Source organism: Diceros bicornis, chromosome 31 (assembly GCF_020826845.1).
Source record: "Diceros bicornis minor isolate mBicDic1 chromosome 31, mDicBic1.mat.cur, whole genome shotgun sequence".
Taxonomy (NCBI): domain Eukaryota; kingdom Metazoa; phylum Chordata; class Mammalia; order Perissodactyla; family Rhinocerotidae; genus Diceros; species Diceros bicornis.
Window position 1 is genome coordinate 13,365,973 of NC_080770.1, and position 261,148 is coordinate 13,627,120.

The 261,148-nt window shown below is 41.5% G+C and overlaps 11 protein-coding genes, 1 non-coding gene and 1 pseudogene across 15 annotated transcripts; 9 read left to right on the top strand and 4 right to left on the bottom strand.

Moving 5' to 3' along the window:
* Positions 1–3,971: 3,971 nt before the first annotated feature.
* On the bottom strand, positions 3,972–18,950 carry OOSP3 (oocyte secreted protein family member 3). The gene is made up of 6 exons (XM_058527233.1): positions 18,884–18,950; positions 17,643–17,762; positions 10,068–10,249; positions 6,409–6,506; positions 4,754–4,907; positions 3,972–4,277 (listed from the first exon to the last, which is right to left on the bottom strand). The coding sequence occupies exons 1-6, from the start codon at positions 18,948–18,950 to the stop codon at positions 4,197–4,199; spliced, it is 702 nt and encodes a 233-aa protein (XP_058383216.1). The 3' UTR covers positions 3,972–4,196.
* Positions 18,951–19,074: 124 nt separating this feature from the next.
* TCN1 (transcobalamin 1) lies at positions 19,075–30,671 on the top strand. Its single transcript, XM_058527402.1, has 9 exons — positions 19,075–19,153; positions 21,469–21,648; positions 22,526–22,666; positions 23,790–23,945; positions 25,210–25,400; positions 27,512–27,692; positions 28,680–28,857; positions 30,206–30,324; positions 30,495–30,671. The coding sequence occupies exons 1-9, from the start codon at positions 19,075–19,077 to the stop codon at positions 30,554–30,556; spliced, it is 1,287 nt and encodes a 428-aa protein (XP_058383385.1). The 3' UTR covers positions 30,557–30,671.
* Positions 30,672–35,634: 4,963 nt separating this feature from the next.
* Positions 35,635–51,015, top strand: CBLIF (cobalamin binding intrinsic factor). The gene is made up of 9 exons (XM_058526775.1): positions 35,635–35,713; positions 36,369–36,545; positions 37,244–37,357; positions 37,792–37,932; positions 39,569–39,750; positions 44,150–44,327; positions 45,672–45,873; positions 48,312–48,430; positions 50,954–51,015. The coding sequence occupies exons 1-9, from the start codon at positions 35,635–35,637 to the stop codon at positions 51,013–51,015; spliced, it is 1,254 nt and encodes a 417-aa protein (XP_058382758.1).
* A 9,283-nt stretch (positions 51,016–60,298) lies between these two features.
* Positions 60,299–65,461, top strand: MRPL16 (mitochondrial ribosomal protein L16). The gene is made up of 4 exons (XM_058526780.1): positions 60,299–60,457; positions 60,809–60,874; positions 62,636–62,784; positions 63,628–65,461. The coding sequence occupies exons 1-4, from the start codon at positions 60,403–60,405 to the stop codon at positions 64,111–64,113; spliced, it is 756 nt and encodes a 251-aa protein (XP_058382763.1). The 5' UTR covers positions 60,299–60,402; the 3' UTR covers positions 64,114–65,461.
* Positions 60,866–107,651, bottom strand: STX3 (syntaxin 3). Of its 3 annotated transcripts, none has more exons than XM_058526779.1 (11): positions 107,480–107,651; positions 92,200–92,283; positions 81,571–81,670; positions 79,937–80,011; positions 78,444–78,511; positions 76,627–76,735; positions 75,694–75,767; positions 75,356–75,490; positions 73,463–73,573; positions 71,942–72,055; positions 60,866–61,040 (listed from the first exon to the last, which is right to left on the bottom strand). In XM_058526779.1, the coding sequence occupies exons 1-10, from the start codon at positions 107,507–107,509 to the stop codon at positions 71,972–71,974; spliced, it is 870 nt and encodes a 289-aa protein (XP_058382762.1). In that variant the 5' UTR covers positions 107,510–107,651; the 3' UTR covers positions 60,866–61,040; positions 71,942–71,971. The 3 variants fall into 3 exon arrangements, with proteins under 3 accessions (XP_058382762.1, XP_058382759.1, XP_058382761.1); XM_058526776.1 differs by lacking the exon at positions 60,866–61,040 and adding an exon at positions 67,513–69,356; XM_058526778.1 differs by lacking the exon at positions 60,866–61,040 and adding an exon at positions 67,513–69,426.
* Positions 107,652–117,080: 9,429 nt separating this feature from the next.
* LOC131395304 (olfactory receptor 10V1-like) lies at positions 117,081–118,019 on the bottom strand. The gene has a single exon (XM_058527234.1). The coding sequence runs from the start codon at positions 118,017–118,019 to the stop codon at positions 117,081–117,083; it is 939 nt and encodes a 312-aa protein (XP_058383217.1).
* Positions 118,020–127,514: 9,495 nt separating this feature from the next.
* On the bottom strand, positions 127,515–132,456 carry LOC131395305 (olfactory receptor 10V1-like). Its single transcript, XM_058527235.1, is given in 4 exon segments — positions 127,515–127,848; positions 129,877–129,881; positions 131,729–132,261; positions 132,264–132,456. Coding segments are annotated over 4 exon segments (1,065 nt in total).
* A 17,016-nt stretch (positions 132,457–149,472) lies between these two features.
* On the top strand, positions 149,473–150,402 carry LOC131395537 (olfactory receptor 10V1). Its single transcript, XM_058527403.1, has one exon. It carries the CDS (start codon positions 149,473–149,475, stop codon positions 150,400–150,402), a length of 930 nt encoding a protein of 309 aa, XP_058383386.1.
* Positions 150,403–171,127: 20,725 nt separating this feature from the next.
* Positions 171,128–172,079, top strand: LOC131395538 (olfactory receptor 10V1-like). Its single transcript, XM_058527404.1, has one exon. The coding sequence runs from the start codon at positions 171,128–171,130 to the stop codon at positions 172,064–172,066; it is 939 nt and encodes a 312-aa protein (XP_058383387.1). The 3' UTR covers positions 172,067–172,079.
* Positions 172,080–182,677: 10,598 nt separating this feature from the next.
* On the top strand, positions 182,678–210,586 carry PATL1 (PAT1 homolog 1, processing body mRNA decay factor). Its single transcript, XM_058526781.1, has 19 exons — positions 182,678–182,848; positions 184,823–184,934; positions 190,782–190,999; positions 191,308–191,388; positions 192,013–192,207; positions 193,146–193,247; positions 193,598–193,687; positions 193,911–194,134; positions 195,324–195,413; positions 198,057–198,237; positions 198,957–199,080; positions 199,555–199,652; positions 200,191–200,250; positions 201,290–201,438; positions 202,736–202,895; positions 206,392–206,547; positions 208,304–208,395; positions 208,490–208,639; positions 208,961–210,586. The coding sequence occupies exons 1-19, from the start codon at positions 182,834–182,836 to the stop codon at positions 208,980–208,982; spliced, it is 2,319 nt and encodes a 772-aa protein (XP_058382764.1). The 5' UTR covers positions 182,678–182,833; the 3' UTR covers positions 208,983–210,586.
* Positions 210,587–210,739: 153 nt separating this feature from the next.
* On the top strand, positions 210,740–211,583 carry LOC131395539 (large ribosomal subunit protein eL39-like; annotated as a pseudogene).
* Positions 211,584–223,260: 11,677 nt separating this feature from the next.
* OSBP (oxysterol binding protein) lies at positions 223,261–254,827 on the top strand. Of its 2 annotated transcripts, XM_058526782.1 has the most exons (14): positions 223,266–223,912; positions 228,783–228,991; positions 231,008–231,258; positions 236,111–236,309; positions 236,565–236,667; positions 236,995–237,049; positions 237,231–237,362; positions 242,627–242,872; positions 243,152–243,272; positions 249,286–249,389; positions 250,410–250,505; positions 251,179–251,360; positions 252,170–252,390; positions 252,489–254,827. In XM_058526782.1, the coding sequence occupies exons 1-14, from the start codon at positions 223,557–223,559 to the stop codon at positions 252,629–252,631; spliced, it is 2,418 nt and encodes an 805-aa protein (XP_058382765.1). In that variant the 5' UTR covers positions 223,266–223,556; the 3' UTR covers positions 252,632–254,827. The 2 variants fall into 2 exon arrangements, with proteins under 2 accessions (XP_058382766.1, XP_058382765.1); XM_058526783.1 differs by lacking the exon at positions 250,410–250,505 and having other exon boundaries at positions 223,261–223,912.
* A 3,674-nt stretch (positions 254,828–258,501) lies between these two features.
* On the top strand, positions 258,502–258,574 carry TRNAF-GAA (transfer RNA phenylalanine (anticodon GAA)). Its single transcript has one exon. It is a non-coding gene; the product is annotated as a tRNA-Phe (tRNA).
* The last annotated feature ends 2,574 nt before the right edge of the window (positions 258,575–261,148 follow it).

Below are 261,148 nucleotides of genomic sequence, written 5' to 3' on the forward strand. Positions count from 1 at the left end.
AGTATTTGGTGGTGAAGTCTTTGGGAGGTGATTAGGTCATGAGGGCTCTGCCCTCATGGGGATTAGTGCCCTTATAAAAGGCTCCAGAAAACTCTCTCCCCCCTTCTGCTATGCAAGGACATAGCAAAAAGATGTCTGGGCCTTCTGTGAACCAAGAATTGGACCCTCACCAAATCTGCCTGTGCCTTGATCTTGGACTTTTAACCTCCAAAACTGTGAGAAATAAATTTCTGTTGTTTAGAAGCCACCCAGTCTACAGTACTTTGTTATAACAGCCTGAATGGACTAAGACAATATGTGTGTATATTAAGTATACTGATTTTAGTGATTTTTATCACTTTTTAATAGGACAATTTATTGATTTCTCTTACTATCTTAAATTTATTTAAAGCCAATTCCTGAGAGTTCCAGATATAAGCCTATCACCATAAGAGATTATTTTGCCCCATCCTTTTAAATCTAATGCAGACATTATCTCAAATATCATAAGCTGATGGCTTCCTGCGACTAAACCCTGTCACCCAGTGACTGGAGGAATTAAATACTTAAATGATTCTGGAGCCTGTCCCATTACATATTTTCCTACTCATTGCAAATGATGCAATGCCCTACACAAGCAAGCTTCAAGTCAGAATGGCATTGGGGGCTCCCCATCTCCTAGAAGTTTCCAAAGGTGGCCCACACCTGGAGTATCTGGAGATACTTATATGTATATGCTGGGCAATGGGTCGGGAAAAGTAAGCAAACTAAATTCCATTTCCACACATGACCAATCTCTTAAAAGAATGAAGTGTCAAAAAATGGGAAGATACAACACGAATGGTCTGCAAAGTATGATGTTGTGCACTATATGTTCTTTTAAGAAAAGTCAGACTCACAGAGCTCCTTAGAGAAATGGAACCCTTCTAGGTAGACAATGAAGCCAACCCTCCCGGAGTGGAGCCGAGTGTGGGGGAAAGTAAATTCAGGGGTTAGCAACCCAAACAGCTGTGCTGCAGTCAGCAAATTTATGGAACTACTGTGCAAAAGACAAGTAACATGTATTGAGCAACCACCATATGTGAGACATTTTTCATTTATTCCATTATCAAAGATCAAATGTTGGTGACTCATTGAGATTAACTTGACTTAGTCTGGATACTACTGCTTTTTAAAACGTTTTAACTAGTAGCCAACATTAAAAAAGCAGGAAACTTCATGTTAAACTTGAGGACTTCTGCATTTTTTGAAAATCAGAAGAGCTACAAGATTTGGGCTTGCACTAAGTATGGACTACACCCTTAAAAAAGAGTTTAGGCTCTCCAAGCTACCTCAGTTTCCGTCATTCCCTATGCACTTATTTATGTTACCTACCTAACCTACTCATTTATAAAAGTTGTGTCCTTTTATAATGCCATCTTCCAAAAAAAATAAAAGCTATGTAAGCAAATGTGTAAGGTAGAGATAACTTCCCAACAGATGGGACCATTTGGGGGAAAAAAATATCCAGAGAAATGCTTTTCTTCTCTTTAGTATTTTGGATCCTTTGAAGAGAGAGAGAAGATTCTTACCTTTGGGACACTGAATCAGGGTCACCACTGTCTGCCTCTGGTTCCCATTCTGGAGTTAGTGGGCTTTTGACCTTTAAGGGATGATGGAATTGGAAGAAGAAATATTTTTTGTATGAGAGGAATGGACTCATCCCAAATGAATGCTAGATATGAAAGAGAGAGCATACACAAATTGTAACCACCTTTAGCCCTAATTAATGCAAAATCCTTGCGTATCTCCATTGTTGAAATGAAAACTACTGATTAGTTCACTGTTTTCTAAATGTACTAGCCCCTGGTTTTCATTCTGGAGTTGGTGGGTGTTTTTGTTTTGTTTTGTTTTGTGGGGGGTTAGGGGGAGTCTGAATATACTGTTGATATTTAAAGGATGATGAAAATGGCAAGAAGAGATATTTTCTATGAAAGTAACAAGGATTCATTCCAAATGAATGCTAGAAAGGAGAGAAGAGGGGGAGCAGAGGGAAGGAGGGAAGATTAAGCAAAGAATAAGACTTTTAGTCCTAATTAATACAGAAATCCTTGCCAGTCCCTATTACTAAAATAGACAGTAGTAGCCCTGTTGGCACAGGAAGCTCAAATGTGTTGCTTACCTGTTTCCTCGGATCCACGCCTGCCTTTCTCTGCCCTGCACTGTTGGAGCTGAGAGTCCACAAATTAGGTTTTGCCAGCCTCCCTTTCAGGTTCTGACAGCAGGAGGCACTGGCAGTTATTTTCAAATGACACACATCCAGACTCGCCCTACTCACTAAGTTTTCCTCATATGAAATAGAGAACAGAATTATATAGACAAGACTTGAGCCCTAAAAAGTTTTATTTAAAAGCTCTGAAGAAGATCTCCATAAGCATGTTGAAGAATTACGCTATTACTAACTAGAGAGTAGTAACTGATACAAAGAAGGGTGGTCCTAAAGGATCTCCAAAGGTTTAGCTCCTAGAATGCAAGAACAAAGATTAACCTCATCCCATTGACCTTGGAGAAAGGTACAGAAATATTCTACTACACCTGTCCCCAAAAGCCATAGGCCTGCAGTATAGTCAAACTTTCTACTCTGTCTCGTTGTTGACCCATTGGTGTTCATTTCCACTATGGCCGCTAAATCTTCCTTCAAGGATAAGCTACGAACAGTAAGGGATTACTGTGTTTCTACTGAATTTAAAATATAACTTGTACACAATTCAGAAAACTGCTGAACAATAGAACAGCACTGCCTGCATCTGTCAATATGAATAACAACATCTGTAGGAGATTAGAGTATAAAATATATCATTCAGTTCTGGCTTTGCTTCCAGCTAGCAAAGTGAACATGGCAATTCTATCTCTTAGGTTTTGTTCTCTTATTTGGAAAACGAACTTGGTAAAGAACACTTCGTACAAGTGTATGCTTATACAAGTCAATGTTATTCAGGCTCTATATCCAAGCTGTAATTTACAAGAACAGAATATTTCAAACGACCGGTAGATTAAAGAATATCACATTCATATGCCCACCACTCAGTTTTGACATATTTTAACATTGTATATCTTTGTTTCAGATATATTTTAGAAATAAAATATCACAGTGGAGACCTCCCCCTCACCAAGTACCCCTACATAATTCTCCTTCCCTCTCCTGAAATAGTAACCATCTTTCTCATGCATGGTTTTATACTTTTACTAAATACATATATATAGCTAGCATTAGTTTTACAAATTTGGAACATTTCATATTTTTAAGACTTTACTAATGATGTCATACTGGATATATCATTCTGCGACTCATCTCTAATATTATTAAATTGACAGAGAGACCTATGGCTTATTCACTGCATTTGCTACATAAGAGTTAACATTTAAACATGTTGTTCTAAAAGTTTTCCATAAATTACCTCATTTAGTCATTAAAACAGTCCTAGGAGGTAGATATTATTTTATTCCCACCTGAGAGATGATCAAGTGATACATGGAGGGTTAAATAACCTGCCCTGAGCCACATAGCTAGTAAGTGGCATGTAATCTAAATGGACCCAGACTCTGAGATAAGAGTTCAAAGTTCAAGATTGGTTTTAAGAGAGTAGATTAATACAATAGCTAATATTGAGCAAGGTTCGTGGTGTGAAGGTGTGCTTAATTAAGTGGCAGGTATGAATCACTCACTGAAAGTCCTTTATCAACTCTATTTTTTCCAACCTCATCTCCACTCACCATAAGAAGTTAAACTAGAAGCATTCTAACGCATTACTAGGCATAACCTAGCAGTACCTCTGTAAGTAGTTCATTGAACAGCTACTAACAGCGGAGTAGGTGACAATGACCCTTCCACACCAATCTCCCAGCTTAGGCCCTATTTTGATGTTATCATTCAGACATCAAGAAGTGTAGCCACAAAGACACAGCATGTTTTATTTGTAAAATCACCTCCACATAAAAATTATATCCAGACGTCTTATCATAAGAGAATATGCAAGGGCTACATTGCCACTTTGCTTAAAAGGAACACTTTAAAAACAGATGAAGCATTAGGCACTATCTCAACCCCAACTTCTAGATGGCCTCTCAGGAGGAGGCCTAGAAAAGTTCCAAAATCTATAGCGATTGGTTTAAAAATTAAATTGAAGAATGCTATAGCAACAGAGTTATCGAGATTACCACAGAATCACCCAGATCACCTAGAACGTAGCCATGTTTGCACTCTCATGGACTAAAGAATGAGGCAGTTTAAGTAGAAGTGACTGGTGGGATGGCTTCGCCTGCAGAAGAAAAAGATAGGTAGTTAGTGAACAGCTGCAATGTACCTACTGAAAACTTGGTACAGAAAACACATTGATTAACACTTTGACCAATGAATATTGAGCATCTATGTGCCAGGGATTGGAGGAAAAGCTTGAGCAGATTGAGACACTTGGCAACTTTTATCCAAGTGACTGATAATTAAAGTGAATGGTTTGATTATCAACCCAGATTATATTTAAACCCAACTGGAGATTTAGTTAATTTGACATGATAGCTGTGGTGAGGGAAGACATCAATAACACCAGAACATAGCTAGATGCATGGAAGTAGCATTTTTTTTTCCAAACATGATTGTAATTAATGTAGGACTCATCACATAGCTAGCTAGACACTATTTAAACCAAAAATAAGAAGAAAACTTGTTAGCAGAACTTAAGCTTTTTCCTTCCTTATATCTACATCATCACGTGTTGCCTGTTCTAAGGATCCTCACCCAGGAGTCTTGGAAGTATGGAATCCAAGGCAATCCAAACAGGCAGGTGTTGCTTAAGTTCCAGAAAGAACAAGAATTGTCAGAGGGAAGATCATTTTGGGACTTAGTGAGATTGTGGTTGGTAGTGCTTGAAGTGTCATCTAAAAACGATGAGCTAAAAGTTTAAAAGAAGAGAAAATGTGCACATCAGGTTAAATTTTAAAATAAGCCATTCAGTCTCATTTTAGCTTGACCCATTGCTGTCCAGCTGACTTTAACAGAAGTAGTGTTACCACAACTTCCACCCTGCCCACTACTTTATTATTTTTTTTTAGGAATAACACTATTAAGAGTTCCCCCCTTCCTGTCTCAACACTCTACCATTGAGGAATCTATTCCCCAATAAAGAGAATATTAGCTCGGATGGCCTTATGAGGAATTTCCCAAAGACAACTCTCACAAGCATAAAGCAAGAGTCCTAGATCGTTTCAATTTTCCATTCATAAAATACTAGGAAGAAGGACCTGGCCACCCACTTTCAAGAAAATTGCGCATGAAAATCCTATGAACAGCAGCAGAGCATTGTCTGATACAGTGCTAGGAGGTGAGAAAATAATGCGAAAGACCAAGCAGGGATCCCCCTGCTGTACACAAGGTCTCTAGGAGTTAGAATCGACTCCACGTCACTAACAACAAATACGTGTTATTTCATTGATCCTTAAGGTATAAAAAAGTTTAGAAAGTTTTCCCAAAAGCCATAGGGTCATGATATCTATATTAAACAAGCACCCTCATATCTTTTTTCTTTTTTAAAACTATTTTTTCAATCCAATTATGCCCATTCAAGTGCACAGGATTTAGTAAGTTACCAAAATTAGAAAACATTAGGTCTTGTATAGAATAAAGAATTATACAACTTAGGTCAGAATTTAATTTTAAAAAAATGTTTGACCTTAAAGAGTAGATACTGAGTGCTTTTGCTACCACTCCTAATTTTCCAAGCATCTCCTGATCTTCAGAGAGGCAGCTACGTGAGAAGCCATGTTCACGTCTTGATTTGCCATTTCTTAACAACATGATCTTAAGTATATCAACCTCTGAACTCTATTAACCCATTTTAGTATGTCTTAGTAGGGTTCCCCAAAAGCAGAACCTGACAAGCAGAGTTATATGCAGGTGATTTATTATATAAGTGTTACCAGTAAGGGAATGGGGGAAGCAGAACAGGAAGTGAAGACAACAAAAGTGTGCTATTTCAAGGAAAGTCCCAGCCTCATTAGAACCTACAAGAGAGCTCCAAAGTCAAATCCTGCCTCACAGTTTATCCTTGGATCAGGCAACAGAGCCAGGCTTTCACACTCCCACATCACTCATTATGGGGATGGGGGAGGTGGAATTTTGTAAACTCCTAGGCCCAGTCGGGGTCATTAAAGGCCAAACCCCACAGAAATGAGGGGAGAGACACACAGAAACGGCAGGGGCGATCCAAGAGGATCTGGGCAGAGCATCTGCAATGACCAAATGACATGGATAAGTATTTCACTGGACTGAGGAACCACACAAAGCAACATCATTCAATGACTCAAACCAAGCTGAGCTTCACTCTCCAAATGTTTTACTTTTAATAAGTAGTTCTTAGAAAGTAAACTGTGAACCAGCTGGTCCATTACACTCACCTGGAAACAACACACATTAAAGGAATTTTTCCAGTGACTCCTTTGTTTATTATGTTATAATGGAGGGCTGAATAAAATATCACTCCATAGGAGAAAACCTAACGGGACAAAAAGACCTTTTTAATTGAAGTATATCATCTCACACAGGAGTTTTAAAGAAATTTGAACAAGAAACAGATCAAGTCAAGGTGTAAGATCTTTATACTAAGGTCTCTCTGCATGGATCCTGAAGAAACTGTTTTCACAGACACCAATAAGAAAATACCAAGTCAGGTTCTCAACCATCAGTGCAACCAGTTGGCATTTGTGGCAACCAAAATCATGAATTTCCAGGCTAGAAACAAAGGCCATGACTTCTACTTAATAAATTTATTCTGGGATTTTGCCTTTAAACGTTACCACAGTGTTGGGTCCCAGGTCTCTGGAAAGATTAGACAGAGAGGTACTTTTAATTTAAAACCATAATTGAAGGTTTGTGTTTTCTGAATGCACACTTATTGTGGAGACATTAAAAAATACTATGTTATGGCAAAATAAAAATCTCCATAATCCTAACTCAGAGTTAACTTCTATAAATACATTTAGGTGTATATTTTTCTATTACTCATCGTTACAAAAATGTCACACTGGATTACCATCTTTCAATCTGTTACTTTACACAATATTCTCATGTAAATAAAATGTTTCCAATGACAGCTAATAGAACTATAACATTCAATAACATGGTTATTTGTCCATTGTGTTGCTATTGAATATGTTATTTTAGTCGAGAATCTATAAGTTGTATCTAATGTGTGGAAAATAGATACTATATGCTCCTTACTTCTGTTATTAATTAAAAATATACGACAGAGTCAGGATCACTAAAAACCCACTTCTAAAAAATAAAAAACAAGAAAACTGGCAGAAACTGTCAATTCAATTTTTTCAAAACTCTGCAAAATAACCTAAGGCTTGCAACAATCTGAGGAGCATGTTTTCAATAAAAATGGTGGAATCTCAGTAAGAACAATTGCAATTAGGCAAGAAAAGAAAAGAAAAATTATCCAGATTGAAAAGGAAGATATAAAACTATCTCTATACTTCAGATGACATGATCCTGTATATAGAAAATCATAAGGAATACACTAAAAAAAAATCTATTAGAACTAATAAACATCTTCATAAATATTGCAGGATATAAGAAATAGACAAAAACTAATTATATTCCTATACACTAACAATGAACAATCTGGAAATAAAATTAAGAAAACAATTCCATTTATAACAGCATCAAAAAAGAAGAATGACATCAGCAAGATGGCAGTGTAGGAGTTCCCAGCACTCATCTACGCATAGAAACATCAATCTGGACTATCCACACACAAAAATACCTTCACAAGAGCTAAGGATTCCAGATAGGGATCACGGCACCGAGGTGGAGCATAGAAATAAGAAGACACATTGAAGAGAGTAGGAAAGACGGTTTCACATTACCCCATTACCCCTCTCCAAAATCCAGGCCACGGAAAACTATAAAATATTGCTGAAAGAAATTGAAGAAGACACAAAGAAATGGAAAGATATTCCATGCTCTTGGATTGGAAGAATTAACATAGTTATGATGTCCATACTTCTTAAAGCCATCTGTAGATTCAATGCAATCCCTATCAAAGTTCCAACAACATTTTTCACAGAAATAGAACAAAGAATCCTAAAATTTATATGGAACAACAAAAGACCCCGAATAGCTAAAGGAATCCTGAGAAAAAAGAACAAAGCTGGAGGTATCACACTCCCTGATTTCAAAATATACTACAAAGCTATAGTAACCAAAACAGCATGGTACTGGCACAAAAACAGACACACAGATCAATGGAATAGAATCGAAAACCCAGAAATAAACCCACACATCTATGGACAGCTAATCTTCGACAAAGGAGCCAAGAACATACAATGGAGAAAAGAAAGTCTCTTCAACAAATGGTGTCGGGAAAACTGGATAGCCACACGCAAAAAAATGAAAGTAGACCCTTACCTTACACTATACACAAAAATTAACTCCAAATGGATTAAAGACTTGAATGTAAGACCTGAAACTATGAAACTTCTAGAAGAAAATATAGGCAGTACGCTCTTCGACATCGGTCTTAGCAACATATTTTCAAGCACCATGTCTGACTGGACAAGAGAAACAATAGAAAAAATAAACAAATGGGACTACATCAAACTAAAAAGCTTCTGCACAGCAAAGGAAACCAGCAACAAAGCGAAAAGACAACCTAACAATTGGGAGAAGATATTTGCAAACCATACATCTGATAAGGGCTTAATGTCCAAAATATATAAAGAACTCATGCATCTCAACAACAAAAAAACTAACAACCCAATTAAAAAATGGGCAAAAGACCTGAACAGACATTTCTCCAAAGAAGATATACACATGGCCAACAGACACATGAAAAGATGTTCAAAATCATTAACTATCAGGGAAATGCAAATCAAAACTACAATGAGATATCACCTCACGCCCGTCAGAATGGCTATAATTAACAAGACAGGAAACAACATGTGTTGGAGAGGATGTGGAGAGAAGGGAACTCTCATACACTGCTGGTGGGAGTGCAAACTGGTGCAGCCACTATGGAAAACAGTATGGAGATTCCTCAAAAAATCAAGGATAGAACTACCATATGATCCAGCTATTCCACTGTTGGGTATTTATCCAAAGAACTTGAAAACACCAATTTGTAAAGGTACATGCACCCCTGTGTTCATTGCAGCGTTATTCACAATAGCCAAGACTTGGAAGCAACCTAAGTGCCCATCAAGGGACGAATGGATAAAGAAGCTGTGGTATATATACACAATGGAATACTAATCAGCCATAAGAAACGATGAAATCTAGCCATTCGTGACAACATGGATGGACATTGAGGGTATTATGCAAAGTGAAATAAGTCAGAGGGAGAAGGTCAAATACCGTATGATTTCCTTCATTAAGTAGTAGATAATAACAACAATAGACAAACACATAGAGACAGAGATTGGATTGGTGGTTACCAGAGGGGAAGGGGGGAGGGAGGAGGGCAAAAGGGATAATTGGGCACATGTGTGTGGTGATGGGTTGTAATTAGTATTTGGGTGGTGAACATGATGTAATCCATGCAGAAATAGAAGTATAATGATGTACACCTGAAATTTATACAATGTTATAAACCAATGTTACTGCAATAAACAAAAAATTAAAAAAAAAAAAAATCCAGGCCACCCAGCATGGAGGAGACACCCTCCCTTTGGGGAAAAGAGAGTGAAGAGAACACAGGACTTCACCATGTACCCCAGTACCAGGCCCGCCGCTGGTGACCCAGCCTCCCAAATGGCTCCCAACCTGCCTCAGTCTCTAGGCCAACCCCCTGGAACCCAGACTCAGGCCTGCCTCCTGCAGGAAATAGCGTATAAATTTGTCTCCCTCAATGGGCCATGAGCTCTGCAAGGCCAATTCCTGGGTCCCATGGGTCTTTCTATCCTAAAAGCACCAAACTCTAGTGTCATAAAAATAAGCAGGTTCTTCATCTTCGGCCTTGGCCCTATTTGTCTCGCACTGACTCTGCATACAGCACCACTGCAAGGAAAGATCTGGGAGTGAGTTTATTATTTGAAATAGTCACCGCTCTTACCTCTCTCTGAATCCCACACTCGGTGACAAGGTAATTAAACTCATATCCCCGAGAAGTTATGTTGGTTACAGGGCAGCCAATTCCCAGAGACACTTCATCAGAATTCAAAAAGTGACCTTGACCAAGTAGAGTCGGTTCAACCACAGCCCAGAACATAGAAGAAGTACATCCTACGGACACGGCTGAAATAACCCAAAAAAGAAAGATTCAGATAGAAATTTGTCCTAGAGGACACTCAGAGAAAATCTGAGCATAGATTCTTATAAAAAAAAAAAAAAAAACTACCCACGGAACACCCTTGAGAGATGCAATGTGATTATTCAGATGAAGTTGTAACAGCTGTGAGTAAAAATTACCATCAGGTCAGGCTCATGCAGGCCCGGCTCATGCAGGCCCACCTGGGGACAACCTCCATCTCCTCCTCCCAGTACCATTTCCTGAAAAACTACAGAGTTAAGCTAAATGTGGATGTTGTCTCTGCTTCTCTTGTTGTGTGGGACTGCCCACACAACAAGAGGTTGGGGGAGCCTCAAGCTGGTGTGTGGGCCTTGGGTCTGTATGACCATGCCAGTGTAAATGATCAGTGGGACATTGAAGCTTCTCTGTAGCTTCTAGCCCTCATCCACAGCAGCCAAACACATCTTGTGTGGGTGAAGGAACAAAGGAAACCATATACTTGGGCAGCTGCTGAATCTGCCAATGAAATGAAGACCTGTACCTGCTATGTCTCCTACCCTGTATCCTTCTATAATGCAAAATGAATATAGTCTTAGATTAAAGCCTATTCATGTGTGATGAGTCTGTCGACTCAAATCATTATCCACAGTTCTTGTGCCTCATTAATTCTACTACCAGGAATGGATCCGAAGGAAGTTTCTAGACAGATATGCAAAGACATGTCCTACAGATAAAGCTATCCATTACTACAGTTTCATGATAAGGAAATACTAGAAATAATAAATGTTAAGTTTACTTTCTATGCAATACTTTTATGTAGTGACTTTTTTAATAAAGAAAAAGATATAGAGTTTAGGTGAGAAAAGATTACTTTAAAATAAGCCACAGGTAGGACACATGGACAAAATAAGTGGGTTGCAAATAAAACAATAGATATTAAAAGATAGCTGTATGACTCAGAAAAAATAAGAAATGAGAAGAGAAAGAATGAAAAGCTTTGTTTCCATAGGCTGATTCAGAACTAACACACAATCACCTAGGATGCGACAGGGGGTGACTGGAGGCAGATGGCTGGATTATGAGTAGATCAGGGTGGGACATGGAAGTGTAAGTTGAAGGTCTAAGTAGAGAAACCTTTTTCCCCAGGTAGGGTGAATGGGGTGGAGAGCTACACAATGGGAAATATCTACATCTAGAAAGAAGCATAAAAGATACCTCTCTCCCAAGCATAATGATAAATTAGATAAATCACTTGCTTTGGTGGGAGGCAGATGGCAAAAGAGAGAAAGCAACACTTCTACTCAAAATAGCACACAACAGGCCCAGCAACCTCTCAGAAACTACACCTTCAAACAATAAAACATGTACCTGACTCTTGCTCAGAAAAAGCCAAAATCATGCACGAAAGTAAAAACAATTGTAACGCCACAAAATCCTGCATGGTGTCAGCTCCCAACCAATGACCCCTGAAAAACGCAAGAAATCGGAAGTGCCTGGCCTGCTCCGGGTAATTTTATAGCCAATGCCACACCCAGCTGACTGCACTTACAAATCACTTTCTGCTGATTGCTTTTATTTTCCAGGCATATGTATTGTGCTTTTTGCTGATCCAAATTGCTTAATATTTGGAAAATATGGAAAGTGCAGTGAACAAAATAAAAACTCTTTATACAAGCCACCATTTTTTATTTTCAGAGAAAGACTTCTGTTTACCTCCTGAACCTTGAAATTCTCCTGCTCACTCCAGTACGGAAATCAGGGGTGCAAATAAAATGCCACAAGCAAATCGTTGAGAACTGTGACTTCTCCAGGCCCTCCAAAGTTCCTGGAAGAACAAAACGTTCAGGGAGCATCAATGCGCGTTTATTGAATTGCTGGGGAATGACATTTAGGGAGGTATTTTAAGTGGTTTTCAAACTTCAGCAGCATCGGAATCACCTGCAGGGCTTGTTAAAACACAGCTTGCTGGGCTGTGCCCCAGAGTCTGATTCAGGGCTGGCAAGAGGCCCAAGAGTTTGCATGTCTGAAAATTCCAGGTGATACTGATGCTGCTGGTCCCATGACCACACTTTGAGAACGACTGACTCACCTAATATCACTTTAGAGACCACCTAGTTCAATGGCTCCCTAACTTTAGATTAGTTATCAAAATTATCTGGAGCACTATTTAAAAATACTGATGTATTAACCCCACTCCAGTCCAATGGGATTCTTGCAGCTGGAAGATTTAGAGTACAAATGAATCACTACAGGGTCTTGTCAAAAATGTACATTCCCAGAGTCTAACCCAGAGGGACAGGGCCTAGGAATCTGCATTTTAACAACTGTCCCAGGTGATTCATGGAGGCTCACACTGAGAAACCTTGGGCAGAGGTCCTCGGGACTGCTGATGAGGGAGGGAGGGAGGCAGGCCTCCAATTCTCCTTCAATTATTTTTATTTCACTTACATCTGTTTTACATTAGAGCCTTTTTTTTAAACCACCAACATTATAAAGCCTGTGTGTCCTTTGATTTGAAGTATAAGATCATAATTTCAAATGAGAAATCATATGTGACCAGGGGCTACTTGATAAACATCATCTTTGATAGATCAATGAGGAATAAAAAACGAATCCAAATCCCACTTCTCTTCATATAGTCTCCTAGTATTTCCAACATCTATATAATATAAACACTGTAAAATATTTATGTTATTTGTGCTAGTAGTCATGGTCTTTTGAGGATCTGGAATGACCGACAAGAAAACAGAGCAGTCCAAGTAGCATGACATTGGGCCAAGTTCCAGAATCAACAGTCTGAACAAAGTCTTTCCATAGGAGGGAAAAAATCTTCACCCAATGTAACATTTCACTCCTCTCTCCCAGTTTTAGCTTCTTCTAGACATTCACATATCATAACAGGAAAAAGGAGATGGGATAAACCAGACTGCTACCATGCCATGTTGCATCACCCTCAGATCTAGAAAGGAAGGACCTGTGCTCAGTGACCCATGCTTTAGGGTCTCACTCTGGCCTTCTCCACTGTGCCCTTCACTTAGGGAAAAAGATGTGTTGGAACAAGAAGACAAGCCACCAAAAGCCCAAATCCCCAGAATTGCCTGCCCACATGGCCCTGAGCTCACATCCAAGGCCTACATGAGCCCCTTCCCTGAGTCTGTCCTCCCAGGTGCGTGTACTCTTAGGCCCAGTGGGTGGCCAAAGGGCAGTTGTCCACTATAGATATAAATAGAGTTTGGACATGTCATCTGTAGCATCCAAACACATGCACTCCATGTGTAGGAGGCCCCTTACAATGCAGGTCAGAGGAGGATGGGAAAGAGGAGAAATTGGGCTGTGGGTAAGGGAGTGAAGTGGCGTGGAGATAGATGGTGGCTCTTAGCACATTGCAATGTTCCAGTATGGAACTCTGAGGACTCCAATAATTCTAAATTAAAATCTGTTTTTCTATCTCATTATAAATGTTGGTTTCTCAAAATAGAAGGGCAGAACATATCTTGTTTAACAGTTTTTTCAACTGATTTATAACTTTTACAAGATGTATGGTATATGTGCCTCCACTTGTACCATTGCCCCAGTCCCCATACATGCTGGGTAGGAGCAAACGTGGGGCCATTTGCATTCAGCTCAGAGCAGCTTGTCCTGGGTCATATCTCCTGATCTCCCTGGGAGCTCTTAGGACTTTGTCTTGCTCTGCAAATAAGCCTTGAAGAACCTGGGTTTTACTAAACATCTTGGTTCTTGGCTCACTATTCAATATTCACCTTCAGTAAGTCAAGCAAACAACCAGAATTATACAAATCATGCCTATCAGCATGGAGAAAGATGAAACAAAAGGAGTATAAATTATCTCAATGTGGATATGCTTGATTAGATACAGAAATGCTGAGTAGATGACTCTAACATACTTAATACTTGAGTGACCTTGACTCCAAACCCTGGATGCTTAAATCCCAAATTCTCTCTCAATGCTGATGGAAGCCACCTCAATCGTTTACTTTTATTTTCTATTTGCTCCTGTATAAACTTCTAATATTTATTCCAATGAGATTATATACCAATATGTGTTATTAATTTATCATATGGCTTAAGGATCTGAGACACTTTCAGCAAATACTTGAAATCTCTTACATAGTAGGCACTCTGCATGGTGCAGTAGGAGATATAACAGTGAAGAAGGAAGACTTACACTTGCCTTTGACGAATTCACAGTCTGGCAGGGAGACCCACATTAAACAAACACCATTAAGAAATAATTCTGCAAGTAACTAATTGCAATTCTCATAAGTGCTACAAAGGAAAGTACAGAGTGCCAAGAGAGTCGATAACTGGGGGACACAACCAGGTCTGGGGGTGCAGAGACAGCGCCCCTGAGGAAGTAGTGTTTAAGCTGAAGGATGAGCAGGCCACTTGAGGGGACAGGGAGCAGCACCATCTGAAAGAAAGCATTCAAGAGAGGAAATCCACACAGGCAAATAAGCTTGAGGCAGAAAGGAAGTTGGCACAACAGAAGAACTGGAAAGAGTGAGGCTACAGCATAATGTGCAAGATAGTGAGAGAATGTTGGAAAGCCGGGGAAGGATCAGAAGGTACAGGTTCTTAGAGATCCATTTAAAATATGGAGTTTTATTCAAAGTGTAATGGAAAGCTTCAAGGCTTTAACCAGGAAGCAAATAATCAGAATTATGGTTTTGAAGATCAATGTAGGTGTGAAACTGAATACTCAGAGCCCCAAGAGTCACAGACATATTCTCAATTCTACGAGGATTGTAATAATTTTTTAAAAACATTACCAGCACAATGATAAAATATCTCTTCTGCAAGCAAAATTCAAAAATGACATTTTTATAGATTAAAAGTCTTAGAGTAGTGTATGTCAAACTGTGTTCCTTGAGAATTCCTTTTCTTTAAATGAGGTCTATGGATTAATCAAGTTTTAGAAATGCTGCTCTAGGAGGTGGATGCAGAATGACTTGGAGGGGAGTACAAGTGACTAAGACAAAAATTTGGAAGTTATTGTGGGGGTGCAGAAATTGTGGTAATTTAGACCAGAGTAGTGGCAGTAAAGGCAGAGAGAAGCAGACTGGTTCCAGAAGGTAGAACATTTGACACTGATGGTTGATTAGATCAGTGATTAAGGGAGACAGAGGTATCAGGCTTGACAACTAGACTTCAGGTAGATACAACTGAGTTGTTGGTTGTTAGTGAGATATAAGAGTTAACAATTATGCACTGCTTATGATGTACTAGGTACTATTCTAAGCACCCTCATGGTAACTCATCAAATTCTCACAAAAACTGAGGAGATAAGAAGTATTATTATCTACATTCTACTGATAAGAAAACTGAGACTCAGAGAGGTTAAGGGACTTACCTAAGGTCACACAGTTATTGAATAGCAAAGATGGCACCACTAATGAAGAAGCAAGTTAGCAACAGAAGAAAAAGATTTCAATTTTGGATATGCTAATTTTGAGATTCCCATGAGACACCCAAGTAGAAATGTAGAGAAAGCATTTGGCTATAAGTTGGGACTCAGAAAGGGATCTAAGATAGAAATAAACATGGGAAATATTAGTATATTTGAAGGTTTCAACCTGAATTTGAGAATACCTAGAGTATGTAGCAAGAGAAACAACAATAGTTTAATACAAAGCCACGAGGACATACAACATTTAAAGTTTAAAAAAATATTGGTAGTGAGTACAAAGAAAGAGCGGTCAAAAAAACTGAGAGGACAATCAGAGGGTAGAGGTTGATGCTATTGTCACAGAAGTCAAGGGAAAAATGTGACTCAAATTAGAGGGGAAAATCAACTATATTCAAAGCTTTTAAGAATTCAGGTAGAAAAGACAACACACAGAATAGAAGAAGATATTTACAAATCATATATCTGATAAGGTACTTGTATCTAGAATATATAAAGAACTCTTACAACTCAATAATGAAAAAGACAAATAACTCAATTTTAAAATGGACAAAGGATCTTTTTGGAGTGGTGAAAATGTTCTCTGATTTTGGTGGTGGTTGCACTTATCTGTGAATGCTCATATCTGTGAATACACGAAAGATCATTGAACCAAAAAAACCATTGAAACCACTTTATATGGCTGAATTGTATATGTGAATTATATCTCACAAAAGATGTTTTTTAAAAAGTGGTCAGGTTAGGTGAAAACTAAAAGCTGTCCCTTGCATTTGGAACCAACTTGTTGGTAATGTCAGCTGAGGAGTTTGATACAACGGTGGAGGCAGAAGACAACTGGAAACATTTAAGAGGGTCTTCCAGCCATTTGACCACTGTAGAAGCTATTCCCTGCTCTTCTCCTAAGCTCTGAATCAGAGGGCTGGGGCCGCCCGGTGGCGTAGCGGTTAAGTGTGCAGGCTCCGCTGCTGGCGGCCCAGGTTTGGGTCTAAAGCGCGCACCGACACACCGAGTGTCAGGCTGTGCTGTGGCGGCGTCCCACATACAGTGGAGGAAGATCTGCCCGATGTTAGCCTAGGGCCAGTCTTCCTCAGCAAAAGAGAAGGATTGGCAGATGTTAGCTCAGGGCTGATCTTCCTCACAAAAAAAAAAAAAAAATGAATCAGAGGGCTGATCCCTGCAAACTTTTTTCCTGGAAACCGGGCCGGCCTGGTGGTGTAGCAGTTAAGTTCGCACACTCTGCTTTGGTGGCCCAGGGTTCGCAGGTTTGGGTCCCGGGCGTGGACCGACGCACTACTTGTCAAGCCATGCTGTGGCGGCATCCCATTTAAAGTAGAGGAAGATGGGCACAGATGTTAGCCCAGGGCCAATCTTCCTCAGCAAAAAGAGGAGGATTGCCATCGGATGTTAGCTCAGGGCTAATCTTCCTCACAAAAAAAAAAAAATTCTATTCAAGTCCTTTACCTATTTTCCAATGAGATTATTTGATTTTTTGCTATTGAGTTGTAGGAGTTTCTTATATAATTTAGATAGTAATCCCTTATCAGATACATGGTATCTAATAAGTATATTTTTTCTCCCATTCTATAGGTCACCTCTTCTTCTGTTGATTGTTTCCTTTGCTATGCAGAAGCTTTTCAGTTTGATGTAGTCCTACTTATTTATTTTTGCTTTTGTTGTTTGTGCTTTTGATGTCATATAGAAAAATTCATGGCCAAGACCAATGTCAAAGAGCTCCTTCCCTACGTTTTCTTCTATATATCTGCTAGGTCTATTTATTAGTTTCCTTATGTGGTGTCATGTTTGCCTGCTTCTTTGTGATCTGCGTGGCCTTATGTTGGTGTCTGTGCATTTCAAAGCGCAAACATGTATCCACCTTTTACAGACTGTTGTTGATAGGCAGACTTCCTGTCAGGCCCCTGGGCTGATGGGATTGCCTCCGGAATCACAGTCAAGCGAAGTTGAGGTTGAATTACCTGGCTGCAGCTGGACCTCAGTTGGGTCTGCAGACAGCAGGCCTGTTTTCAGGTACCCGGATGGTTGTGGGCCTGCTAGGTCACTGGGCAAGTCTCTGAATGGGCAGAACTGAACCACAGCTGAAAGGGGCTGGAGCCGTGTTACAGGGTCACTTCAGGATCCATAGTTGGACCAAAGTCAGCAGCCCTGTCTCCAGGGCGCTGACGGGTGTATCTCCTGCTGGGTCTCTGGGTGGGCAGGACTGCTCCCAGACCATGGCTGAGGCTGGAGCCAGGGCACAGGCTGTTTCAGGGTCCATAGCCCTGATGAAGGTCGGCAGACCTATTACCCAAGGCTCGGGTGGGCGTGACTCCTCCTGGGTCCCTTAGCTGATGGTGCTGTTCTCAGGACCAAGGCCAACAGGGCTATAGCCAAGTCCATAAGGGGATGACGCTGTTTCTGGGTCTGTAGCCTGGACCCTGATCAGTAAGCCTGTCTTCTCAGGATACAACAAGCGAAATGACAGGCCAGGAAGAAAAATTAGAGTTGGCGGTGCTTTAGCTTGTATGAATACAAGTCTGTCTTCTTTGGCATGCCTTCTCAATACAGCCCTTCTCGCTGGCTCCACTGGGATTACACAAATCCAATTACATGGAACCCAAATCTCCCACGTAGGAACTTTTGTCCATGGATGGCTGCTAAAATTATCATTGCTGTGGGGAGATAATGAGCGGGTAACCACCTATTCCGCCATCTTGCTGACTCGTAGCAAACATTTGAAAGCCAGATAGTATTCTCTAATAGTTCTTGGAAAAACTATGATAGACAACACTTCTCACATGCAGCATGTAGCATCTTTCCCGGAACAGCAAAAATCCACATTTGATATATATCTCTGTGGTTTTCCTCGTGGGCTAGGAAACTCTCAGAGCTCTATCTTAGGAGAAAATCATAGGTCAAAAGCACTATGCCAAAGATCCTCCCATGTGCCAGTCTCCCCCATCCTTCCTGCTCCAATTTCAGATTTAAAAATTCTACTTCCATTTTTATATGTTGTAAGCCCTTGCCCCCTCAAATCTAATCTCTCAGGAGACATAAATAAAATGTAACCAAAGTGGAATGGAAAAGAGAGAAACATTACTGAAAATAGTCATTAACCTAATTTATTCTCATTGGGCTGAAGGCAAGTAAGGAATCTGAACTCTGAAGGTTTGGGATAGGAAATGAAGAAAAATTATTTCTTCATTCTCCCTGACCATACCTTTCAAGTCTTCTTCCTGGTTTATTACACTACTTGGACAAATACATTTGACCACACCTCCTAACATTGCTCAATATTTGCTTGAGTCAAAGAGGCTGAGGCAAGCTAAAGGAGGAGCTCCCATTACCCTCTGCTCATCACATAATAAATAGCCAGCAAAGCCCTCACCAGTCTAGTACACTGTTGGAGAGATGAGACAATCACACCAGCTGCCCCTAGTGGGGCTCCTATTGTATTCTCTTATCCCAAGCCAACTATGCAAGATCTGTGGTGAGTATGCTTTGAGCTAAAATTACTCTAGTGTGATGATAGTCTCTTGAAGGCTACTGACAGAGGATTTTGTGTAGAGTTAACTAAGGGAAGACCCTATTCCAGTTCTATATGTGGTTGGACTCTAGCAATGTAAAGCGTGGCTGGAGATGCTGAGAAAAGTTCCACAATGCATACTGTTTTAAGAGGGATCGTAGATTCCATGTTAACTTGACTAACTGTTCCTCCTATGCTCAGATCCTCACTATCACAGAAACCCTACCAAGTAACTGTCTATTCTTGTTCATTTTCAGTGATAGAAAATTCACAACCCCAGGAATTTTTCAAGATCATGGAAAGTTATCTTTTGATTTTGAGATGCACTCTATTATCCTGAAGTTCAACCCATGGGTTTTGGGTTTACCCCTTGTAACTATGCAGAAAAAAATAATGTTGATAATCTCTTTCAAATAATGAAGACTGCTGTCTTGTGATTATTGAGTTTAGATGTTCCAAGCTACACATCTCCATCCCTTCAACTTTCCCCCCAGGACATGGGTACAAGCCCCATAATCTCTCCTCTGGATGTAGGCTCCAGGGATTGAGTGATTCTATTAAAAAATCCTAAGTAGGAGAAAGAAAAACTGGGTTCAGGTCTAGTCTGATCCCTTAATAGCTGAATGATCCAATGTTACTGAATTTTTTTAGCTTCATCCATAAATGGAAGATAATTGAGGAAGGATATTGAAGAGGTGATTTCTTGAAGTCTGGTATAGCTCTCAGGTGCTTTCTCTTTTGTTAAGTCTTTACTCTAGAACGGAGCTTCAAACCAGTCCAAAGATGACTGTGTGGTGCCATCTGTGGCTACATCTTCCTGGGACTCTGTAGCCTACAAGAAGAGATCAACACCACAGCAGAAAGACTTGTATTCATAAAGCGAAAGCACAGAATTTGCCAACTCTAATTTTTCTTCCTGGCTTGTCATTTCCCCTGTTGTATCCTAAGAAGAGGAGGGTCTCTACAGAGGCTTTGAAGTTCAATTCATTGTACAAAATAATTAACTTTGTCTTTAGTGGTCAAAGAAGCTGATTTAAGTTGTTGCCCAGGAAATAAAAAGTCTGTTTCAGTGCCAAAAAAATCTGCTGAACGGGATGCTCCCAAGAAATCTCAGAGACGACTCACAATTGTCCAATTGTGCCTGTAAAAAACCATGATATTTCTATAATCACTCAATTCAGGTCTTCCTGACTTTCTCTTTTAAAGTGAAGAAAGGTGGTCAAGGGAAATCACATTTCCTGTGTTCTCTAAGTATAGTGATAGAAACTCCAGTTGAGCTAGAAGTAATAATATGTACAGTATTTTACAGTTTAGTAAGTGAATTCTTGTGCAATATCCATGAAATTGGTATTAATATCCACAATTTTAAAATGAGGAAACTGAAGATCAGGAAACTTACACAACTTACCCACAGTCATAAGTTAAGGAGCACAGAATCTAGCCAAGGTCAAGCTGAACCTGGGGCTCATGCTCTTCTCACTATCCCAATAACCCACGAGATAATCTGGAGATGGGTAGGATTTTCTTGGGATTATGGACAAAGTATATTTAGAAATGTTTCAAGTGGAAACTAACTATTCTTATTCTCCTCCAGTTCTTGGGGGGGCTCTGGATTCTCTTTTTACTTCCACAGTATAATGTGAATCCTTCCATCCTTTCCCCTGGGACTTGGACAAGCTATAGGCTAAAACTGGAGGGTTGTCCAAAGGGTGTGTACTGCAGAATAATGATCTTGATGTCTGGACAGTTGGGCAATCAGAAAACTCAGCTTTGAGGTCAATCACCAATGTAACATAGAATTTTTGCCTTCTCTCCTTCAGTATTAACCCAATTGAGTTAGAATAAGATGAAGAAGGAAAGAACTGAATCCAGGAAGTAGAAAGGGCTATGGACTGGGAGTCAGAAGACATGTATTCTGGTCTCAATTAGGCCTCTGATTACCGAGGTTTCTTTAAGGACACCCTCTCTAGGCGTTATATTCAAAATTAGGGAATGATACTAGATCTCTCAGGCAGGACCGATATTCTGCCAGTACACAACAGTAAGGCTGAACCAGTTGTTAAATATTGAAACACTTCATGCTGGTTGGTAAAGGAGTAATACCTGGCATATCAGGGGCTCCAGACCCACTTTATATTGTTCTACCAACACAGCCAGTGACCACTGGATTGGTCTATGTCTGGGCTGTATCTGTTACTAAATATTTTAACATCACCCCTGTTCCTCGCCTTAATATTTTCTGAGTGTATGTTTCTTATTTCTTCCCTCCTCTGCCACAGAGGTACACAAAGAAAACTACTCCTGTCTAAACCCTCTGATAAGAACAATGATTAATTCAAAACATACCAGAGGAATCCAAGATGCCAATGTCCTTTTGTCCTTCAGACTTGTTGGGATCCAGAAACAAGACGTAGAACAACAGCTGATCCAACACATCAAAGACAAAGTGGCAAGGAAAGGTGAGTGCCTATGTCCTCTGAAAAATTTAGGAAAAGACTTACCTATCTATAAAGATTATCTCCAGTGAGTCCTAAAAATTGTGTGTCAAAAGTATCCTGGTTACATCTATTCCAGCTGCATAAAACTTGAGATGTCAGAAAGGCACCTCAAAACGTCAATCCACTGCCATTTACTCTAGAGCTAGTCCTTACTTCTTTGGGTCCTAAAAACTATTTTCCTTCAAAAGGTCCCAAGGAAAAGCAAAATAAATTATGGACTCATATTTATTAATTTATTAATATTATATAAGCTAGCTGAGTCCACAACCAGACAGGGATGGGGACCACAACTAAGAAAGCTAACAATAAAGAAGCAACCACAGAGCAATAGAGATGTGGGTTTGAGTCCAGGCTCTACTTTGAGTCCTTCATGTCAATATTGAACCTCAACTTTCTAATTAATATAAGGGGGAAACGAAGCCACCCCTATCCACCTAACAATATTATTGGAAGAATTATGAAAAGCCTAAGAGTTTTGATACTCTGTGAGGCAGAACATGACAAGTCAATTGTTACTAACCTAACAAGATGGCATGCACAAAGAGAAAAAAGCCCAAGGCTTTATTATTTATCTATTTTTCTTCTTTTTTCATTTTTATAAGGATTGCATGATTCCAAAAAGATCCCATGATTTCATGGGAAAGACTAAGATCTAGCTTGCATTTATACAGTACTGCTAGAAAAGGCTCTGTTTTGGAGATAAAGAAGAGAACAATAAAATATTAGTATAGAGCAGAAGAGAAAAAAGAAGTCACAGGCAAATAAGTCACAAGGAAGACGGGAGATGAAAAGAGTCACAAGCATGTACCTTGTTAAACTTGGATATTTTTCTTTTCAGGGTCAGATTTAACTTCAGGACAGCTTGCCTTGATTACATTGGCTCTGGGAGAATGTCAAAACCCTGATAAAAAGTTTATAGATGATTATCACCTAGTCAGCCAACTAGAAAAGAAATTCCAAGAAGAAATTGAAAATATGGGTGAGAATCAAATGTTCAGAGACCCTGGACAATCTTTTCTTCTCCTCAGATCTGAATCCTCCACTGATTCAGAACTGTATGAAGTTTCTCTCCACTCTTTCCTTTTCCTCTTCATTCCATTCATCCCACTATACCTTTGCAGATCACTTCCCCTTCTTCCATCTTTCAACATGCATCTTAAATTTTCTTTTCAAATATGTTCAACTGAGCAGTGACCCTATGTCAAGCACTGCTTTACATATGATGATGGACGCACAAAAACACACATACATAAACACACAAAAACACATAGGACACAGTTCTCTAGTCTTCCAGGAGCTTGGCTATAAGACAAATAATGAATTACACCAGAAATAGCTGAACAATACAAGACACTGTGTCATAAGTATTAAAGCATCCGATAATAGTACAGTTATGCACCGCATTATGATGTTTCGGTCAACGACAGACCACGTATACCATGGTGGTTCCATAAGATTAGTACCATCAAGCCTAGGTATGTAGTAGGCTACACCCTTTAGGTTTGTGTAAGTACACTCTCTGATGTTCACACAATGACAAAATCACCTAACAATGCATTTCTCAGAACATATCCCCGTCATTAAGCAATGCATGACTGTACAAGAACTAAGTACTTTATCACTGAGAAAAATAGGTTGACCATGATGGCTTCTAGTGAGGTACATTGTTTTTATTTCAACTCCCATCCAGTATTTATCCTATTATTCATTAAGCCTCTCCAATCCCATTTTCCTTTGAGATGGCCTCCAACCCATGCCTCTACTTATAGTTTCAACTCATACTATCGAAAGTGCAAGAGGCTTGGAGGTGGGAAATCTTTGTTCTAGTCCTAACTCTACAACCACCTGAATATTGGGCTAGTATTTTAATCTCTTTGGTGTTGGGTCTCCTCAGTTATAAAATGAAAGGAGTTGTGTTGAATTTGGTGGCCGTTAAGAGTCTTTAAATTTCTCAGGCTTCCTGATTCTATGAGTCATCTCCCTCTATTACTCACCTCTCTTTGAAATGTAAAGAAATTGGAACAAAGTAAGTAGGAATGGATTGAAAATGTATTACCCCAGTACCACTTCCATAAGTAAGGTATTTCTTTTCTCTCTGCCAGGAGCACACAATGGCAAGCCACTGACTAACTACTATCAGCTGAGCCTGGATGTTTTGGCCTTGTGTCTGTTCAATGGAAGCTACTCAATCCCCAAAGTTGCTGAACTCTTTGATCCTGAAAATAAAAACTATTATTTTGGTGGTCAGTTCTCAGTAGGTGAGTCATTAAACCCAATTCCCTTAGTATAGAGAACATGGTCACCAGTAGGTCTTGCCCCTTGAGTTTTTCTACCAGCGAATATTTAGATTTCTTTTTTTCTATCCTCTTTGCCATAGTCTTCCCAGAAGAGAATTTTCTTCTTGAAAAGAATGGATATTGGGTGGTATTTAAGCCTTTTTCTAGATGTGTAGTATAGTAGAAAGACCTGGTTCCTATCTCACCTCTTCTTTGTGTTATATAACCAATGGATGTTAACACTTGACTTTAATTTTTCCATCTGTAAAATGAGGATGGATCATGAGAATCTTCACATAAGACATTTTAGGAAGTATAGATGTTAGAGAAAGGGAATGCAGTGGAATTCATTTATCTTAACCCTGCCTCTTTCTGTAATTTATTGAGACCATTTGGATGTGTGGGTTTACTTGAACAACACAACCTCTCCAGTGACAAGGCCCAATGTTTTGATCAATAAAGTGTGTATTCACAATGGAGAAGGAGTAGAAATTTTCCAGTGGATCAACTTACACATCCAAAAAGAAGTCCCCTCTAGATAGCTAGTATTGATCCAGATACGCAAGCTCATCTTTCTCCAAGAAGCTCAAAGAAAATCACCATTCAGTATCTCTGGACAGTAAGGAAAACGTGAGATTTCTCATACTCCTTTTTCTATGAGAGAGGGAAGACACCATGCCTAAGAACACAAGGGGAACCAAGTAGTGAGCCAGAAAAAAAAAAAAAAGATCTTACCCTCCCTTCTTCAAAGGGAAGTTCTTAAGTTCTTAAGGGAAATTCTCTTAAGTGCTATTTTCTAATCAGTCTAATGGGAACCTTGAAACCTTACAAAGACATATTTTGTTTGGTGTGTCATCCTGGGTTTTCTCAATTCCTTTGCCAATATGGCTGAAAGATGAAAAAAATGAGAACAACCAAGATGTAAAGGTAGAAGATTGTCCATGTGTATGCACCTACAAATCCATATGTATTGCTATGACCAAGATGTGAGTTACTGAGTGCAAGGTACATGGCTACTCAACCTAAGGAAGGAATCCTGAAATGTTTGAGCAGTTAGTACCAGAGAGATGACTGCTATATCCTGAAATCCTTCTCTCCCATCATCAACTAGCATGACCGACCACCCTAGTTTACCCAGATCTGTCCCTCTTTGAGCTTGGAAAGTCCCACATACCAGGCAACCACTCAGCCTAGGACAAACTGGAATGATTGGTCACCCTATGACCAATGTTTTGTTTGCTGACAGATACTGGTGCAATGGCTGTACTGGCTCTGACCTGTCTGGAGAAGAATGTAACGAATGGGCAGATCAAAATAGATAGCAAGGACTTAGAGTGTATCGATAATCATATAAAATCACTGGTAAAAAAGATTCTGTCTGAGAAAAAAGAAAATGGTCTCATTGGAAACATATTTAGTACAGGAGAAGCTATGCAGGTAAGTTAGAGGGTAAACGGGAGACAGAGAAGGGAGTCATGGAGGAAAGCAGTATCTTTATGCTTTCTTATTGGCCTCCTAAGATCTTATTGTCCATTCTGTTTCCTAAACTAACTTTGATTTTACTCATGTAATTCCCCTCCCCTGCCTGAAATGTATTCTCCTCACCTTCAGTCTTTACCTTTCCATATCCAATGCTTCTATGAAGCTTTTCCTGACTACAATTTCTTTAGAAAATTCTAAAGTCTACTACCACCTATCTTGTGGTTCTATCACACGCAATTTCACACTTGACCATATAGCATTGTTCTGGGCTTTCATCTTACCTCCCAAATTAGATTACTGTTGTGGAAGTAATAAGTGGTAGTGGCAGTAAGAGCAGCTAGTATGTATTGACATTAACTTATTAATGCACACAACAACTCAATGAGGAAAGAATCATTACCTCCATTTCCTAGAATAAGAACATGAGTCATGGAGTACTGGTAACTTGCCTAATATTACAAAGCCAGAAAGTGATGCAGATGGGGATGGGTCCTAAACAGGTGGTTTCAAAACTCACACTCAGCACCTGCACTGTCCTGCATATGTTCCTTGAAGTCTGGGACTTTATTCCTGCTTTCACTCACTGATTTACTCAACTCTAAGGGGTAGATACAAGAAGACATCAAGGTCTACAGGAAAAAATTTTCACTGAGTCTTTAGCAGGCCAACTCAGGGTGAGAGGATCTTCAAAGGGAGAGAGGACAGCAAGGACAAAGACCACAGGCACCAAAGAACATTACGCATTTTAGGAAGATCAAGGTGTTCAACATCATCAGCACAGGGTCCTTGGGAAACATTACAAGATGAGGCTGGTGATGCAAGCAGGGGTCCAATCGTAAGGTTGTTTGTCTTGTTGTTACTGTTCATGTTGTCTGCCTTGCTAAGTTTGAACTTAATATAAAACAGCAGCGGCTGCACATTTGAATCACCTGGAGGAGCTTTTAGAAAACACTAACGTTTAGGCCACACACAAGCCAGTTAATACAGAAATTTAGGGGTGGAGCATAGGCCTTGGTCTTGTTTAAAAGCTCTACAGGTGATATTAATTCACAGCAGGCTAGAGAAACTGCAAGACAGTTTCTGAGATGTAATATGATCAGTTTTGTTTTTTTAAATATCCCACAAATGCTTGTTGACTACTTGGTTAACTTGAAGAGTCTTCAAGAAAAGATGAAAAGTGGGGATTGTTCTTCCCTGGGACACTACAGAGCAACTTGTTCAAGTCCAGCCCATGTTAGTCCTTGCCTGGCTCGCTCCAATATCTTCCTAACTTTTCCTACCCCATAATTCTGCCCTTTCAATCCAGTTTATATCTGCTGCCTGGTTAGTTTCCATTCAAGAACCAATCAGTCTCCCCATTCTCAAGCAAATAATGTCAGGCACCTCTCTCTGAAATTCAAGGGTCACCCAATCTCCTTCCCCAGCCTGCTCTTCCATAATTGTCCTGAGTGTTCCCTAGACAACAGTCCTCCAAGGCCAGGAGGAACGGGCATTTTGCTAAACTGTAGATACTCTTATTACAGCCAGGCCATGCCCTGGCCATTCCTACTTTAGTACCTTAGGTCATGCTGTTCCCTCTGGGTACAGTGCTCCCCTCCTTATGTCACCTACTGAAATGCCATCATATCATCAAGTATACCTTCTCCACCAAGCCTTTCCTCAGCCTCGCTAAATGTTTAGAGCCCTTCTTCTTTTGAAAGTCCATGCCACTAGATGCTTCTCCTAGACCGTTCATCTTGGGGGCTCCTTAGTTTGTCTGTTAACAATATTTCTTGAATGCCTTCTGTATGACAGTGTTGGGGATACAAGAGTGAATACAGTAGAGAAAGTCTGTTCTCATTAGAGCTGTTATAGTTTGTCTTATTAAGCAGTTCCCCACTTCCCCACCCAAACTAGTTTATAAGTTTCTTGATGAAAGGAAAGGTATCTTAGTTGTCTAAGGTGCCTTATATGTAGTCAATGTTCAACAAATATTTACTAAATTACTTAGATGTAAGCTTTCCCCTTATTTGAAGTTTCTCTCATTCATTTTCTCTCTCTTTTTCTCTCTCTCTCGCTCTTATTAGGCTCTCTTTGTCTCATCAAACTATTACAACGAAAGTGAATGGGATTGCCAACAAACTCTGGACACAGTGCTCAAGGAAATTTCTCATGGAACATTCAGTATTCCAACTGCTGCAGCCCAGATCTTTCCTGCCCTGATCGGAAAGACCTACTTGGATGTTAACAAAGACTCTCCATGTTCAAGTATAGCACTAAAGAGCAAATTGTTCTGCCTGTCAGCATAAGGCCCAAAACGTGTGAGATTTAGGTGTTCTTAGGGACCAAAAGTGACCAGATAAACCTCTAAAGCATATCAGTTCCCAGGTAGAACTCAGTCCTCCATATGTTATCAGAGATTATAACAACCTGAGGATTTGTTCTTAACAGGGTGGTAGCTGTTGTTCTTGGTTGAAACGTTGATAAACAAGGTAGACTTCAGTAAATCATGTCTGTCTCCAAAGGGATGTTTTCTGATTGCTGGACACAGAGATATGTTCTGAATATCATTCCCATCCTAAACAAAGTATAGTGTCTTTGACTTTCCATTATGCTCATATGCTAGGGAAATAAGACATCCATGTGGAAGGAATATGGCAGTATTATAAGAAAATTGCAGCACGATTTATTTATTCCAACAACTGATTTTGCAAGAAAGTATAAAGAAAAGAGATTTTTTCTTCTATCTTGTTCATTCCTGGTTCAGCCACTTACAGCCACTTACTTGAACAAAATGTTTAACCTCTAAGCTTTGTTTTCCTAATGTAAGAAATGCGAACAATAATAGTATCTAACATAAGTTTTTGTAAGGACCGGGTGAAACAATCCACGTACAATGATTACTACAGTGTCTGGCACTTAATGTTTTCAATAAATATTAAGAAATTAAAAGGAAACATTATTGTATGCTGTACCAAAGCTTAAAAAAAAATGGGAGATGGGGCAACTGACTTGCTTAAGCAGCTGAAGTTGAGTCGAACATGAGCATTCACAAGCCAGTGAGTATCTGGTTTTAATTTCTGCTTTAGTCGTATGAGAGATCTGCCCCTTGATTGATGATACTTGTTCCTTATAGCAAATCCTCCTCTGCATAAAGGAAAGGAGTCCGGATAGGGGTTGGATAGGTATGCAAACTCTAACATCATTTGTATTATTCTGAATAATAATTCTTCTCTGCTTTTCTGTTTCTACCAGATAACTTCAACATCTCCACTTGTGAGTCTGTGACACCTACTGACTCACCTTCAAATATCTCAGTCCATTACTCCGTGAAAATCAATGAAACATATTCCACCAATGTCACCGTGCTAAATGGTTCATTCTTCCTAGATGTGATGACAGAAGCTCAGAAAATAAATGAGACTATATTTAGGTATGTCTGTACATAACCTAAGGTTAAGGTATTTAGTGTGATTTTGAAAGACTCAGTAAGAATACATCTGCATCTGAATACAAAGTACATTTAAAACACTTCTTAATCGGTACCTTTGCTGTCCATCTACATCGCATGGCAGGGGTTAAAAAAAGGAGGTGAGACTTTTCATCTTCTAGCACATAGTAGGTACTAAATTAATATGCACTTAATGGGTGAATAAGTCCTGGGATCCCTTTTCTGTCAGTAAAACTACTTCAATAAATAGAACCTCTTAAGTCAGACATTTTGTGTCTAGAACAGTGGTTCTTAACTATTTTTGAATCACTGACTCCTTTGAAAATCAGATGAGTGGGATGCTCATCCCAGAAAAAATGAACAAGTACACAAACTTGTCATTTAAATCAGAGGTTTCACAAATGTCTGGAAGCCTCTCCATGCACCATCCCCTCTTTCAGGAGATTCGTGGACCCCTAGACTAAGGTTCCTTGTCCTGGAGAGGTCAAATATTAAAATAAATATATTGACTTTGCCTCTGAAAAATATGGCTTATTTGGCTCCTTAAATCTAATTGACAATTGTTTATTGTGTCTAATAACATGATGTAAGATATAACAGAGAAAATCATATATATGAAAATATATGTATATGTATATAATATATACACACATAATATATATGTATTATACATATAATATGTATACAATATGTGTATTATATGTACACAATATATAATACATATAATATGTATTATACATATAATATATATAATACATATATATTATATATATAATATATATATTATGAAGACTGCTCTCAAGTGCTCCCAGGAAGGTAGAGAAATGTGACTAAAGAATGTGAAACAGACATTGACCATGTCACCTTTTAATAGATACATTTAATAGAATATTAAATTATTCTTTCCTATTCCTTTTTCCTAAGAGAAAGCTACTAACTTATGTGCCTCAAGGACATAAAGTTAACACTTTCTTCTATTGCTTACTACATTCAACAGTTACTATCTTGGGTAGAAGATTAAAAGTTGTTGACTGCAAAGTGTCTACCATGGAGGGAGGCGGGGGCAGAAACCATGGGCACCATTTCTCTAATTTAGCATGGATTGTGGACTGCCTGCATCAGAATCACTCAGAGTGTTTATAAAACAAGAAGATTCCTGGTCCCAGGCCAGACCTACAGAATCAAAGTATCTGGGACAGGACCAGGAAATCTGCATTTTTTTTGGTAATATGTTCAAGTGATTCTTAGGTACATTGAAGTTTGAGAAATGCCCATAGAGGGTTGCCTTTGAAAATTCTAAGTTCCTGTAACCCGTTCACTGTCCCCACAGTTTCACAATGGTGGAGACCTCATGGGGGCCCTACATCACTTCTGTTCAGGGCCTAAGTGCCAACAGTAGTAAAAGAACCTACTGGCAACTTCTAAGTGAAGGCAAACCGCTGAGCCAAGGTAAGGGAGAGCATGCCAAAAAGCCCCACAGAGTGATAATGCCCAAAGCTTTCGGATGTGAGGGTGTGAGCTTTTGTGGGGAACATGCCAAGGAGTTGGGAGAGTGATATCCATGATTTGATGATTTGGTGATCAAATCCTTTGACCCACTTCTCGTTCTTCCTTTTTAGGAGCTGGTAGTTATCTTGTCCATGATGGAGAAAATCTGGAGGTTCGCTGGAGCAAATACTAATAAAATCAAACCTTCCTCAGCAGGATCTAATCCTTTTGCAGTGGAAATTCCACGTGGAGATTGGCCTCATGCCTTCCTTTTCCTTTATCACAATCCCAACAGGAAAGTCAATAACCTCCCCTTCTTTCCTTGCATGTTCAATAAAATATCAACAACTATACAAAAAGAGCATGTTCTAGTCATTTCATTATAAAAAGGAATTATTATTAGAGAGAAGACCACCTTGGGAAGAAGTGAAGTGAAAGAGATTAGACCACATGTCTACTAAGCTGAGTTCTACTCAAGGTTCCCCCGATAACTATGTAGGTGACCTTGGGCAACTGGAGGAAAGGGAGATAAGGTTCCAGGTCTAATGTTGCAGCAGCAACCAATGAGATCAAGCAGAAAATTTGTAGGGAGACTGAGCTCTCTGAGACCCAGATGCAAGGGAGGAACCAAGTGGACATGTTGGCCTCATGCAAACAGTGGGCAGAAAGAAAAATATTGCTCTGGATAGAGAGGGAAATTATTTTCCTTTTACTTCTCCGTAAAAATAACCTTGATATTCATTTCATCAAAATACACACACAAAAAATTCACATCTGATCTTTATTTTGGCAGAATTCATATATTCTTTGAAAAAGTTGAATCATGTCTAAGCAGCATGAGCCAGACACATTTTATACTGAGTGCCTGAGCTACATGCACATACAGTCAGGAATCGGAAGCGCCTTAAAGATGCCAAAGGGCAAAGGGAGCTTCAGATAAAGCATAAAGTAACCCTTTCAAAGCAATACCCACACGGAAGACACCTTCGGGCAGAATTAGTTAAATTATTTTAGCAGCGTCTCCCTCATTACTCCTGTGTTTTCTCCATGATCCTCCCAGCTTCCTCCCCTCCACCAGCAACCCTGCTTCCTATTCAGTATTTGAACCATCTTCAGCATGCTGCATTCTGGTACTGGTCCTCAACTCTCGGGTTCAACTCTGCCCTGGCCCTCATTAACCGGGTGTGACTCATGCCCTCATAACTAGACAGCAATGGATTCTATCCTCTTGGGTCTGTATCTTGGCTTGAAAGCTAAGTTAGAGACAGGGGACCTCCATGGTGCTATTAGCATGGGGTTGCAGCTGTCACATCTGTTTCTAGACTACACAATCGATGTGAAATTGAAGGATAATGGTTTAAGGTCACCAATACGCAAAATGTTAGACTTGGCACTACTGTCCATCATAAATAGTGTGACCACACAGTTTATCGTCCAACCACAACACTGTGAAGAGTGAAAGTGAGCATTATTAATAATGTAATAATAATGTAATAATGATTAATAATGTAATAATAATTACACTTGAAAAAACAGCTTAAGAACTGGGACTGTTCTGGGAAAACCAGTGCACATGGTCAATTTTGTCCATAAGGAAGCTCAAGCAAAAGACATAAACATGTATGTGTCAAAATAACAGAAAATATTGACCCTGAAATTCACCAATGAAATAGAATTTCAGTATAACAAGGTTGGAATAGGTCCCTTTGAGATCCCTGACTCTCTCTCTCGATGATTCTAGCTCACTTTCAATAATATTCAGTCAACACCAGTAAAGCACCCAATGTGTATTAGATCTATTTTCCAAAATGTGGTATAGGAGATTATTCTAATTGGCATACTGACATGGCATCAAATGAAAATCAATGACAGTATTAAAAAGTCTTTTTCTTTGCGATTATAGTTGAATTCTTCTGATTGGATCAAACATCAACACTCACTTTATGCAGCTATGTTTTCTAACACTTCCCTCTAACATTACTAGCCTGCATTTTTAACAGAGAGAGCTGAGTTTTTCTCAGCCAGAGGCCTCTAAGTAGAATGTAGTAACATTGCTATCTGATAGAAATGCCTTTAATCTCAGATATAGACATGAAGGTTAATGGAATAACATTCCCTTAGCATTCCACTAACACTGGCCAGTGAAACCCAGCTCTGGACACACTTGCCTTATGAGAAGCTCCTAAGGCTTGAGACTATTCCAGAACCAAGACTGAATTTGAGGGGAGAAACTTCCATCGGCTGCCATAGCAAAGAATAATCAACACAAATGTCCAGAGAGAGTCTGGGTGCTTTGATACCAGAAAATTAGGCACAGAAAAAAAAACAAGCAAATAAACAAGTAAATAAGCCCAGTCAATAGTCAGCTAAGAATTGTCAAAACATATTAATAAAGTAATGTATGGCATATGTGGCTCCTGTTCTGGGAGTTATTTGCTAATTGAAACAACTATGTCATAATCAGTCGTGCAGCAACCGTGGCTGTAAATGGTAATTTATAAGGAAGTGCATGTTTAAAAAGCAGGCATACCAAAGGTGTGGGTCATCTCAGGATGGTCATGAGCAGGCTCTGGACCAAGGTCAGTGCCATGCTGAGTTCCTAATCCTATATTAGATTCTTATCGCTGCTGTAACAAATTACCACAAATTTACTGGCTTAAGGAAAATTTATTATCATACAGTTCTGGAGGTTAGAAGTCCAAAATGGGTCTTACTGGCTAAAATCAAGGTGTTGAAAGGACTGTGATCCTTGTAGAGGTTCTGGGGGAGAATCCATTTCCTTGCCTTTTCCAGCTTCTAGAGGATGCCTGCATTCATACACTCATGGCCTCCTCCATCTTCAAAGCCAGCAACTGTATCATTCTGACCTCTGCTTCCATCATCACATCTCCTTCTCTGACTCTCAATCTATTGCCTCCCTCTTCCACTTATAAGGACCTCTGCGATTACACTGGTCCCACCTAGATAATCCAAGACAATCTTCCTATCTTAAAATTAAGGTTTATTAGCAACCTTAATTCCATGTGCAACTTTGTTCCCTTTACCATGTAACCTAACATATTCACAAGTTTCAGGGATTAGGATGTGGACATCTTAGGGGGCCATTATTCTGCCTACTACTCCTTTACATGGCATACAGGGCCCTCCACCACGCAGACCCAAACTATCTTTCTAGTCTAATCTCCCACCATATGCCATGTATTAGTTATATATTGTTGTATAACAAGTTACCCTAAAACTTAATGGCTTAACACAACATTTATTACCTCACAGTTTCTGTGGGTCAGGAATCCAGGGATGGTTTAACTGGGTCCTCTAGATCAGGGTCTCTCACAAGGCATCAATCAAGATGTTTACTGGGGCTGCCTTCATCTCAAAGCTCAACTGGGGAAGGACCTGCTTTCATGCCCATTCACGTGGTTGTTGGCAGGATTCCCCCTCCCTGGCTATTGGCTGGAGACTGCTCTCAGTTCATCCCCACATGGGCTTCTCCATAAGGCAGCTCACAACACAGCAGCTGGCTTTATCAGAGCAAGAAGCGAGAAGAGCCAGAGAGAGACTGCAAGCAAGAGGAAAGTTGGTCTTTTGTTACCTTATCCCATCACTTTTGCTGTACTGTAGTCATTAGAAGCGAGGCCAACCCACATTCTGGAGAAGGAGATTACTCAAGGACATGAATACCCAGAGGCGGGAACATGGGATGATGTTAGAAGCTGGCTAGCACACCCCAATATGTGCTCTCACCTCATAAAACCACCAACATTCCCCAAGAAAGGAAAAAATGCTTTATAACCCATGTCTTATATTTGTTTATTAATTCACTTATCCAAAAAGTATTTATTTGATTTCTACTGTGAGCTAGGTAGTGTTTCAAGTGCTAGGAATAGAACAGTAAATAAAATAGACAAAGCCCCTCTCCCCTTGGAGCAGACATTCTAGTGGAGAGGGAGACAGACAATAAACGAACTACACACATAGCGTGACAGAGAGGGAGGAGTTACAGTAGGTAAGGGGCACAGTGGGTGTCAATGAGGGTGAGGCTGTCTTATGTATGATGGCCTGGGAAGGCCTCTCTAAAAGCGGACTTCTGAGCAGAGACATGAAGGAAGTGAGGGAGCCACCTTGACAATATTTGGGAGAAGAGTGTCCTGGGCAGAGGGGACAGCAAGTGCAAAGGTGGCTATTGGGTTTAAGGAACAAGAAGTTCTACACAGCTGGAGCAGAGCGAGCAAGGGAGACACTGGTTGGAGGTGATGCCAGAAAGGAAACCAGAAGCCAGATCTTATAGGGCCTTGTAGATCATTAAAAGGACTTTGAGTTTATTCTAAGATGGGAGCCACTGAAGAATGTCCCCCTAAAAGGAGCTGCTTAAAATCCAGTAGTTAGAAAAACATTAGCCCCCTCCTTCATAAAATCAAGGTATCATTTCCAGTTCTCTGTTAGAGGGAGGTATATTTTGCTTTACAATATAGCTACATTTCTGAAAAATATATATATACCCAACACTTAACAAGAGTCATTGATCCCTCATTTTATAATTACTTACTTTAAAAGATAATATCTGAAAGCCTAGGTGTTTGAGACTAATTTCAGCCCCAGATCAGGAAAGAAGAATCAAACAAAACAGTTTCTGGGAAACTGTGGTCCATTCCTTGCCTAAAGCCAAACACCTTCAAAGAGCCTAGGCTGGAACCCAGTCATGTCAACTCAATTAATCGCAGAAAGCCAGACTTCACCTAGCAGAGCCTCACCTGAGAGCCTAAAAGGGCATATTGTAAAGCAAGTGCCTTGGACAGTAAAGGGAGGTGGTGCCTTAGGAATCGCCCAAACCTTGATGAAGTCGTCGCTGATAAAACGCCAGGAGGTTGTCTCACCGGATGTAAAAAGGCCCAGGAGGAAGTCTTGTTTATACTCGTATATTAGCTAACCTCCAAATGTAACAACCCAGGATATTGGTAAAGGGCACGTTGTTATCTTTGTCTCCATTGCATACCCAGCCCGTGCTGGGTGTCTCATAGGACCGTGCTGCCTAGAAGTCACCTTCAGACACCTTGGAGGGTCTATAGTAGGTAAACTTGATAAGCAAATGGAAATCAGTTCTATCAGGGAGAGCAAGGTCAGCACATGTTTTTAAGAGTGGCTGGTGGAGCGGGGAGGAGCGCAGACAGTTTTACAACGAGAAGCATATATAAAGAGAAAGTAGAGAAATATTCCACTTGCAAACACTGTGATTTGTGGACAGGAGACGTGGACAGGACAGGAAGGAGTAGGATGGCCTGGTTTGCCCTCCACCTCCTGAACCTTCTCTGGGCTATGGCTGGGACCAGCACTCAGACCCAGAGCTCATGCTGTGAGTATGGTGTTTTTTCCAAGGAGGTCAGGGAAGCAGTTACCCCAGGAATAGGCAAAAACCTCAGACACTGAGATCCGCTGGTGAGAAAGTGGTTGAAAATAGCCATCACTGTAGACTCCAAAATGGGTGAGTCAGGATGTGAGTGTGTGTGGTTCATCGTTCCTGACTTAACAGCATAAGTTCTTTGAGAGGCAAGTCTATAAACTTTATATTGAGAGATTGAAACACTCTTGCAGGAATGATGGTTGATGGAACAAAGAGAGACACTCAATGGCTGTTCTGAAGGTACCACTACTAATGAGAATGTTGGGTACTCTCTGAGGATAGGTCATATCCCAAATCTTTCATATTTTTCACATAAGAGTGAGAAAAAAAATGGATGCAAGGAAATCAGTGATTTCTAGGAATGTTCTAGAAACAATATGAAATGTCTGTGAGCCATATTACTTGGAGTTACTAAGTGAGAAATTACTTTCTTAAATACAAGGGTTATTTGAGGAGATGTAGGGACTAATTGCCCCAAAAGAAAATCTCAAAGTTTTCTCCATTTCTCTTTATGCTAATCTTGTCTTCTTCTACAAGATGTAGGAAACATGTTTCTGCGAAGAGGGAATGAGGGTTGGGGTTTAGTGAATGGCTTTTCTCTTCTCAGCTGTTCCCTCCGCAGAGCAGCCCTTGGTTAACGGTATACAAGTGCTTATGGAGAACTCTGTGACCAACTCATCCCTCCCAAACCCCAGCATCTTGATTGCCATGAACCTGGCCGGAGCCTACAACTTGGAGACCCAGAAGCTGCTAACGTACGAGCTCATGGACAGTGACACAGAAGGTGAGAAGTCAGAGCCCTTCCACATGCTCCCTGAGTCTCCACCCCAGATCCCAATTCCATGTCCCCCTACCCCAATGCTACCTGTGATTGTACCTGAATCATGCAAGCACCTTTCCCTACCCACCTGGAAAGAACTAGGTGTTTATCCAGGGCATTCACAGAGGAGAGCAGTAAAGCAGAAAGAGCACTAGACGAGATGTAAAAAGAGCAGGCTTCCAGTCCTGGCTCTGCCACTTATTAACTCGGTGACCTTGAACAGGTCACTTGATCCCGCTCAACCTCACTTCCCCTTCTGCAAGATGCAGGTGATTCTAATAGCAATGACACTAATAGTAATAACGACAATGATAATAATAATAAAATCTCTGTTCTGCCTACCTCACAGGAGTTGCCTTGAAGCTCAAGATAGATAATAAAGTTGAAATTTCTCTGCGACTCTAAATTTTCATATATGAATTTGTATGGGTGTTCTTGATTCTTGACAGAGTCATCAAGTCACACAGAGGCCACTAGATTAAACATTCCTTGGTATTTTTCCATACTTCTTTTCTTAAGACAGACAGATCAAAAAACTGTCTAATCACATTATTTAAAAAAATCAAAGTGATCTTTAAAGAAGCAGAGAGCTCAGCCCTGGCCCCTGGCTCTTTCTTCCCTGAGAATGCGTTTGTTTAACTATTTTGTTGTCTCCTCTACAGACATGACCATTGGTCAGCTCGCTCTCACCATCATGGCCCTCACCTCCTCCTGCCGAGACTCTGGGGATAGAGTATCAATTCTACAGAAACAAATGGAAAGCTGGGCACCTTCAAGTAAGACCTTATCCAAAGGGAAGGGAGAGAGAGGCAAATGGTCCTTCCTGAGAATTTTAAACCCAGAAAGAAAAGGATGGGAGAGTGGAAAGTTAGGAAAAACACACAATGTATCTCCACTCAGGTTCCCTCTGATAATCCCACAAGTAAAGATATTCACTTCCCGTACAAATGAACTAGAAAAGACCACTATCTTGGGGACACAGACTTATGCCATCACCTGAAGACAGCATTGTCCCTTTTATTCCATTCTCATGCCGGATGACATTCTTATTCTGAGAAGTGTTGATGTTACCTTTTACCAATATGGTATCTTTCTTTTTAGGACAGGTTTTCTAGGAATTTCTATTTTAAAAGTTTGGCTTTTCTTTCTTCACAAATGTCCTCATTATGGTGAATGTTAGTCTTATGAAGTTCCTCTATCCCCTTCCAAGGCTCCAATGCCCAGGCTTTGACCTTCTATGAGCCCAGTCTGGCAATCTTGGCACTGTGCCAGAAGAACCCTGAGGCGACCTTACCAATAGCGGCCCGCTTTGCCAAGAGCTTGCTGGCCAATACCTCTCCGTTCAACATGGGTAAGTAGGTCACCACTTTCAAACACTGCCCTGAGTGGGGAACATCAGGGGCACTGAAAGGTAGAGCTGGAGGACAAAGTAGGAAGGGGAAGCTTTAGATGAAGGAGGATCTGGGGACCAGGAAAATGTCTATAGATGGGAGACCCTTAACAAATATTTGTTGGACATGTGAATTAAGGAATAAATGAAAGAAAGGTAGTAAAACATAGAAACCAGGACAATACTTGAAATGTCTGGCAGTTCCAGAATCTCCACGGGGAGCAATAAACATGTCACCCAAGTCAGGAGTTGTTACCAGGCCAATTGTTAAATTATTAAATCAATGTCCAGACTCAGCCTTACTCTGAACCTTCTCTTGAATCACTACTGGTGCTTCCACACTCTATTCTTCTCAATGCTTCTCCTTATAACATCCAAATGTTCTGTTTCTATTAAACATCTACTCTCTGAACCCTAAACCCATGATGCTCCCCTTTAAGGATACACGGGAACTATCTTATTCCTTCATTCTGCAAGCAAATGGCTGCTTGTGAATGGCAGCTTGTTCCTCTATAATACCACAACCTTCTTCTGTCCACCCTTCTGTGCATAATGATCCCTTCTCTGTTTAATGCCCTCTGTGAGGACCATTATTATGTCCCTCATTCATGGTCATCTTTTCTCTTCTGCCACTCTCTAAGCAATAATAGCATTATCTCAGGTTTTCACCCCCTTATACGTGCCTTATCAGCAATCTCTCTCATTTCAGGCTCTATCAGACCAAAAAGCAGGTAGATATGTACTCAAGTACCCTCGTTGTGGGTAAAGAACAGACTGAGCTCCATTTCCCACCTGGGACCCCATGCATTGCTGGGGTATCTCTGCCAGTTTAGGAAATTTGGACTTCTTTGCCAACATTGGTTTCAACAACACTGTCACCCTTAATAAGGTTATGCAACTTTCAGGTGGAGATTAAGGTGGGGAGGGAAAGATCAATGAAAGAGAAGATGCCATCTGGCAAGTCTTTCATTTGTTCTGGTCTTGTCGTGCCAGAGCTTGCACATTCAGTCCACACATTTTTTCCCACGCAAATAATGAAAAAGCCCCTGTGCTAGGTGCTGTGAGGGATGCAAAGTTCCCACCATCCAAGAGCTCACAGAGCACAGTAACAACAAAACACAGCAGCGAGTGTCGAGAATGCAAAACAGGTACAAACAAGAAATGTTAAGGAATTCAGAAAAGAGGCTACACCTGTTGTGCTGGGATGACCAGACAAGGCTTCACTGAGAGGTGGTGATGGCTGGGCCTTCAAGAACTGGTGACATTTTGAGATAAACATGGGGACAAGAGAAGTGGGATTGAATATACTGCCAGTCTACATTAATTAAAAGCGTGAGTTGTGGAGTCATACAGATCTGAATTCAGTCCTGGCACTGCTACTTTCTAGCTGTGTGGCCTTGGGCAGTTGCTTAACCTCTCAGAGTCTCCATTTTCTCATCCCTTAAACGGAGATAATTATAGGTTCTATTTCACAGATTGTTCTGAAGAGTAAAGGAGATAATGTACCTGGAACACAGGAAGCACATAATAAATGTTAGTTGTTCGTATGGTTGTGGTGGTGGTTGTCTTATCCCCTCTCCCCCACTGTGATTCACAGACACGGGAGCAGTGGCAACCTTGGCTCTGACCTGTATGTACAACAAGATCCCTGTAGGTTCAGAGGAAGGTTACAAAGCCCTGTTTGTTCAGGTACTGAAGAATATTGTGGAGAATATCAGCACAAGAATCAAAGACGATGGCATCATTGGAAGCATCTACAGTACTGGCCTTGCTATGCAGGTAACATATCATTGATGATCTTCATTAGGTCCATGCCAATAAGCCTGAATTGTAGGATCAAGAGCCCAGGCTTCTGCTAATATCTCTGGGAAAGACCAGCTAGTGGGATTTGATGTAGATTCCTTGTGATGCCTATGCCTCAGTTTCTCTACTGGTAAAATGCAAGTAAGTGTTAATTCCTCCCTATGTCATTGGTAAAGTGTAAAAACAAATATACATGAAGTCTTTTCCCTTCCTTGGGAAAAAAAGAACAAATAAATTCAAGAAATTGATTGGTTTATTATTAATACTGATCAGTTTGCTCATAATAACTATAGACTATTGGAAGTTTGACTATAAAAAATAAGGATATTAAAGTAGGTTCTCAAGAAAATATTGAATTTTCTGATTCTCTCTTGCCAATCAAGTTTTCTTTTTTCAGCTCTCTATATTGATCCACAAAAGGTGGGCTTGTATCAAAATGATTCATGAAAATAGTCTAAAGCTGACTGGACATCTAATCTTTGTCAAGCTCTTTTACAATCTCAACCTCATTTCAACCTCACAAAGTGCCCTAATAAATGGCAGAGCTAAGTGTGCTCTGGTCGCCAAGAATATACTCAGTCCTGTGTTTCACTAGTATAGATTCTCAGCCTTGGATTCCATAAGATGCTGCTTCATATCATTCCAAATATAACCTCCCCTCATTAATTAGGGTTGATTAGGGCAGCATATTCCCATGGAAGATGCACCAGTGAAAGTGGGGAGAGAGAACCAACTAGAATCAGAAATTAGTCATCTGTGACCAAATCCTTTAGTCCAAACTAAGAAATGTGTGCTCCAAAGTCTCAAAATGCCCTATAAGATTAATAGAAAAACTATATCGGGGCCGGCCAGGTGGAGCAAGTGGTTAAGTGCGCGCGCTCTGCTGCGGCGGGCTCGGGGTTCACAGGTTTGGATCCTGGGCGCGCACCGACGCACCTCTTGTTAAGCCATGCTGTGGTGGCATCCCATATAAAGTAGAGGAAGATGGGCACGGATGTTAGCTCAGGGCCAATCTTCCTCAAGAAAAAAAAAGGGAGGATTGGCATCAGACGTTAGCTCAGGGCTAGTCCTCCTCACAAAAAAAAAAAAAAAAAAACAACTATATCATGACCTATGCAACTCAGCAAGCCCAGGAAACAGAGAATCATGGAGTTACAAGGCCAGCCCTATGCAATGCCAACTGTAAATCTAATATAGCTATGGACTAGCATTAGAAAGAAATCCTTTCTTGAGGGGAAAGGATATGGAGCCTGTCACTGATATTCCACACATCAAAAATTAGAAATGTGGGGCCAGCACAGTGGTCTAGTGGTTAAGTTTGCACCCTTGGCTTCAGCGGCCTGGGGTTAGCGGGGTCAGATCCCCATTGCGGAGCTACACATGGCTCATCAAGCCATGCTGTGGCAGCGTCCCAGATACAAAATAGAGGAAGAGTGGCACAGATTTAGCTCAGATGATGAGCTCAGATGTCATCTAGCTCATCATCAGTTAGATGTCAGCTAACATCCGCTGCCAATCTTCCTCTTTTTGCTTGAGGAAAGATTGGCAGTGGATGTTAGCTCAGGGCCAATCTTCTTCACCAAAGAAAGAACCAATGGCAATGTAACGTACAGCATGGTGACTAGAGTTAATAATACTGTATTGTATATTTGTAAGTTGCTAAGAGAGTAAATCTTGAAAGTTCTCATCACAAGAAAAAAAATGTGTAACTATGTGTGGTGATGGATATTAACTAGACTTACTATGGTGATCATTTCACAATATATACAAATATTGAATCATTACATTATACATCTGAAACTAATATAATGTTATATGTCAATTATATCTCAATAAAAATAATTTAAAAATTAAAATTAAAAAAATTGCAAAGGGCATAAACAGACTAGAAATTAGTTCATTTTAATTTAAGAATAAATACAAAATCCCCACTCCAATGTGCCATTGGAGCAATGAATGAGGACAACTTCAGTTTGTATGTCATATCGTGGTCAATGAAATATTGCCATAGAACAAAATGCTGTTTTTTTCTATGGCTGAATCATACAAGAGCATTCCCAGGCTCAGGTCTAGAAAGCTTTGTGGAGGCACAAAGGCAGTCTGGAAGGAATATAGGATGGAGTTTATTTACAACTTACTTAAAATAACCTTGTTCACCTTAGCACCAGACAGAGAAGTGTTTCATTTTGCTAATTTGGTTTGTGATTTCCGTTTGGGATTTTATCACCTGCAGGGTACACTCTGATGGGCTGTTCCTGGGAATTCAAGCTTTTCTTATGAAAAGGCAGGACCTCATCCGTATCCAGATATCATAGGCCACATGGATTTCTTATCAGTTAGGATACATAACCTCTCCCTGCCCTTCTTAGGGTTCATATCCAGAGTTTACCCAGGCAGCCTGAAGTCTGAAATCACCAGATGTCTAATATATAACCTTTATCTAATCTAAAATGTTCTGGTGTGGAAAAGCAAACCCTCTGGAGCTGTAACGACTTGGGTTTGAATCCTGGACCTTCCACCACCTTAGGCAAATACTGAATTTCCCTGAATTTATTTTTCCCTGTCATAAAAAGATTGCAAAGGTATACAAAAATCACAGGCACAATGTGGCGTTCAGTAATTGTTCGTGGTCTCTCCCAGCAGAGGAGTGTTGACATTCAGCTTCCTTTTCAGCCTTCACTTACCTTCTTCTAGGAGGTCAGTGCCCTTCAGGGGCGAAAGCCAAGCACACGACTTCTCAAAGGCACTCATGAGGCATTTCCTCTGTCCTGGAATTTCTCCTCTTTCTTCCATTGCTATTCCAATGCTTGCAAGTTTCCTCTGATAGGAACTTAACTTGGAGAGGGATCTGATAAACTTCTTTATGCAAAGTTGTTAATGACTTCTCACAGCTGAATGTGTTATTCCTCTCTAGAGTGTTGGCACTGGTAATGTTTTATCCCAAGGGGATATATTTCGCTTAGTGGGATTTGGGAGGTGACTATGGCAAGTGGACAAGATATGGTCGCAGAGGAGTACCTACCTGATGCCCCTTAAACCAGACTGCCCTGTAAAGTGGCCTCTGGCAAGAGCCACGCTTCATGGTTGCCGAGCTTAACAGTGATGGTTGGTCATGTCTAGCAAAACTGTCCAGTTGATCAAACTACTGCCTCTAGCTCACAGAGCCATTTCTGACTCCCCTCTCCCTTCTCCCATTTCCTATCCCAAGCTTCAGGTGAATCAGTCATCAGCAATCCCAGCCCATTAACATGCTCTGGTGGCCGTGACCAGCACAACCCTAAAGAGAGGGAGGTGGTAATGACAGCTTACCCATCACACATTACTAAATGCTTTTGCATATCATCCCATCTGAACCTCAAATTATCCCCCCAAAGGTAGGCAGGAATCATGATTTCTATTTTACCTTACCCACGAGATATAAAACTAAGCAAATTAGAGAGAATTGCTTGTAGTAATCAAGACTCATTTTTCAAATAATAGAAACCCAAATAATTTTTGCTTAAGGAAAAAATGGAGATTTACTATTTCACATAAACTTGGGGATCCAGGGCTGGATTAGGTGATTTCAGGATTACTCATAATAAAGAGCTCAAATCAGAATATCAAGGGCTACTCTTTTTTCATCTCTCAGCTCTGGTTTTTCTCATGGCTTCTTCAAAGTGGCTGAGGAAGATGGTCACTAGCAGCTCAATGCTTACTTACATGGTCCCAGTTGAATAACCCTAGGAAGAAAAAAAAAATGCTTCTCTTTCCCAATGTCTGTATCAGAGAAGGACTCTGTTTAGTGCATATGCACACCAATCACTGTCAAAAGATGGCACTCAACGATTACCCAGCCCTGGCCATGAGTGCGTCCCAGTGGCCAGGGTGTGGAACCTCTGACTGACCGTCTTGACACAATCACAAAGTGTGGGAGGAGTCCACCAAAGGGTGTGCAGGACAACCAAAAACAAGAGGTCGACTATGGTTAGATGGCCAGGTTGTCCTAGACTAAAGCTCTTCCTAGAGTTTGTTTTGCCCCGCTCTCACCCTCGTTCTACAGCCAAGAATTGTTGAAATACAGCAGCCCTAATAGTGTTCCCTGAATCTGAGTTGTACACATATTTGTTGGGTGACTACCATGTGACAGACACTGAGCTAAGTGCTGGGGATGCAGGAGTGAACAAGACAAATGTCATCCCAAACCTCGTGCAGCTTCAGTTTTGGACTTGGGGTCATCACAAAGATTAATGATCAAGTCTATCCCTTACAAGGCTTATAAAGGCCAACTCTCAGCTATGCCTAATCATTCTCTCTGTGTGTGTGTATGTGTGTGTGTGTGTGTCTGTCTGTCTGTCTGTTTCTTTCTCTCTCTTTTTCTCTCTTCCTGTCCCAGGCTCTCTCTGTAACACCTGAGCAACCTACCACAGAGTGGAACTGCCAAGAAACTGTGGATACAATACTTAACGAGATTGAGCAGGGGAAATTCCAAAACCCTATGTCCATTGCCCAAATCCTCCCTTCCCTGAAAGACAAGACATACCTGGATGTGCCCTATCTGTCTTGCAGCTCTGGTAAGAATTCTTAACATCTGCCTCTCCTTATATCATAAAGTAGCAACTTATGCCAGGAATGATACATGGATCAATTTTAAGTGGTGTACAGGGCTTGTTATGTCCATTACTCCTGTGTAGGCAGAGCCACATCTGACTTCCAATCCCCACACAGCCATGCCATCCTGCTCTCAGAATTCAGCTCCCATGTCCAGTTCACTCAGGACACACTTACTGAGCACCTACTATAGGGCAAGCATTTTGTGGGATGCTGATGGAAAGGGCAGGTCCATGGTCCTAACCATCAAATAACACATAACTTCATTCACTCATGTGATAAATGTACCAAACATTACACAGTGTCTTATCATATCTGCTCTTTACAAAGTCAGGAGACAGATATGTAGACAAAAACTATAATATTTGGAAGAACAAAATAAGTATTAAATAGAAATAGAAGCCACATACAGTAAAAAAGCAAAGAAAGTGTGACCAATCGTTGACTTTGTCTGGAAGCTTAGGAAAAGAACAGAGTTGACCTTTCAGCCAAGCCCTGGAGATCTAAATACCAAAGGGATGGCATGGAATCCTGGCATGCTACCTTTTTATTTGCAATATCTTTATTTTATCCAATTACAGATATAATACACAGATACCGAAAATTCAAACATTGCATAAATATGCATTTAGAAAGTGGGAGTCCTACATAAAAATTTTATCACTCCAGAGATAACTAGTCTTTGGTATAGATTCTTCCAATCTTCTTTCTAATCAAATGCTAACATAAAGTATTATTCATCTTATGTTGCATGGACTTCCTAAGATAAGCAGAGATTAATAAGCTCCCTGTCACAGTGCAGAATCTATAGAGACCGCAGTCAAGCAACCTGATCCCAATCATACCAAACAGCCACATTCACCCAACTGCTTGGGCTGCTTCCCAGTGATTTCCCAATTAACAAGGTGGCTTGGAGTCCTTCTCAGGTATTTTGTTAAATGGTCTGAAACTTACCACTTTTGCTTCCAGATCTTTAGAGTTAACACAAAACCACAACTGAACAGTGAGTACCATGTAAAATAGATGACTTAGGGCTCGCAATCCTCCCGTTAGGTTACAAATTCTTCTCACAAAATAAATGTTCGTTGTAAAACTAACTTTGAGTTCTTCAGCTACGATCAATTCTCTAGAATGGAAATGAGAGCTTCATAGATCACACCACCTCCTCAGAACAATCCACAAAAGTCACAGACTCATTGCCCTTTCTTGAAATGTTTTCTGGGATGAGTTGACAATAACAGAGATTTTTGTACCTATAATACAAACCCCACAATTTTTAACAAATTTGGCCTCTTTGCTCTTCACAGATTATGAGGAGCAACCAACTCTACCCAATGAGCCAAGCCCTGCTCCCACCTCAGCATCCAACATCACTGTCACATACACCATAAATAACCAGCTGAGGGGGGTGGACCTGCTCTTCAATGTGACCATCGACGTTAGTGTGAAAAGCGGATCAGTGCTCCTTGTTGTCCTAGAGGAAGCACAGCGCAAAAATTCCATGTTCAAGTGAGTGTTACGGGTAACATTCGCCATTCTCCCGAGGCCTAACCAGAATTCCCATTCTCTCTCTCTCCTTCCTTCATTTTCTTACTGTTTTTTCCTTCTGATAATTTAACAGATCTTTATTTAATAGCCCCTTGAGGGGACTGCAACCTAGTAACTAGGCAAGGCTCTCATGAAAAATTAACTCATACAAGTCAATATATGATGGAGTTTTAAAAACAGGAATTCAAAGGAGAGAGAGTCCATTGTGCATTAGAATAGCCAAGGAAGGCTCGTGGCTTTGGACCACATTCAAAGAATAAGTACTAAATAGAAATATATGGGAGGATGGTATTCCAGGAAGAGAGAATGGCTAGAAGAAAACATTCAAGACAGGAATGAGCAAGGAATTCACGCTCAATGAGTAGGCCAGCTTGATTAGAGAAGAAAATACAGGACTGAATTAAGTGAGTGATGTCTGGAAGAATAGGTTGGGTGATATTGTAAAAAGTGTGAAATACCAGGCTAAGGAGATCAGACTTCATATTGCAGAGAAGCATTGCAAGTTTTTGAGTAAGAAAAGTCATGTTGTAAAAATGTTAACTGGGTTTGAGGATGGGAGATAAGGAGAAAAGCTAAGGCATAACTAGCAGCAATGAAGCTGTGAAATGATGAGGACTTCATCTGGGATAAACAGACTCACACCAAGGAGAACTCCACAGGCTCTGTGAGTGCTGGATGTGGGGGTCAAGAGGAAGAAGTTTCAAAACTAATGATAGAAGTGTCAGGAAGAAAGAATGTCTTTCAGAGAAAAAGACTTAATTCCTTTAGACATGTTTAATTACAGGTGCTCAAAATAGAAACATTAGGAAGCTTTTGGAGGTCGAGAGGTAGTCCTAGAAAGAAAGGTCACAACAGGCAAAAGAGATTGGATAGTCATGTGATAGAGGTGATGATCCAAATTAAGGAACTGCGCAGAATGTGGCAGAGAGAATGCTCCCAACAACACCATGAGACAGATCTAATTATTCCCATTTTATAGATAGAACCGCTTAGGCCCAAAGAGGTTAAGTAATATTCCTCATATCTCAACATGAAACTAACAGAGTTGAGATCTGAACCCAGATTTGACTGACTCTGAAGCTCATGTTCTTCCCACTGCCCTTTCCTGACAGGGCGGAATCCAGAAATAAATCACAGAGGGGAAAATTAAACTTTGGGGAATGTTTCTAGTTTGCAAAAAGAGGAAGCAGTAGAGAAATATGTAGAAGACTAAGCTACCCGGAGGCGTAGAGGGAAAATGCCAGGTCATGGAAAAGAAAAAGAGGAGATACTTTCAAAAGAAAGATGACATGATCCAATTTCTACAGAGAGATGTCAAGGAGAAAGATTGACAATGGCCAAGGAATTGACAATTGAGTGATACGTGGGATCTATTCCCCAGGATTCAGATAAATACATTGTGCCTGCTGCCCACAGCCCAGCCCCATAACTTCCCTAACTTCCATAGATGGATCAGGATAAAAGTCATTTCAAGAATACTTAATTTTCAAACAACCCTCTGAATATACCTTACTTCTTCTTTGAGCTTAGCTTTAGTTTTGCCTGATTTTTCTTTTGCTGACCGTAAATATAATAAATACGCATAGTTGACATTTTGAGGGAAAAAAGCATAAAGAAGAAAACAAAGCATCTACAGTCCATCCACAATATAATCACTATTGATATTTTTTATATTTTTTAGGTGTTTTTTTCTGTGTATTACATATAGTTGTGATCCATCATAAACATGGCATAGACAGATATTTCATGTAAAATTGTAACTCACATTTTCACTTAACATTATTGCACAAGCATTTTCCCATGTCACTTAAAACCGTTGAAAAATACAATTTTCATAACTGCAAATATTCAATCTTGGATATTCATTCCATCACTCACATAATTATTCACCCATTGTTGGGCATTTACGTTTTTTAAAATTTGCTTATTGAAAGATTTTTTTAAAAACTCCATTCATTTTAATTTCATTTAATTCCAAGTGAAATATTTTCACATTCATTCATTATTTGCATTTTCTCTCTCTTTTTTTTTTTTTTTCTTGTGAGGAGGACTAGCCCTGAGCTAACATCCAATGCCAATCCTCCCTTTTGTTCTTGAGGAAGACTGGCCCTGGGCTAACATCCGTGCCCATCTTCCTCCACTCTATATGGGACGTTAATATATATATTAACAAGCAATTCGTCAGTGCACGCCCGGGATCCGAACCTGCGAAACCCGGGCCGCCGCAGCAGAGTGCGTGCACTTAATCGCTGCGCCACCAGGTGGCCCCTGCATTTTCTCTTTTGAGCATGAATTTATCTGATCTCTGAAGTAGACAGAACATCTCTGTCTCCTCATCTTTACCCCTTATTGCCTGACCTAAAGGGAGATGTTAATCATATATGATTTTATTCCTACAGATTTGAAACCACAATGACATCTTGGGGCCCTATGGTCTCATCTATCAACAATATCGCTGAAAATGTTAATCACAAGACATACTGGCAATTCCTTAGTGGCAATACTCCTTTGAATGAAGGTGAGAGAAGAAAAGGAATCTGGGCATTTCTTCCACAGTTTGAAGGAGACATTCTTTCATTTCCTTATTTAATTCATTCATTCATTTAATCAATAAATAATTGTGAGATTGTATGTGTATATACAGTGAGTACATGTATATATATATGCATATATATTATAATACATGTACAGTGATTAGATAGAAAGATGATAGATGATGGGTAGATAGATGATATAGATACATACATACATACATACATACATAGATGATAGATAGATAGACAATAGATGATGGATAGATAGATGATGGAAGGAAGGAAAGAAGGAAGGAAGGGTGGAAGGGAGGGAGAGAGGGAGGAAGGAAGGAAGATAGATAGATAGATAGATAGATAGATAGATAGATAGATAGATAGATAGACAGACAGATAGATAGATGATGGAACGGATGAGTGGCTACCTAAAATAGCTTTTTAAAAAATCAAGAATCCTAACCCCATTCTTGATCCAGTGGGAAAATATCTAGTACACAAGAAAAATGGATTGACCTACTTAAAGCAATAAGAGCTGAAAAAGCAGATAATGTGAGAGAGACAAAAAGACAGGAAAAGTAGTGTGATCTGATAGCTACTTTGAGATTTAAAATTAAACACATGTGTGTAAAACAAAAGCACAGTGAATTCCTAGCCAGTGAGGAACAAATACGAGGGGGAGGAGGAACAGTTCTTTGTGTGGTGATGTTATCTTATTTCACGCTCACATCAACTCTGTAGGTATTAGTGACTCTCTTCTTTTTTTTTTTTTTTTTTTGTAAGGGACATCAGCGCTGAGCTAACATCCGTGCTAATCCTCCTGTTTTTGCTGAGGAAGACCAGCTCTGAGCTAACATCTATTGCCAATCCTCCTTTTTTTCTTCCCCAAAGCCCCAGTAGATAGTTGCATGTCATAGTTGCGCATCCTTCTAGTTGCTGTATGTGGGATGCGGCCTCAGCAAGGCCGGAGATGTGGCGCGTCGGTGTGCGCCCGGGATCCGCACCCGGGCCACCAGTAGCCGAGCATGCGCACTTAACCGCTAAGCCACAGGCCGGCCCTTAGTGACTCTCTTCTTGCAGAGAAAGAAAACCAAGTCTTAGAGACATTAAAGGGACTTGTACAAGTCATGCATCTAGCGTATGACGGAGCGAATAATCAAGCCTAGGTATCCAAACTCCAGCACGAGTGTGCCTTCCTCCATTCACTCAAAATTCATTCGCCTTCTTTTTGCTCTAGTGGTTTTTAAAAAACTTCCAAAGAGAGGAACGTTTGTGCATGCATGTTTATGTGGGGAAAGTGGGAGAATAAAACTCAGACTTCGGCAAAACCTTAACATTCTTTAAAATTTTTGCACAAATACTAAAATACCCTCCAACTTAAAGAGCACTGGTGTGTGGTTTTGTCTAAGGATGATGTTACCTAGTTAACCTGATGTTAACTGTCACCGTGCAGAGAGATGTGAAGCCAAATGAAGTCACAGCAGAGCTAAGATTGTGGCTTTGTAAAGATGCTTCATTATCCCAGATTATAATAGGAGAGATGTTTTTCTTAGAATCTATGATACATATAACAAAATCTGGCCAGTCAGAATTTGTGGAATTGCAGCCAAGTATATAATAAAGATCTCGGAGTCACATAGACCTTGGTTAGAAGCCCATTCTCTTATTTCCTAGCTGCCTTAGGTAGGTAATGAATGTTCTCTGAGCCACAGTTTCCACAGCTATAAAAAGAAAATAGTAATAACCACTTCTTGAGTTACTGTGAGGATTAAAAATAACGTGTTTAAAATGAGTAAGTACAATGCCTTTGCACAGCATGTGCTCAAAAATGCTAATCATTATTATTATTAGCTCTCCTACCGCCTTCATTTCAAGAATTGCCTTGGGAACTTAAATCAGGCTTATTCTCGTGTCTGATATTACTTTTCTTCTCTGGAGAAAGGAAAAGCCTCTGAGATCCAAAAAGATTGGGGTCTGGAATTGTCATTCTTTCTGATGCCTGGCTACTAGAAAGCTAATCATCAATATTGTCATCATCTATCTTTCCTGCCCTGAAAGACAAGAATTCTCAACCCACTGACCTTCCTTATTTCTTACAAAATCTTCAAAACTGAACATGAATCCCTGCCTTGAATGCTCTAAATTTGGCTTTAAAAAATCCATTTTAATAAGAACCACCATTTATGGCACACTTATGATATGCCACGTACTGTATTAGGCACCTGGCAGTCATCGTTTCTAATCCTGAAAAGAATTCTTCAGGGTAAATATTATTAGTGCGATTTTATGGATGAGGGAAAAGAGGCTCACACAATTTAAGAGGCTTGCCCAAAGACATGCTCCACGTGGCCACCTAGAGCCTGGAAACAGGACTCCCTACATCTCAATTCCATGCTCCTTCCATGCTACTCAAGCTGCCCGTTTCATTCCTCTAACAGTGGGCTGATCCTTCGGGAGTTGGGGGTGGTTATACGCACCATGGTCACCTCATCTTATTCTCTGCTTGTTTCCAGGAGTTGCTGACTACATACCCTTTGACCACGAGCACATCACAGCCAATTTCACACAGTACTAACCACGAGATGGGTTCAGGTTCTAGCAAACATCTCCAAAGGATGGCTGGAATGTTTTTCACTTCATTTCAAATCTATGCAAAAAAGTGGATATCTACGATGCTACCATATTCCTGGTAAAAACATGGAAACCGCTATGTGGAATAAATGATGCAAATTTCCCTGGAGTCTCAACATCTGTGACCCATTTTAAAAAAGCCCAGAGACCGGCCCGGTGGCATAGTGGTTAAGTTCAGGTGCTCCGCTTCAGCGGCCCAGGGTTCGCAGGTTCAGATGCCAGGCATGGACCTAACACCACTCATCAAGCCATGCTGTGGAGGCGTCCCATATACAAAATAGAGGAAGATGGGCACAGATGTTAGCTCAGGGACAATCTTCCTTAAGCAAAAAGAGGAAGATTGGCAACAGATGTTAGCTCAGGGCCAATCTTCCTCACCAAAAAAAAAAAAAGTTCAGCTTCTCAAGGCAATGACTAACAGTCATCGTTTAAACCTAGGGTGAGGGGAGAAGGGAGAGCCCAGTGATATTTTTGGAGATTATTCTGATCTACTTGATTAATTAACCAACACACTCTTTTAGTTCTACAAATGAAATGATATATTTTAAAAACTCCTATTTATGTTTCTTATACCAAGTACTCCTTTTCAAATCACTTAGTGTAAACATACATACATATATACATACACACACGAAATGGCCAAAATTATTTCATGGGAGACTCCCAGATAGGGCAGAACTAGGTAAATGATTTTATGTCATAAGTCTCCCCTTCCATTTCCAATACAGTCATGCGCCGCATAATGCCATTTTGGTCAACTACAGACCACACACAGGACGATGGTCCCTTAAGATTAGTACCATACAACCTAGGTGTGTAGTAGGCTACACCATCTAGGTCTGTGTAAGTACACTCTGTGATGTTTGCACAACGACAGAATTGCCTAATGACACATTTCTCAGAAAGTATCCCCGTCGTTATGTGATGCATAACTGTGTTTGTGCTGCTCAAAATCAAGTTTAAAGTGTATATTTTTATATAATTTATATATATAAATACATATTTAACATATAACTTATATTTAATATATAATGTAAAATTTAATATATAGTATATTTTATATATTAATGTAGATATACATCTATAACCCCACTCTATATATATTTTATGTATTAAATATGATCTTTGAAAGAAAAATTTAAGCTTTCAAAGACAATCATAATTCTAATCTTTCCTGAAAAGAGTCGACACCGGTACAAACTTTTTAGAGAAGGATATGAAAATTTGTATCAAAAGACTTAAAATATACTCAACTTTTCACCCCACAAAAAAAATCCCAATTCTGAAAGTTATACAAAGAGGAGAATCATAAGAGGACACAGATATACAAGAATCAAAGTGGCCGCTGGGACAATTAGAGGATGAACCTTAGATATGCAGCCTTGATACACTTCCCAATACTGGGTGAACCCCAGAAGTAGACAGACTTAGCTGCCCCGTCACAGGTCTCCCCTCCTGGTATCTCAGGGCAAGAACCTGCTCTCTAGCACCAGTCTGGCTCCCAGGAGAAAGAGGTGTGAACCACACAGGCCCAGGTCCTCATCCCAAACATACCTATCAGGTAAGTCACTGTACCCCAGAAAAAGGCCAGGACTGTTACTGTAATGGAAGGAAGCCTCAGGGAGTGGTGAATACATGCTCTCTCATAACATCATAATGTTTATAACATGGAAAAAATGCAAACAATCTAGATATCCAACAATAGAGCAATGGACAGGTAAACTCTGGCGAATCCACATCGTGGGATACTTAAAAGTCACTAAAAGTCATGTTGAAGATAAATACTTGCTGACACAAAAAGATGTTCATGATGCATAGCCAAGTGCAGGAAGCAGACCACACATTATAATACCATCCATATTAGAGCGTTATAGTGGTTATCTCTGGGTGATAGAATTATTGGTGACTGATTTTGTTTGTTTGCTTCTCTGTTTTCTAAGTTTTCTCCATTCAATACATAATACTTGAGCAACTGGAAAAGGGGAAAATAGTTATTTTAAACAAAGATGACTTTTTCTTGTTTAACAATAAATTGGGCAATGAAAGGCAGGTGTGTGTGTGTGTGTGTGTGAGTGTGTGTCTGTGTAAGAATCCCGCCTCCAACTTTTGCTCTACTGATAGAAATTGGAGGAACAAGAGGGGCATGGGAGACAGTAAACAAGGGAGAATCGCAGGTTGGTCTCAGGTACGAAAAACTCGTTTTAGCTACCTGCCTAGTAATTAACTGTGTGTGTTCATCTGTATTGGCAGGGGTAGGGAACAGAGGAGTGAGGTTGACATTGGATCTGCCATGACAAGTTGCAATTCCGCTTTGAGGAAGTGGCTTAATAAAATGTAGTCTGTGTGGGCTCATTTTTGCATAATACCCAAAGCATGCTTTTGGTGGAGGTTTCAGTGACTATAATAAGCACTCTTGTGACCTCTACTGGCCATGGCTGGTAAAGCCTAAACTTTCTTTAGGGGCGTGGTCAATTATACATAACTATTTTTGTGAAGACGCAGAAGAGAGAGGAGGGAAGGTTGCTACCAAATACGTTTCCCCCATTTAAAAATTGTACGCAACTGTACTTGCCTTTACCCATATATGAATGACCTATGGCAAGTACGTGATTGCAGATAACACATTGATAAGGAAGGGGAACTAAATAGATGACTCCTCCAGCCCCTTCCAACCGAGATCCTGTAATCCTTTGAAACACCAAAAGCCTCGAATCTCACTAGGAAATGCAAATAGATCTGAGATTAAAAAAAAAAAAAAAAACAAGAATTCTGGCCAAGAAAATAAAAATGGAAAGGGAGAAGGAATGGAATTAACAAAATGGTTCTAAATTTTATCTTGAAGACCAAATATCCTAAACATAGCCACGGTGTTTTTTGTAAAGTGCAAAAATGAAGAACTTGATCAGACATATATGCAAATGTGTAATAAAGTGACAATAATTAAAGCAGCATAGCACTGGTTTCAGAGAGAACATGGGAATGGAATAAAATGTCAAAAGGAACCAAAAAATATTATGTGGGGTGCTCGCTTTGGCAGCACGATACAAAGATTAGAATAGCCCCTGTGGGAGGATGACACGCAAATTCATGAAGTGTTCCATATTACAAAAAAAAATTATGTGTGAATTTAGTACATCATAAAGTCACATATTACGTGAGGATTTTCACCTTGGAAAAAGAATTATGTTAGATTCCCTACTTCTGGCCCTTATAAGCATATTATCAGAGTCAAAAACTTTTAAGAATATTACTGCCAGATTTTACTGCATACAAATTATAAATGGTCATACTTCAAAAAAAATTAAAGGACATATTGAAAACTGGAAAAAAATAATTGAAATATATACAACCAAACAGGACTTAACATACTTAATATATAACAAGCTATTTTTAATTGATAAGAAAAAATGGGGGCCGGCCTGTGGCACAAGCAGTTAAGTGTGCGCGCTTTGCTGCAGCGGCCCGGGGTTCACCAGTTTGGATCCCAGGCGTGCACCGATGCACCACTTGTCAAGCCATGCTGTGGCGGCGTCCCATATAAAGTAGAGGAAGATGGGCATGGATGTTAGGCCAGGGCCAGTATTCCTCAGCAAAAAGAGGAGGATTGGCAGATGTTAGCTCGGGGCCGATCTTCCTCACGATAAAAGAAAAAAGAAAAAGAAAAATGAACAGTACAATTGAAAAATAGACCAAGTACACAAGCAAGCAAATTACACATGCAGAAAAACAAGTAGATCTATGCAGAAATAGAAGTATAATGATGTACACCTGAAATTTATACAATGTTATAAACCAATGTTACTACAATAAAAAATTGAAAGAAAAACAAGTAGACAAAAATATACGAAACCAAAGATATGAGAAAAAGTTCAACACACTAGTCATTTCAAAAAACGCAAATGGCGGCATAGTGGTTAAGTTCATGCACTCTGCTTTGGCGGCCTGGGGTTTGCAGGTTCGAATCCTGGGTGCAGACCTACACACTGCTCATCAAGCCATGCTGTGGCAGTGTCCCACATACAAAATAGAGGAAGACTGGCACAGATGTTAGCTCAGTGACAATCTTCCACGAGCAAAAAGAGGAAGATTGGCAAGAGATTGCCATGGCCAATCTTCCTCACCAAAAAAAAAAAAAAATGCAAACTAACCTATAAGTATGTAAGTGATATTAAGGAGGACTCATAGAATGCTAGCAGAAATCAACTTTAATTTACCCTGCAACTGCTTATCCAAACCAACTCGGTAAGACTGGTTTTTTGCATTTTCTCTTTACTCTCTGATTAAAAAAAAAAAGTTGCGTTGTCACTTCTAGTCACACAAAACATTCTCCATTTCAGTAACTAAAATGTCCAATCCCGTGTAATAGTCAAAACTCTGAATTTCATTTAGAGATAGAGCTGCTCCCCACCCCTAGCTCAGTCCTGCTCCAGACACAGAGACAGTAGCGAAAATAAAGTGGAGAGGGAGGGGTCTCTATTTCCTCACTTTGCACTTTTACCAGGCAAGTAAGATCTTTTCTGGCCCTGATGTCTCACCTCTGTTTCTGACCCCTCTGGGATGGCTGACTGGCATTGCACCTGTTATGGGTTGAATTGTGTCCCCTTCCCTCCCAAAAAAAAGATGTGTTGGAGCCCTAACCCCTAGAACCTCAGAACGTGACCTTATTTGAAGAAGCAGTCTTTACAGAGGTAATCAAGTTAAAATGAGGTAATGAGGGTGGGCCCTAATCCAATAATGTCATCTTTATAAAAAGGGGAGATTTGGACACACAGACAGACATGCACAGAGGGAAGACAATGTGAAGAGACACCGGGAGAAGACAGCCATCTACAAGCCAAGAAGAGAGGCTTGGAATAGATCCTTTCTCACAGCCCTCAGAAGGAACCAACCCCACTGACAGCTTGATTTCAGACTTCTAGGCTCCAGAACTGTGGGGCAATAAACTTCTGTTATTTAAGTCACCCAGTTTGGGGTACTTTGTTACAGCAGCCATAGCACACTAATACAGCACCCAACAGTAACTGACTCGGATCTGGGTATAATTTAAAGTATACTCTTTCTCTCATGGGTGCTTTATGGGTTCTACGGAGAACCATCACACACACACACACACACACACACACACACACACACACCCCACACGCACACACACACAGACATCCTACCCTAAGCTGAGGATGTCTCATCTGCAATTCCCTTGATACAGGCAAATTCATCTCTGCTGAATGGTTGGACAGTTGCATATGATTCTTCCCTCGGGCCCTGCACATCCATCATTACACCTCTTCCAGCTGCTTTCCCTCTGTCCCTCAATGGGGTCCTGTTGGGCAAAATATAAGAAAACCCTAAACCGGCACACTGCACTGGGGTCCACATCTGGTCAACAGGATATGCACACCTTTGACCCGCCATCAATGGGAATGTGGCTACTTCCCAACTGCAGCCCCCTGATGCCACAGGCAGCTTGGATCAGCCTCCCAACATAGGCTTTTGTCAAGCCTGTATCAAACGCCAATCCCCTTCAAATTGCAGAGGATCCATATCGAGCTCTCTGCGTGGTCTTGAAAAGTCCCTCGCTAAGCCTGACAGAGCACCCCCATCCCAGCCACTGGGGAGGGGAGGCGAAACTCACAGTACGGCTGTGTACAACTCAGAGTACAACACAGTCCAACCAACAACTCTGTCCAAAGACATCTTTGTTGTAATCTCCAGTCTCCACTTCCTTTCTTGGTTTTTCCAGTGCTTTTTACAGGCTAGAGGAAAGTGGAGAGCTAAAAATAGCAAAGCCAGTTCCTACCACCTCCTTTATAAGTCCTGCCTAGGATTCCTCACTTTGGAATATGGAGATTACCATATACCTTGGGGCCTCAGGCAAAAGTGAGTCATAAGCAATCTTGTTGTAAACATAACATTGGATGTGCTTTTTCACCTTTCATACTGGTGAAGCTTTAAAAGAATTATAATATCCTTCCTCAGCAAGGGTGTGGATAAATAGGCATTCTGAAACATTGTTGGTGAAGGCCAATTTTGCGCAATTGTATGAAGCAAAATGATTTTAAATGAAACTTCTCTTTGATCCAGTAATTTCTCTTTTTGGAATTTGCCCAAAAGAAATACCAAAACAGTACCAAAAGGATATGTCTAAGGATGTTCATTACAGTGTGGTCTATAATAACAGATTTATAAATAACCCAACAATAGGGAATCATTTATTATGATGAAACCATTCATGGGATACTATGGATATAGTCTGTGAAGGCCGACAGAAACCAGAACAACAGTTCTGGTTTTGTTCCCTCTTCTTGGTCAAACAGTTAAAGAGTTGATCCATTCTTTGTGCCTGTTGACTTACTCAATGAGAAATGCTGAAAATAGCTCTCCTGTAAAATTTTAGTTATTCCTCAAGGTGGGATTGAATCTAATTTGACTTTAAAGCTTTCCAATATGCATGTAGACACATTCAATTTTCTCATGGGTAAGGTAGAAGCCCAATAGATATTTGTTAAATGAGTGAAGCCTTTTCTATGCCTCGTTTCCACCACTATCATCTACAAAATAGGATTCTAATAAGATAACCTATGTGTATATGAAAGCTCTTTGCAAACAGCAAGTCACTCTGGTATGCTGATTATTAATATTGTATTAGAGTATGTTGTCTTTTGTAGGGGAAAAATCTATGGCACCATTGTCCTTTTAGAAATGCTCTACACCACGTGGAAGCTAAACTGATAAAGAAGGTAATATTAACAAGCCCCTTAAGAAGGTTCTGTGGGCTTCCTGGAGCAAGGAAGTTCCATGGTGATTTATTATATTATGATATTATGATTAGAATTTGATAAGCAAAAACCCAATCTATTTATTAAAATGAGATAGCGTGCACACACACGGGTGTGTGCCTCATGTATGTCAACAACCAGACCCAGGACTCGGCTACAGGTTTTTGTTCTCTCTTGATTTTAAAATAAGAAAAGGTTAAAAACTGAGGTGCTAGATGATTTTTACACAGATGGAAAAAATACATATAAATCCCAGTGGATGTAGGCCTGGATAATCCAGAAACAATGCCTTGTACCTATACTCAACTTTTTAAATTTTCAGAGTGCTCACAGAGCACTGATTCTCAAACTTGATTAGGCATTAGAATCACCTGTGGAGCTAGTCCACACTAGGAATTCCTGAACACCACCTTCAGAGTTTCTGACTTAGTAAGTAGGGACCCGATACCTAAATTTTTAACAAAGGTCTCAGGAAAGTCTGATGCAAGTTTTGGGAGATTTTAGCAAACCCTTCCAGTAAAAGTAAGAATTACACCAAAGTTCTTACCCCTACTTTGCATCACACTAGCTGTGTAGCAAATCATTTAATCTCTGGACCTCAGTTTCCTACAAACAACTACCATTGAAATATCACAAGAGACGTGTAAATGAAGAGCTGTGAGAAACTGAAGGTGGAAAAACCATTTTCAGGGATCAGGGAAGATCTCAGGTCCCTCTTTCGATTTTTCCCAGTCCTTTATTTGCACTTCTCTTCTGATATCTCAACATCAGCTATTTGTATGTTCGGCACATTGTCCCCACATAAATATAAATTCCTAAAGAACAGAATCACTGTTTTTTCATCTTTGTATTTCCGTTGTACCCAACACAACTCTTGCAAAGAATAATAGACATTATTATAATTACTATTTATTTGTGTGTGTGTGTGTGTGTGTGTGTGTGTGTGTGAGAGGAAGATCAGCCCTGAGCTAACATCCATGCCCATCCTCCTCTTTTTGCTGAGGAAGACCGGCCCTGAGCTAACATCTATTGCCAATCCTCCTTCTTTTTTTCCCTTTTTCTCCCCAAAGCCCCAGTAGATAGTTGTATGTGGTAGTTGCACATCCTGCTAGCTGCTGGATGTGGGACGCGGCCTCAGCATGGCCAAACAAGCAGTGCATCTGTGCACGCCGGGGGTCTGAACCTGGGCTGCCAGTAGCAGAGTGCACGCACTTAGCCGCTAAGCCACGGGCCAGCCCCTATGGTTAGTATTTAAATGCAGAACTTCGAGTATACTGTCTAGTTCTTTTAAAATACACAATGAGGTGGAAGTTTTAGGCCACCAAAAGACTTGGAGACCAGTCAAAGAGTGATTGTGTTGCCCCTTTATTTTCCACTCAGAACAGTATTACACAATATTGTTACACAAGCTTGAGATTTTTAAATGCCTGAGCACCTTTAGATCTCTCACTTTTGGTGGAGGGGAGTGGTGAGCACAGAAGAGCTGCCCAGAACCTGACATCATCTTGGGGGGTGAGGGGTGGGGGGCAAAAGTTGACCGTTTACATTTGCTCTTGGGACAGAAATGATTGTCTGTAATAAAGTCCACTAACTCTTTTGAAGCAGATTCAGTGTGCAGATAATCCAGAAGTGCATAAAGTTGTGGACAAAGAGAGTTCTCCCAGTAGCTCTGCAAGCATTACAGGTTTTATTTGTTGCCATTTATGAAATTAATCCTTGGGGAAAGACCACACACAGATTTAGCATGATTTAAGTACAACAGATATCAGTCTCAATTTGCTAATCCCATTTGCGTCCCAGAAGCTTGGAAAAAGATCCTCATTCTAAATATTAAAAAGCTTCAGGACCATAAAAATGATTTGCCCAACAGTCTCCCAGAATAATTATACATTGTTTCATTTTAACTTGACATCAAGTTATGATATGGTGCATTTACTGGGGTCTGTGGAGCCACACAGACTGTGCTTGAATTCTGGCTGTGCTGTTTTCCTGCCTTGTCTTTGGAATGGCATCTGCAAAGTGGATGTAATGATTTACTTATCTCGTGGATTTGTTGGGAGGTAAATGCAGTGATAAGGTACTCAATGCCTGACACATCGCTAGTGCCCACTAAATGTTAAGACGATGATAATCAGTGGGATTTTCCTGAAGTCTTTGAGGGACCCCCTGGAGAAGTAGCATCATGTCATGAATTGTAAGGAACCAACTTGCTATGTGTACTCAGGCTTCCTCAGCATGCGACTCTGCGGAAAAACTCCCCGCCCAGCCACCATGCCATCCTCTAGCGAAAAACACCAGACTGGATGGACAACCCCAGAAAGCCAAAGCGGCTCCCCGGCGTGACCAGCATACCCTGCACCGGAACCCAAGCCCCGAGGATCTGGTTTCTTCTGCTTCCGTCGGGACTCTGTGCGGGGTGCACCGGCGCGAACGCAACTTCCGGCCGCCAGCGCCGATGATTCCAGTGTGGGTTTAGAGCTCCGCAGTGTCCACCCGGGTCGAGGTAATCGCCGGTGTCGCTGCGGGGAGCCCGGCGGAGCTGGACGCGCGTGACCATGTGGCGGCTGCTGGCTCGGGCCAGTGCGCCCCTCCTGCGAGTCCCTTTATCAGGTCGGAAGTCCCCTTGGTCCCTCCAACCCTTCCTTTTTTCCTCCCCACCCCAGATCCTATATCTTGCAAACTCAAAGGCGGCCCCGCATGGGGTTGCTGAAGCCCTGGTAGGGCCTGCGCTTTGCTGCCGCCCCTTCCGCCGTAAGATTCGTGCAAAAGGGTCACAGCCGCGTAGGGAGGTCGGCGCCCGGAGACCCCGGCTGGTGTCTTTGGGGGCGTGAGCCTGGGAGCCCATTTGGTGGAACCCGCGCCCCACCCCTCAGGACGCCTCCGTCAGGAGTGTCCTGGGCCCAAGTTGCACCAGGGTCTAGTCCTGTCCGCGTCGTCCTTGACCTTGATTTGTCTTTCTAGATTCTTGGGCATCCCCGCCCGCCAGTGCTGGCCTGAAGACGCTGCTCCCGGTGCCAACTTTTGAGGGTGAGAGCTTATCTGTCATATTCCTGTTTGTAAGTCTTTTCTCCGATGGGACCCAGCGGAGAGCAGATGAAAACGTCGGGGTATTGTTGTGCTTAGCCTATCGGCATTCACTCCTTCAGTCAATAGGTACTGAGGGCATACTGTATGCCAAGCAGTGTTCTGAGCACTAGAGATAAATGAAAGAGCAAAAGAGACCAAAAAAAGGCTTCGGATTTTAGGGAGCAAATGTGTCATGGGATATCTCCCCTATGGCCTACCACCGGAGTGTGGCCCATGGTCCACCCTTTGCTAGGGCTCATTGGCCTCAAATTTGGACTTTTTGATGTTCTCTCCAAGTGAGGTTACATATATGCAGTCATTTAACTATTATGTGAAAAGCATTAATTTGTTAAATATGAACATTTAAGGCAAGCCACAATTTTGTAAAGCTAATTTACCATTTCTTTTTTGTAACATTGGAAATCTCAAAAAAAAGGAAAGGGGCCTTGACCTCGGAAGGCCTTATCTTCTACACATAACTGTTAAACTGCTACATGCTCTGGAAGTATATATGGACTTGTAGGCGAGAGAAAGCTTTACTGAGTTTCTTTGGAGCTGCATGGAAAAACTGGGGGGCAGTTTCTGTAACCCTGAATAGACCATTGATAATTTGATAGTCCTTGAAATATCCTGTTGTATATTTGACTGCATACAGCCATGATTGTTTTACTATAGAAATGTTTTAAATGACTTACAAGCTAGTAATTTTTTTTTCCCAATTGTCACAATGTCAGACATGATAAAGATATGTCTGGCCTGCATTTCAGCCCACCCACACTCGCCCAGCAAGCTGTTGCACAGTTGTAGGAAATGTACAGGTTAGCATGAAAAGCCTCTGCATAAACAAAGGAAAGAGCACTCAAAAAATTCCTAGGTTGTTAAGTTTCCCAACAAGAATGTGGTAGAGCAGGAGAACTTAAATATTTTCATGTACAATATAGTATTCTTTCGTCTACCATTAACATCCAGAGTGACAGTGTAGTGGTTTAAAAAACAACTGTCCTACTGTGTGGCTTTGCTGTTTTAATTAGATGGCCTAGACCAAATTATAAAATGTCTCTAGGCCTCCAATTCCTCTTCTATAAAATGGAGATTAAAAGTACTACCTGCCAAATGTTCTGTTTTTTGATCTGGGTGATAGTTTTGTGGGTGTGTTTATGCGTTCACTTTGTGATAATTCATTGAGCTGTACATTTTTTATTGGCCCTTTGATGTATGTGTGTTAAACTTTAAAATGTTAAAAATTTTTAAAAAGGGAACCCTGAAACATTACCAAGGCTATAAAGTTGTTTTAAAGATTAAATGAGATAATGCCTATAAAGCATTCAGCTCAATGTCCAGCACTTAGTAAACATTCAAAAGAAAAAAATGTTAGCTAGTGTTATTCTGCAACAGTCTTATATCTCTATACCTTCCCAAATGGTCTCTTTTATAGTGTTAGGCACAGAGTAGGCATTTAATAAATGCATTTTGGTTTGAAGGTTAAAACTTTGCTATCTTCAAAGGTTCAGAAATATTTGCATTAACTCTTGTCATAGCCAGAAGATTCCACTGTCAATGAAAGTATCCACAAGAAAACCCTAATATACTTTTGGAATTATTTTTCAGTGGTAACTTTCTTTTTAAGACTTTCACCTGATTGTTGTAAATCTTTCTAGGAAGAAAATGAGTCCTTTGAGATAGGTAGTTTTACTTATTCTTGGTTGTCTGTGCTCCTTTTAGATGTTTCCATTCCTGAAAAGCCCAAGCTTAGATTTGTTGAAAGGGTACCACTTGTGCCAAAAGTGAGAAGAGAATCTAAAAACTTGAGAGACATACGAGGACCTTCCACTGAAGCAACTGAGTTCACAGAAGGCAATTTTGCAATCTTGGTGAGTTCAGCATCAAGCAGCCACAGGATGGAAGCCAGGGATTAACAAAATCTCATTCTCTTTGAGTTAATTCTAGTCTCTTCCTCCACAAGTTTTGTTAGAACTGCCACCAGTTGCTCTTTAAACTGATTGCACTACCCAGTAAACATTTGAGTTATATACTTTTTTTTTAATGTAGAGTGAAAATAATGTAAAAGCAGAAGGAAGAGGTGACCTAATTGACCCCATAATCAGACCATGAGATCTTCTCAAGCCTCTGGTAAAAATAAAGCTATCCACAACTTAGGATGTGGGACAGCTGTTTCCTTACTCATCAAGTATCTTCCATGAAGACTTGACGTCAGTAGCTACACAAATGTGTGTGGACTAGAGTTTATTTCCCATCAGGCTGCCAGAGTGATGTGATTTAAAGTCCTCTTCCCACAGCCTGCCTCTCAGAACCATATGTCCACTCCCCATTCCTCACTCTACTCCAGCCAAACTGGCTTCTGCTCAAACTCACCAAGCCCTCTGCTGTGCCAAGGACTTCACATATGCAGGGGACACATTCCTCTGCCTGGAACATTCGTCTGTTTTTCTTAGGCTAGTTCTTACTGTTCTGGCCTCAGTTTCAAATGTCATCTCCTCAGAGAGGGCTTCCCTGGCTATCCACTGAAGTGGGTCCACCCTCGTTCTCATTTATTACTGTACTCTAGACTTCCTCCATGATACTTATTAGAACTTATATTTTTATTTTCATGTGTATCATTAAAGCTACCATTACTATAAAAGAAGAGACATAAGAATAAAGCCCATAAAAGATATCTAAATCCCCACCTTTCTAATTCTTCCATTCCCTTTTAGGCACTGGGTGGTGGTTACCTCCACTGGGGCCATTTTGAAATGATGCGCCTGACAATCAACCGCTCTATGGACCCCAAGAACATGTTTGCCTTATGGCGAGTACCAGCCCCCTTCAAGCCCATCACCCGCAAGGGCATGGGACAGCGCATGGGGGGAGGCAAAGGTGCCATTGACCACTACGTGACGCCCGTGAAGGCTGGCCGCCTCATAGTAGAGATGGGCGGGCGTTGTGAATTCAAAGAGGTACAAGGTTTCCTCGACCAGGTTGCCCACAAGTTGCCCTTCCCAGCCAAGGCTGTGAGCCGTGAGACTCTAGAGAAGATGCAGAAAGATCAAGAGGAACGAGAACGTAATAACCAAAACCCCTGGACCTTTGAGCGCATAGCCACTGCCAACATGCTGGGGATACGGAAAGTACTGAGCCCATATGACTTGACCCAAAAGGGGCGATACTGGGGCAAGTTCTACATGCCTGAACGTGTGTAGTGAGAAATAAATGTACATAGGCTATTGAGAGAGAAGGAATCCACATTTTTATTCCCCTCAGCCTACCCTTAAAGTCTTTGGGTAGCTCTGATGTCATAACCAAGGAACAGCATATGAGTAGATGATTTCTGAAAAATTGTACGATATCTGTTGATTTTTTTAAAAAGTGTATTATATTTATATTAAAGTTTGAGTATCACCTCAGGATATAACTTCTCATTGGTCACTCTAAATCATTAAATAATTAAGAAACAGGCCTGATTGACTATTTATTAGGAGCTCTGGGTCTCTGTGGCTATAAGATAAACATCTTCAGGGCTGAGGCAGATGTTTGCATCTCCCACCTGTGATGTAAGTTGAACTTAATATCTGTACTACCTTTTATAGATATATACTTCAGGAGCTAGTTTCTATGATATTTTATTTAGTTACAAAAACAGACTCAAACGGTTTTAGAAAAGCAAAGCAAAGAACAATAGGACATAGGTTAATTGATTCAACAGATATTTATTTTTGCCCAGCTACCCATCTTCTCTCAGTCTTGCAAGGGGGGATACTGGACAATATGGCAAAGAACATACCTTTGCCTTTGAGTAAAAGGAACTGACAAAAACAGGTTGCAATTGTGTGGCCCTTCCTAGGTCTGAAATTCTCTGAGGAGGGAGAGTGGGGGGCTCTATCTTTATGTCCCTGCAGGTTCTGGTGCCGTGCAGTGTGCCACACGGCACTCAAACAGTTACTGCTGGATGAGGGATGGCCCCACGTGGTTCAGATCCCCAGTGTACCAGCTCCCTGTTTGCCCTTAACAGGATTAATCTGTTTTTCAGAGCTAGCCAGCAATAGTTCTCTATCCTCTATTCAAACTAAAGGACGTAAAAATTGATAGAAATATTAAAACCTTTGCTTTTGAAAGTGGGTAGAAAACAGCACACTGACTAAAATGTCAATTTTTATATGCCACTTTCTTAAAAAGTTAAGATCTCCAGCAAAGAAAATAATTTACTTTCAAAGGACAAACTTATCTAAACAATTGTGTGGTCCTCAAGAGTTGTATACTATTTTTAATGTATTTTTAGTGAACCTCTTGTAATATAACTTATCACTAAATTGCATTCGAACACATTGGAACCTTGAATTGGGACAGTGTTTGGAACAGTTTCTTACACACGTTGCTGGCCAACAGGGTCAGCTGGCAATGTGAATCAGGTGAGGAGTGATGGGAGTGACAGCCTCGATTCACCTTTCTGACCTACCATCTTCATCTCCGCTTTGTTACGGTTCATAGAGCATGATATTGATGACTGTTGGGAGTTCAGTCATGGTATAAACCTGTTACTTTTGTTTTGGCTCCATGTTTTGTTACTGAACCACAGTCCTGGAGCCAGCCATCTTTGCAGAGTGAGAAGCTCTTGATAGAACTCCACCATCACCATCCATAGAAAAAGGATTTTAAAGTATACATTGTGGTAATGGGGGGCCTGTTGTATCTTTGCGTAAGTGGATCAACCCATTCCCAGGGTTGGGGAATTTTTACACAGCCTCTGATACTAACAAACCACTTCCCATTGATGTCTTAAAGGGCTTAAGAGTCAAATCCAAGGACTTATCCATGAGCGGAAATCAAAACTTAACTATAGGGAATTAAGTCAATAGATGCTTGAGCACCTGTAAGTGGCAGGCACTGTGCTGAGCACTGGGGACACAGCAGTGAGCAAGACATGCACGGTGCCTATTGTTAGACAGTCTTCACTTTAGACTACTGGACCCTGAAGAAGGAAGGGTTGGTCAAGGGTGAGACCTAGAAGAACTTGAGGAGCAGAAGTAACAAGTGCCCTGATCCTGATCTACTTAACAGCAGTTAAATAAGATTCTGATGAACTGGGTATGCTACAATATCTGCCTCTTCGCAGCCGTAACCTCACTGCAGGCCATAAGTTTTATTTCTATTACCTATTACAGTTACCTATTATGCTTTCTCTCTACCCTGCAGGCCATTCCTTTAAACCATCTTCCTGCCCAGCCATATATTGCTGTACTCCCTGTTCCTTCACCACTGCCCGCCACCCAATTTCTTATTGCCATAAGTCTCCCTTTGCATAACTTTCAATAGGTAGTTGATTGACGCCCTGTGTCACAAGAAATTTCATAAAGGAAAGAGGAGTAGCTGTTGAGGAATCTGCAGTGGAGAAGTGATGGCACCACAGAGGTGGACGAAGGATTAAAAATGCCAGTCGAGGATCCATCTGTGAGGGCTGAAGGCAATAATAAAAAAAATGGAGGGAAAGAAAATCACAGATTATACAGCAGGATGTTTGAGGTCAGGATTGCCAAGTCCCTCTTCTGCAGGGGTAAGAGATCACTCAACTCACAAGGGTGTTTTAACTTGTCCTCACCTTGTAAGGGAAGAAATTTATTTATTTTGGGTTTACTGTGTGGCCCTCTTCCAAAGACTTCAGGGTGCTTCTAATGTAAGAACTAATCTTTCTCCTTTTGCTATTCCCAGATGATTTGGCCCAAATTTTGCTGCAAGAAATCAACATCCTTTCTCTTTTTTTAATCCACATCCTTATATAAAGCATTCTGAACAAAGCTACCAGACCTAGTTATGTAACAGACTGCCACCTTCTGTCTCCCCATCTACCTACTACCAACTCATTCTTCACTCATTTTTCTATGAAACATCTCTTTCCTTAGTTTTCTCCAATCTTTATCTATTCCAGCATCTAACCCCCACTCAGATTAGGGCACCTGGTGACAAACAACACCTTCAGGATGCACAGGTTTCCAGTAAGTGCATGACCCTCCCCACAGATGGCTCACCTTTTTCAGGCAAATATGCCCCCAATGGTAGAAGCTAAGATGATGGCAAGGATAATACAGCAAATCATGATCATGATCTTCTTCTGCTCATTCAGACAACAAAAGAAAAAGCACGTGAGAAACAACATCACTGTGCAGAGAGAGTTCCAAAGGAAGGGAGACAAAATTGGATCGGGACATGGAAGAGGATATGGAGGAAAAGGGAGATGGATCTGGCTTCTAGAACCCACAATGTGAATAGAAATGTTACTTCTAGGTAAGATCTAAAATTAGATCAACAGCAATCTTGGAGGATGGTTAGTATGTTGTTCTGCCTTCTAGATACCATCACGTCAGATTTACCCCATTTCCTCCTAGAGGCAGATAATGAGTGAACTGAATTCTTTTGGGGGGAGCACCTCAAATGCAGTTACATTGCAGTCTTTGAGAGTTAAACCATTTTCAAAAATTGGAACTTTTGATCCATTGATCCAGAGATGGTTAAAAAAGATTTTAACCCCTTTCCAAAACGTAAACAAAAACGACCACATGGTGGCACCCAATCCCTAAGTGTTATGCAGGGAAACAGAGCCAGAAGCATTTCACAATCAATATAAAGTCATTTATTTTTAAATTAACAATAAAATAATCGAGTTTACATTTAAAAAAAAATACAAACAACAAAAAACATTCACTTGTTGTATTCCAAAATATAAGCCCCAGGCCTCAATCTAAGGAAAGAAGAGGCCTGTGATTAGAGTTTGTCTGCCCTTGTTGCTGGAGCCAGTCCAGTACCTGACATCATAGCCTTGGGCAACAGGGCATCCCCTTGGCTCTGTCTGAGTGCTGGGCGATGACTGGGAGTTAGTAGCCTTTGCGAAGGAAGCCAGTGGGCAGTGCCTGGATCAGGGTGCTCACCCTGTGCTAGAAAGGATTCAAGTCAAAGCTGAAATATAAGTCAGGCCGACTGGCAGAGACCAGGAGGGAATCTAAGGGGCTCACCACTGGGTCAGCCCAATCACTACACCTGAAAATCTCCCGGCTGTTCCCTCCTCTGTGACAAGAATTGGGGGAGACAAAGAACTTGTCACGCTCATTAACCTGGTAGCAGGAAGAGCTACTCAGTAGCCCCTGGTCTCCCCCAACTGACTCAGCCCTGGAGACAGGACATCCCAAAGGTGACATGAATGATATCAAATTGCTGTGGGATGCTCTCAGGACAAGCCTGGCCTAGGCAGCAGGTGGGGAGAGATGTCACAACTTGTCACACCTGTCCTCTAAGCAGAAAAACTTAATGGGGATCAACTTAGTCCTCACCCCAAAGATCTCTTTCTCCCAGTACTCATCTAGAAATCAGGTTTCTCGATGACGTGGGAAGATCATATTTCTACCATGATTCATTTGCAAGTAAGCAAATGTCTCTTACCTAATTTTTAGCCTAGCTAAAGGTTATTTTTTTTTTGAGGTTATAATATCCTCCACTTGTAGTTTCTACTTCCTGAGAGACACGTGCATATATGCACGTACATCTCACACACAATATTATAAAAATACATCTAGAACACATGAAATGAGTGCCTGAAGACTCACACCAGTCCACACTGCCAGAGCCTGAGACTCAAGCACCTTGTCCCTGGCCCAATTTTAAGTGCCTGGTTATTTTTGGCCTCAAAGCAATGGCTTCACAAAGCATCACTCTAACGGTGAACAGCCAGTTTCCAAGACTTAGACATGGAAACAAATTCCCATACCCTCTGCCTTTACAAACGGTAACCTCAGATAACTGCATCATCCTGGTGCCTCCTTGAGTAAACATGAGAGAATACAACGTAAAGATCGAAGTTGGCCATCAAGCTGAACAGGCTAAGAGCTTAATTTAAGATTTAATTTCAAACAAGTCAGCTTCTAAGACCAAAATGACATATTCCAGTCTCTCGTATTTTCAGGACATAGGGACAACAAACTGAGGATTGGGATCGTGCCACGTAGAAGACTCAGGTCAAGCCTTATTGTTGCCAAACTTGGAAGAACCCCTTTGCTTTGTTAAAGACACCCCCCCTTAAAAAAAATACATTGCAATTTCTGGGAGAAGAATACTCCGTGAGGTAGAAAATATAGCACCTTGGGAAGGTCTCAAATAGGCTTTCCAAGGTGCGAGGCATAATTTGACACATCAGAGGAAAGAAAGAGAAGCTGGATTGGTTTGTACAGTCCAGGAGAGACGGTACTTCAGAGTTGGTGGGGCAGGGGAAGGTTTTGGGGAGAACTCAGGGTTGCATCAGGCAGATTAGATTCCTCCAGGGCTAGACTGTTTGCCAGGTCAGGTCCAAGGATGGTTACAAGGAAACAAAGGATTGGGTCCCACTCTCTCTCAGGAAGGCCATTCAACTCCATTCCCATCTGAAGACAAGGGTGGCCACACCAGGTTGCAGTAAAATCAGGTTCTAAGAGAGGCAGGGAGAGGAGCTGATCAGTGCACAGGATGATGGTGAAGAACAACATTAAGCCACAAACCTAGAAAGTGGCGAGGAAAGATCAGAAATAACTACAAACAGGAGAACAATAGAAAAGTCAACACTAAACCTCAGAAATCCAATAGGCATACTCAAGACAGGACCTGGAGTTAAATATCCCCCTGTACAAGAAACAAAAAGCCCCATTATATGAAACGAAAAAACAGAAATATCTCTGGGCCTTCTAGAATCCTTCACACAGGCTACCACAAACCCCATAGAAGGACTTGTCAGTAGGGAGGCATACTCAGTGGTTGAAAATACCTGTTCTCGCTGAGGGACCCACATCAGCACCTTTCAAATACACATTTTAGAAGCTTTCTGGTACTAGAATTTTCTCCCTTACTCCTCCCTGCCCCCCACTTCTCTTAGAAGGCAGAAAGGCACAGTGAAAAGAATATGGGAAAGTTCAGGGGTCATATTAGGGCTGCTCCACCTTATGAGCTGTGAAGGCTTGGGCAAGTTTCTTTACTTCATTGAGCAAGAATGAGCTTCCCCATCTGAAAATGGGGATGATGTTATTATGCTAGAGCAGCAGCTGGCACATAACTGGAGCATATAAATGTGAGCTGTCTTCCTTCCCTCCTGTTCAGAAACCTCTCCCTCAGGTCACATGGAAGGAGAGGGGAGTCCAGACCGAAGTAACAACCAGTCCTGACCTTGTCAGGGAGTAAAGAATACACTATGGTAAGCAACTCAACAGCTGCCCAGCAACTTAGCATCTTAGAGATCGAATAAGTCAACTAAAAACATTAATTAGTCTCCTCATTTTAAAAAATGATTAATTTACATTCTGAATTCCTGAAATTAGGAATGGTAAGGGCACTATGAATTTGCAAGACATCTTTCATCCAAAGATATGCAAAGATATCAACTATTATACCTTTTCTTAATTCTTCTTCCCAATGAGACAGTTACGAGTCAACAAAACTCAAAACTTGACAAGCAAAAAAACATCAAGGACTAGACTCCAAATGTCAGGGGAAAAAAAGAAACACTCACTCAATTGCCTATGAGAGGTTGATCACCCCATTGCTGCTTATCTCTCAAGAAGAAGGTGAATGTTTAGTGCTATAACAATCTGACTTTCAGACCCTGTAGTCACACGGAAGGAGGATGAAGGGGCAAGCAGCACACTGAATCAAAAGTAAAGTGAAGGATCAGCTCTGGGTATCAACTTGGTAGTATGGATCAAGCCATAAAAATATTTATATCTATTACGTTAGTAAGTCCACTTGTATGCATTTATAATAAAGAGAAAATAGAAATGAGAAAATATCATATGTTAGTCATACTATTAGTTACAGCAAAAAAATAATAAAAACCTCCAACATTGGGGAAATGTTAAATAATTGAGAGTATATTCACAATCTTGTGTTGAAAATTAGATTCACAAAGAGATTTCAGTGATGTGTAATCATGCTTATGGTTTTGTAACTGGGTACAAAACTAGAGATAATATAGTCTGAACTGTGTAAAACCATGTCTGAGTGTGTGAACATGCCACAAGTTTATCAGCAATAATATTAAAAGTTAATTCTGTTCACCTTTCTGTACTTTTTAGGCCTTTTTTAAACAATACATACTATGTTTTACTCAGAAAAATAATATTTCAGAAGTCTTAACCGTCCCAATAACTAGATCATTCTTGTGATGCTACTGCTGTGCACATGAAACCCTGATATAGTGGTCAGCTCTATTCTTTTTACCAGATTTTAAAGAAATAAATAGCCAAATTTTAAAGTCACTATCCTCTAAGGTTCTCTAGACTTTGTAGACAATGACGAATGGCTACCTTGTTTTACAAAGAGAAGCTAAGATGTCGTCAAGAACTCTCCTAGGTCCACTATTAGCTGTGTGTTCCAACTTGGCCCCGTTACTTCTCTTTAAGCCTGAGTGTCTTCATCTGTAAAATGTGGATAATCACAGCACCTACCTCAGGAGGGTGTTGTGAGGATTGAATGGTGTGTGTAAGGTGATTAGTACATCGTCTGGCACAACTCAGCACTCAAAAAGGTTAGCCACTATATCATTTGAGATCCACCCAGTCAGCCACAAACAAAACCCATCAGACCCAAATCCCAATCAAAGCTTCATTTCCATTGAAAAGGAGACAGAAAGCAAAGCCCAACATCCATGAAAGCCGGTAAGAATTCAGAAGACAAACTCCAGATCCAACAGATAGATTGTACCCAACTGAGGAGCATGCTTGCTGGGTAAGGAGAATGAAAATGATGTGCTCAGCTATACGAGGATAGGTGGAGAAACACATTGCAAGACAGAAAGCAGGGACAGAATCCACAGGATACGAACAAGCAGGAGACCCGACCCGTGTCCTGAAGCCAGAACCCCAGAAGAGAATTCTAAGGAGATGAAAGAATGTGCAGGCTACTAAACGTTTAGAGCTCGTGTGTCCAAGGACAATCACAAAGGGGAAGAAGTGGAATTTGAAATCCCAGACTAATTTCTCAAGAGGGAGCCACTCCAGAGTCCCCGAGAACCTTCCCTTTACTTACATTTCAGTGCAGCAGCCTCTCAGGCTGCCCTTATTTCAGCCCAACGGAAAGTCCAATAATCAATGCTAAAATGCCCAGCAACACAACTACTACCACAATGAGAATTATCAATTTCTGGAGAGAGGGATAAGAGAAACAAAAACAAGTCATTATTACAAACAACCAAAAAGCAGTAATTCAACCAAAACCCAACCCCTCTCACCTCTACATAGCATCTTATCAATTCAAGTAAAAAGCTTATATCTCTACATAAAGACATTCCATGAGGATATTTTGTATTTCTTAAATTAATTCTTGGCTAGCAATGACAGCAGATGGAAATATGAAGCTGCTATCAGCTCACACTGTAGTCTCACATATGTGAAGAGAGATAAGAACAACTATCCTAGGTCTCCAAGCAGCAACAGGCCAAGATATAATGGGACTAATTTTTCCTTTTCAAGAAGGACCATAAAGACGTTGCTGACATAGTCCTAATTTCAAACTTCTGTCCATCTCTCCCCTAAAGTAGACTCCCACCTGTCAGACCCAGTACAGTGACCGGGGATCAGAAAGCACGATTATGGTCCTGTCGTGAACCAGCCTGGATTCATCATGTAAAATAACTTCCCAGCTCCCTAAATCCCTGCACAAGCAATAGGTGAAGTTGGAAGAAAAACAAGGAAAGGAGGAACAAAAATATCAGAGCCCGGGAGAAACACTCCATAGTCCTCAAGCAACAGGGCACCAGAAGGTGGGAAATACATGGGTGGGAAGAGCATGATTGGAATCTGAACGAATCACACTCCTATACTTACTAGGTGGCCTGAAGCCAACTAACCTCTAACCCTCAATTGTTTCATCTATAAAGTAGAATAGGTGCTCCACAAGATATGAGATAATGTTTACATAGCAATCAGCACAGCACTGGGTTCAGGGTAGAGAAGCAGCAGGGCAGGGCTTAGGCTACTGGAGTGGAAGACGAAGAGAAAGTTTCTGAAGAACAGAGGAGTCAAGTGTCACTTCTGAAAAGTTCATGAGCCGTGTGCAGGAGAAGAGAGGCAGCCACACCTGGGCAATGCATCATCCTACAGAACTGCCTTCAAGTATGGGTTCTCGGGCAGAGAGCGTGTGAGCCAGATCCATGCAAGGCACACCTGGGAAGGAAGGGCAGCTAGTCTCTAGGAAAGGCTAACATAGGTGTTTGGATGAGGCCAGGCTAGAGAGGAAAGGCATGGGCTCAAGGACACAGGTGGGAATGACCACAGAGAAGGGAAGCAAGTAAGGCCGGCTGAGACTAAGGCGCTCACCCTCCGAGCTTCACTCTGATACTTGACGGCCTTTTTGGTATCTGCCACGGCCCGCTCCACGAAGCCCACTGACTGGTCCATGTTGTTCTCAATACGGTCAATCATGGCTCCCTTTCCCCCGATGCAAGAGGTGGTGGCAGCAGAAACAGAGACAGGGAGAGGGAAGGGAGAAAGAGCGAGAGACAGCAAGCAAAATGGACTCTCTTCTCTGAGGGCAGCAGGAGAGTCTCACCTTCCGGGCCTGACCCTGGTATTTCACAGCTCTTTTAGTTTCCTCCCGTGCCTTCTCCACATGGTCCACCGTGTGCATGACATTCAACTCTATGTTATCTAACATCTCACCCTGCAAAGAACAGACACTAGTCACACCCAGTAAACCTACCCCAGGGCAGCCCTAGCTAATGTGGGGAAGGCTTCTCTCTCTCCTAATCTTCAGTGCCAAGAGGAGCATCCAGAAACCTTGACGGGCAGCCTTCCCTTGGGCACGCTTTCACATTTCCACATGACTACCTATGGGTCCCAGTCCTTGGTGGCGGTCACTCATTCAAGAAACAGTCATTGAATTAACTTCCCTGTGACAGGCACTGCACTGGGCACCTGGAGCACATTGTCTAGAAGCCTGGTAACTACATACGTATATTCTGAGGCATCCCACCACCACCTCTTTTTGTTTAATTAAGTATGTGAGGAGAGAAACCAAAATAAGAATATCGCATGTTCTTAAGGCATTACCAGGATGCTGGCCTCTACCTGGTCATTCAGACCTGAACCCAGTTCATTCTGCCTGAACTGAGTTTGTCCACTACTTATAGAAGTGCTTGACACACAGTAGGTGCTCAATAAATATCTGAGGTTGGGAACATTTGCTTTCTCTAAGAGATATTTCCAGGCCTCTTAAGTGACAGACATTGGGTTTACCTAAGCTATCTTTTATTTATTATTTATCTTTTATTTATCTATTATTTATCTATTACCACTGTCTCTTAATAAGATTCCCAGCCACTTCCCAGCTTTTACTTCCTGACAGGAAGTTTGGTGACTCCAACTAATTTCCAGGCATCTTAGGATGAGAATTCCCCTCACCCACCTAGACCTTCCTCAACCCAACCCATGGCTTTACAGCAGTCTATAAACAGAGAAAGGCACTCACCACCACTTGAATCTCAAACCAGTTCCTCGGCAAGGCAGTGTGGGGAAAAGAACGGAGAGTGGGGATGGAGGGACTTGAGAAATGGTCTCAAAGGCCACGAGGGGGTGGAGGAAAGGCACCTGAGCCCTGAGCAGGGAACTGATGTCAAAATCCAGTCAAGCCGTGCTCAGGCTTCAGCTGGGTTTTGCAGTCCTCCACAAAGGAAGCAGTTTTCAATCCTTTCCAGGTGGCAGAGCAGCTCATGGCAACAGTGGCACAGCACCACGACACTGCGGCATGTTTCTATCATAAGAACTAGGAGCCATCTGACTATGTGAAACCAATACCATATGCAGGGGACAGAGACTTACATCCCTGAGCACGTGCGCCAGGGACAAAACAACCTGTCAGACTAAGCGCCATGAGTGTTTCAAGTTTTTCTGTACATGTTATTTTTCTATTCCTTCATATATTTTGTTGTCAGCTCTTATTCCTTAGCAACAAGTGCCAACATTTTTGGAAAAACACATACAGAAGAAAACACAAAAATGGAAAAAAATGGTCTCTGTTAAACCTAACTTTGTACTGGGGGAAAAGGTCACATGTTTTCAGTGTCACCAGTGAAATAGTTCCTATCAGGAGATTTTTAAGGCATCATCATTATCTCTAATTAAAAAAAAAGATCTTGAGGGATCCAGAGGGAACTAGGTACTTGGCAGAGCACATCAAACCCCATATTAACTAGAAATGACTTCCAGGCCCAAGTAGCAGGCAAGACAAGGCAAGAATGACAAGGCTGAGGTTGCCCAAAGTGGTCGCATTCAAGAGAGCATTCCTTTCCCTGGGATCCTAGAATTCCATTACTCCATTATGTAAATTCGTGGTGATTCTCCTGCCCCACCTCACCTGGCTCTCCAGTACTCCCTTCCGGCCATTCTCAGGAGAACCTGAGCTTCCCTCTCCTCCCTCCCCACGTTGGTACCCACTCCCAGTTACCTGATTCTCCACTAGCATGGCAATGTCCATAAACATGTCATGAAGCTCCTTGATGCTGCTCTCCAGCCTCACAATGTCCTTGTGCCGTCCCTCAATCTCACTGAGGGCTTGCTTAGAAATCTGCGAGTCAATGATCTACAACAGGCCACAGGAAGACAGACCATCAGCCACCATCCCTGCCGCAGCCCTGACACACACACACCTGCCAAGCTCCTCACCCCCCTGCCTCCTGCAACTGCAGCCTACCCTTCACTCACTAACAGATAACCATGTGGAGCTCCACAGTGGCCTCCCTTCCCAGTGAGAGGGGCGTGCATCCCAGCTCCCAAGTCACTCACCCCAGAAGTGAAGATGGCAGGGTTTCCACTCTCCAACATCTCCTCCAGCTCCTCATCTGTTGTCTTCTTGCCAGCTTTATAAGAAAAGAAAGAGAGTATCAAATATAAGATCAAAGGACACCATTTCAAAAGTCCCCTGAAAATGAGGAATACGGTAACTTTGCTAAAAAGACCATGGACTTTACAACAGTCCCTCAATAGCCTCTGGACTCAACTTTCTTCTGATTTTTCCCCTAATCCATCCTTAACATTATCAGCAGTTACCTCCCGGGAGCACATATCTGATCACATTCCTTCCCAGCTCAGAATGTTTATTGGCCCCATTCACTAAGCCATGGAGTCCAAGGCCCTCAGGACAAGGAGCCAGTTCCTGGGGGAGCCCTCCCTCGATCCTTCTTAACCTCACACTGCTACTCCCAAATGCACCCTTTCCCCAGACCCTGGGCAACCTGCCGCTCCTGAACACACTTGCTTTTTTCTGGCTACATCTTTGTTCACGCAGTTCCTCCACTTAAAGCTCATTCCACCCTGCAGGGCCCTGCATTCCACATGACTAAATTCCTAAAGGTCATGGCTTTATTAATTTCTTGATTCCTCACGGCAATTAGCACTGCACCTTTTATTTCATAAATGTTCTTTGCTGTCAAAAAGGCAGCAAAAAGATGTCATGAGTCCCCAGGAGAGCAACTGTTTAGCAAACGTCTCCCCTCTATGTATGAGTAAAAGCTAGCTCCCACAGGAACAAAATTCCTTGAGCCTGAGAAACACTGCGCCACCCTTCACCCTACAGCAGGGGCTGTAATGCCCGTCCTGGGCTTGGGCACCAAATATGAAACAGAAGCCACAAGCAGAGGTGCTGTTCCTTCTCTTCGGGTCTCACAACAACACGGCAGGAAAAGGTGAAGGGGCACACGCCAAACTTCTAACACATACTGATTTCGAGCTGCCGCTGGATTCGCCCTTTGCTGCGTTCACGGAAGTCCACCTGAGCCTTGTTGTATTTGGTCATCACCTCCACAAACTTCCGGGAGAGGACGGAGTGCTGTGGGAACAGAGTCAGACGCGATACGCCCCCGGGAAGTGAGGGAGGTAGAAGGTGCATCACTGTTGAAGGACCCTGCCCCCGCCCCCACATAGCCTAGTCCACCACAGCACTGGACTTGGAACCAAAAGACCAGGCGTAAGACTCAGTGTTTTGCTTTCCTAACTTTACACCATTGGGAGAGTCGACGGGTCTTTCCAAAGCACGTTTTCAGCACCTGTTTACCTGTCCTGCTCACCTCATATAGTAATTGTGAGGCCAAAGGAGATAATCTCTGTGAATCTCAGATCCCTGCTTTCTCAAGCTGCCAGACTCCCTTCCTACGTCCAATACCTGCCAAAGATCCTTGAATTCTTCCTCAAACTGATCTCCCCAACTTTTCTTGTTTCTAACATTCACTCAACAGCCCTGGGTACCTAAGCTCAAATCTTCATAATAAGTTTTATTCCTTGCCCACCTCTCCTACTGGTTTTTCCTTTGCAAAATCACCAATATTTATAGTTTTTTCATAGTTTTTGTTTTTTTTTGTTTTTTTTGTTTTTTGTGAGGAGGACCAGCCCTGAGCTAACATCCAATGCTAATCCTCCTCTTTTCTGCTGAGGAAGGCTGGCCCTGGGCTAACATCCGTGCCCGTCTTCCTCTACTTTATATGGGATGCCGCCACAGCACGGCTTTAACAAGTGGTGCGGGCCCAGGATCCGAACCGGCGAACCCCAGGCCACCGCAGCGGAGCGCGCGCACTTAACCGCTTGCGCCACTGGCCGGCCCCTTATAGTTTTTTCAAACCCCCACCACCATGCAAATTCAGACCAAAATCATTGCAAAAACCCAAGCAGAGACCCACCTGCCTCTTGCCTCTTCCCCACTCTGATCCAGCTTTTGCATGGCTACCATATTATCTTCCTAACAGACTGTAACCTGAAGTAAATGCATACAGGCTACTCGATCAGATCCAAATTCCCCAGGCAGCAGTCAAAGACCTCTGGAATATGATACTACATTTTCTACCAAATCACAGCACAAACTTTTTTCCCTAGACAGGCTGTTCTCTTCATGTCTGCCGCTCACTCCCACCCCCACCCCATCACTGCTACTACCAATAAACACACACACACACACACACACACACACACACACACACACACACACTCCTGCCCCCATGCCTCTTAGGGGAACCTCTACCCCTGAGCCTGTCCATCCAAGGCCCAGCTTCCTCTGCCTACCCCCAATTCTCCCCCAGATCTTCGAATGCTGAGAGCACCCTATGCATTTGATTATGTCTTCTTACATGGCTCTCATGTTGCATCTTATGCAATAGTTTCTTTATGCCACTTGAATAAACATCATGCCAGTTCTTTAAGGACCAGGATCATATCTTTGATGACTACCGAAGAGCCTAACTCCAAATTGGACAACTAATGGCCAACAATCTTTAGAGAGAAGACTTCAATTTCCTCACCTATAAAACAAGGAGGCATACTAAATCTTAAGCTGTGCTCTGGGGAGCCTTAGGAAGTTCTTCAGGGGCCTCCTTGGAGAAGGAAAGTATGAGAGAGGGGCCAAAAGGACTGGACTCCAGCCCTGTCCCCTGCTTCAACCTGGGCAGCTCCCCTTTACCAGTTCTTCAAATTGAGTTCCAAATAATAATTGTATTCAAAATAAAATAAAAGTTTGGACTAGATGGTTGTTGGACCAGGGAAGATCCTACCTGGGATTTCCGAATCCGAAGGTCTGCTGATGACCGGACCTCATCTTCTTCAATATGCCTCTCCATACCTGGAGAGGAGAGAAAGGTTATTCTAGCAACACGTCTGCTGCTCTCTTCCAAGAAACACACTGTTCAATGCAAACCTCCTCGCGCACTCTCACACACCCAGCCCACGGAGATGTAACAATAGGCAGGTTCAATCTCAAAAGGTCAGCTCACGTGTGAGTCACAGGACTTGCATTCCACACCACTTACTATTACCAGGTCTTCTCTGAATATATCTTAGCACAGTGGTTAACAGCATGAGTCTCTGTCACCAAGAGACTTAGGCTCAAATCCTTGCCCTGCCACTTACTAGCTGTGTGACTTTGGGAAAGCCATTTAACCTTTCTTCATGTTCCTGTTCTCTCATCTGTAAAATGGAATAAATAACAGTATCTTCCTCACAATACTGGTGTCAAGATTAAACGACAATGTACATAGCATTTGACACAACGGCAGGCACATAGCATCGCTATTAGTAGAAGCTACTAGTGATGACCACCTCCACCCTCATGAAAACAGGTATTGTGATTTGCTTTGGGGGAAGAAATGACAAATTGGGCTGAGCAATGCTGCTTTCACTCTGACCAGTAGCATGCATTCACCAAATACAACTGGGCAAGAATGCAGACTACAGCCATGGAACTAAGAAACCTTTTGGGCCCCCAGGGGAATTGAATCACTGACAGTGGCTTCACTGCACAATGCTCTAAACTGAGAGGATGGGGTTGGGGGTAAGGGGAGGGTGACATACCAAGAAATGTCTGTAGACTGAATAAATGTATCTTGCACCTATAGATTGCTAACATTACTACTCATATGTATGTTGGTGCTAGGGAAAAGGGACCAGTAAGAGAAAAAGTCGAGGGACTAAGTTAAAGGACCAAGTCACATAAAGACTCAGTAGCTGAAAGTGTACTTTATTCTTAACTTCAATTCTAGAGTTTTTTTTTTTTTTTTGTGAGGAAGATCAGCCCTGAGCTAACATCCATGCTAATCCTCCTCTTTTTGCTGAGGAAGACCAGCTCTGAGCTAACATCTATTGCCAATCCTCCTCCTCTTTTTTTCCCCAAAGCCCCAGTAGATAGTTGTACGTCATAGCTGCACATCCTTCTAGTTGCTGTATGTGGGACACGGCCTCAGCATGGCCAGAAAAGCGGTGCGTCGGTGCGCCCGGGATCCGAACCCGGGCCGCCAGTAGCAGAGCACGCGCACTTAACCGCTAAGCCACGGGGCCGGCCCAATTCTAGACTTTTTCAACTACAGTAATGATTAAGAACAAGTAAAATTTCTGGGGCTATAATAGGTCATTCCAAGGACAGTGCCCTAACCAAAAGGAAAGGTGGAAGAAGTGGGGTCCCTTCCATCAGGATGAGTTTTGGTCCATAAGAGCTAGACCCTGTGGGTGGGAGGTAGAGGGTGGGGGGCTGTTCCCTCTGTTCCCTTCTTACTCTTCAGTTTGTTTCGGACGTTGTTGGCCCCTTTCTTGATCTCAGTCGTGAGCTGCTCTAGGTCATCCTTGGTTTCTGGGTAAACAAAGGCAGGTAGAATCAGTTAGAAGAGACTAGTCGCTTTGTGAGATCCAATAATCAACAGAGGAGGAAGGTAGCTTCCTCAGGCACCCATCGCCCAGAGCATTATCTATCCCAGTCTGCTCCCCATACACCCGTCATCAGAATCACAGAGAGCTTGTTTTTAAAAGGCATTTTCCAGGCACCCCATCTCAGACCTACAGAATAAAAACACCCAGGGTTGGAGCCCTACAATCTGCTTTTTTTTAACAAGGCTTCCCACACAAAATTTTGAGAACATTGCTTTTAGAGGAAATAGTGTGATTTACCATGAGGGCTGCAGCTCAGAAGGCAGAACAGGGTTTTACGGGACTTCTGAGGAAAAAAGATTTCAACCAAGGCTCATCAACTTAGAATCAAGCAAATATTTATGACATACCTACTGTGTGCACACATCCTAGGTTATGTGGAACAAAATAAGTATTAGCTATGAGCATTATTCAGATAACATCCTTAGGCACCTACTATAAGTTTGGAACTGAGCTAGAAACTAAGACATCAGAGAGAAGATATAGATCCTGCCTTCAAGCTGTTCAGGGTCTAGTGGGGGACAGAGTCCTAATATGAGCGTGGAGTAAGGTGTGAGTTCTGGTCAAGGCGCAAATGGAGTGCCTATGAAGAGCCCCCTAGCACAGCCTAGAGGGATCTGCAAAGGCTTCTAAAGACAGATGATAGTAGGACTGCGTCTAGAAGAAGAACTAAGAGTCAACAAGGTAGAAAGGAGACTAAGAGTGGAGTCTTAGAAGGAACAGTAAGTAAAAGACATGAGATAAGAAGCACTGGGAAACAGCCAAAGTTGAGTCTGGCTGCAGTGCAGGTGACTTGGATGAGGATGGCAGGAGAAAAGGGTGGAGAGGAAGCCAGGATGTGACCAAGACAATTCCCATATGCTCTGGTAAAACGTTCCAGCTTTAATCTTAAGGTAATACAAAGGCACTGAAAAATTTAAAGAGTGAAATGACAATACCAAACTTATTCCTTGTCCTTAAGGAACCTAAAATATAGCCCTAGACCCTACTCTAAAAATATGAAACAATTAGGGAAAAAAAGTTGGCTTTGGTGGTGGTAACAAACAGAAGTTTAAGGATGGGAGCGATAGACGTGGTGAACTTGAACCACTTTGGAACACCTGATGGAAAAAAAATGGACTTGATGTGGTAGGATTTATAAAGGGGGCTGAGAAAGCATTTCAGGTAGAGGAAATAGCACAAGCAAAGGTACAGAGGTGGGACAGAGATGAGGTATGTGGGACACAGGAGGAGTCGTTGCTAGTCATGAGAGGGATGAGCTAGGAAGTAGAGGAAAGCTTGGCCAGATGGATTAAGGGGGACCATCAAGAGAAGAGGTGACTGGGGCTGGGCAGTGTGAGTCAGGTAGGGGATAGTAGGACGTGTACATTGGTGTAATGTAAGGCGTACACTCCTCTGCTGTTCACAGAGGGAGGAAAACAAGGCTGGCTCAGCCCCAACGCCAGGGATCACTGTTGGGTGACTCAGCTCTGAGTAAACACTCACTTGGCTCAGGAATTGGTGCAGATAGAATGATACTGTAGAGCTTCTTCGCCTCCTCCACATGCTCAGAGATCTTGTCAATGTTGAGCCGAGTTTCCTCAATCTATAATTAGAAAGACAATATCCTTTGTCATCAAAGAGGAAGAATATACCCACGACTGAGATAAAAGCTTAGCAGAGCTTCCTGGGGAAAGCTGCCCACCTTCTGCGTTTGTGGAAGAAGATGATGACTAAAAAGTCTTCTGCTGCCCAGTGAGTATCCTTTCCATAGTCAGATAAACTCATCTCAACAGAGCAGTCATTGAAAATCCATACTGATTGCTCCCTCAGAGGAATACATTTGTTCACCTTGGATGGGAGGATTCAGGCCAGAGTCAAGAAGAGCCAGGAAAACCCATGAAGAATAATCAGAGGAAAGAGTCAACAAACCTTATCAGGCAGATCCTCAGCACCCACCCCCCAAAAAGAGGGAAGAGCAAGAATGAGGATGGGAGAGAGGGAGAAAGGAAAGAAGGAAAGAAAGAAGTGAAAAGGAGGGAACCAACCGAGACAATGAGAAAAAGAAAGAGAAGAATGAGAGGAAGAGAAAGTCAGAAACAGAGAGAGAAAGAAGACAGAAAGAGAGAGACTAAGCAATGACCATCTCAGGAGACAGCCGGCTCCTCCTGGACATATGTTCTGGTGAAAGGCCTCTTACTAGCCGATTCCCTCCGATGATCAGGACCAGAAGTTCGAGTCATGGACTGTTTCTGTGCATTTCTAAGGTTCCTGATTGTACAAAGTGTGCATCATAAAATGTTTCCAACAGCACTTCCTTCCCAGATAGAACACCAGCCCAAGACACCGCTGCGCGAGCAGTAAATGCAGCCTCAGCTCCCTCTTCAAGGGCACCGGCCACCCCAGCACCATGGCTCATGCAATGGTGGAAGCACATGTACAGGGAGAAGCACGTGCCAAAAAGACCTCAACACCCACTGTGTGTATCTGCCTCACTTCCAGAATGAGGGGCATGTCAACACTGCAACGATTAACAAACAGAAGTCTTGTAAAATGCCATACAGTAGGATCTTAACATCTGAGAGGCAATGAAAATACAACTCAATATGCAGCTTCCAGCATCCCTTTCTTCCAGTAAATAATTCACTTGTTTTTAAAAACTTGATCGTAGCTCTCCAAATTGCATAGAAAGTAGGAGAAATAAAACTGGAGTTCTCTCACCCTCAAATCAGTATTTTTGCCACTGGAACAGGGGATTTTTCCCTTCTACAAACATATTGGCTTTGATGTACCATAGTTTGAGAGTAGAATCACTTGCTTAAAGATATAGAATAAAATTTCAATGTAATAGTATCATCAGAGTATAAATACAAATACAAGTAGCTACCCAAACATTTGTGAAGCATTTTAACAGCTGGCAAAACAATCCACAGTACTGTATTGCATTAGTACTGTTATTCAAATGAGGAAACGAAAGGTTAAAGAGGTCATAGGTCACATTATTGGTGGTAGGGACAGCACTCAGAGCTCTCTAGACTCCAACTGGGATGCTTTTTCCATTGGATCTAAGACTTAAATTTTTGGGCTTCTCCATACTGTTTCACTTCTGGCAGAATCTCAAGTCTACCCAGCTATAAAAAGGGCCTATGTTATCACCTATGACTGCTGGTGGCCTCTAGAGGTATAACCACCTCAGAGAAATTGCCACCTTTCCCTTCCTTTCCCCTTTATCTCTCACATCAAACACTGGCTCCTCTTACAACTCATAAAACGTCACTGCATCACACCATGTTTCCATTTCCATCACATGACTATCTTGCCAAAGCAATCACACTATATAAAACAGGACTGAGAAAACCAGCTTTCTAGAATAAAATGCACTAACCATCTCAAAATGAGTTTAACATACTTTAACACGCCACAAGGCCTTAGATTTTGCATGCTCGATGGATTGAATGTCTTAGAAAATATATTCTGGAATATTATTTGATCAACTGAAGAGTATCCTGACCCAAAGTTTGGTCAATGGTAGAAAAAAATGAGATAGGAAGCTGCTAGGATGAGACTGCTGGGCCTCAAGCTCAGAGTCGCTCCAGGCATTTGGACGGAGACCAGAAGGTGGATGGCTCATCCGGCCCTATGGACAGGAGAACTGGGCCCTGGGTGCTCCATCACAGGTCCGGGGAGGGTGCGCCTCCACTCCCACCTCCATTCATCCTCCAACCATTGTAGCTGCTCTCTTTCCTCTGTCCTCATCAACCTCTCCATTTAGAGGCATTTCAGGGACTTTGATCTAGTTATCTAGTAGTTTGTCAGTTTGCCAAATAATCACAGGACTCCTTTAGGACTTCAGGGTGGGCAACTGGCCCATCACAGAGCTCTGTTTTTTTGAACGTTGTGTCTTTGTTTTTTCTTGGAAGTGTTGGATTTCCTCAAAGGTGACTTTCTGGGTATTTCATGGTGGCAGCTAGATGCAATTAATTTCCTTTTGTGCATTTGCCAGATAACCAAAGACTCATGGGTGGGGTGGGGGACCTCGGAGGAAATCTACAAATGCTGAATCTAAAAGCTCCAGGGCTATTTGTGTGTTTGTTTGGGGTTGTTTTAAGTAGACTGACATCACCCTGCACAGTAATATATTTAAGAACTAAAATTGATTTAACATATACCCGTGTCAGCAACAAGGCCCTTCACGGTACTTCTGTGAAGTCGCCATCACTACCCCCTTTTTATGCAGGAGAACACTACAGCTCAAAGAGGTAGAGGAACACACTGGAGGCCATACTGCACAAAGAGGCAAAACCGAGGTTTGAACTCAGGCATCTGTTAGATACCAAACCCTGTCTCCTGAACCAAGTAAAGCCGCAGGAACCACCTATAGGAGGCTCCTCTACCCTCCCAAGTCTGCATTTTCAGCCTGTGTCAGGTTAATGTGCATGTTTGACTCATTGTTTTGTGAGATTGGCTCAGCTGCCTTCACTGAGATCTGTGCCTTATTTCTCTGTCCTCTAACCAAGGCTCCCCATAGGGAGCTTTTCACACAAGGAGAGCTCAAGAAACGGTGCTGATGGAGGAAACCGATCCAAACTTTTTTTTTTCATCACCATGCTAAATTTGCAGCTAATACATCCTCAATGCCTGCTTATTGTATGATACTTTTCAAAATGTATTTTTCAATGAGTTGTCATTAATGGGGCAATCCAGATAGTATAGCATAAGAAAATACGTTACAATCAGACCGTTCAAGTTTCAAGTTTCAGCTTCATCTCTTAGCAGTTTTATGACCTTGAACAAGCCACTCTCCTCCCCGCCAGGGCCCCAGTTCCCTCATCTGTGAAATGAGGATTATCATATTTCCTACTTCCTGGAGTTTTTGTGGGGATTAAATGAGATAGGGGCCGGCCAGGTGGCGCAAGCAGTTAAGTGCGCGCCCTCCACTGCGGCGGCCCGGGGTTCGCAGGTTCGGATCCCGGGCGCGCACCGATGCACCGCTTGGCAAGCCATGCTGTGGCGGCATCCCATATAAAGTGGAGGAAGATGGGCACGGATGTTAGCCCAGGGCCAGTCTTCCTCAGCAAAAAGAGGAGGATTGGCAGATGTTAGCACAGGGATGATCTCCTCACAAAAAAAATTAAATAAATAAATAAATAAAAATAAATGAGATAATACATGTCAAATGCTTAACGCAAAATACGTGCTCAACAAATGAGATGATGGTATTGATAAATACAAAAATAGCCAGCAATTACTGCACATTTATTCTATGCTACGTGCCTTTACAAGCACATCTCATTTAATCCTCACAGCAATCCTAACATTAACAAATGCTCTGTGATGTTGTCAGTAGCTACCCAAGAAAATCAAGTAAGGACGGCAAGTCAGCCACTCTTCACAGTGGGTGTCTGCCTCAGGGAACCAATTATAATTACCACGGCACACTAATCACCATCATCTAAAAGGAGGGAGTTATTTTCAAGGCATGGATGGCCTCTTCTCTCTGGACCTAATTAGCCAGTGGAATCTAATCAGACAATGGAAAGCAGAGAAAGTACTACTTTGGAGAACTGGCAGATGGTGTGGGGTAGGGTAGAAGGCTTTGTCCATTTTACCTAAGAATTAGTCTCTGCCTCCCCTAAGCTCCCATGTATCTTGTACCTCTAGTTAGGCATTAATTTCTGCATATTTATTTATTGAAAATATATTATGTGCCCCCCTTTGGCGACAAAAGTCATGGGGTTCTAAGAGTCAAATAAATGACTCTTCCTTTTCACAATTCACATACCTTTACTTTCCCCCCAAAAAAATAGCAAAATCTAAAATAGTACTTGTATTAGAAGTTCTCAGTCAAGTCCTCTTCGATTTGTTTGCTTCTTTGCTTTGGAAGACAAACAAACATTGACAAGAAGAGACAGAGAGAGGTCTCAGTCAGCCAAGCAACAGAAGTCAAGTCCCTCAGGGGTCTTATCAAGACTGGGACTAGTGTTTCAACTCTCCTTTTATGAATGAAAAGAAATGAATGATCTCAGTTATACTGACCAGTGAAAACTAGTATTCCCGGACAATAATCTCATCAAATCAATTAAGCGTATTTGGGCTTTGCATCACTCAAAATTTAGCCAGGAAAACAAAAAACTGTCTAGTTATTTTAACCAAAGTAATATAACATAGGGAATTCTTTCCACAGAGATGGAAGGGCCGAAAAGCCAAACAGAGGATGGTGAGGCAGTCTGGAAATTACAACAGCAGGTTGGAGGGACAAAGAGGGAAGACAGGGTCACCAGAGCCTAAGGCCAGGGCCCCTCTGATGGGAGCTGGACCATGGTGGAGTTGACCAGCAGAACGGGGACCATGGAGGCAGGGTCAATCGAGTGAAAGTCAAAGAGGAGACATGTCTGGGGAGGAAAAACATGGCCTCATCACTCCTCCTTGAGTCTTCTCCAGTGCCCCCCACTAGGTCAAACATACCAAAAGCCAGTTTGCAAAAGAACGTGGGAAATGAGTTCCTTGCAATACAGAGCCGAGCACAGGAAGGGCGGGGAAGGGACCTGAGAGCAAATAGGCAAATGACTATCACACGCTTCCCGCCTGCCTACTGCAAGAGCCCAGAATGCAGAACCTACAGCTCACCTAGTCATCCAGGTCTTCTACTTAAAGAGAGAATGAAAGAGAATTTAACCTGCTAGATTTGACTTAATGCCTAGATTTCCAAGTTACATTCAGGTCGAGGTTTAGTTTAAAAAGCACGCCTGCCTAGCGAATCCCGAGGCTTTCAAGATTGCTCACCGCCCAGTTCCTCTCAGCAGGCATTGCTCCACCCGCCAAAGTTCCACAGCACTCTGCCCACACTCTATCCTCTCTCACTTCTCCCAGTCCGGACTCAGACATCCCCAAGGGCTGGGCCCCTGTCTTGTTCCTCTTAGACAACTTGATATCCATCATGGTGCCAAGCACGTGGTGTCACTCAGTAGAAGTTTGTTCAATAAATAAATAAATGAATACAAGTGACCTCAGGAGACAAGCAAGCTTCGTACACCACTGCAAGATTGTCACGTAGGTTTTTTTAAGCACATCCAAAAAAGAAAACCTTGTAACAGCATTTTCCAAAATATAGTCATTCCTCCTTGTTAACAGAAGTTACATGTCAGAAAGGGTTCTGTGAAAAAAATAAACACTGAGATAGGCAAATTAAGCAGGCTTCTTTTATTACAGGACGTCTTGGAGTCTTTAATCAGTTAATGTGCATTTTAAATCTCCATGGGAGGAAAAGAATAGGAAACATTTCGCAAACATACGTGATCCCAGAAGTCTTTTCGCATCTCATACTGCCATGCACGACACACGCTTTGACTAATCCACCAACAAGCCATCTCCCCTGCCGTTCCTTGCTAACAGAACTCTGATTGTGTTTGGGCAGTGATGTTGCCAGCCCCAGAGGATGAATCATGATCGGTGCCATGGCAATCCTGACAATCCTGTCCCTTTGCTACGTATTCACTTTCCTGGTCTCCCTTCCAGCTAAGAGTGGCCACGACATGTGATCCATTGCCAGCCAATGGGCCACAAGAGGAAGTCAGCCTGGAGGATCTGGGTAGTTTTCCTCCCTGATAAAAGGATTTTTGAACTATTCTAGCTGCCTCCTTTCTTGCTGCTTGTGATGCTGGTGCAGGGTGATGCCACAGTGGAACTGTGACTCTCTGGTGGTTTTAAAACATGGCACATGGGGGCCGGCCTGGTGGCGCAAACGTTTAAGTGCGCGCGCTCTGCTTCAGTGGCCTGGGGTTTGCGGGTTCGGATCCCGGGCGCACACCGACACACCGCTTGTCACGCCATGCTGTGGCGGTGTCCCATATAAAGTAGAGGAAGATAGGCACAGATGTTAGCTCAGGGCCAATCTTCCTCGGCAAAAAAAAAAGAGGAGGATCAGCATCAGATGTTAGCTCAGGGCTAATCTCCCTCACAAAAAAAAAAAAAAAAACATGGCACAAATTCTTTAATGCTCCTCTCATGAGACGTGATCTTTGTATTGCTCTCTTGAATCTGGCAGGCTTGTAATGGCTTTGACAGGAAAGGACAGTAGAAGCGACGTGCTAAATGACCTCCATAGCTGGAACACTTGCCCTGGAGCCCTGAGCCTCCGTGTAGCAAACCAATGACGCTGAGTCAGTCATGCTGAGAAGCCCAAGCCACAGGAAGAGGTCAAGTACAGGTTCTCCAATGGACAGTCTCTGGTGAGCTTTCCTGAGTCAGCCTAGTCCAGGCACCAGATGTTGAAATGAAGAAGTCTCTAAGAGTCCAACCTCTGGCTGCTCAAGTCTTCCCAATTAAGGCCCGAGAAATTGTGGAGCAAAAATAATCCACCTCCACTGTGCCCCGTCTGAATTCCTAGTCCACAGAATCCATCAGCAGTACAAAATGGTTTTTGTACACTAACTGTTGGGGTAATTTGTTATATAGCAATAGATAATCAGAACAGACTCCCTCTCTCAATCCTAAGAGACTCTGACCTAGAACCCCAACTCCTCTAGCCCACCACACCACCCCTAACTCCAGACTTCTTCATATGTGAAATAATTACATATCTTTATTGCTTAAGCCACAGTTACTCAAAAGCATCCCTCAATGACATGCCATGCTGCTGCTGAGGGTCCCAGATTCAGGTCAGAGCTCTCATCCTCTTTCCCGTGGGCTGATGCATGAGCCAACTTGCTGGTCTTTCCATCTCTGGCCCGTCCCGTTCTCCACACACTGCCACCAGAATGATTTTTCTAGAACACACTCTGATCCCATCACTTCCTCGCTTAAAACCTTCAAAGGCTCCCCATCACTTTGCAGTAGTTCATAACTGCAGCAGGCAACAGAATCATCTGGAATACCTTTCTAAAAGTCCCAAAGTCTGAGCCATTCCAGGCCCTCTGAATCAGGCATGTGTATGTGCAAAAAGCTCCCCGATGGGCAAGTCTAGGTAAGACCCACGAAGCTTTTCCTCACCTTCTCCTCTCCCTTCCTCCAGGCAGAACGTAATGCTTCCCCTTCTGTGCTTCCACAGTACCTTGTTCACATTTCTATTATTACTATCACCCTCACCACATAAGGAGACGCCAGAGGGCAAGGACCCATCACATAGAACATTGTATCCCCAGCACTTAACACACTGTCTGGAAGACAGAAAGTGCGCGTGTGTTTTGATGAATGGATGAATGTATATAGAACAATAAACCCTTAACATCTCTGTCTTCTGAGGCAGGTCTGTTTCCTCTGAAACTTTGCTGTCTCTGCTAACTGAGCAAAACAGAGCAAGGAGAATACAGACAACCACAAATTAGACAAAAATCTGAGGTTTATCATTTAGTGGACTCTGGCTTCATCAGCCAAGGAGGCCTGAAAACCTAGGGGCCATTTCTTTCCTGTAACAACCAAGAAGCTGGAGAAACCATTTGAGTTTTACAGTGCAAAGCACATTCTGAAAACATCCTGGTCCCGTGACTTCATCTGCACCTTGCAAACGCTTCTCTGACAAGGCTGTGATTCGCACTATCAGTCCTCAGCAAATAATTGAGGGTGGCCTGCTTGCTGGAATGAGTCCAAAAAACAAGTTTTATCACAGGACTGCCTTCCCAAAAAACCTACTTAGCTATATCCTGCAGGATGTACCGGGTGTGTTCCCCAGTCACTTACAGAGGGAAACTCCCTTTTTTCCCCCAATGCCCATTACCTCAAATGTACTTTATCCCACTCTCAAGGATATTTCCAGACCACATTCTATAAAATAAACTTTGTGGTCTACGTATTCACAAATACATTGGGGAACAGAATGGCGATGAGAACTACAATTTCCTGAAGACATACTTACTATATGTCAGGCGCTGTGCTAGGTACATCCATATACTCTCTCATTTTATTTATAATAACCAGCAGGTAATATGGTTATTCCTGTTTTAGAGGAAACTGGGGTTTAGAGCAGTTAAACAACTTTTCCAAAGTTATACCATTGGTAACAGGAACGAGCAGAGCTGAGACTCACCCCAGGCTCTGTGGGGGGCCAGAGCCTGCATGGTCTCTTCCTATGACCCACTCCCTCCACTCTGCGCTCTATCAGATGAGAAAGAAGGAAAGTAACATTTACCTAAGCCCACACTAAGCACTTTCTGAGTGTTAACGCCTTTAATCCCCAACCAGTCTGTGAGGTGAATATTCTTCTCCCACTTCACAGATAAACCCACTGAGACTTAGAGAAGTTAAGGAATGCGCCCAAGATCACAGAGTTAGTGGCAGAGAAGGAATTAATTTCAAAGATCATGCTTTTTCCACCCCACCATGCTGTCCCCTTCTCCATCCTAAATATGAAAGGTTTTTGGGTTTTTTCCTAAACTATAGAAAGGCATTTAACAAAGAGAAAGTAATAAGAAAAGAAGCAGCCCTTGAGATCTTGTTAAGTCTACAAAAATAACTCTCACCCAACCAGCACTTTCCTGTTTAGATAATGCTTTCCAGATGTGTGATCCTCACGTGATCTCATGTGATCCTCACAACAGCCCTGAAAGGTAAGTACTAACATTCCCGATTTCCAGAGCAGAATTAAAGCCCAGATGGGTTAAGTGACTTCACCAAGGTCAACTGCTATTAAGTGCTTGAGGATGGACGCAGACCATGTCTTGGAGGCCAAAACCTGCCATCTTCCCACCTTCCACAAGGAATATTGCCTCTCAGGGACTCTGTTACTGGTTTAAGAGAAAAGGTAGAAAACCATTACTGGCAAAGATTCCTTATGTTAGGGAAGAAGTTCTTTAATGTGTCTTGTTCTCCAAGGCAAGATCAAAGGTTCAAGCTACAATGACGTCAAACGTCTCCTTAAGTCCACCCCCACCACTGAAGAGAAAGACATTTTCCCTCCACGATCCACTGGAATAACACTGAAGTCACAAAACTCAAGTGTTTGATCTCACTATGATTCCTCGACCAAAAGGACAGACCCACCCACAGGGAGGGTGGGATCTGTGGAGCGTTCACATCCAACTTCCCAGTCAGGCCAGCACGTGCTCAAGTTCACTCTTAAACCCGTTTACACTCTAACAGATGAATGGGCATGAACCATCAAGCCCCGCTCTACTCCATTTCAACAAGAACTAGAGGATGACTCTTCCACATTCGAAATTTAAAGGATGGGAAGTGCCCATGTTCTCCCTGCAGAAAGAATATGATGCCTCTTGTCTTCTTTCCAAGGAAATAAAAGCCTAAATAAAGAAACCATAGTATGGTGGCAGAAACTTCAGTGACTGAACTTTTTGTGGTTTTGTTTGTTTTTCTTAAGTATCACTCATGAGCACATATATGTCAGATGCCACACCGAATGTTTCACAAACATTATCCCATTTAATCCTCATACTAACTCTCTGGAGAATTATATTACCAATCCCAATTTACAGATAAGGAAACCAAGCATGTTAAGGAACGTTCACAAGATCAACAGCTGGTCCGAAGCAGGGCTGAGATTTGAACCCAAGTTTACCTGGCTCCAAAGCCTATGTTTCTGTCCAGGATACACCACCCGCTACAAGCTTTCCACCACTCACTCTCTATCCTAGCACCTTCCTAACAAGGACCTTCAAGATCAAAGAGTATGTGAACCTGTAGATATGGGCAAACCCATCTCTGCCCCTGTTGAACTTCAAAAAAATAAACTGATGATTTCTTGGCTTCTCAGTTATCACTAGAATTAAGTTAAAGGGACTAAATTTTTGGAAACAAATCTGATCTATCTGAATCACAGGCCTAAAGATGCCACGTTTTTTATGCTCATGGCTGGGACCCCATGGTTGATTCTGTATTTAAATTATGTAATTTAGGCAAGAAAAGATATCATTAAAATGTGGTCATGGAGCATAAGACTTTAAAAGCATCTCTTCAGTTACATATAATTTACCTTCTGCTGACTTTCTCAATAAGATTAAAAATGCAAATCCTCCCAAGTAAGTTTTGAACGAATCTCCTTGTAACTTCTTGGTCTGGTCACTCCACCCCAGCAAAAGACTGACTTCCCTCTGCTACGCTTGAAAGATCTGAGGTTTCTTATTCTTTACTAAGGAAGCTGTGTTTCCTTATGCACATTCAGAAAAAAAACACAGGAAGGTCACCTACCTCGGAAAAGAACTCATCCATGAAAGCTGTGTTGTCAATGGCAATCTCGACCTCGTCGGCATCATCATCCTGTGTCAGCTGTTTCTGTGAGAGACAAAAAGGAGCAGGGTGAGACTAAAAACACAAGAAATGGCTAACAGTATTGACTGCTCCCTAGGGACCAGGAGCTCTATCTATATTAAGCATGTTACAAACATAATCTCCTTTAAAACTCAAAACAGCTCTGTGATGCACCAAACTCTGATGTCACACATCTGAATTTAAATTCTAGATCTACCACTTACTGAATTTTTGCAGGGAGGTGGGGGGAGGAAGGGGGAGATGGGAAAGTTACTAACCTCGCTGTGCTTAGGTTTCCTTATCTGTAAATGCCGACAATAAGACCACCTGCCTCATGGGGTTGTTTAAGAAATAAATGAGATCATGAATATAAAACACTTTTGCACAGTGCCTGGCATACAGTAAGTACTCAATAAATGCTAGGTTTTGGTGGTGGTGGTGGTGGTAGTGGTATTGGTGACATTACTATAACTCATTCCAGTCAGAGAATCTAAAACAGAGAGGTTAAGTAACTTAGCCAAAGTCACACACTAACATGTGGAGACAGGCCAATGGTAGCCTGTCTTTTGGATTTGGATCCCATTTTCCTAACTCCTTCTCCACAATGTTCAAATGCATGATCATCCCTACCAGGGATCTATTTCAGAACAGTTTCTAGCCACAATTCCTCCAAAGCACTGGCTTCAAATCCTCACAGTAGGAGCGAAGATTTTCCTGTTTTCAGAAACCACCTGTTACAACGGAAACAGCACTGTGTGTTGTTCCCTGTCAGAGCTCATGTTTACAAGGAAAAGGAAGCTGCCCCCCAGCTTTCTTAATCTCGTTCGACTTCCTCTGCAAAATCATGAAATGGCTATCTAAAGGAAGTGCTTCCATTCCCACCCAGCTTCAAGGGCCTGAGTTGTTCCTACGTTCTTCCCAAACGCTCCTCCCAGACAACTGCTGCATTGCACACTGCCCATTTCTAAGCACAGACGGAGAACTGGTTGTTGGGAGTGGAGGTGGGGATGGGGTAAACCCCCCTACACTTGCTTCTTCACAACCTTCGGTGGCCTATGAGCTTCTAAGCCAAGACTTGTCACTCTCCAACACTCTGAACTCCACGGGCAATGAAAGCCACCAGGGGCCTCTTTTCTTCACCTGGTACCATCCCCCTGACCTGCAACAGAAGAGGGAGTTACTGGGAATTCCCGCCAAAATCTGGGACTCTTTAGCCATCTGGGGAGTCTCTTTTGACTGGCTCCCCCACCATCTCATTCTCTGGCTTGTCTGGAACCATCAGCAACCTAAACTTAATAGCCACATTCAAAGGAGTTGAATTTGAGGGCACTGCTACAGCCCCCACAAACATCTTCCTAAAACTTAGAGCTGATCATGTCCTTCTGCCACCTAAAGTCATTCAATGACAGCTCATCTTCTAGGATTAAAAGTCCCAATGCCTAACGGAGCACACGGGCCCTTTAAGATCCAGCCACACCCACATTTTTCCCTCTGTGATGCACTCTCTATACCAGGTACTTAGAACTCCTTGCATTTCCTGGACGTACTGTTCTTTCATATCACTGAACTTTCCCATAAGGACTTGTTCCTGAAACGCATTTGTCCAGCTGGCAAAATTTTACTTAGCCTTTAAAACTCAATCTCAAACAACCTTCTGAGTCCACCTTACCTGACACTTCCCCACCCCCCGCCCCCGCAAAATTTAAAACCTCCCTAAGTTCCCAATGCATTTTGTGCAAACTTTCCACAGCATCCATCACAGCCCTCTATTAATTATCCCTTAACTTATCTATCTTTCCCTATTGACTATAAACTCCTGGAGGGTCAGAGTGGCCTTATGTATCTATTATAGTAGATACTCCGAGTGTGTGTGCCTGCCCAGGACGCCTTCCTTTGTGGAAACACCCCTTACCTTCCCCATATGATGCTGGGAAGGTTATCAATCATGACCCAAGCTCCCTGAGGAATCTGCATGTCAAGTGAACAGAGCCAAGCCAACCAATGGCAGCACCTAACAGAGACATCTGCTGGATTCCCAGAGCTACCCTTGTTTCTATCCATCCTAAGCCACCCCTTGGCTTAGAGCAGTTTCAACAGATCTTCCCCAGAATTCTTTCAATGAGCTGAACAGTATTCTTCTAATAGTTTTTTATTCATTTAGCCAGAATCAGCTTTTGTCACTTGCAATTAAAATTACTCGCACTTGTCATTAATCAATGCCACCTGTATACTGAGTACTTGCCAAGGACTAGACATGTAACAGAAATTTAATCAATTTTAGCTGAATAAATAACTAGCTTCCACAGAGACCAGCAGCCCAGATTTACCCAGCAGTTTCTAAAGTTTGAGACAAAATGCTCTCTTTATCAACTATCATCAATACCTGGGCCCCTCAGCAGCCTCCATCTCCCGAGAAGGATGTGTGTGATCCTCGCTAGAAACTAGGAACCTAGTCTTCCTCCAGGAAGGCGAGTTAACACGCATTTGTTGTGAGTTTCCTCTCTTCAGAGAACTTCTATAGACCCACACTGAGGGGAGATACCCCTGTGTGTGTGCACACACACAGACCCACACACATAGACACACACACGTGTGTCAACCTGGTCTTTAAACAGGCACACGTGGCTAAGGAAGTGGGATAAGGCTACCATCATGGGATGGATTAAGGGAAGTTTCCAGAGGCTAGGAACAACTGTGTCCTGGAGCATGGGAGGCAGGCACCTAGCTCTCCATCATGACACAAATTTTTGAGACCCCTGGAATTCGTACACGGATTCCTCACATCCAAGATGGCCACCTCTTGGCTTTGAGCAGGCTCTAGCAAGACAGCCTGGTCCACCTCCAGCGAAAGAATGTGTGGACCGAGAAAAGAGAAGTCTTTGGTGGCTTACAACCTAGGTCCAAGACCTGCTGTTACCAATTACTGGCTGTGAGAGCTCAATCAAGTCCCTTACTGCTCTGAATTTTTTACCTGCAAATGGTAATAACACCACATACTTTATGACTTTTACCAAGACTGGAAGAGATCACATATGAAAAGCTTCTAGCCCAATACTGGGCATACACTAGTGCCTAATAAATGTCAGTTTCCCCATCTCCTAGCCATAAAGACGGGACGTCTAAAAGAGTGAGTTCTCTACAGGAAGTTCTCCACACTAAAGGCTAAGTCAATAAGATCGGTCCAAACCATCATGATGACCAGGGTTCTACAACTCGCTCCATCACATATTAGTCCCTGAGCCTTAGACAAATGGTTAACACCTCTGAGCCTCAATTTCCTTATCTACAAGACAGGAACAACAGTGTCTACAAGGGCTTTTGCGAAGATTAAATAAGGTAATATTTTAAAGCTCCTTATGCAATGTATTGCACATAGTAAGAACTCAATAAAGCAACCGTATGTAATATTGAACCAAATCAATGTGTCTATAGCTTCAACCTGGATCCAAGTACCTATAAAGGGGAAAGAAAAAAATAAGATATGTGACTTGTAGAGCTGAATGCACTCTTACAGAGTCTATCATCAAATTCTCTCCCTCAGAGATGGGGAAACCAGGGCCCAACACTAAATAATGAGTTACTGACACAGCCAGGAATAGAACCCAGGTTTCCTGATTGCCATCTTCCCACAGAGTTTTTCCCACTGTGATGTGCTGCTTCCAAAAATATAAAATAACAACATCAACAACAGCAGTAACCAAGTTTAGTCCAGAAAATGCAAGGAAGAGGCCATCATCACAGGTTATCTGGAGTTACGTGACACTGGAAATACCACCAGGCTTCTCCAGAAGGGGATCCACCAGATCCCAGGGCAAGGGCTCCTCCCCTTCTGACATAGCTGGGTTCTTCCAGACCAAGAGGCCTCAGGGACCTCAAGAGCAAGGAAGGCACATGATGCCCTTTATCTTCAGCCCACATGACTGCACACGGCCAAGAAGAGAACTTCAGCATCTTTATCAAAGAATCAAGATGTGTGGTAATAGGAACGTTACAATAGCTGCAACATCAGCCACAGTAAAAAGTGTATGTAAGAATCATGTACCTAGCCACCACTTCCTCTCCCCACCCCTACCCGGGCCTCTTGCTGCCCCTCCCGCCAGTTGTTGGGAGATACCGCCAAAGACTCAGGCAGCACTGAGCTAGAACCCAGGATCTATCATCCACCCCAGCTCTGAAATGTGCCCCAAAATTCAGTGAGGGCAGCCAGGGCTACGACCTCCTCTCTGGACAGAGAATGAAGAGTTCAGGGGCCCAGAACTCAACATGAAGCGACTTAATCTGCAATTCCTCTCACTCAACACTCCCTGCCTTTCTCTCAACTGCCTTCTCTATCATCCTCAGTCTATGTGACCATGGGTCCCTCTTCATTAGCTCCTTTAATAAAAATATTTGCCACCTATAAAGCCCCTACTAGGTGCTAGGTGGCCACAACACTCCAGCTGCTTCACGTACACCATGAACCCCATCTGTAGTTGAGAACTTGCAGGTCAGAGAAGCTCTAAGTTATTCAAGGTCTCCCAGCTACTGAATTTGCACAGTCAAGGCTCAAGCATAGGTGGTCCGTCCTAAGTCCTTGCTTATGCCACTGCCTCCGCCAAAGCAGCCTATCACTGAGAGCAGCCGGGAGCGAAGGAGAGCAGCAGCCAGCCCTGCAGAAAGCCGCGCTGTGAGAGAGGAGCTATGGGTCTTGGGGCCAGCACTTGTCTCCGTTAAGCCTTGGGTTTTCTCACCAAGTAAGGAGCTTAGCTTTCCAGTGCAGCTTTGTGGATCCCCAGGAGACCTCAGATGTGCCTCAGAAACCATCCAGGGAAGTCACAGAGTGGGGAGTCAAGTAGGCGGGCCCTCACCCCCTCTTCAATCTGCATAGCTTCACTTTTATCTGCTTCATACGCTGGGGTTGAACATAACACTTCATTTTAAGAAAGAATCTTGTCGTCAAGAGAGAAAAGGAAGGAAGAGAAAAAGAAAGAAGAAGGAAGCTTAGCTGGCTGGAAAGCCACTGAAGTGGATGAATGGATGCCAAAACGAACAGGGAGTCCCCTCACTCCTTTCCACGTTAAAACAGGGCTGCAAACTAAGTTTAAATCACCAGCAGTTCCTTCAGGGTCATTACTAATCAGAGCAGTGAGACAGAAGGAAAGGACAGAGACAGAAAGAGGAAGCCGTCCCAAAGGAAGAGGTCCCCATTCACCAGCTCTCTCACAGGTGCCAGACCCCAGGATAAGATAGAAGGCTCAGGAACTCTCAGGAACATTTCTGGGTGAGGAAAATAATGACAGAGGGCAAGGGACATCTGGCCCCTAACTTCCCACAGCAGGGTATTAAAGGATTGGGGCTGCCAGGGGCGGGAGCCCCCCGGCACCAGCAGGTGAGCACCAATTCTGGCGCCACCTCCTCTCCACATTTAAAGAGCTCATCTGGCAAAGAGCTCTTTACAAACCCAGATTTTCTCCCAATAAATTTGATTCAAAGAGACAATGACATGTGATATTTCTTGTCCTGGCTGCCCACTTCCCCCACTGGCCTCTCTCTAGGACGAGGGTCTGTGGATTCCCAAAGACAACCACCACCACTTGCAAGGATTCCAAACACACAAACACACACACACACACACCCAGGCACACACTGCCCAACACCTGGTTTTTCCAGTCCCTCGTCTTTAATTAAAAGAAGCCAGAAATTCTGAGTGAGCGTGTCAGCTCCCAACAGGCAGTGGGTGCTCTCTGTTCCCCACTTAGAGTCAGAATCAAGTGGCCGTTCTCCAACCCCCATGCTCCCTCCAACACTGTTCTCTCTTCCCGTGAAACCTTCCCAGAGGGAACACTTCCCCTTTCTACTGAACTGCATCTTCCCCAACAACGCTTGTCAGATGAATCAGGAGGAAACGGACAGGTAACGATACCCTAGGTGAGCCTCACGCTTCTACTTTCAAGATGTTGTTCTCGCTGAAAAATGTGAGGCAGACTTGGCCCTATCCAGAAGAGGAAGACACTGAGGAATAAACTCATTACCAGATTAGCCCAAGGCGAGCGAGTCAGTGGACAACTGGACAAGAGCCAACGTCCCCCATGACCCCAGACTTCACGCATTCTGCCATGACAACGCTGCTACTAGATGATATGTGTGCACTTGGTCACAGCCATTCTTGGTTTGAAATATTTTATCTAATTCTTACATCAACCTGAGGGACAAATATTACTTTCCCCATTTACAGATGAGGCCACTACTTAATTAGGTTAAATAACTCATCCCAAGTGACTCAACTAATAAGTGGTAGCATTAGGACTCACAAGCAGGTCTGTGGGAACCCAGGACCCTGTTCTTACCCTCTATACTCTGCTTGAGGACACCCTTCCTACTCTGGCTCGGTAACACACCCTCGCTTATTTCAGGAGACACTTCAATGTCAATCAAATTAAATTGGACTAATCCATATGCATGAATGAAAAAGATACAAGTGCATATCATCCTATGACTGTGCATGTATGTAGAGATACATCTGACTGCCTGAGTTGAAACACCGGCTCTGCCACTTAGTAGCTGTGTGATCTTAAACAAGTTACTTAACCTCTCTGTGCCTCGGTTTCCTCATTTCTAATATGAATAATCTGCTCACAGAATTACTGTGAGGATTAAATTAGTTTTTACATGTGAAATGTTTAGAGCAATGCAGGGTACATATTAAATGCCCAAGACCATGCCATCTAAAGTAGAGAATCAGGCCTTGTTTTCTCTAGAGTTTCTGCTAAAGATGCAATTCTAATGTCAATTCTCAGAAGATGACAGCAGGTCCCTTAGAATGAACTGAAATTTAGTTTATTTATTTGAATGAAGTCATTTTTCTACCACATGCATTTAAAGAAACAAAGCTCCCTGTGAATTCTGCTTCTGCTCCATTCTCACAAAGTTTGATATTTACTTCCCTCATTATCATTCATTTCTAAATAGTCTGTCATCTCCATTTTGATATCTTTTTAACCCAAGAGTTATTCAGAAAGGTGTTTTTAAATTTCCAAAGCAGGTCAACCTGAGGAGGACTATTATTGTACTGTTAATTTCTAATTTTATTATATCATTATCAGGGAACACGGCCTATACAGCTTAATATGCTGTGGAATTTGACATTTTCTTTGTCTTAATAAATGGTCGATATTTTTTAGTCTTCTACGTGTGTTTGAAAAGATCTTGCATCGAAGTTTCATCCCCACATGCCATGTTAATTCCTATCTGCTTCTGCTTCTCAGGACCTGAGCTAGGTCTAGAGAAGGGACACTGAAAGGGATAGAAGTCCACCTAAAGAAAGGAAGGAGAAAAATAACAAAACAAAAATGCCCTCCGGGTAGATGTTATCTACAGTGATGAGTCATCTGTGGTAAAGGAGGTTAAGTCATCCAGAATCACACAACTAATAAGGAAGAAAGCCAGGCCTGGAACCCTGCTTGGTCCAATCCACTGTTCACAGTGCATTAACTTAAGAGAGAAATCTTGGGGTCCCACAACCACCGCCAACACCCACAACATCCTCCTTGTCACTAAAGGTCCCATCCAGAGTAACAGACTCATTTGTTCATTCATTCATCCAACAGTATTTATTGAACATCTATCATTTGCCAAGCAATAGCACAGACGCTGGAGATACACAAACCAAACTCAGCACCCCTGTTCTCCAGGACCTCACTGTCTCAAATGGGAGGCAGACAGACACGTGGGTCATTACAACTCCACGTGGTGAGGGATGACGACAGTTAGGACAAGGAACTGTACCCCCAGGAGAAGATGGGGTGCCCAACTTCGCCTGAATTCAACGCAGAGCCAGGGGAATATGGAGGCCTATTAGAGAATGTCCAGAGAGGTAACTCCTGGGGGAAATTTTGAAGGTCAAGTGGATTTACCTAAAGGATACCTACAGGAAGGCCATTCGGGGTAAGAGGAGCCTGGGATGGCTCTCTCATCCCAGGATCCATTGAAGGAGATTCAAGGAATACCTTCTGCTTCCTCCTGGAGAGCTCAGGTCCCCCTTCAGAACTTCCTCCCCCACCCTAGCCTTCTTCACTCTTTTCTAACTTCCTTCCCTCCCTGCCCCATCAACACCCCCACAGCATCCAGTTGTCAAGGATACAGAAAGGAGGAAGGAAATAATAATGTCTTCTTCCCCATTCCATCCTCAGCCCTCTCCTCAACCCTTCCTTTCAGCCTCTGTCCCCGTCATGATCTTTCTAGAACACTTCACCAATAGTTATTTAATATGTAACATTTTTTGAGCACTCCATACATGCTGAGGATTCTTCTAAGACTTGTGCTTGATATTTACCAAGGCATTGAATCTCTCCAACAATCTTCCGGGGACCCTCCCCATCTGACAGCTGAGAAGACTAAAGCATTAAGATGCCAATTAACCTGCCCAAGATCATGCAGACAGTGAGTGTCTGAGAGGGGAGGAGAGCCTAGGCAGCTGGCTGCAGAGCCTCGTTCTTAACCATCACAGAGCGATGCCTCAGCACAGCAGTCCCCACACCCCCAGCTGTAGCGTGCAGCACTGGCCACCGGAAATGAACACACTTCCAAAGCACTGAAAAACAGACGCCGTATGGACAAGGTCATGAAAAACAAGAAAGACCGAGAAGCTGACACAGGCCAGAGGAGGCTAAGGAAACATGACAACTAAATGCAATGTGGTGTCCTGGATTGCATCCTAGAACAGAAAAAGGGACATTCGTGGAAAAAAGAGGAAAATCCAAATAGAGTCTGGAGGTTAGTGAACAGTAATGTACCAATATCAGTTTCTCAGTTTTGACAAATGTACCATCGTAATGCAAGAAGTTAACAATGGAGGAAATCGGGTGAGGAGTGGACAGGAACTCTCTGTACTATCTTCGTAACTTTTCTGTAAATCTAAAATTAGTCTAGAATAAAAACCTTATTTTTTAAAAAAAAGCAAATCTGAGGCCAGACCAAGTCGCCCTCACCCAGACAGCTAAATATACCCAGACAGTATACGCTCCACTAATCTCTCTAAATGGGGGTTGAACTTCACTCACAGTCTCCAGACGGAGACTGGGGAACGTTGCCATGGAGACTGGCCAATGCCAGAAAACAGGCTGACCTCACAGCACAGATGGTGGTAAGGGAGGAAGTTGCAGGGGGCCCTGATAGAAAGGTGGCTGGAGATAAGGCCCCTCAGGGACTACAGAATCTTCAGGTAAGTTCATTTGCAGAATATCCCCATTCATCCACTGGATGGTAGGGTTTACAGCTTTCCCAGCTGTGGGCTGTGAAGTAAAAATACAGGGGGAATGAGGTATGAGGGGGTCTGTGCTCTCTCAGAGACCAGGACCTAACAGGGCAGGCAGCTTCTGAAATTACAACACCATGTGGCTGCTTTCATATATCAAAAAACAAGAAAGAGTCTGAGGAAATCTCAGGGAAGACATGGTAAATGCCGTCAGCTCGGGATCTGGAAGGTTCCCCGCAGTGATGACACTGGAACCGAGCCTTAAGGGATGTATAAGATTCTGCCAAGGAAAGAATGGGGTAGCTAGATTTTCACTGTAGTATCCACATCTCCTCCTTCATTGTCTTTCTGAACAGGGGCAACCCTCCCAGATGTATTGGGCTGGGTTTTTAGGTATAGTTAGAAGCCCTGGAACTCATCTGTGCTTGTTCTTGAAGATGGAAATAGCGTCCTCTGGCTTTGTTAGCAAATTTATGCATTCCCTGAGTAAATGTGGCACTTCAGGCAAGTTTCACCAACCCACACGGAACAGAGCAGGAAGAGTAAGTTATGATGTATAAGAAGTGTGCAAGGGCCAGGCTGTTGTTTATCTGTCAACAGACAAGTGTTTAATAGATGACCGCCATGCAGAGTGCTAGGCTCTGGGGCCCCAGAGGAACATTCTCTCTGCCACTGCATCAAGGAACATCCAGTGTAGTTGGGGAGATGATCAAATGCAGTGTAGGGTGATGTAAAAAAGCAGGACAGACATGATCAATTCGTGATCCCACCACTTCCCAGTGGGGATCTTAATCAAATCTGTATCTCAATTCCCTTACCTGTAAAATGGGAATATTATACACCACCACCTGGACTTGCAGGGTTGAGAGGATTAGAGACAAGGTATGTCAGGCACCTAACACATGTGCTGTCCAATAGGAAGTAGCTGCTCAACAAATGGTCATTGTTACTGTAGTTGATATGGTGACAACAAGTAATAGAACCATCGATCTTAAAGACAACAGGACCTGGGAGGAAAAGAGTCCAATTCATAAAAAACAAACAGAAGGGGGCCGGCCCAGTGGCGTAGTGGTTAAGTTCGCATGCTCCACTTCTGTGGCCTGGGGTTCGCAGGTTCGGATCCCAGGCGCGGACCTACACACCGCTCATCAAGCCATGCTGTGGCAGCATCCCACATATAAAATAGAGGAAGATTAGCACAGATGTTAGCTCAAGGTCAATATTCCTCCAGCAAAAAGAGGAAGATTGGCAACAGATGTTAGCTCAGGGCCACTCTTCTTCAACAACAACAACAACAAAAAACCGAAGGTGGTTTTAAGCACACTCCATGGTAACCAAAAACCCAACTGACAACAGAAGAAAGGTATTTTGCTACAAAGCGATAGACAGCCCATGCAGGCTGCCGGAATGGAGGGAGAATATTCTAGGCTGCCGTTAGGGAGCATTACCTGTAAAGAATGAGTTTGGAAGATGGGCAGGAATTTTGACAGAAGGGGAAGGGAGCACTGAAAGGGAGAGGTCAACATGGACAACCATCTCTCCCTTAGCTCCGTGCAGTCCACCAGCCTCCCCCACGCTCACAGGAATAAAAATAAAACTAATCCCCTTCTCTCATCTAAGCATGTTCTCTTCTGGCCTCTGAGGGCTGATGGGTCTGTAATCCCTACTCAATCCCTGTCACTCTCATCTCAGCCCTGCTTCCCGTCTGCTCACAGCAAAACAGCCAACCCAGCAAATGAACCCTCCCAGGGAGAGAGAGAGGGCGAGGAAGACATCACGGACTAGTAGAAACCTTATCACTAAAGGATGGAATCTGGGTGAAAAGACTCTCAGGTTGAAGCTCAATGACGAGATTCTCAAGTTGGGATGTTACGATCTGGTTAAGATCCAAAGCACCCGGCACACAGTAGGAGCTCAATATATATTTATTGACTGAATCGAGCTCTATAGGGGAAGTACAGCTCCCTGTTTCTGATGGGCTTACACTATAACCGTTATCCTGAGGCACTCTGATCCCACAGAGATCCCAGACCTTCAGATGGGGAAGGAGGCCAAAGGACAAGCCCCTTGGGATGCAAGACACAAGACAGAACAGAAAGAGTAAAAAGTAAGTCCGGCCTTTAAAGCCTCAGGTGGTTGATTTCATTAGTGTGGCCGGATGGGTGCTGGCCTTGGAGGGGCCAGTACCTCCCGAGTTATTTCCAGTTCTCCCTAGGTCAGTTTCCAAGGGGGTCCAAAGACCTTGACCTAGTCCATACATCACCAGCTTCTCTAGTATCTACCTTTGATTTTGGGGGTTCTCTTTTCATGAAATACATCCCTTTGTTTTCCTATATGACCTTTTACTCTTAAGACCAGGACTCTGTGTAATAATTCTGCCTATGATGCCCAGCAGAATGAGGTCAAAAAGGATGAGGATGAGCAAGCCCAGCACATGGAGGTCAAAAAGCACTGACGGTGTCTATACATGAAGCACCAATGGGAGAGGGGTTGAGAAAACCCAGGATCCTTGTCTTTCTTCTTAGGAGACTCTACATGCATCTCAAGAAATTAGACTTGAATCTTAACAAGGATTTCAAGAGGAACCTGAACTCAAGCATCCCTTCTCCCAGGAAGCACCCCCCTACTCCCTAACGTCCTGTCCCCATGTCCCAGAGGCCAGCCGACAGGGTCTTCCTATGGTTGCTTCTACCACAAGGATGCTATCATCATGTCTGTTTTTTGTCTACCTATCTGACCGAGAACTTCCTAAGGTCCTGGAACATGTGTTAATCACCATTAAAACCCAGCACCCAGCAGGGCCTGGGACACAGTAGGTGCTCAGTAAATGTTTGCTGAGCGAAAAGAGGGCCCAGCAAGTGGTTCTCAGACAGGAATTGTCTGGACTCAGCGGATCCAAAGTTCAACTAGTGAGAAATCAGCATGAACTGCCTTGTGAGACAGGCTGGGTGTAGGCACTGCACATTCCAGGCAAGCCTGTCCTACGTCACTGAAGAGGCAGGCTCCTGAGGAAGCCTACAAGGAGGAGCAGTGCAGGAGATAAGATGAGTCAGGTCTTGTGACCATGGCCTCAGGAGGCCATGCCCTTCAGTGTGGACGCTGCTCCCAGCAGCGTCAATTTTGGGGAACTCCCATTTACTGTGGTGGGTGATCATCACCCTCACAATGACCCTACGGGGGGGGGTATGATGATCCACTTTACAGGTGCAACTCTAAGACCTCAGTCCTATGGACGCCACAGTCTCACAGTGCTTAGGATAAGGTCACAAACAATGAAGAATTTTAGAGAACCACACATCCTCAGGGATGATGGAGGCCTTAAATCTCCTTGGTCACCTCCCCTCCCTCAAAGAGATGCTCAAATTCCTACAACATTCAACATCCCAGCAAGCTTCTTGCCTCCCTCCCAGACTTGAGGGACTACGACCCTTCCAGCCAGCCCATCCCATCCTCGGGCAGCTCTGACCAGTAAAAATGCTTTCCACAGAGTCCTAATTTCTACCCATCAACTTCACATCTTCTCCTTGTATCCACACAGAGCAAAGCTAATCTCCTGCGCATGACAGCCCTCCAGCTATCTGGAGGTAGTTATCACCTCCCCTCCCCCAGGGTTTAGAAAGATCCCACAGAAAGAGATTGCACAGGCTGCTCAATGTAAAATCAGTTTGATGCGAGTTAACAAAAGCCTTGTTAACAAACGCCTTGCCTTTCGTTGATAAAAGGAATCAAAGAGAGAAGATAGTAATCTTGTTGTAGTGAGGGCGATCTCTCTCCTGGGGGCCAGAGGAAAGGGGCAGAAGGTGAACTAGAAACCAAAATGTATATAAACCTTAACAACAGTCTTCTTGGAAAACATTAATATTTTAATATTGCCAGGAGGGGCTTCTGAGATCAACCCAACTCTTGGTTTTGCAAAGGGGGAATAGAGAAGCAGAGAAGTAAAGTGACACAAAACAACACAGCTATTAAGTGGCAGAGCCACAATTAGAACCCTTTCAACCTGCAGCCCAGTCCTCTTTGCACAGTGTCAACACCCATCTCCCTGCTCCAAAACGCTAGAGCAGCACCCATGACTTGAGAACAGCACCCCCATAATAACAGCACCGTCTATAGTCTCACTTTCACCACATCGCCAAGAGGTGCAGGGAGGAAACAGAGCATTAGCTCAGTTTTACAGCGGGTGAATGAGGCTCGGAGAAGCAAAGGGACTGCCTGGGTTCCCTGGCAACCTGAATTTATACTTGGAACCCAAAGCTCAGAGAAGACTCTTTGCTGTTTGTTGACAATGGGCTTTTGAAAGGGGCCGTGGAGTATCCTCCTCTATGGATTTCCTAACTAAAGGAAGGGAGCCGCCTCTGCCTGCTGTTCAGTTTTGCATTGTTTTATGACTGCTGCGTGTGCTGATAAGGGAAGATCTTCAAAAGCCATGGTCCTCTTTCCTTTCTGCCTCCCCAACCAGCATGCTACAGGGAAAGAGCACCATGAAGAGTGTTAGGAGTCTGGGTTCCTCCCCTGCTTGTGACCTGACCAGCTCTGTGACCCGCAGCATCCTGCCTACCCAGGCTTAGCTCTGGTTTCCTCATCTAGAAAAATAGGGGCCATAAATTCTGCCCCGTAACCGGGATGTTGTGAGGCTCAGATGACATGTAGGAGGCAGGGAGGCTCACCCCACAATCAGCAACTGTCCCTTTGCTTCTCTCACTTCCCCATCGCCCTACTACCCAGAGCAGGTGAAAGGGTCATGAAGGTCTCGCCCAAGACGAGGGAGGAGAAAGAAAAACAATTGCGACATCATCCCAGGAGTCCCTCACACTCATATGAGGCCTGTATTTTTCCAAGGAGCTTTTACAGTTCTCAGCATAATATTTACCATCTATTCGCCCTATATGTGTCATGCACCATCCAAAGGGCTCTGCACGCTCTCTTGCTTTTAGTCCTCACAACCACGCATTGTAAAGATGAGAAAACTTAGACTCAGAGGTTAAAGGAGAGCTAGTTAGCAGTGGAGCCAGGAGGCAACCCCAGTTCTATCCAGCCCCCTGCTTCCCAAAATGCTCACGAATCACTGGGGAGATTTGTGAATAATCAGATTCTAATTCTGTAGGTCCAGACTGGGGTCTAAGCTTCTACATTTCTACCAAGCTCCCAAGTAGATGGAAGACTTTGTATCAAGAGCTAGATTTTACATTCCATTAAGACAGAGCCTGTGTCACCCAATCCCCAGGGCTTAGCACAGGGCCTGCCCCCTAGACAGCACTCAATAATTATTTGTTGAATGAGTCAATGAATATCTAACTCAAAAACTCACGTTTGACACTTTTCTATATCGAGGGTTATTATGTCATTTGATCTCATAACAAATCTCTAAGGTATGATCATCCCCATTTGACAGATAAGGAAACAGAGGCTCAAAAGAATAAGCAGCCTAAGGATTTACAGCTTTTGTGCGGCAGGGCTGGAGGCGGTCTACCTTCAGATCCTTTGCCCTATCCAGCTGTCCTGAGGATTCAGGAGAAATTAATAATTATAGACTGCCGGATGGCGAGGAGCTGCACCATCCTGGCACGTGACCAGCTCACAGCTCCGGAGGTCACCCAGGAGCTTTCCGGGGGAGAGGGCAGCCGGCTCGGGAGACAAGGAAGGAGATAGAAGGCTGGTCCTGGGCACAGTGCCAGGCTGCAGTGGGTAAGGGCTGAGGTGACCCCTGACCCCACAGAAAGCTCCGCTAGGCCCAAGCACCCCGCGCGGACCCCAGCTCTGGACAGACGCTGTCATCCAGGGAAATCGCAGCCTAGCCAGGAATCACCCGGCACACGACCCCAGAGGGGAGGGGAGGCTGCGGAACGCGCGCGGGATGCCGCTGGGGCTTGGGGAGGGCAGGCCTCGCGCTCGGCCCCGCTCCAGCGCCGATCTGGCGAAGGTAGGGAAGCCCCTCTCCCGCGCAGCTGCACCCCCGGCGGGACCCGGCCCCGGGGGCGGCGGACTCACGGCTTTCAGCTGCTCCAGCCGGTCCTTCATCCTGCTGCCCCGGCGCCCAGGTGAGCGCGTCCCAGGTGAGCGGCCGGAAGACGCAGCCGGGCCCGGCCAGGGCGAGCGAGCTGGAGGCGCAGGCAGAGGAGGGCGGCGGCCGCCGGCGAGGAGGAGCGTCCCAGGCCGCGAGAAGCTCCGCCGCGCCGCCCCCTCCGGCCCCGCCGGCGCCGCGCGCTCCGAATCCGCCTCCCGGGCCGGCGCCGGCGCGCAGCGCTGATCCGCCCGCAGACCCGCCCCTCACCTGGGCCGCGCCCCGCGCTCCTCCTTAAAGGGCCCGCGCCCCGCCGCCCTCGGCGGCCCTCCCTCCACCTCCCCTAGCCCGGGTCCCTCGAGGGACCAGAGAAATCCGCGGAGAGGGTCCGGCACTGGTAGATGCCGCCGCAGGGCCGAGGAAGAGCGAGGGGGTCTGTTTGACCTCAATTCCATCCTTTCTATTCGACAGCAATTCACTACCTGTGCCAGGCTCCGTGCTCGGATCCAGCCTCAACAGACTCATTCGTTGCTAAACAAAGAACTCTAAGACGGTGTGTTTTGTGCTATAATAGGTGGGAGAAAAAGCAACTAATTCCGCCTGGAGGAAGGGCATTCCAAGTCACGGAGTTTGAACAGTGTGGGGGACTGCATATTGGATCTGAAAGAGGACGTTCCTAGAGGAAATAACCAGAGATGAGGTGGGACGGGACGGGCTGGGACGAAGCATTTGGATTTCATCATGTTGGCAATCGGGACTCCGCAGAGAAATGCGAGCAGTTCAGTGTTGAAGTCAGAACACCTGCCAATAGCAATTTGTATAACTTTGGGAAAGGCGCTGTTTCTCTAGAGGACTCCGTTTCCATATCAATAAATCAGAGATAACACCCAATTCACAGTTTGCTGTGAGGCCTGGGTGACAGAGGAGGGGTGACTGATTCGTCACCTATAGAGCAGCGTTGTGAGATAGATGTTTGTATTGGAAAGCGTAAGCCATTCTCATTTCCTACGTGGTGTCAAGATCCCAGGTGGGTGTACCCTCTGAAAAGGTGGGCGGGTTCTTCGCACTGCCCCTCCCTGTTTATCCCCTCTCCTCTCCCCACCCCTACCCTCTCTTCCCTCTTCCTTGTTTGCCTTCCTTCTTGGGAACAAATGACATATCCAGCAGACATATGCGGCCGTCAATTCTCAAGTCAGGAAGAGAAGGTGCTCTATGCATTCAGGTCACAGGACTGTAAATATTTTCATAATTCTAACAGAACTTTGCCCTCTTCTGCGATCTGAGTGCCTGCTCCATGCTGACTTCATTGCCTCCCATAAAGACACCGTCTGTACGCGATCGGGAAGGTGGAACCCTGCCCTTCTCAGCCCTGATCCTCTCTCTTTAGTCCTGGAGGCTTCCTTCTACCCCAGGCGCGCACTAGGTGGAGTCTCCCGTCCTTAGTAAAGGGAAGGAAGGCTACTCCGCCCCCTGGTGGTCCTAAATGGAAAAGGTGAGTAAATCAGAAATCGCACATCCCACCTCCTTCCCTTAACAAATTTTAGTTAGTGGGGATAGCTAGGTCCTCGCGCTTCAGGAAAAGAGATTCTCCTTAGGGAGACAGATATGTGAACAATTCTTTACATTACAGGTCTGAAAAGAACCATAGGAGTCTGTACTAAGGATCAAGGATGACCATTCAGCCTCTGTCTGAACACATCCAGGGCAGAAACACCCTAGGCCTCCCGGCAAAAGATAATTGTTTTTAAAAGGATAAAATCATGACTCTCATACAACTATAAAATGAGCACACATCAAAGATTTTATTTAACTCATTAAGTAACTAGGGAATCCTCTTTTGGGTTCAGAGGAGACCCCAAAGAGCAGATACATTTATATAAGCAACCAGGAATTCTGAAATGAATGTGTTAATAAATGTAAAACTAGCTTCTGGGTGTCAGGGAAGATGAATTGCAGCTCCACCAGGAAAATTTCATTTGCATCTCTATGAACAAGAATCATTTGCATTACTATCAGTTTTCTACAATTTACAGAATTGTAAAAATAGCTACAAGACCATCAAAGGCACAGACCGTTATAAAATCAGATAACCCAGAAAGGTGCGTTAGACAAAGCCTAGCATGCCATAGACACCCACTCATCTTCCTTTTTTTTTTTTTGCCATTTTAATTTTTTCACAGTTTTTCCAAACACTCTTAAGGAAGCTCCTTCCCTGGTTGAACAGTTCCAACTGTTGTTAAAAAGTTTTTTGTTAAACAGAACAAAAATTTTCCTCTTTGTAACTTCCACCGCTATTTCTTGCTTCTTGCCCCTGTCTAAACATGTAAGAAATTTAATCTGTCCTTCACAAGATGGGCTTTCCATGAAGGGAGAGTTGTTATGGGGCAGCAGAACAATTGCTGGACACATAGCCAGGAGACCTGAGTTCTAGAAGCAGAGTTTCTGCCACAAACCGGCTGTCACTTAACCTCACACAATCTATTTTCTCATCTTTCAGATAAGGAAGCTGATTAAAACTAATGATTCACAGACTTTTCGAGATCAAGAATATCACGTATCCTTTATTTTCATTCGTGGATCTCTTGTTTTGAAAGATTCCATATCCCTAACAGAATATATTTACTGGGTAATAAGAAATTTGGTTTCCTCAAACTCATAGATACAGAGAACAGACTGGTGATTGCCAGAGGTGGGAAAGGGGGGTGAGGGCAAAACCAGTGAAGGTGGTCAACAGGTACAAATATCTGGGGATGTATTCTACAGCATGATGACTATAGTTAACAGTACCGTATTGTATATTTGAAAGTTGCTAAGAAAGTAGGTCTTAAAAGTTCTCATCACAAGAAAAAAAATTTGTAACTATGTGAGGCGATGAAGGTTAAGATGAAGGTTAACTAAACTTATTGTGGCAATCATTTCACTATATATATATATCAAATCATTACATTGTATACCTTAAACTAATACAATGTTTTATGTCAATTGCATCTCAATAAAACTGAGAAACAAAAAAGAAATTTGGTTTCCTATGAGAAGATGTTTCTATGAAGAAAAAAAATGGCCTTTTGATTAGCCTATGTGGCAATAACAGAAATGACTACATGATTCCCTTAAACTTTTTAAACGTTGAAAACAGGATAAAGAACTCTTTCAACTGCAGCTGGATCCAGGACCCCAGGAAGGGAAGATCAGCAGAGTTCTTTTATTCTGGCATTCTTTTGATGGTGGTTATTATAGACTTCAAGCCTTCTTTAAAACTCCTATTAGGTATGAATCCTATGTCGTTGATACTAATATATTAATATTTGCTCATTCCTGACAGGCAGAAGTCTGGATCCAGTACTGGATCCAGTACAATATACTGAAGAAAGTCAAGTTACTGTGGGACAAGGGACGTGGGCAAAGGGAGTCCATGGCTGGTGAGGAAGACTCTGATATTGAACCCAGGTGGACTATGGGGTCTCCATGTAGGTGGACAGTGACTTAAGGTTCCAGGATCAGTAGGAGCCCCTTCTCTCTGATGTATTTTCATTTTTCTGCCCCACAGTAGTACTTGCTTTTCCACACACTAGATCTTAGTTCAGCCTGTTTTCCCATTAAACATAGTCAGGATTAGTTCAAGTGTTTGCATTTTGGTTATAAATAAATCAGCCAACACTTAATTTCACCTTTACAAACAAACCAAAGAGAGAATCTTGGGATTTGGGGGCTCCACTTCCCTCTCTCTCCTTCCTCTAAGCCTATTTCTTCCCCACTGGAGAAAAGGACTGAGCCTCACCTCATCTGGACCTCCAGGGCCTGCTGTGGAACAGGCGAGACCACTTTCTGTCTGGTGTACGTTTGAAGCACTGTCCTTAGGATGTGGTGTTCAGTAGAAAGAGATAAGCGGAGCTAGAGAATTGGAGGGAAGATCCTTTCTGTCCCCCCACAGCAATTCTTCCCCACTGCAGGGAGGATGGAGAATAACCAGGATGAAGAATAAACTTCCTGACTTGTAGTTTTCCCCCTCTTAAAGTTTGTAATAATTATTTATTGCTGCGTAACAAATTGCCCTAAAACCTAGCAGCATGAAACAACAAACATTTATTATCCTATAGTTTCTGTGATCCAGGAATCCAGGTGCAGCTTAGCTGGGTGCCTCTAGTTCAAGATCTCTCACAAGACTGCAATTAAGGTGTTGGCTGGGACAGTCTCATTTCATGGCTTGACTAGGGAAGGATCTGCTTCCAAGGTCACTCACGTGGTTGTTGGCAGGATTCAGTCCTCAAGTGCTGTTGGACTGAGGGCCTCAGTTCCTCACTGGCTGTTGGCTGGAGGCTGTCCTTGGTTCCTTGCCATGTGGGCCTCTCCATAGGGCAGCTCACAACATGGCAGCTGGCTTCCAACAGAGCAAGCAGGTGAGAGAGAGAGAGAGAGAGAGAAAATGAGAAAGTCAGAGAAAGAGATGGATGGAAGCCAAAGTGTTTTCGTAACCTAACCTCAGATTAGGTGACACGCCATCACTTTTGCCATATTCTTTTCATTAGAAGCAAGTCACTAGGTTCAGCTCACACTCAAGGCAAGGGGACTAGACAAGGGAATGAAAATCAGGAGCCATCCAGGTGGCTGCCTAGTACACAGTTCAAATTCCAGTTAATGCCAGAGTTATCCTATTTCAGCCAGCCCTGGTGGTCTAGGGGTTAAGATCCAACGATCTCACCACCATGATGCTGGGTTCATTTCCCGTCACGGAGCCACACCACCCGTCTGTCGGTTGTCATACTGTGGCAGCTGCTTGTTGCTCTGATGCTGAAAGCTGTGCCACCAGGATTTCAAATACCAGCAGAGTCACCCATGGTGGACAGGTTTCGGTGGAGCTTCCAGATTTAAGGCAGACAAGGAAGAAGGATCTTGCCACCCACTTCCAAAAAAATTGGCCATAAAAACCCTATGAATAGCAATGGAACATTGTCTGATATAGCACCAGCAGGTGGGAGGATGGCACAAAAAGACTAGGCAGGATTCCGCCCTACTATACACAGGGCTACTAGGAGTTGGAACGATTCTGTGGCACTAACAACAACAATATGCTATTTCACCTTGTAGTGCTCTGCTGTCCCCCCTATCTGACCTGGACAACTCTGACCCATTCCCCAGGCCTCAGAGTGGATGCTTGACCCTCCAGGATTGAGTTAAGTGTCCCTCGAGTGCGCCTCTATGACACCCTAAACTTCTCCATCATAGCCCCCACCACACTACATAATTCCCTGGCCACTGGCCTGCCTCCCGCCCCTTCTGTAAGCCATGTGAAGGCAGCAGCCTTGTCTCTTTACTGATGTGGACCCAGGCCTAACCATAGGGACAAAATGTACTAGGCACCCAGTGTATGTTTACTAAGTTTATTAAATAAACATTCTTGTACTACGGCTCCATTATGTCTTTCTTCTGATTAAAAGTCATCAGTGGCTCTCACTACAAAGAGTAGAGAGTCCAGACTCTTCTTAGAATGGCATTCAAGCCCTTGTTCAGTCAGGCCCCAGTCCCACATACTGTCATCCCTGACACACACAGCCCCACCATCAGCCTCACCAAACACCCACCTCCTCTCTGAACCTAATGCACCCAGGATTTCCCACCTATCCCTGCCCAATATGTCCTTTTTCCATTTCATGTCTGGCAAATCCCTACTACTCCTTCAAGATGGAAGCCTTCTGCAGTTCACTCAGGTGGTCTCCTTGGCCTCTCTGCCCACCCGCCACCAACTGCACTTGTTCAGATCTCTTTTTAAAGCATACCCTGTGTTGTCTTATACTAGTTACTTACACATCTGTATCCCTGGCTAGACCATGAACTGCTTGAGAGCAATAACTGTATATTATATTATTTATCTTATGGGGCTACCATGAGTAGGTGCACTGCAAATATTTGGAGAATAGATCAAAGAATAGTTGGCTACTTACACACACACAAACACACACACACACACACACACACTCCCTAGAGATCCTCCTCTCCTTTCCCTAAGGAAGAAAGAAAATCCTTCCCGGATACTGGCTCTTAAAACTAAATGCTGTTGCAACTCCATGTGTCTTGAAGGATAAACTCTGTGTCGCCAAATTTTGTTTAAAGTAATGGGTTTTGTTTATAAAGATGTTTCATATCATGTTTGCATGTTTTCCTAAGATAAATCTCCATGTACCACATACCTATGCCCATCATTTAACAATATAAATAATTTGCACAGTGTAAAAGTGTTTTTATTCTTGTACAAAATTCTCCATCCCTGGAGCCCTAAAGCACATAGTGCAGGTAAGAGCCTGGTAAGAAAGTGGGAAGACGCAGTAGGGAGCCTCATGCACAGAAGCCTGCTGTTACTTCTGAGCTGCCAAGGACATGTCTGTTCCTTACATCACCTTTGCAACACCTACCAAGAGTACCAGGATAAACACAGTGGAGCACAGGTGAAAGGCAATTAAATAATTAAGGCTTTAAACTTTTTGTAATTAAAAAAATAAGCCATTAGGCCAGCCCCGTGGCTTAGCGGTTAAGTGCACGCGCTCCGCTGCTGGCGGCTCGGGTTCGGATCTCGGGCGCGCACTGATGCACCGCTTCTCCGGCCATGCTGAGGCCGCATCCCACATACAGCAACTAGAAGGATGTGCAGCTATGACATACAACTATCTACTGGGGCTTTGGGGGAAATAAAAATTTAAAAAATAATAATAATAATAAGCCATCGAGTGTATTTCTCCATTTGGATGTTTGAATAACCAGGCCAAATCTTTTATTGTACTTTTACAGTTTTTCTTGCTCTTTTCCTCAGATCTCACAATAACTCAAGGAGACAGAGTAGATATTATTGTCCCCATTTTATTGTGAATTAAATTAAGCACAGAAAAATGAAGTAATTGTCCCAAGCTCCCATGGGATAATGATAGCATGCTGGGAGAGGTGTGGTTTCATGCCGAGGCTTTGAAACCAAACTGCCCAGGTCAAATCTTGGTTCTACCTTTACTGACTGTGTGACCTGGAACAAGTTAGTTAACTTCTCTGTGTCTCAGTTTCCTGTTCTGTAAGCAGAAATAATAATAATACCCATCTTGTGGGTTTTTGTGACGATTAATGCATTACTGTATGGCCATAATTAATTCCCTTATTCAATGACTTGAAAAGAAGCCTACTAACCCATAATAACTACACTATTTTCTCAAAGAGTGTGGAGAATTGAAAAGTGCCTGGAATATTTCAATCACCAGTGAAATACCCATCTTGGTACTCAGCCTCAGCGAATGCAGTATTTTCAAAGTCGCTTCAACAAGATAAAACATTTCACAAGATACTCCAAGGAGTAAGAGAGTTTGGTGGCGACAGAGTTTAGAAAACATGGCAAAACACATCCTTCCTCTTAGAGAGTCATGACTGCACATTCGCATGTTACAGGCATTGAGTAAACCTTCAGTAAACCACAAGTTTTAGTTGATCAGCAGAGTATTCTTCACACTTGTTTGACCATATAACATTTAATTCCCCCAAACACCTATTATTCGACAGGACCAGTGTCCTACAGATCACACTGACCTATAGAATGCTGTGGTAGAACATGGGAGGGGCAGCCAGTTCTGCAAGTGAACCAAAGAAGATACTTTCAGACTCCTGTCTTTCAAAGGAAGAAGGTAACATTTCAGTTCTGTATAATACGAACTCTTGTCATGGTTTCTGCCTTTTAGGCCGGTGATACATTTTCAGAAAAAAAAAAAAAAAAGAAAAATATGTTGTAGCACATTTTTTACGCTTTTCCAGATAAGGAAACAGAGGCACCAAAAGCTGACTCCCTGTTCCTGTGCCCTTCCAGTGCCCTCCTTCAGAAATGCCCTTCCTGCTCCTCTTTGCACACCTAGAGACCAGGAGACCCGTCATGGTGCAGCTCAAATACCACCTCTCCCGTCTAACTTGCCTTGATTCCCTTCACTGTCCCTCCTTTGGAAGTTTCTAGCATTGTATCACTTGGCCCTTGGTGTAATGGTAGTTTACGTTCTTAAATCTCACCAGACTTTTCACTTCCTTCAAGGCAGGAACTGCCTCTTACCTCCCTTTCCATTTCCTGCTCCACCTAACACAGGTGGGTGCATAGTACCCAGCAGAGTTCAATAAATAATTGTTTACTGTCTTGTTGAATGAATACGTCACTCAATAATCAACGTGCAGAAGAATGACTGAGCTTCCTCTACTCTACAAAGAGGTAGTAAACGATGCATGTTCTGCTGCCATTGCCTAGAGACAAATGATCATCATGAAAATGATTACCCTGCTACTCAGAGTCACGTTAATGAGTCCTTTCCCCTCCTCACCATACCCAGCCAGTGTTTGTCTCCACAGAAGTAGCTTTGCTTTATCTGAATCCAGATTTGAACCAACATTACCTCTCTCCCACCTAGAGATGCTAAATTAACAAATTTTTTCGTACTATGCATATATATCTAGTCCATTCGGGCTGGTATAACAATACGACAGACTGGCTGGCCCATTAACAACAGAAATTTATTTCTCACAGATCTGGAGGCTCGAAGTCCGCAATCGGGATGTCTGCAGGATTGAGCGAAGGGCCTCTTCCAGGTCGCAGGCTTCTCATTGTAGCCTCACATGGCAGAAGGGGCTAGGGAGCTCTGCGGGTCTCTTTCGTAAGAGCATGAATCTCATTCATGAGAACTCCCCCTTCACGACCTAAGTAGCTCCCAAAGGCCCCACCTCCTAATACCAACAAATTGGGCATTATGATGTCAACATATGAATTTGAGGGAGACACAAACATTCAGACCATATCAGCTAGGGATAGACAGAAAGGGAGAATATGACATATGTGTGTGTGTGTGTGTGAGAGAGAGAGAGAGAGAGAGAGTATAAGACAGAGAATGAGAGAAAAGGGACAGAGAATGGGGAGGAGAATGGGCATGGGGAGAGCTATGTAGAGGCAGACTAATACAGAGTCAGAGATTGAGTTGGAGACAGATTAGCTCTGGGTATAAAGGTAAGAAAAGAGAACTACCCAAACTTTTCATCTCCAGTGCTTTCCTCATAACCTTTCCCTGGAAGAGAATTTAGGATTAAAGATAAGTAATTCAAAATGACATCAACTCAACATTTATACCATGGGAATCACGAAAGAGTGGTTGGGATGGTCCCAGTTTGATGTGCATCCTCTTCTTGGCTCCACCACTTCCCAGATGTGTAATGTTTGGGCCTGTTGAGAACCTGAGAACTACATCTGGAGAGAAGTCCAAAGGAGGACACAGACTTTACATGAGATGGTGAGGATAGTAATAACGACCTTCACTGCTGTATCTCCCTTTAAAAGTCACAAAGTGTTTTCACAATGTATCTTTTGATCCTCATAACTACCCCAGAATATAGGTCTTTTGGGCATTTTAACCCCATTTTAGAGATGAGGAATCTGAGAGTGAGAAAAGGAAAATGACTTTTCAAAAATAACCAGGGAGAAGTAATAGTATAAAACCCACGACCTCTTACTCCCCAGCTCCTCATCTTGCAGAGTGTATCCATTTGTCTCTACCCAGCAATGCTGTAGAGGAACATCCATAGTGTTCCTTGTATTTAGGGCACCAGGGACCTCATCATTGCTCTCTTCAGTGCATCCTTCAGCTCTCTGTTCCTCATGCTGTAGATCAAGGGGTTCAGCACAGGGGTGATGAATGTGTAAACTACAGACACCACCTGGCCCCTCTCTGGAGAGTAGCTGGAGCTGGGGCACAGGTAGATGAGGCTTGTACATCCATACTGGAGCAAGACCACAGTCAGGTGAGAGGAGCAGGTGGAGAAGGCCTTTTGCCTCCCCTTTGCAGAGCGGATCTTCAGGATGGCAGGCACGATGAAGACATAGGAAAGAGTGATAAGCAGGAAGGGGATGGTGAGGACAATGAGACTGACCACAAACAGAGTGGCCTCGTGGACCCGAGTATCTGCACAGGCCAGTCTCATGACAGGGAGGACATCACAATAGAACAGGCTGATTTCTTCGCTGTTGCAGAAGGGGAGTCGGAAGATGAGCACAGTCAGCTGCATGGCCAAGGTGAACCCCAGCAACAGAGACCCCAGGGCCAGTTGGACACACAACCGCCAGCTCATCATGAGAGTGTAACGCAAAGGGTGACAGATGGCCACAAACCGGTCATAGGCCATGATGGCCAGCAGAATGCAGTCAGCGCTACCCAGGAAGATGAAGAAGAACATCTGGGCACCACAGCCAGCCAGGGAGATGAGGGTTCTCTCCGGGGACACGACGCTGGCCAGAGTCAGAGGGGCAATGGTGGAAGAGTAGCAGACCTCCAGAGCCGCCAAGTTGGCCAGGAAGAAATACATGGGGGTGTGGAGAGAACGGGTGATCCAGATGATGAGAGAAATGGAGACATTGCCACTGATGCTGACCAGGTACATAATCAGGAAGGTCACAAAAATCAGCATCTGCACGTCAGGGAGTTTGGAGAAGGGGCGAAAATGGAAGTGAATCATCCCAGTTTGGTTTGCATCCTCCATGTGTTCAATGCATTGGGCCTGCTAATGGCCCTGGTGCTGCCCCCTGAGGACAGATAAATGTCAGGACACGGCTCCTGCAGGAAGATCCATTCAACTCCTGGCCTCACCCTTCCTTCATCTCCTTAACTCCAACCATCTTTATCTCCAGTCTAACTTCATCAACTCACTTCTACAACAGTATTTTTGCTGTTCTAATCACCCAGAAGTAGTTCACTACTGAAATCTTTTTCTTAATTGTGATAAAATATACATTACATAATATTTATAATTTTAGCCACGTGTAAGTGTACATGCCAATTCAGTGGCGTTAAATACATTACCAATATTGTGTAACCATCACCTCTATCTATACCCAAAACTTATTTGTCATCCCCAACAAAAATTCTGCGCCCATTAAACAATAACTCCCCATTATGTCCTCCTCCCAGCCCCTAGAAGCCTCTATCCTGCTTTGTGTCTCTATGAATGTGCCTATTCTAGGTAACTCATGTAAGTAGAATCACAATATTTGTCCTTCTGTGTCTGACTTATTTCACTAAGTGTAATGTTTTCAAGGTCCATCCATGTGGTAGTAAATATCAAAATTGCATTCCTTTTCATGGCTGAATAATATTCCATTGTGAGTATATATCACCTTTTGTTTATCCATTCTTCTGTTCAATGACATTTGGATTGTTTCCACCTTTTGGCTATTGTGAATAATGCTGCTGAGAACATTAGTGTAGAAATGTCTTTTCAAGTCAGCACTGAAATCTTAACCCACAGTATACCATTCCCAGACCTCAAATCTTTCTATTCCCTTAAGCCCTTGCCTGGTCAAGAGAACAGCGTCTGGCATTGGACCACATAGGTTCTAATACCTGATGTGCCATTGACCAATGGTATGAGCTTGAGCAACTTGTTGAAGCTCTCTGCTTCAATTTCTTCATCTATAAAGACAACAATAGGACACAACACTTGAGACTGTTGTGAGAAGTAAATGTGTCCAGCCCCTAGTAAGCTCTCCATAAATGTTAGCAGTAATCATGAATACTACTCTGCTTCCACCTTTTCAAGACCACCTTGATGCCTCTAGTTTCCCCCAGAGAAGTCTCTCTGGGCTTTACTCTTTGCCCTGTCCAACCAAGACCTACGGTCCATCTGTCCCCCTAGTCTTTTGCCAATATTGTCACCATCCTTGGACCTTTGGCATTCTGCCAACCCTGTTACCTTCTGTAATATCCAACATCTCTATTCCAGGTTGAACATGACGGAAGAAGATCACAAAACTCGGCTGACTGGTACCACAGTAGAGATACAGTGGCATTATCAACCCCAGCACTGTCCCCAGTCCTTGGAGTCAGCTCCTCCTTCTGGTCCCAACCAAGACTAGTGCAAACTTCCCTGGTCTCCTCAAGCCCTCTCTTCTGCTACCTCCTACTTCACTGACAGTAGATGACCCAGCCTCCAACTTCACAGAAAAAATGACAGAAGCTACCCGGAGGCAACTCATCATCATTCTCACTAGCTCTGGACCCATAATATTCTCTGTCTATCCATATATCCATAACGCATTCTCATCTGCCTCTCCAGACGTGTCCCTTCTCCTCTGCAAAGCTGATGGTCTCAACCCCTCCTGCTTCCTCTGGGATCTTGCTCCACATGTTATTCTCTCCCACCATCTCCAATATCGCCATCTGCTCCCCACTCTACAGCAATTTTATCTGCCATGTTAAAAAGTAACTTCCCTCAATCTTACATCATCCTCTAATGCCTCCCTGTCTCCTTCCCGTTACAACCATTTCCTATTCTTCTGGTTTCCATCTAATTCCCTCAAACCACTCTAATGAAGGTCACCAATGACTCCCCAGTTGCTGAATCCAAGAGCTACTTTTGACTTCATCTCTGTTGCATTTGAGGCTGTTGGCTACACCCTTATTCTTAAAATTCCTCACCCGTGGCATCTGAGATACTATTCTATCCAGGTTATCTTCCTCCCTCTCTGGACACTCTGTTTCCATCACTTTCAGAGACTGTTCTTCCTCTCAGTGATTCACAAAGGGAAGGTTTTGTTGGTTGTTCTAGGTCTGCCACCCAGATCCACTCCCTACCCAGCTCTGCCCCACGGGAGGCTGGTCACTAAGGGCTGTGTCAGCCAGGCTCCCTCACCCTGTGGCTTTTGGTTGGGTTTGGCCAATGAGAGGTACTTTCAGGAGAATGAAGAGTAGCATAAAGAGAGGTAGGGTGTTTATCAGACACACACACACATGCACACACACACATGCAACCACTACCGCCTTCTCCCTCTACCACCATGGTTCTATGATCACAGCTCTGGTTGGGTGGCTCATCTTCCAAGGCCCCGGGATTTGCTGGTCTCCAGTCACGCTATTCCCACATCTTGCCACTTCAGGCCCAAACGTGGAAACAGCTTCCACCACTGCTAGTTCCTGAATGCCTCACCATCCCTCATAGATGCCCTTAATTCTGCCCTCACCTCTGTAAATGGTTCCAGCATTACACACCAAGTCCTGTCCACAATGACTAGCATAGACAAGGTTTTAATGGATGATTATTGAATGCATAAAGAAAAGGAATCTTATATTTTAATTTATTATAGAATCTCTTTATCCAGTATTGTTTCTACTGCCTCGGATCAGTATGAAAGAATTTTATGGTAATTTATATAGTATTCAAAACAACATATCCCAACCACACACACACACACACACACACACACCACATCTACTGTAGAAACAGAAACTGACACTTGGTCTTCAAATGATGAAGCACTTCACCTGCCACAGTAAGGGGGAAAAAACACTTTGCACCCTGAGGTAAACCAAAACTAACAGGATCCCCCTGGCTGGTTTTGGACCCCCAAAACAATGTATTTTTGCTGTGCTGATGTCTGAAGACATGTCATGACCTTTGCAAATATGATAATCATATAATAAGGTCGTCGTTGTTTTCCACCATAAACAGAATAATTTTACCTTACTATCCTTGCTGATTTGCAGTTTTTTCCTTTGAGTATTTGTTGTGTTTCTGTCTGGCAAGCCAATCCTTTAAAGTCTGACTCCCTGCATGCTTTGCAAGTAACATTTGTCTTTCCTTTCCTAAATCCTTCTTCCTCCTCGTTCTCATCTGTTTGTCACAGCCTTATGTGGGGTAGAAGGGCTGGAAAATGGATGGCATCATGGTAGGAAGATTCTCATCTGGAAGTTTCTAAAAGTATTGTTCCTTGAGAATTTTAATTCCTTTTCTGGGAGCAGCATTAGGAGCACACACCTTCCAGCCTCTCTCTTTATGCAGGGTAAGTGAAGATGCCCAGCACATCTCTACCCCAAGTATTTGTTCTCCGTGAATTAAACACTAAGGGGACAAGTCACTCACAAGGAAGGGAACTACTATCTATAACCAGGGATCTCACGGCCCCTTTAATGAAGTGTTTGCCTCTATTTTCACGTTCTTATTTCTGTCCCCTCCATGTACTCCAAGTTCCATGAGGGCAGGGACCGATGGGGTTCTGTTCTTAACTAACGCCCAAGACCAAGCACACTGCCAGGCGCTATGTAACTCTGTACTGACATGAACATTGGAGATTCACTGAGGCTCCATCAATGCCAGTGACTGATATTCAGTACTTTTTAAGTAGAAGTAATCATCTCCATTTTAGTACTCTGATACTAAAGAGGCGTATCCTTTCCAGAGAGAAAATCAGTAATTTAAGAAGAGTTTTTAAATGTTATATGCATTGAATCAGTACTCTCACATGGAAGGATCTATCCTGAGGAAGTATTCTGGAATATGGAGCCAAATGCGTAAAGACGTGCAATATCCTTTAATAATTATTTTTTAAAGGGAAACAAATCGATTGCTTAACAAAAGGTAACATTCTGGTCACTTGAGGTATATTCATATGATCAACTATTATATTGCCATTAAAATTGTTATGATTATGGGGTTCAATGAAGTGAGAAAGTGTTTATAATAGAATGTTAAATGAACAAAAATAAAGAGGCAAAATTGCATACATAGTGTGACACCAATTATGTCACCAGCCTAAAAGGAAACAACAAACTCTTAATGCTGTTTTTGAGAGAAATGGGAGATTACTATTTTCTTCATACTCTTCTCCACTTTTCAAGTTTTCTGTAAAGAGCATGTGTTCGTATGTTAGATTATAAAACTGTTTTTGATTTTCAAAATTCCCATTTGAAAGACAAGGAAACTGAGGTTTCAAAACACATCCCTGATTATACAACCAGTAATTGTCAGAACTGGGATTAACACCTAGATATGGACACAAAATCTGCACACTTGCCAATGATGCAGTCCAAGATTGTGCTAAATCTAGTATTTATGTATTTATGTGTTTGTTCATACCCAGATATATCACAGTCTTGACTTGGGCTGAGTGTGTTATATATTTACTTTTCCTTCCTTCCTTGCTTCCTTCCTTCTTTTTTTCCTTCCTTCCTTTTTTCCTTCCTTTTTTCCTTCCTTTCTTCCTTCCTTCCTTCCTGCCTTCCTTCTTCTCTCTTTATTTCTTTATCCTCATTTCTTCCTGAAGTCAACTGTTTAGACTTGGGTCATCATTCTAGCCCATTGAGATCTTATGGAGAATTCCAATTCTTTGCTCCAATGAATGATCAATCTCTTCCCACTGTCATCTATAAATTTAATGAACATATTTCCCAAAGCTATAACCATACATTAGACCATGGCTACTGGAAGCCACGTGCCTCATGCACGCTACCCTCAATAACCCTCAAAGTTTTCTTTAGAACATCAATCAGTTTTCAAGTAAGTTTAAAAATAAAAGGCTCTCAGTATGGAATGTCTCCGTAACTGTTAAAAGTTAGGAATTCCATTACAACAAACAATTGCATTGTTTATATAAGGGATGTTCAACATTCCTCAGATAAAGATTCATCTGAGTGCTCAAAGCATTCCCCACACTCTCACCCAGACACACACATTTCTCTTAATGAACACACGTATATGTCACCCTACTTGACCATATGAGCTACATAATTCATGTTTCTCTTTCTGCCTTAGCTGTCACAAAGTCCAAAACTAAGTTCTATATTCAAGTGCTTAGCATTCCTCAGACCCAATTTCTCCATTGTTATTTAATTTTGCCTTTCATATTGTGCAAGTTGATTTTAATCTTATTGTAGCTAGGGTTTATTGTAAAGCACCTTATTTTTAGGAGCATTCAAAGCATAATAAATATATTATACAAATAAAAAATTATTCTTGCCTTTTGTGTCTTCATCCAAGGCACTGATGAGTGAGAACTCTCTCCACTCTCCACTCTCAAGTTTGCGTCTCATCTGGACTCTTCTCAATGGGATAAAAATGACAGTACTGTGAGCTTGATTGTGGTTAAATGCTCTCTTCCATTTCTGCTTTATTCTGCCTTTGCTGCTACACAATTCCTTGCTACTTGAAGGTTGGATGGGGAAACTCCAGGTCTCTTCTTACACAGGAAATATAAACCCTGAGTCACGTTGCATCCTCTTTGATGAGTCTCTTTTGTGGTATCAGTACTGCCTCCAAAGACTTGGAGAACATTCACATAGAGAGCCTTTTCCATAAAGACCTTTGCATATTTTTCTACCTTTTTTGCTCACAAGGTATAATTAAGAGGCTGTTCATGCATTCACTTGACAAGTGTTTATTGAGCATCTACTATCAACTAGGCATTGAGTGTGTAACTTGGAAACTGAGTAGATTACACTATATTTTCTGGGTGTCCCAGCAAAGCATGTACTCTTCCTAAAGGAAGGTGGATAACTCTTTCACCACTCTCAGGCAACCTAGGAAATTGGTCACATTTCTAGGGAAAGACAGACTTATCCTTCTCTCATCCTCAGCAGTGGAGTGGCTGTTTTGAAGACTTTTTTGTTGTTAGTGTATTTGGCATAAATAATGTCACTCTATTGGCCCTGGGAGGTGAAAATATTGTTCCAATTCATTAGTAACTCCACCCCAGGAAGCCCCTCACAGGATCAGGAAATCCCAAAGTCAGTAGGGTTCATTGGTCCATTCTCCAGGGCCTAGACCACACAACACTCAATCAGCATGGTCTTCCCTTTACCCTCCCTACCTTCTGCCTAGAGAGGTGGGCAACCACATCCTTCCCTGAGGCTGAGTGAAGCCCAAGGCGGCATCCTCTTCTTAATATCTTGGGAATCGTGGAGATTGAATCTCTGAGAAACCACCCAGCACTGAGGGAAGCACACATCTAGATACCATTAATCCTTCCCTGCTGCCTCTTCTCAGGGAAGAACATGGGACTTTGGGACTTGCAGAGACAGAATTCTGGGTTCTCTCTCAGCTTTCACTCCTTCTCATCTCATTTCCAGAGAATTCCATGGCTATTTTGGTTCGATAAAGCCCCAAGAGGCTAACTAGACCATCCCCTGTAGGTCAATGTTTGAACACAAACATGAGTTGTTTGGGGACATAATATTCTAAACTGGTTTAATTGCTACAGGACTTAGCTACATTTTAATTACCGCTTAAATTTTTGCTTTCCAAGTTTGAGAGACCTTAGCAAGATATACAGTTTTAACTTATCCAAGTAGAAGTTAATTGCGTGCACCTAAAGAAATTCTAAGAATGCTTCAAACATCAGCCAAGCGTCCCCTGTTAAATGAAGCCACATTCTGATACACACATCTTCCCCAACCCTCTTCCAAAAAGGATAAATCACTCCCTGCTCCATGCTCTGTGGTGGCTTTGTCTTCACCCCAATTATAGCACTTATTGCTCTGTACTGTGTTTATTGTATTACTTGTTATTCCACCTCTGCTAGGATAGGTCCTCAATGGGAGCAATAATTCAACCAGATATTGCATTGCATTGCCTAGTGTGATGCTAAGCACCTAAGAGTTGCCTGGTATTCACTGATTGCAGAATGTTATAGCACTAGGCATTATTTATGTAGTCACCAAATATTGTCCAAGACCTTGCCACTCTCCCTATAAATGAAATGTTTTATACTAGTGGTTGATAGTGATCCTGGTCAAGGCTATTATAAAATGTAGAAAAAAACTTTCAAACTTCAGTCATTAATGAGCCACCTTCACGATTTATGTTTTATCTGAATTATTGGTATTACTTACTTAATGTTTTTCTTGACTTAAATTCAACTCACTTTTTGTTACATAACAATGTGTATTGTATCAGTTACATTTTCTATCTCTCACTTTTAAGTAAATGCAAAAAACTGTTTAAATGCTCATTTATGTGTCACCTAAAATTTTCACTTTGAGAGCCAGTAACTCTAGAATCATTGTTGAAATGAATGTCCACAGGTGTGTGTGCATGTGTGTGCATGTGAGGGGGGGAGGGAGGGAGGGAGAAAATTTGCCAGGAGTTTGTCAAAGCAATTTGTAAGAAAAATGCAAAACAACCCTGAAGAAACACTACCAGCCATTTGAAAGTCTAATTGTGTGTATACTGAGCTGGAACGTATTTCAGAAAGGATAAGCGGTCAAGTGTCCACTCAGAGAAGACCAAACAAGACCCTTCTACTGCTCTAGAGCAGAAGTCGCAGGCTGCTGGCTCACTTGCTACAAATAGGCCGTGGATGGATTTTCAGATGGGTTGTGTTCAGCAGTTTTGTCATACCGCCTTCAAAGCTTCAGATCGCAACGCAGCAGAGCGGCTGCCGTGCTGGAGCTGGAACTCAATTTGCTTGGAGTCTAGACCCTTTCCACTGCAGCCAGAGCCACAGTCATCTCTGAGTGACACTGTGGGCAATTTGGCCGTACTTTATTAATTCTAGCCACACACAATTGTTTTTAACCTTTCTCTTTCTTCTTTCTTTAAGTTCTCCATTTTTTTCTCCCAGTTCCATTTCTCTCTCTCTTTCTACTTCTTTTGCCTTTATTTCTCTCTTTTTTTCCTACACCCCTAACTATGGTTTTCTGCTTGCTGAATTTATTGTGCCTGTATGTTATAAGTACCAAGTAAATATTCATTTTTTAAAAGCTGCAGGGAGAAAAAGCTACTGACATTAGCAAGTAGCACCAGACTTTAGTCATCTTCTGATCCTTCTTCTAGGATCAGACTCCAGGTTGTTTGGAAGAGAAAGTACGTGACTGTATCCAAGGAGGCTTTGAGGCTATTTCCACGACCAATGCATCATTTTCTCCCAGGATGCTCTCTCCACATTCCCCACTGGTTCACTGAGTGCTTCCAGCTGACCCCAGCATTCAACCTGGTCTCCCAAATGCTACCATAAACCACAGCGGACATAGTTGGCAGATATGTGCTATCTCTGTATGGGCTGAGGGGGGTCAGCATTCTTGCTGTTAATAGATGAGGCCTTGACCTTTTCTTGACCTGTCTCTGACTTCTCCAGGAAGAGTAAGCAGAGACACACTCCAGCAAATGCTCTGTGGCCACAAAGATCATTTTCCTTGCCAAGAGCAAAGACCAGGAGTGGTGAGCTCTGAGTTACACTACAAAAAAGAAATCATTCAATCATTTGGTTTTTACTATTCTTTCTCAAAGTTTCTTAGCTTTTAGGTCAAACTCATCTGGGTAACAATTAAATCTTAAAATATATCGATCAGCATTTGTGCTCAGTCATGTGCAGAAGGGCGTGAGTCTAATGGGTTGCATTTTCAATTTGCTCACGAGTTTTTCTTTCTCACAGCCTGGACAGACTCATTTCATCCAGGGCTGAGGGATCACTCTGTCTGGTACCACTTCCCTAAACACTTGCTGTTGGTCATTTATACAACCATTTCCCTAAGAGTGTTCCCAGAAGATGTCTACATCAGGTTAATTAGATATTAAAGAAAGAAGGAAAGAATTCTCATGATGAAATGTTTTTGGAAGCCCCAGCGCTACAAAGATTGCTCTGCTATAGAACTTCCCAGGTAACGTGCCTGTGAATCTTTAAGAGGAAGGTAAAGAATGCACTTTTCCTATCCTTAATTACCCATGGAATTTTTTTTTCCAGGCCATCTGAGGGAAGTAGGGCAGCATTTTAAGAAATGCTGATTTATTCTAGAAGAGAAGTTGATACAACTTCTTATGGTAGCTCCCTCTCAGTAGCATTTCAGAATTCTAAGATCTTTGTGATATTGAGACTTGGTTCATTTGACCTGCTAGCTTCCAGTCACCTAAAAAAGGTGAATAAATTTTAGGAAAAGCAAGAAATGGATTTTATTTTTAGGGAGCAATAGAATCAAATGAGACTCAGGTCATCTAAGATCAGACACTGCAATTCACAAAGTACTTTTATATCCACAGTCTCACTTGATGATCTTGTCTACAGGTCTCCCAAGAAGGCTGATTTTATAGATGGAGACATTGTGGCTTCACAGCCAGAAAATCGACACACAGCAACAAAGGAAGAACAATAGAATTTAAAACAATTCCTGAACCTTAGGTCTTTTTCCCTTTAGCTTGTAATCTTTCATACAGTTCATCCAATTTTCTTTTGCATGTAAGAAAAGTTGTTTGATTGGTAGTATCCAGAAAGAATCAATGTGCTCTGAGCAGCAAGAACCTTGTAATTTCTTCTTTTTTTAGAGCATCCTTAAGCAACTTGTTTCTCATGCTGTAGATCAAAGGATTCAGCACAAGGGTGATGAATGTGTAAACCACAGACACCACCTGGCCCCTCTCTGGAGAGTAGCTGGAACTGGGGCACAGGTAGATGAGGCTTCCACATCCACCCTGGAGCAGGACCACAGTCAGGCAGGAGGAGCAGGTGGAGAAGGCCTTGTGCCTCTCCTCTGCTGAGTGGATCTTCAGGATGGCAGCCATGAGGAAGACATAGGAGAGAGTGATAAGCAGGGAGGGGATGCTGAGGATGGTGATACTGACCATATAATTTGTGTGATAATTTAACATTTACAGTTTCACTTATATTTCATTTTAATCTTATAACACCTTACTGGATATGTTGGGCAGTATTTAACTCTTCAACTCTGCAGATGAGGAAACCACAATTCACAGAGTTCTGAATTGACACGTCCAAGTTTGCACAGCTGATCAGTGCTGATCTGGGATTTTAATCCAAGACTCCTGACTTCCTATTTCATCTCCTTCCATCAATGTGGGTGAAGATCAAGAAGAGGACTTGAGTGTCAACAGGGGCCCATCTAAAGCTAGTTAGAGGGGCGCGGCCCCATGGCTTGGCAGTTAAGTGCGCGCGCTCCGCTGCTGGTGGCCTGGGTTCGGATCCCGGGAGCGCACCGACGCACCGCTTCTCCGGCCATGCTGAGGCTGCGTCCCACATGCAGCAACTGAAAGGATGTGCAACCATGACATACAACTATCTACTGGGGCTTTGGGGAAAAAAAGGAGGAGGATTGGCAATAGATGTTAGCTCAGAGCCGGTCTTCCTCAGCAAAAAGAGGAGGATTAGCACAGATGTTAGCTCAGGGCTGATCATCCTCACAAAAAAAATAAAATAAAATAAAAATAAAGCTAGTTAGAGCCTGCCTGATTTTTTTTGGTTAAAAAAGGGAAGAATTTCTTAAATAACTACCTCCTATAAACTAGTTAAGCAGTTAGTTCAGGCTGTTATAACAAAGTACCATAGACTGGCTTGCTGATAAGCAACAGAAATTTCTCACAGTTCAGGCTGGAAGTCTGAGATCAAGGTGTCAGCATGGTTGGGTGAGGGGCCTCTTCCAGGTCACAGGCTTCTCATTGTATCCTCACATAACAGAAGGGGCTAGGGAGCTCTGTGCTTTTATAAAAGCACTAGTCCTATTTATGAGGCTCCACTCTCACAATCTAAGCACCTCCCAAAAGCCCTACCTCCTAATACTATCACATTGGGGATGAGATTTCAACATATGAATTTCGAGGGCACACAAACATTCAGTACATAACGGGCCACTTCCTTCACCTAGCTAATGCTGCTAGGAGTCCCTCCAGTATGCTCAGACAAATGAGTAAATAAAATTAAATTAGAATATAATGGCATTATTTTGTACTTTTCAAATCTAATTCCATTGGAATCCCCTTATGAAATTGGGATAGGCTAATGGATGTGTAATGAAAGAAAAGAAAATCTATCATGTCCAAATCTTGTAAAGTAAATGTGAAACTTCTTGCCTCATTATTATTGCAGAATATATGTATTCCAACTCTTTGATAGAACTATAACCAGGAACCCTCTCTTCTCCAATTTCTATCAAAAATTTGGTTGAATAAAACAGTGTTTGTGAAGCACTTCCTGAAAGACATGTTGGCCAACCAGGATCTAACAGTTTAGGTCCCTAAAATCAAGTTAGAAAATCAGAGAGCTATATCCTTCTATTGACTGTGATCTTCCCTTACAGAACTGCTTTAAGTGACTTGACCATCAATATCACACCATCAGCTTTACATTGAGAATTAGGCCTAGAAAATTCATTTCATAGTTACTGGATGTTATAGTGGTTAAGGTCACAGGCTCTGGAGTGAGACTCTGCCAGTACTTACTAGCTGTGTGATCTTGGGAAAATTACTTAACTTCTCTGATGCTCAGTTATTTATGTGTAAAATAGGGATAATGATAGTACCTTCCTCATAAGATTTTGTAGTAATCAAGTGAGTTAATGTGTACTAAGCACTTGAAACAATGTCTGGCACATACTTCAGTGGTCAATAAATGATAGCTGGTGTTATTATTATAATTTTTGGTGTGTTGTTAAATATGCCATATTCTCCTTTGAAAAGCTGTGAGAAAAGATTCCATTATATCTGAGATTTAACCCAAAAAAAGTGCTAGATTTCTCCATATAGTTGTATATTATTATTATCTGAACACTAAAATTCTCAAATTTAATTGTATTTTATTCTTTCCCTTGACTACTAGGAAGCTCAGACACCTGTAGGTGACCACTATATAAACTGCAGAGGAGCACATGGTCTTCATTTCTGCATAGCAATCTTACCATTAAATTCCTCATAATCATGCCTGAATTTGTCCTTTACCCCAGTCTTCTTGACTACATGTTTTTAACTTTTGTATTAGACATATTTTTAAGCTGGTTCACCTCTCTAGTGGAAAGATATTGGCAATAGAATAAATTAAAAATAGTTGAAGTAATTTATTAATTTCAACAAATACCATTGCTACCAACAAAATATTTATTGAACTTCCACACTAGCACTATTAAAAAAACTTGTATGCTCCTGCAATTCTTAATGTTGCTGCTTGGTCAAGGGCCCCAAGAATTCTTGTCATCAGGTTTCCACATTGTTTTTCTCCATTTTTCCCCTTTTTTCTGTGTAGAACAATCAGATCTGGAATGGAATGGCCTTTATCATCTATTGCATTTGCAACACCTAGAAGAGTAAAGGATTCTTTTCTTTTTCTCTTTTAAGGAAGATATCTTGAAATATCTTTCCCTACTCTCAGTTCTCCTGGTCCCCTCCACCAATCTCCATAACAGCCTTGCTCATTGCCTATTGTGGTTTTGGGATTCTCCTGTGAGGATCACAGGAGCCAACCTCTTGTGATGAGAAGCAGCTGACTCTCTGATTTTGGGAAGGGCCGATATGACCATCAGGAAGGTGGGACTTGAACAACTTAGTGAAAGCTGTTCAATTGCAAGTGACTGAGGACTTCAAAGAAATATATATATATATCATGGCTTACTCTGTATTTTCCTATTATATTTTTACAGATCCATTATCTCATCTGACTGTCATTCCAAACCCTTGAGGTAGGAGGACTGGGGTTATTATTATCCTCTTTTTACATAAAGGAAAGATCAGGGCTCAAGTTCCTGTCTCAACACTAAGGCTAAGTATTTACTTTGTTAACAGCACTGTGACAGAAAATACAAAGAAAGAATAAGATATTTCTTCTGCTCAAAGGGGCCTTATAGACTTATTATAGAGGCAATACCCAAACGTACGAAACTCAGTTGTATGAAAAGAAGCATGATTTCGTGAAAAGAGAAAAATCAGATAGAGTGGTCAGATGGATTTTATTAAGTCAGTGGGACTTGAACAGGCCTTAAAAGAGAAAGGTCAAAGGACATTTGGGTATGTGAATCCATTGCATCTGCACACCTTCAGGGATATAGGCCCTTAAGAAAGGTAACAGATGGCATCCATTATATCAACTGTTGTCATCACCCTATCCATCCATTCGTTCATTGTTTTCTTCACTGACCTTCCTATGCTGCCTTATTCTAAGCACTATGATGAGGGAGTAGGCAGGGGCCAATCAAGGGCTTCATCATTGGAACCTAATAAAAAGTGGAGGAATTAGTACTCATGAGCATTTCACAGGCTGAGACAGCCATGGAGACAGTCATCTCTCCATTCCTTCCTTTTTTCTTTTGAGTTTCCTGTCCTTCAGCTCATGCCCCTACTCCTGGTTTGGGGAGTACTTTTTCTAGTAAGGAATATTTCTGGCTTCTTGAACCAGCCCATTCTTACCATAAGTCTCCTTACTGCATCCATCACCTCTTGATTCCTTATGCTGTAGATCAAGGGGTTCAGGACTGGTGAGAAAAAGGTATAGATAACAGCAATGACTGGCCCTCTTCTGAGGAGTAGCTGGAGCTGGGGCGAAGGTAGATAAGGGTGCAACACCCATACTGCAGGAGAACCATGACAAGGTGGGAGGAACAGGTGGAGAAGGCCCGGCGCTTTCCCTCCACTGAATTCATCCTCAGGATGGTGAACACAATGCAGCCATAGGAGAGGCAGATAAGGAGAAAGGGGATGGCCACAGCAGCCACACTGATGGCATAGAGAGCTGCCTCGTGCATGTGGGTGTCTGCATAGGCCAGGCGTATAACTGCAGGCATGTCACAGAAGAAGTGGTAGACTTCGTCGTGGCCACAGAATGGAAGGGGGCAGATGAGAATGGTCAGAGGCAGTGACAACAGGAATCCCAGCCCCAAAGAACCTAAAGTCATCTGTCCACAGACTTGCCAACTCATGATGAGGTTGTAACGCAGTGGATGATGGAGTGCCATATACCTGTCATAAGCCACGACAGCAAGCAAGATCCAGTCAGACCCTCCAAGAAGGATGAAGAAGAACATCTGGGCCCCATAACCAGGGAGAGAGATAAGCATCTTCCCCGTGGAAAGGATGCTAGCCAAAGTCAGGGGAGCAATGTTGGTGGAGAAGCCAATCTCCAGCATGGCTAGTGCAAAAAGGAGGAAGTACATTGGAGTATGGAGGGAGTGATCGCGCCAGACTATGAGCCCAATGGTGACATTTCCAATGAGGCTTCCTAGGTACAACAGCAAGAAGGCGAGGAAAGGAGGGAAGCCACTGCTGGGTCTGTGGAGAAGGGGTGGAAGTGTAAATGCACCGCTCCTGTCTGGTTTTCCTCGTCTATTAGACCTGGTACAAGGAAGGAAGTCATGGGCAAAGTGACTCTCCTGTGGCCTTGAGCCTGGGACAGATCCAGCTGTAGTAAAAACACAATCTGCAGCCACTGAGTCCTCATCCTCATCGCGTCCTTTGAGGAGTTCGGTTATTGTTATCTTGCCTCCTCCACTGCTTAATCCACTGGCTGTGTGACCTTGGAGAAGTTAGAGACTTCAGCATTGTCATTTTAAGATTTTATTTATTTATTTTTCCCCCCAAAGCCCCAGTAGATTGTTGTATGTCATAGCTGCACATCCTTCTAGTTGCTGCACGTGGGACGCAGCCTCAGCATGGCTGGAGAAGCGGTGCGTCGGTGCGCGCCCGGGATCCGAACCCCGGGCCGCCAGCAGCGGAGCACGCACACTTAACCGCTAAGCCACGGGGCCGGCCCAGCATTGTCATTTTAAATGTAAGAAGAGTAGAACACCTGCCTCAGAGTTCTGGTGAAAATAAATGAGATCCCCTGTCTGAAAGCGCCAAGCCCGATGCCAGGCATGCAATAGGTTTTCCATGGGGTTTCCTCTCTTCCTATTTTCATTCTTTCCTTGATCTTCATTCCTTCTTTTTAAAAGCAAACCCTCTTGATCATTCTCATATCTCTTCATTACTATGATTATCCAATCATCACAAGAATGGTTTAAAAGTACATATTTATATGAAGAGTATATGATTCTCATATCGAGCCTAGAAGGCAGGCAATACAGGTGTTCCCTTTACCTGTTACAGACGTGGAAACCAGAAACCCAAATAAGTTAAATAGCTCACACTGCTATCCTCCCCATTCCCCAAACTCAGAATTTTGGTATTGTATTTTTTTTCTTAAACCTTCCACAATCTAATTTTTTTTTCACCAAATATTAACCCTACTCTTGTTTTAACTTCTTTCATATATCTACCTTCACTTGTGTTTTTTATGGTGTCCATCCTAGATGGGGTTTTTATCCCCTCAAGTGTGGTTCACCGTCCCACCAACCTAACTTACCATACTTTTAGATTAATCTCTCTTAAACACTTTTTACATCATACTACTTCACTCTGACCCTAAGCTTAAAAAGTAAAGGAAACTCAATTTTATTTGTCAATTATACCTCAATAAAGCTGAAGGAAAAAAAGTAAAGGAATATCTTATTCTTGTGGTCTCACATATGATTATTACAGTCTGATTCCCAAAATATATTTATAAGTGAAACTAGCACAAGTTACTGGGGGGTATAACTTCAGGAAATCATTCGAGGAACATGCTCCACTGCCTCATCTCACCAACCACACCTTTGTTCTAAGTCGCTCAGTCCTTATACACAAAACTCCTAAATTTTATTGAGTTTTAATTTGCTGCAAGGTAGATTTGCATGTGTATATAAGTACTTCCCTATGTTTATGGATCACCTTGTCAATTATATTCAAATGGCCAAAAGATAGCAGCCTACAGAGGGGTCTTTGTATTGATCTTCTCAAGGAATACTCAGAGAGGTCAGACCATGCCAAAAACACTTTTCCACTAAAATAGAGGGGTGAGGCAAAAAAAGGCAAATTAAAACATTCAGCCACCATTGATTTTTTGTTTAACAAGTGAGCCAAGTTTTAAAATTGTGTTTTCTTTTGGTTTGGTTTTTAATAGTGGTCCTCAATGCTGGTGAAGTTGTGGAGAAACAAGTATTACCAAGCTTGCTGGTGAAGAGATGAAAGGCTCAACAGTTTAGGAAAATAATAATATTTCTTAATGCTCATATTTTGTCAAAATACTAACAGTTTTCCAAGCTGAATAATGCATACATAAGCACTCATTATACTATCCTCTTAATTTGCATAGGTTTGAAATTTTCCAAATAAAAAATTAGCATTCTGACTTTAAATATGGTTATTACACTTCAGGAGTCTAAGATTAGAAACCAGTCTGACATATAATGACAATAACAACATCAACAAAACCCTTTTCACACAAGGTAAAAAATCACAGAATAATTTTTATTTTTTTGGTGAGAAAGATTGTCCCTAAGCTAACATCTGTGCCAATCTTCCTCTATTTTGTATGTGGGACGCCGCCACAGCATGGCTTGATGAGTGTTGTGTAGGTCCGCGCCCAGGATCCAAACCCACAAACCCCCACTGAAGCAGAGCGCGTGAATTTAACCACTATGCAACCAGATTGGCCCCTGAAATCACAGAATAATTTTAACAGGGAATAATGAAAACAACCTAATACAGAATGCCAGATTCAGTTGATGAAATACCATGCAATTCTTTAAAATTATATTTATAAAGACAATGCAATAACATGAAAATATTTGTGATAATACTAAACAGAAAATGAGATTAAAAAATTATGATCTCCACACTGTAAAAAGAATCTGGTCTCTGAGTGATGAGCCTGAAAGATTTTCTTCCTATTCTATATTTTCCAATATTCTTCAATAAGCATCAATACTCTTATGATTTCAATTAATTACAAATTTATAATATGATAAAAGGAGAGACAAGCAATGTCATCCTCATACTGTGGAGTATAATATTTTGGAAATTTTTAGAGCAAAGTAAATAATTTATACAAAATCTTTTCTTAAGAAAAGTGTTTGTCCAATCGCAATTGATGACTATATTTTCAGTAAGAAAAGGGTCATTGCATGCATGCAGAGTTAGTCCTTCATTCAGGTAACATCATTAATCCCTGGAACGGAATTCAAGGAAGTTTATTTTTCTAGCCAGCCAGCCTTCCCTGAATGCTTACTGCAGAACAACCCCTGTAAGTCAACCATTCTACAGAAACAGTCCCAACCAAAGCCACCATGGCCAGATGCACCACGCACCTCATATGAAGGTCTTGATATGCAGGCTTGAAGCTGGCTCTTTCACACTAGGTACACGGTCAACACATCCCCTTCACACTACATTGTTCACTGTTGAGTTATTTGTGTATATGTCTGTCTCCCTGACTACACAATACACTTTTCGCTTCTTTGAGGACACCTTCTATATTTTGTTTGTCTTTACACACACACTCCCACACAGTTTGTGTATAGTAAAGGCAACTCAATTTTTTTAAATAGTTAAGCCTGCTCGACAAAAGCCAAGTATCCTGAGTCACAGCAGGGAAAACTAAAAAAAAAAGAATAAGACCAAAATATTAGCTAACATGTATTGAGTGCTGCTGATGTCTTGTGCACTACAAATAATAACAACTAACATTTATTAGGTGTCCAGGACTATTCTAAGCACTTTATGCCAATTAACTCATTTACTCATAACAAATTTTAAGGTAGGTGCTGTTATTGTCCTCATTTTACAGATGATAAACCAAAGCACCAATTCAACCCTGGTTGAAGATTTCAACCCAGGCCAAAGACTGCAGATTGCGAACACTTAACTGTTACTCCATGTTGACTTGCCATCTGTCACCTTTACATGTGTAAGCTTTACATATATGGACTTGTGGGAATGGCATTTCTATATGCCATTTACAGGAGACAGTGCATCATCTACTAGTTGGGAATCTTTTTTTTTTTTTATAATTTTATTTATTTATTTATTTATTTTTCCCCCAAAGCCCCAGTAGACAGTTGTATGTCATAGTTGCACATTCTTTCAGTTGCTGTATGTGGGACACAGCCTCAGCATGGCTGGAGAAGCAGTGCGTCTGTGCACGCCCGGGATCCGAACCCGGGCCGCCTGCATCGGAGCGCACGCACTTAACCGCTATGCCACGGGGCCGGCCCTACTAGTTGGGAATCTTAAAAAAAAAAAAAATTCAGGCACTTAATATCACCATTGCTGGGAATTAATTCTAAAGAAGCAAGCCAAAAGGGTGAAAAAAGTACTCATGTAGAGCTATTTCTAGCAGTATTGTTTCTGTATCTAAAAGAAGGAAGCAAATCACACAACCCACAAGGAAATAAAATGTCAATTGTTTAAAAAAAAACATTAAATAATACGGTGTGTGAATGCAATGGATTAAAAGGCCTTTGCTAAGAAAAGAATCCGGAAGACAGTGATGAACTAAGGGATGTGTAAATAGAGGAATGTCAGTTTGAAAATAAGCAAAGAAAGCTGAATACTCTACCCATCACAATCACAGCAGTTTGAAACATCTTTATAACCGGAACAACACCATAAGAGACCATAGACAGTTATAGATATGTGCTGTTAAGAGAAAAGAGTACCTTTGCATGTTTTTTGCAAATTTTTTGTACATTTGTTTAATTGTCTAAATAAAAAAATAATAATAAAAAGGAGGAGACCCACCATCAAGAGGCTTTTTCTAAACAAAAGCCAAAATTTACCTCAGGCTACTTGAAAATCACAAGGAGGCTAAGTTAGCAGAGAGTTCTTGAAGCATTTATTTCCCTCAGAGCTTGGAAATATTATGTATCACTTGGGGACCAGAGTGGCAAAGCCGCTGGAGGCTCCCCATATTTCCCTTCTCTGAGGGATGCCAGAGCCCAATGTTCACCACATCACGTGTTTCCTTCACAGGAATCCCCATCGAGTTCATTTATTTAACATTTATTTATTGAGCACTTACCCTGTGCTCCTGACACTGATGTAGGGAGTGGAGTTACAGCAGTCAACAAGAAAGAAAAAGTCCTTGGCCTGGTGCACCTTCCATCCTAGCAAGAAGGACCAGACAGTGAATAAGAAAAAATAAATAATATAATTTTAGGTAATTATAAGTGCTATGTGGAAAATAAAGCAGAGTAATAGGGGAGAGAGGTGGGCAACTTTAGCTAGAGGAGTCAAGGAAGACCTCTCTGAGAGAATGACCCTTAAACAGAGCCCTGAAACACATAAATAAAAAGAACAAGAGCAGGGCTGGCCTGGTGGCATAGTGGTTACGTTTGTGTGCTCCACTTTGGCGGCCCGAAGGTCACAGGTTTGAATCCCAGGCACAGACTGATGCACCACTCATCATGGTGGCATCCCACATAAAACAGAGGAAGGTTGGCAACAGATGTTAGCTCAGGGCCAAACTTCCTCACCAAAAAAAAAAAAAAAGAGAGAGAAAGAGAAGATACAAGATTATTATGTTCTAGAGATCTGCTGTACAATATTGTGCCTATAGTTAACAATACTGTACACTTAAAAACTTGTTAAGAGGGTAGATCTCATGTAAAGTGTTCTTACCACAATAAAAAGTAAAAGCAAAATAATTTTACACGGCAATCAGCATGTGTAAAAAAAAAAAAAAAGAGTAGGGAAAGAGCATTCTGGGGAAACGAATCAGCACGTGCCCGGGTCCTGAGGCAGGGTTTATTTGGCAGGTTTAGTGAACCACAGGAGGAACAATGTGGTTGGAGGGATGGAGGGGAGTAGGCGATGGGGAGAGAGGAAAGAAAGGAAGTGAGAGAGAAAGGTAGCCACAAATCATGCAGAACCTTGAGCGCCATAGTTAGAAGTTTGAATTCCATTATAAGTGTTATGAAAAACCACTAGAGGTTTTAAGGAGAGCAATGCGATGGCCCTTGTGTTATAATGAGGTCATTCAACTATGATGCAGAGAACAGACTGGAAGGGAAGAGAGGAGGCCAGGAGACAGTCAGGAGGCTGGATCTGCCATGGGAAGTCTGGCGGCCCCAGAATCACATTCACCCAGCTCCTTACTTCTACCGAAGCTCAATTACATGGTGGTCTGGGTAGATGTGAGAAGAAACTATGTGATTCTCCTCTCTGACAGATTACTTTATCTGACTGGCTTTGTTAAAAAAACAAGTAGTTTGGGATGTTTTCTACTGCCCTCGGCATTTCCCTGGGTGTCAAAGCAGAAATCCAAAGAACACTTAACCCGTGAGAGATATTAATGGAGTTGACAGTTACTGGATCCTTGCTATGGGCAGATTTTTCTACTAAGCATGTCACTTGCATTATCACCCACGACAACCTCCATTTACAGATGATGAAACTTTCAGAATTAAATAATTTTTACCAAAATTAGGTCCTTCAGAAGAGGCAAAGCTGGGAATAGAACTCAGTTTGAAGGACTTCAAAGCTACACTCTACACCACCATTTGCAATGGATACACCTGCTATTCAAAGTACGCTATGGGGACCAGCAGAATCATCATCAGTTGGGAGCTTGGGACAAGTGCAGAATCTCGGGCCCCACCCAGACCTTCCTAAATCTCTTAATAAATACAGTAGTTTTAAATTAAAATTCCTTACATTTTCTAGGTGTAAAATCATATCATCTGAGACCAATTATTTCCTTTTCTTGTCCTACTGCATTATTTAGAACCTCCAAAAAGTGTTGACTAATCATGTTGATCGTGGGTGTCCTGTCTAGCACTTGATATTTTATGAACATAGTTTGGTTATCCCACCACTTAAAATGATACCTGCTGTGAGATTTTAATCTTTTTCATATGAAGAGTCAGCACACCATAGAGAGTTAAACTCTACAGCAGGGGTCAGCACATTTTTTCTGCCAAGTCCCAGAGAGTCTACATTTTACGCTTTGTGGGCCATACGGTCTCTGTCACAACCGCTCAACTTTGCTGTTGTAAGACAAAGCAGCCACAGACAACAGGGAAATGAATAAGCATGGCTGTGTTCCAATAAAACATTATTTACCAAAACAAGCAGCCTGCAGAGGTGGCCTGTAGGCTGCAGTTTGCTGATTCTTGCTTTAGTGTGGGACAGCATAGGTCTGAATGCTGGTGCCATTACTTGCTAGTTGTATGACCTTGGGTAAGTTACTCAACATCTTGGTCCTCAGTTTCCTTATCTGAAAAATGAGGGTAATAGTGGTACCTCCTTCATAAAGTAATTGTGAATATTAGTTATATGTGCAAAGTACTTAGAAGAGTGTGTGTGTCAGAAGCAGCATTCAATAATATAAGCACAAGAGCAGAAATCTTCTCTGACTTACTCACCATAGTACTCCCAGTTCTTGGCACACGATAAGCACTCAATAAATATTTACAGAATTACTAAAAGTTAACTAGCATATATTTAAATAGTCTATTTCTATTCCTATTTTATTCAGAGCTTTCATAAAGAATCTCTGCTGAAATATATCAAGTAACTTTTCAGCATCTCTGAACATAAATGTATTATTTGCCACCTCTATTCAACGTAATACTGGAAGTCCTAGCCAGAGAAATTAGGCGAGAAAGAGAAGTAAAAGTCATCTGAGTCAGAAAAGAAAAAGTAAAATTATCTCTTTTTGTGGATGACATGATCTCATACATAGAAAACTCTAAAGACCCCACAAAAATACTGTCAGGGCCTATAAACAAATTCAGCAAAGATGCAGAATACAAAAGCAACGTACAAAAATCAGTTGCATTTCTATAAACTAACAACAAACTATCTGAAAGGGAAATTAAGAAAATAATCCCATTTATAACAGCAGCAAAAAGAATAAAATACTTAGGAGTAAATTTAAATAAGGAGGTGAAAGACTTGTAGACAGAAAACTATAAAACATTGATGAAAGAAGTTGAAGATGACGTAAATAAATGGAAAGATAACGCGTGTTCATGGATTGGAAGAATTAATATTGTCAAAAGGCCCATACTACGCAAAATTATCTACGGATTAATGCAATTCCTATCAAGATTCCAATGGCATTTTTCACAGAAATAGAAAAAACAATCTTAGAATTCATGTAAAGGAACCACCAAAGATGCCAAAGAGTCAAAGCAATCTTAAACGAGAAGAACAAAGCTCAAGGCATCACACTTCCTGATTCCAAATTATATTGCAAAGCTGTAGTCATTAAAACAGTATGGTATTGGCATAAAAACAGACACATAGACCAATGGAACAGAATAGAAATCCTAGAAATAAACCCATGCATATATGGTCAACTAATTTTCAACAAATTCGCCAAGAATACACAATGGAGAAAGGACAGTTTCTTCATTAAATGGTGTTGGGGAAACTGGATATCCACATGCAAAAAAATGAAATTGGATCCTTATCTTATACCATACACAAAAACCAACAAAAGTAGATTAAAGACATAAACATAAGACCTGAAACTGTAAAACTCCTGAAAGAAAACACAGGAGGAAACCGCTATGATATCGGTCTTGGCAATGATTTTTTGGAGATGACACCAAAAGCATAGGCAACACAGGTAAAAATAAATAATTGAGATTATATCAAACTCAAAAATTTCTGCACAGCAAAGGAAACAATAAAGAAAATAAAAAGGCAACCTACAGGATGGGAGAAAATGTTTGCAAATCATATGATCATATGCAAATCAATGAGGGGATAATATCCAAAATATGTAAGGAATTCATACAACTCAAAAGGGAAAAAACACAAATAATGTGATTTTAAAATGGGCAAAAAACCTGAACAGACATTTCTCCAAGGAAGACAAACAATGGCCAAAAAGTATATGAAAAGATGTTCAATATCACTATTCATCAAGAAAATGCCAATCAAAACCACAGTGAGCTATCACCTCACACCTGTTAGCATGGCTATTACCAAAAAATCAGAAGATAACAAGTATTGGCGAGGATGTAGAGAAAAAGAGAACCCTTATATACTGTTGGTGGGAATTTAAATTGGTGCAGCCATTATGGAAAATAGCATGGAGGTTCCTCAAAAAATTAAAAATAGAACTACCATATCATCCAGCAATCCCACATCTGGGTATATATCCAAAGGAAATGAAATCAGTATCTAAAAGAGCTATCTACACTCCCATGTTCACTGCAGCATTATTCACAATAGTCAAGATATGGAATCAACCTAAGTGTCTATCAACAGATGAGAGGATTTAAAAAATGTAGTATATATAAATACGACGGAATATTAGTCAGCCAATGAAGAAGGAAATCCTGCCATTTGTGACAACATGGATGAACCTGGAGAAGACTATGCTAGGTGACATAACTAGACACAGAAAAACAAAAACTGAGTGATATCATTTATATGTGAAATCTAAAGAAGTTGAATTCATAGAAACAGAGAGTAGAAGGGTGGTTACCAAGGGTTAGAGAGTAGGGGAAATTGAGAGACGTTGGCCAAAGAGTACAAGCTCTCAGTTATAAGTTGAATAAGTTCTGGAGACCTAATATACAACATGGTGAATATAGTTAATGATAATGTATTATATCCTTAAAATTTTCTAAATGAGTAGATCTTAAGTATTCTCACCACACACACACACAAAAGTAACTATATGAGGTGATGGATATATTAATTAGCTTGATTGTGGTAATCATTTCACAATGTATATGTATATCAAACATCATGGTGTACACTTTAAATACATACAATTTTTATTTGTCAATTATACTTCAATAAAGCTGTAAAATAAAATATCTGGAATGAATATCTGTATTGGAAGTAAGGTTGAATAAAATCAGTAGCTCTCAACATTCTGTGCACCATACGAATTTTACAGTATTTTCTCCATGAACGCCACAATAATAATTTTAAAACTAATACAGGGTAAGACAACATGATAAACTGCACATGCATTATCTCATTCAATCTCCACAACTACTCTATGAGAGAGGACTATCATTCTCGTTTTACAGATAGGGCAACCAAGGCTTAGAAAGTTTAATTAACTTGCCCAAGGGCATAAATCCAGTCAGTGGCTGGGCCAAGGTTGACTCCAAGTCTGCCTAATTCAGATCTACTCTTTTAACCATTCTTATACATATTGCCTCCAATCCCCACGTTTTGAAAACTACTATCTGCCTAATTCTATCTTTTAAACAAACACAAAAAATAAACAGATAATAATAATAATGCATGTATAAAATTATCCCAGGAAAATGTATGACATATGTTAGGACTTTCGAAATATTACAATTACCTTGAAAACTCCATTAATAATCTTGAAGACCCTTTGAGATATGGGGATCCAAGATGATATCTGTTAGAATCAACTCTAAAAATCCCTTCGAATTCTATGATTTCAAGAATGACCTTAAAAAAAAAAAAAAAACAAAGAAGCTCTAGATGGTCCCTCATTTCTCCCAGGGACACTGAAAGAAAAACATCTCTTCAGATGTTTTACATGAAATTGGATGAAATCAAACAAAGCATTAGTATTCATTAATTTCAACAAATATTATTGAGACACTACTGTCAGGATTTGAATTGTTCAATACATAACACCCAAGTAGATGACGGGTGAAGAGTTCTGTTTTAGATATGTTAGACGTGAGATCCTTATTAGTGATCCAAATAAAGATGTCAGGTATACAGTGGATACGCAAGTCTGGAATTGAGGGACGAGGTGAGATTGGAAATAACACATTTGAGAGTTATCAGACTATTGTTTGTATTTAAAGCCAAACAACTAAATTGGATCACCTACCAAAAAAAATGTAAATAGAAAAGAGGACCTAGGACCGAGACCCAACTAGGGAAAGAGGAGAAGCAAGCAAAGTAGACTAAGAAGGAACGTCAGAGATATGGGAGTAAAATTAGGAGGAACTAACTTCCCAGAAGCAAAGAGAGCAGGGGATATCACAGAATGTGGCAAAATAATAATGATAATAATAATACTGCTACATATGGAAATTTTCTCTTTTAAAATATGATTTCAAGGTACATCAAGTGAAAATAATAATTTTTCTTTCCCTCAACTGACCTCATCATTGAACTCATCAACAAGTTACTAAAAGATAATCCCTAGAGAAGATGTACCAGTGGAATAATCCTGATGCAATTTTAACTTTTTGGAACACAGTATTTAACCTTGTTGCTTTATACTTCCCAAGCAGACCTCAGTCATCTCAGGGGACTGAGAATGTCACTTTAGCCAAATTAGTTATGAATGTTATTATTTGATGATAATTTAGAGTCTGAATGCCAAGGGAACTTCAAAGGTAAGTTCCAGGCTACAGAGATGTGATAAGTAAAGCCCGGATGTTACCTTGTACAAAGAAGAAAGAGACAGGATGGAACATACCCTCTGTCCAAGAGTTGATCAGATATGAATCAGGTCTAATTTCAGAAGTGTTTTAATATAGTGTCCTGAATCAGCAAGATATGTGAATTTAGAAGTGGTCAGCATGCCAGCCCAGGGATTCTCTGAGGACAAAAGGACTTTGAGGAAGACCCCTGGGGTCTTTGATGCTTAGCAAAGGATCTAAGTAAATCTGCTATAGCTTGTAGTCAACATGAGTCCAATAAAAGGTAAGAATCTCCACCCAGACTCCAGATTGTAGAAAATTAGGAATATCCTTAGCTTGTAAGTAGGCCAAACCTTGTGGTGGACATTGGCCAGGGAACAGAAGCTAAGTATGGAGCTTTTCATAGAAAGAGTCAAAGTCCAGTTTCTACTCAGAACCAGTGTTTTATTCTAGACAGTTTAAGGGAAAATCAAGAATACATACCGTGAAATCCGTGCTCTTCAAATTGATGGATGTCAAAGAGGAGATTCTGTCCAAAATCGCCAGGGGCTCATGTTCTAGATCAGATTAAATGAATTCAACACTAACTAGCCCTGAAATATAGAGATGTCAGTACTTGCAAGGGTTTCTCCAGTTTAAAAAATATCCATCACTCCAAGTTTCAAACTTACAGAAGCTGGAAAATTAGAAAATATCTACTTCTATTATAAAAAGAATGGCTACAAGGTTTCTTCATATTAGGAATCCCCCTCAAGCATTAAAAAATAATTCTAATTACATGCAATTTTTCAAAAGGCATTATTGCAAAAAAAGAGATGTGCCTCTGCTCCCCTAGTACGCTGCCCTTTTATGACAGCATTAACCGAATTTGACTTGTATTATCTTTATTACCATATCTCTCATTCAACTTGGAGCTCTTTGAGCATTATCACTCTCTCTCATTCTCTACACTTTGCCCTCTTCTCCCAGAAACCAGAGCTATGCCTTACATAGAGTAGGGGCTTAATAAATGTTTTTAAAAAGGATTTATTAAAATAAATATTGTTGATTAAATGAGCACATGGTGAGAGAGGAAGAAAAGGAAGACCAAAAAAAGAAAGAGAGAGATTACAAATTAGGGCACTGAGCAACAACTTTGTGATGATCTGAGAAAGGCTTGCAGCATGTCAATTTACAGTGAAATAGTTTGTTGATAAAGTACAATTAAAATTAAAGAATTTTGTCTCTCTAGGACACCTATCGTTCAGAATTACACAGAGTGCATTGCACAGTGAGGTAGAGTTTATTTTAATGATAGAACCTTAGACGCTTCCAGACTGACCTAAGAATTAAGTGCTACTCTGCCATTTACTAGCTGCACAAGTTGGTTAAACCCTTAAGACTGAATTTCATCTGGAAAAAAATGGACAATAAACGTACCTGTTGCATTGGACTGAAGGACCACTTAAGTGAAATGACGCCTGCAAAATGATTAGCACAGTGTTAAATGTTACCCATTATTATGCAGTAGAAGAAGAAATTTTGTTGAATGTCTGAATATTTCATTTGATATACTCAAAGTATGCTTGTAAAAGTATTATGTTGAATCTTGTGAAAACGCCTATATGCTACCACTGTTGACTTTCAGAAACAAATTCCATGTGATTCAACCTATTAGCAGTAAAAGGATACAATGTTGGTTTTCTTTCTTTCTACATGCTGCACCAGAAAATACTCATAGGAGTCTCTTCCAGAAAGTAAATAGTCTCTTCAGACATATAATCTCTTTAGATATATAGACATATATGAAATTTGAATTTCATTTTATGAATTAATTTTATGAATGATATTTATGAATTCATAAATTCATATACGAAATTCATATATATTCAGACATTAGAAAATGTTATTCAAGAATGTCTTGTAAGGACAAATATATCTTTTGCTTGGGTACCTCTGATGCTGGAACATTTTCTTTGAATAGGTATGAATAGATCTCCCAGCTGGTATGAGTTTCTCCAGAAGCCTCAAATACCTATGCTCCAAGCAGACATTTTGCCCTGTGAATGATGGTTATAACATTGTTCTTCCTCCTCTGTTCATCCCACAATCAAAACTCCCAAGTTAAAATTTTATTTTCCTCTTCAGGTGAGTCCAAATTTGTGCTAATAGATATACCATCTAGGTCAATTAGGCCATGTAGATAAACTTAAAGTCAAGACATTTTATATAAACTATCTTTTAACTGTTACAACTAGTTCATAAGAAGATGAAACAGTAATCATGCTTCATCCTACCTAAAGAGGGATTCTGCAATATAAGGTGATACAGGAAACTAGTAGTGGAACCATATGTGACATAAAATCTCTCCCAGAAAGTATTAGATAGGCCTGCTAGGCATTTCATCCACTCAGCAATTTAAGTCTTCTTCAGTCTCAAGATAATGAAGGAATCAATGAATCAATATAGTTTATTGAGCAATTTAATATGTGCCAGGCATTCCAGTAGGTTCTTTTATGGACATTGTTTCATTTGCACCTCACAACAATCTTGTAAAACAGTGAGGTATTATTCTGAGCAAATGAGGTCTTAGAGAGGGCAGGTGACTTAGGAAGATCACAAAACTAATAAGTAACAAAGCTGGAATTTGAATACACATCATTTAATTCCAACGTAGCCCACTTTCTACCATCTTTCTTGGAAGCATCATCTCCCTCAAATTTATATGTTTTTTTATATATGCATTCTCCTAAAATCTGGTTATATAACCAAAGAGGCAGTCTATTGACTTAGTTAAAAGACCATTTCTTAACTACATTTTTTCCCCTTGTTATTAAATGTTGTCTACAATTTAAATTGAGAGAAACTGGCAAGGGAGGGTGCAAAGGTATTGCAAACAGAACAAGAATAAGGGACAATCTGGCTGACAGTATTGTCCCTATGACTCCAAAAAGTAGATCGCATCTCAATCATCTTTGCATCCCCTATAGTACCTTGTATATTTAAACAGTGAATTAAAAAATGACCTACTTGTGCAACTTAGACAAGTCAGGCAATCTCTTGGGAAGAGATGGATCAGATAACCTGGCAGAGCTCTGATTCTGTGGGCATCTGTGACCTTCTGTAGCCACCAGTCAACTTGTACAGGGATTACATGAAGGACAAAGAACTCATGGAGCTGCATTCTTGGTTGCAGGATGGGAAACAGTCTCAAGAGATAATAAACCATCTTTTCAAAGACTAGCTATCCCCTGGGAACTTTCTCTGGGCCATACCTATCTTAGAAAAAGTTGACTACTACTGTAGTTATTCTCTTTGGCATAATAAGGGAGGAGGAGCTGTTCCAAGTCAAGATTTTATATTTGGGAAGTTCAGGGAATTATATTTTCCATTGGGTAATAACCAATCTATGGTCTAAATCAGTACACCTAAAACTTTTTTCCTTAAGTACTCTAATTAGTAGGAGAGACAATTTATATTCCTAAGGACTTGATGATCAGCCACAAGTAAAAAATCTCTTGGAAATCCTATGGTTTTATTACCCCAAATTCATGCAAATCTTCCTTCTATGTATACTATCTCCACTTTTTTTTATAAGAAATCATTTTCCAAAAATTTTCAAATTAAAATTGACCTGTTAAAAAAGTTGCACCACGTTGATCCTGGGACTTCACATTGTCATAGACACAGCTTTGTATCCTCTAGATTCAAGAATATACACATTCTAGTTTAGGAAGCACTCATGGCTCCAAATAACCATTACCCTCCCTCCAGATTTATATAAAGAATGAAGTAAGCAAAGAATTCAGTTATTTGTGTGCATGATGCCCAACATTTGTTGCAATATTTTGGCATCATATAGAAGAAATATCTGAGAGTTCCAGACCATCTTTTGAAACATGGGTGTAGTTGGTTTCTTCTCTGCAATAACAAAAGCACTTCATATAATCTAAAGTTGCTATCGCTTCCAGACAGAACCTAACTTGCATCTTTATCTTGTCACAATAAAGAGACTACAATGAGTAGGAAATTTTGCATAAAGAAATTAACAGAATATTAGACAGTATAATGGATAAAGTAGCACTTAGATTTCTTATGCAGTACCCTGGATTTCTCAGTATTTCTCCACATTTGATTCCCTCTTCCCTTTTCTAGACCCTGAATGAAAGGAAGCCGAGGCAGGCTATACATTGCATTGAGACACAAGTGCTTTGAGGAGATTAGGTGGATTTATGCCCAAGAGGTAGAGTGGACTTCCTGAGCCCAAGAAGGTGGTAACCAAGAAGAACATGAACAGAAGGCACCATTGGGACTTTTTCTCTCTAGTGTCCTTATGAATTGAGTAATTCATTTGTATCACCTGTATAGACTTGATTCAACCCAGAACTACTGTCTTAGTTTGAGGAGTAGAGTTTTAGCCACCAGAAGGCAGGAGATTAAAACTGCAGGCACCTATGAAAACTCTCTGGGCATCACTCAGGACTTCAGGTCCTGGGTCACAGAGGATTTTGCCTTCTCTTTGTTCCCATTTTCTCTCTCATGAAGGATGAATTAAACCACTCTCCCTCCATCTTCACCCAAGACATCACAGTTTTTAACCACTTCCTCCCTGCTCTTTATAAGAGAAAGAAAGGAGATTCTTTTTGTTGCATTGGCAGGTGCAGCATTTACCAGATAAACCACAATCTAGATTATTATGCCTGTCAAATCTGGAAATACTGTAATCCAACATTTTTGGTCTCAGATCTCAGGTATTCTTTTTCCAATAGACCATCTAGAATTCTACCTATGGTTGAAATATACTCAATCAAATAACAAAGCCACTTAGGAGATATAAAGTATAGAGGGAGGCAACAAGGTGTAAACTAAGATTAAGCACAAGAGCTCTGTAGTCAAATAGACTGTGTTCAAATCCTGGCTCCCCTAATTTCTACCTATGTGACTTCAAAACATTTCTTAACCTCTTTAAGCCTAAGTTTTCATCTGTAAAATGGTATAATAATAGTACAGGCCTCCTAAGGTGGTTTTATTGATTAAGTGAGCCAATGTTTATAAAGTACTTTTCACCATGTCTAACACTTAACATGGAATAAACGATAATTTGTCATAAGATAGAGCCCCTGTCCTCAGGGAAGCAAGAATATAATTTGGGACAGGACATAAAGATACAGTAAAAGATAGTGTGTTAGCACTAAAATCATCACACTATGAGCAACATAGAGAAAGGAGGTGGAGATTTAAATGGGAGTAGCTTAGGAAGACTCCATGAAAGAAGAACGTAACCTAGAATTTGAAAATTGGGCTGAATTTGGATTAGGCAAAAGAGAGAAGGCAAGATTTCTAACTGGAAGGAGAACAGAAGTGTATGGAGCAGGGAGGAGAATGACGGATAAGAGGCCAATGAGTAGACCATATGGTACACAACAGGGATAATTGAGGGCCACAGTGGGATTAGCCTAAAAATGTCAGATCCAAGAGAGATTGGAATAATCAGCAGAGGAGCATGAAGGTTGTCACTGAAGCAGTAGGAAGGCATTGAAATTTTTTAAGGAGATGAAAAATATGATAACGGAGAGCAAGATGGATTAGAGAGGGAATAGAAGGGAAATAGGAGATTAGATAGGAGGCTATCACAAGAATCCAAATGTAAAATAACAATGGATAGAACTGATTGGGGCAGTGGGAAGGGACCAAAGCAATAGATATGAGAAATTTCTGAAGGACAAATTATCGATATTTAGGAATAAATTGGATAAAGGAGAGGAAGCAGAATGAATCAATAAAATCTCTAGGTTTTTAGCTACAGAGTCCATGATGCACTATAACAATGTACCAGTAGCATAATTCTCTTTCAATTATGGCATAGATCTACTTATACTTTCCTAAATTTTTTTACTTCAAGTTTCATATAATGAATTCATACTCCATTTATCCATTTTGTAACTTTGAACTTTAACTTTAAATTGACTTTATTCATTAATTCATTCAGCACATCCTTCTCGGAAACCGTTCTATATTAGGCACTGGAATTAAAACAAAGATCATCAGAATCCCCACCATTGAGGATTTCTCAGTCTTTGGTACTTGAGGGTAGAGGAGGAAAGGTGAGGGGGTGGCAAATGTATAAATTATAATATTACACGATCTGCTCTAAAATGAAAATGTGCACATAATTGCTAAGGTACCTCAGAAAGTTCTTCAACACTGAGTGGAGGAGTTGGAAATGTGTCATATTAAAGGAGAGATGCCTAGAGATTAATGTCATCTTTCCTTTTCATAGGTCCAATATGCTGTCCATGGAAGAAATAAACAAAACTGCAAAGGTACAATTCTTCTTTCGTCCATTCTCAGCTGACCCTACAGTACAGATGGTGACTTTTGTGGCCTTCCTGGTGATGTACCTGACCAGCCTCAGTGGAAATGCCACGATTGCAGTCATTGTCCAGATCAACCACTCCCTCCACACCCCCATGTACTTTTTCCTGGCTAACTTGGCAGTTCTGGAAATGTTCTATACATCTTCCATCGCCCCACTGGCCTTGGGAAACCTGCTTTCAATGGGCAAGACTCCTGTGTCCATCAGTGGATGTGGCACCCAGATGTTTTTCTTTGTCTTCTTGGGTGGGACTGACTGTGTCCTGCTTGCAGTCATGGCTTATGACCGGTTTATAGCAATCTGTTACCCTCTGAGATACACCCTCACCATGAGCTGGCCCTTGTGTGTGGAGCTGATGGTAGGGTCCCTGGGGCTGGGGTTCCTGCTGTCCCTGCCACTGACTATTTTAATCTTCCATCTCCCATTCTGCAACAACAATGAAATCTACCACTTTTACTGTGACATTCCTGCAGTCATGCGCCTGGCTTGTGCAGACACACATGTTCACAAGACTACCCTCTATATCATTAGCTTCATCGTCCTAACCATCCCCCTCTTACTGATCTCCATCTCCTATGTCTTCATTGTGGCAGCCATTTTGAGGATCCGGTCAGCAGAAGGGCGTCACCGGGCCTTCTCCACCTGTTGCTCCCACATCTTAGTGGTCCTCCTGCAGTATGGTTGCACCAGCTTCATATACTTGTCCCCCAGTTCCAGCTACTCTCCTGAGATGGGCCAGGTGGTGTCCGTGGTCTACACTTTTATCACTCCCATTTTAAACCCCTTGATCTATAGTATGAGGAACAAGGAACTAAAAGACGCCCTAAGAAAAGCACTGAGAAAGTTCTAGGTAGGACGATCCTATGACTTATTTAAATTGAGACATTTTTGAGAATGAAATGGGATACTATTAATAGTTATGCTGGAACAACATGCGTGAGCCAGGAATGTCCTCAGCAAACTGAGACATGGACCTTTCTAGGAGCACCAGAGGAAATGAACACTATTGTCTAATTGAAATACAGCTATATCAGGAAGGGCAACATGATGTCCTGGGCATGGATGGAGGAACATCAACATTTATTGGACACCCACTATATATCGGAAACTTTATATGAGTTATCTTGCTTAGCCTGTAGTAAGTACCATTGTCTTCATTTTTTAGAAAGGGAAACTAAGGTGGCTAACAAAAAACATATCCAGGATGAGAACACGAGTATTTAGAAATCTGAAGACTAAGCTGTCTTTACACAACGTCACTCTCCTTGTTCTAGGCTTGCTCTGCTAGTAGGAGTATACGTAACCTTGGGTAAGTCTCTGTGTCTCTGGGCTTCAGTTTCCTTATTTCTAAAGTGGCAGAGCTAAACTAGAAGATTCTACGTGTTCCTTCCAAGGTCATAACAGTATGCTCTACACATTGGCCAAGCAGGCCATGAATGGCAAAAAAGAGGCTTTGCAGTTAGCCAAAGGAAGCGGGACTCTTTTTTTTAATTTTCTGTTTTGTTAACCGAAAGGAAAATCATGATTCTTTTCATAACTTTTAAAGAGCACCCCAGTAATAAAAAGGATAATAAAAATGGAGGAAAACGTTATTTAATTTAATAAGTAGAAATTTAGGAGAGGAAGAAAGTGGGCATCGTTGAATCTTGGATTCCTCATGAATCTCTTCTGTAGCATCTCAGTGTTCCAGACTCTGCATGAGCTTCCAAGGAGACAGACCCTTAACTTGTAAGATGCTCCATTCCTTGCTGGACAACTTGAGTTGTTAAAGGACTAGACCTTCTCTTGAGCTGACATCTGTCTACAAACAACTTTCTCCCGTGGACCCTGTTTTTACCCTCTAGAGATTTCTTCTACGGGACAGCTCTTCACACATACTAGGACAGATTTTGTGTCTTCAACAGTTGTCAGTCCCTTTCCTCTACAGCAAGCACTCCATCAACTTTTCCTCCAGGAGGTTATATTTGAACCCTCTCATCATATCAGTCACCATCTAGATTTTCTCTAGTTCCATATCCTTCCACAAATTTTCACCCAGAAATAAACACAATACACTGGGAATATTTCAGTCTGGGGAACTGTTACTTTTTGTGACCTGTGAGCTATATTTTCATTAATTCATCCTGAACACTTTAGCCTCACAAATTTGGTATCAAATAAAACCTCCATATAGTTTTCATATGACTTTCAATTCTGCCTGACCATAATTTATTTTACTAACATACATGTAGGACTTTTTATTTCACACTGATACATTGTATTTTTATTGGTTTTGGCCAACTGATCCAAAATGCCAAAGTTGTCTTCAGGATTTATTTTATTGATTATAGTTTTGTGTCTTGGTCAAAATTATAATCATATTTCTTTTTCTTTGTCCAAATCATTAATAAATATCTAGAATATGACAGGCTGAATGGAGCATCTAGGGTAGTCCTCTTCTTTGGGAATTGTTGTCCAACTAGATAGAAATCTGCTCAGTTAATATCATCTGTGGTACATTGTCATAATCATGACCCCCTAGTGAATCCCACCCTCCTGCATCCATAACTTTAGGTAGTCCCCTTCCCTCATGGCTATGTGACTTGCTTTGGCCAAAGGGAACATTGGCAACTGTGTTGCAAGCAGAGGCTCACACTTACCCTTTGGGAACTGTTCTCTCTTGCTGCCCTGAGACTGCCACATGAAGAAGCTGGAGCTAGGATGAGACCCTGTGGAGCACAGATAAGCCATCAAGTTGAGGCTCCCTAGACCAACCCCAGTCAATCCACCAGATGACTGCAGCCATGGTAGCGACCCCAGTATGACCAGCAGAAGAACCACTCAGCTGAGCTAGCCCAAAATGCTGACCCACAGAAACATGGGCAAATAAAGTGATTGATATTTTAAGCCATTAAGTTTGGAATGGTTTGTTTTGCAGTGAAAAATAACCAATCAAATCTATAATAAACCATCTCTCCAAGAAGGATATCATGGGAAGCATATCAAATCCTTTCATGCAATCAAAATACACTACAGCACTTGTATAAACCTAACCATTTAGAAGCCTTATTTAAAAATGAGGTGCAGGGCTGGCCCAGTGGCATAGTGGTTAAGTTCGCGTGCTTCAGTTCGGCAGGCTGAAATTCGCAGGTTTGGAGCCCAGGTGCAGACCTACGCACCACTTACCAAGCCATGCTGTGGCAGTGTCCCACATATAAAGTAGAGGAAGACGGGCACGGATGTTAGCCCAGGGCCAATCTTCCTCACCAAAAAAAAAAAAAAATGAGGTGCATTTGGTATGATTTATGTTGGGTCACTTCACACAGGCTCTTAGTAATCACCAGGCTTTTCAAAATTTTTACAAATTATCTGTTTAATCATGCATTTCCAGAATTTTACCAGGGATTGGCGTTGAGATGTCTATCTTATTGTTTCGAAACCCACTAGTAGTTTACAATGTTTTTTTAATATCTGTAGCCTCATCCAGACGGAAAAAGAAACATTTCAATAGCTGTGAGTGCCTTGGGAATGGAGAAGGTGGCATTCATCTTTGAATTCCCAGTATTTAGTACAGTAGGTAGCAATTATTAGACTCAGTTGATTCACTATCAACAGATAAATTACATCTAGGGAGGGTGTCTTGCCCCTCAAAAAAATTGTATGCTCTTTATATAAAGGGATTTTGTTTTAACCTTTTTTCTATCCTTTGTATTCTTCATTGCTCCTTTCACAGTGATAAATATTTCCATAAATATTTGTGGAATTGAACAGGACTTTCTTTGGAGATAACTTTTTTCTGGTCTTCAGATTTTTTAAATGTTACTAATAAACATACGTTTTTATTAAAACTTTTTTGAAATATTTATTGTTGATACTAATTTTTTAGTGTTTTATTTGATTGCATATCTATTAATCCTATGTTCCTTAAGAATTACAGATAATGAAAAACACAAATGGGAACTACAAAATAGCCATTTGAAGGAAGTGGGTACCTATTATTATTGCATATTAAAGGAAGATCATATGTTTTGCTGTATTCAGCCCAATTTTAGCAAGAATGTTTTTAAACTTCAATCACTCAGAAAATTTTGAGAATTTGTAATTTTCACTTGCTGCATTTCTTGAAGGAGTGCATCTGATTGGTGGAAACTAAATTATATCCTAAATTATTAGGGAGTTTGGGAGTTTTCAGCTTTTTGGGTTCTGAAGTATGTAAAGACTTACCAGATGGTGGTTGGAACGGATTGTGTACACATCAAGTTGCCATATCCTCCACAAGTTGCACACTGACCTCAAATAGCAAAGACCATCTAGTGCAGTACTCCTGAGTAGATAGGCTGTCTAACCAGACTGGCAAATTACAGATCAGAAAATTGTCCCACACCAGTCAAACACATGGAGAATATTCAAGTTTGTAATTTATAATTAAAATACACACACACACACACACACACGATGTGCAAAGGTTTGCTGAAAGGGATGTTATCATGGTTAGAGGAGGGAGGGACAAGAAGAGTCAGGTAGGGCTTCATGGTGGAGGCAAAACCTGAGCTGGCCCTGAAAGGAGGGCCTTTTAATGATTAAAAAATTAATTCAATATTTTTGAAATTTCTAGGCACCAAGCTAACAGAAATGGTTTCTTCCTCCAAAGAGATCACAGTGTCCTTGAGGGAGATAAATAGGGCACTATAGTATTACAGATGCTGTGATGGAGTTATGTACAAGGTACAGAGGGAACAGAGGGGGGCAAGGTGGTCACTTGTCCTGGGTGGGGAGGGTGGCCAGGAAAGTCTTTTTGAGATGAAGTGTGGCTGAGCTGAATAGCTCAATAAAAAATACATCTCCTTAAAAGATACGTAATAGAAAAGAATGGTGGTATATCATTTAGGGTTTAACTATCCTCCTTATTTTATAATTTTATTTTTCCCCCCCAAAGACCCAGCAGATAGTTGTATGTCATAGCTGTACATCCTTCTAGCTGCTGTGTGTGGGACGCGACCTCATCATGGCCGGAGAAGCGGTGCGTCGGTGCGCGCCCAGGATCGAACCCGGGCCGCCAGCAGCGGAGCGCACGCACTTAACCACTAAGCCACGGGTCCAGCCCTGTCCTCCTTATTTTAAACAGAAAAGATTGAATGCCATGAGATAGGTGCTTACCAAATCATTGAAAGGGATGGAGAAGCAGGCTCTGGGCTGGGACTCTAGGACAGACTCGACAGCACAGAACTGGCCACCCAGAGCAACCACTACATCTATCTGAAAGAGTCTGGGGAATCAAGGAAATTTTGGCTCCAGAGCCACACCACATCTTTTAGACTCCCAGCAGTAAAATGGATGCCTCATACTCATCTCTCAGGCACTGAGTTCCTCCCATCTCTCTTCTAATTTCATCCCATACCCAACATCAGATATTGTATGAGATCCTGAGACCCAAAGATGGAAAAGACATGCTCCTCTCTTTAAGAAGCTTACTGCCTAGAGAGGGTAACAAACATGTTAACAAACCACTATGACGTGATGCAACAAAGGCTAAAACTGAAATATGAATAAGTGCTGCGAGAGGCAGGGGCAGAGTGAGTTACAGTCTGGGGTAACCAAGCAAGCCTTCACAGAAGATGTGGCATTGGAGCATGTGAGGAAGGATGAGCTGCAGTTTCCTAGGAAAAGAATCATAGAAGAGCTCTACAGAGAGAGAGATTGACATTTAGACTACTACGAAGAGCTAATAGAATTGTTTATCTTACCATTAGTCAAAAAAGTATATTTATTTTTCCAAAGTATCAAGAACCCGAGGAATAAAATAACCAAGATACTATGGCTTTGTAAGACATGAGAAAGAAGAAAAAGAACATAAAATTGTGCAGAGTCTTAAAAATCAGTTGTGCCAATACACGAAACAAGAAAATATCTCTGAACTATTGACCTCAATATTTGGGAACTGGCATCCTCTATTTAGATGTGTGCTGAGTCTTTGTTTCCAGTTATTATCTGAGTTCCCTTTGTTAGAGTTAATTTAATACAAATTTAACTTTATTCTTGAGTCTGATGATTATGCCTTAAGGTCACACAGTGTCATTTGAGAATTATTATATCATGACCACGTATGTATCCCTAAAGGTCCTAACTTCATTTAATAAGGCCCCGGGTAATGAGTCTGAGGAATGGATAATTACTGAGCTGAAGCCCTGGTCTCCTGACAAATCTCTTGCTCCAGTGTCAACCTTCAAAACTCCAGCTTTCATTTCTGGTTCAAGGTTTTGAAACTAATTATTTCTTTTGTTTCCTTTTTTTTTTTTTTTAAATACCCATGGCCTTTGATGATTCCCTTTACCAGCTTCATTCATTAAGATGTGTGAAAACAGGGAAGGCTATACTTCCAGATGACTCACCCTTTTGAACAGCAAAGTAGAGACTTTATTTGTGTACAGTACTTTTTCACATACAAAGCTCTTCCAAGAATACTATCATTTTTATTCTTTTAACAGAATCCCTATGAAACTGACATTATAATACACATTTGTCAGATTGGGAAATGGAGCATCGATCTGCAGCTAAGGGATTTGCCCAAGATCACCCAGCTAGTAAGGGATAGAAGAAGAACTTCAGCTTAAATGTTCTGATTAAGTCCAGCTCACACTGAAGGCAGCACACAAGTTCCCAAAATGATCTGTTTGGGTATATTGTATGGTTCTCAATACGAAACTTCATAAACTACTCTGTCATCTGCTTTATGAAAACTTGGATCCCACATTTTAATTGGCCTATTTCCTCTCACCAGATTCTCACACTGTGCATGAATATCAACCTAGGGAGACAGCGAACAAATCAACTTAATGACTGTAAGCAAATGCTGGCATCACGCCTTCTGTGAAAAATTACTTTTCACAGTTCCAAAATTTTGAATTAGTCGTTTTGCCATCAACTGTTTGTCATAGACAGAGGGCCCTTAGAGATCATCTAACCCAGCCTCCTACTTTTTGCAAAAATAAAAGTAGGGAGGACTCTCAGAAGGTTACAAGGCTATTTAGTGGCAACACCAGACCCAGAACCCAAGCCAACCTGGTCATCAACCCAGTGCTCTTTCCAACTGACCGAATGAAACTAAAGAACAAGATAATTTCCCACAACCTGCTGTTTAGAACGTGCTATTATAGTTATCAACATTCAGGTTCTAACTAGGTATTCGGTCTCAGAAATAATACTATTTTACAGTTGTATAGCAAGTTTCCATTTACAAAATGTTTTCACACGCATATGATCCTCAAGACCAAAATGTTCCTAGTTTGCTATTATATTATCTTCATTTTGCAAATAAGGAGTACAAATAATTTCTATGAGTTTGAGTGACTTGCCCAAAGTCCTCTGATGGCAAATATATTACTATTTCTAATTTTTTGCGCTTCCTTGTCGGTAAACTAGTAATAGGAATATTAGGGAAGGTTGCATATCCAAATAAGTAATCTGACTTGCCCAGGAATTTAACTTTTATGTTTAAATTTGACATCATTATTTTCATTATAAAAGTAATCCATAATAATTAAGGAAAGTGTTTAAATGGATAAAAATAAAAGGATCTTAAAAATAACCTTTATTCCCACCACTAAAGAACAACTGTTATTAACATTTTGTTGTTAAATTTCCATTTGATCTCTTGTATAGCATGTTTTTAACATACATCTTTGTAATTACACAGTATCCTTTTTCACTCAAAGTTATATTCATTTCCTATGTCATTACAAACCTATTGTTGACACTGTTTTTGACAGCTAAGTTTCTATCATGTTCTTAAGAAATTATTTGTTCAAGGGACTGTGGCCATGCTTTTAAAAAAAAAAAATGATCTCTTAGAGATAGATTTGAAAGTATGTGATATCTAGGAGTTAAAATAATCCAATCAGGGAGTGAATGGAAATACAGACGAAAGAAGGGTAGCCACGAGTTGATAATTGTTGAAGCTGAGTGATGGGTTCATGGGAGTTCCTTGTATTCTTCTTGTTACTTTGGTATTTTGATATTATCCACAATAAAAAGTTTTTTAAAAAAGAAAAACATCTCATCATGCGATTGTAAAAGTGTGTGGTAGATTTAGATTGTTTTTCTCAATTCTTTACTCTCTCCCTCTGCCATGTAACCTTGCAGGGCCCTAGAGCGGGCAGAGTAAATTGGCAGACTCCATTGACATTGGTCTTGGTCATATGACTCTCTCCGACCAATGGAATGTTAGCAGACATGATGGAGGACAGGTTTCAGACATGCTTTCTTAGTTTGACTAATTCTCTCACCTTCCTGTATCACGATGAGAAAGGCATGCCCCAGGAAGCAGCTGACCCCTCAGACTGGTCCCAAAACAAGACATGTGCAGCAGACCTGAAAACAATCTGAGGCCTGGAGCCACGCGTGTTCAACTTGCAGCCTGAAGCAGAGCTGCCCCAGCTGACACACACTCACCTGCACAAACAAGTAAAAAAAAATAGGTAAATAAATAAATGCTCATAAGCCACTAGGTTTGTGATTATTTTGTTGTATGACATTAATACAGAGAGTCAAACCATTCCCCCAATACATTTTAGGTATTTCCAGTTTTTCAATAATGGACATTTTTTTTGTACATAAAGCTTATCCACTATTTCTGGTCATTAAGTTCAGATACAGTGTTATGATGCTGTTTATATAGGTAGGCTGAGAAAGTTCTATGTCTGGATATTTTTCTAAAAAGGAAAATTATGAAAAGAATTAGAATGAACTCTTACTCTTCGTTTATTGATGTCAGAAAGATTGTAAATATAGTTTTTGTTTTCTTTCTTGTCATTCAAAAAGATTCTTTCCTGTTTCTCATGGGGCTTGGTAAAACAAGTTCCTCTGTTATCTTTCTCAAGTTCTGTCTCTTTCTCTGTAAATCCCAAGGACAAAATAGTACAGAGGCCTGACCATGGAGTAGGAGCATCTAGTGTTGAGGTGGGTGGGCTTCATTGCAAATAAAAGGGCTCTTTCATTTGATTTTCTAGAAATTGATCTATCTTTATGGATATACCCGGTATGTTCAGTTTATAAAAACTGGAAATGAATCAGCGAATGCCACCCATAGATCCATATTCACCTGGAAAATTCAGGAATATGTGGCCGACTACTAAATGGGCCAAAAGGCATTATAGTATCTATGGGCAATGGAATCCAGTGTCCAATGTTGCAACAATTTGTGAATAGTTATAGGAAGAAAAAGTCTGTGGCGTCTTCTGAGTCATCATTCTGATGAGAATTTTAATTGTTCTGATGAAAATTCCAAATATTTTTTTGTTGCTGTATCCAGAATAAAGAGAGAGTAGAGTAAGGAGAGGGGAAGGAGAAGAGGGAAGGGAAAGAGGAAAAGGGAGGGGAAAGGAGATAAGGAAAAGGAGTTGTTGTTGTTGCTGGAGGTCAAGGAAATTATATATATTTTTTCAATATTTAGTACCATAGTTGCTAGAGAAGAATAAGGAACACAATGAGGAGTGAGGATGAGGGGGGTGGAGGAGGGGGAGATGAAGAAAAAGAAGGGGAAGTGAAAGGAGCAGCTATTCCTGGAGGTGAGTTAGGGTTAGGGACCAAATTGCGTGTGTATGTTTACTATCTAACATATAATTGCTAGAGAAAAATGTTAAATCACAGAGGATTCTGTCTGGCTTCTCAATTATTCCAATTAATAATATGTACCTGGAACCAAGTTATTTCCTCTGCAATGCTACTTTACAACAATGATCCTCAAAGTGCAGTTCCCAGGACCAGGAACATCTGTATCACCTGGGAACTCGTCACAAATGCAAGTTCTCAAGCCCCACCCCAGATCTACTTAATCAGAAATTGGAGAAGGTAGAATCTAGTAGTATGACTTTTAACAAGGCTTCCAAGTCCTCCATGTAATTCTGATACATAATAACGTTTAAGATCCACTGCTCTAGGAAATAGTCCAGTTGGGAAGTGATCAACATTCACAGCTATCCCCAAATCTTTACGATCAGTTCCCCATCCTCATTCTTTTCCAGGAAACTAGAGCTGGCATGGCTACTATCACCACTAGTCTCAGTAATTTCCCTAGTTATTAGATTCAAAGGGTGGAATCCCTTTACCACCGCCACCACCCCTTTATGTTGTGGTTTCAATGTCAGTTCCATTTTCAAAGCCTTTGACGTGATATTCAGATATGTTCCAGGAGGGTTCTACCCAGTGGATAGTCCGGCACCTGGAAAGCGGTTTATCTCTTGGTTCAGTTCTCAAAGTCTTTAATATGCTGTTTGGAATAATTCCACCCATATGTGGCTCAGGCGTGAGCCCACGAGTTTGTAAACAACTTAATTGGATCACTTTCTCGAGCTCTTCCCTCTCCAAAGTCTCCCTGGTACTTTCCAGTTCCCTGGGGTTCTCCTTTGGTCAGAAAGCTGAGGCTTTATTTACCCTGCTCTGAAGGGCGTTTCCCTTGACTGCACCCATGTCTGAGTCCAAGCAGCAAGAAGGCAAGGGAGAGAAAAATTCAACAGGCGTTCACCCTGTGTTCTCAGGACAACAGGTCCTTTGATTGGAGAACTCCTCCAGAGTTTTAGGTGCCTATGGGTCCCACTGCTGCCAATGTCACCAGCAGGAGGTCCCTTTCTCACTCTTCAAGTCTGAATTAGATGGTTCCTCTTGAACCCTGTCAATCCATGTCAATGCCCACTTCTGGGTTTCAGTTCTGCCTGAATCCAGGCCAGGGGATACTGGACAGTGAACAAAGAGGGGTAAACCAACCACCAGTTCAGTTGTACTTCTAATTCTTGTCTTCTGCCCCAAACTGCCTGCTACTATTTGCTTTTCAGATTCCTCAAATGGCTGCTCTTTGCTTTCTGTCCAAGTTTTATAGCTGCATTCAGTGGAAGGGACAGGGTAGAGTATGCTCAATTCATTTTACCCAGAACCAGAACCAATCTAGATATTCTTTTTTACTGAACTAAAAGCTATCTCTCTGTTTTTGTTGTTGTTATTGTTAGCATGCTTGAGTCCTTTCGGACTCCAAGCGACCCAATGTACAGCTGAGCAGAACCTTGCCAGGTCTTTTTGTACCATCCTTTCTCTTTCTGGTGCTATATCAGACAATGCTCTGCTGCTATTCACAGGGTTTTCATGGCCAATTTTTCTGGAAGTGGGTGGCCAGGTCCTTCTTTCTACATGTGTCTTAGTCTGGAAGCTCTGTTGAAACCTGTCCATTACGGGTGATCCTGCTGGTATTTGAAATACTGGTGACACAGTTTTCAGAATCACAGCAACACATAGCCCCCACAGTATGACAACCAACAGAGGATGGTGAGGTTCTGTGAGTGGGAAACAAGCAGGGGCCATGGCAGCAAGAGCACCGAATCTTAAGCATTAGACCACCAGGGCTGGCTTCTCTCTATAATTTCTTCTTATTGGTTTTTGTTTTACATCTTGGGATCTCACAAAGTAAAGCTCATTTTTCTTCCTCCTGAAAGTCCCTATATCTTCAAGTTTCCTGTTCTCAAAGCTAAAATTAAAAGTGTAGCGTTTTTATAGAGCTTAGATTTATTTCATGGTAAATAAAAGATTGACAGATTGACTTGGTAGGTACAACTTGTGGAGTATCCAACCTCAGTTGCTTTTTTGATCTCCATTTGAAGTCAAAAAGTAGGCATTGCACAAACTTTCTTTTCTATCATGAGATATATCAGGATTGGCAGGACTCCTACATTTGGGGAGAATCTTAGTCCCCTCCAAACTCTTCTTCTTATCTTGGTTTAGTAATGGACTCCAGGATCATCCGTTGTGGTCTCAGTCTTACTCCACATAAGTTCTGCAACAGCTCTGGTCCCTGCTTCCTGGTCTCCTAGAGAAAAAGACAGTTTGCATTGTTTATGACTTTTGGCAACTCTATACTGACTTTTATCTCTACCAGAAGCTTCAATGGCTCTGTGCTCCAGGAAGTCCAATTCTTAACCCTGATTTGTTCAATTTACCTGAAACATATTTACTAACTTTTTTTAAGTTGTTCAAGTTCTTACTGTAATTTGACATGTTCATCTTTGGCTCTTCTACAGCATCCACACCTGGTCTTCCTAGATTTTCCTTTGTCTCTTATGCTCTCATTAACTGATGCCATTTTCCTGTGAAGTTTCCCTCTTTTAAAATCTCTCCTCTCACCAAGAGCAGTCCCCAGTCTTTCTGTTTCAAAGTTCTGCAGCTTTGGGAGACAGTTCCTCTAAGTTCCTGTTTATTGTCTCCACTTCTCAGGTCAGTTGCAAAGGTAAAGGCTAATACATCATCTGGCACAAAGAAAACACTCAAAACAAATATTTTTGAACAGAAATCTACTGTGAGTCCCATGAATGATCCAGGCTTTCCAGTCTAAAGCAGCTCTTCCCATACCTCCAGACCTTCTTTGATGTCTCATCATTTATATGCCCAAGAAGATTGATTTCAGTTAACTCAACAAATATCTACATGTGTGGAATTTTAAAAAATAAGTTCACCACTGTATTTGCCCTTAGCCAGATAGGTAGTCTAATAATTTTTTAAGTACACGATTACCCATACTAAGACAATGCCACAAGAAAGGTTTATATACAGAACTACAAAAGTTTAAAGAAGAGCCTGTTCCTAATTACGCTATTAGGAGAGACTTTATGGAGAAAATACCTCTTTAAGTAAGAATTTTAGGATAGGTTAGAGTTTGACAGGAGGAGACCACGGGATATGTTCTGGTAGGATGGAATGAGATGACAAAGCCATGGTGGTGGGACAGTATAGGACCTATTTAGGAAATGGCTTAATTAGAATGCAGAGTAAAATTTGGATTCTGCTGGAAAATCGAATGGAATTTAAGAAGCAAGAAAAGAATTTATAGAGGGTCTAGAATGGCAAGTAGGGATTTTGTTTTTAAACAATAGGATAACAGTGAGCCACAGAGCAGAAAAATAACATGAACAATTAATATTTAATACATAATGAATCAGAAGATGGCGAGATTTTACGACTGGATAATTAGAGATTCTATTTTTCGAGGCTCTACCATAGAATAGACATTATGCTCGATGCAGTAAGTGGGTATTACTTTTTTTTTTTTGTCTACCCAAAAGATCTTAATACAGATAAAAATAATTTGAATGGATGCAATATATGACAATGGTACAAACTTGTATGGAATATATAATAGATTGAAACAGAAGAGCCTCTAAAACATTCTAGACCATTCTATAATGAACAATGTAGCAAAATTCTCTTTTGATACCACTGAACTTTTATATCATCCAAGAGATGTATAGCTATGTTTTTTATTCCAACAAAATCCCAGAATGTATTGAAGACACATTTACCAAATATAAATTTGGAGCTACTGTCAAATATATAATAGAAAAGTTGAGTTTGCTGTCATGCCTCTAAAAATACAGTAAAGTCGATATGCAGTGCTCTTTAGAAAATTGCTGATGATATAAATAAGAATATTGTATCTAGAATGCAAGCCAAAGATATACTTTAGAAAATATCTACTTTTAAATTCACTTTTCCAAGTTATAATTTGGCATAATATTTTATGAAAATTAATCTTTTAAGTAATAAGATGCAGGCACTAAAATTCATTATACATAATGCCCTTGGAAGAAATTAAAGGGACCAATAAGTTCTTTCAAAACACAAACAAACCAGCGAAACTTACAAATTATATATACTATTGAGGCCAAGTAAATTTTTCAGAGTCTCTGACCCTGATGGAAACTTCTTCAACCTAAAAAATTAAAAGAAAAAAAAAGGAGCAACACATTTCAACTGTGAATTGTGAATCCCGCAATCAGCTCATCTCTTATGTAAAATGTAGTTTCAAATAAATTTATTGTTTTTATTTATTGAGTACAGCAATATTATCTTTCAAAGAAGAGTTTATACTACTAAGAGAATTTTGTGGTCTTTTTAGTATCCTAGTTGACATGTGTAATTTAAAGAATTATGAAGAAAGTGAACTATTGTAGTCATATGTAAAAATTCATCATTGAAATTGAGTGATGAACACAATAAGGAATGTGATGTTGATGTAAACTCAGTGTATAAATAGTTTTCTAAACTCTAGTATGAGATTCTTGTTTTAATAGTGTAATACATTTACAGTAATAATTTACTAAACACATTTTCAAATATTATCTAGTTCTCAGGATTTTTTAACTTTGCCAAAATCAGTTGCTAGAGGAGAACATAACTTCTCAAGTTTAATATTTATTAAAAATTTAAGGTCTACAATGGCATAAGAAAGATGACTGTCAAATCTAGTGATGACTTCTATAAAAAATGAGATATTAGAACTGGAAGCATTGAAATATTCATATAAATTTCATTTCCATGAAAGCAAGATGTCTAAGTCACATGCAAAAGAATGAAAGTGGATCATCTGCTATCGCCATTCACAAAAATTAACTCAAAATGGACCAAAGACCTGAAGGTGAGACCTGAAACTATAAAACTCATAGAAGAAAATATAGGCAACACACTATTTGACATTGGTCATAAAGGAATCTTTTCAAATGACATGCCTACCCAGACTAGGGAAACTAAAGAAAAAATAAACAAGTGGGACTTTATCAGATTAAAGAGCTTCTACAAGACAAACAAAACCAGAATCAAGATGAACAGACAACCCACCAGCTGGGAGAGAATATTTGCAAAACATATATCTCACAAGGGGTTGATCTCCATAATATATAAAGAACTCACATAACTGAACAACAAAAAAAACACACAACCCAATCAAAAAATGGGCAGAGGAAATGAACAGACACTTCTCCAAAGAAGATATACATACGGCCAACAGGACCATGAAAAGATGTTCAACATCACTAATCATCAGGGAAATGCAAATCAAAACAACACTAAGATATCACCTCACACCCGTTAGAATGGCTATAATCACCAAGAAAAAAACAAAAAATATTGGAGAGGATGTGGAGAAATAGGAACCCTCATACACAGCTGGTGGGAATGCAAACTGGCGCAGCCTCTATGGAAAACGGTATGAAGATTTCTCAAAGAATTAAAAATAGAGGGCCGGCCTCGTGGCTTAGCGGTTAAGTGCGCGTGCTCCGCTGCTGGCGGCCCGGGTTCGGATCCCGGGCATGCACCGACGCACCGCTTCTCTGGCCATGCTGAGGCCGAGTCCCACATACATCAACTAGAGGGATGTGCAGCTATGACATACAACTATCTACTAGAGGCTTTGGGGGGAAAAAGTAAAATAAATAAAATCTGTAAAAAAAAAAAAAAAAGAATTAAAAATAGAGATGCCCTATGATCTAGCTATCCCACTACTGGGAATCTATCCAACAAACCTGACATCAACAATCCAAAGAGGCTTATGCACTCCTATGTTCATTGCAGCATTATTCACTATAGCCAAGAAGTGGAAGCAACCTAAGTGTCCCTCAACAGACGATTGGATCAAGAAAATGTGGTGTATATATATACAATGGAATACTACTCAGCCATAAAAAAAGACAAAATCATCCCATTTGCAACAACATGGATGGGCCTGGAGGGTATTATGTTAAGTGAAGTAAGCCAGAAAGACAAAGACAAACACTGTATGATCTCACTCATATGTCAAATATAAAGCAACACACGGACAGAGAAAACTGTATTGTGGTTACCAGGGGCAACGGGGGTAGGGGGGTGGGCACAAGGGGTGAAGAGAGACAGATATATGGTGATGGACAAACAAAAATGTACAACTCAAAATTTCACAATGTTAAAAACTATTAAAACGTCAACAACAAAAAATTATTATATCCTAGTAACTTTGAGTATATATTTACTATAATTAAAAATTCAATTTTTCTATTATTTTTGTTCAATAATTTGATCTGTATGCTTTACACAGAAGAAATTCGTTTGTTCTAACTACCTAAAAGCAAATAATTCGCTGAGTTTAATTTTTTAACTTGAAAAAGAAGCATCTTTTTCTAATTCAAAGATACTGTATAAGCCAGGTGACCATGAAAATGATCCTCTTCTAGGGGTTATGTGACCAGGAGAAATATGGAATGAAAAAGACAAAGAGGTAGAAGAGGAAAAGGTTATTAGAACAAAATTTTAATAAAATTAAACCTATAGAGTTTAATATAAATAACTAGTAACAACTATAGCCACAATATACAGATTAAAGGCAGCTTAATATAATAAAAGAAAAAGGACTTCAAGTTATGAAATCAGCCCTGGCTCAAGCACTGTACATTACTAAGCCTGGGTGAGCTTCTACTGACTCATCTGTAAAATGGGAATGATAATCTCAACCTCACAAGGTAGTGTTAGAATAAAAAAGTAATGCAAGAGCATTGGAAAACATTACTTACCGTGATATATGCATATTTTACATAATTTTTTAAATCCACAAGAATTTGTTCATTTCTTTTTTTCTCCAACATCTCCCTTTATAATAAAGGAAATTTTCAAGGAACTTGAAAATAATGGTGGCATCCCCCTATGGTGCTGGTGCTATCAAACCAATTTTTGAGAGAAGAAATAATAATGATTTAAGAAGTTGAAAGATATGCCCTCAAGTTGTGTCTACAAAACTTCAGAATATTGGAACAGCAATGAGATATTCTGTTAATCCAAAATTTTGCCTTCATCACACAAAATTTCAAGGAGCTTGCGTCAAAATAATCAGGTGTTATAAGTAGAAGATAAAAACAACAACACATAGCACATAGAGACAGAGATTGGATTGGTGGTTACCAGAGGGGAAGCGGGGAGGGAGGAGGGTGAAAGGGATGATTGGGCACATGTGTGTGGTGATGGATTGTAATTAGTCTTTGGGTGGTGAATATGATGTCATCTATGCAGAAAGAGAAGTATAACGATGTACACCTGAAATTTATACTATGTTATAATCCAATGTTACCTCAATAAAAAAAATCAGGAGTTTGACTCAATCTTTCAACTCCTTATCTAGGTAATTAGATATCATATTATTTATCTCTTTTATGAAAATGACACTAGTACTCTTACTCCAGAAAAAAGACTGTTTTTTTCCTGGCTGGTTGTTTTCTGGCTTAATGACACTATCATAGAAAATAACACTCTAAGATCTATTTTTAAAACGATAGAGAAAGGGGATGACATCATCAAGGCAAAGTACCAATGAAACATAAATCTGCTCTTTAAAAGCTATTCAACTGTGGCTGATGAAGGTTTTTTGCCTTTCTTGCTTAGAATTTCTAAGGGCTATAAACCACTGCTGGTGATGTAACTTTTTCTTTGTGAATTGTGAAACACTCCTAGTAACCAAGCTCTGAACTCACTTCAAGTAAAACAGAGCAAGATGCGAAACGGCTGAAGAGATGCTTTGACTTGACAGGACTCCTGAAGGTGAGTCTGACTTCTGAGAAGGAGCAGCCGTGACAAGGTGTGTGCCACGACCTGGCCCTTGTTTGTGGGCAGAGATCCAGGGACACCTGGGAGATTGGTCCCAAGGATCCCTGCAGGAGTTGGAAGAGCTTGAGGATTGAGGGAAATCTTTAGAAATAACACTTGGATTGGAAGATAGGTTCATCCTTGAAGAGGAAGGTAAGCTCTCACCCAACTCCAGCATCTCTCTTAGCTGCCTTTTAGGGTGTCAGATTCCTTACCTCTGCACGCAAAAGTCAACTATGAAGATACAGATAATAGTAAAGGAGATAGACCATCAGAGTTCTTGATAATAAAAAATAATCCTAATCTTCCCTTAGAATAATAAAAATTCTGTCTCTGCCTCTGGTATTTGTAACATCTGCAAAAATCTGGAAGACTGGCAGCAGCACAGAATTTTGATCTAAGTTTTGACTTTCTATCCAGATATTCAGTGATTTATAGACCTGCCATTCATCACGGGACCTTGTTCTCACAATTTAATCCAAGTGAAGACAGACAAAGGGGATAAAAAAAGTTTTACTGTGCATTAAACAATTTCCAGTTTGGGTTCAGAGCAGAGAAACATCTGATAACTTCAGAAGGAAGAGAACTGATAGGCTATGCATCTAGTCACAAGAACGGCAATGATCATTTCATGGGCAAATAGGCTAACTCCTTAGCATCCCATTATTAAACACAAATCTGTGTGCTCCAAAGGAAACTAGGTGGAAATTCTTTTGGCTCTGGCTCCAAGATTTAGGATGTTCTAGAGAAGTTCCCTACTATTTTTCATTTCTTATGAGGATTGTAATAAGACCCTACATTGAACTAGTCCTTACAAGAACCTCAAAATCTCCCAGACTATGCTATATTTTCTCCCTCTCCCTAGCATATACAAGTAAGAAATCCTTCTTTCATTCATTCACGTATTCTGGGGCTAGGACAGGCGCTGGGTGTACCATGGTATGCACAAGATATGAGAGCCATGAGCCCCTCATTCTTGGAGAATGTGAAATAAGAGAAAATATAATATAAACAGCCTAAGTCATCAATTACAGTAATTAAAATCAAAAAACGTAAAGATACACAGGAAACTTCTGACAGAGTTAGGAAAACTTTTATGGGCACTGGATTCCCTCATGGGACTAGACTGTCCTGGTTCAAATTGGAGTAATCACAGTGCTGCACCAACATACATATACTTTGTCCTGTGAAGATAATCAGTTGCAGGAAGACACATTATTGTACACAAAGAACTGAAAAAAATGATCATCAGGGATTTCACATATTATATCATTACATAAATCTTGGCTTGATTCTTGTCACAGGACCATAAACCAGCTATGATCTTCTCATTGACACTCCCAGTGAACTCAGGATAAACCAGCGAATGGCTTTTCCCAGGTCAAGGCTCTTAGATTCATGAAAGGACAATTTTAATGATCCTAGAGGAAAAGATAAAGAGAATTCCACCCAGAATTTCTAGTGAATTCCCTGAATCTACAAGGTTTCTATGGTTAAGGCTACTCCAAAAAATACTACTGAATCAAATCAGAATTACATGGGTGAGACTTGGCTTAGCCTATGAGGAGTTCAGATATAATCAGAATTAAAGCTATCGTTACAGGCACCAAAAGCACCAATTCCGGTTTCTGAAAACACTAAAGCCTAGTGGCAGTAAAGCCTAGTGGGGTTAAAAACTTGAGTACTGGAGTCAAGCAGACCTGGGAGCATCACCTGGGTCTGCCGTTTACCAGCTGTGTGACCTTAACAATGTTATCTCTGTGCACTTCAGTTTCCTCGCCTTCAAAGTACAAATAATATTAACATCTATCCCATGAAGTTGTTGTAAGGACTAAATGAGGTAATGACTAGAAAGTGATTGGCACAGTGTCTGGTGGTAGTGTCATTACAGGCTAGCTATTACCATCATTGATTTTTCAAAAGCTGTGCTGATGGCCCTGTGTGAGTCTTACCATAGACAACATGAGTTCTTATTCTGATATAATAGCGTATAAAATCCCTGAGGATCATTTTTTTCCCACTTCCGGTTCTCTATGTACAATATTTATGTAATTATGTAATCGTTGATAAGTACAAGGAGCTCTAAATGGTAGCTTTCAGTTCTCTATGTACAATATTTATGTAATTATGTAATCATCAGTACAAGGAGATCTAACTGCTAGCCTCTCTTCCACCTCTGAATTGCTGCAAGATAGTGGGTCAGTTAATTACCCTTTCTGGGCCTCAGCCACAAGATGGAGGTAGTAATAGCCATCTTCCTACCTACTGAACATTTTAAGAAAATCACATGAGATTGTGGAACATAAATACATTGAAATAGCATAAAGTGGTCTATTATAACAAAGTGTCCCTGAGTTGCTGGAAGACATGTAGTCATTCTCCGAGGTTTATGCCCAGGTTATGTCACTCTCTCCTCCCACAGTGCTCTAAAATGTTCCCTCTTACCAGGGCCTGAAAGAGAAGCTGAATTGATTCTGGCAAATAAAATCAGGTAAGGTGCTATTGACAGATACAATGGTAGTATATCTGACCCTCTTAATTTACACCCCCAAACCCCTCCATCTTAGCTCACACTGTCATTTTCTCTGGGTAAATTTTCATTTTACCAGGGAAAAAATTAATTTTATGAATGAAGGTCTTTATAAGGCCCTTCAAATCCTAACACATATTAGGATATCTAAGGATGAGCCTGACTCCAGATCCAAGCAGTAATTAACAAAACACATGAGAGTTTGGGTGGCTTCCGTCGTGACGACTGTTGGGTAGAGGAAATATTTATGGGTGTGACAGCAGCTACAAAGCAGCTGAAACAAGACCCTGGTTGTTTTAAATTCTCTAGTTTCCCTTTGAGAGTCTATTCTAGCCTATTCACTCCCAGTAGTCTAGAGAAAGCTCTATACATTCAGTGTTCAGTCCCTTTAGTGGCAAGGGCAGTGTCCAGACCAGAAATGCATATTAGCTCCATCTCCTTCAAGCAGAGATTCAGGGAGATGGAGAGAGAGGATATTTTGCTCCGTAGGAAAACAGTTTGAGATTTAAGCACCGAATTATTTAAAGTCAATCTTGTAAGTACTGATAAAATGGGCAAATTTTCAGTGACCATATTTTCTAAACACAAAGGAATTAAGCTGTACCAGGTTTGTAAGAGTAATGTTTTCCTTCCATGAACCTTTGAGTCACACATTACAAGACCATGTGCTCAGCCTAAATGAAAACATACACAGGTTTTGTAAAAGAGATTTCTTCATTTATTTATTCATTCAACAAACATTTATTGGTCACCATGTTAGGCATTAAAGGGGGAGGAATAAGATACATTCATTATCCTGCAGGAGACTATATGTCTATGAGAAATAAGACATATGTAAAGCAAATTATCATAAAAATAGAAAAGTTTGTTTTAGAAAGGTGTACAAGATATGCACTTGCTACTTTACCATATACAAGAATGTGAGCATTGTCCAAATGTGATGCAGAGAAGAATCTTTATAAACCTGTCAAAGCTAGAAGTCTACATTGATGCTCTTTCTAAAGCTGCTGTGCTTCTCTTAACTCTTGGTTAGAAGCATAGAGAAAGTTTATAAAAGGTATGAGGATGTCATGCCTACAGTTAAGGGCCAGGGTACTAGAAAGCTCAGAGCTTTCTCTGCAACCACAGACCAGTAATGGGGTCATCATGCTCCGCGCTGCTGAACTGGCACAAGCTGACCTCTTTTGCTCTCAAGGAAGATAACCCTTCAGAGAAAAATGGAGCATCCTTTATATGGGACAATATGACCCCAATGTATATTGTAGGTCTTGGAATCAACATCATTTTGACTTCATCCTTGATGGCCAGTATATTATTGCTAGGCAATGTATAAGTTCAGAGGTTCAGGGGTTATTAGTTCAGCTCGTTCTTGCAAAACAAAAATGAAGTCAAAGTCCTGAGCTCAGCTGCCACGTGGGGCAAATTAACTTGGCTCTTATTCATAGTGACAGGCTTTACAGTTAATCTCAGCCAACTCTCTTGAAAATATGAGCTGACAAACACAACCAAGAACAGAGCATGGCCTGCCCTGCATCAACTCAACATTATTAAAAGTATATGTGCTAAAACAGTACCATCACCTTCATCCTAAAGCCCTGTCTTTCCTAACACATTTTTTTTTCTCTCTTAGAACACCCAATGTGCCACTTTTATGGGGGATGAAAACCAAACCATAGAGATCCAGTTCCACTTTCACCCATTTTCACCCATCCTGGAGGTACAAATGTTTCTTTTTGTGGCTTTTCTGCTCATGTATACTGGCAGTCTCATTGGTAATGCCACAATCTTTCTCACTGTCTGGGCAGAGCGTTCGCTCCACAGTCCCATGTATTTCTTTTTGGCCAACCTGGCGGTTCTGGAGATCTTTTACTCTTCCACAGTTGCTCCTCTGGCTTTGGTCAACCTCCTGACCATGGGGAGAATACCCATCTCTTTCACTGGCTGTGGCACACAGATGTTCTTCTTTGTCTTTCTGGGCAGTGCTGACTGTATCCTCTTGGGGATCATGGCTTATGATCGGTTTGTAGCTGTCCGGGATCCCTTGCATTACACCCTCATCATGAGATGGCAGCTGTGCGCCCAGCTGGCTATAGGAGTTCTGGTCCTTGGTTTCATTCCAGCTTTACAACTGACAGTTCTGATTTTCCATCTGCCATTTTGTGGCCACAATAAAATCACTCACTTCTACTGTGATGTACTCCCTATCTTGCGGTTGGCATGTGGAGATACTCGAATGCAAGAAGCCATGATCTTCATGGCCAGTGTCCTCGTCCTTACCATTCCCTTTTCACTGATCTCCATCTCATACATCTTCATTGTGGCTGCCATTTTGAAGATACACTCAGCAGAGGGATGGCACAAAGCCTTCTCCACCTGCTCTTCTCATGTGACTGTGGTTCTCCTCCAATATGGCTGCTGTAGCCTTATCTATTTACGCCCCAGCTCTAGCTACAACCCAGAAGTGGGCTGTGTGGTGTCTGTTGTCTACACCTTTGTCACCCCTGTCTTGAATCCCTTGATCTATAGTATGAGAAACAAGGAGCTGAAAGATGCACTAAATAAGGTAATGAAAAGACATTTACTAAACTAGGAAATGTGAGAGTTTCTGGGCTTGTGTAAAGGGCAGGAAATAATTCTTCAGAAAATGATAAGCTCAGGGATTAAAGTAAACATTTGAGGAACAGGATTCACTACCTCTTCATGCCCTAAATCCTATTTCTAGCTCCCAAGTATAGTGTCAGCTCCTGAAAGTAAGACATTATCATTTAAAATAAGACAGAGTAAACTCTGGATGGGCAGGTATTTCTGTTTTGTTCACTGATCCATCCCCAGTGCCTAGCTAAAGTGGACACTCAATACATATTTATTGAATTAAGTGATGGCAAAGAACATTCCTATTTCTTTGTTATCTCCCCACAATGCTATACAGAAATTTGCATTTACTGGGCACTCAATAAATATTTGTAGAATAACTGAAAGAGGTTCCCTCCAGGAGCACTAATGATGCTTCAAGTTTCCACTCATAAACTCTTATTTTTTCCCTTTTCTATTGACTGAGTCTTGGGAAATGTTTATTGTAAGACCTATCAGTGTTGAGAAGTTGTAAAAATATGATACATCAATATCTGGTATGTATCCTTATTTTTAAAAGTGTAGGGCTGGCCCCATGGCATAGTGGTTAGGTTTGGCACACTCCACTTTGGCAGCCTGGGTTCACAGGTTGGATCCGGGCACAGACCTACACCACTCATCAGCCATGCTGTGGCAGCAACCCACATACAAAATAGAGGAAGACTGGCATAGATGTTAGCTCAGAGCTAATCTTCCTCAAGCAAAAAAAGAGGAAAATTGGCAACAGATGTTAGCTCAGCATGACTCTTCCTCACCAAAAAAAAAAAAAAATAAACAAATAAAAATAAAGTGTAATTGGTGATGCTTCAAAATTAGAAAAAATATCTTCACTCCATTGTCTTCTCATTCAGAATGGGAAATTTCAAGAAGGCTGAAGGGACTAATGGTTGTTTGGCAGACCTAGTATGAGAACTTCCTTTCTCTGTTCTTGCCAATCTATCTTGTTATGGTTCTACTTTTAAAATAACATTTTTCCATTTATAAATATAGTACATGTCCATTTTTAAAAGTTGGAAAACATAAAAGTAGACAGAAAAAAAGTTGAGAAATTATTTCTCACCCTACCAATTAAAACAAATCTCAGATAATATTTGGGTACTTTATATATTATGTATATTATATCACGAGGAACTTTTATACCCTGCTTCATTCTCTAACTTGTAACACAAACATCTGCCACGCTGAAGTAGCCTTCTAAAACATGATTGTCATATCCATTTATCTACATTGGCAGGTAGATGTCTACCAACTTTTCACTATTATAAGAATCACTGTAATAAACATCCTTATATATAATTCATTGTGTGTAACTCCGATTACTTCCTTAGGGTTTAAATATTTTAAACCCCTACTTACACACTGGCAAACTGCATTCCAGAAAGACTACTAATTTATACTCCCCCAAACTATTTACAAAAGTAGTCACCTTATAATTTCATGGTCAACACTGGGCTTCCTTTCCTCCCTCTCCTTCTTTTCCTCCTTCTCTTCCTCCCTCCCTCCCCTCCTCCTTCCTTCCTTACCTCTTTTTCTCTTTCTTTCTTCCTTCCTTTCCTTCTTTTTCTTTTCTCCTTCCTTCCTTCCTTATTTGTCAATTTGATGGTTTTATAATGATAATTATTTATCTTATTTACATTTATTTATTAGTTAAATTATCTTTTATATATTTTATAGCCATTTAAATTTTTGTGCATTTTTCTAAGATGCTTAAAGAATTTCAAGATTTATTTTTAATTCTTTATATTTTATGTCAACACTTTATAATACTTGTGGAAAATATTTTGAAAGTTTGTTAATGATTTTATATATATACACATATATTTGTTATTATGGAATTCAGTATTCAAATTTTGGTTTGTGATTTTTCCATTTTTACAGTAAATAAATCCTGGAAGTTTATCCTGAAATCAAACAAATACTATATTCACTCATATTTTGTTCTTGCCGCTTTATGTTTAACATTTCACATGGAACTTATTTATCATTCTGGAATTTATTCTGTCATATGCTGTTATAAGGCATTAACTTTTCTCCCAAAATAAGTAACCAATTGCTTCAGTGTAATTTTGAAATCGTTTTTCCTTTATCCATTGAATTGAGATGTCCTCTTTATCACATACGAAATGCACATTTATGCTAGGTTCTGTTTTTCGGCTGCCTACTCTGTTCCATAAATCAGTCTGTACACTCTTGCACTAATACCATCCTATTTGCATCACTGGTATTTTATAATCATTTACATCATAATATTACAATCTATTTATCTTTCCAGAAATTTGCCATGGTTAAAAGGTCTGGAGTTTGCCTTCAAATAGGCTATGGTGGTTTTAAAATATGTCCACAAGTTCTTTGATACTCTTCCCTTTACAAAGTGGACCCTGATCCCCCTCCCTTTGAGTGTGGGCTGTACTTAGTAACTTATCTCTAGCAAATAGAATGCGGCAGAAGTGATAGCATATGACTTCTGAAACTGGGTCATAAAAGATTTCACTGCTGCAGCCTCTCCCTCAGATTAGCCACTCTGGGAGAAGCTGCCATGTCCTGAGGACAATCAAGAAGCCCCATGGAGAGGTCCACATGGTGAGGAACTGAGGCTGCCTATGAACAGCCAACGAGGAAACGACGGCTCTTGCCAACTGCCACGTAAGTAAACCATCTTGGGCACAGATCCTCCAGCCCCAGTCAAGCCTTCAGATGACTGGAGCCCCAGCTGACATCTTGACTGCAACCTCCTGAAATGCGGAGCCAGAATGACCCAGCTAAGCTGCTCCCAGATTCCTGACCCTCAAAAGCTTTGTGAGATAATAAATTATTTTAGTTTTAAGCTGCTATGTTTTGGGGTAATTTTTTATGCAGCAATGTTAGTGTGTTAGTGGACATCCCCCCATTCACTTGGGAGTGATTGGAATGAACACAGCAACCACTGAAAAGCTGAATTTTAGGGAGATTTTATATGCACATAGCCTATACTCCACCATGGAAATCAGGGCATGTCCTTACTAAAGATTCTATAAGCTCCAAAATTCCAAAGATTTCCCAAGTCTCCTCCAGTTCTGTGCCATCCTCATACACCATTATAATAAACACAGGTAGTGGTGCTGGTGGTGGTGGTGACTTTTTAAGAAGAGAAAAATATTCATCTTTTAAGATTTGACTTTTGATAGGTTTCTTAGCCTATCTTATCTAAAAAGCCTTGTCTGCTGTTCCTTGGCCCTCGTGGCAGATTGTATTTTCCAAAAGTGACAGCGATGACATATTCCTTCCCACATGCTCTCTTCACACTGTGATGTTGACACTTTTCCCATCCAGAGGTGGAGTCCATCTTTCTTCCCCTTGAATCTGGGTGGGTCTGTAACTACAGCAGAAGGGACGCTATGTGACTTTCGAGGCTAGGCCATCAAAGGGGATACACCTCCAACTGGCCCTTCTGGGAAATTTGCTCTTGGAACCCAGCCAGCATGCTGTGAAGAAAGTAAGACGCCATAAAGAAAGCCCACATGTAAGTGCTCTGGCTGAAAACCCCACTGAGGTCCCAGCTGACAGCTAGCACCAACTGCCAGTTAGTGAGTGACACTTCAGATGACTCCAGCAACTAACCATTGAGCCACTCCCAGCCTGCAAGCAGTACCAGCTGATGCCACCTGGACCAGGGATGAGCTGTTCCCATTGTGTCTTGGCCAAACTGCAGAATCATTAGCGAAATAAATCATTATTGTCGTTTTAATCCACTAAATTTGGGATGGTTTGTTATGTGCATTAGGTAACTGCAACATTCCACGTCAACCACCAAAGTCCTAAACGTCTTGTGTTTTACATTGTATAGGTATCCTAACTCACTTAATAGGAAAGAAACAAAAGAAAATCGTAATGCAGGCATCTCCTGGATCAAAATTTTCCTCTCTTAAATGTCAGCTAATAATGAGGGAAGCAAGTGTGCCTGAATTCTTAAACATCCCTGTACTTTACATCAAGCTTCTGTATGATTGTTAATAGAATGCCTCAAGACTTATAACAGTGTTCATAAAATTTTGGCTAATTTTTAGACTTTGTTGAACAAGTCTCTCTTCCTCTTGCAAAGTTTGCCCAAAGAGATACAGCCAAGGTCACTCCCATACAGCGGCCTCAGAGAACAGTCTGAATCTCTCTTTGCTTTCCCCAATTGCCCCAGGAAAAGGCCAGAAACTAGAAGCTGACCCGTCCTCCCTCACTTAGGTGTGGGGAAATACGGAAGTCCGACTAATGCCTGAAACACACTAACGTAAGCCTTAGTCATAGGGAATACCATGGTGGACAGGAAGTTAGGCAGTAGAAGCTGTTGAAGCTTTCATAGATCTCCTCCCTTCCTCCCTACCCTTCTGCTTAGTCCTCCCTCTACCCCACCCCCCATTTCTTTAGCACCAGCTATTGCAAGCAAAATGGGCAAAGATGTATTCTGAATGGGATGCTGCCAACCAACCCTGTTCTGGTGAAACTATAAGAAACCAAGGCAAGAAGATACTAAAGAGTACTTGGAGAGCACCTAGGCCTACAATGTATAGTTAGACATTTCCTCTGAACCAGCAGGTAGAGTCAATTCCTTATTTTGCCATTTCTTTTCTATATATTGGTTTACGATTAAAAAAACTCAGAAATGTTTGAACAATTACCACTAAGTGCTGAAGTAGATGATGTGGTGAGAATACAACGCTGAATAAGAAATATATAGTTTCTGCCCTCAATCACTTATTCTCTCTGGGGAGGGCCCAGGAAGTAGGGTGTCATCATCCGTTTCCTGGTTGTATAGAAAAATGATGAGGGGAATAGTTCCCTGCGCCCCATCCCTGCCCTGCAATGCTCAGAGAATCAAAAGGAATGATGGAAACAATGGTATTGTAAGCTCCCTCTCCTCTTACCAGTTCAGTAACATAAAAATGTATAACAAAACTGGCTTGCTAGGGGCCGGCACGGTGGTGCAAGCGGTTAAGTGCAAGCACTCCGCTGTGGCAGCCCGGGGTTCGCCGGTGCGGATCCCGGGCGTGCACCGACACACCGCTTGGCAAGCCATGCTGTGGCAGCGTCCCATATAAAGTGGAGGAAGATGGGCATGGATGTTAGCCCACAGCCAGTCTTCCTCAGCAAAAAGAGGAGGATTGGCAGATGTTAGCTCAGGGCCGATCTTCCTCACACACACAGAAAAAAACTGGCTTTCTGCTTTTCTCTTCCGATGTCATGATCTACCCATACTTCCTCACCTCTAAATGACAGCCAATCACAAACTAATACAAGAGGGATGCCCCTACTACCCATTCTTACTGTCAAGGCCTGGTCAGCACTGAGCTGCTCCTTTCGGAATCCATGGGAGGAGGGTAGGTTTGCATGTTCTCACTCATTCTTGCTTCTTCTTTCAATGATCCTTCATAATTTCACCTAGTGAAACCTTCTATTTTTCATCTTTAAATAGTACACAAAATAAATACTTAAACTTTAAAACATTTATTCATTATACTACCACCAAAAATCATTTTGGATACACCAGTGGTTCACACATACCACATATGGTAGGCTGAAAAATGTCCCTCCAAAGGATGTCCATGTCCTAATCCCCAGAACCTGTGAAAGAACCTGTGAATATGTTACTTTATATGTAAAAGGGATTTTGAGGTGTGATTAAGGATCCTGAAAATGGGAGATTATCCTGGATTATCCAAGTGCCCCCACTGTTACCACAGAATCTTTATTTATTTATTTATTTTTAATTTTATTTATTTATTTTTTCCCCCAAAGCCCCAGTAGATAGTGGTATATCATAGCTGCACATCCTTCTAGTTGCTGTATGTGGGACGCGGCCTCAGCATGGCGGGAGAAGCGGTGTGTCTGTGCGCGCCCAGGACCTAACCCGGGTCACCAGCATCGGAGTGCGCGCACTTAACCACTAAGCCACGGGGCCGGCCCACCACAGAATCTTTATAAGAGGGAGGCAGAAGGGTGGGAGAGAAAAATCTGACAACAGAAGGAGAGGGAGAGATTTTGGAAGATGTTATGCTGCTGGCTTGAAGATAGAGGATGGGGCCACAAGCCAACAAATGCAAGCAACTTCTAGAAGCTAAAAAAAGGTAAGAAAACAAATTCTCTCCTAAAGCCTCCACGAGGAACATAGAACTGTAACCCATTTTAGACTCTAGCCTCCAGAACTATAAGAGAATAAATTGGTGTTCTTTTAAGCCACTAAATTTGTGGTAATTTGTTACAGTAGCAATATGAAGCTAATATCCTACTTAACTTATACCTTAATAAACTACCCAGGCCTTGCTCATGACTTTTTACATAATAGATTCTCAACGAATATGTACTAAATTGAATCCCCTTAAAAAAATTAATATTCAATATAAATAAGTTTGCCAAAGTATAATTGTCAAGAAGTTAAAAACATGATTCTTATTCAAATATATTATGAGCATGTGTCAAAGATTTATTTATCTCATTAATGAGAGACCCAGCAGGATGGTAAAGCTGGTTCAAGACAATACAAGAAACTATGAGCTATACATAGTGGGGAAAAAATGCTGGAATAAGACTCAAAAGTTAAACATAATGCCGGTTAATGTCTGGCAGGGCAACAAATCCCCCTTTGGGATTATCTTTTCTACCAAAATGAAATCACCTCCACTGGACAAAAATAATTTGCAATTTACCAATCGTCTACAAATTAACATCTAACGTTACTGAGTCTGGGACCTCATTAATAGTAAATACTAAGTCAAATGACCTCCTCCTAGAACTTCAAACGACCCTTAAACAAACTTCTTAGATAATGCTCTTGTTATAACATCAAAAGGGCACACAATAATCCTTTTTTCTTATTTCCAAATTTTGTACAATTTTTCTAAACAGACTTGTTCCAGTTATCTATTAGTGAGTAATAAACTACTCCAAAATTTTGTGGCTTAAAACCACAATATTTTATTATATATCACAATGTTATGAGTGAGGAATTTGGGAAAGGCTCAGCTGAGTGATTCTTCTGCTCCACAGGGTCCTGAATGGGGTTGGTTGCTCAATGATATCCAGCTCGCAGTTGAGGCCATCTGGAGAGTCCAAGACAGCTTCATTCACCTGTCTGGTGTCTTGACAGGGATGGCCAGTAAGTTAGATACAGCTGGACCCCTCTCTCTCTCCATGTAGTCTCAGGGCCTTTCCATGTGATCTCCTCAGCAAGGTAATTGGGTATCTTACATGGACTCATAATGTCAATCTTAAAGACTAGAGCAGAACTGGCATAGCATCACCTCTCCCACACTTTGTTGGTCAAAGCAGTAACAGTCCAGTCCAGATTCAAGGAGAGGTGGAAACAGAACCCGCCTCTTGATGGGAGAACTGTCAAAGAATCTGTGGCCTTGTTTAATCCACCACAAGTTTTACCTTGTAAATTTTTATTTTCATTATATTGCTAACCCTTTTGTCCTAACATCTGTTGCACCAAGGGTTCCCATAACTTTCTGGGATGTTTTGTTACAACTTTGTTGAATACATGAGAAATGACCCGCTGGGCAGCCCAACAGTCTTTTTTCCCCTCTATAACCCTTTGCAAGCACTCAGAGACAGTCTTAAAGCAATGGTTCTCAAAGCAGAACCAGTAGCATCAGCATCACCTGGGAACTTTTTACAAACGCAATTAATTCTCAGGTCCCACTTCAGACCTACTGCATCAGAAACTCTGGGGATCAGTCTGTGTTTTACCAAGCCCTCTTGATGATGCTGAGAACCACCGATTTAGGGTTTTACACTACTTAACGAAAATTAATACCATCTGAAACCAGTCTCTTAAGAAGGTAAATTTTATGGGTTTTTTCTTTACCACCATTAAAAAAAAAGAATGTATACAGTCTCTAAATACCACAGTGGATTATTTACTGCTTCTGGAGAAAGGAGAGACAATGCCAAACAAAGCCTGGTAGTTTTCTCTAATTGATGTCCTCTCTCAACTGTCAAAATCCTCTTCTACCTACCTGGCAGGCAGGAGAGACTTTTCTTCCACCCAGTCAAGGGACACTCTCCAGAGGCATCATACCTTACTTCTAAAGAATCACTTGTGAAACGAATTTGTACCCTCTCCATCTTAAAATGGGACTATTACACAGCTCAGAAAAATATACTATTCTCTCAAAGGAACTCTCATTAATCTCCCTCACAGACAGGTGTTGTATGAGAAAAAATGGATAATTTTGTTGATCCTCTTGAGGACACCTTGTTTTCTGTTTCTTTGATTTCTGCTCTTCATTCTTTCTTTTCTTCTACTTTCTTCAGTTTTATCCTATAGATCATTTATATTCAGGCTTTCCTATTTTTTTTTTTTTTTTTTTTTTTTTTGTGAGGAGATCAGCCCTGAGCTAACATCCGCCAATCCTCCTCTTTTTTTTGCTGAGGAAGACGGCCCTGGGCTAACATCCGTGCCTATCTTCCTCCACTTTATATGGGACGCCGCCACAGCATGGCTTACCAAGCAGTGCGTCGGTGCGCGCCCGGGACCCGAACCAGCGAACCCCGGGCCGCCGCAGCGGAGCGCGCGCCCTTAACCGCTTGCGCCACCAGGCCGGCCCCAGGCTTTCCTATTTTCTTATACAAAACTGCTATAGCTGTATCCTAAAACTCTTGATAATGTTGATATGTTTATCATTCAGTTCTAAATAGTCTCTACTTTCCATTGTTTTCTTAAGTAGTCCATGAATTAGAAGTGTAGTTTTTTTTTAATTTCTTACTTCTAACATAATGATATCAGAAGACAGGATCTGCATCATCAAGGATCAGCAAACTCTTCCTTTAAAAGGCCAGGTAGTAAATATTTTAGGCTTTGCTGGTCAAATGGTCTCCATTGTAAGTACTCAATTCTGCCTTTGTAGCCCTAAAGCAACCAAAGACAATATGTAAATAAATGAGAGTAGCTATATTCCTTTAAAACTTTGCTTAGAAAAACAGGCAGCTGGCCAGATTTGGCTGTAGGCCATAGTTTGCCAACCCTTGGTCTGTCTATACGGCACCAAGTCTTTGGCCATTGTTAAGACTTGTTAGCTAGTACATGAGGTTTTGTAATATTACATGCATGCTTGAAAACCAATTATCATCTTATCCTTGTTCTGCTCCACTTCTTTAAGGCTCCGGCCTGGCCCATTTAAACATCTGCTTTTGTTAACTTGTCACAGTAATTAAGAGACTCAGTGTTTGGAAAGAAACAGACCTCAGGTGCCAGCTTTGCCATGGGGTGGTTTGGCGCAAATTAACGTCTGTCATCCTCAGGTTCCTCGCTACAGAGAAAATACTACCACCTACCTCATGGGGTTGGCATAAGGAAAAATTCGAGATAATCCATATAAAACACCTAGCCGAGTGCCAGGCCCACTTCAATCGTTATTAGTAGCAGTATTAGCATCATCATGCCATTGAACCTCATTACTCTGTGAGGCAAGTACCATTAAACTCATTTTATAAAGAAATTAAGGCTCAGACATGTTCAGATAACTTGCCCCAAATCTGATCGCCAGCGACAAAGCACTAATTCCCAGCCAGAACTTCTATTTCCAAATTCTAAGTTTCCAGTACTTGGGCCCTGATTAATCCAGTCACATTAACATGTAAGGAATTTACCGTATGCCATTCCTAGGCGAGGCTGCATTTTAAGACACCCGGAGAAAGGAGTTGCGAAATGCACAAGAATTAATTCTTCCCAGTGCAAGTTTAGTCCTTAAGGGGAAAGAGCGAGTTTCATGAGCTCAACCGACCGAAAAGTCATGGGAGGTGCCAGCGGAGCTAACAAACCACTAAACGGACTTCTGGAACCAGGGTGCCGAGGCTTATAACCTGGACAAACTCTTTTCTGGGCTTGATCCTCTAAGAAAGTGGTGTCACCCCGGGGCGCCCCAGGCTGGCGCTCCTCACCCTCAATGACCTTCTGCCCACGGCTGTGCTGCCCTTTTAGGCTCTCCCGCTCCACGTGCCTGGAGCACCTGGAGCCTAAAAATATCACCCTGGTTCAACCTCCCGGGTTTTCAACCTTCGGCTTTTTCAAAAACGGGCTCTGTCATCACTTTGAGACACATAAATCACAGCCCTGACCTGCTGTTGATTCAGCGGGTGTGACGTGCCGCTGAAAGTGGCGACAAAAGCAGCCCCTTTCGATGACCTCAACTTTTTTTTTTTTCCTTGCACTCGGTTCACATCGTATGCGGTGAGGACCGCCGGGCAGCCCGAAGGCTGTGTTGGACGTTCGATAAATAGCCCAAGAATCTCCAATTCTCCCAGCTCAAGCTAAGCCTGGGACTCTTCAAAGCCATACCCTGTGACAATCACAAGGGTTTTCTCCTCCCCGTCGGTGACGGAAAACTCGTGACTCGGACCTGAGCACTGCGCGGGCGCAGGGAAACCGGGGGCGGAGCTACTGCAAATCCAGATCGCAAGGAAGCCCCCGACGGACAGCGCGTGCGCAGTCTCTCGCCGCGGGACCTCCTTCCCGCCGCTGAGACTAGGAAGCGGGACGCCAAATCTGTCCCCGCGCAGCCGCCGCCGCCGGGCGCCGAGCGGGGCGGCCGCCCTCCCCGAGGCGCGCCTGCGCACGTTCCCACGCACGCTCCGGCGTACGGCGGCGGCCAGGGGTCGCGAGCCGGTGGAGGACCCGCGCGCGGAGGAGCCCGGAGAGTCAACGCTTCTTCCCTCCCTCCCCTATTCCCCTCCCCGCTCCCTCCCCCCCCCCCCAAGAATGTTCCGCTACGAGGTGAGCTGTTGCGACCGGAAGTGACCCCTCCCTCCCTCCCGCGCCCCTCTGTCTTTCTCACCCCCCGCGCGTCCGTCCCGAGGTCCTGGGGGGGAGGGGGCGGGCGGTGGGACCCTCTGGACCGAGTGGAGTGCCTCGGGCTTGGGGTCGCAGGTTTAATCCGAGGGCTGTGAGCTGGCTTCAGGGGGCGGGACTGTCCTATCAGTTGTCGCTGGGGAGAGATGGCCTCTGTTTTGGGGTGGGGAGGGCTCGTTAAGTGCCGTAACCAGACCACCCCCCACCCCCACCCGGGGAGGAGCGCGGAGGGGAGCGCATGGCACCCACCCTGTGGCTCTTCTTGAGGAAGAGTCGCCCAGGAAAGCCCAGAGACACGTTTCCCGCCCTGGACCCGGAACCACCTCCCCTCCAGTTACACACACCTCTACGCACAGGCAGTCGTCCGAATCAAGGGGGCCTGGCCTTGCCCTTCGACTGGGGCCGAAGACTGTTTACTGCAGAGGGCTCCGCGTTGAGCGGGGGCGTGTCCAGCAGAAGTTCCTTCTGGGCGAGTGGAGGGAGACGTGGGTTTGGTGACGGTCCCGGGAATGTAGCAATAGTCGAGAGTCCTGACCCTGTCACTAATTCACTGTATGACCTTGAGCGACTCCTAATCTCCAGACATAAAGTTTCTGGATCTGTAGAATGAAGGGGCTGGTCTAATGATCTCTAAGAGTCTTTCCAACTTAAAAAAGCAGTGATTGGGTTAAGTAGATCTTTACGATTTGGAAGGGAGTGGCTGCTGGAAGTTGCCTCTGATGTGGAGACAGTTGCATGCCTACTTTGTGTAAGTTTGGGAGGGCTTAAGATAGGCAGAGTGGCCCTTTGGCCTAACCTTTTGGAATAGCCTGGCTAAGAGGTAGCCAGGCAAGGTGTAGCACAAACCTGCCTGCCCAGAGACTGTGGAATGCCCATTCTGAGTCTCTGAAAATTGGGGACACATATTTCATAGGAATGTTTCCAGACCAAACTGACTTTCTGTAAGCATGGAGAGAGAAGATGAGATGTGGTAGGCAGAGTTGCCAAAAGAAAAGAAAATTTGGAAAATGTAAATCAGCTGAAAACTGAAGTGGTGGGGGAAAATATTTAAAATGGAACACACCTAAGTTGTTATGGTGATGTCTGACATTGTTCAGCAATCCATAATCTTTGCCTAAATTTTTGCTTCATTTGATCTTCACAACTCTCTGAGGTGGGTGGTGTTGTCTTTGCATTACCACTTAGGAGACTGAGGCTTAGAGCCTAACAGAGCCTGAGATGTGATAGGTGCTGGAGAGGTATTTAATTAATTAATCAGAAAGAATGTAACTTGCCCAGGTTCGGAGCACTTGTAAAAGTGGAGCCAGAACGTAAACTTGCTGTATCACAGCTTTTCGAGAGTTCACTTAATTGTGACTGAAAATTTAGCTTTCTGTTTTATCACCAGAGTTTGGGCCTATAGGAAACAGAAGGGGAGAAGTTTGAAAAATGAAGAGAAAGCTTTAAAAGGGAATAAAAAAAAATGGTTGAAAAGATGACATGAATATGGGGAAGATGAGATTTTTGTTGGAAAACATACGTAAAGCTGACACAAAATAATAAAGTGTTCATTTTCGGTTGTCATTACTCTTCTAACCATTGATATAAAGGAAGTTGCAGGCCTAATTTGTTGGTTGTGTGAGGAAATGCTGTTATTAGATTCTTGATAAATAGAGAAATGGAACGTTTTGAGGGGGGAGGTTAAATGAAGTAAGGAATAGGAAAGAGAAACTGAAAGAAAAGAAGATCCTGAAATCTTCCAGTGTCAGGGAAAGTGGGGGATAGAAACAATGCCATCTTTACAAAAAGTCATAATGAAGCTGTTATGTTAATTGAGAAGGTAAGATGAACATTTTTAGAACATTTTTAAAATGAGGTTGTGAACTTCGTGAATAGCTAATCTCTTTCCTCTTTTTTTAGTCTTTGGAGGATTGTCCTCTGGATGAAGATGAAGATGCATTTCAGGGCCTGGGAGAGGAAGATGAAGAGATTGATCAATTTAATGATGATACATTTGGGTCAGGTGCAGTTGGTAAGTGATACCATTCTCTTATGTCATTTTGGTGTCTTGCTCTTTTCAGATGATCTCTTTTCTAAGTGCTTTGTCTCAGTAGGAGTAACCTCAGTCACTAACTTGGCATTCTGTTCTTGTTCTCAGTCATAATAGTCTAGTCTTCACTGGAAGCATCTACCTTGTTCCTTGTGGCCTCTTTTTGCCTCACTTATAAAACCAGGTGTTCTCTAAGCCCTATTCTTTCCAGCTATATGATCTATGGCTCTAGGTTGACACTGTAAGGAATTCAAATAGTTAGAGAAGTAGACATTTTACAAAGGTTAAAATAACCCTAGAAGAGAAAATTTTTATTTGTAGAACATGTAACTTAAGGAAAACTAGTGAACTAGGAGAAAACTCAATTTGGATATATATGTTTTAAAATTCAATAAAATATACTATTGATAGTATATTGCATGACCCTGCTATTGTCTTATAGTAGCTTCAATAAAATCAAAAGCTTTTTATTCTTATTCTTATAAAAAGAATTTTGGTAATAGAAAGTCTGTAAGTTAGAAGAGTGCTGTGCACAGATGAAATTTTCCCATCCCTGGATATAGAAAATATTCTAGGAGTTGGAAAAGGTTAAAAAGTTAAAGAACAAAACTAAATTTACCACAAGCGTATATGATAAAGCTTGAGAATTAGAGATCCTGGAACAAGTATACTAAAATTAGTTAAAATTAAACTGTGCTTTTAAAAGAAATGAGTAAGTAAGAGTCAGTGCAAATATTTTTGCTTTGACTGTTGATGTGGAAAAGCGGCAATAACACTGTATGGGTTGGAATGTGTAAATATATGTGATTTCTTTAGAATCACAGCACTTCTGTCTATGCAACAAATATTCGAAGTTAAGTAATAAAGAAGAGGAAATTGAGCATAGTGAGTAATCGCAAGATGTTGAGTATCAAAAACAAATAAGAGGTCTTAAAAGTGTTGTAGTAGTTAACTGGTTTTGCGGTGATCTAGACAGCTTAAAGTTATTAAAGCTTAGACTGAGTTGAATAAATTGGCAATAATGAAAGAGTATACTGTTGTCAGTCAGGGTTTACACAATTCAGTAGAGATCTAAAACTGCCAGTGTTGGGAGCAGCAGCAGAAGTGTTTAAGGTAGAAGCTAGACTCATTACAGAAGGGAACCAAAGACCGTTTGGATTACAGCCATAGTTTAGGAGATGAGATCATCCAAGAGGATGATATGATCTAAGACGCTGTTCTTTCTCTGCAGAGATCACAGGGAAAGGGACAGAGAATAGAATTACAAAAGCAGGGAACTGATGTGAATAGAATTGTATTTGGAAGTTACTTTGGTAATAACCTGTAGAATACAGTGGAAGCTACAAACATGGTGTGCTTGTTTCTAGAACGTTTTCTCTCTTAAAATATTGTACTGAATGTTACCATTTTTTAGCAAATTCCTCAGTATTAAGATGCAGTTGGTGGAATTGATTTATTGGTATTATATTAAGATAAGGCAGCACAGGAAATGTTCTAGTTCTTAGTTTTGAACCTGAACACAAGAGGAATAGTCTTGCCATCTCAGTGACTTTCAGAGTGCTGTGGATAGTCTTTTTTTCTGAGCTTCTGTGTTCCTCACAAGATGTGGAAAATATTGCCTTAAAAGGATGTTAAAGTGTGCAGGAAAAAAGATGTGATGGAAAAAAAGAAAAGTACAGACGCATTGAAAAAGCCCCTAGGTTACACAGTAAAAGAACAGGTAGTAAAAAGTAGAAGCAGTGAATTAGCATATGGTTGGCCCACTTTGTACCCTAGGGCATAAGGGTGAGTAAGAAGGACTTCTTGGTCAACAAAGTTTATAATGGAGAAAACATTTCCAAATGTGAGCCTTTTCCATTGAGAGTATAATATACTTGAATTGTAAAGTTAAAATCTTAATTCCTCATAACATCTTGATGTGAATACTATACAGGTTTATAAAAAGAAAATTGCTTTCTAAATCAACCTTTGGCTTAGTTAATACACTTTTACAGGTAGATACACAGCTGGTGTAGAGAATTTAAACCGGGAGGTAAAATGTCAGACCTTTGGCATACATTCTGGTTTGATGGTTTTTAACTCAAAGAGTAAGTGTCTTGAATAATACCTGTTAGTACAGTAGCTGTTTTAAGTCACTGGCTACAAATGCTCTGATGTCACCTTTCCTTAAGAAACTAGTTCTTGTCTTCTGCATGGAAAAATGTTTGCAATAAATGGCCCACAGTAACCTCAACTTTTTCTCTAAAAATAAAAGCTTACACTTACAAGGTGCTTATTATTCTAAATTTTTTACATATATTATTAATCTTCACAGCCACCTTGTGAGGTAGGTGCTATTATTATCCTCATTTTAACAGATGGAGAAAGAAAGTGCCAGAGAGGTTAAGTAACTATAAATACAATCAGTGTAGATTACCAGTTACGTTTAAACAGTCTTTGGGGAATTTTTGGGAATCTCCTGTCCCCACTTGGAAGAGCTCCTCATTCTGGATACTTCCCTTTTATTGATAGCTGCTATAACCTTTAAGGACTGAAATTGCCTTAAAATTAAATCACCTCTACCTCCTTTTCATTTTCTTTTTATTCAGAAATACTCCTGAGACAGACTTCAGGGGAATTATTATAACAAGTATAAGTTTATAAGAGCAGCCAGGAATTCAGTAACCCACATCAGGGTATAGATTAATTAGTTGAAAGAAAACAGATATCTCTTTCCCTTCATTTCTCTGTTATTACTTTGCCTACCCTTTATCATTTTGACCAGTGTGGATTAAGGTCAAGCGTTGGCATATCTAAGTAACTGTATTTTTATGTCGTTTGAGAAGGATACAGAGTGAAGTATCCTCTTATGGTAAGGGCATGCCATCCCTGACATATTGCTTCAGATGATTTTTTCACAAGAACAAGAAAAATCTGAAATGATGGTGGTATTCCATGGCATAGATTGCTTTGCTTACGTATTTGAAAAAGTGACAATTCACAACAGAGCCGTTCACAAAGAATATGGCTAACTAACCAGTGTTATTATGTATTATTAAGGACAAATAGACTGTTCATCTTTGGTAGGATCTGGTAAAGTTAGTAAACATGAGTATGGGAAGTGGTGAATGAAAGCAACACAAGTTGGAACTCGACCACATTAGAATTGATCCATTGACAACTTACTTCCTAAACTTGGGAAATAAATGTAAAAAATCCCTTAATTCAGGATTATAGACTCATTTTTTGGCATTGCTGAGTTAGTAAAATTGCAAAAAACAATTTGTCCTTTAAAAACTTGCTCAGCTTACTCTTCTTTAGCAAAGGTGACACAAATATTAATGTCACAATTCATTTTTAATTATACTGTTCTTTAACAATATCTTTTTCAGATAACTGATAATTTAAATTAATGCTGTAATTTTCATCTAAAGTGGATTTTTTCCTTTACCACAAGTAGTACATTCAGATCTACCACAGTGCCCAAAGACTAGACAGTGGTTCTGATCATACCAAATTATAAATTTGGGAATCCCATTTTCCTTGCTTTTTGGATCTCGTGTTATGTGATACACTGTTATATAATAAAAATAACAAATTTTGAATGTTTATAATCTGACCCTGAAGAGACAGCCTACTTAAGTATTTGCTTAAGATGTTAAGATACACATAATATTCATTACAGTATTAATCGTTATATTGAAAATTTGCAAATAATCCAAATTTCCATTAGTAAAGGATGGATTAAATTACTTTGTCATTAGAATAGAATCTTATATAGGTTTTAAAAAGAATGAGATAATCTTATCAATAGTTATGTTTGTGTGTGTACATAAAAATATGTCCCAGATGTATTGCTTAAATAAAAAGAAACAAGTTAAACTTTATAGTTTGCATTTTAAAGAACTTAACATACCTGTGGAATTATGGGAAACTTTCACTTTCGAAGTTGTTACATATTTGTGTGATGTTTAAATTTTTTAGCAAATGTATATTTTCTTTGTAAGCAGAAAAAAGAATAAAGACAATTTTAACAAGTTGCACAAAAGCCCCTCAGAAACTTGTCAATAATCAAAACTTTTTTTCAAGTGGCTACCATTTATTATACCCTTATTATATACCAGGCACCTTTTTTTTTCCTTGTCATGGTGCCTCCAGTTCTTCCTCCTCCTTTCTTTTAATAGATATATAGAAAAATTATATGAGGAGGATTGTCATTGAGGGCACTTTTTCAGAATTCTGTGTTTCTATGTTAGTTATAAAGGGAGTTACCTGTTATCCCTCTCTGTTGAATTTTTATGGGACACACAAACAAAACTAAAGAATAAAACATATACAAAGGGGTACATAGGTTTTTTGTGGGTTTGAAAGTAGTGCATGGTTAGATGAGGTGAAGGTCGAATTAAAATGAAAAGGTTATTTAGGGAAAGCTTCAGTGAGGAGGGAAAGGTGTCTGAATTTGAATGGAAAGGAGCAAAATAATGAGTAGAGCTTTTGTGGTGAAAGCAGAACGGAATGAAGAGGTTGAAGAGCACTGGAATGAGAGACGTGATGGGAGTAAGGTCTAGTTCTAGAGAAGCTGATAAAAGGTGCTGAAGATTTTCATCTATGCTGTAGTGGGACTCAAAAATAATGCTACGTCAGCATAAAAAACAAGAAAACAACCTAGTGCCGGTGCTGCAGACTATACAGTAGTGTGCGGGAATAGCAAAGACATAGTTAAAATAGAAGAGGAACTGACCTGGGTCCAAGTCACCGTCACCTTTGCCCTGGCATGTTGCAGTAGCCACCTGGCAGGCCTCCGTGCTTCCAGTATTGCTGCCCCTTCTTTCCCCGAAGCTGTTTTCAGCCCAGCAGCCAGAGTGATGCTTTCAGAAAGTCAAGCCACATCAAAACCTCCGTTGGCCCCCACTATCAATCAGAGTGGCCATAAGGGCCCTGAAGGAGCTCCCTCCTACTGCCTCTTTGACCTCATTTTCTTCTACTCTTCCTCCTTGATCATTCCAATCCAAACACAGTCCTTGCTGTTTCTCAAAATTGTCTGCCTCTCATCCTAAAACCTTTCAATTGACCGTCCCTCTGCCTGGAACGCTCTTCTCCCAGATAATCCACACAGCTAACCTACTCTTGAATCTTTGCTCACGTATCACTTTCCCAAAGAGACATACCTCTGACCATCCTATTTAAAGTTTTCAATCTGCCTTTCTCCCTCCATATTCCTGTAACATTTCATCTTCTAATAGAGTATCTAACTTACTTATTCGTTATGTTTATTGTTTATTATCTCTCTCTTCCCTTCTTAAAGGAAACCTGCAGGAGGGCTGGAATCCTTGTCTCTCTTGTACACTGAGGTATCCCATGTGCCTAAAAGAGCGCTGGTCACATAATAGATGCTCAACAAAACTAGTCGAATGAAACGAATGGATTTAAAGTCTTGTAAAGAAGATGGCAATGATAATCTAAGAGACAGTTATATGCTAGTGCAGTGAGTTTTAACTTTCCTTTAAAGTTTTTGCCTGAAATGTCGTGGAATCTCAGAACCAACAGGTTGGAGTGGACATATCTATCACCAGTTTAGAAATCGATTTCAGAATATAGTTTGGACACATTGGTAATTTAGAGCTATTACTCTAAACGCTTGAATTTTATTCCTGCTGTGATGTTATTTGTTCTTAATAGTGAAAAGCCCACTTTCATGTACCTCTTACCTCATCTCTCCAAGTGGATATTTAACTTGCCACTTATCTTCTGGAATGGGAATTGTTCATTTGGTTAACAGAAGAATTTTGTAAAACTTTTTAGTTCCAATATGAACTATATTTCTTTTTGTATGATTTCCTTTTATGATAGATGATGATTGGCAGGAAGCACATGAGCGCCTGGCTGAATTGGAAGAGAAGCTGCCAGTGGCAGTTAATGAACAAACAGGCAATGGAGAAAGGGATGAGATGGACTTGTTGGGTGACCATGAGGAGAATCTGGCAGAAAGGCTCAGTAAGATGGTGATTGAAAACGAACTAGAAGACCCAGCTATCATGACGGCAGTGCAGACCAGGCCAGTTTTGCAAGTGAGTAAGTTACTCTGATTTGAGAACTATAGCAAACTAATAATTAAAGTGAGGTGTTGAGCTTTGCCATTTTATTTCATCTACTATCCTGAGAGAATTACATATGCCACAGAAAGTTGTTAATATAATTCCTGATGATAGCAATTCTATAGAGGAAGTTGGGAAATAATGTATATTCTGGAACACTGTAATTTCTTATTCTCAAGCAGTGGAGGCTCTTTTAGAGCCTTGTTTACCAAAAGCAGATAAGTCGCCCAAAGAGCCCACACTATTCCAGACTTTGTGTGTGTGTTTTCCTTTTTTGTTAGCCCCAACCAGGAAGTCTCAATTCCAGCATCTGGGATGGATCTGAAGTTCTGAGGCGAATCCGAGGACCACTGCTTGCTCAGGTATTAAACTTTTTCTCTTTATAAAAAATTCCTATTATCTGAAAATTTCAGGTTGCTTCTGTTGTCATCCTTTCCTTACTGAAGCAATGTATAGATGTACATGCCATGTCATTTGCCAGTATTATGTTGATTACTCCATCCAGCACTCATAGCTGTACCTGTTAATTGTACACTTCCTCAGCCTCCGTAATAATCCTCACTTGACTGTGCTTTATTTTGAAAAGGTTGAAAGGGAGCCATTGGAACTCAAATTTGTCAGCTTATGATTTGAATTACTTAAAAAGTGATTTCTAGGGAAAACTATAGGGACAGAGAACAGATCAGTGTTTGTTTGCCTGTGGTTGGGGGTGGTGGGAGGGGTTGACTACAAAGGGACAATACAAAGGAAGTTTGGGAAATGATAAAACTGTTCTGTATCTTGATTGTGGTGGTAGATCCATGAGTTTATGCATTTATCAAAACTCAGAGAACTGTACACCAAAGACAGTAAATTTTACTGGATGTGAAATAAAAGTATAAAAAATAATTTCTCAAGATAGTTTGGCATCTGTAGAGTTTATTAAAACGTTTCAAGTTAGCTAATTTTCCTGTATTTTTTTTTTTTTTCACTACTTCCTCAATTAGGAAATGCCTGCAGTGTCTGTATTAGAATATGCCTTGCCTCAGAGGGCCCCTCAGGGCCCAGAAGATGATCGGGACCTTTCTGAGCGTGCGTTACCAAGGCGGTCAACGTCACCTGTCATTGGGAGTCCTCCTGTTAGAGCTGTCCCCATAGGCACCCCACCTAAGCAGATGGCTGTACCCAGCTTCAACCAGCAGGTACCTCTCAATAACAGGCACTCAGCCCAGGATATTGGGAATCTGGGCAAAATTACTTGGGAAATTGGTGATGCTGGGAGGAGGGTGGAAGTTTTGGGTAGGCATTAGATTAGAAAGAATAATAGCCAGTTAGAGGATAAGTTAGTACAAATAAGAGACACATTCCCTGATGCTCTTTGCTGATGCTGCTCCTGTTGCTGCTGCCTTTTAACTGGGGGAGAAAAAGGGTAGTTAACCACATTTAGTGTATATATCCTTTTTAAAATGTTTTGCTGGCTGCCCAGAACATTGGCAGAGAGGTAACTGAAAGCTGGGGGGAGTGGGAACGCTCAGCATTGTCCACATCCCTTTTTACCTTTAAGATATCCCTGCTTTCCCTAGAGCCTGTGCAGTCCTGTTCCATAGACTTTCCTCCACCTGAAACCAGCAGCTGAAAAGGAAGGCCAATTTGGAAGGTATGGGGGGAGGGTGGTATTGGTATGGCCTAGTTAGGCTCAATATCCTATGAAATGGTGGAGTCACTATGTATCACAAAAGAGCTGAGCATGGCGGCCATATCACAGGGGCTTCAAAATAGGACTTAGTTAATCCTCCAGCTTTCTTATCATTCCTTCTCCCTCACTGCTACCAAAATATATCCTTTGGGAGAGAATTTGCAAGTCAGAATATCTGCTGGTACCTCCCTCAGACAGCACGGAAGGGTGGGGATAACTGGAGAATTAGCTAAATCTTCCTCAGTTAAAGAGGTGGCACATTGCTTGATATTTGAGAGAGGAAGGGACCAAAGGCTCCATATGTGAACCCATAGCCGTAGCAATTTGCTTAGAAGTAGGGCTTTGCATTGAGTTCTGTGTCTCTACCAGTACTTGAGGGGAGGGAGTAGGTAGAGGAAAAACTGACTTCATTGAGTGTAGTTGTATATATGTTTGTCCTGATAGATCCTGTGTCCGAAGCCTGTCCATGTTCGGCCCCCAATGCCACCGCGTTATCCTGCTCCCTATGGTGAGAGGATGTCTCCAAACCAGCTGTGCAGTGTGCCGGTATGTCACTTTACAACCTAATGAAAGTGTGCAGTTACGTATTTTCTGATCACTACCAGTATGTAGACATCTCCTAAATTATACATATTTTTTATAATCTCGGTACTTGAATTTCTGGATCTTATGGTCCCCAGATCAGAAAACATGGTTGATCATGTTTAGTTGTTTCTCACCTCAAATGTTTTCTTATCATGACTGTCTTTTTAGATTCCTTTACTGGACAGCTTGACTATACGATTTGAAAGTTTTTACATCCAAATTTATTCTGCATTTCTAGTGAGTTCCCTTGTTATATTGATTTACCTGTTTCATAGTATAATTTTTTCTTTTTCTTTCTTTTTTTTCCGTAGAACTCTTCCCTACTGGGTCACCCTTTCCCTCCTAGTGTTCCTCCTGTTCTCAGCCCCCTCCAGAGAGCACAGCTTCTTGGAGGAGCACAGGTAAGCCTGTGATTAGCCTGACCCATAGAGAGCTCTCTCACTTCCCTAAGGGTCACTAGATGGTCTCCCCTTTTTTTTGCTGTTAATCAGTCTCTACCCACCCTTATTTTTTCCTTTACTTTTTCAAACAAAGGTATTGATGGAAACAGTATTCACTTTTCTGTGGATAAAAGCAAGGGGACTTGCTGATTAACTAAATCTAAGGTCTTGTCCCTCTTTGTAGCTACAGCCTGGACGGATGTCTCCCAGCCAGTTTGCACGGGTCCCTGGATTTGTTGGTAGTCCGCTTGCTGCTGCCATGAATCCCAAGTTGCTGCAAGGGCGAGTTGGGCAGATGCTTCCCCCAGCACCAGGCTTCCGTGCCTTCTTTAGTAATCCACCCCCTGCTACCCCACCTCCTCCACAGCAGCACCCCCCTGGCCCAGGACCTCACCTGCAAAACCTAAGGTACACAAACAGATGCCACTGTTTATTCATTGTCGGCCCAGTCTCTGGATCATTGAGGTTTAGTATTATAACATAGAAGTCTCTTGAGCGTTGCAAGGGATATGTTTTGAGATGTTATTGACTCCTCCAAACACAGAAGTGTTTGACAGTCTCCAGGCTTTCTTATGAATCACATTTCCCTCAAGTCACATGCTTCCTGTGTACATATGCACATTGCTAGTTAATCACCTCTTTTATTTCTTTTAAAGTTTCTTCTGTCTCACTTTCTATCCATTTTACAAACACATATATACTTACATATACACAAAGTGCCTATCACTCAACAAGAATTTCCATATGCCAAGGAACAGAGATACAGATGCTGAGTAGTCAGCTACTCTCAGTGCTGACTTGTGCCCTGGTCTTATGACAGGGAGGTTCAAGTTCCTGCTTCAGCAAAATTGTGTTTTATTACATATCATACTGTATCAGTCAGGGTTCTCCAGAGAAACAGAGCCAATAGGATATATATATATAAAAAAGAAGAGATTTATTTTAAGGAATTGGCTTACATAATTGTGGGATCTGGCAAGTCTGAAATCCACAGGGCAGGCCTGCAGGCTAGAAACTCAGGCAGGACTTTTATGTTTCAGTCTTGAGGCAAAATTCCTTCTCTGGGAAAACTCAGTTTTTTTCTCTTTAGACCTTCAACTGATTGGGTGAGGCCCGCCCACATTACTGAGGGTTGTCTCTTTTTTCTTAAAAGTCAACCAATTGTAAATGTTAATCACATCTACAAAATACCTTCACAGCAACATCTAGACTAATGTTTGACCAAACAACTGGGTACCATAGCCTAGCCATGTTGACATAAAATTAACCGTCATATATATTTATTTTCAATGTCATTCCCAAATAGTTGAAACTAAGTACATTAAATCTATTTAGAGGCTTAATGTTTAACAGTTAGGAGCAAAAAGAAAAAGGATTATATTGCTTTACTGCTAATTCACTCAGATTTTGTCATCTTGCTCCTAGGGTTTGAAAATGGGCCTTTGTGGGAGACATAAAAATATGGCTGTCTTTTCCTTCTGAAAGATCTCCTTAGAATAGACTTTAGCATTCCCTTGGGTGAACCTGTATAATGTTATCCTGTACTGACAACATTCTTTAAAACTTAAAATCATGACACTTTTTCGTTTTTTCTTAGATCTCAGGCCCCAATGTTTAGACCAGACACAACTCACCTTCATCCCCAGCACCGTCGACTCTTGCATCAGAGACAGCAACAGAATAGGAAGTAAGTGCACATCTCACCCCTTTGTGGTTTCTTAATTCAGCTTTTAATTTTGATAGTGTAACAAGGCTACAAATTTAGTTTACTTTTTTTTAGTAAATTTAATTAGTATTGAGCTTATTTTACTGATGAAGTCAGATCATATATGCTGTTTTTGATTTGTTATTGATATTATGATATCGTTGATGTTAAGTTTTTGATTTGTTGTTAGTGCTGTAGAGTGGATTCTGAATCCTAGTGACCCTGTGTACAGCAGAGCAGAACCCAGCTCAGTCTTTTTGTGCCATCCTCTCACCTTCTGGTGCTATATCAGACAGTGCTCCACTGCTATTCATAGGGTTTTTATGGCCAATTTTTTCAGAAGTGGGTGGCTAGGTCCTCCTTTCTACATGTGTTTTACTTATTCTGGAAGCTCTGCTGAAACCTCTCCACCATGGGTGACCCTGCTGGTATTTGAAATCCCGGTGGCACAGCTTTCAGCATCACAGCAACATGCAGCCGCCACAGTGTGACAACCGACAGACAAGTGGTGTTGTTCCCTGACTGGAAATGAACCCAGGCAGCGGTGGTGAGAGTGCCAAACCTTAACCGCTGGCTATGTTTTTGATACACTATATCAATTAATTTCCAAGTTATTAAAATTCTGTTGATCATGAATCCGACATACGGTTTAGATCTGATTTTTGTTTGTTTGTTTGTTTGTTTTAGTCAGCATTTTGTTCTCACTCCTTACCAAGTTCTTCCCTTGCTCCTCTCTACCTCTTGTTTACCATCTCAGCTCAGAGGTCATCTTGAAATATATTGGCTAGCCTTACATTTGGGTCCTGAGTAAAGCCAACAGTCACTCTTTATTTTTGCCTCTAATTGTTTAATCCTTGTTCAACAAATATAAATATATATGTGGCCCCAGCTGTGTACCAGACACTGTGGTAAGTTCTGGGGATTGAAAGAGGAATAAGACACATCAAACCCCTGCCTTCATGGAGCTGATATTCTGTAATCATTCATATATATGTAAAAGAAGAAAACTAAACAGAACTTGGAGGTTCCTTCACCCTTCAATGTTATGGTTCTGTGTGTGTAATTCCTTCTCACTTTCAAAGAAGTTCTATAATATTTTTTGAAGGGGAGAAAAATATATGGGCTCTTAAAACAAGACAGAAAAATTACAAACCATAAAAGAAAAGATTAATACATTTGATGTGTTAAAATATGAAACTACTAGTGCCCATGGTTAACAATACGGTATTGTGTACTTCAGAATTTGTTAAAAGGGTAGATCTCATATTAAGTATTCTTACCACCAAAAAAACAACAAAGGGACACAAGGAAACTCTGATAAGTGTTAAATACGTCTGTTAGCTTGTTTGTGGTGATGGTATTACAAGTGTTGGCATATGTCCAGACTTATCAAATTGTACATATTAAATATGTGCAGTTCTTTGTATATCAATTATACTTCAATAAAACTGTTAAAAATTTTTTTATAAAATTTTTTAAATATACTAAAATCCTATACAGAGAAAAGATATCATACATAAGTACAAGCAATTCCCAGTAGAGAAACCTACACGGCCCATAAAAATGAAAAGATTTTGAGGCTCACTCATAATCAGAAAAATGCAGATTAAAATTAGATAACCATTTTACATCATCAGACAGACAAAACTTGCAGTGTCTCAACACTGTCATTGTTGGCAAGAATGGAGTATACAGCCTCTTGAGAGAGAATTTGGCAGTAAATGATAAGGTTGAAAATGTGTTTACACCACATCCTAGCAATTCTACTTTTTGGTATATACCTGGGTGTATTATCAACGTGGATAAATATGAAAAGTGTAATGTTGAGTAAGAAGCAAAAAGAATTATATGTCTAGTGCCATTTGTGTAAAACTTAAAGGTACACAGAATAATACTATATAATACTTAAAGATGGACACACAAGTAATATAAGTATAAAAACATTTCAGGGAGAATACCTACCAAAGTCAGGATAGTAGTTCCTCTAGGAAGAAAAGGAAGCTGGAAACTGGGATCCAGAGAAGTACAAGAGGGCCTGCAACTATAAATGTAATAGTGTATTACTTTAATGTTACTTTTTAAACATCTGAGGCAAATTTAGCCAAATAAATTTTTTTCATTAAGTCTGGGTTGTGGGCAACTGCATGTTTATTATAGTGTTTGCTGAGCTTTTCTCTATATTTGAAGTATTATGTGATTTTCAACAAGTTAAAAAAAGGTATATAGACTAGGAGTCAAATTGGCCTGTGTTCGACTCTCTTGCTCTCTACCAGGTGGACAGCTTTGGACAAATTACTTGATCTCTTTTATCCTTGGTTTGTTGTCTAAAGTGGATAAAAGAAAACTACCTACCACGTAGGGTTACTGTAGGACTTATACAAAAGTCCTAGGTGAAAGTGCTTAGTATATGGTAAGGCACTCAGATCTCAGTTTTATTTCTTTAATTAGGTATTGCATAGCTCTTTTCTCTCAAATTCTGTTAAGATTCAATTCTTTTTCACTCCTCTTTTAACAAAAGCAAAGAGGAATCTTTTATGTTTTAATTGGCCTGGTTCATTCCCGTATTGTATAAGCCATAATTAATGCATCCACATTAATTGAATGTGGCACATGTTTGTTTTTCAGTCAACATCGTAATCTCAATGGTGCAGGAGATAGAGGAAGTCACCGGAGCAGTCATCAGGACCATCTCCGAAAGGATCCCTATGCCAATCTCATGTTGCAGCGAGAGAAGGATTGGGTCTCTAAAATCCAGATGATGCAGCTGCAAAGCACTGATCCCTACCTGGATGATTTTTATTACCAGGTAAATATTCTAGTTTTGAGGATGACAGATTAGTCCCTTACTCTGGTGAAGGCACTTATTTAAATATTGGTAGAATTAAATATTGATAGAATTTTCTTTTGAGGTAGTCTTCAAGTGGATAAGAATTGACTAAGCAAATTCTGTCCTCTTTTCAAGCTGGAGAACCTCTCACACTGTTCACTAAAAGGTTTGCATATATGCCTTTTATTTCTTAGACATAGAGGCTCTCAGACCAATGTTTTCAAATCCCTTTGGAATCAATAATCTGGTTCTTTCAATTAAGAATATTGGCAGTCTATGGGCCAGCCCCGTGGCTTAGCGGTTAAGTGTGCGCACTCCGCTGCTGGCGGCCCGGGTTCGGATCCCGGGCGCGCACCGATGCACCGCTTCTCCGGCCATGCTGAGGCCGCGTCCCACATACAGCAACTAGAAGGATGTGCAGCTATGACATACAACTATCTACTGGGGCTTTGGGGGGAAAATAAATAAATAAATCTTTAAAAAAAAAAAAAGAATATTGGCAGTCTAACTTTAAAGATATTTCCATTGGTGAGTAGCTTTTTTGAAAGCTTGGATTATTGGTAAAGTAAATTTATAGCAATCTAACAAATTTGTTGAGTTCAAGTTATGTTACTGCCACTGGTACAAATTATTTAAAGATAAAGAGCAGCCATATACTGTGCTTGTATTGCCACTGAAATCATCTTCTCGTGTGGTAGAATTACTTTGAAAAACTGGAGAAACTGTCAGCTGCTGAAGAAGTGCAAGGTGATGGCCCTAAAAAGGAGCGCACCAAGCTCATTACTCCTCAGGTGGCCAAACTGGAGCACGCCTATAAGCCAGGTAAGGTCCTTATCCCCAGGCCTGTAGGAAGAGGAACTTGACATGCTGCCGATAGGATAAGATTAAGGTTATAGGTGATTGGTTAGAGATGTTTGAAACTGATTTGTAAAGTATCATTGTCCTTAATAAATGCAGAGAGCAGGCTTTATTCAGGCATGGAATGAATGGTTTGACAGATGACCTTTTAGATCCTTGTCTACCTGAGATTCCATAACTTTTTAAAACCTATTATAATTTCTAGTATCCCTAAAATAGATAGGAGGGAAACACTTCAGATTTTTTTATTTGATTATTATTGCAACAAAAAAATGGGAAAGGATAGATTTTGATAAGACATTGCTTTAGATGATAAATAGATTTTTGTAGTAAATTGTTAGACTATGAGTAAAAAATAGAGAATATAAAGATCTTCTTTAAAAGCTGGCTGCCTGCATTGCTGAGTTTTTATTTGTTGGAAATTTTTTGTCCTTGCAGTGCAGTTTGAGGGCTCTTTGGGAAAGCTTACTGTCTCTAGTGTGAATAATCCCCGAAAAATGATTGATGCTGTTGTGACATCTCGGAGTGAGGATGATGTAAGTGTCAGCAGAATTGTGTGTTTAAGAAAGTCTGGGTCATCTCTACTACTTTTGGGGTCACTGTAGAATGGAATCAGGCATGATGGAGTTGTTGGTAGTTAAGCTGGAGCATCCCACCTGCCATAGAATGTCATGGCATTCTGGTTTTCCGCAGACATGCTGAGTTATTAACACCTTCACCTCTAAGGCAGCCGGGCAGGACCTGGGTAACTCTGGCTGCAGACAGCATCAGCTGTTTACTCCAGTTTTTAAAATTACCATTTTTGGTGTATTTTAAGATTTTTCTTTGATAACTTCATCTGCATTCTACAATTACCTTTTGCCCATCTATGAAATCAGTTTAGTTGTGTGTGGGTTGATTCCATCGACTCTATGACCCTTGTCCACATTAGTGTTGTTTTAGATTATTAACTTTCAAAGAGTCAGGATTCCCAAAGTGTTGTCACAAATGGAACTACATATGCACACTTACTAAGTTATTCTTAACAAAAGTAAAGAGTTCACACTGAATAGTCTTGTCTTTTTTTTTTTTTAGGAGACAAAAGAAAAACAAGTTCGGGACAAGAGACGAAAAACCCTTGTCATAATTGAGAAAGTAAGTTTTATAATTTGTTGCTCTAGTTAGTTGCAAATAAGAAACTGTCAAATATATGTGTACCCAAGAAGTGGAAAAGTAAGCAATCAGTCAGTGTTCTGTGATTTTAATTAATGAATATATCCTTGTTAAGTGCCTATTGTGTACCAGAGCACACTAGAAAGAAATGTGGTATACCTTACCTATGACCTCATGGAAAGAACACTGCAGTTACAGTTAGAAGTTCCGGGTTTTTGTCAAAGCTTATTCAGTTAACAGCCGAGTGTTTTGGGGCAGGTCACCTTTCCAAGAAAATAAGAATAAAAATTACATTATTCTGCTTATGCATTAATTAAGTTGGTTCACCCATATTTATTGGGCACTCCCTGGGTCTAGACACTCGGCTGAGTGCTAAGAAACATGAGATAATATATAGGCAGTTAATTTGTAAAGCATAAATACCATGGTGCAAGGCCCTAGAGCATAGTGGTTAAGAGCACAGACTCTGGAACCAGGCTGCAGATCATGCTTTTTCCATTTCTAATGGAGTCTATGACTTAAGGCAAGTTATTTAATCTTTCTGTGCTGTCCTCAGTTTCTTCATCTGTAAAACTGGAGATGATAATGGTGTCTTTCTCACTGGGCTGTGGCGAGCATTCGGTGAATGAGCACATGCAAAGTGCTTAGAACAGTGCCTGGCGCCCTGTGGTAAAATTGACTAATACCGTTTTTATAAATATAAGGCATCACTTGGAGCAGTGATACATTATATTACAGTGCCGTTGTTGCTGCTGCAAAATTTAGAAAGTGTATAATCGTTTCACCATCATTGCCTTCTGGATTAGAGGTCAAGGAGGGACAGAGAATAGTGTTGGAGGAATTTTTTAAGTGATTTCAGTATGTTTTTCTGGATTCAAAAGAGCACATTTTTTCCCCCTCATTCCTATTACAGTAGTTTTCACTCTTTTTACTTTATCTGGTAGTGCTGAATTGTGAAGTTGTTTGTCTAATGCTCTGATCCTGACCTAGCATGCTGGGGCCTGCTTTGTGTCTCCCTTAGACCTATAGTTTACTCCTGGATGTGGAGGATTATGAAAGGCGGTATCTCCTAAGTCTAGAAGAAGACCGACCTGCTCTGATGGAAGAAAGAAAGCACAAAATTTGCAGCATGTATGACAACTTAAGGGGGAAATTGCCTGGACAAGAGAGGTAAGAAATATGCATTTTGAGGAAAACATGAGACTAGCCGGCCTCCCTCTGCTAAAGTGAGCTTTACAAGTTTCTGCCTTTTGGATACCCTTCCTTACCATCTCAGTAAGCTCAAAGTCTGTCTTTTTGGCCCAAGCCAAGTGTCACTTCTATGTAAAACATTTCATAATCCTTCCCAGCCAAGAAAAAAAAAACTTGATTGTGAATTCATTTATTCAACAAATACTTGTTCAGTCTCTACTAGGCACTGGGCTAGGTGCTGGAGATACAGTGGAACATTATTTGGTGTCTGCTTTTGAGCTTATACAGTGTACCTGGTTTATGCTTACTAGCATGTTCAACATTGCAATCTTTATGTATTTTCTTTCCTACCAAGAATATACATTTATACTTCCTTGGAATGTCCATAGAATACTCACACACTATGGAAACTGGTCAGTCTTCCAGTGGAGACTAAGTTCCTTAATATATCTTTTTCTCTGTATCTCTCTCTCTCTTTCCCACCCAGTATCTGGAACAGAATCTTGCTAATGATAAATGTTATATAAATCTCAAATACTTATTTGATGAATGCAAGAGGACTGTATCTCCTGATAACTCCCTTTCCCCATTCAAGGGAATTGATTCTTCTAAGTCAGGACATACACAAAACAGAACATAAGAATAAGCACCTTCAACATGCCTTTTCTGGAGTTGGGCTGACAGGCAACTGGTTGTATAAATGTCGGTTTATCCATAGATTGGAATGTTATGCAGCCAATAAAATGTATGTAATTGAAGTATACTGACATGGAAAGGTGTTCACAAGAAGTTATGAAGTGAAAAAAGTGAAGTAACAAAGCCATATAAATTCCATGGGCCTATTTTTTTTTTTTATGAAAGAGAAAATACACAATATACAGCAAAAAGGTTCTTCAAAATGTTAACACTAATAAAATTGAGATTATGAATGTTTTTGTTTCCATTTTCCTTATATGTATTTTCAGATTTTGCTATATTAACCATGTTATTTGTGTAGTTACTTAAAAGTTAATAAAGGAAGTTAATGCATGAAGTTTGACCAAGTTTTTTTAACATAAAATTTGTGAAATGAAGATTTTCTACATTTGTGAAGCTTGAAAAATTACTTTTTATTATTTGGTTGAGAGTTGGAGGAGTAATTCTCACTGTTTTGTAGTACAGATAATTGTAGAGTGAAAATGAATGCAGTATATTCATTCAGTAACATGTAAGAGGAAAAAAAGGATTGTTTACATTGTTCTTGCTGACCTAAGTTAGCATTTTTCTTCCCCTGCAGGCCAAGTGATGACCACTTTGTACAGATCATGTGTATCCGAAAAGGGAAGAGAATGGTTGCCCGTATTCTTCCTTTCCTCTCCACAGAGCAAGCAGCTGACATTCTCATGACAACGGCCAGGAACCTCCCTTTCCTTATCAAGAAGGATGCACAAGATGAGGTGATCCACCATGTGGGACAGCTTTCCTTTGAGTCTTCGTGGTTGATAAGATTTCTAGAATCTGAATTTCTTTTTCTCCCCTCTTCCCTTCTGTGTTGTTTTGTCTAACCTTTGACAGTATGACTTGATTATTTAAAGCATAGCTCTAGCTACTTCAGGCCTTTATTTTTAATCCCATTTTTGGTCCAACATACCATATTCCTAAACATGAGGAAAGCAATAATTTCGTCTTATTTGACATAATTATGAAGCTGTGGTCTGTATCAGAATTACTTGGGAAGCAGATAATTCAGCCCTACCCCAAACATGCTGAATCAGAATTTACAGAGGAAAGATCAGGGATCTATAACAAGGTCCCCAGCTGAATCTGATGCTCAGTCAAGTTTGCAAACTTATGGTCTTGGCTACTTTGTTGCATATAAAGTATCACTAATTGGGCTGTTACCAGTAGCTTAACATTTCCCTGTAGGCTTAGTTGAATGGTGTCCCACAGGAACTGGGCCAGTGCTTTTAAATAACTTTGATTATGATCTAAACTAGGCTAGAATTTGAAACATGATTATCAAGTTTACAAGTTAACTCTTGGTAAGGATTGCTCTCTGCTTATCCCTGTCAAAAAAACTCTTGAAAGATTAGCAAAATTTAGAATAGTCTTAGAAGTTGAAAGCAGAAATTGATAAGGGTAGAACAGATGACTAGTATTTTTAAGTGTGAGATTCAGATGATAGAATTTATGAGAATGAACCTGTTATAGTAGACTACAAGTTGAGTAATAACAGTTCCCAGAAAACAAATGATGCTGAGATATAAGTGGTATGACATGAAAGAGTTGAAAATTATTCCTTCTGAAATAATAGTGAGTTGAAAAAATTCCTTCTTGAAATTTTAGCATCTGCAGAAGAAATGAATGTGAAGTTTAGGTCTCATCATCAGAAAAAGTGAAGTGGGATGAGACAAGTACACTTTTTAAGGATTTCAAGAATGAAAAATGGATTGAAGGAAAGCTTAAAGATTTGAAGTTTATCCTAGAAAGTAGAAGACAAGACTAAAAGTAACAGCTATTCTGCAGCATATAAATTGTTGTAGGCAGTGAGCAGGCACTCACTCATCATAATCTCAGGAACTCATCAACAGAAACACATTTGGGAGAGCTTATTCATTCAGCAGATATTTATTGGACTCTTTTATGTACCAGGCACTGTTTTAGGTCCTAGAAATGTAGCACCTAGTTATAGGTGCTAGGAGCTAGAAATTCAGAGATGCCTGCCTTCGTGGAACTTACCTGCCAGCAAGGAAAACTTGGTTAAAAATGGAGGCTAAGTTTTTACCCATATGCATTAAAGAGTAATAGACCACATCTCTAAATACCATTTCCCTGAAGTAATAGCTGATTCCAAGTCTGAGGCATAAAATGTACATGATAATCCTGGAATATCTTGTGCCAGAAAGCAAGGAAGCTAAAAGATTACTGGGGTCCTGTGTACAAGATATACAAACCAACTTGAAAGGGCTCCTATTGGTCAAAAATGGGATAATTTGTATCAGAAAAATTACCACTGGATTGAAATATATCAAATATATTTAATTTACTGAGTTAATAATGATACCAAAAAATAGATTAATCATCTTCAGAGATTGCTAGGCTATCAACTCATTATTCTGAAAATTAGTAAATAAAGAATCAAGCATTTATCCTGCATTTCCATTACAACCAAATATCATAGTAACCAGAGAGTTGATAATAGAAAATTCTTTATAGAAGAATTTTAGCTAATAAATACAAAAGAAATGTTAAAATTAGAAAAATCACCATTTTACAACCCCCAATGGAAAAACAGTCAGTCACTCAGTCTGGAGAGCAATCATTACTGGTGCTAAAAGCATTAGGTATAAGGTGGATGAAGGAACTTAGCAATGGTTGGAGCAGGCTGACAACACCTGAACCCAGTGATCACTGCTAACAGCACTAAGAGGCGAACAACAACCAGACACTATGTGCTTCTTGATGTGATGCAGTCGAAAGCACATAGCCCTATCCATGAAGTTTTCTTGCCTTCCCCCACATCCCACCCCATTAAACTTGAATCTAATCAGACCTGAAGTTCTAACTATCCTATCCGTGTTTATCGAAAAAACAGAGGATAGTGCAGTCTCTTAAGTCACACCACAGAGGTACTGTTAGCCAGATCCAAACAATGGGACAAATGACCCAGTTTCTTCAACAAATAAATGGCATGAGGAAAGGAGATGGGCAGTGACAAAGGACCTGTTAACGTATTAAGCCTTTCCAGCCAAATGCCTTGTGTGGATCTGTTTGAATCGTGATTAGAATAAATCAGCTGCTAAAAGACATTTGTGAGACAATTGGAGAAATTTGAATTTGAAGTAGATATAGATAATACTAAGGAATTATTGTTAATTTTGCTAGGTGCAGTAATATTGTGAGAGATTTTGTTAGAGATACAAACTGAAATATTTATGACTGAAATAATATGAGGAACATAGATTTAATAAGACTTGCAAAATATTGGTGATTTAATTGTTGAAATAGGGTGATGGGTACATAGACTTCATTACAGTGTTCTTTGTACTTTGGTATATGTTTAAAAATGCTTTGATTTTTAGAGCTTTGTTTATTTAGAGTAGTAGGTCACAAAAGTAGTTTACTCTCCATCCTTGGATGCCATTTAAAGTAAAACCAACCATCACTTTTCATTCCGTGGGCACTGAGTGCTGGGATGCTCTCTTGATTTCCTCTCCTGTGGTATAACCTAGTTACATTAGTAGCTCTGTACTTGAGCTTTCCAGTCTGGGCCTTATGGCAAAAAGGAAGGAATTGACTAGCAGGCTAGAATTCAACAGCCTTGGGTTCTGGTGCTAGCTACTGGCTTTGTAACTCTGAACTCTGAACTGAGCTTCCCTAATAATCTATAAAAATTGGGTAATCATTTCTCCATTTCCTCATTGAGCTCTTATAAAGATAAAACAAGATACAATTAAGTCTGAAAATACTTCTCAGTAATCCTGAAGCACTCAGAATTTATCTTAGAGTGCTTCTCACTATATATTGAAATTGCCAGTTTACTTGTATCTTCCCCAGTATACTTTGGATCCCTGGGGGTCTGTGTCCTGTTTATATTTGTTTTTAGCCCACTGTGCCTGGCACATTGTAGGCATTTAAATATTTGTGGAATGAATTAAAATACTGATGTTTTAGCATGAATCTTGCTGTGTATTTGAGAAGTGCCTTTACACCTGTGGTTCACACAAGTCATGATGTTTCCTGTGCAAATTAAGTTGGAAAAGTTCTCAGTGGATACCTTAGAATCTGTTGTTAAGACTCTAGCAGTGTCTGCTAGACTTGTCAGCCCTTGTTTGTTAAATCTTGCCTCACACAGTTGAGTATACAGCTGAGCATCCCTCCGTCCATACCTGATGGGGGATGACTGAAGTAACAATTGCCAGCAAAAATAATGCTTTTATTTATTTTTTGTAGGTGCTGCCGTGCTTACTGAGTCCCTTCTCTCTCCTCCTCTATCACCTTCCCTCAGTGACTGTCACCAGCCTTCTGCAACAGCTAATGAACCTACCTCAGAGTGCAGCTGCACCAGCAGCCTCCAATCCTCACCTCACTGCTGTGCTCCAGAACAAGGTGGGCTTGTCCCTGAACTTTGCAAGGCTTCTGAATTTGCATTATGGGTAAAAATAATGGCTGCTGTGGCTGTGGCAACTTGTAGAAAAGGCTTCTTTCAGTCAGGAGTTACATTAAGCTCCTAGTAACAGGAGCTAGAAATAACCATGGTTTTAACAAAATAGAATTTATGTACCTCATGTGGAATAAATCTGGTATAGTGATTCCACAGTGTCGTCAGGGATGCAGGCTCCTTCACTTTGCCTTCTCTGCCATCCTTATCAGTGGCTGCCATGCACATGACCTGTCAGGGTCCATAATGGTTGTGGAATTCAAGGCTCTACTTTGCATCAGAGGTGCTCGAGGAGGGCCAAAATGTGTGGATCAGCTGGCTGTCTTCTTTACTTGGACCTTTTTCAGGAGTTCTAACCAACAACTTCTACTTAATCTCAATGGCTGGGTCTGAGTCACGCCTAACTTCAGGGAAGGCTGGAAAACATTTTTTAGTTCACACCATTGTCACCACAAATAAAATCAGAGTTCTAATTTGAAAAGGAAGGCATATTAGATAGGTAATTAGTGGTCTCTGTCATGAGACTATAAATAGTAGAACATCCCATTTCATATTTCATTTACATCAAGTTAAAGATCCAGAGACTCAGGCAAAGCGTGATATAGAAGAAAGAACATGAGCTTCTAGACTGAGCAGGTTTCCACTCCTTGCCTGCTGCTTTCTAGGTTTGTGACCCTGAAAAGATTATTTCACTTTGCTGAGCCAGTTTCCTGATCTGTAAAGTGGAGGTGATGGTGTGGACTTTAGAGTGGTCCTGTTACTTCGATGAGAGAACAGCTAGGAATGGTTCAATATAATGCCTGGTACATAGTGGGTACTCATTAAGGGCCACCTGATACAATAGAGTGAAAAAGGAGTCTCAAGGAATCCCGAATTATGCCTAGCTTCCTCTTTTGATCCTTTACAGCTATGATTGATACTTTTAACCTAGTACTCTTTGTCCTTATTTGAATTTGCATTCTGTGCCCCTTTAGACTACAAGTTTTCTGCTTTTACTACCCACTGAGTAAAACAGATCTAATAAAACAATCTTTACATGTTTCAGTTTCTAAAGCATGTTGCTGAATTTTGATAATCTTAGATATGGTAAATATATCTGTTTATCCTTTCTTTTTATTTTATAGACTCTTATTAACATCCTCTCTCAGCTTTTCTATTTCCAGATAGTTGTATCCTTTGTTAAGGAAATTTTCTCTTCATACCCTGATCATTCCAGTTACCTGTCTTTGTACATTTTCCCACAGGTCTTAACACCTTTTTTCTTAATTCAAAATATCTTACTCTGTTTAATGTTTTTTATTTTTTCCATGAACTTTAACTTTCTGAATCAAGATTTATTCACACTTAACTTTGCCTTTTAATCCATTTCTGTTCTAGTAAATAGGAGAAAAGCTAAATCCCACATCATCCAAGGCAGGAAAAAATGACCTTTTCATCTCAGGGTGGAGTGGGGAAGCAGAGAGGACTGTTGGACACTGGGACTTTCCTTTTCCATTGATTATACTTGTGGCTGCTGTGCCAGGAGAAAGACACAGCCTCCCAGCTCATGGTAGTTTGATCTTTGCCCAGTTTCACAGAAAAGCACAGCAGTGGGGGCGTTTTGATTTGGTGCCGTTCACCATCTAACGCTGGGATCCTCTCAGCGGTGGTGGAGGAGCATTAGATGCAGTGTTGAGTTTGATTCCCTCTTGTCTCCTCTTGTAGTTTGGCCTGTCACTGCTCCTCGTCGTCCTGAGCCGTGGGGAAGACCTACAGAGTTCAGACCCTGCTGCAGAGTCAACGCAAAATAACCAGTGGTCAGTCTGGACTGTGTTTCTTCTTTTATTTTAAGTTTTTTAGGTAGTCTTGTCATTCTTTTCTTATATTGTTATTATTGGTTCTTTCTGTCAGGACGGAGGTGATGTTCATGGCAACCCGAGAACTTCTGCGGATTCCCCAGGCAGCCCTGGCCAAGCCAATTTCTATACCCACAAACCTAGTCTCCCTCTTTTCTCGCTATGTTGACCGACAGAAACTGAACTTGCTGGAGACAAAACTGCAGTAAGTTTGAAACAGGAGAGTTCCGCATCTTGCTGAAGTTGGCACTTTAGAAGTTACGAGGAGGAGATCAGGGGGCTTAAAACTGAAGTTGGTGGAAGATATTAAAGACTTCTATCAAATATATGAGTATCTACTAGATATAAAACACTGTACTGGGTGCAGTGGCACCCTCATAGTTGACTAAATGCTAAGGGTAGAGATATCTTAGATGTTTTGTTATGAAAATTCTTACAAGAATGTAACTTGAATGCAAAAAATTGCCCTCTGTTTTAACTCATTTATACAAACGAGTTTCCTTTCTCTCTCTCTTTATACCCGTAGGCTAGTTCAGGGGATACGATAAAAGATCTCCAAATGTGTCCAGTACCTCCTTTTGGCTGCCATCTGCACTGCCGCCATCACCAGTGGAGTGTTTTTAATGAGGGAGGGAAGGTAGCTTTTTCCCCACTGCTCTGTGAAATTTGGCTGGGTGATAACTTTTGCTGGTTTCTTCTTACCTTCTGTGTTACAATTCTGCATGTCCTACTTTTACTCACTTCTCAATTTTGCATTTTCTTTGCCCTAGAGACACAAATATAATCTCTCCTTTTATCCCACCACCACTGTTCCAGTTCAGAGTAGATTGTAGCCTGCCCAAGGATTCTTTCCCTCATCCTACTGAAGTCTTTTTTCATTGCCCCATATTAATATGACTATAGGAGAGCCAATTAAGTAGAAACGAAGATATATATATGCGTGCACATACACTCCTCTACATATGTTTATGTGGTCACCAGAGGATCCTTAAAGAACAAGTTTTAGATTGAGAGATATTTAGTTGACACATTCCTCCTCTAAACACAAACCAGCTGATGTGTTTTTAATCTATTTCTAGTCCATCTTGTAATTAATTTGGCGGGTTCTACCTGTTTTAATATAAATATAGGGTATGCAGCACATTTAATAAAATCAGAACTCTTAATTGGCTGATGCCCAGCTCTAGACTGAGAAGTCCTTTTTTCCCTCCCCGCTCATATTTCCTGTGTTTCTGTCCTCCTCAATGGAAACAGCACACGGTTAAGCCTTTCTCCTGCTACAGCCACAGTGTACTTGAGCCTGTTCCCTCAAGGGCATGGAAGATTGTTCAAGATGATCCTAACTTAGAGCCTGCTTCCACAATGTAGCTTTTGCACACTCACTCTGTCTTCCTGAGACTACTTCAGTAAGCCGTGCTTTTCCTTCTCTCCCGTTTTTATTTGGTGTCCTGGGTGGAAACTTCCATATGTAACCATGGAAGCTAAGTTTGGCTTGCTTGGCTCTTCAGTCTGCTCCACACCGTGAGCAGGACTGCTCCCCTTGCTGCTTGGTCTGACCCAAGTCCCATTCCCAGGCAGCCTGGGGCTTGGGTTTGAATCCCAGCAGGGACAGCCTGCCATAATACTTTTCACTTGTCCTTCTCCCATTCAGCAATCAACCAAGATAAGGGATTTTGATCCTTGGTGATTATAGCCCTTAAGAAAATTAAATCTGGATTAATTTTACCTGACTGTCCTGATACACTCTTTGCTGTTCTCACCTTTTCGAATGTAGTGGGGGGACAAGTTATGATATTTAAACAGAATAAACATTTTGCACATACATGTATTGTACAACAGTAAAATCCTCTGTTATAACCAGCTGTTCATGTTCTCCATCTCCATTTCGTCCATTTCGTCCTGTTCTGTAGCTCCAGGCTCCATCCGCTGTTCCCCAGTGACATTACCTAGCTTCCCTCTGCCATTATCTACTGACTAATTCCACCATGCGCCTTTCCTACCTTCCCTTCACAACTGATCAAGTGAATACTTGATTATTATTTCTTCCTTTCTGTGCTTTATCTTTTTTGTTTAGTTCTAATTAATAAAAATTAAAGTTTCTAAATTTACATTTTTATAGGGTATTGTAAATAAAAACAAATTGTATACTTGAAAAAAATGCCTATATTTCTACTTTCTTATTACGTCTGAACATGATTTTTAGTGTGTTTCTAGCATATTTAGATAGCCTGGCAAACCTAATTGGTGTTGGGGATTGGTAAGAATATTATTACCTGATGTTTTTATTTTTTTTATTTTGTTGTAAGGGAGACAGATAAAGATCATAGGTTACATGGTAACCTTCCTTTAAAAACCTAAGATGCTTTCAGTTACCCTCCTCCCATTTTAACTACAAAACAGAATTATAAATTTCAGTAGAAACACTGCAATTTATCTTCTTCATCACAGCTATCCCTAGGCATATGCAGCTTTTTTAAGAGACTTCATGGGGCCAGTTTGGCCTTAAGCTGCCTTCATGGTTAGTATTTCCTTAGCTCTAATTTATATCTCACAGTTTCTCTCTTCAAAGGAGATGGGGTAAAGTTGGTCATTCGTTATAGTAAATTCATGTTGATTATTTCAGGCTTGAGTATCATTTTTACTCAAATTCTCAAAAGATTCAGCTTTCTCTCGCTTTCTCCACCATTGTGGTGTGTGCGGTTGACTCTTCCTCACCATGTCTTCTCACAAGACTTTCAGGATCAGACAATTCCTGGCCAAGAAACAAAAGCAGAATGTTTCATTCCCCAGTGGATTCAGATGAAAACTGGTAATAAAATCAGGTACCATTCCAAGAGGAGACATTGGAGAAGAGCCAAGCTGGGTCTATAAGGAATCGCACATGAGAAGGCACACATATTTATATGGTTTCAGGGTCACTAGTGTCTTACCAAATCAAGCTGCAAACATCACTATCTGGACAGTTGATCATGTTTTATTGGGAAAATGATTTTTCTCTTTGTTTCTAGGCCTCCACACTAGTAGATTGGTTCAGTAATAAATATGTGAGAACTTCTGGGGAAAAAATTCAGCAAATAAGTAGAAGAAGGCAGGAAAAAGAAAAGTTAAAAATGGTAGAGGGTGGGCCGGCCCCATGGCATAGTGGTTAAGTGCGTGCGCTCCACTGCTGGCGGCCCGGGTTCGGATCCCGGGCGCGCGCTGACCACTGCTTGTCAGGCCATGCTGTGGTGGCGTCCCACATAAAGTGGAGGAAGGTAGGCACAGATGGTAGCTCAGGGCCAGTCTTCCTCAGCAAAAACAGGAGGATTGGCATGGATGTTAGCTCAGGGCTGATCTTCCTCACAAAAAAAAAAATAAAAAACTAAAAAAAAATGATAGAGGGAGATAATACAACATTACTGGCTGCCTACTTACATAAAGCTTATTTTTTCCTGGTGGGTGGACAGGCTCCTAGAGGTTAAAGAGCTTGCCCGAGGTCACAAGTGATGCTAGTGAGCAGCAGAGCAGGGGACTCACACAGCATATTCTTACTGCTATGAGGGAATAAAACCATCTTCTGCTAAAAGGTTTATTCTCACCTCCTACATGAAAAAACATAAGGTCTCATGAGATAGGTCTGCCTTGTTAGACTAGAACTGGCCCAGGGGTGCCCTTGCATTCCCAGAAGACTAGATTCAGAACGTCAGAAGTGGTCCAGCACTCACATCTAAGTTGTGAGGGACTGAAGCTGTGAGAGGGCAGTGATTTGCCTAAGTCCCACAGCTGGTTAGTGGTAAGGCCAAGAACGGAACTCAGGTTTGTATGCTCTCTGCTTCTCTTTCGGTTGTAGTTCTCCACCACATTTTGTGAAATACTAGCCCTAGTCCAGACAATGTAAGTATTATGTTTTTATGAGAAAAGGACTGAGTTTAAGAAGTAAATGCTTCTACTTTGAATATAACAATATTGAATATAACAATAGCTTGCAATAACTACCAACTGCATTTTGAGTCTTGTAGTATATACCAGATACTGTTTGTTCTAGGTGCTTAAAAAGTCACTTTTAAGACTCAGGGTAAATGAGATCGATATTTAACGTACCTTGCTGCTAATGTATGTCAAAAACAAATTAGGTGATGCACTAAATTTGCAACAATATGGCACGGAGTTAAAAACTGACGTTAACGTATGTAATCTTATATAAGAAAAAGAAGACCTCGACAAATAAGTAACAGACTTATGAATAATTTCACAAAAGAAAGTGCAAGCAAATAATAAGTACACCCTCACTGGTAATCAAATAAAAATATTTTTTTACCTATCAAATTAATAATTTTATTTATTTTTTCCCCCAAAGCCTCAGTAGATAGTTGTATGTCATAGTTGCACATTCTTCTAGTTGCTGTATGTGGGATGCAGCCTCAGCATGGCCGGAGAAGCGGTGTGTCGGTGCGCACCCAGGATCCAAACCCGGGCCGCCAGCAGCGGAGCTCGTGCACTTACCCACTAAGCCACGGGGCCGGCCCCTTACCTATCAAATTAACAAAAACTTTAATGCCAGTGAGAATTTGGGGCTGCCACTCACACTGGTGGGGTAAATTTCTACATTTCTGGAAAGTGCTTTGGCAATGTGAAGAGCTTCAGAAGTATTCATAGCCTTTGACTAATTAATTTGGCTGTAGAAATGTAAGGAAAGATTCCAAAGAAATGATACTTAGCATTATTTATAATAGAAAAATTAGAAATGACCTAAATGTCCAACATCATAATAATGGTTAATTAAATGATAATCCATGAATCATGGACAATTAGGCAGAATATTTAATCTGGGAAAGTATGATATAGTGTGGGGAAAAAGCATAAAATACATATGCTTTGAATCCAATTTTTTTGGGGGGGAGGGATGTGGTGGTGAGGAAGATTGGCCCTGAGCTAATATCTGTTGCCAATCTTCTTCTTGCTTGAGGAAGATGGTCCCTGAGCTAACGTCTGTGCCACTCTGCCTCTGTTTTATATGTGGGATGCCGCCACAGCATGGCCTGATAAGTGTGTAGGTCCACACCCAGCATCCAAAACCGTGAACCCCGGGCCACTGAAGTGGAGTGCACAACCACTATGCCACCGGGCCAGCCCCTCCAATTCTTTTTTTGTGTGTGTGAGAAAGATCAGCCCTGAGCTAACATCTGATGCCAAGCCTCCTCTTTTTGCTGAGGAAGACTGGCCCTGGGCTAACATCCGTTCCCATTTCCTCCACTTTATATGGGATGCCGCCACAGCATGGCTTGACAGGCGGTGGCTCAGCGCCCGCCGGGGATCCGAACCCCAGGCCGCTGCAGCGGAGCGTGCGCACTTAACGGCTATGCCACTGGGCCGGCCCCCAATTCTTTTTTTTAATACAATGCATATACGATGAAAAAATATTGGGAGAGTATGCTCCTAAAGGTTACTGATGTCCATCTCCAGGTGGTGAGACTGTGGGAACTTGCTTTTCTTTTGATTTTCAGTATTTTTCTAACTTTCTATAGAGAAAATACATTGCTTATATTCTTAGAAGAAATATTTTAAAGAAAAATTGTTCTTGAAAAGTTCAGTTACACAGAAAAATCCCAAGAATATAATGTTAAGTATAAAATAGGTTCTGTATATGTACACGAATTAATCTGTGGCAGGGGGAGGGGGGGAAAGCAATCAAGGGTCACCAAATAGCAAGTGGTTGCCTTTAAGGGAGGAGTTGTGGAGGATTTTATGTAGGTGATTGGTTTCTGCTTTTCCATGTTTTCCAAATTGCCTTCAATGAGCTTGTATTGCTATTATAACCAAAAGGGGGGTTATTCTCTAAAAACTGCTAAGAATAGTACCCTTCTATTTCTAGCGAGAAAATAAGGTCTAGCAGGGCAAAAATGTCTGATCTAATTGTGCTTGACTTCAGAGCCAATGCATTTATTTGACTTGGTAGCAGATGAATGCCCTGAGTCTGAAAAAAGACATGTGAAAGCATGACAGTTATCCTGAGAGATGTGGGCAGGTATTCTATTATTGAACATTTAAGATGATATACCAGTTGAGGGATCAAAGAACCACTTTGATCAGTCCAAGCCATATCTCCCAGTAGCTTCTATATTTACACCAAATTGCATTTTTTCTGAACTGACTCTCATATCAAAATGGATCCCAGCTCCATCTCCAGAAACATCTGCTCAAGTCCATTTTGGCCTAAGTCTCAGCCAGCTGGCTTTCACCAAAGTTGCCCTGTCAATCATTAGGAAGGCCAAGGCACGACTCTGAATTTGATGCAGATAACTGGATGCGATCTACCGTCTACTTTTGGAGGGCAATGAAGTCCATCCATTGTGTGAGAAGTAGAAGTGGGGAGGTTGAAGGTATCTTATATTTTTCTTCTATACCCAACTATGTTTAAATGTATTAACATTGTGATCTTTAAGAAATTAATATGTGAGTTTTAGGAATCAGTATCTTAAAATCACCTAATAGCATTGTTTTCACCTGTTTCCTTCTTGCAGCAATGGCACAGTTGCGAATAGATTGCAGGTCTCATAACAGCCTCTGCTTTGCTTTTTATTTTGCAAATGTTGCATGTAAGGCTATTCCTAGGAGCTTGTCATTTATTATTCAACGTGACTCGCCAAGCTCCCCAACTTAGCCCCAACTTGTTCTCCAAGGCAATGTTAACCTAAATCAGACCTGAGAGCTGAGAAACACCTAGAAGGGAGCTAGGTAATTAGTGATGTGTGTACTCTGCCAGTTGTGAATAGAATGTCTCTTAAATTGCTTAGATTTTGTACCAATCTAAAGAACCCGAGAGAAATCTGCATATAACTTACAAAGGGAAAGTATTTCAAAGTCCAGTCCCCAGAAAAACCACTGCTAACAGTTTAGTGAATTGTCTTCCAGGTGATTTTTCTATGCATATGCATACATAGTTAGAATTATAAATAACTTTTTTTTGTAACACATCGTGGACATCTTTCTATGTCACTATATAGAGAGCCACCTTGTTTTTTTTAATGGTTGTATAGTGTTCCACTGTGTGCCATTGTGCCAGAATTTGTTTAACTGCTCTCCTATTGATAGGATTTGATCTTCAGATACTTTTTGTCAGTCATCATTGTCCGTCCAACAATGAAGAAAGGTAAACCCACAATATCACCCTACATGTCTATAGCTGTTTTATACTGTACGAAGAACACTCATACCCATTTTCTAATTCAGTCTTCGCAATAACCTTTTGAAGTAGGATGGGCAATTCTAATTTGTACAGTACCAAAACTAGATCAGCAAGACCATCCAGCTAGTGAGAGCTAAAACTGGGATTGACACCATAAGTTTTTAAGCTCCACGTCTACTGTCCTGGCTCAAGAAGTCTCCTGCTCCCGGACTCACGCTTCATATAGGAGCAGCTGAGAAGCTGCAAGCATTGAAGGACACATCTACAAACTCTTCTGATTGGATTTTAATGCCTTCACTTTTAGGAGGCAAATTAGGCAATTGCCTCTCAGTAATGTCAAGAGGCAATTCAGGTTGTCATTATCAAGACCAATAGCAATCTGGAAGGATCAGAGTTACAGGAAGGCAGCTGTCAGGCATCCGTATGCTCCTTTTGGTTTAAGCACTTTGAAAAGGAGAAGAAAAGACTCCTTGCTCCCACTCTTCCTTCTCTCTCCCAATATTTCGAAATGCTTTTTTTATTTTAGATATATTCAGTCACAGGTGATTGGTTCATTCATTAATTCACTGCATTAATATGTGAACTCCACAAATGCAGGAACTGTCTTGTGCACAGCTGTACCCCAAGACCCAGCCCTGGGGCAACAGCTAGCAGGCATCCAACAGATACCTGTTCATGAGATAGTTATGCTATTTAGAAACAGCTTAAGGGGTTATTCAGAGGACAGACCTTAATGTAATCAGTTAGTCTGTGTGTGCAAGGCTCATTTCAAAATACATTGTCCCTCATTTTATCACAACAACCCCTAGGTCAGGAACAATTTGATAACATAAGTCAGGCAAGCACTCGTATGTCCAGCATTACTCCCAGTACAGTGGTGACAAAAAAATGAAGGCCTTGCTCTGGTTCTGCTTAAAGTCTCAGGGATATACTTATAGATAGTGATCAGTGCTAAGAAGAGAACAAAAGAGGGTAAAGGAATCAAGAGTGATGAGGGGATTGTACCTTAGACAGTGATCAGGAAAGGCCTTGACGAGCATGTGACATCTAAGCAGGCACAATGATGAGAAGACGACAGCCATGGAAAGATCTCGGAAGAGCGTCCGAAGCAAAATGAAGAAGAATGACAAGACCCTGAGACGGAATGAGTGAGGAGTTCAAGGGGCCACGGAGTGAAGGGAGCGGGTAGTGACCACACCAGGCCTGGGAGGGATTTGTTCTCATTGCAGTGGGAAGACTTTGCAGAGTTTTTAAGGAAAAAGTACAAAACAAAACATGATCTGTATGGAAGTGGAAGTAGACAAGTGAAGGGGCCACTTATGAGGGGGCCTCACAACACTATTCCTGGTCTACAGGATGAGGAGACTGAGCCTTTAAAAGGCAAAGTGATTGAGAGAATAAGTGTTTTAAAATAGATTTAGGACAGTGGTTACCTTTGGGAGTGTTTAGGGGAATGGCATTGGGATAAAAACTGGTCATTTTGTATTTCCTATGTTGAGTGGTGGTTGATGGGTATTAGTTTTATTATTGTGCCTCATAACTTTCACATATTATATGCATTCTGTGGATGTTATGGGCTGAATCGTGTCCCTCAAAACTCATGTTGAAGTCCTAACCCCCAATACCTCAGAATGTGACTGTATTTGGAGATAGGGCCTTTAAAGAGGTATTAAGTTAAAATGAGGTCATTAGGGTGGGCTCTACTCCAATATGACTGGTGACTTTATAAGAAGAGGAGATTAGGACACAGGCACAGAGTGGAGACCACAGGAAGACACAGGGAGAAGACAGCCATCTAAAAATCAAGGAGAGAGACCTTGGAAGAAACCAGCACTGCCAACACGTTGAACTCAGACTTCTAGCCTCCAGAATTGTGAGAAAATAAATTTTTGTCATTTAAGCCACTCCATCTGTGGTACTTTGTTATGGCAGCCCTGGCAAAATAATGTGTCAAATATTTCATCATTAAAAATTTTTTAATTATTTTTTTCAAATCCATAAGATAGTAGAAGAATATATATCAAATTGTTAACAATGGTCATTGCTGGAAGTGTGATTATGGGGAATTTTCATTATTCTACATTTATATTTCTGAACCCTTTACATCTTTTATAATGAATATATAATAGGTTTGTATTTGAGGGAAGGAAGAAAAGAAGAAAGAGAACATGGACATGATTTGTGCAAGAGAGCAACGGGCGAGTGGAAGAAAAAGAAAACCTGGATTACGTTTACAATCATTTTTCATCACTTCTCCATCTAACAGGGAAGTAAACAGATATGTCGTGTGGGACTTCCCAAAATGCTCCTTAAAAGGGAGTGAATGCCCTTTTGTCCTCCGTCCTTCCCCATTCTTGTTGCCTAGAATGCAGCGTGATGTCTGCATCTCCAGCAGCCATCTTGGGACAAAAGGTTGACTCAACAACAGAAAGAATGCTCAGCGGAGGAGAAAGGAGGAGTCTGTGTTTCTGAAGACTCCGGTGAACTTCCATACCAACCCTGAGCTGCCTACCTCTGGATTTCTTTTATATGTAAGAATAAACTCTTATGTGTTTAAACCAATATAAATTGGGCTTCTGATACTTGCAAATAAACCTAATCATAATTATTACAAAAAAGCTTCTTCAGTTGTTTGGTATTAGAGTTTATTAAATGCCATTGTGGAAAAAAATAATTTTGAATAATATTTTTAAAAAATTGTTACAAATTTGAGGGAATTCTTTGCCCATAGCTCCATTTTCTCTGAAGTGCAATGCATGATTATCTGGTGCAAAACAGGAGGGTTTGTTAGGCTGAAGAAGGTGGTAAAAATGTTGGTATGGTTCCTGGGAAGAACAGGAAGAGGGACAGGCTTGTGATACTTTTAAAAGTAAAAGAAACTACATTTACTTTCTGTTATCAAATTAAAACCAAATGCCACTTCATTGTGTGGATGACACCTGATTTAACTATTTGAATGGTTTATGTTATTAAGAAAAAAAAGATTCCAAGGCACGAATAGTATGGACAGCCTGCCTAGGCTGTAGGCCTATTCATATCTGTGTCTGAATGCTGTCTTTGCCTTTGCAAGTTACTTGACTTGTTTGGGTCTCAGTTTCTCCATCTGTAAAAGGGGTAGTAAAACAACTGGGATTGTGACAAAAAAAATAAGTGAAATTATATTTGTGAAAGTGCTGATTTGTAAAAGCTGATATCCCTTGGCTGTATTAATCCATTTCTACCTTAGATTAAGTCCCAGTATTTCTAGGCTTTACTACGGCAGGTCTACTACCCCCAAGGAAGACACGTGGGTCCCACTTGGGTTAGTTATGTTGTGTTTCAAAGATAGTCTTGCATAATTAATAATTACAGTGTGCCTTTATTGATTATTTACTATATGCCAGGCACATTTCATGCATTTTCATTTAATCCTTCCCCAAAACCTTGAGAAATAGATGCTATTAATATGGTCATAAAGAAACTGGTGAGAGGTTCAGTAAATAGCCCAAGATTGCATTCACTTAGCAAAAGCAGGATTTGGACCCCAGTGGTCAGGGGCCTGAGACAGAATAATTAATCATGATCTTATGTTGCCTCCATAGCCAATAGTGCCTCCTGCTACGGGGCTAGAGAAGTGACTCCCCAGTTAGCATGCAGCTCCCTTTTTTTGAAATTTATAATTCCTCCCTGTGTGATTGTCTGCAGAATACACTCTGGATGTGGTTCTTGTTCTCCAGGTGTGACCATTCCCCCTTGTAACCCAAAAGCAGAGGGTTGAATTACCTCCCCTGAGACTCTTGATGAACCTGCTCTGATATACTGGCAGTTTCCATCTCGCTTTTGCGTCTTCCTAGTTTCTGCAAATTTCATCATCCTGCTGCACAAACTTGAACAAAAGAGGAAGACCAAAGGGCTAGAATGTACCCCTTACTCCAGGAACAATGACACAGCAAGCAAGGGACACGAGGCGGACCACTCCTTGGTAACCACAGAGATAGAGTCATTCCCCAAGCTCTTGTCCACTGCTCAGCGCAGTACCTGGTAGGCTTTAAGAATTGTTTGGGGAAAGCACGTAAGAGTGACACTAACCACAGTACCTCTGTGGCAAGCATAACGACAGGCTTACCACCAACTACACTATCTGTCAGGTGTCCAGTCTTCTTTTTCTTTCATGTAGGTTAAGGGAACCACATAATGTAAGTCCTGACCCATAAGGAAAAAACGGTTTAATGTTGTAGTGGATGCTCTGGAGTACTGCCAAGATCCTCTCTTTAAAACCAGGTACTCACACCCACAGCTGCTGTAAGTGCTGGTGGCTCATGGCTCACCCAAACTCCTTATGAGGCCTTGTAGGCCTTTCCGATCTGTTATCTCCACCCCTTATCCCTCCATCTTAGTTATCCTTCTCTTCTCCTCAGGCCTTCACACAAGAATGACTATCTCCAGTCTTTCCTTTTCTAACGCCTCCCCAGCCCCCAAATTGCTTAAAGGGAGTTTATCCCTGCTTGAAACAGGTTACACTTGTTATTTTCTTTCATAGCACCTGGCTGTCATCCATATTACAGTATATATGTATATAATTACTGTACATATTTTCTCTATGCAAATACTGTATATATTCATTTGTACATCTCTTGTTTAATATCTGTCTGTCCCCAAGATCCTTTATGTTCCATGAGAAACTAGAGCCTATCTGTACATTCACACTTGGCTCGAACCTGGAGATTATATAGTAGACGTTCAATAAATATTTAAGTGGATGAATATAGTAGGCTGTGTGCTAACTTTCATGAGGGAACTGAAGATGAAACAGATACGGATCACACATTAGAGGAACTTACCCTCTAGTAGCGGTGATATGTTGGGAACATAAGTAACTATAAGGCAAGACAACTAATGTCACAGGACATTCTACGAGTCCTGAGGAAGGGACACTACTTCTAGGCAGGGAAATCAGAGGAGACTCTGAGGAGGGAGAGTATTGTGCTGGGCGTTGGAAGGAGGGAGAGCATACACAAAGGCACCAACCAATCTGGGAAAGTGTAGGGCAAATGTGGATGAAGATGTGTGGATCCATTTAATTGGAGCATGGATACATCAAGACAAAAGAGTAAGAGACAGGCTGGAGAAGAGAAGTGACACCAGGTTGCCAAGGGCCTCATTTGCCAGGCTAAGACATCTGGGCTGTATTCTGGAGGCAGTGGTGGGTAACCACAATAACTCAACTCAGCCTTTTAAAACCCTTAAAAAAATGTTTCAGATATACAGTAAAAGTAGAAATAATAGTACAATAAACACCTACATACTTCTTACCAACATTCAACAATTAACATTTTGCCATATTTGCTTTATATATAGACAGATACACAGATATATAGATATATATAGATATAAATATGTGTGTGTATATTTCAAAGTCTGTATTACTTTTTCATGGCTGTCTGTCTTTCATTCTTCCTTTCCTTTTCTGAACCATTTTTAAGGAAATTAGACATCATGACTCTTCACTCCTAAACATTTCTCCAAATTTTAAAGATGTTTTCCTTCATATCCATCATACTACTATTACATAGAACAAACGTAATAACTGCCTAACATCATCTAATACCAGTCCATTTTCAAATTTACCCAATTATCCCAAAAATGTCTAAAAAGCTGGTAATTTTTTTTTTTTCAGAACCAGAACCCAATCAAGCCTTTAGTCGTGTCTTTTAAGTCTTGAAAAATTTACAACAGTCACCGCCTGGCCCTTTTTTATGACATCAATTTTCCTTAATCTTTATGTCTTAGCTGCTAGAAGATCAATTGTTTTATAGAATGCCTTACATTCTTGATTTATCTGATTGTCTCCTTGGGGATGTCATTTAACTGGTTCCTCCAGCCCCTGTAAACTAGATGTTAGTTTGAAGCTTGATTGGATTCAGGTTCAACATTTTGGGCAAGAAAACTTCATTAAACAATGCTGTATACCTCATGCTGCAGCATACCAGAGACCTCGTAAGAATGTTGATTGTCCCAGGGTTAATGATGCTAAATTGGATAACTGAGTTCAGGTGGGTTCAGCCAGAATTCCCCATTGTACAAGTGTGTGTTTCTCCTTTGTGATTGGCAAGTAATCTGAGGGATGGGTTTGGCAACACAACTCACATTTTTGTAGCTGTTTAGTTTCTCAAACATGTTCAAATGCATTTAATGACAACAGCATTCCTGTAAGGTTTTATTCCTATTTAACACCAGTGAAAAACTGAGGTTTGGAGTGCTTAAATGACTTCCCCAAAGTCATAGAGCCAGTAAGTAGCAAAGGCAGGACTCAAGCATAAAGGAGTTCAGTTTAGTTCAGTTTAAAAAAAAAAAGAAAAATCCCAAATAGCCTACACCTAACTACAGATTTTCAAAGTATATTCTCTCTCCAGAATGTAATAAATATTTCTCTCCTTTTAAAAACATTTTCTAAAAAAGGACATTTTTCTTTCTTGATACTGGGAAACACATTGCCAGGGAAAAGCAATTTGTTTTACACTAACAGCTATTTCTTTTCCCCGTCTAAACTGGCAAAATGTAACAGGTGCCAGATTCCCCAAAGCTCCATTTGTAACAGCAGTTTACAATTATCTAAATGTCAAATGAGTTACTGAATTTGTGGCTTTCCCAAATGTGTGAACAACGCCAATTTAACAAAAATAACTATTCTCTGTGCGAAGTTAAGCATACACACGTGCGCTTATGATGCTAAAACCAAGGGCCTTTAGGTCTGGAAGAGACACCGGTCGGAAGTATACATCAAGTTAGGTCCTGTCGAATCTATTTTCTCCTCAAAATTAGGTCAGCAACTGGTGGGACAGAATTAGGAAAAACATATGACAGTCTAGAATCAAGAGATAAGGGGTGTGGTGTGCGATGATGAGCAAACCAGGGAAGGGAATTAGAACAATCCTGGATCCAGGAGGGCAGCGGGGAAACTATTTCTGGGGTCCCCAGGAATCCTGGCCTCCAGCTCGGAGCCAGCTGCAAGAAGGCTTGAGTCAGGCAGGGGCTGACTGCTGAGAGTCATTTCCTAACAAGAAACTACGGACATCCTAAGTCAGAAAGTGGGACTCCAACACTGCGCCTACATCAAAAAACGCTTTTAAGAAGGCGACTCGCTTCTGCCTCCCACCAGCTTCCCCAAAGCTGGAAGCAGGCGGGCACGCCCCCAAGTCCTCTTCCCGGATTTTATTGGCTGCCCCGGCCTGCCCCTCTCTCAATACGTTTCTTTCATTGGTCAGCAGTGCCAAACTCCAGCTTCCACTGACAATTCCCGGAACCAATCATCTCCAATCGCCGCCCCTTCTCTCCGCCGGCATGTGAGTGACATGCATGCCAACCAATAAGAAATGAAAGTGAGGACGTGAAACTAGACTCCTCCCCTTTGTCCTCAACTCGATCAGTAAATGGTAGAAAAGGTTGAGCAGCTGATACGAACCACCAATCCGTAAGGGCGGAAGAAGCAGGATGCAAAGAGGGATGGGCGGGGGTGACGTGGCAGTGACGGGGCCCTAAACTGAAATGAGTGGCGGAAATACTAGCCAGTCGGCGATCAAACTGGCCGGGCGCTCTGCATTCTCGAGTCCTCCCTGAGAGCTGGGGACCTTCGGGAGAGCACCAATGAGCTTGTACATGAGTCTGATTGGCCTTCACCCGAACCAATCCACGGCGGGGCTGGAGGACGCGTCCCACCCCGGGCTCTCACTGGGCGGTGTGGAATGACAGGCCCGAGAGAAATGCCAATGTCCTAGGGGTCTTCTGCAAGTGACACTCCGTGGCGCCAATTGACTCCCTTCTTCCTGGCGGCCGAGCCCTCCTCCCCGCCGCGGGCCTGGCGGGGCGGGGACGCTGCGCGGCCGCGGCTGATGCGCTAGCCGTGTGGGGCGCTTCGGGCGGCGGCGGCGGCGGCTCTCGTAGGCGGTTCCGGTCCTGTATCTCGGGGCGGCGGCGGCTCATGGCGGCGACGGAGCTGAGAGGAGTGGTGGGGCCAGGCCCGGCAGCCATTGCAGCTCCGGGCGGCGGCAGCACCGGTCCTCCCGTGGGGGGAGGCGGCGGCGGCGGCCGCGGAGACTCGGGGCCAGGCTCCGGGGGCGCGCCGGGCACGGTGGCCGCGGCGGCTGCGGGCGGCCCGGGCCCCGGGGCCGGGGGAGTGGCGGCTGCGGGCCAGGCCCCTGCGCCACCGGCGGGGGGCTCGGGCGCTGGGGGTTCGGGCTCGGCTCGAGAGGGCTGGCTCTTCAAATGGACCAATTACATCAAAGGCTACCAGCGGCGGTGGTTCGTGCTGAGCAACGGGCTCCTGAGCTACTACAGGTAACTGCTTCCGGGGCGCCGTCCCCCACCGCAGCCCACAGTCCCTGCGCCGTCACCCTCTGGAGCCGGCACCGCAGCCAAGGTCGCCCCAGGCCCCTTTTCGTCACCCGCGCGCACTGACAGCCCGCGACATGAGCGCACCATCACGAAAGCGAATGCCCCAGGACTTACCCCTCCACTTGGGTTACCACCCTTGGTGCCGTACCTTCCCCTCGGTCCCTGGCCTTTCCAGTTGTTTGGAGAGCATCTCCTCTTCCATTGTGTTCCCACCAGCACATCGGTGCAATGATTAGTTCTGCAAGGAAGGCGCTGTTGTAGGTGCTAAGGGGCACCTAGAGGAGAGCAAAGCCCAGGCATTGCTCCCAAGGAACTTAGAGAAAAAGTCCCACGGCTTAGCTGTCTGTGCCCAGTCTCCAAAATTCAAGGTTATTAGCAGCCTTTGATGTACCCGCCTTTGCTCTCTCCACATTCAGGCACAAGGACATGCACAGAGTGGCCTCGGTGCCTGTCCCCTCTCTTCCTTATCTCTGCAAGACGTCCTGTGCTTTCACCTTCTGGACAGCTCAGAGTGGAGATGTGTGCTCCAGGGCTGCTTTTATTTTCGCTTGCCCCACCTCCTCCCATGGGAATGATGAAGTGTTCTATCCAATATTTCTGGGGTCTCTCTGGTTAGTTAGGTGTAAGTTATATTAAAAGAAGATTCCATGTGTTTGGTATGATTACTTCTATTCCACAATGTTTGTTTTGAAATGTGTAATATATGTTTATGGTGACTCTCCATCTTGCCATAACATAATATGCTTTTGGCTACTCATGTTACTGTAGATAGAGGGGTTAAATTAAGATAGGGATTTGGGGACAGGACATAAACATTTTCTGAGGGTTGGACAGTTTGGATAGATGTTTGACATACAGTATTTCGTTGACTCCCAATAACAACCCTGTGAGTTAGGAGATATTCCCATCTCACTGGTGAGGAAACTGAGACTTAGCTTGGGCAACTTTCCCAAGGTCTTGAGAAGTCAGGATTTGAAACTAGTTCTGTTCACACCAGCATAGCCTAAAACCCAGGTTAGTGTTACATGAATCAATTAGATGTAGAGATAATTACTTATCTGTAGCAAGTAAGTTTATAGATCATGGTTATTATGTGTATTTTATACATGATGTATAAAAGTCTCATTTAAGGGAGACTTTGCTTAAGGTAATGGCATTTTTTTTTTAATCCGCCCCCCCCCCCCCGCCCGCCAAAGCCCCAGTAGATAGTTGTATGTCACAGCTGCACATCCTTCCAGTTGCTGCATGTGGGACGCGGCCTCAGCATGGCCGGAGAAGCGGTGCGTCAGTGCGCGCCCGGGATCAGAACCTGGGCCGCCAACAGCGGAGCGCGTGCACCCAACCGCTAAGCCACGGGGCTGGCCCTGTAATGGCATTTCTAACTGAAATCTTTTTATAAAGACCATCCTCTTTGGGACCCCAAACACTGTTGTTAAGAGCAGCTTACTCTGTATTTCTTTCCCTCTGCCAGTCGTCACTCTGCCACCCCAGGAGTTAGGGTGAACGAATCTCTTTTCCATCAACTTCTTTATATTGGCTCTTAGAGAATTTTGAGGGGAAGTTGAAGGTGGGAGTTGGAGGTTGTTGAGATAGGAACATTCTTATCTGGTCTCTAACCGTGGAAAAATGCCTTAGATAGCGCATCCTCACTGCTTGAGTGACATTAGTTGTAAACAGTTGTATATATCATTTGCATTATTATATTCAGAATTGGTTTTAATTTTAGTCTTTTCTAATTACTCAGCCAGGACTATCAGTTCCAGGTTAGATCACAAATCTAAAATTTTAGTTTGCCCCAAAGTTTTTCTCCTACTCAAGTTCATGTTTTCCTGTTACGTTGGCCAGTGTTCTAATGTTCAATTGATTCATAACCTAACTTGGCTGGTAAGTCACTATTGACACTGATTCCCCGTTTTCGAAAGTTGTGTATCAGCTGAGAACCTTAATGTGTGGTCGTTTTTCCTCATCCAAGTTATCAGATCCACTTTCCAGGCCAGTTGATTCTTTGATCAGTACCAGTCTTGATCAATATTGATCTTGGTTGAACATTAATAACTTATATGTTGCTGTGTCTTCAAGTACTTGTAACCACTTTTGACTTCTCTCTTACAAGAGCTAGTGGTACCTGTCTGACTACAGATAAAACTCGTTCCAAAATATGCCAAACCACACATTGGGAAATATGCCATGGGCCTGGCCTTGCCAGCTAAGAAGGTCCCACCCACGAACCACCCAAGCAACAGGATGCAGTTATCAATTCTATGCACTACCTTCAAAATCACACTGAAGTACTGCCTACCAACTGTATTGGTAGTTTATTCTTCCCAACGTGGTTCTTCGGGTGCCCAGGTCCCTAGAGTCATTTAGTCAAGTTGTTGTTCCTCCTGCTTTTCATGCCTCCAAAACCTGTCATCTTCTATATATGACTTTTACAAAATACTGTTTTCTTTTTAACTGAAATCATGTACTTCTAGACCTCTCCTCTGATGACCTGTCCTAATAGACTTTGGCAAGCTGCTTGCCTCTTTTTACCTATTCTGTTCTTCCTTACATTCACAGTTATACAGATGTCCTGTTACTTAAAACCATATGTGGAATCCCATCTCTTCCAGACACGTCGTGACAGGCCCATAGTATTAGTTTTCCTGGCTAGCTTCTAGAGATTGAGTTACTGTTTCGGCTGGCCTTTTTAGGCAGGAACTTTCTAGCCAGAAAATACCACCTAATACTGGAGTGCCTGAAGAAGTTATCTTGCACCCTGAAAATCATGTCTTTCCAGCTTCTGTACTAATCATTTATAACCATCGGTGTGTGTGCCTGAACCCAAGAGCTCTGAGGTCAAGCCTGCCTTACTCCCAGCGTTCTTTGGTATGTTTAAAACTGCTACAGACTTTATGTGATTTGAGAAACTTCTTTAGTTCGTGAAGATGACACAGGCAGAAGAGATTCCCAGGAAGTGGTTTGTGAAAAGTACCAACACATTGTGAGGAATGTGGTAGAAGGTCCAGGTAGCACCTTTGGAGTTGAAAGGAGGGGTGAGCCAGCCTGTCAGCTGAGGGTCTGTAATTCTGCCTGCATTATTCATAATGTAACTGAAGCTTGGGGGCGGGGGAGGGGAGGTAGGAATAGAAAAAACAGGGATTCACGTTACAGTGCGGCAGGTGCAGGGGATGGAAAATGGCCCAGTCCACTGAGACCCCCTGGCCATCCCATCCTGCTCATTTGTGCATTTGAGGAAGAAAAACCAGTTTCATGTGACAAACCGAACAATAGCAAATCTGTCTTCCGAAGCACAGTAAACAGACTTTCTCAAACATACCAAATCTTAGTTTCTGGAGATGGAGTATGTGTCACTTCTGGCATGTAGGAATTCTGGACGTGCCAGGTGCATTGGGCCACTTGGCTCCAGGGAAAGGGAAATGGCTCTGCTTTGCACTATGGCAGTTGGCAAGGGACTTTGGCCTCTTTATGTTCCAAGTTGGTCAGGGAGAACTGCGGTCTCAACACGCAGGTCCCTGGGCATGACCAGCGGGTGGTGGGGAAATTAGCACAACTTGCCCTGCACGCTCAGTTGTGCTAGCAGCTTGATATTTTATGTGAAGTCTCTTGTAGCTTGTTGTCACCAAGAAGTGCTGTAAAGTTCAAAAGTTAGTCTATTAATAGAACTGTCAGTCAGTAGAGATGGGGAAAATTTTTACACCCCGTCCTCTGAGAACAGATTTGCTGAATCTTTCCTGGCTATTAATAGGATGGCTTAGGAGTTCCCACCAATAGAGGTCCATGGACCTTAGGAAAGAACATATTCCAGAAAGATTATATATACCACCTTTTTCTTTTATGATTATTCTTTCTTTACTCCCACAGAAAGCTAGTTATTCCTATTTCATATTGTTTTGAGCCGTAGTCAATATATATATATATTTTTTTTTTTTTTTGAGGAAGATTAGCCCTGAGCTAACATCTGTTGCCAGTCCTCCTCTTTTTGCTGAGGAAGATTGGCCCTGGGCTAACAACCGTGCCCATCTTCCTCTACTTTATATGGGATGCTGCCACAGCATGGCTTGATAAGCAGTGCGTAGGTCTGTACCTGGGATCCAAACCCACAAAGCCCGGGCTGCCAAAGCGGAGCACCTGAACTTAACCACTGCGCCACCAGGCCAGGCCCCTGTAGTCAATATTTAATAGTCTAAACATCTAAGTGTGCCTTATACTTCTGCAATATAATTCTAAGTGTAGTGTGACAGTTCTCATTTGGGCTGAGTTCCAGTTGAGGGGATGGGTTGTTCAGTATATGTAAAATGGAGCTATTCTTTCTTGTACAGAATGAGATTCTTATACGAAATTTTGTTGTTTGAGTTTTATAATTACGACTTGCAAAATAAAAGTAATTCCTGACAGCAAAAGGGCACAAGGGAGCTTTTGGGGTGATGGAAATGTTCTACGTCTTGATTGTGGAGGTGGTTACGCAATTGCATACTCTTGTCAAAACTCACTGAATTGGACACTTAAAATTGCTGAATTAATATTGTATGTAGTTATGCTTCAGTGCAGCCTATTTTTAAGAAGCTAAGGGTGAGAGGAACAGCAGAGCAATAAATCTAACTCAGAAACAGCACTTTTAAGCTCTGAAAAGAAATCCCTACCAATTTGTTTCTTGAATTTTAGGGAGCCATGAGGGAAATATTAGAACTTGCTGATTCCTAAGACTACTGTATTTTCAACAGGCTTAGAGTTATGAAAAGAAACGGAATGTGATAAAGGATAAACCACTCATCAGTTTTCTACTTAGCTTATCTTTGTCTTGTTATTGCAGGTCAAAGGCAGAGATGAGACACACCTGCCGTGGTACCATCAACCTCGCCACAGCCAACATCACCGTGGAGGACTCCTGCAACTTCATCATTTCCAATGGGGGTGCTCAGACCTACCATCTGAAGGCGAGCTCAGAAGTGGAGCGGCAGCGCTGGGTGACGGCCCTGGAGCTGGCCAAGGCTAAGGCTGTGAAGATGCTGGCAGAATCGGGTAGGGAGCAAAGAACACCATGTCTGGGGAACTTGCTGTGTGCCCCTCTTATGCACAAATCTTATTTTATCCCTCATTGTCATTTAATTATCACCTATCTCCTAGATGTCTCAGGATTTTCCTCATCATGAAATATTTATCCTAGAGTGGTGGTTCTCAACTGGGGCCAATTCTGCCCCAAAGGGGACATTTGGCAATATCTGGAGACACTTTTGTTGTCACAGCTGAGTGGTGGTGGTGCTACTGGCATCTAAGGAGTAGAGGCCAGGGATGCTGCTAAACTTCCTACAATGCACGGGATGGCCCTCCACTACAAAGAATTATCTGGCCCAAAGTGTCAGTAGTGCCAGTGTTGAGAAACTCTGCCCTAGAGGCTTGACAGTTGTCCTTTGGGCTTTTAATGCCAATTGACTAGTTTAAGATTTTGAGAAATAATTATTTTATTCCTAGGTCAGACTTAGGATTATTACAAGTCACAATTTGGACCTATCCTTTTTTCCTTTCTCCTGACATCATCTTACTTAACTATTTGTTAGTTGAGTTGAAACAATCTTTTACACGAAGAAAAATCAAGTAAAATGGTAGGATTTCCCCCCAGGTGTTGATCGTTTAACCACACTGAGCTTATTCACTGCGAGATGACCAAGGTGGGCACCTGCTGACTTCTGTTCATCTCTGGTTTTTCTTATCCCCTGTCACTTCCCGTGCTGTATTTAGTATCTATTAAACAGTGAAAGGAAAATTCACTGCTGTGTAAGTTTTTTTGTAGCGGGTTACATTTTCCTTTTGGCCCTGCCTCTCTGTCCAGCAGACAGGGCAGGGCTTTCCTTATTTCTTCTGTTTTGATTTTAGTGCTGTCTTGAGCTCCCCCAAAGGAAGTGACACTGCTGGAAAAGCACTCTGTAGCTACAAAGCGTTAAGTACAAAACTGATGGCGAGAGGTACAACATAGCTCTCCACTTGACTTATTATTAGAGAGTCATTTAACAGAAGATCTTGCATGGCTTTCAGTGCCGTGGTGGCTTTAGTGTTAGATGAGCTCATCATGAAGTTCCCGAGCTCTCCTTCAGAAAAGATGAATGAATGAGTCTTTTAGTGATGTGGACTTTGTTTACAAAGACTAGACTGCGATTCTCAACCCATTTCGTATAAGGCCCACCAATCACCCAACAGATGATAGTGGATTGGCAGTAATAATCATCTTGAACTGGATTGGACCTCTCAAGCTAGAGTTAAGAGGCTTATTAATTCATTGCCAATCCCAAGAGCTATTGAGCTTCTCCATCCTGTCCTCCAGGTCATTGGTTCTTAAACTTCAGTGTGCATCAGAATTTCCTGGGCAGCTCCATTCGAAATGGAGATTTCTGGGCCTTGCTGCACACCAGCCAAATCAAAGTTTCTGGAGGCGGGGCCGAAGACTCTGCACCTCTACGAAGAACCCTAGGGGTAGGGGTGGTCAAAAGATTCAAAACTTCCAGTTATAAGATAAATAAACCCTGGAGATGTAATGTACAACATGATGACTATAGTTAACACTGCTGTATGATACATTTGAAGGTTGCTAAGAGTAGATCCTAAAAGTTCTCATCACAAGGGAAGAAACGTGTTTTTTTTTTCTTTTTTTTATATCTATATGAGATGATGGATGTTAACTGAACTTACTATGTTAATCATTTCACAATATATGTAAGTAAAGTCACTGTACTGTACACTTTAAACTTATACAGTGCGGTATGTCAATTATATCTCAATAAAATTGGAAGAAAAAAAATAATGAACAAAATAAATGCTTATTATTGTATGCCCCAGGAAAAAAATAGAACAACCACCCCAGGTTTTTATGATACAGGTGGGCTGTGGACCACATGGTGGACAAATCTTCTGGTCATGGCAGGCTCTTGTTTGGTCAGAATGCACAGCGTGAAGAGTGTGGGTTTGGCCATGGGCAGAGTTGGTGGAGTTCCGATTCTCAGTCCTGGGCCTGGAGTCATATAACTCACTTTTTCCCCCCTATAGATGAGTCAGGAGATGAAGAGTCTGTGTCACAAACTGACAAGACTGAGCTGCAGAATACCCTCCGGACTCTTTCCAGCAAAGTGGAGGACCTGAGCACGTGCAATGACCTGATAGCCAAGCATGGCACAGCGCTGCAGCGCTCCCTCAGTGAACTGGAGTCCCTGAGGTTGCCTGCCGAGAGCAACGAGAAGATCAAACAGGTCAACGAACGGGCCACACTCTTTAGGATAACATCCAATGCCATGATCAATGTAAGTGCAGATGGTATCTGTGTTGCTTTTTGATTCCTTCCCTCTTCGAAATGTAATTCTCCCCAAATGCAGGCAAGTTGTAATTGATAAAGCACAGAACATTAGGTCCTGCTTCACTGCTGAAGGAATTTAAGTTACATTGTTTGTTGCATGAAATAGAACAGGCTGCACAGATGGAATGACTTTCATGCCCTGCTCAAATGGTCAGGAGGAGGCTGCTTCAGCCTGGGAATTAGTTAGGAGTCCAGAGTTCCAGCCCTGCCTCTTCTGCAACCAGCAGGACATCTGATGGTGATGTTAGTCGAGTCTCTTAACCTCTCTGGGTTGTGGTTTTATTTATTTTATCTAACTTTATCTGTTGGAACTAAAAGGTCTCCATGGGTCCTTTGCGCTGTCATGTTCTTTGAGCTTTAAGTTGGAGTCTTACCCCTACTTTGCTAGTGCATTCTAGCCTACAGTGTGGTAAGTGGGGCTGGATCAAGTGCTAGTGAGAACCTTATAATACCAGATAGTCCCATCTTTAGTCCTTGATTTCAGGTGTAATTCTGGGTGATAAGACAAAATACTCAACTTTGGGCATTTTTCTTTTAAAAAGAAAGGGCCAACACTTCTGCCTCCTTGTGACTCCTACCTCGGGTGGTTGCTGTTGGTGTGTGGAATACTTCAGCTGCTTGGGTGCAAGGCTCTAGGTAAACCCAAAGCACCAGTGGCATTGCTGATGTATTTCAGATACTGGGTGATAGGTATGGAGTGAACACATGGTTTAAACAATGCTGTTTTTCCTCCACTAGTGACTGATTCTCACCTGGCTGGTTGTTTTAGTTAGCTTCCACATAAGAACACTAGAGGACGTTCCACAAGGCAAGTGAGAAGAGTGCTCTGTGAGAAAGGGCTTATGCGGGTTTTTTTTCTCTAGTTAAATGGGCTGAAATTACTTCACTGGGGCCAGATTTTCTCTCGTTTAGGGAGTGATAATAAGAAATCTGCTTAGAACTGGTTTAGTTCACATGGCTCCCAGAGATCAAAGGTCTTTTCCTGTGGCCAAAAGAAAATTGGTTTTTCCTCGTTTAAAACTCCTTTGTTACTTAATAGAAAGTTGTGATAGCGTTTATTTTCATATCATTTTCTGAAGTGTTGTGCACTTTCTTCAGTGCTCTGATCCACACATGGTTTTGTTAGCGCCGTGGAGGGGATTCCCACTCCTAGTGACCCTGTGGACAGCAGAGCTGAACCCTGCCTGGTCTTTTTCCACCATCCTCTCACCTTTTGGCACTCTATCAGACAATGTTCCACTGCTGTTCATAGGGTTTTCATGGCCAATTTTTTCAAAACTGGTGACCCTGCTGGTGTTTGAAATCCCAGTGGCATAGCTTTCAGCATCACAGCAACATGCAGCCGCCACAGTGTGACAACCGACAGATTGGTGGTGTGGTTCCCTGCCTGGGAAATGAACCCAGGCCGCAGCAGGGAGAGTGCTGCATCTTAACCATTAGACCATCAGGGCAGGCTTCACACAAGGTAGAAGAGACAAAGTATTTTGTTCTCTTAAGGACTGCAGGAAAATCAGCTGTCTCCTAGGACCATTCTGCAAGTCAGCAGTGATGCTTGTGTTTCTGATGTCTAGCCATGTGCTCTTTTTCCAAACTGTCTCACTTCTTAGTGACTGTGTACCTGTTTTTATGGTCCTCTTGTGATAAGGAAAACCTCATAAATCATACAGGTCAATTAATCAATAGTAAATAAATACACTTTTTAAATAGAACAACTCAGGACACAGTGGTCTCCTGATAGTGAATGTTCTCTTTTCTCCACATCAGGTGAACACCTTGCTCCATGACAAATTTTTTCCTCCTCTTAATGTGAAAAATTTGCTCAATAGAACACCTCTTGATTTAAAAATTTCTCATAAAATTGAAACTTTAGTTTGGACTTTTCTCTTGAAAATATACTCTTTGGAGCAGTTCTTCCCCAAGTTCTAAGTGTCCAGAGTTTGTGTCAAAGGGAACGATCCCTTGGCAGTCACTGGTGAGTCTGTTTTCTCATTCTGTTCTCCTCTGGTGTACTACCTGTGCCCCTTTCATAACCCGTTATTGCTTGAAATGCATTTTTTATTCCTGTGTTGTTTCCTTTGTACAAGTGGTGATGGCAAGGCCTTGAAAATTAACATGCTAGCGCATCACATCTCTAAACAGGGAAAGTTATATCAAAGGAAGAGTACGTTTCACTCAATTTCTTGATTGCTTAGGATATAGCTTTTACTACCAAAGTGAATCTAAATGGGAGTAAATTCTACCCTGTTAGTGTATCCATTTGCTAATGTAGCAAACATCTCTTGATACCTTCTGTGTTCTAGGTGCTGTGCTAGGGAATGTAAAACAGTGCAGATGTGGTCCTGCCCTCGGAGATTACCATCTAGTGAGGAGACAGAGAAGTAACAGATCACTATGGAGTGTGCTAAGTGCCATGATAGAAATGAGCACAGGCTGCTATGGCATAGTACATTGGAAGTGTTTGGCTCAGACTAGGAGGGTTAGAGAAGGTAACACTTCAACTAAATTCTGAAAGACCCAGAGAGAGTCTTCCTATGAAAAAAGGCAATATAGAGCTTAGGGCCCTGATGTCCAACTGCCTTGGTTAACTATCTGTATAACTTGGGGCAACCTACTTCCTCTGTGACCTCAATTCCTTTTCTGTAAATGGTGTTGCTACTAGTAGCTGCTCACAGGGTAGTTGAAAGGCTTTTAGTAGATAATTAATGTAAAGTATTCAGTAAAGTGTCTGACATACAATTGTCTCACTAAATTTTAGTTATGATCAATATTATTAAAAGGAAATGAGGGAGAATCATTGATCCAGGTAGAGATGTGGTATATGGGGATCTTTTCCTCTCTCCCAAGGTCTGGGAACTGCTGGAAATTGACTATTAGTAGAGCAAAGACGTAGCTAGAGATAAGGCTCGAGAGGAATTAAGTGTGGGGGAGGGGTGCAGATCATATTAAATGGGCTCGGTAGTAGTGGATTAGAAGAGGATAAGACTGATGGATGCAGGCTTAACTAAAATAGCTAACACCTTCCTGAGTGCTTACTGTAAGCCCGATTGGGTTCTGAGTGCTTTACGTGTAGTGCAACAACGCTTTGAGGTAGTTACTATTGTTACTCTTTGTTTACAAATGAGGAAGATGAAGCACAGAGAGGTTAAATAACTTGCCCAAAATTCCTTAACCAGCTAGTGAGATGTAGCTTTGATTTGAGTCCCAACAATCCAACTCCAGAGTATGTACTCTGTACTGCCTCTGAATATGGAGGATGGAAAGATATGCACAGATTCCAGAAATATTAAGGAAGAATATTATTATTAAGGACTTGATAATTGGATGTGAGGAGGGAAGAAAGGGTAAGAATCAAGGATGCCTCTTGGTGTTCTGGCTTGGGCAGGTGGAAGGGCCCTGGAACTGTTCTTGGAATGGGGAACACCGAAGGGAGAAGCAGAGTCAGAAGGGGAACATGGTGAGTTCAATTTGGGACCCACTGATTTTGGGATTACTTTGAGCTATTGAATAGGCAAGGTCTGAAGCTCCAAGAGTGCAGAGCTAGAATTACCGATTTCGTAGTCATTAGCCTATACGGAAAGGTTGAAGCCATAGGAGTAGATATTCTATTTACCTTTTAGTTTCTCTATAACAGGGCATAAACTTTTAAGCTTACATTCCTTTCTTCCTTCATTTATTTATTAAGCAAACTTTATCAGGCTTCTACCACGTACAAAGCAACTAAGTTAGGAGCTGGAGATATGTATATGAATAAGCTATAAACTGTGTCTTCATGTTGCTCATAATCCATCTGGAGAGATAGAAAATCAGTCACGATACTGCTGTGGATGGTGTAAAATAGAAGTGTGTGCAAAGTGCTCTGGAAATGTAGAGAAGAGACTGGCTGCTTATGAGATGGGGGAAGTGTCACAAGAGAAGTCACATTTGCCATAGATCCTCAAGAATGAAGAGGACTTGGCCCAGTAGACACAGGGAATTGGAAAGGGCATTCTAGGCAGAGTGAATAGCATATGCTACGGTAGGCAGGCCTGAAAGAAATCTATGTGTCCAAGAAATGGTGGCTCCACTGTAGGGTGCGGAGGTAGGTCCAGCTGCCTGGAGAGGAGCACACAAGGCAAGGGGTGGCCATACTGTGAAGGGCCCTTTGTGTTCATACCCAGTAGTTAGGATTTGGTCCGACTATCAGTGGGGAGTCAGTGAAGGACTGATGTGATCAGATGTGTGTTTTGTCTCTAGATCCTTTCTTTGATTCCCCGGGTAGGCTTCTAATTTTTAAGGTCAGTTCTTTCTCTTAGTGACCAAAATAAAAACAAATTATTTCCCCATGTTTGGTCTAATTCAGTGCAGATTCTCTGTTCTCAGTGTCTGAATTCCTCAACTTTAGGTAACTTGAGTTTAGTCGGTTTCATTTACTGAAAGCAGTTACCCTACGCTCTTCCTCATCTTTCTTCAGTCATAGATTTCTTCTTTTGGTGGATTCACATAGCCACCCTTTGTGATGTTGCCACAAATACTTTGTCTGGGCTTACTGCTCACTTGGTATTTGTTTGGTCCTCATGACCAGGAAAATATAAAAGAACCGTGACAACCACGATCAATTTTTTTTTCCCCGGAATTGACCTTGGTTGCATCACAGAGCTGGCTGTCCCTGATACTGTGGAATAACAGGGCAAGTCTTGGGTTGTAATTTGCCGGTTAAAGTTCCCAGAATAAGGTTGCTTAAGGGGCTCACAGGGGGCTGAGGGGAACCTCTGACCAGCTGAGTTGATGTGTCACGTGTTATTAACTGTTTCTCCATACAGGCCTGTAGGGATTTCCTCATGTTAGCCCAGACCCATAGTAAAAAGTGGCAGAAGTCTCTACAGTATGAAAGAGACCAGCGTATCCGACTGGAGGAGACCCTCGAGCAGCTGGCGAAGCAGCATAATCACCTGGAGAGAGCCTTCCGAGGAGCCACCGTGCTGCCGGCAAACACTCCTGGCCGTGCTGGTTCTGGTAAAGGTAAGACGCATCGTTGTTGGGTGGCCAGTTCTGATACGAGCAGATGGTTTTCTGCAATTGATAGAAGAACTCCAGATTCTCCAAAATCAATGACTCACATGAAACGGAATTGCGGCTGTTTATTTCTTCTGGCTTTTCACTGCTTTCTACCATTTGTTGCTGTTTGTGGTTAGCATTTCAAAGATCCTGCTGTGCCAGGTCTTGGTAAATAAAAATAACAGCCAAAGTAAACAAATGGGGCTTTTCTCCTTGTAGATCAGTGCTGCTCTGGCAAAGGAGACATGAGTGATGAGGATGATGAGAATGAATTTTTTGATGCTCCTGAGATCATCACAATGCCTGAAAATTTGGGCCACAAGTAAGCTATTCTTGACTCCCCCCAAAAATGAACATATCTGACCATCGAAAGGTTAGAAATGTTTCAGTGAGAATATTGTAGTTGTCGATGTTGACTAAGATCTGAACTCTTTTCCTTAAGTAAGTAGAAAGCTGTCAGCTTTTTCACATGAACAAGTTCTCCAGAGTTGTTTAAATTCATACGTATTATCTTCTAAATGTCATCAGTCGATTACCCATTAGTAAGTTTGTGCAGTGTGCTTAGCATTCTGCTTTGTAAAGATGTGGTGAGGACTAAATTGGAGTTCTGATCTTTGCTCTAATTTTTGTACGTTTCCCATCCGTGTAGACGTACTGGCAGCAACATCAGTGGAGCCAGCAGTGACATCAGCCTTGATGACCAGGTAACTCTTATTTGGACAGTATCAGGAGTGAGGGACTTGGGTGTGATTCCCAAGGATTTGCCTCTAAAGCACTAAGAGAAACAGAAAATACTGATTTTTTTAGCATGGGAGAAGGGACGGTTGTAAATACCAGGTTTTCTGTTCTTTGTGGATGATTGAATGGCTTCGTTTTTGCTCTCAGTACAAGCATCAGCTGGAAGAGACCAAGAAGGAAAAGAGAACTAGAATACCATACAAGCCAAACTATAGCCTCAATTTATGGAGCATCATGAAGAACTGCATTGGAAAAGAACTCTCTAAGATCCCCATGCCGGTGAGGTTCTTGCTTGCCCAGGCTGCTGTCAGGGGCACCTCTCAGGCCTCATTGGGAGGAATGCTGCCCTGGTAGTCCCTACCCACTTGTGTGGCAATTTGTGGCATGGTCTTTGTTAACATTAGAGTCATCAACTATCCCTTAAAATTAGCTGCTTTGATTTTGGCTATGGATCTGGTATGTTTCCAGATCACCTAGAATCGGATGCACTTGTTCAATAAGAGTTATATTTATGAGCAAATTCCTATGCTAGGTGTGCTGGGGGCATTCAAAGATAAATGCAGCGTAGTTTCTGTTTTCAAAAAGCATGCAGTTAAAGGAGACAGACATGAGAACAGGTAGAAAATATTTTCTGTGGTAGTGTTATGGGAAGTCCTGTACATACAAAGGTTCAGGGAGCACAGAAGCAAAAACAATTCTTTTCTACCTGGAAGATGAGGACCATCTCATGGTGAAGATGGTGTTGGGGCTGACTTCCCTGCCTCCCGTCACACCCTCTTCCAGTCTGTCCCCACTGTTGCCCAAAGTGATCTTTTTAAAATTGAAAATGTAGTCATGTCACCCCTCAGCTTAAAATCCTTTACTAGATCCTTATTTGAGGGTAGTTGAGATTCCTTAGTGGGCTTGAGACTTCCTCCCCATGGAAAAGGCTCTGCCCACACACATCCGGATCCTAGTCATTGGGAGTTACCTTCAGGTACTCAGAGGGATCTTGTTGTCTTTTCCCTCAGTGCGCACTGCTCTTTCTGCCTGAACTTTCGTCAACTCCCCACCCACCCTTGCCACTTTTCTTTACCATGGCTAATACCTTTTTCTTCAGGATTCAGCTGTAGTACTGTCTGTTTCAGCCCACCTTCACCCATGCATCCGCTCAGGGTGAGATGTCTCTCCCCTGTGTTCCAAAACATTGTTTGTGTCTGGACAGTGGATATCACTTGCTTGTTCATTCCACAAGCATTTACTGAGCACCTGCTATCTGCCTGGTGTTGTACCAGTGTATCAGGCGTAAGTTCAATATAAAGACACATCCAGAATATAAAGCTGGCTACTACTGTCTGTGCAGCCCACAAGCTAAGAGTAGTTTTTATATTTTTAAATTATTGAAAAAAATCAAAAAGGGGATATTTTGTGATGTGAAAATTACATGAAATTTAGATGTAGTTTCCATAAAATTTTATTGGAGCACAGTGACATTCATTCATCTGTTGTCTGTGGCTGCTTTCATCCTACAACAGCAGTGTTGAATAGCTGTGACAGAGGCCATATGGCCTTCAAAGCCTAAATATTTACCATCTAGCCCTTTACAGAAAAAAGTGGCCAACCCCTGCCTTGAACAAATATTAGCTTAACTCATTCTCATGTTCGAGTCCAGAAGTAGGTGGTCCAGGGCTGGTGCAGTTCTCCACAGTGTCAGGACCAGGCTCCTTTCTAGCCTGTCTCTCTACTGCCTATGGCTTCAACTCCTAGATCTAAAGTGGCTGCTCCAGCTGGGCCCGTCAGAGTCTCATTCCAGTCATCAGGAAGAAGGAAAGAGAAGAGCATGCTTTCTGTCTTTTAAGAGTACTTCCCGGAAATTGCATAAACCATTTTCCTTCAGTATCTATAGCCAGAACTTGGTTATATGTCCACAGCTAGCTGGAGAAGAGGCTGGAAGTGAAGACTTCTATTCTGGGTGGCGTGACGTAGTTAAAAATTGGAGGTTCTGCTAGTTGTAGAAGAAGGGAAAAATGGAGGGTGGGGGGTGGCTGCAGGTTCTGCCCACAGCCAGGTGCTTGGCTTGTCTACAGAAGTAAGAAAGCATTCTCCTACCCTCTTGGGGCTTATAGACCAGTGTGGGGTTTCTGCGTCACCACAGGCTACATTCCTCTTGGGCAGAGACTGTGTCTTATTGGTCTTTATATCCTTGATGCTTAGCCAGTGCCTGGCACATATATACCATTCAGCAAAGATTGAAGTAATTAATTAACTGGGTCTTGCAAAACAAATAGATTTATATGTAAATATGTAGGATTTTTGTTAGAAAAATGTTGACCTCTAGACAAGAAAAGGCCAGGAGTAAGCACACTTGGAGAAACATAAAATAATTGGTTCACTAGGGGCCTACAAAGAAGCCCCACTTGCCTGGGGCCTTGAAGGAAGTGGAGCGAAGGTGGACTGGAAAGGCTGGTCATTGCAGCCTCCGAAATGCAGTTCCTGCTTAGAAATAGCTTCTGAGTTGAGGTGACCTCTCTGTTCTCCTTTACCATTAGTTCCTTGTTGACATTGCCACTAGGAATGTGCAACCCTATGCCTGTTTGCCTGCAGACCTAGTCCTTGCCCTTCCCCTGCTCTGTGTAGTGTCACAGGAAGGCTGCTCCCTCTATGCTGTTTCTCAGGCTCCCGTGTCTGCTGGCATCTGGCCAGGCTCCACCAGTGCAAGGCACCAGTAGGAGTTTGGAGCAGGGAGGAAGGGAGAAACCCAGGGTACTTCCCCCGGACCCTGTGTTTTCTTGGGCAGTGCTTTGGCAGCAGCTGTGTGGCTCTCGTTTTCACTGGACAGGCCCCCCTGAGGTTTTAGCTTCTGCCAGATGCCTCTGGTCTCTGGGCTGCAATAATACCACTGCTTCCCTTTGTCCCTTCAGCCTACCAATGGTTATGGCCACCTGCTGTTGCTAATCTCCAGGTTGTCTTTTTTGGCTGTCCAACTCTCTGTCAGCTGTATAACGAATTCCCTGCTTCCTTCCACTTTAAATTCTCAGATTCATTTGTTTCCCTGTTAGGCCTCTGAGTGATAAAATGACCAATATGAAAAGCTTGGCACTCTTAGAGAAACTCTGGTTCCTGGAACAGTTGTTGGGGGGCAGGGCTGTGTGTTTGTGAAAAGTAGTGATAGCTTTGGGGTGCACTGATTCTAGTCCCAGGCAGTGCTGATACGTCTTGTAGCCACCAGTGGAGGACACTACCCGTCCCCAGTTTTCCTCATAGTGTACGGAAATGTTATTTCACGTTGCCTGAAATTCTGCCAGTAAGAGATTTTGTTGGCATAGTTAATAAGCACCTTCTTTAAAAAAGACTCTTGAGGGTTCAAGTTTTATCAGTCCATTGCCCCTCAGTGTGCATTTTTCTTATCATATTGCTTTTCTCTCAATGTTGAAAAGATGGTTTTGGAGCGTGGCACACTGTTTTGGTTGAGGCGGGGTAGATCCTACTTCCCAAAAGAGGAGTATTCTAATGTTGGTCCTGTGGTCTTTGTTCACTGAGAAATTTTCACAGAGAAACACTTGGTATGTTTCTCAGAGAAAAAGCAGGCTCTACTATATTATTTATTTTTAGAAATGTATAAATGCATAGAGGGCCGGCCCCATGGCTTAGCGGTTAAGTGCGTGCGCTCTGCTACTGGCGGCCCGGGTTCAGATCCCGGGCGCGCACCGACGCACCGCTTGTCCGGCTGTGCTGAGGCCGCATCCCACATACAGGAACTAGAAGGATGTACAGCTATGACATACAACTATCTACTGGGGCTTTGGGGGAAAAAAAAAGGAGGAGGATTGGCAATAGATATTAGCTCAGAGCCAGTCTTCCTCAGCAAAAAGAGGAGGATTAGCATGGATGTTAGCTCAGAGCTGATCTTCCTCACAAATGAATAAATAAATAAATAAATAAATAAATGCATAGAAACAAATGTGAAAATACTAATAATGATTATCTTTGGGTGATGGCATTTCAAGTAAATTTTTTCCTTGGGGCTGGCCCAGTGGTGTAGTGGTTAAGTTCGTGCGCTGCGCTTCGGCAGCCCGGGGTTCACAGGTTTGGATCCCAAGCACGGAACTATGCACTGCTTATCAAGCCATACAGTGGCAGGCATCCCACATATAAACTAGAGGAAGATGGCCACAGTTGTTAGCCCAGGGCCAATCTTCCTCAGCAAAAAGAGGAGGATTGGCAATAGATGTTAGCTCAGGACTAACCTTCCTCACCAAAAAAAGAAAAAAAATTTTTTTCCTTTATACTTCATTTTCAAAGTTTGTCATAGTGAAAATTACAAGGTATTTTATAATTGGGAGGACAGTAAATATTAGAGTAGTATGTGGCTCAGAGATTGGTGGGTAAGAGGTTGGACAAAATGCAGAAAAAGAGGTGGGACCATAGGAAGGAAAAGTGTTGTTTTTGTTTGTTTTTTTAACTGAAATCTTGCTTTAGGCCAGCTCCATTCAAAAGAAAGGCAATTTTTTCCTACCGTCCTCTGTTCTCTGGACTCTGAACTCAGGCTAGTGATATTCAGGCTTGTTCAGATGTGTTGCTGATTAAATAAGCTTTATGGGCTAGCCTGGGAACCTAACCTTTCCTTATAGTAATTTTTTAAGTAGTAAAGTCATCTTAAATTCTGAACAGTCAGTTTACAAGCTAACTTTTTTTTTTTTTTTTCTGGGGAAGGGTGGGGAGAGGAGACAATGTCTCTTTTGTTCGCTTCTCTACACCCAATGGGCAGTATAGGGTCTGGCACACGTGAGGGCTCAGTAAATATTTGTGGAATGAATAAGTGAATACACAAATGAATGGACAACTTCTCCCCAACAAGAGCGTGCGCGTGTGCACACACACATACTTACTTCATCCTGCGGTTGAGTACCATAAGTTGGCTCTAAAACTGGAAAGGTAGAAACACTCACAGCCCCGTCTCAGCCCCATCATGAACACTCCAGGTCCAGAAACACAACTGTCCAGCCTCAGAGAAGACAGCAAAACCCTGGCCTGACCCTTAGCGATAGTCTGGTCCAGGAGTGGAAGCTAACTTGTGTAATGTGCTCTTTTCACTAGTCAGGAAATGCCTGTGCTTATAATTTACTACCCTTTCTTTCCTCCCTCAAGAATTTTAAATACTTAACTTCCTCTCTGGGTATAACTTGTGCTCAAACACATTTCCTCTTTTATTCATTCATTCAATACCTATTCAATGACAGTCTCCTATGGGCTGGGCATTGATGGTTCTTAGATATGCAGGGGTGAACAGAAGAGGCACGGTACCCATCTCAAAGAGCTTACGGTTATTGAAATAAATGAAAATGGTGATTTCTACCACTCACTAACATGAACAGTTGACCAGGGAGAATGGGTTGCTTTCAGGTCAGATCTTAGTGCTGCTTTACTGAGCGAAGGCCTCTTCTCTTCCCAGTGATTTGCTTTGTCATCTTGACATCTCGATATGTTTCTCCACATGCAAAAAAATTAAACTGTCTCTTATAGATGTGTGGGCCAAGTTTTTATATCTGTTCTTTTCCTGACAGGTGAACTTTAATGAGCCCTTATCCATGCTTCAGCGCCTCACTGAAGATCTGGAATACCATGAGCTGTTAGACCGAGCTGCAAAATGTGAGAACTCTCTAGAACAGCTCTGTTATGTTGCAGCTTTCACCGTGTCCTCCTATTCCACTACTGTCTTCCGTACCAGCAAACCATTCAACCCACTCCTTGGGGAGACCTTTGAGTTGGACCGATTAGAGGAGAATGGGTACCGATCCCTCTGTGAGCAGGTAAAGGAGCTTCAGGACTGTGACATATTTCCTTTTTGAAGAAAGGGACGATTTTTTGGTTGATCCTCCTGGGTGTTACTTTGGCAGAAATTCCAGTCCCTGTCATGCCGCCTCCCTTCTTTTCCTTCAGGGCTTCAAGACGGGAGGCCCTGGTATTCACCTACTGTGGTGGGTGTTAAAACGTCAAGTGTGAATTTTGGGTGTTTATCACCAATAAATAGGCAGTGTCTTTTCCTTCTCCTTTCTTCCTTCTTAATTTGAACCACTGATTTCTTCAAGGTGAGTCATCATCCCCCTGCTGCTGCACACCATGCAGAGTCCAAAAATGGCTGGACGTTGCGTCAGGAAATCAAAATCACCAGCAAGTTTCGAGGCAAATACCTCTCCATTATGCCCCTCGGTAAGGCCACTATCTTTGTAAGAATTAGTGCTCCAGGAATGACAGATTTTCTGGCTTAATAGAGGAGGTCATTAGTTTAGGAGTCAGGAGATTGGAGGTCTGATTTGGGCACTGAACCTTACTAGTCAGCTCTGCACAGGTCATTTAACTTCTCAGCTGTCGGATGAGTGGGAAGGCACGAGAATCTTTAAGAACCCACCCAGCCATAAATTCTCTATGTTCTTAGCTATATTGAATGCATCTTTAAGTAACTATTTTAGAATATAAATTCTAGCATGCATTTTTAACATTTTGTCTCTTGACCAGTGTTTCCCCCATTACCCTAGCAATCAGGTTCTCGCTAAAAATCAGAACTCTTGTGACTGCAAGGTCGGGTTTCTCAGCTAGCCCCTCCCCCTTCTCCTCTCCTTTCTCCCCTCTCTCTCCCTCTACTGGATGGGTTAGGTATCATTTGTGTAATGGCTGAACTCCAGGTAAGATGAAACTTTATTTTAAAAGATCTTACTGGATTACAAGTTAATTTTGGACCAAGATCGAAAAGATCAGGCCTGGGAATAGGAATCCTAATATGCAATGTTAGACTCTATACTTTAGTGGAAATGAGATTATTCAAAAAGTGTATAGAGATTCTTCATGTTCTTTTGAACTAGAGCAGCCATGTTTGGCTGTGTACTGACCAGTGAATGCTGGTCTACAGCAAAAGAAACAAAGCAGACAGAGAGAAAAACCAAGTAGCTCCCTAGAGACAGAGCTGACGGTAACTGCCTGAGCTCCTGATGGCTTCCATTTCCTGGCTTTTGTTTTTCATCAGGCCTAGTTGCAATGCTTGGTTATTGCAGTATGATCTTCTTCTTTAATAAATTCCCCTTTCTCTCAAAAATGCAAAATATAGCAAACTAAAAATATAGTGCAAACTGAAAATTAGTCAGAAAAAAATCCAGGAATGTTTGTAATGTATTAAAAGAAAAGAAACTGGAGTGTTAGCTCTATCACTTCATGGTTCATATGCAGAAGGCGCTTAGATGAAAAGGAGACTAAGTGATTTTGGTCTTGATCTTTACTGAGGACCTTTAAAAAGGTTCTAATTGCTTAATTGTCTTTGAAGCGAACAATTTCAGAAGTATTATGTTGAGTAGTGAATGCCTGGGATGTCCACACCTAACCTACAGAAGTTGATGTCAGTGGTCATACCGTAGGATGACTTTCACCCATGGAGAAGAGTTTCAGAGGCCCCCTGAGGATCTCTAAAGGATGGATTATATTTAATTCTAAGGAAGCTTGTATACATTTAAAAAACAGCAACATACCTAACTTACCAATGATGTGCTGTACATTTTCTCTATAGTTTGACTAGAATTATAGAATTCTATATCTATGTAGAATTTTATATCTGCATCTAGAATTCTTTGAGGGGTAAATAACCATATGAACATGATATAAGTGGTGGATCTAATTTTTTGGAGTTAAAAATATCTTTGATAGGATTCCATTCCTATGGTTATCTAGGATTTGGGTGAGCAGGATGTGTTCTGTTAAGTCCCTCCATCTGTTAGATACTGAGTACCCGCCATGGACCAGGCATGGTTCTGGGTGCTTGGGAAATGTAAGTGAACAAAACAAAGATCCCAGCCTTCATATGGAGATTGAACAGAGTTGACATAGTGACAGGAAATGGAATATATAAGTATAAAGAATGAGATTTTCAGACATTGGCCCTGGGATGGCTGTATTTAATATTTTTGGATCAATGACTTGAACGAAGAATCGTGCAGTGAAATTTTCACATTTGCAGTGGTACTCAGCTCTCAGAGGGTAAATTGTTAAGCCAATAGATGTTACTGAAAAAAGACATATGGACAAGGTTGTGAATGAGTAGGCAGATAGGTGGTTTTTTGAGGTGGTGGCAGGAAGTCTGAGTCTCCCTGTAAAATACACTAAAAATGTTAGAATTCTTGCAATCTGGAAAGAAGAATGCTTCCAGGAATTATAATTGAAGTTTGCAAAATGATGAAAACTATGGTAGAGGATGAATGTGAATTTACTCATCAAGTTCCAGAGTATTGGAACTAGGTGTTAGCCTTCAAGTTTAAAGAGATACATTTATTTTTATTTTTTATTTATTTATTTTTTTTGTGAGGAAGATCGGCCCTCAGCTAACATCCATGCCCATCTTCCTCCACTTTATATGGGACGCCACCACAGCATGGCTTGCCAAGCAGTGCGTCGGTGCACCCCCAGGATCTGAACCAGGGAACCCTGGGCCGCTGCAGCGGAGCACACGCACTTAACCGCTTGCGCCACCCGGCTGGCCCCAAAGAGATACATTTAAATAAGAGTATTATTTTATAGTTTTAGAGGTTTCTAACTCCAGAAGAATCACAATTTGAAAACATGAATGAAACAACCATTCAGCCTGTCGATCTCTGTGTCAATGACACTGCTGGGCTCCGTGGACCTTGAATTTGCCCCAAAGGGCACTTTAGTCAAAACATTCCCCTTATATATTTTATCCATTCTTCTAGTTTCCAGTTTTTGCTTAGAGTTATTAATCCATTTATATTTATTATAATTTACCTATTAGGTAGGATTTGTATCTGCCATTTTGGTATTTGTTTTCTGTACGCCTTATATCTTTTTTGTTCCTCTATTCCTCCATTAGTTCCTTCTTTGTGTTAAATAGGTATTTTTCTAGTTTACCATTTTAATTCCCTTGTTATTTCTTTTTTTTTTTTATAATTTTATTTATTCATTTATTTTTTCCCCCAAATCCCCAGTAGATAGTTGTATGTCATAGCTGCACATCCTTCTAGTTGCTGTATGTGGGACGCAGCCTCAGCATGGCCGGAGAAGCGGTGCGTCGCTGTGCACCCGGGATCCGAACCCGGGCCGCCAGCAATGGAGCGTGTGCACTTAACCGCTAAGCCACAGGGCCGGCCCCCTTGTTATTTCTTTTACTATATTTTTTAAAAGTATTTTTGTGTGGTTACCCTGGCTATTATACTTAACATCTTAACTTCTAATAATCTAGTTCAGATTAATACCAACTTAATAGTATACAAAAACTATGCACTATCAGCTCCATTACCTTTCCCTCCTTTGTGCTTTTATTTTCATACAAATTGTATTTTTATACATTATAATCTCATCAACATAGTTTTATAACTTGCTTTATGCAGTTGTCTTTTAAATCGTATAGGAGAAAAAAAGAGTTGCAAGCAAAAAATACATTTATACTGTCTTTTATGTAGCTTAATTGCAGTTACCTTTACTGGTCTCCTTATTTCTTAGTGTAGATTTAAGTTACTGTCTAGCGTCCTTTCGTTTCAGCCTGAAGGACTTCCTTTATTATTTCTCGAAGGGCAGATCTGCTAGCTACGAATTCTTTCAGTTTTTGTTTATCTGGGAATGTCTTAAGTTCTCCTTTGTTTATACTGTTCTTTTTTTTTTTTTAACTTTATTTATTTATTTTTTCCCCGAAAGCCCCAGTAGATAGTTGTATGTCATAGCTGCACATCCTTCTAGTTGCTGTATGTGGGACAAGGCCTCAGCATGGCTGGAGAAGCAGTGCGTCGGTGCGCACCCGGGATCTGAACCTGGGCCGCCAGCAGCGGAGCACACACACTTAACTGCTAAGCCATGGGGCCGGTCCTCCTTTGTTTATAAAGGATAGTTTTACTGCCTATAGAATTCTTGATATGACACTCTTTTTCAGCATTTTGAATATGTCATGCCACTGCCTTCTGGCCTCCATGGTTTCTGATAACCTTATTGAGGATCACTTACATATGATGCCTCACTTCTCTCTTACTGCTTTCAAGCTTCTCTCTGTGTTTGTCTTTCAATAGTTTGATTATGATGGGTTTCCGTGTGCTGCTCTTTGAGTATATCCTAGTTCGTTGAGCTTCTTGGATGTGTAGGTTAATGTTTTTCATCAAATTTGGAGGATTTGGGGCCTTTATTTCTTCAGTTGCTCCCACTGTTCTCACCACCTCAGGCAGCTTCTGTGTTAAACAATTGTCACTGATTGTTTTGATGGTCACCCCAGGGTGGCAAAGGCCGTTTGAGGTGAGCAGGTGTTGAGTCAGGTCCTGTGAGCGGGAGTTTACAAGGAACGCCAGATAGGCCGGATAATGACAATTCTTTGGAGATGAGGCTTTTGGTGAGCTTCACACTGCTCTGCTCCCTGCAGTGTTGGCTAGGTTGCTTGCTGGTTTTCACCGCTACCTTGTTGTGAGGCTGCTGCCGAGCTGGGGAGAGGGGGATAGGATTGAGCCATTTTTCTTGAATAAATGCTCCTTGGATTATTGTAAGCTTTTGGTTAATTTCCAGAGTTCTGAAAAAGTTGATTCTGATAGTTTTTGCTAGTGTGTTCTTATTGATTTTATTGAGAAGTGGATATATGGAAGTCCTTACTCCACCATTCTGGAAGTGGCTATCTTCCCCTTCGTACATTTTAAACAGCTCAGTGTTTAGCTCTTTAGTGTATTGTCAAGTTTTCAAGACACAAATACTGTATAAAAGAGGATAGTCACAGGGTGTTGTTTTTGCACTGTCCCTGTGAGCTGGAAGGGATGCTGTGCAGAACAACAGGTACATCGTCAGGATGGGATATAGGGTTACGGTATTGGGCTGTACAGATATTCTGATTTTATTTTGAATTTCAGCTCTGGCACTGGGCAAATTACTTGATTTCTCTGAGCTCAGAGTCTTCATTGGTAAAATGGGGGTATGGTAGGCTGAATAATGCCCCCATTCCCCAAAATATATCCACATCCTAATCCCTGGAACCTGTGAATGTCACTTTACATAGTGAAAGGAACTTCACAGGTGTGGTTAAGTTAAGGATCTCAAGATGGGGAGATAATCCTGGATTATTCTCTGGGCCCAATATAATCTCAAGGGTTTTTATAAGAGGGAGGCTGGAGGATCAGAGTCATTGGCAACAGAAGCAAGAGGTATAAGTGATGCTAGGAAGGGGACCACAAGCCAAAGAATGCAGGTGGCCTCTAGTAGCTAGAAAAGACGAGAAAATGGATTCTGCCCTGGAGCCTTCAGAAGGAACACAGCCCTTCTGACACCCTGATTTTTGACTTCTGACTCCAGAACTGTAAGAGAATAAATTGTATTGTTTTAAGCCACAAAGTTTGTGGCGATTGGTTACAGCAGCAATAGGGGATAATAGTGCCTGCATCTGAGCTATCAACAGATATCTGACTGGCCACTATATGCCAGAAACGATTCTAGGTGCTGTGGGTACAATGGTGGTAAAACAGACACTTCGCCCTCATTTAGCTTGCATTCTTTTCTTAAGCAGACAAAAAAGTAAACAAACACACACTATCACTTGGGAAATTTCAGGGATTTAAAGATGTCCCCCCAGGAACCATAGACAAAGAGCAGACAAATTCTTTATTATATAACACAAGTCACACATCTAATGAGTGGTGGAGCCAGGACTGAATCCAGTTCTGTCTGATTCCAAAGCCTCTGCTCTATCCACTACTCCTTTTTTACTATTAAGGCTCTTAGATAGGTGGTTTGCTTAAAGTCACACAGCTAGTTACTAACAACAGGGCCTGGCCCCCAGTTGTGACTGCCAGTGTGTGCTCCTTTCTACAATGCAATTTTACTTTCTCATCTTGGGGCAGATTTGACCTGTGTAAATTTTGCAGCTGGTATGGCAGGCACAGTTAGTAAAAACATTGGGGTATTTGCTTTCATTTTTATTTCTATAATTGCAGAATTTTGCTTTCCTAGCTAAGCTGTATGGGTTGTCAGCATTTGTCATCATTTAGTTATATAGTATTTATAAATTTAAAAATCAAGTGAAAAAAATTCAATCATTGCTTCCACTTCCAATATTTAAGAAGGTTATAAATCCTTTTGATTTATTGTTTTCTTTTTAAAAGTAGGAAATATTGATAGCAGAAAATCAACCCATTGATATTTCTTACTGGCATGGTGCTAGTTTTCTAATATTTGGCCCAATTTGTGCATTTCTCTCTGCTTCCAGGTAGCATCCACTGTTTTTTCCATGCAACTGGGCACCACTACACTTGGAAGAAAGTTACCACAACAGTGCACAACATTATCGTGGGCAAGTTGTGGATAGATCAGGTGAGCAAAGGTGCCCAAAGGGCTTCTGAAGTTCAGAAGAACCCCTCCTGAGGTCCATCGTGCAGTATTTAGGACATATGAACTGGCTGCAGGCTGTTGTTATTGGTTTGTCAGTTTCTCCTAAGGAATTTTTCTCAGTAGCCCCACCCCCAACCTCCCTGAGTTTCTATACCACAAATTATTATTTACAAATGACCAAGTTATAACATGCATTCAGTGACTACTAGGACTGTGTTAGGCACTATAAAGGATACCAAAAAAATAATAAACATGGCTCCCATTCTTCATCCCTTCATTATTCATCAAACAGTTATTGCCAGGCGGAGTGCTGGGTCCTGGGGATACAAAGTCAGATGAGATGTTGTCCTTCAAAGAGTTCTTTTATTATTGAAGATAGAGGACAGATATGTGTAGGTTGAAAATTATTTAACAAAATTCACTAGTGTAAGAGATGTACTAAGATAATATCTAATTAATTGTCAATTTGCTTTTAAGACAATGGTTGCAGTAAATACAGAAAAGACAGGCAATACTGTCTGAGCAGTCGAGAGAGGCTATAGATGTGGGAATTAAGCTAATTTGGGATTTGGAAGATAGAAAGGAGGAGAAAATGAAATGAATCAAGTGTGGAAAGGCCCGCTGTATGTAACTTTGAAATTGTGAGTAGAGTACCTTGATTTAAGCACAGAATTGTCATGAAGAGTACTAGTGAGGGATGGGTTTGGAAAGGTGAGTTATCATGTGAATATCACTATATGTGCTGAAGGTCAATTCATGCCACTTAGCATGTGACACATAATTCAAAAAAAACAAAAGGTCATTTGGTCTTGATCCCACCCTAGAATCCAAGGTTATGAGGGGATTCCACGGCATCTTCAGGTTGGCTAAGACCTGAATCTTAAGCAAGGAAGTGCTAGAATGTAAGACTGAAAAGTAAGGAATTATGAGGCATGGAGGTTTGGAATATATTCCAGTCATCCGGTCTTAATAAAACTAATCCCTGATTCTTTTATTTGATAGTCTGGTGAAATTGACATTGTGAATCACAAGACAGGAGACAAGTGCAATCTTAAATTTGTTCCTTATAGCTACTTCTCTCGGGATGTAGCAAGAAAGGTAAGAGAGGTTGGAATTTAAATTTTGTTCCTTTAGTGTGTATCCCTTAGAAAGCCTACTTCTTTGGGGCTGGTATAGATAGAGAGATATGTGTATCTCCTAAACATGGTGATTCGAAAATAGGAGAGGTAAAGGACAAAGTCAACAAGAAAGTGGACTAGATTGCATTACTCAACCAAATTCTTCTCTTTTCTGGAAAAGACAACAAGTAGGAAAGTAATGAGAAACACATGGGAAGGACTAATAAAGGATTTCAGGAAGAAAGCCTGGGCAGTTGGACCCCTGTGAAGTTTGAGCGAGAGTTGTATGTTACCACCACAGTGGAATTGTGCCGTGAGTTTCGATGGAAGAGTGAAGAATAGTTGGGGATTTAAATCTGTTGGTGGTTCTCTCTGATTTCTAGAGAGAAGAGAATACCAGTCAGATCCTTTTCCTACATACTATCAGTGCAAAAAATCCCTATACAACAAAATGATAATGAAGCCTCCAACTCATGGCTCAGTTATTTTAAGCAGCTCAGGAAAATATAACAAAATAATTTGGATGACTCCATGGTATTTGTCATAAGAGGATTTACCCAGTATTAACCCTAGGACTTTGGTTTCCAGAACAGTCAGGTAAGCTAAACCACAGCAAATGCTGAACTCCAAAGCCCTGCTCTCCATCCTTGTAGGTGACAGGGGAGGTGACAGATCCATCAGGAAAAGTTCACTTTGCCCTTCTGGGGACGTGGGATGAGAAAATGGATTGTTTCAAAGTACATCCAGTCATTGGGGAAAATGGGGGTGATGCTCGACAGAGAGGCCACGAAGCAGAGGAAAGCAGGGTCACGCTGTGGAAAAGGAATCCTTTACCGTGAGTATCAGCATGCATGCCGCCCAGATGCTACTGTGACTTTAGCCTCAGGGCAGGACTGACAGCAATTCGGCCTGCCTTCCCACTTAATCAAGTGAGGGATTGAGCAAGGGAGATAGAACCTTTGGAGAGATTACCAGCAGGTTGTCACGGTATGGCTGGAGTTGCAGCGTGCCCTGTCCCAAGAAAGTTCAAACTAATCAAACCACATCTGCCAAAAAATATTTAATGCTTTCCAAAGGTCCTTTGGATTGTGATTCAGACAGATATTTTTCTATATTTTGGAGCAAAACTATTCAGAAGCGGCTAGAGGAGAAAGATGCCTACCACCTGTTAACGTTTAGCCTAAAGGCCCAGTGGCAGTATAAAGGTCCCTGAGATAATGTACAAGACTTTGGAAGTAAATTAAGACAGAGGCCATTTGTCTCCTGTCATCATCTCATGTGTTCAGTCTGTAGTAATAACTAAGATTATCCCGGGAAGAGGTTAAAAAGAAAGCAAAGGAAACAGGAGTAAGGAGTTTTCATTTAGTAGAATGTTTCATTCTTCCTAATAAATTTCTTCCTAATTTCAGCTGAGCACAACACAAGCCCAGAAAACTATGGAATTGAGTGATGCTGGGGAGAGGATGGGAAATGGTCCAGTTTGGGTCTCTTAATTAGAGGAAGCTGACAAGGTCCTAAGTCTTTGCATTTGTAGGACAGCCTTGGTGACGTAGTCTTTTGGCAGTGTACTTAGCTGTTGCTGTTTAACCAGCTAGGGTCTGGCCTCTGGCATTACCCTTTCTCTTTCTCATCCTTTACTTTTAGGAAGAATGCAGAAAACATGTACTACTTCTCAGAGCTTGCTCTAACGCTCAATGCCTGGGAAGCTGGCACTGCCCCCACGGACAGCCGATTACGGCCCGACCAGAGACTGATGGAAAATGGGCGCTGGGATGAAGCAAATGCTGAGAAGCAGCGCCTGGAGGAGAAACAAAGACTTTCCAGAAAGAAGAGAGAAGCAGAAGCTATGAAAGCCACAGAGGATGGTAACAAACCTGCCCTCGACTCTATTTCTTGAGGCGTGGAGAATGCCCGTGTGTTTTCGGCTCTAATTCCGGTTTTCTGTACCCTCTTTCCCTTTTAGGCACACCCTATGATCCCTACAAGGCACTGTGGTTTGAGCGGAAGAAGGACCCTGTTACCAAGGAGTTAACCCATATTTATAGGGGAGGATACTGGGAGTGTAAAGAGAAACAGGACTGGAACTCATGCCCGGACATCTTCTGAAGTGGCAGTAATGAAAAGGAGGAGGACCCACAGGAGAAGAGGACAGAGGATGTGCGGGAAGCTGGCAGTCGTGGCTCTCTCACCGAGTGCTTTCCTCAAGTTTGTCTGTCTTAACCAATCATTTTTTCCCAATCAGTCACCAGAAGCAGACACCAGTGGTGGTGATTGGCTGGTTGCCTTAGCCGATTGAAACTGAAGACATACTAGATACCTATGTTTGTAAGGGAGAGGTTTAGTGGCTGCAAGTTAGTGTTATTTCACTTCTGCAAAGTCAGGTATTCTTGGCTCTTCCTTCTCCCTCTGCCCCCATTTAAGATGGTGTCATTCACCCTCCCCTTGTAGTATCCTGCTCAGCCAAGACCTACATTCAGATTATGATTCAGGGGCATTTTGGTGCTGTTCAGAGCAAGAGCTGATTTTAGAAATTCCTTTAAAAAGAAACACGTAAGACCTACCAACGGAGGCATCGTGAATGATTGCAGTGACATGGCCTGACATTATGAACGTGTTCACCACTGGGGTCAATTTAATGGGGCATCCATGCATAGACAGTTGAGGTGTTGGGACACGTGTGAGAGGGATCGTTCTGTAAGGTTGGAATTTTCAGAGTTACATCCTTGGAAGTTTCTATCTTCACTTGCGTAAAACACCCTTCTGCTCTTCTCCATCTTCTTTGACAGCAACTGGAGGCCACTTCGGTGGTTGGTAGGAGGGTTTCATGATCCTCACAAAGGGGTTTCACGGACTTCCTCAGGCGGAGAACTTTTGAGAACACAAGGCAGGATGGAAAAAGACTGCTAGCCATTTTTGCTTTGCCAGTTCCTCCTCACCCCATCCTTCATTGCCTTTCTAGCTTCTCTTCTCTCTCTTGGCACAATACCAATTTGAGTCTGTGCCCCAGTATGGAGCAAAACATTACCTGTCCCATTCTGATTCAGCATTTGAGAGAAGGAGTTAGTCTGGAATAAAAGTTCACCATCTCTCAAGCCCCATGGACTGGAGCCACCTCTGGAATAATGTGTTACATATCTGTATATTATATATATGTAGAGAAAAATCTAATTTTTTTGTTTGATTTTCCTTCTTCCCATTAAGAATCTCATTTTTTGATATCACTTGTCTCCCTGGGACTCTCTTGGACACACTGATGTGGATTGGAGCCTCCTCTGCTTTTCATCTGTTAGGGGCAGACAGATTCAAAACCTGAGCAGGATCGTGTCCGGCACTTACTGAACAGGGATTCTATCCATGGTTTGTATCATGGGATGCCACTGCTGTCTAGACTCTGCTCTCCTAATTATCTGAGTCTTGAAAATGAAATCTTAACCTCTTTCCTGCCTTTTTCCCTTCTTTTATTAGGAAAAGTATGGGTAGAAAGTCAGGAGGGTAATTTCCAGTTTAATTCTGCCTCTGTCCAAATCATAGCACACACAGCTGATTCCCAAAAGAACCTTCTTTCCAGGAGACGGGGCTGCAGGCACCATCACGGGGGAAGAGGGGGGCGAAAGGACTGCTCCCCTGGGGCCCTGGCTTCCTTCATTTTGTGTTCTTTATTTGTTTTAGTTGTCTTGTTCAGAAATCTGACCCCTGTGCAACCCACCCTTGGTTGAGGATCACAAATTGAGGTGCCTTCCTTGTATGCTTTCTGTTAGTGTTTTTTGTTTCCGTTCCTTAACTGCAGAGCCTCAGCCAGGGTGGGTCCTAGGGGGAAATAGCATTCCAGAGGAAGCCAGCCCTCCGGGGAAGCTGGGTTTATGTTGGGTTTATACTGGGTAAATTAGTACTCTCATTCCTTCCCCACCATCCCACCCATCCTGGCTGTGATGAACTTGAGAGGGGAAACTACTGGGGAATTTCCTCCTAAGGACCTGATTCCCGACATAAGCAAGGGGTCATGCTGGGCTTCTTTCAAGGAGGCCTGTAAAAGCGCTGACGTAGTCAGGGGCTCTGGACAGGGTGGGAATTCCCCAACTAAACTGAACTTCCCTGCTTTATCCCCCTTTTCTTCCTCCACCATCTGCACTACATTTCCAGCCTGATCCCCAGTCAGATTCCTGCTAATGGAAGAAGCTTTGAGTCCTTCAGGTGAAATAAAGTCACATGAAAACAAAACAAAACTATATATATTTTCGGTTTTTTTGCCTTATTGTTTTTTTTCCAAGAAAACTACTAAATTAAATAATTTTTAAAAAGTCATATTGTTTGTCTGATTCATTTCTACTCTTACCAGGTGGGAAGTGGTGGTGGGGAGAGGGTGGAGAACTGGTCCAAGGGTGATTTGTGCTTCTTGGGAGTCTGGGAGCCTGATCTTCATGAGAAATTGAAAGAAAAACTGGGCACGGATTTCCAGATGTTTCAGCTGTTCAGCAACATTCTGGAGAGCCCGTGAGCAGAAGAGCATTTTTAATAGCTCCTACTGCTTCAACGTAATGTAGTCGTCAATGTCCCACTTTGGTATAGGGGAATCGTTTCTAGTGTTTTTGATACTGGACCTGTTTCAACTCAAACAGTAAAAGTATTCTTGAATTTAATTTCTTTTGTCCATTTAAATTCTCAGATTCTTAGCTGCTTCATGTAGGAATTCAAATTCTGTATTTTGAAACATAACGAGTATTGATTTGAAGCCCTTGGAGAAAAGTGTCGACAGTGAAAATGCTTGTTGAGGTTTTCTCTGTAAAGTTCAGGGAGGCGAGGAGATGGGCAAAGTAACCTAGGGGGCCTCAGAGCGAGCACAATTCCTGCCCTGTGGGAGGGCCTGCACACTTACTGAGCATCTGCTCCAGGGTCCAGGGAACTGAGATAGGAACTCTGAACATTGTCTGGCTTACACTTAAGAGGAAAATGTTACAGCCGCCATTTTGAAGATGAAAAAAGGCTCTCAAAAATAGCCTAATTTAAGTACATTCACTTGAAGTTGCATAGCTGATTGGTTAGTCACAGTGTTGGAATTCAAAGCTGGGTTTGTTTAACCCCAGAGTTTGTGACCTACAACCTTGTGTTCTGGGAGAAACTGGGTTGGAAGGCAGCTGATAATTAAATCATTTCTTCCTGGATTATATCACATGCTGAAATGCACATTTCTATTTCCAAAGGCTTATTAATGTGGAGAGTACCATTTTGGGAGTCCACCTGAAGGAAGGAGCATCCTTGAAGTTCAGCCCCCAGGCTCCTTGATTTCTCAAGGCTCTCATGTCCACAAAATTAGCTATGTTGTCAGTATTATTTTTCTAGTATGGTTCTTGGGAAGGCCTCTTATCTGTTCAAGTCATTTGCCTGATTACCATTGCTGAACTTGACATTTCAGCAAAGGTTTTTTCTAGCAAGCTAAAAACCATGGCAGTAGACCCTTGACATCTGTGAGAGCTGCATCCTGCAATCTTGAATATCACTGTGGTATATAAGTTCCTCCATTAGGGACAGTCAATGTACCTGAAACATTCTAATCCCTTCTTTAGTCCTTTAATGGGCTACTGTGACATGATGGGTTAGGATGTGGATCCTGAGGCGTCTACCACGCTCACGGATGATTTAAAATTATGACTCAGCACAATTATAAATTATTACACCTGTCAGGGACCTCTGAAGTCCGACAAAAATGTTAAACCTGTACATTTCGAGGATCTCTACTTTCAGCAAGATAAGTGAAAATCAACCTATAGTATCTAAAAGAAGGCATAGAAAAATCTTTGGAATTTATTAACTACAAGGCGTATACGTACCTTGTGAAACTCTCAGATGGTTATCAAAAAGTTATAAAGCTTTTGCCTCGTACTCTGACCTGCCCTGTGGGAGGCTTTCCTATCTTTTCATGGCTTTCCCTTCCAAAGCTCATGAAATAATCTGTGGTTATACCTTCTCAGGCTTTCCTCTCTACTATCTATTCAGGTAAAGTGCTCCTCTTTTGGTTCACATTGATCCCTCCGGGGAAGGAGGCAGGGTGGTCAGATGAGGCATAATTTAAAGGCAAGAACTAAAGAGCTCAGAATCTTCCATAAATAGCCTTGCAGAGGTCACATCTTCTGAGTTTGACCAGGCAATTTTAGAAGTTAGTAAAGAACCAATTGGCCCTGAGATACGGCTAGGAATGTCTTCATTCATTCAACATTTACTCCAGCCCGCTATGTAACATACATTAGGGCTACAGATGGCAAGAAAGATCTCAGATAAACAGGCAATACCTTACGATCTAGTTTGATAAGTGCTGTGAAAGCACTGTAGAGTGGCAGCTAGCCTGTAGGGAGTGGGGAGGGAGGGGACAGAGACATGTCAGAGAAGACTTCTAGAACTAGGAGAATGTGTCTGAGCTGCAAGTTGCAGGTTAAATGGGTTAAATGCACAAAAAGTGGTGCATAGGCAAAGATGAAGAGCAAAGTCAAGGAAAGTACCCTGAGTTTGGATAGCTGGACGAATGGCTAGAGTTAAGGGTCAAGGAGAGAGCACGGACATGGTGCTGGAGAGAGAGAAGCCCCCCAAGTTATGGGAGTCTTCATATAACATACGCAGAAGCTGTGGTTTTTGTTTTCAACTAGGGAGCCAGTGACAGATTTTTAAGCAGGACGATAGGTTCCAGTGTGGAAAATGATTTATAGATAAGGAGACCAATTAAGAGGTTGGAGAAGATGTGAGAATGAAGAGAAGTGAAGGGATTCCAGAAATATTGAAGTTGAAAGAACAGCTCTTGAGTCCGATTATGGGTAGGGAGTAGAGGGAGAGGAAGGAATTTGTATTTTTCTGGCTTGGGAAACTTAGATGGAAGGTGGTAGTAAGATAAACAAGTTTAGCGGGAACGATAGGTTCATTTTTGGACGTTCTGATTTGGAGGTGCCTGTGAAGAGATTGAGCAATTTAAAAAATGGGTCCAGATGTGATAGCCACATTTTTGTGAAAGCTGAGGAATGGGATGCTGAGAGAGGCTGCACATTAAAATCACCTGGTCAACTTAAAAAATATGTACTCCTGAGCACCATCTGCAGAGATTCTGATTCAATCAGGGCCATGGGTCGTGCAATGATATATTCATGAATGCAAGGGATGCAAAATCACGAAATGGGAGTGGAGGTGGAATAAAATCAGCATATTAGAGGATATTATTAAACCACAGCTTGCTTCCCATAGTTTGAGAGAAGTCTGAGCCAACTCGACTTTTTGACAACGTCCAAAGTAGAAATTTAAAATTAAAACAACTTTAATTTTTAAAAATTTAAAAATGCCAAGATGGGATTACAAAAATTGAGGTATATTTTAAACATTTAGGTTTAGCAAATCAACGCTTTTACCATACAGATGCAATGGCTCTGTGTATACTTCATTTGGAAGTAACACTGAAAATCCACATTTGAAAGTTTTACAAACGGCCTTCTTGTCCTCTGGCACACATTTCTTGAGTCCAATTTGACAATATCTAAAAAATTCAAAATGTTCATATCTTTTGAGCTTGCAAAATCTGTCTTCTCACAAGAAAAACAAATACAAAAGGATAGTCATTGCTGTACTGTTTTCAATAATGAAAACTAGAAAAAAAAATTAAAATGTCCATGATTAAGAATTTGATTAAATGGATTGTGTTATATCCATACAATCCAATACTGTGCATGGGTCAAAAAGAATGAAATAGGTCTATGTAACGGACATGAAAAAAGTCCATGATTTATTTTTAAATAGGGAAAGCAAATTTCAGGGCAGTTAAAAAACAACTGAGAAAAATTAAATTATTTACCACTTTTAGCTTATAAACAGAGGCCTTGCCTCATCACTTTTGTAATATTTACTAAATGCCTACCTCCAGCCAAACCCATACACTGAACTTTTTTGTTACCATGGAGCAAATATTATTTCACTATACTTATGCAGCAAAAGTTTTTCAAGAAACAGCCGAAATAGCTCAGTTGGGAGAGCGTTAGACTGAAGATCTAAAGGTCCCTGGTTCAATCCCGGGTTTCGGCAAAGGTTTTAGGTGTCATCGGCAGGGCAGTTCTAGGGCACCCTTCCTCTTAATTGGCAGGCTGGGCATCTTGATGACAAAATCCCAGGTTGACACTCTGTGTGCAGGTAGATGGGGTGGACACTGAAAGACTGCTCTTTCTACTTTTTCCTCTGGGAGTGAGGCAGGAAACTGGAAACCGAGAAAGGATTTATGTCGTTGCTTTTAAACTGCTCAGCGTAAAGTCAGTATCTCTTCGTTGATTTGGGGTCTGGGTGAGACCATGCTCTCCCCAAGCGGTGCGCGCCGTTCACTTTCTTCTTGCTCATCCTAGTCCTCCCTCTTCTTTCCTGTTTCTGACCACGTTCCAGGAGCTGTGGGCGTTGTAACCTTTCTCCGCGGGTCACAGGGACCGGCGCGCCCGGGCTCGCAGCGGGATTTGGCTCGCTGGGTCCCGGGGCGGGCGGGGGCTCGTCGGAGATGGCCACAGCGCGGCCCCCTCTCGGCCAAAGAAATCCTCGATTTCGGCTTGGTCCAGCCGGTTTAACAATAAAAAGGCCCTAGGACAGCTCTTGGGGCGGGGGGAGGGAGTGGGCGAGGAGGGAGTGGGCGGGGGGATCGGGTTACCTGATCAAATACAGGACTCCCAATTAAATTTGAATTTCAGAGAAACAGCGAATATTTTTTAGTATACGCATGTCCCAAATATTGCATGGAATATACAAAGTTCATATTCGTTGTTTCTCTGAAATTCAAATTTAACTATTTATATTTGCTAAATCGCAAACCACTGTTGTACATCTTATCCTCGCATAGCTCTGCACTCGATGCGTCCCCAGGCCCCCACCCCACCCCCCCCACCGCCAAGACACTCAGAAGCTATAGTCAGGAAGAACTGGATTTCAGAAGGGACCGGTAGTTACTTATTGTTGTCCACACTAGCCTGGAATGGTGATTAGAGGACAGGGGGGAATTTGGAGGCTCTGGACTGGATCCTAAAAAAAAAAAAAAAAAAAAAACGTTAAGAGGATGAGCCACTCCACTCAAGGTACTGCAGTGGAACACACATTTAGGGAATGGCTTCTTTTTGGCTAGGCGCCAGGCTGGGTGATGGAGAGAGAGGAATGAGATTCAGTCCTCACAGTCTAAAAACTCAGTATGGTGGAAGGCAAAATGGAGAAATATTGCTTTTGGACCTATTACAGGCCCTCCCCTCTCCATTAACCTATGCCAAGATGCTAGGTGATGGGGGCTTCATCCCCCAAATCTTTGGATGGAAGGGTGCATTTTGATAAGGGACTCTTGAAAAACCCAATGATGGTCAAAAGGAAGAACAACACAATTGTAGACTAATAGATTGGGCAGTTCAACCTGTGCATGATGTATTTCAGCACGTGTGATGGTGAATTTTCTGTGTCACTCTGGCTAGCTACGGTGCCCAGCTGTTCAGTCAAACACCACTCTGGATGGTGCTGTGAAGGTATTCTTTAGATGTGATTAACGTTTAAATCAATAGACTCTGAGTAAAGCAGATTACCCTCCATAATGGGGGTGTGCCTCATCCAATCATCTGAAGATTTAAGAACAAAGACTGGGGTTTCCTGATGAAGAAAGAATTCTCAAGATTGTAACATAGAAAACTTGCCTGACTCTCCAGCTTGCTGCCCTGCTCACATTGGACTCAAGAGCGCACCATCGGGCCGGCCCCGTGGCTTAGCGGTTAAGTGCGTGCGCTCCGATGCAGGCTGCCCGGGTTGGGATCCCGGGCGCGCACAGACGCACCGCTTCTCCGGCCATGCTGAGGCCGCGTCCCACATACAGCAACTAGAAGAATGTGCAACTTTGACATACAACTATCGCCTGGGGCTTTAGGGGAAAAATAAATAAATAAAAAATTTAAAAAAGAGTGCACCATCAATTCTTAGATGAATTTCTCGCTTGTTGGCTTACCCCAAAGATTTTAGATTTGCCAGCCTCCACAATCCCCTGAGCGAATTTCTTAAAGTAAATCTCTACCTCTTTCTTTCTTTCTTTCTTTCTTTCTTTCTTTCTTCTTTCTTTCTTTCTTTCTTTCTTTCTCTCTTTCTCTCTTTCTCTCTTTCTCTCTTTCTCTCTTTCTCTCTCTTCTCTCTTTCTCTCTTTCTCTCTTTCTCTCTCTCTCTCTCTCTCTCTCTCTCTCTCTCTTCTCTCTCTCTCTCTCTCTTTCTCTCTCTCTCTTTCTCTCTCTCTCTCTCTCTCTCTCTCTCCCCCCTCTCTTTCTTTCTTTCCTCTCTCTCTCTCTCTCTTCCTCTCTCTCTTCTTCTTCTCCTTCCTCCCTCCCTCCCTCCCTCCCTCCCATCCATCCATCCATCCATCCATCCATCCAACCCCGACAGCATGCTTTGAAATGTCACACACAGCTAAGAGGAAAGGGTGAGATTGTTATTATTGCTCACTAGGAAAAAGTGCTCTGAGCAAAGGGTAACCACCTTGGGACCATGCAAGTGGGCGCCATACTCCTAGGAAATGCTGGGCCTTTGCCCTGAAAGGCAAACCCTTCCCAGTTTCTAGCCTGAAGAGGAGAGGGAGAATACCTGTAGGAAGTACTTGAGATACAA

Coding starts and splice junctions, on each gene's coding strand:
- OOSP3 (XM_058527233.1), bottom strand. CDS start 18,950: ATGTTAGGAGGTGTGGTCAAATGTATTTGTCCAAGTAGTGTAATAAAC. Junction 10,250..17,642: donor TGAGGTCCAGCTGCAGCCAG/GTAATTCAACCT, acceptor GGGTTATTTCAG/CCGTGTCCGTAGGATGTACT. Junction 6,507..10,067: donor AGTGTGGGATTCAGAGAGAG/GTAAGAGCGGTG, acceptor TTGTCCCGTTAG/GTTTTCTCCTATGGAGTGAT.
- TCN1 (XM_058527402.1), top strand. CDS start 19,075: ATGAGACAATCACACCAGCTGCCCCTAGTGGGGCTCCTATTGTATTCT. Junction 25,401..27,511: donor GTACAGGAGAAGCTATGCAG/GTAAGTTAGAGG, acceptor CGCTCTTATTAG/GCTCTCTTTGTCTCATCAAA. Junction 27,693..28,679: donor CAAAGACTCTCCATGTTCAA/GTATAGCACTAA, acceptor TGTTTCTACCAG/ATAACTTCAACATCTCCACT.
- CBLIF (XM_058526775.1), top strand. CDS start 35,635: ATGGCCTGGTTTGCCCTCCACCTCCTGAACCTTCTCTGGGCTATGGCT. Junction 35,714..36,368: donor TCAGACCCAGAGCTCATGCT/GTGAGTATGGTG, acceptor TTCTCTTCTCAG/CTGTTCCCTCCGCAGAGCAG. Junction 37,358..37,791: donor GGAAAGCTGGGCACCTTCAA/GTAAGACCTTAT, acceptor TCCCCTTCCAAG/GCTCCAATGCCCAGGCTTTG.
- MRPL16 (XM_058526780.1), top strand. CDS start 60,403: ATGTGGCGGCTGCTGGCTCGGGCCAGTGCGCCCCTCCTGCGAGTCCCT. Junction 60,458..60,808: donor CCTGCGAGTCCCTTTATCAG/GTCGGAAGTCCC, acceptor TTGTCTTTCTAG/ATTCTTGGGCATCCCCGCCC. Junction 62,785..63,627: donor AAGGCAATTTTGCAATCTTG/GTGAGTTCAGCA, acceptor ATTCCCTTTTAG/GCACTGGGTGGTGGTTACCT.
- STX3 (XM_058526779.1), bottom strand. CDS start 107,509: ATGAAGGACCGGCTGGAGCAGCTGAAAGCC. Junction 78,512..79,936: donor CGTCCGAAACAAACTGAAGA/GTAAGAAGGGAA, acceptor TCTCCTCTCCAG/GTATGGAGAGGCATATTGAA. Junction 72,056..73,462: donor ACCAGGGTCAGGCCCGGAAG/GTGAGACTCTCC, acceptor CCCTCTCTCCAG/AAATTGATAATTCTCATTGT.
- LOC131395304 (XM_058527234.1), bottom strand. CDS start 118,019: ATGGAGGATGCAAACCAAACTGGGATGATTCACTTCCATTTTCGCCCC.
- LOC131395537 (XM_058527403.1), top strand. CDS start 149,473: ATGGAAGAAATAAACAAAACTGCAAAGGTACAATTCTTCTTTCGTCCA.
- LOC131395538 (XM_058527404.1), top strand. CDS start 171,128: ATGGGGGATGAAAACCAAACCATAGAGATCCAGTTCCACTTTCACCCA.
- PATL1 (XM_058526781.1), top strand. Junction 198,238..198,956: donor TGGATGATTTTTATTACCAG/GTAAATATTCTA, acceptor CTCGTGTGGTAG/AATTACTTTGAAAAACTGGA. Junction 202,896..206,391: donor AGAAGGATGCACAAGATGAG/GTGATCCACCAT, acceptor TATTTTTTGTAG/GTGCTGCCGTGCTTACTGAG.
- OSBP (XM_058526782.1), top strand. CDS start 223,557: ATGGCGGCGACGGAGCTGAGAGGAGTGGTGGGGCCAGGCCCGGCAGCC. Junction 231,259..236,110: donor CATCCAATGCCATGATCAAT/GTAAGTGCAGAT, acceptor TTCTCCATACAG/GCCTGTAGGGATTTCCTCAT. Junction 237,050..237,230: donor ACATCAGCCTTGATGACCAG/GTAACTCTTATT, acceptor TTTTGCTCTCAG/TACAAGCATCAGCTGGAAGA.